Below are 253,238 nucleotides of genomic sequence, written 5' to 3'. Positions count from 1 at the left end.
TTCCAGGTCACTCATCCGTTCTTCTGCCTCAGTTATTCTGCTATTGATTCCTTCTAGTGTAGTTTTCATTTCAGTTATTTTATTGTTCATCTCTGTTTGTTTCTTCTTTAATTCTTCTAGGTCTTTGTTAAACATTTCTTGCATCTTCTCGATCTTTGCCTCCATTCTTATTCTGAGGTCCTGGATCATCTTCACTATCATTATTCTGAATTCTTTTTCTGGAAGGTTGCCTATCTCCACTTCATTTAGTTGTTTTTCTGGGGTTTTATCTTGTTCCTTCATCTGGTATACAGCCCTCTGCCTTTTCATCTTGTCTATCTTTCTGTGAGTTTGGTTTTTGTTCCACAGGCTGCAGGATTATAGTTTTTCTTGCTTCTGCTGTCTGCCCTCTGGTGGTTGAGGCTATCTAAGAGGCTTGATGGGAGGCTCTGATGGTGGGTAGAGCTGACTCTACCTTCACATTATTTACCATTATCTCATCTTATAATTATTTTTAAAATTTTATTTTATTGTGGTAAAACACTTACCATGAGATCTACCCTCTTAACAGGTTTTTAAGTTATGATACAGTCTTCTTATCTGTAGGCACGTTGTACTACAGATCTCTAGAACTCATTCATCTTCCATAACTGAAATTTTATACCCATTGATTAGCAACCCCCTTCCTCCCTCCCCTCCAGCCCCCAGCAGCCACTATTCTATTCTTTGTTTCTATATGTTTGACTATTTTAAATATCTCATATAAATGGAATCTTGCAGTATTTGTCCTTCTGTGACTGGCTTATTTCTCTTAGCCTAACGTCCTCAAGGTTCATCCATATTGCTGCATATTGCAGGATTTCTTTCTTTTTTATGGCTAAGCAATGTTGCATTTTATGTATATGCCACAGTGTTTTTATCCATTCACCTGTTGATGGGCATTTAGTTTGTTTCGACATCTTGGTTATTGTGAATAGTGCCACAGTGAACATGGGAGCTCTATCTCCTTGAGATCCTGATTTCAATTCTTTTGGATAAATACCCAGAAGTGAGCTTGTAGTTTTATTTTTAAAAAATTTTATATATCACACTCATATAATTTTTATATAAGAAAAGTGTGTTAAAATATCTGAACAAAATTTTTCTTTATTTTCAGAAACTTCTGTTTTCCTTCAATATATCTAAACGTAGGCACTCATAGATCTATTTATAAAGCATAGAGGATAAACCATAACGGAAAAGAATATTAAAAAAAGAATGTGTATATGTGTATAACTGAGTCACTTTGCGGTACAGCAGAAATCAGCACAGCATTATAAATCAACTATGCTTCAATAAACAAACAAACAAACATAGAGGGAAAGCTGTCTTAGTAAAGTTACATTGCAACATAATATTCAGGAAGCCGTTTCATAAACATGCAAAAGAGCTTAGTATTTTCTCAAATCTCAGGACTTTCATTTTCATTCTTGAAGTCAGCTGTAATGGCTGGAACTGAAAAGCTCTTAATACACAAGAAAAGAAAAAACAAAATGGTTACATGGTTTCTTTTAAATAGATTTTAAGCACAAGTAATAATATTGTATATTATTGGGTTTTGTAATGTTGAGACATTAATGAATTTGTAGGATACATTTTACTTATTTATGGTGTTTTATTATGGAAAAATGTGTATTTGTTTTATTAAAGATAGGGCTGGATGGGGAAGCAGCTGGGGAGATAGGACCATAGCCCTTGCATAAAGTGCTATGTTGATGCGAGGCAGAATAAAATGTAAGAAAATGGCTAGGCTTTTGAAATCTGACAGATATGAATTTAAATCCTAAATTTCAGGAATGCCATTTACAAGCTATTTGAACTTGGCATGTTACTCAGCCTCCTCGAGACTGCTTTTTATTCTATCCTAATAGCAGTACGTATTTCACAGGGCTGTTGAAGCATTAATGACTGTGCTAAGTACTTAGTTAACTGAATGCCTGGTAAGTAGGAAGCACATAGTGAATGTTAGATATTAGTATTGTTGTTTTCATTGACCAGTAATTACCAACATATTTTGCCTTAAGTAGTACTACTATATTAGGTTTGTGTCTTCCTTATGGTTTTTCCCCTTTGCTCCAGCTCTTATTATTTATTTATTTCCCAATCATTTTTAAACTTTGACGCGTAGTTGATCTACTATATTGTATTAGCTTCAGGTGTACAACATAGTGATTCAAAAATTTTATAGATTATACTCCATTTAAAGTTATTATAAAATATTGGCTATATTCCCTGTGCTATACGTGGTAGTTCTACTTTTAGTTTTTGAGGAACTCCCATACTATTTTCCATAGTGGCGACACCATTTTGTGTTCCCACCAACAGCATACAAGTGTTCCAGTTTCTCTACACCCTTGCCAACACATGTTGTCTTTTTGTGTCGGTTCTGCAAATCATGTAGAAAACAAAAAGTGGAGTTACAAGCCAATGCTACAATAAAGCTAGCATTTATAATCACCCATGTATTTACTTTTACTGAGATCTTTATCTCTTCATACAGCTTCACATTACTATCTGGTATCCTTTCATTTCAGCCTACAGGACTCTCTTTAGAATTTCTTGCAAGGCTGGACTAGTGGTAATGAACTCCCTCAGCTTTTGTTTATCTGAGAATGTCTTAATTTCTTGCTCACTTTTGAAGGACAGTTTTGCTGGATAAAGGATTCTTTGTGAACGTTTTTTTTGTTTTAGTATTTTGAATGTATCAGTCCTCTGCTTTCTGGCCTCCAAAGTTTCTGATGAAAAATCTGCTGATAATCTTACTGGGGATCACTTGTAGGTGATGAATCACTTCGCACTTGCTGCTTTCAAAATTCTCTGTCTTTGGTTTTTGACAGTTTGATTATAATGTGTCATGGTATGAGTCTCTTTGAGTTCATCTTACTTGAAGTTTCTTGATGTTTATATTCATGTCTTTTATTGCATTTGGGAAGTTTTCAGCCATTATTTCTTCAAATATTCTTCCTTCCCCTTTTTTCTCTTCTCCTTATGGGTCTCCCACAATGTGTATATTTGTCCATTTGATGGTGTCCCACAGGTTCCTTAGGCTCTGTTCACTTTTTAAAAAATAATTAATTTTTGGCTCTCTTGGATCTTCGTTGCAGCGAGCGGGGGCTACTCTTCATTGCCGTGCACAGGTTTCTCATTGTGGTGGCTTCTCTTGTTGCGGAGCATGGGCTCTAGGCACGTGGGCTTCAGTAGTTGTGCCATCTGGGCTCAGTAGTTGTGGCTTGCAGGCTCTAGAGCACAGGCTCAGTGGTTGTGGTGCAATGGCTTAGTTGCTCCGTGGCATGTGGGATCTTCCCAGACCAGGGATTGAACCTGTGTCTCCTGTATTGGCAGGCGGATTCTTAACCACTGCACCACCAGGGAAGTCCCAGGTTCTGTTCACTTTAATTCAATTTTATTTTTTTCTGTTCTTCAGACTCAATAATTTTCATTTTTCTACCTTCAGTTTTGCTGATTCTCTCTTCCGTCTGTTCAATCATGGCTTTGGATCGCTCTCAGAAAATTTTTATTGCAGTTTTCGTACTTTTCAGCTCGAGAATTTCTTTTTTCCCCCTAGGTTTATTTTTTCCCATCTTCATTGACAAATGAAGTTATAATTGACAAATGAAAATTGTAATCAGAATTTCTTTTTTTTTCTTTTTTAAATTGAAGTATGGTTGATATACAATATTATATTAGTTACAAGTATACAGTATAGTGATTTACAATTTTTAAGATTATATTCCATTTATAGTTATTATAAAATATTGGCTATATTCCCTGTGTTGTTCAATATATTCTTGTAGCTTATTTTATACAGAATAGTTTGTACCTCTTAATCCCCTACCCTATGTTGTCCCTCCCCATTTCCCTTTCCCCACTGGTAACAATTAACTTGTTCTGTATATCTGTGACTCTGTTTCTTTTTTGTTATATTCACTACTTAGTTTTATTTTTTAGTTTCCACATATGAGTGATATCATACTGTATTTGTCTTTCTCTGTCTGACTTATTTAACTTAGCATAATACCCTCCAAGTCCATCCATGTGATATATATATATATATCACACCTTCTTTATCCTCTTCATCCATTCACCTGTTGATGGACACATTTAGGTTGCTTCCATATCTTGGCAATTGTAAATAATGCTGCTATGAACCTTGGGGTGCATGTATGTAACCAGAATTTCTTTTTTTTAAAAATATTTTTGAGAATTTTGAGATATTTATTTATTTATTTAATTCTATTTTTTTGGCTGCGTTGGGTCTTTGTTGCTGCACGTGGGCTTTCTCTAGTTGTGGCGAGCGGGGGCTACTCTTCATTGTGTTGCACGGGCTTCTCAGTGCAGTGGCTTCTCTTCTTGTGGATCATGGGCTCTAGGTGTGCGGGCTTCAGTAGTTGCAGTACCGGGCTCTGTAGTTGTGGCACGTGGGCTCTAGGCTGCACAGGCTTCAGTAATTGTGGCGTGTGGGCTCAGTAGCTGTGGCTCGTCGGCTCTAGAGCACAGGCTCAGTAGTTGTGGTGCACGGGCTTAGTTGCTCTGCAGCACGTGGTATCTTCCCGGACCAAGGATCGAACCCGTGTCCCCTGCATTGGCAGGCAAATTCTTAACCACTGCACCATGAGGGAAGTCCCTTTTTGGTTTCTTTTTTAAAAAATTTTTAAAAAATAGATCTTTATTGGAGTATAATTGCTTCACAATACTGTGTTAGTTTCTGTTGCACAACAAAGTGAATCAGCCATATGCATATGCATGTCCCCATATCCCCTTCCTCTTGAGCCTCCCTCCCATCCTCCCTATCTCACCCCTCTAGGTAGTTGTAAAGCCCAGAGCTGATCTCCCTGTGCTATGCTGCTGCTTCCCACAAGCCAACTATTTTACATTCGGTAGTGTATATAGGTCGATGCTGCTCTCCCTTTGCCCCAGCTTCTCCCTCCCACCCCATGTCATCAAGTCCATTCTCTGTCTACCTCTTTATTCCTAACCTGCAACTAGGTTCATCAGTACCATTTTTTTTTTTTAGACTCCCTATATATGCTTTAGCATATGGTATTTGTTTTTCTCTTTCTGAGTTACTTCACTCTGTATGACAGACTCTAGGTCCATCCACCTCACTACAAATAACTCAGTTTCATTTCTTTTTATGGCTGAGTAATATTCCATTGTATATATGTGCCACATCTTCTTTATCCATTCATCTGTCGATGGACATTTAGGTTGGTTCCATGTCCTGGCTATTGTAAATAGTGCTGCAATGAACATTGTGGTGCATGTCTCTTTTTGAATTATGGTTTTCTCAGGGTATATGCCCAGTAGTGGGATTGCTGGGTCGTATGGTAGTTCTATTTTTAGTTTTTTAAGGAACCTCCATACTGTTTTCCATATTGGTTGTATCAATTTACATTCCCACCAACAGTGTAGGAGGGTTCCCTTTTCTCCACACCCTCTCCAGCATTTGTTGTTTGTAGATTTTCTGATGATGCCCTTTCTGACTGGTGTGAGGTGATACCTCATTGCAGTTTTTTAATTTATTTATTTTTATTTTTGGCTGTGTTGGGTCCCTGTTGCTGTGCATGGGCTCTCTCCAGTTGTGGTGAGCAGGGCTACATCTTGTTGTGGTACGCAGGCCCCTCATCGTTGTGGCCTCTCTTGTTGCGGAGCATGGGCTCCAGGAGTGCGGGCTTCAGTAGTTGTGGCACACGGGCTCAGTAGTTGTGGCTCGCGGGCTCCAGAGCGCAGGCTTAGCAGCTGTGGCACATGGGCCCAGTTGCTTCGCGGCATGTGGGATCCTCCCAGGCCAGGGCTCGAACCCGTGTCCCCTGCATTGGCAGACGGACTCCTAACCACTGCGCCACCAGGGAAGCCCCCTCATTGTAGTTTTGATTTTCATTTCTCTAATAATTAGTGATGTTGTGCATCTTTTTATATGCTTCTTGGCCATCTGTATGTCTTCCTTGGTGAAATGTCTATTTAGGTCTTCCACCCATTTTTTAACTGGATTGTTTGTTTTTTTTGATATTGAGCTCCATGAGCTGTTTGTGTACTTTGGAGATTAATCCTTTGTCTGTTGTTTCATTTGCAAATATTTTCTCCCATTCTGAGTGTTGTTTTTGTGTCTGGTTTATCATTTCCTTTGCTGTGCAAAAGCTTTTAAGCTTAATTAAGTCCCATTTGTTTATTTTTGTTTTTATTTCTGTTACTCTAGGAGGTGGGTCAAAAAAGATCTTGCTGTGGTTTATGTCAAAGAGTGTTTTTCCTATTTTTTCCTCTAAAAGTTTTATAGTGTCTGGTCTTACATTTAAGTCTTTAATCCATTTGGAGTTTATTTTTGTGTATGGTGTTAGGGAGTGTTTTAATTTCATTCTTTTACATGTAGTTGTCCAGTTTTCCTAGCACCACTTATTGGAGGGGCTGTCTTTTCTCCATTGTATATTCTTGCCTCCTTTATCAAAAATAAGGTGACCATATGTGCGTGGGTTTATCTCTGAGCATTCTATCCTGTACCATTGATCTATATTTCTGTTTTTGTGCCAGTACCATACTGTCTTGATTACTGTAGCTTTGTGGTATTGTTTGAAGTTGGGGAGCCTGTTCCCTCCAACTCTGTTTTTCTTTCTCAAGATTGCTTTGGCTATTTGGGGTCTTTTGTGTTTCCATACAAATTGTAAGATTTTTTGTTCTAATTCTGTGAAGAATGCCATTGGTAGTTTGATAGGGATTGCGTTGAATCTGTAGATTGCTTTGGGTACTGTAGTCATTTTCACAATATTGATTCTTCCAATCCAAGAACATGGTATATTTCTCCATCTGTTTATGTCATCTTTGATTTTTTTCATCAGTGTTTTATAGCTTTCTGAGTACAAGTCTTTTGCCTCCTTAGGCAGGTTTATTCCTAGGTATTTTATTGTTTTTATTGCAATGGTAAATGAGAGTGTTTCCTTAATTTCTCTTTCTGATTTTTCGTTGTTGGTGTATAGGAATGCCAGAGATTTCTGTGCGTTAATTTTGTATCCTGCAATCTTACCAAATTCATTGATTAGTTCTAGTAGTTTTCTGGTGGCATCTTTAGGATTTTCTATGTATAGTATCATGTCATCGGCAAACAGTGACAGTTTTACTTCTTCTTTTCCAATTTGTATTCCTTTAATTTCTTTTTCTTCTCTGACTGCTGCGGCTAGGACTTCCAAAACTATGTTGAATAAGAGTGGCGAGAGTGGACATCCTTGTCTTGTTCCTGATCTTAGTGGAAATGCTTTCAGTTTTTCACTGTTGAGTATGATGCTTGCAGTGGGTTTGTCATATATGGCCTTTATTATGTTGAGGTAGGTTCCCTCTATGCCCATTTTCTGGAGAGTTTTTATTATAAATGGGTGTTGAATTTTGTCGAAAGCTTTTTCTGCATGTATTGAGATGATCATATGGTTTTTATTCCTTAATTTGTTAATGTGGTGTATCACATTGATTGATTTGTGTATATTGAAGAATCCTTGCATCCCTGGGATAAACCCCACTTTATCATGGTGTATGATCCTTTTAATGTGCTGCTGGATTCTGTTTGCTAGTATTTTTTGTTCAGTATTTTTGCATCTATGTTCATCAGTGATATTGGTCTGTAATTTTCTTTTTTTGTGATATCTTTTTCTGGTTTTGGTATCAGGGTGATGGTGGCTTCATAGAAAGAATTTGGGAGTGTTTCTCCCTCTGCAATTTTTTGGAAGAGTTTGAGAAGGATAGGTGTTAGCTCTTCTCTAAATATCTGATAGAATTCGCCTGTGAAGCCATCTGGTCCTGGACTTTTGTTTGTTGGAAGATTTTTAATTGCAGTTTCAATTTCATTACTTGTGATAGGTCTGTTTATATTTTCTAATTCTTCCTGGTTCAGTCTTGGAAAATTGTACCTTTCCAAGAATTTGTTCATTTCTTTGTGGTTGTCCATTTTATTGGAATATAGTTGTTTGTAGTAGTCTGTTATAATCCTTTGTATTTCTGTACTGTCTTTTGTGATTTCTCCTTTCTCATTTCTAATTTTATTGATTTGCATCCTCTCCCTTTTTTTCTTGATGAGTCTGGCTAAGGGTTTTTCAATTTTGCTTATCTTCTCAAAGAACCAGCTTTTAGTTTTTTTGAAATTTGCTATTGTTTTCTTCGTTTCTATTTCATTTATTTCTGCTCTGATCTTTATGATTTCTTTCCTTCTACTGACTCTGGGTTTTCTTTGTTCTTCTTTCTCTAGTTGTTTTAAGTGTAGGGTTAGATTGTTTATTTGAGATTTTTCTTGTTTCTTGAGGTGAAATTGAATTGCTATAAATTTCCCTCTTAGAACTGCTTTTGCTGCATCCCATAGGTTTTGGGTCATTGTGTTTTTGTTGTCATTCATTTCTATGTATTTTTTAAATTTCTTCTTTGATTTCTTCAGTGATCTCTTGGTTATTTAGTAGCGCACTGTTTAGCTTCCATGTATTTGTGTTTTTTACAGTTTTTTCCTGTAATTGATTTCCAATCTCATAGTGTTGTGGTCAGAAAAGATGCTTGATACAATTTCAATTTTCTTAAATTTTCCAAGGCTTGATTTGTGACCCAAGATGTGATCTATCCTGGAGAATGTTCCATGTGCACTTGAGAAGAAAGTGTATTTTGCCACTCTTGGGTGGAATGTTCTATAAATATCAATTAGATCTATCTGGTCTATTGTGTCATTTAAAGCTTGTGTTTCCTTATTTATTTTCTGTTTGGATGATCTGTCCATTGGTGTAAGTGTGGTGTTAAAGTCCCCTACTATTATTGTGTTACTGTCAATTTCCCCTTTTATGGCTGTTAGTATTTGCCTTATGTATTGAGGTGCTCTTATATTGGGTGTATAAACATTTATAATTGTTATATCTTCTTTGATTGATCCTTTGATCATTATGTAGTGTCCCTCCTTATCTCTTGTAACCGTCTTTATTTTAAAGTCTATTTTATCTGATACGAGCATTGCTACTCCAGCTTTCTTTTGATTTCCATTTGCATGAAATATCTTTTTCCATACCTTCACTTTCAGACTGTATGTGTCCCTAGGTCTGAAGTGGGTCTCTTGTAGACAGCATATATATGGGTCTTGTTTTTGTATCCATTCAGCCTGTCTCTGTCTTTTGGTTGGGGCATTTAATCCATTTACATTCAAGGTTATTATCGATATGTATGTTCCTATTACCATTTTCTCAATTGTTTTGGGTTTGTTTTTGTGGGTCTTTCTCTTCTCTTGTGTTTCCTGCTTAGAGAAGTTTCTTTAGCATTTGTTGTAAAGCTGGTTTGGTGGTGTTGAATTCTCTTAGCTTTTGTTTGTCTGAAAGGCTTTTGACTTCTCCATCGAATCTGAATGAGATCCTTGCTGGGTACAGCAATCTTGGTTGTAGGTTTTTCTCTTTCATCTCTTTAAGCATATCCTGCCACTCCCTTCTGGCCTGCAGGGTTTCCACTGAAAAATCAGCTGATAACCTTATGGGATTCCTTTGTATGTTATTTTTTGTTTTTCCCTTGCTGCTTTTAATATTTTCTCTTTGAATTTAATTTTTGGTAGTTTGATTAATATGTGTCTTGGTGTGTTTTTCCTAGGGTTTATCCTGTATGGAACTCTCTGTGCTTCCTGGACTTGGGTGACTCTATTCTTTCCTGTGTTTGGGAAGTTTTCCACTATAATCTCTTCAAATATTTTCTCAGACCCTTTCTTTTTCTCTTCTTCTTCTGGGACCCTTATAATTCAATGCTGGTGTGTTTAGTGTTGTCCCAGAGGTCTCTGAGATTGTCTTCAATACTCTTCATTCTTTTTTCTTTATTCTGCTCCTCAGCAGTTATTTCCTCCATTTTGTCTTCCAGCTCACTTATTCGTTCTTCTGCCTCCGTTATTCTGTTATTGATTCCTTCTAGTGTATTTTTCATTTCTGTTATTGTGTTGTTCATCTCTGTTTGTTTGTTCTTTAGTTCTTGTACAGCTTTGTTAAACATTTCTTGTATTTTCTCAACCCGTGCTTCCATTCTATTTCCAAGATTCTGGATCATCTTTACTATCATTACTCTGAATTCTTTTTCAGGTAGATTGCCTATTTCCTCTTCATTTATTTGGTCTTGTAGGTTTTTACCTTGCTTCTTCATCTGTGACATATTTTTTTGCTGTCTCTCTTTTTTTTTTTAATGAGTGGGATTGTGTTCCTCTTTTACTGGTTGTTTGGCCTGAGGCTTCCAACACTGGAGTTTGTAGGCTATTGGGTAGAGCTGGGTCTTGGTGCTGATATGAGGACCTCTGTGAGACCTCACTCTGATGAACATTCCCTGCGGTTAGAGGTTCTCTGTTAGTCCAGTGGTTAGGACTCAGAGCTCCCACCGCAGGAGCTTCTGCCCAACCCTGGGCTCATGAACCAAGATCTTGCAAGCTGTGTGGGGTGGCAAAAAAAGAAAAGAGAATAATAACAAAGTAAAAAATAAAATTAGACTAGGAAACTAACAGATATGTTAGAAAGAATGTAAAAATAAAAATGTAGATGAATCAACAACTGGAAGGTACATCAGTACCACAATAGTAAAAAAGAGGAGGAGGGAAAAGGAAAAAAAAAGGGGGGGTTGGGGGAAGGCCTTTGGCTGTGGAGAACGGGGCCTAAGCAAGGGCGAGGTTTGGGTGGTGGGCAAGGCCAATGCTCAGGACCTACAGGGCTGGAAAAGGCCCTGGGGGCTGTGGGTGGTGGGGCTTAGGCTCAAGGAACAGAAGGGGCCCAGGAGTCCCCCCACCCCTGGTCTCAGAGGGCAGGGGACCTCACCTGGGAGCCCAGCAGGCTTCCTGGGCTTGAGTGGGCAGGACATATGCCCTCCTCTCCTCTACTGCTTCTCTGATCTGGAGTCTGGGAGGGCCCCTCCTGCCTGCCTCTCCTGATCTCCCCAGCATCCCTCCTATGCCCCCAAGGACGATGCAGCCTGGAGAGGGCTTTGGAGGGCAGGGGACTGGCCTGGGAGCTCAGCAGTCTCCCCGGGCCCCAGTGGGCAAGGCAATTGCCCTCTGCTCCTCTCCCGCTCCTCCTGGAGGGCCCCTCCCACCTGCCTCACCTGATCTCTGCGGCCTCCCTCCATTGTCCCTAGGACCCACGTGGCCTGGACGGGGCCTTGGGGGGTGGGTAAACCAGCTTGGGAGCTCAGCAGGCTCCTCAGACCCAGTGGGCTAGGCAATGGCCCTCCACTCCTCTTCCACTCTTCCTGGAGAGTCCCTCCCACCTGCCTCTCCTGATCTCCCCCACCTCAGTGGTGCCGATCTTGTCTGGCCTCCTCTTCTCCTCCCCCGTCAGTCCCCCTACATCCTACTGGTTCATTCTGGGGTTCCTCCCATCTCCTTGGGCGTCAGAGTCCCCACCAGCAGCCGGCACGTGCCCTAGTTGTGGCTCTTGGGCCCTAGAGCACAGGCTCAGTATTTGTGGCATATGGGCTTAGTTGCTCTGCAGCATGTGGGATTTTCCCGGACCAGGGATCAAACCCGTGTCCCCTGCATTGGCAGGCAAATTCTTAACCACTGTGCCACCAGGCAAGTCCCTTTTTGGTTTCTTTTTATGTTTTCTATTTCTTTGTTGATATTTTCACTCAGTTCACACATTGTTCTTTGTCAGACATATGTTTTGCAAATGTTTTATCCCAATTTGTGGATTGTCTTTTCATTCTCTTAACAGTATCTTTGGAAAAACAGAAAAATTTAATTTTAATGAACTTTAATGGATCAGTTTTCTCATTCATGGATCATGCTTTTGGGGTTGTATCTAAAACCTCATTGCCAGACCCAAGGTCATCTAGATTTTCTCTTATATTATCTTTTATTAAAAATTTTTTATTATTTATTTATTTGGCCACTCTGTTTGGCTTGTGGGATGTTAGTTCCCCGACCAGGGATTGAACCCGGGCCCCTGCAGTGACAGCGCCGAGTCCTAACCACTGGACTGCCAGGGAAGTCCCTTATATTATCTTTTAGATGTTTAAAATTTTGCATTTTACATTTTGGTTTATGAGGTACATTTGAACTAATTTTTGTGAAAGTTTTAAAGTTTGTGTCTATTTTTTTTTGCTTATAGCTATCCATGCATTCCATTGTCATTTGCTAAGAAGACTTATTTGTTGAAAAAACTTTCTTTCTTCATTGAGTTGCCTTTGCTTCTTTGTCAAAGATCTATTGACTATATATGAGTTTATTTTTGGGTTCTCTGTTCTGTTCCATTAATCTGTCAATTCTTTTTTTTTTTTTTAAAGATTTTTTGATGTGGACCATTTTTAAAGTCTTTTTATTGAATTTGCTACAATATTGCTTCTGTTTTATGTTTTGGGTTTTTGGCCCTGAGACATGTGGGATCTTAGCTCCCTGACCAGGGAACGAACCTGCACCCCCTGCATTGAAAGGCAAAGTCTTAACCACTGGACCGCCAGGGAAGTCCCAGTCTGTCTATTCTTTCACATTGTTTTGATTACTGTAGCTCTCTATTAAGAGACTATCTGTCTTGAAGTCAGATAGTCCTGTGACTTTGTTCTTCAGTATTGTGTTGATCATTCTAGGTCTTTTGCCTTTCTGCATAAACTTTAACCAGTTGTCATTATCCATAAAATATCCTTGACTGGGATCGTGTTGAATCTATAGTTCAAACTGGGGAGAAATTACATCTTAATAATATTAAGCCTTATGATCCATGAACATGGGATATTTTTCCATTTATTTAGATTTTAAGTTTCTTTCAACAAAGTTTTGTAGTTTTTTAAAAAAAATTAATTAATTAATTTCTGGCTGCGTTGGGTCTTCGTTGCTGCACGTGGGCTTTCCCTAGTTGCCGTGAGCAGGGCTACTCTTCGTTGCAGTACATGGGCTTCTCATTGCGGTGGTTTCTCTTGCTGCAGAGCATGGGCTCTAGGCACGTGGGCTTCAGTAGTTGCAGCACACGGGTTCAGTAGCTGTGGTTCATGGGCTCTAGAGCGCAGGCTCAGTAGCTGTGGCACATGGGCTTTGTTGTTCTGTGGCATGTGGGATCTTCCCAGACCAGGGCTCGAACCCGTGTCCCCTGCATTGGCAGGCAGATTCTTAACCACTGCGCCACCAGGGAAGTCCCAATGTTTTGTAGTTTTAAGAGTATAAGTTTTGCACTTCTTTTGTTAAATTTATTCCTATGTATTTTAGCATTTGGGTGTTGTAAATGAATTTGTTTTCTTAATTTTATTTTAAAATATTTTATTGCAAGCATATAGAAATACAATTGATTTTTGTATATTAATTTTGTCCCTCCAACCTTGCTGAACTCATTTATTAGTTATAATAGTTTTTTAGCAGATTCCGTAGGATTTTCTATGTACAATATCATGTCATCTGTGAATAGAGATAATTTTACTTCTTCCTTTACAATCTGGATGCCTTTTATTTTTTATTTTTTCCTAGTCTAATTGATAATGATAAAACATCTGATATCATGTTCAGTAAAAGCAGCAAGAGTGGACATTCTCAATATTATGACATAGTATGAGTGTGTTTCGTGTTTGGTAATTGCAATCATTGTTGCTTTTGTTGTGGTCATCCATTTATAATGCTTGGTGTCAGTTTATTTATCTCTTGTAAAAATAAAATACAGTGTGTGTGTGTGAAAAAAAAAAAAAAGAGTGGACATTCTTGTCCTGTTTCTGTTCTTGTAAGGAAAAGCATCCTGTCTATCACCATTAAGTGTGATCTTAGCTGTGGGTTTTTCATAGCTGTCTCTTGTCAGTTTGAGGAGGTTCCCTTCTGTTAACAGTTTGCTATAGGGACTTCCCTGGTGGTGCAGTGGTTAAGACTACGCCCTTCCACAGCACGGGGTGCGGGTTCAATCCCTGGTTGGGGAACTAAGGTCCCACATGTTGTGCAGTGTGGCCAAAAAAAAAAAAAAGTTTGCTGCATGTTTTCATCATGAGACAGTGTTGGATTTTGTCACAGGCTTTTTCTGTGTCTATGGAGATGATCATGTGATTTTTGTTATTCTATTGATATGATGCATTATAATAGTTGATCTTGGGATGTTAAATCAACCTTGCATACCTGGAATAAAACCTACCTAGTCATGTATAAGTCTTTTTTAAAAAAATATTTATTTATTTATTTGTTTTTGGCTGTGTTGGGTCTTCGTTTCTGTGCGAGGGCTTTCTCTAGTTGTGGCGAGCGGGGGCCACTCTTCATCGCGGTGTGCGGGCCTCTCACTGTCGCGGCCTCTCTTGTTGCGGAGCACAAGCTCCAGACACGCAGGCTCAGTAGTTGTGGCTCACGGGCCTAGTTGCTCCGCGGCATGTGGGATCTTCCCAGACCAGGGCTCGTACCCCTGTCCCCTGCATTGTCATGTATAATTCTTTTATGTGTCCCTGAATTAAGTTGTCTAGTACTTTGTTGAACATTTTTATATCCATATTTATAAGAAATCAGTGTGTAATCTTAGTCTGATTTTGTTATCAATGTAATACTGGTTTTGTAGAATGAGTTGAGGAGTGTTCACTCCTCTTTTATCTTTTGGAAGAGTTTGTGAAGACTTGGTATTAATTCTCTAAATGTTTGGTAGAATTCAGCAGTAAAGCTCTCTCGACCTGGGTTTTTGTTGTTTTTAATAGATTTTATTTTTTAGAGTAGTTTAAGGTTCACTGCAAAATTGAACAGAAAGTCAAGAGTTTCCATGTGCCCCTGCTCCTCCCACATGTGCTCCTCCCCCACTCTCAATGTCCTGCACCAGAGTGGTATATTTGTTACCATCAATGAACCTACGTCGTCGACATAACACTATCACCCACAAGTCTGTAGTTTACATTAGAGTTCACTCTTGGTGTTGTACATGCTATGGATTTTGACAAATGCATAATGACATGCACCCACCATTATGGTATCATACAGAATAGTTTCACGGCCCTATAAATCCTCTGTGCTCTGCCTATTTTTCCCTGCCTCAACCCTACCCCTGTCAACCACTGATCTTTTTTTTTTTAACATCTTTATTGGAGTAGAATTGCTTTACAATGTTGTGTTAGTTTCTGCTGTATAACAAAGTGAGTCAGCTATATGTGTACATATATCCCCATATCCCCTCCCGCTTAGTCTCCCTCCCACCCCTCTAGGTGGTCACAAAGCACCGAGCCCTGTGCTATGTGGCTGCTTCCCACTAGCTATCTATTTTACATTTGGTAGTATATATAAGTCCATGCCACTCTCTCACTTTGTCCCAGCTTACCCTTCCCCCTGCCCGTGTCCTCAAGTCCATTCTCTACGTCTGCATCTTTATTCCTGTCCTGCCCCTCAGTTCTTCAGAACTATTTTATTTTTTTTAGATTCCATATATATGTGTTAGCATACGGTATTTGTTTTTCTCTTTCTGACTTACTTCACTCTGTATGACAGACTCTAGGTCCATCCACCTCATTACAAATAACTCAATTTCGTTTCTTTTTATGGCAGAGTAATATTCCATTGTATATATGTGCCACATCTTCTTTATCCATTCATCTGTTGATAGACACTTAGGTTGCTTCCATGTCCTGGCTATTGTAAATAGTGCTGCAATGAACATTGAATCACTGATCTTTTATTGTCTCATAGATTTGCCTTTTCCAGAATGGTATATAGTTGGAATCATACAGTATTTAGCCTTTTCAGATTGGTTTCTTTCATTTAGTAATATGCATTTAAATTTCCTCCATGTCTTTTAATGGTTTGATAGCTCATTTCTTTTTAGTGCTGTGTAATATTCCATTGTCTGGAGGTAGCTCAGTTTATTTATCCATTCATCTACACCAAGGACATCTCAATTGCTTCTGTGTTTAGGTAATTATGAATAAAGCTGCGATAAACATCCATGTGCAGGTTTTTGTGCAGCCCTAAATTTTCAACTCATTTGGGTAAACCTAACTTGGGCATTGGTTTGGGGACCAGGAGACTCCCCTCTACCACATGGGATGGAGGTAAGAACAATTTACTCTGTGAAGATCAAGTAGATGTGGGCCTGTGATAAGGTTTGTGTAAAATCCCAGTGCTGGGACAACTGGATAGCCACATGTAAAGGAAAGAAGTTGGACTCTTACTTCATACCACACACAACAATTTACAAAAAATGGAACAAAGACCCAAACATAAGAAGTAAAACTACAATACTCTTAACAAACATAGGCAGAAATATTCATGACCTTGGATTTGGCAAAGTATTCTTAGATATGACACCAAAAGCAAAAACAGCAGAAAAAGATATTTTGGATTTCACCAAATTAATAAATTTTGTGCACCAAAGGACACCATCAAGAAAGGGAACACACCCATTAGAATCCTTGTGCACTATTGGTGGGCATGTAAAATCATTTTGCTTGTATGGAAAACAATATGGCAGTTCCTCAGAAATTATACAGGTACTATATGATCCAGTAATTCCTCTACTGGGTATATACCCCAAAGAATTCAAAACATGGACAGATATTTGTATATTTGTTCATAGGACCATTATTCACAATAGCCAAAATGTGGAAGCAACCTAGGTGTTCATCAAGGGATAAATGGATCAACAAGATGTAGTATATACATGTAATAGAATAGTATTCAGACTTAATGAGAAAGGAAATTCTGACACATGCTACAACATAGATAAACCTTGAGGACATTATGCTAAGTAAAATAAGCCTGTCCAAAAAGGACAAATACTTCATGATCCCATTTATATAAGGTTCCTATAGCAGTCGAATTTATAGAGACAGAAAATAGAATGGTTTCAGGGGCTGGAGGAGGGTGTGAATGGGGGGTTGCTGTTTAATTGGGTATAGAGTTTCAGTTTTGCATGATGAAAACAGCTCTGGAGATTGGTTTCCCATAGTCAATGTACTTCACACTGCTGAACTGTACACTTAACAATAGTTAAGATGTAAATTTTATGGTATGTGTATGTCATCACAATTAAAAGTATAAAGTTTTAAAGCAAGAGAGTGAAAACACTACTCACAGAATGGAATAAAAAATTGAAAATAATATATCTGATAAGGGACTTGCATCAAGAGTAAATAAAGAGCTCCTATAAATCAGTAATAGTAAGCCAGATAACCCAGTTTAAAAGTGGCAAAACACTTGGGACTTCCCTGGTAGTCCAATCGCTAAGACTCCACACTCCCAGTGCAGGGGGCCAGGGTTCGATCGCTGGTCAGGGAACTAGATCCCACATGCCGCAACTAAGAGTTTGCATGATGCAACTAAAGATTCCGCATGCCACAACTAAAGATTCCGCATGCCACAACTAAAAGATCCTGCATGCCACAACTAAGATCTGGTGCAGCCAAATAAATAAATAAATAAATAAATATTTTAAAAAGTGGCAAAACACTTGAACAGACATTTGTCCAAGAAGATATACTAATGGTCAAGAACATATGAAGATTTCTGAACACGATTACACATTAAGAAAATGCAAGTTGGGCTTCCCTGGTGGCGCAGTGGTTGAGAATCTGCCTGCCAATGCAGGGGACACGGGTTCGAGCCCTGGTCTGGGAAGATCCCACATGCCGCGGAGCAACTAGGACCATGAGCCACAATTACTGAGCCTGCGCGTCTGGAGCCTGTGCTCCGCAACAAGAGAGGCCGCGATAATGAGAGGCCCGCGCACCGCGATTAAGAGTGGCCCCCACTTGCCGCAACTAGAGAAAGCCCTCGCACAGAAACGAAGACCCAACACAGCCATAAATAAATAAATAAACAAATAAATAAATAAATAAACCCAAAGTTAAAAAAAAAAAAGGCAACCCAGAGAATCAAGGCTATAAAAAAAAAAAAAAAAAAAGAAAATGCAAGTCAAAACCACAACGAGGGTGGGGGTTAGGTGAAATGCGCGAAGGGGGTCAAAAGATACAAACTTCCATTTATAAAATAAATCACGGGAATGTTATGTACAGCATGGCAACTGTAGTCAATAAATACTGTATTGCATATTTGGAAGTTGCTAAAAGAGTGGAGCTTTAAAGTCCTCATTGCAAGATAAAAATTTTTTTGTAACTATGTGTGGTAAGAGAGGTTAACTAGACTTATTGTGGTGATCATATTGCAATATATACAAATGTGGGATCATCATGTTGTACAGCTGGAACTAATATAATGTTATATGTTAATTATAACAGTTAAAAAAACCCCATAAGATACAACTTCATACCCACTAGAATGGCTAGAATCAAAAGTGAAAGAATAAGTGTACTTGAGGATATGGAGAAATTGGAACCCTCATACACTGCTGGTGGGAATACAAAATGATGCAGCCACTTTGGAAAACAGTCTGGCATTTCCTCAAAACTTAAACCTAGAATTACCACATGACCCATCAATTCCACTCCCAGGCATATGCCCAAGTGAAATAAAAGCACATGTTTACCCAAAAGCTTGTGCATGACAGCACTGATTTGAAACAGACTGTCAGCTATTTCTCCAGCAAAGATGGGTTTATTCAGGATCAGCAGAGAACTGCAATTCAGGGTGTGCAACCACCGCAAGCTGTGTGCAAGTCTCCCGAGAGCAAGGGAAGGAGAATGCTTTTATAGAAGGGAAAAGGACTTTGGGAGGGTTATAGTAAACAGTCTACGGTTTTTCATTGACTGAATCTTTGCCAAGAAAGGAGGCTTTCTTCTTCCTCTTGGGCTCTGCTATGATTGCAGGGTGTGAGAGCTCCCCCTTCTGCTCTCCTGACTCTATTTCATTAATTTGTTTAATTAAAGAAGTTTTATTTAAACAAATAAATGTTTATTAATTTTTTATTAATTTTTTACAAATGCTTATAGCAACATTTTTCATAATAGTCAAAAGGTAGTAACAATCCAAATGTCCATTAACAGATGAATAAAGAAAATGTGCTATGCCCATATAATGGAATATTATGCAGCCATAAAAACAAAGGAAGTATTGATACCTGGATATCCCTTGAAAAAATTATGCTAAGTAAATGAAGTCAACAACAAAGTCCACATATTACATAATTCCATTCATATGAAGTCAGTGAATACTGAAATCTAAAGAGACAGAAAGTAGATTAGTGACTGCCTGGGGCCTGAAGGAGGAAAATGGGAAGATACTGATAGCTAAAGGGTACAGGTGTTTCTTTTTGAGATGATGGAAATGTTCTAAAATTGACCACAGGGACTTCCCTGGTGGTCCAGTGGTTAAGACTTCACATTTCCACTGCAGGGGGGCATGGGTTCCATCCCTGGTTGGGGAACTAACATCTTGCATGCCATGCAGAGGTGGCCAAAAATAAAATAAAATAAAATACTAAAAAAATAAAAATATAAAAAAGAAATAAAAAAAAATAAAATTGACCATAGTGATGAATATACTGAAAACCACAGCATTGTATATGTTAAAGTGGTCCATTGTACATGTTAAAGTGGTCCATTGTATAGTATGTGTTGCATCTTAACAAAGCCTTTCAAATAAATGGCTAAATGCATTAAGAGTTTGCAATCCAATCTCTTAAGCATATTAATAGTTTCTGGGTACATCCCACATTTATATGATGTGGGACATTTATAATTTAATGTGGGACATTTATAACAATTATAATAATGTGGGACATATATGACATTTATAATTTATTGTTTTTCTTATATCAGTGAAAACAGGAATTTTGCTGTAGGGCTATTACAGTTGTTTACATCTCAAAGTGCTTTAAGAACACACTGAAAAACTAATGTAAAACAGACACCTAAGAATTTAATGAACATGTCTCATAGCTTGTGACTGGTGAGAGGAGATCTTCCTGCTCCAGTCTGGCCTGGCCCTGGCAACCCAGTTGCTCTGGACTTGCTCCTCAAGGGGTCGGTCCATCTAGAAACAGCTTTGAGTAACTTGCTTACACCTGTGCCCCATTCAGGTCCCAAGCAGGATTTGGTTGAAGGCAAAGATCCTTGGAGGGCCAGAGAGGAAGCCGGGTCTGCTTGGCCACGTGACCTCCACCTGCTGTTAACTCTGGGGGCGGGGTGGTGGTGGTGGTGAGAGGAGGTCCTTGCGAACAGTCCTCTAGCGGGCACATCAAGGGCAGGTGGGTGGGGCGACGCTCGGCTGGGCGTGGACATCGCTACGCCTTGTGGATGCGCCGGGGATCGCGTCTTACCGGCACTTAACCGCCTCAGGTGTCTCTGCTGGACCGTCTGTTGCACCTTGACCTGCTCGGGCCGCGGGAGTGGAAGGGAGGACGCCGGGGACGCCAGAAGTGGGGAAATGGTGAGTGTGCGGGGCCATGTGTCCCAGGACGGGGAGGGGGGATTGAGACGGAACCTGCCGTGGCGGGACGCTGGCCTCCCTGCAGTCAACTCTGGAGTCTGCGAACTCGCGTGGGCTGGGGAAGCCGCTCGGACCTCAGTCCCCTCCGTCTTGCTAGTGCCGGCGGGGCCGGCAGCCGGGACCCCGGGAGTCCTGTCCCGTCGCTTCGCGCCGCGACTTCGGCTCCTGGGCAGCTCTGCGCCCGCAGCCCCCGAGTCCCACAGATTGTATGGTGACCTTGGGGAGGGTCATCAGGGGACAGTCGTGACTCTGTTTCCGGGGTTCGTGCGTGGGAGGAGCTGTGGTCTGTGGTGTCCCCAGTCCCTGTTTTCTTCCCAGGCGGCACCCATTCTCTTTCGAATTTTTTAAAATTTTAGGAAGCAGGACCTCAAATCCATGACACTGTCCCCCAAGCCTAGCTTTTCCTAGGACTGGTAGTAAATCCCTAAACTTTCAGATCCCTCCCACCTTCCCAAGGCCCACTTGCCCTCTCGAATTCACAGCATCATTATCAGCTGTTCGTTCTCCGTGGTGCATTTCAAACGGACCCAATATTTTAATTGTTTATTCTCCACAGCCGATGGATGGCTCTTTTTAAAAGATTTATTTTTTGTTTGTGGATATTTTACATGAAAGGAAATCAGAATTACCAGCTGGAACTACTTTATATGAAATCCTTGTGTCTCTCCCTCTGGATCTTTCCTGGATACCTATATCCTATATCCTATGGGAAGTCTTTGGGGCAGAGGTACGTCTTTGGAAACTTTCCTGGGTGTTCTCACCTGTCAGCCCTACCCCTCTCTGTGTTTGTCACGTTGAAAAATTTATTCACTTATTTGAGTCTCAGTTTTTCAATATATAAAATGTATTTAATTCATAGATCTTGAAAGACAGTATAAAATATTTACAAAGAAGTGAGTTTCTAAAAAATGAAATAATGTATTTCAGTATTATTACATTACGTTTGTTCCATTTATTTCTTGTTTTCCTTTTTTTACTCTCCTGGGAGCGTGTATAAATATTCTGAGGTCTTGTTAGGAGCCAAACTTGGGTCTCCTCGCCCACACATAGTAAAGCCAATCTACTGACACTGGGATGTGGTGAAGGAAACTGCAGCATTTATTGCAGAGCACCAAGTAAGGAGTCCAGGTAGCTAGTGCTTAAAAGTCCTGAACTCCCCAGAAGCTTTCAGGGAAAGAGTTTTAAAGATGGGGTGAGGAAGATGGTGTTGTGGGTATGATCAGCTTGTGCACATTCTTCTGATTGGTTGGCAGTGAGGTAATTGGGAGTCAGCATCATCAACCTTCTGTTTCCAGCTGTTCTGGGATCTAGGTGCTGGTGGGCGGCATACAGTTAACATCTTCCACCTGGTGAGGATTTCAGTATCTGCAAAACAGCTCAAAGGACATGGCTGAGAATATTATCTATAGCCCTTGAGGAGGAACTAAAGGTCCTTGACTTTAATGGCTAAACTATTACTATTTTATATTGCTTGACTGTTGTCCTTTTTTTCTGCATTTTCTCACTTCTCTGATTAAATTTATTCTTCAGAACTCTGGGAAGGCCTAGGAGGCTAAAGTTTTTCTACAGACAAGAGGCAGGTGGAGGACATGTTCGGGGGTGGGGGGAGGAGGTCTGTTCCAGAAAGCCCCATAGGGTCCTGCTTGGTTACAGTCTGTCCTTATTTTGGGGGCGTTTCAAGGGGAATATCAGGTCTTAGACTTGCAACACTTAGAAGTGTTCAAATATGATTGTTTTCCAAGCAGTTTCTTGCTGTGGAAATAATAATTAACTGTTATATTTATTTCTGAAGGGAATAGATATTTGTGAGTTTTCTCGTTGAACTAGCCTTGCAATTTTTTCCCCTCCTTTACACATAAACACTGCTTTTGAGTGACTTTACTGGATTCTCCAAACAGTGGGTTCGTCACTTTTAAAATAGCAATGCTGGTCCAGAGCAACCGGGCTGGGAGCAGAGTTTGAGGTCAGTGTCTCTAAGAGAAGCCCCAGCCTTGAGGCTGCAAAGGGAAGGACTTGAAGGCCAGTTGGTTCTTCCTGAAAGTCTCCCCCTGCAGGTGCTTACCTGCTCAAACCCACCTGAGAAGGAGCCCTTTCTACTGAGAGAAGCTCCAACCCTGGAAAGCTGGGGATGCACCTGCGATGGGGGTGGCAGGGTGGAGTGATGCCCTTTTTGAGGCTGTAACTGTGGTTCCTTTGTGCCTGTTTCTAGATGTAGGTTGGAGTTTTGCATCCACAGCTTAGGCATGATCCAAGTAATTTGTGCCCATTGAGAAAATCTGTGAAGGTCACGCATTCTGTTTTCTGACAAAGGGTCTTGAATGTGGGAGTTCTCTGGGTCAGAACCTTTCGTTGAATTTGGGTGAGAGTTTCCTCATTGTGAGAATGGAAGCCTGGGGAGCTTTTTCCATTATTCCCCCGGGAGAGGAGGGCAGGCGGAGCTCCCAGAGTTTAGTCTTGTGACTGCTCTGGTGTCCCCACCCTCCTCCAGGGACTGACCTGGCCTGGCGGTTCTATCTCAACCAGGAGAGTCTGGAGCCCAAAGCTTGGGAAGGTGTTTCACATTCAGAATGCAGCTTTTGCTTCTGAACTGTGGGGCACAGGCTGCTTATTTCAGCTGATTCGAATATTTGTGATTCTTTCCCTTGATTCCTTTATCTGTTGATTATTAGGGCCCTGTAACTGATTTCCCTTAGCAGTTTGTAATTTTATTTCCTGTGGGAGTGTGTGAAACTTTTAATTTCTTGGGCTTTGAGACTGTAAGTTGACTGAAAGATACAATGTGAGTTGGACAAGAAAATTCTGGAGACAAATAGAATATTTGCTCCTTTTAGGACAGAGAACCTCAAGACGTGAGATGGGTAAATTTAAATTTTCAGGTACATTTTCAAGTTTTAAATTAGATTTTCTATGTGCATATCCCTGAGATTTTGATATTTAAAAGGCTATACTATTGCCAAGCCAAATGAATTTCCATTTTAATTGATGGGAGGAAAACTACTTAAAGCTTACTTAAATCTTTGAGAACCATGCTATGTTTATGGGATTAGGCCCAAACCTTTAGTGCATTATAATATGCAACCCATTCCCCCAAAGACCCCCCCCAGTTTGATATATAAGGACAAACTCTGATGCCTATTATTTTTTTTCATTTTTAAAGTTCACTGTTTATACCCAACCTTGTTCCAGAAAGGGTTTAAGGTGGCTTAAAATAGCCTCTTGTTTAGTTAGGAAGAGATGTGAAAAATTTCATTTTTTATGGCTTAAGCTTTTATAACCATTAAGGTTTAAAGGACTGTATCTTAGAATGGTTTCCTATGAAGAAAAGTTAAAATTAATGAATTTAAAAAAGCAAAAGTAAGTTAAAAATACAGGCTAACAGATAGTCAAGTAGGTAATAAATTAAGTACTCTGTTTATTTTAATAATGCATGTTAAGGTTAAAATAACTCTGTAAGATAAGAATCTAACTTAAGAAGATTCTCCACCAGCATATGCTGGTTGCCTCTAGTGCTCTTGCTTCAGCCACCCCAATACCTGTGTTGATCATTTCTTGAGCTTCTTGTGTTTCTTTATATAAAGACAAGCAATTGCAAATGCATTTTTTTCTTACACGTTTGCGCTTGTAATGAGCAGACTCCCCATTTTTTTCTGTTTTTGGCTGCGTGGCTTGTGGGATCCTAGTTCCCCGACCAGGGATCGAACCCTGGTCCCCTGCAGTGGCGGTGTGGACTGGACTCCCCATTTTTGGATGTTTGACAGCTCACAGCTTAAGCCTCACCCCGCCCTCTTCCTCTCACGCCCCACCCCCGGACAAGCTGATGAGAAAGCCTGGGTGGTCTCTCCCTTAGAGCAGGAGATTCCACCCGCACAGGCCCCTGTGTGCAGAACACTTGCCCTAGCCTCACTCCTCAACCACAATGAACACCCAGCCCAGGCTCCTCTCTTTGTTTTCTGAAGCCGTTTCTGAGCTGCTTGAGAGGCCAGCCCTGCCCTTTCCTGAGACCTCAATTGTGTGAGTTGTAAGCCTTTTCCTACCCTTTTGGTATGTGTGCATGTGTGTGCACATCAGCATCAGTCTCAACAAGGGAACCTACCTCTGCAGGTGACCACAGCAGTTGGCACCGTGAGTAGCACGTCCGGACGTGACCATCCCCCCACTGGTCTGTCTCCTCCTGCTCTGACTCGCTCACCTGCTCTGCTGTCTGATGGCAGCCGGCGCTGTGGGCTGCTGGGTGCTGGGGAGCTCGTGCTGTGAGCTGTGCTGCCCTGTGTTGCATTGTTGACCCCACCAGGATTCAGTTCTATGTTCAGCCGACCAGAGATGGCAGTTTTGAGAATTCCTAAAGCTTTCAGGAGCAGGAGTATGGGATTGGGGCTCTCCTTAAAGTAGTCCTGGGTTGATGTCTTTGCTGGATTTATCTGAGTGTTAGAGTGAAGCGATGACAGATGCTGGTTTGGCCCTGACACACCCCACGGTTTGGGTGGCAGAGGGGGACTATACCCTGGAAAAGGGGTGGGTCCATCAGATAGCCACTCCTGAAACACCTGCCATTTAAATAGGGAGAAAGAGAAGAGACGGGGGAACGGCAGCCAGTAGATGGCAGCTGAGTTCACCCTCCTAATTCTAGGGGCTCACCAGGACCCTTGGGTACCTCTGCTGCTGTGGCCCCTGCCTCTACTGCAACAAAGATCCTACTCTTGGGGTTATAGGGGACAACACCATGGCACCCCTGTGGCCAGCAAAGGTACTAGTTCAAACTCAAACTAAGCCCTGGATCCTTAAACCCTACAAAGCAACCAGTTGTCATGGGGGAGACCCCTAACTCTAATGGCACTGGTGTGAGGCTCTCTGGAGGAAAAAAATGATAAGCACCAGGGTAGATAGGACACCTCTTCCCCTGAAGTATATCCAGTGATGAAAATACAACAGGGGAGGAAAGGAGGGAGGAAGCAAAAGAAAAAAAAAAATACTGACACAATTTGACCAATTGGCAATCCAACATATACTAAAAGATGTTACGCAACAAAAAAGGTAAAAGGACACTGCTTAGCTTTTGCCCTCTACAACATAGGTTCTGAATTAATTTTGCCATCTGGTGTAATGTACTAATTCAGAAATCTTCAAGCAATTAATCAATCCTAGGTCTCAAAGTAGAGTCATATGGGGGTCCCACTAAATTTAAGCAAGGTACTCATGATCATCTTAGGGGAGTTACTGAATATACTATAGGGGACAAATAGGTATGCCTCACCTTAATCATCAGAAAACTACTGTCTTGCCTAAATTCCCCATGGTCATAATACCCAGTGTCCTAAAATATCCCATACCAAGCAGGGGAACTCTACACTAATGAGTCATGAATTAAATTTATTAAAAAATTTTAAATTTCTGTTATTATATTTTATTTCTATTTAAAAATTTAAAAAAAAATTTTATTTTATATTGGACTATAGTTGATTTACAACGTTGTGTTAGTTTCAGGTGTACAGCAAAGTGATTCAGTTATACATATACATATATCTATTCTTTCTCAAATTCTTTTCCCATTTAGATGATTACAGAATATTGAGCTGTGTTCCCTGTGCTATACAGTAGGTTCTTGTTAGTTATCTATTTTATATATAGTACACTGTATATGTCAATCCCAAACTCCCAATTTATCCCCCCCCCCAGCCTTTCCCCTTTGATAACCATAAGTTTGTTTTCTATGTCTGTGAGTCTATTTCTGTTTTGTAAATAAGTTCATTGGTATCATTTTTTTTAGATTCCACATATAAGCAGTATCATATGATATTTGTCTTTCTCTGTCTGACTTACTTCACTTAGTATGATAATCTCCAGGTACATCCATGTCACTGCAAATGGCATTATTTCATTCTTTTTTATGGCTAATAGTCCACTGTATATATGTACCACATCTTCTTTATCCATTCATCTGTTGATGGGCATTTAGGTTGCTTCCATGTCTTGGCTATTGTAAACAGTGCTGCAATGAACACTGGAGTGCATGTATCCTTTTGGACCATGGTTTTCTCCGGGTATATGCCCAGGAGTGGGATTGCTGGATCATATGGTAGCTCTATTTTTAGTTTTTAAAGGAACCTCCATACTGTTCTCCATAGTGGCTGTACCAACATGAATTACATTTAAATGAAGTCTTTGGCACTTCCAAATTGTCTTGACAAAAATGGGATTCCACAGACCTACCCCCACCACGGCCCCCCCAATTAAGTTACTTAATCTGTCCCAAAGTAAACAGGACTTTGAAGGATTGAAAACCATTGTATAACACCTATTTAATGAAGAAGTGATTATCCACTGTTCTTCTCCTTTAATAGTGGAATTTGGCCTGTTCTTAAACCTGGAAAGAATGAATGACACCTCACAGTGCATTACTGCAACCTGGAGGCTGTGGTCTCACCACACAAACCCCTATTCCCAGTCCCCAACATTATGGGAATTACTGACTCCATCCACTCAGCAACTGGTAAATATCCTGCTCCCCCAGATTTGGCTATTCGGCTATTCGGCTATTCAGTGCCTATTTGAATAGCCTCTCAGCTGCAGTTGGTCCCAACTCTAAAGGGACATGATACACCTTTACCTGGTTATCCTCAGGGAACCTCAGCAGTTACCACTGCACACAGTCTCTGCAGGCAGGATCTGAACCACATTTACCTGGCTCCAGGAGCACAGGTCTGACATGACGCCAGTGATATCCTCCTCTGAGGACACTGGTTTGACATTCATTCAGGAAGAGAAATAATGAAAAAAGGAGTACCTCCCAAAATGGATGGGTCATTGCCCCACACATAATGTGAGGCCCTAACACTGGTTAAGTTCCTGAAAATTCTTTGTTAATGAGACGGCTTCTCCCTCCCTGACACTGTAAGAAATAGCTCTTATCCCTCTCAGCATCCAAAGCATCTACTTGGTTCTTTTGATGTTCAGAGGCAATGTATTTCTTGTTTACAAATTTTACTTGAGTCTGTTTATGCTGTTACTTGCAAATTGGCCCACCTTGAATGGGCACCCCACCATAGAAGGGTCTTTACTGTGTTTAAATTGCCACACAGCAGGCACTCACTGTAGAGGGTGTAGCAACTTCTCTAATGCCTCCTTGAGTTATGCATCGTGGCCTTAAGTTGTCCATAGGCTTTTTTTTTTTAAGTTTTTTTTGATGTGGACCATTTTTAAAGTCTTTATTGAATTTGTTACAATATTGCTTCTGTTTTCTATGTTGGTGTTTGGCTGCTAGGCACCTGGGATCTTAGCTCCCCGACCAGGGATTGAACCCGCACCCCCTGCATTGGAAGGCGAAGTCTTAACCACTGAATCTCCAGGGAAGCCCCTGTCCATAGGTTTTATTTGTTTCTTTATTTGGTTGGTTGCGCTGGGTCCTAGTTGTGGCAGGCAGGCTCCTTAGTTGTGGCTTGCTGGCTCCTTTGTTGTGCCATGTGAACTCTTAGTTGCAGCATGCATGTGGGATCTAGTTTCCTGACCAGGGATTGAACCCAGGCTTCCTGCATTGGGAGCGTGGAGTCTTAACCACTGCACCACCAGGGAAGGTCCCCTGTCTATAGGTTTTTTTTTTAAACTAATTAAATTTATTTTTGGCTGCGTTAGGTCTTTGTTGCTGCATGCGGGCTCTCTCTAGTTGTGGCGAGCGGGGGCTACTCTTCGTTGTGCACGGGCTTCTCATTGCGTTGGCCTCTCCTGTTGTGGAGCATGGGCTCTAGGTGCACAAGCTTCAGTAGTTGCAGCACGTGGGCTCAGCAGTTGTGGCGCACGGGCTTTGTTGCTCCATGGCATGTGGGATCTTCCCGGACCAGGGATCGAACCTGTGTCCTGTGCATTGGCAGGCGGTCTGTGCCACCAGGGAAGCCCTGTCCATAGGTTTTTGATGCAAGGAATTGCCCTCCTCTGCCCCACACTATATGTCATTAGAGCTGCATTTCCACCAGGTACTGTGCTTTCCTGAAAACAGAGGCTCTCCCAGGCCCTGAGCATGTGACCCTCCACCCGGCTGCTCATTATGCCTCGGGATCTGGAAACAGCACCCCATGAGCTCAGCACAGCTACTGACATCTCCTTGCAACATAATAGAGCCAAACCTGGGCCCTCCACATTTCTCCCTGCAAGAGCGGGTGGCCTCCCCTCTCCTCAGTCCCTTGCCAGGTACCATGATGCTGAAGGAGGTCATCCCTTCCCCAGACTGCTAGACTCCCTGGGGAGCTCCTTGGGATTAACTGAATGGAAAGCAGTGAGGTGCAGCAGTATTTGCAATAGCCAGGACGTGGAAGCAACCTAAATGTCCATCGACAGAGGAATGGATAAAGAAGATGTGGTACATATATACAATGGAATATTACTCAGCTATAAAAAGGAATGAAATAGTGCCATTTGCTGACATGTGGATGGACCTACAGATTGTCATACAGAGTGAAGTAAGTCAGAAAGAGAAAAACAAATACTGTATAGTATCGCTTATATGTGAAATCCAGAAAAATGGTAGAGATGAACTTATTGGCAAAGCAGAAATAGAGTCACAGATGTAGAGAACAAACTTATGGTTACCAAGGGGGGAAGGGGGGGTGGGACAAATTGGGAGATTGGGATTTGACATATATACACTACTATGTATAAAATAGATAACTAATAAGAACCTACTGTATAGCCCAGGGAACCCTACTCAATGCCCTGTGGTGACATAAATGGGAAGGAAATCTAAAAAAGAGGGGATATATGTATATGTATAACTGATTCACTTTTTGCTGTACAGCAGAAACTAACACAACATTGTAAAGCAACTATACTCCAATAAAAATTAAAAAAACATATCTGTGGAAAAAAAAAGAAAAGCAATGAGGACTTTGTATACTTTATGGGTGACATGGCCACAGTCCTACTTGATGGAGCTCAGTAGGGATGAACAGCTGTTGCTTTTCATCCCTTAACTGGGACATCCCTGATAAAGGACTGGACCCAAGGGTCACACAGCTGACCAAACATCAGGCTGTCATCTGAGCACTGGCCAACAGTTGGCCCATCTGGACACATTTACAGATTCCTAGATGATTGTCTAAGAGTTCCCCCTTTGTGATAAAAGAACTCTGGGAATCTCTTGCCTCATAGATACCCACCATATAAATCAAGGTAACACTTGTCTGCATGTATACTGAGTCTGCAATACAAGGCTTCACCCACCGCCACACTCCTCATCCATGTTGGAGTTCTAGACATGGATGACAATAACCAAGGCACTCATTTTACTTCTCAGGACACACGGGGCTGGGCTCTCGGAAAAGGCATTCAATGGAACTTTCACCTCCCTTCCCAGTCATGGCCTGCAGGCCTCATAGCACAGCATGATGGCTAAAGTTCAAATCAGTTAAATGAACGATGGCCTGTTTCAATCATCAGTGATCACTGGTGGATGTTAATGTGTCTGTTTTAATCTTTTATTTTTTTTCTAATAGACTACTTAAAATTTTTATTGAAATATAGTTGATTTACAATGTTGTGCTAGTTTCAGGTATACAGCAAAGTGATTCAGTTATATATTCTTTTTTTATATTTTCTTCCATTATAGGTTATTACAAGATGTTGAGTATAGTTCCCTGTGCTATTCACTAGGTCCTTGTTATCTTTTATATACAGTAGTGTGTATATTTTCATCCCAAACTCCTTATTTATCCTCCTCCTCTTTCCCCCTTTGGTAACCAGAAGTTTGTTTTCTATGTCTGTGAGTCTATTTCTGTTTTGTAAATAAGTTCATTTGTATCACTTTTTTTAGATTCTGCATGTAAGTGATATCATATGATATTTGTCTTTCTCTGTCTGGCTTACTTAGTATGACAATCTCGAGGTCCATCCATGTTGCTGCAAATGGCATTAGTTCATTCTTATTTATGGCTGAGTAATATTCCATATGTACGACATCTTCTTCATACATTCATCTGCCTGTGGACACTTAGGTTGCTTCCATGTCTTGGCTATTGTAAATAATGCTGCTATGAACATCGGGGTGCATGTATCTTTTTGAATTAAGAAAAGGTTAAGTTTTAATCTTTTCTTTTTTCTAATAGACTACTTTTTATTTATTTATTTATTTATTTATTTTATTATTTTTTTGACTGTGCCGTGTGGCCTGTGGGATCTTAGTTCCCCGACCAGGGATTTAACCTGAGCCCTTGGCAGTGGAAGTGCAGAGTCCCAACCACTGGACTGCTAGGGAATTCCCTAGAGTATTTTTAAAGAGGAGTTTTTACTTTCCAGAAAACTTGAGAAAATACAGAGTTCACATATAATCCCTCGCCCTTCATGAAGTTAACCTTATTTTTTATATCTTGTATTACTGTGTATGCATGTTATAATTGATTCAACAATATTGATGCATTAAAGTCCACACTTACCTTAGAGTTGATTCTTTGTGTTATGTAATGTATGGTTCTTGGCAAATGTACAATGACATGTGTTTATCACTTCAGTAACATACAGAATACTTTCTCTGCCCTAAAAATCCCCTGTGCCCTACCTATTCATTCATTTGTCCACCCCACCCCTAAATTCCTGGCAACCAAAGATCTTTTTATGGTCTATATTTTTGTCTTTTCCAGAATGTCATATACTTGGAATTTTGTAGCCTTGTCAGATTGGCTTCTTTCACTTAACAATATGGTTTTAAGTTTCTTTTGTCTTATCCTGCCTTTTTATCACTCATTTCTTTTTATCACAGAATAATATTTCATCATATGGATATTTTCACCACTAATTGTTTATCTGTTTGCCTATTGAAGGATATCTTTGTTACCTCTAAGTCTTGCCAGATAGAAATAAAGCTTATATAAACATTTAGAATATTAAGAGTATATTTAGCTTTGAAAGAGACTGCCTGTTTTCCACCTTAGGCATGTCATCCTCCATTCTCACCAGTAATGAATGAGATTTCCTCTTGCTTCACATCTCCATCATATGGCGTTCTCAGTGTTTTGAATTTCAGCCATTCTAATAAGTGTCTGCTGGTATTTCATTTTGTTTTAGTTGCAATTCCTTAATGGTATGTGATGTTGAGCATCATTTGTATGTGTATTTGCAGCCTACATATCTTTTTTGGTGAAATGTGTGTTCAGAACTTTGGCCCATTTTTAATGGGGGTGGTTGTCTTATTGCTGAGTTTTTAAAATTGAAGTATAGTTGAGTATGATATTATATAAATTACAGTTGTACAATATAGTGATTCACAATATTTAAAGGTTATACTTCATTTATAGTTATTATAAAATATTGGCTATACTCCCCATGTTGTACAATATATCCTTGTAGCTTATTTTATGTAGAATAGTTTGTCCTTCTTAATTCCCTACCCCTATGTTGCCCCTCCCCTCTTCTCTCTCCCCACTGGTAACCATTAGTTTGGTCTCTATATCTGTGAGTCTACTTCTTTTTTGTTTTATTCACTAGTTTGTTGTATTTTTTAGGTTCCACATATAAGTGATATAATATGGTATTTGTCTTTCTCTGTCTGACTTATTTCACTTAGTATAATGCCCTCCAAGTCCATCCATGTTGCTGCTAATGGCAAAATTTGGTTTTTTTTTTAATGGCTGAGTAGTATTTCATTGTTTATATATACAACATCTTCTTTGTTCATTCATCTGTTGATGGACACTTAAGTTGCTTCCATATCTTAGCAATTGTAAATAATGCTATGAACATTGAGGTGCATGTGTCTTTTTGAATTAGTGTTTTTGTTTTTTGGGGTATGTACCCAGGAATGGAATTGCTGGGTCATATGGTAGTTCTATTTTTAGTGTTTTGAGACACTTCCATACTGTTTTCCACAGTGGGTGCACCAATTTACATTCCTATTAACAGTGTAGAAGGGTTCCCTTTTCTCCTCATCCTGGCCACATTTGTTGTTTGTGCTCTTCGTGATGATAGCCATTCTGATGGTGTGAGGTGATAGCTCATTGTGGTTTTGATTTGCATTTCTCTGATGATTAGCAATGATGAGCATCTTTTCATATGCCTGTTGGCCATCTGCATGTCCTCTTTGGAAATATGTCTATTCAGTTCTTCTGCTCATGTTTTTTTTTTTAGAAATTTTAATTTAATTTAATTAAGTTATTTAAAAAATATTTATCTTATTTATTTATTTATTTTGGCTGTTCCAGGTCTTCATTGCAGCATGCAGGATCTTCACTGTGGCATGCGGAATCTTTTAGTTGTGGCATGCAGCCTCATAGTTGCAGCATGCGAGCTTCTTAGTTGCGGCATGCATGTGGGATCTAGTTTCCTGACCAGGTATTGAACCCAGACCCCCTGCATTGGGAACATGAAGTCTTACCCACTGGACCACCAGAGAAATCCCTCTTCTGCTCATTTTTAAGTCAGGTTTTTTATTTTTTTGATGTTGAGTTGTATGAGCTGTTTATATTTGTTGGATACCAACCCCTTATTGGTCATATCATTTGCAAATATTTTCTCCCTTTCAGTATGTTGTCTTTACATTTTGTCAATGGTTTCCTTTGCTGTGCGAAAGCTTTTAATTAGGTCCCATTTGTTTATTTTTGCTTTTATTTCCTTTGCTTTAGGAGGCAAGTCCAAAAAATATTACTACGATTTATGTCCAAGAGTGTTCCGCTTATGTTTTCCTCTAGGAGTCTTTGATATCCAGTCTTAAATTTAGGTCTTTAACCCATTTTGAGTTTATTTTTGTATATGGTGTTAGAGAATGTTCTAATTTCATTCTTTTATATGTAACTGTCCAGTTTCCCCAGCACCACTTATTGAAGAGACTGTCTTTTTTCCATTGTATATTCTTGCCTCCTTTGCTGTAGATTAACTGACCATAGGTTTGTGGGTTTATTTCTGGACTTTCTATCCTGTTCCATTGATCTATATTTCTGTTTTTGTGCCAGTACCATACTGTTTTGATTACTGTGGCTTTGTAGTATAGTCTGAAGTCAGGAAGCCTGATTCCTCCAGCTCCCTTTTTCTTTCTCAGGATTGCTTTGGCTGTTTGAGGTCTTTTGTATTTCCATACATATTTAAAAATTTTTTGTTCTAGTTCTATGAAAAATGTCATTGGTAACTTGATAGGGATTGCATTGAATCTGTAAATTGCCTTGGGTAGTATAGTCATTTTAATAATATTCATTCTTTCAATCCAAGAACATGGTATATCTTTCCATCTGTTTGTGTCATCTTCTATTTCTTTCATCAGCATCTTATAGTTTTCAGGGTACAGGTCTTTTGCCTCCTTAGGTAGGTTTATTCATAGGTATTTTATTCTTTTTGATGTGATGGTAGACGGGATTGTTTCCTTACTTTCTCTTTCTGATATTTCATGGTTAGTGTATAGGAATGCAAGAGATTTCTGTATATTAATTTTGTGTCCTGCAACTTTACCAAAATCATTGATGAGCTCTAGTAGTTTTCTGGTAGCATCTTTAGGATTTTCTATGTATAGTATCATGTCATCTCCAAACAGTGAAAGTTTTACTACTTTTTTTTCCAGTTTGGATTCTTTTTATTTCTTTTTCTTCTCTGATTGCCGTGGCTAGGACTTCCAAAACTATGTTGAATAGAAGTGAGGAGAGTGGTCTTTGTCTTGTTCCTGATCTTAGATGAAATGCTTTAAGCTTTTCACCATTGAGAATGATGTTAGCTGTGGATTTGTCTTATATGGCCTTTATTATGTTGAGATAGGTTCTCTCTAGGCCCACTTTCTGGAGAGTTTTTATCATAAATTGGTGTTGAATTTTGTGAAAAGCTTTTTCTGCATCTATTGAGATGATCATATGGTTTTTATTCTTCAGTTTGGTAATGTGGTGTATCACATTGACTGATTTGCATATATTGAAGCATCCTTGCATCCCTGTGATAAATCCCACTTGATCATGGTGTATGAGCCTTTTAATGTATTGTTGAATTTGGCTTGCTAGCATTTTGTTGAGGATTTTTGCATCTATGTTTATCAGTGAAATTGGCCTGTAATTTTCTTTTTGTGTGATATCATTGTCTGGTTTTGGTATCAGGGTGATGGTGGCCTCATAGAGTGAGTTCAGGAGTGTTCTTTCCTCTGCACTTTTGAATAGTTTGAGAAGGATAGGTATTAACTGTGCTCTAAATGTTTGGTAGAATTCACCTGTGAAGCCATCTGGTCCTGGACTTCTGTTTGCTGGGAGTTTTTAAAAAATTATTATTACTGATTCAATTTCATTACTGGTAATTTGTTCATATTTTCTATTTCTTCCTGATTCAGTCTTGGGAGGTTGTACTGTTCCAAAAATTCATCCATTTCTTACAGGTTGTCCAGTTTATTGGCATATCATTGTTCATAGTAGTCTGTTATGATCCTTTGTATTTCTGTGGTGCTGGTTGTAATGTCTTTTTCATTTCTGATTTTATTATTTTGGGCCTTCTCCCTTTTTCTCTTCATGAGCCTGACTGAAGTTTTGCTTATATTTTCAAAGAACCAGGTTTTAGTTTCATTGACCTTTTCTGTTTTTGTTGTTGTTGTTTGGTCTCTATTTCATTTATTTCTGCTCTGATCTTTATTATCTCTTTCCTTCTACTAACTTTGGGTTTTGTTTTTCTTTCTCTAGTTTCTTTAGGTGTAAGATTAGATTGTTTATTTGAGATTTTTCATGTTTCCTGAGGTAATCTTGTATTGCTATAAACTCTCTTAGGACTGCTTTTCCTGCATCCCATAGGTTTTGGATCATCCTGTTTTCATTTTCATTTGTTTCTGGGTACTTTTTGATTTCCTCTTTGATTTTTTTGGTGATCCATTGGTTGTTTAGTAACATATTGTTTAGCCTCCACGTGTTTGTGTTTTTTTGCAGTTTTTTCCTTGTAGTTGATTTCTAGTCTCACAGCATTGTGGTTGGAAAAGATGCTTGATATGATTTCAGTTTTCTTAAATTTACTGAGGCTTGTTTTGTGGCCTAGCATGTGATCTATCCTGGAATTATCTTTTCCACTTGCACTTGAGAAGAATGTGTATTCTGCTGTTTTCAGGTGGAATGCTTTCTATATATCAATTAAGGCTATCTGGTCTAATGTGTCATTTAAGGCCAGTGTTTCCTTAATGATTTTCTGTCTGGATGATCTGTCCCTTGATGTAAGTGGGATGTTAAAGTTCCCGACTATTATTGTTTTACTGTCAGTTTCTCCTAAAGTGGCTTTTTTATGGACAACATTCAATAAGTTGTTATTTTTTAAAACCCTATGATGGTATCTGTCTTTCAGTTCTTATATTTAGACCATTGACATTTAAAATAATTATTGATATAGCTGGATTAATATTTACCATACTCTTACTGTTTCCTTTTTTAAAAAAAAATTTTATTTATTTATTTGGCTGTGCCAGGTCTTAGTTGTGGCATGTGGGATCTTTGTTGAGGCATGCGGGATCTTTAGTTGTGGCATGTGGGCTTCTTTAGTTGTGGCATGTGGGCTTCTTTAGTTGTGGCATATGGTCTCCTTTAGTTGTGGCATGTGGGCTCCTTTTAGTTGCACCATGCATGTGGGATCCAGTTCCCTGACCAGTGATCGAACCCAGGCCTCCTGCATTGTGAGCGTGGAGTCTTAACCACTGGACCACCAGCGAAGTCCCTCTTACTGTTTTGTATTTGTTGTGCTTGTTCTTTGTTTCTCTTTTGTCTTCCACCTTTTTTTCCGGCATTCTGGCTTTAACTGAGCATTTTACCTGATTCCGTTTTTTTTTTTTTCCTCTTTTGGCATATCAATTATGCTTTTAAAAAAAAACCTTTTTTAGTGGTTGCCCTTGAATTTGCAGTGTATATTTACAGCTAACCTATGTACTCTTTCAGGGAACACTATAACACTTCACTGGTTGTATAACTTCCTCATAACAGAGTTCCCAATTACCCCTTCCCTGCCCTTATAACATTGCTTTCATCCATTTCACTTATCCATAAGCTATAATTACTGAAAACAATGTTGCTATTATTTTCAACATACTGTTATTTGTGAGATTAATTAAGAGTACGAAAAACAACTTATTTCGTTTTCCCTTCAGTTATTCATTCTCTAATGCTCTACCTTTCTTTTTCATTTTCCTTGTTTGCGATTAATTTATTAACATTTCTTGCAAAGCAGGTGTACTGGTGACAAATTCCTTCAACTTTTGTTTGTCTCAGGAAGTCTTTATTTCTCTCTCACTTTTGAAAGATAATTTTGCTCAACACGGACCTCTGTGTGGGTGGTTTTTTTTTTTCTTTTTCTAATCTTCAACACAAACTTTTCTTTTTGTATGATTTCTGAAAAGAAGTCTGATTTAATTTTTAATCCTTCTTTCTCCATAACTAAGGTATTTTATTTCTCTTCTGATTTCTTTCAAGATTAAGTCGCTTAGTCTGCCTTGTAATTTTTTGTTGGAAGCCAGACATGATGTGCTGAGACAAAGGAACTAAGATAGATGGGCCTTTAGTGTGATATTTTCAGTTTATCTGGCTAGTCTATGTTTACTATTTGCTGTACCTGCAAGTGTCAGAGGTTGAACTTTTCTCTGGTGTCCTTCCTTTTGTCTCCTCTGTCATCTTTGGGGTTCACTAGAGCAGTGGTCCCCAACCTTTTTGGCACCAGGGACCAGTTTCGTGGAAGACAATTTTTCCGTGGATGGGGGTGGGGGAGAGGTGGATAGTTTGGGGATGATTCAAGCACATTACATTTATTGTGCACTTTATTGTTATTATTATTACATTGTAATATATAATGGAATAATTATACAACTCACCATAATGCAGAAGCAGTGGGAGCCCTGAGCTTGTTTTCACTTGCCCCTCACTGATAGGGTTTTTTTTTGTTTTTTTAAAATAAATTTATTTATTTTTTATTTATTTTATTTTTGGCTGTGTTGGGTCTTCGTTGCTGCTTGCGGGCTTTCTCTAGTTGCAGTGAGCGGGGGCTACTCTTCATTGTGGTGCATGGGCTTCTCATTGTGGTGGCTTTTCTTGTTGTGGAGCACGGGCTCTAGGCATGTGGGCTTCAGTAGTTGTGGTGCCTGGGCTCAGTAGTTGTGGCTTGCGGGCTCTAGAGCATAGGCTCAGTAGTTTTGGCACATGGGCTTAGTTGCTCTGCAGCATGTGGGATTTTTCCGGACCAGGGCTCGAACCCGTGTCCCCTGCATTGGCAGGCAGATTCTTAACTACTGCACCACCAAGGAAGCCCCACTGATAGGGTTTTTTTTTTTTTTAAACATCTTTATTGAAGTATAATTGCTTTACAATGGTGTGTTAGTTTCTGCTTTATAACAAAGTGAATCAGTTATACATATACATATGTTCCCATATCTCTTCCCTCTTGCATCTCCCTCCCTCCCACCCTCCCTATCCCACCCCTCTAGGTGGTCACAAAGCACCGAGCTGATCTCCCTGTGCTATGTGGCTGCTTCCCACTAGCTATCTATTTTACATTTAGTAGTGTATATATGTCCATGACACTCTCTCACCCTGTCACATGTCACCCCTCCCCCTCCCCATATCCTCAAGTCCATTCTCTAGTAGGTCTGTGTCACTGATAGGGTTTTGATATGAGTCTGCAAGCAATTGATATATTATCGTCTCTGTGCAGTCAAACCTCTCTGCTAATGATAATCTGTAGTTTCAGCCAACTACAGATTTGGAGGCTCTCTCCACACTGCCTCAACCTATATCTCTCGCATGTGCAGTTCACAGTAGGGTTTGCACTCCTATGAGAATCTAATGCTGCTGCTGATCTGACAGGAGGCAGAGCTCAGGGGGTAATGCGAGTGATGGGGAGCAGCTATAAATACAGATGAAGCTTCACTTGCTTGCCCACCACTCACCTCCTGCTGTGCAGCCTGGTTCCTAACAGGCCATGGACCATTAGTGGTCCTTGGCCCGGGGGTTGGGGACCTCTGCTCTAGAGGCTTCTTAAATAAGGTCTGAAAAGCACATTTCCTTCAGCATATTCCACCGTTATTAAACAGGAGCCCTCCCAACGTAGAGGTAAGTGTGGGTGGAGGGGAAGCCTTCTGTAGTTTGTGATTTGGTCTCAGTCTGTAGTGAGCTTGTGTCCCTGGGCTCTGACCTTCTGTGGTGTAATAAGAAAGATATTTGTTCTTTGTCTCTGGTTCCTAGACCTCCTAAAGCCCTTGGAATTTCTTGAGTGAAAAGGGTGATAGAACGTCTTTTCTTCTAATGAAGCAACTCTTGGCAGCTCCGTAGATTTAAGTTTCAGGATGGGGGTTGGTCACCAGTAAGATGCAGCCTTTATTAGAAGCTTGGAATTTTCAGCCCCAGTCTTCAGAGAATTGAGAGGGGCAGGAGACTGAGCTAATCATGAATGGCAATGATTTAATCAATCATTCTTACGTAATGAAACAACTCTTAAGCATCGGGGTTCAGAGAGCTTCTGGGTTGGTGAATGCGTCGAGGTTCTGGGTGGCATGCCTAGTGGGGATGTGGAAGCTTTATGCCGTGCACATCCCCCAAACTTCATTCTATTCATTTCTTCCATTTGACAATTTCTTAATGGTGTCCTTAAAAAGACTGGTGATTGTAAGTAAAGTGCTTTTCTGAGTTCTGAGAGTAGTTCTAATGACGTATCTAACTTGAGGCAGTGTGGAGGGAGCCTCCAAATCTGTAGTTGGCTGAGCAGAAATGTGGGTAGCCTGGGCATGCCATTTGTGACTGGCATCTGCAGTGGGACAGTCTTGTGGAATTGAGCCCTTAACCTGTGGAGTCTGATGCTAACTCCAGGTAGGTAGTTTTAGAATTGAATTGAAGCATAGGACACATTTGTGTTGATGTTGGAGAGGTGGAGAAGTGGTGTTGAAAAAGACACCATGTATTTGGTGTCAAGAGGGAAAAAACCTATCACCTTTAGAATTCCTTCTCAGCCCCCTACCCCCACCTTAGCTGAGGCAGGAAGGCTAGAGGAGACTCAAGTTGAGTATTTCTCTCTGCCCAGGGCAGTCGGTAGCATCCCAGTCAGTTAGGCTCTGCTGAAACAGAATCTTTTGAGGACAAGCCTTGTTAAGAACAGAATGTTCTGGGCATATTTCAGAATGGTTACTTCCCTGTCCCTTGTTCCAATTTTGGAGACAGCAGTTTGCCTTCTGACCACAGTTCTCTGATGGAAGTATTGTTGTTGTTTTTTGTTATTTATTTATTTATTTATTTATTTATTTGCCACAGTGTGCAGCTTGTGGGATCTTAATTCCTTGACCAAGGATGGAACCCACACCCTTGGCAGTGAAAGTGCAAAGTCCTAACCACTGGACCACCAGGGAATTCCTAAAAGTGGTGTTGGTTTAAGTGTGTTCACTTTTTTTTTTTCCTGTGAGGACAGCATGACCGGCATCTATGCTCCTTACATGCCAGACCAGAAGCCAGAGGTCTCTGACTTCATTTTTTAAACTGAAGTATAGTGGATTTACAATATTGTGTTAGTTTCAGGTATACAGCAAAGTGAATCAGTTATATATATATATATATTTTTTTTTCAGATTATTTTCCATTATAGGTTATTATAAGATATTTAATATAGTTCTCTGTGCTATACAGTAGAACCTCGTTTTTTATTTTATATATAGTAGTTTGTGTCTGTTAATCCCATACTCCTAATTTTCCCCTCCTCCCTCCTTTACCCTTTGGTAATCATAAACTTGTTTTCTATGTCCGTGAGTGTGTTTCTGTTCCGTAAGTTTATTTGTATTTTATTTTAGATTCAATATGTAAGTGACATCATATGGTATATGTCTTTGTCTGACTTAGTTCACTTAGTATGATAATCTCTAGGTCCATCCATGTTGCTGAAAATGGCATTGTTTCATTCTTTTTTATGGCTGAGTAGTATTCCATTATATATATAGATATACCACATCTTCTTTTTCCATTCATCTCTCAATGGACATTTAGGTTGCTTCCATGTCTTGGCTATTGTAAATAGTGCTGCTATGAACATTGGGGTGCGTGTATCTTTTTGAATTAGAGTTATGTCCAGATATATGCCCAGGAGTGGGATTGCTGGATCATATGGCAACTCTATTTTTAGTTTTTTAAGGAACCTCCATACTGTTCTCCATAGTGGCTACACAAATTTACATCCCTACCAACAGTGTAGGATGGTTCCCTTTTCTGTACACCCTCTCCAGCATTTATTATTGGTAGACTTTTAAATGATGGCCATTCTGACCGGTGTGAGGTGATACCTCATTGTGATTTTGACTTGCATTTCTCTAATAATTAGCGATGTTGAGCATCTTTTCATGTGCCTGCTGGCCATCTGTATATTTTCTTTGGAGAGATATCTATTTAGGTCTTCTGCCCATTTTTTGATTAGGTTGTTTGGTTTTTTTTTTGATATTGAGTTGTATGACCTGTTTGTATATTTTGGATATTAACTCTTTTTCGGTTGCATCATTTGCAAATATTTTCTCCCATTCCATAGGTTGTCTTTTCACTTTGTTGATGATTTCCGTTGCTGTGCAAAAAGCTTTTAAGTTTAATTAGGTCCTATTTGTTTATTTCTTTTGCCTTGGGAGGCTGATCTGAGAAGGTGTTGCTACAGTTTATGTCTGAGAATGTTTTGCCTATGTTCTCTTCTAGGAGTTTAATAGTGTCATGTCTTACATTTAGGTCTGTAAACCATTTTGAATTTATTTTTGTATATGGTATGAGGGAGTGTTCTAATTTCATTGATTTACATGTAGCTGTCCAGCCTTCCCAAAACCACTTGCTGAAGGGACTGTCTTTTCTCCATTGTATATTCTTTTTTTTTTCTTTTTAAAATTTATTTAAAATTTTTTTAAAAAGTAATTTTTATTGGAGTACAGTTGATTTACACTGTTGTGTTAGTTTCAGGTGTACAGCAAAGTGAATCAGTTATACATATCCACATATCCACTCTTTTTAAGATCCTGTTCCCATATAGGTCATTACAGAGTATCGAGTAGAGTTCCCTGTGCTATACAGTAGGTCCTCATTAATTATCTTATATATAGTGTGTATATGTCAATCCTAATCTCCCAGTTTATCCCTCCTCCCCTTCCCCCTTGGTAATCGTAAGATTTTCTACATCTGTGACTCTATTTCTGCTTTGTAAATGGGTTCATTTGTACCATTTTTTAAGATTCCACATATAAACGATATCATATGATATTTGTCTTTCTCTGTCTGACTGCACTTAGTATGACAATCTCTATGTCCATCCATGTCACTGCAAATGGCATTATTTTGTTCTTTTTTATGGCTGAGTAATATTCCATTGTGTGTGTGTGTATCTATCTATCTATAGATAGATAAACCACATCTTCTTTACAACATTCCTCTGTTGATGGACATTTAGGTTGCTTCCATGTCCTGGCTATTGTAAATAGTGCTGCAGTGAACATTGGGGTACATGTATCTTTTCAAATTATGGTTTTCTCTGGATATATGCCCAGGAGTGGGACTGCTGGATCATATGGTAGTTCTGTTTTTAGTTTTTTAAGGAACCTCCATACTGTTCTCCATAGTGACTGTACCAGTTTACATTCCCAGCAACAGTGTAGGAGGGTTCCCTTTTCTCCACACTCTCTCTAGCATTTATTGTTTGTAGATTTTTTGATGATGGCCATTCTGACTGGTGTGAGGTGATACCTCATTGTAGTTTTGATTTGCATTTCTCTGATAATTAGTGATGTAGGGCATCTTTTCATGTGCCTCTTGGCCATCTGTATGTCTTCTTTGGACAAATGTCTATTTAGATCGTCTGCCCATTTTTTGATTGGGTTTTTTGTTTTTTTTGATATTGAACTGCATGAGCTGTTTGTGTATTTTGGAGATTAATCCCTTGTCGGCTGCATCATTTACAAAATTTTCTCCTAATCCATAGGTTGTCTTCTCGTTTTGTTTATGTTTTCCTTTGATGTGCAAAAGCTTTAAGTTTAATGAGGTCCCATTTGTTTATTTTTGCTTTTATTTCCGTTACTCCAAGAGATGGATCCAAAAAAATATTGTTGCAATTTATGTCAAAGTGTGTCTGCCTGTGTTTTCCTCTAGGAGTTTTATAGTATCTGGTCTTACATGTAGGTCTTTAATCCACTTTGAGTTTATTTTTTTATATGGTGTTAAGAGAATGTTCTAATTTCATTCTTTTACATGGAGCTGTCCAGTTTTCCCAGCACCACTTGTTGAAGAGACTTCTCCATTGTACATTCTTTCCTCCTTTGTTGTAGATCAATTGACCATAAGTGCGTGCCTTTATTTCTGGGCTTTCTATCCTGTTCCATTGATCTGTGTGTCTGTTTTTGTGCCAGAACCATACTGTTTTGATAACTAGCTTTTTAGTGTAGTCTTAAGTCAGGGAGCCTGATTCCTCCAGCTCCATTGTTCTTTCTCAAGATTGCTTTGGCTGTCTTTTATGATAGTGTTATCTTGGTGGTGGTATAACTATACATTTGCGAGAAGTTGCAGTTACAATTAAAATCATATGTGTTTGCACTAAAAACAACAGAAAACAAAAAAAAAATTGCTTTCATATGCCAGGAGAATGTTAAACTCCCCTGAATCTTGATTTTTATGTGTTCAGTGCTTCTTTCTATCACCTTGATATCCTTCTTTGGAAGAATTTAAGGACTGTGGAATAAGGACTTGGGTTCCCCACCAGGCCATTTTGGAACCCAGTCTGAAGTTAGGAAACACTTTTTAGCGCTTCACCTGCCTTCACCTCACACACATACTGGAGACACATGAGAGAGCTGCCAAGATCTGTCTGCATTGACACCAGGTTCCTTGGGTCATTTCTTTGGAAATACTGTGGTTCTGGAACATAAAGGTGCACCCCACAGATCTTCTCAAGTAACATCCTCCTGGGACATGCTAATTCATGGGCATCAGCGTCATGTCTTTCCAAGGCCATCTTGAGGCCATTTTCAGCTCTAAGTTTCCAATCTCAAGCCTCTTCTGTGCTTTATTTCTGGGAAACATCTTTAAATAGCCACACCTGTCCCAAAGTGGGGATTTTTCTCTGTGGCAACCTCCAGTGGCTCTAAGGTAAAAGAGAAGACTTAGTGGCAAAACCCATGTCACAGGGCATACCCCCATCAGCCACAATATCCCCTGCTCTCCCGTGATCATCAGTTCCACACCCACCTGCAAAGTCACATAACAGTCTCCAACCTGCCAAAAGACACACTGGCATGTTCCAGTTGTAGGAGGACCTCTCACACCTCATGGTCCATGAATCACGTGACCCAAATTCTTTTGCGCATTCCCTTCTGAGAGGTTCTGCAGCGCATGTGCAGGCTATGCCCCAACCCCTTATGTAAGAGCCTGCCTCCCCGACACTCATCCAAGGTGGGTTTGGAACCACTGTCTACTTCTTTCTGGAATGGGATCCTTCCCCCCCCACCCCCACTCGAGCTCCGTGGCCTGCTGGAAATGGTGATCTTGGAGGCTCTGCAGCCCCTGGGGCCCCCTCACTTCACATGCACCCCAGAATGCAAAGTACACTCGTCTCCAAATAGACTGTGTCCTGGAGCCTTTTGGGAGTCACGCTTTCCCTGAAGTGCACAGGTGCAGGAGGTGGTGACCCCTCCCTTTTTGAAAGTGGGCCCACAGTTTCTTGGAGGACTGTATACATTGCCCTGGAGGGGAGGCTGTGTGCCCAAGTGCACTCGCAACTGCTTCCAGCCCATTCCTGAGTCCCAGAATCAATATCTGTAGCTGGAAACTTGTCTGAGCTCAGGAGGCCTCCTCCCTCCCCCAACAGCAGATATGACTACAGGCTGCAGTCAGGTCGCTTGGACCCTGCAGGGCTGATGGGAGCAACTTCTGTGGGCAGATGAGACCCCAGTGGAGGTGATGTCCACTGAGGAGAGCATGTGGAGGATGTGGCAGCTGGGTGGGGAGATGCAAACCTTTTCTACCCTTACTGATAGTGTTTGGAAAACCAAAGTGAATAAAGGGTCAAGTTAACAAGGGTGCGTTTCTGGAGGTGATTATAGCAGTGTGAGGGGGCTAGAACGTAATTGCAGCCATTTCGGGCCCTGACTCTCACCTCTTCAATTCCTGTTTTGCAGATCTGTAGACATAATCTTTTTACACAGTGTGAGCTGAGGAAGTGTAAGATCCCTTCCTCACCAGGAGGGGCAGATGGACCCTCCTTTGGGGATTGCTTTGGGGGCCAGGACACACCCTTCTGCCATGTGGCCTGGGGGTGAGAACAATTCACTCTGTGAAGATCAGGTGGCTGTAGGCCTGTGGTGAGATTTGTGTAAAAACCCTGTGTGTGTGTGTGTGTGTGTGTGTCCAGTTATTCAATAAATGTCAATTCCCTCTTGTGTAACTGGCCTTCTGGTAGGTGCTGCAGTGAACAAAGCAGAACAAACACCTGTGTCTCCTTGAAGCTGACATTCTAGGAGATACCAAAGGAGATACAAGTAAAATATACAATGTATCTGGTGGCGATGACTCAAAAGGAGGGGAGAGAGCAGGGGAGGAGTCTGAGGACCTGGGCTCTGTGTGTCTTCGCATCATCTCTGAGGGCTTATGAGTGTTCATATCTATGTCAGGGTGTGTCTACCTGTATGTGCAGTGACAAAGTCTGTGTGGTTTTATATGTCTGAGTAGAGGGGATATGTGTGTGTGTACTCTTTAAAACCTTGAATGCTTTATATTATTTCATTGTCCTTGGTTGCACCTCCCATACCATGTTGAATAGAACTGGCAATAGCAGACATCATTGTCTTGTTTCTGGTTGTATTAATCATGTTTTATATTTTCTGTGTCTTAAGATGTTTTGACATTTGGAGGTCTTTTAGACCTGGGGAGTGATTGCTCCTCCCAGAGGTACCTAATTCCAAGGGGTGGTGGTAGTGGACAGCTTGCCAGGAGCCCGCCTTTCCTGTGCAGACTGCCTAATCCAGTGCCATATCCCCACCCACCTCCTTATCTGTTTCCCACACCCAAACCAGTATATCTTCTGTCCTAAACCAATCCAGGGTCAGGTGCTAGACAACTTGTGACAGCCCCCATGCTTTAAAGACTTCTGTAATTATTGAAACTAGGCAATCATAAGATGTTTATTCTGCCCCATCTTACCACTCCTATGGAAACCCCAGAACAGCTTGGCCTAGGCCATGTCCTCAACTTGATACAGAACTTCTAAAAAGAACACACAGCAAATATCATACTTCATTTTGAGAAACTAGATGCTTCTCCACTAAGATCAGGAACAAGGCAAGAATGTCCCTTCTCACCATTTCAATTCATCATTGTACTAGAAGTCCTAGCTAATGGAATAGAACAAGAAAAGGAAATAGAACGTATTGAGATTGAAAAGGAAGAAATAAAACTTTTCTAATATGATTGTCTATGTAGAAAATCCCCTCCAAATTTATTTAAAAAGCTCCTGGCACTAATGAGCAATCAGAGGAAGATCACAGAATATGAGAGAAATATACAAATATCAATTACTTTTTTATATACTGGCAATATACAATTGGATTTTTAAAAATAAATTTATTTACTTTTATTTTTGGCTGTGTTGGGTCTTCATTGCTGCGCACAGGCTTTCTCTAGCTGCAGCGAGCATTGCGGACTTCTCATTGCGGTGGCTTCTCTTGTCGGAGCATGGGCTCTAGGCACGTGGGCTTCAGTAGTTGTGGCTTGCGGGCTCTAGAGCACAGGCTCAATAGTTGTGGCTCGTGGGCTTAGTTGCTCTGCGGCACGTGGGATCTTCCCGGACCAGGGATCGAACCTGTGTCCCCTGAATTGGCCGGCAGATTCCTAACCACTGTGCCACCAGGGAAGTCCCTACAATTGGATTTTGATAGTAAAAACACAATACAATTTATAGTAGTACCAAAAAAAGAGAACTACTTAGATGTAAATCTAACAAAATATGTATAAAATCTATATGAGGAAATGACAAAACTGATGAAAAAATCAAATCAAAGTAGATCCAAATAAGTGTGGATATTCTGTGATCATAGGTAGGAAGGCTCAATATTGTTAAGATGTCAGTTGTCTCCAATTTGATCTATAGATGACTATTTTGTAGATACCAACAAATTGATTTTAAGGTTTATATGGCAAAATACCTAGCATAGCCAGCACAATGCTGTAGAAGAAAAACAATCAGAGGATTAACACCAATTGACTTCTATATGAACTATACAGCTATGGTAATCAAGACAGTGGGGGTGTTGCCAAAAGAACAGACATAACGTACATCAGGGGAACCAGGACAGAGAGCCCAGAAATAGACCCTACAAATATAGTCAACTGATCTTTGAAAATGGAGCAAAGGCAATTCAATGGAGAAAGGATAGTCTTTTCAACAATTGGTGCTGGAACAATTGGACATCCACATGCAAAGAAGTGAATCTAGACAGAGACTTTTTAAAATACATCTTTATTGGAGTATAATTGCTTCACAATGCTGTGTTACTTTCTGTTGTACAAAAAGTGAATCAGCCATATGCATACATATATCCCCATATCCCCTCCCTCTTGAGCCTCCCTCCCATCCTCCCTATCCCCCACCTCTAAGTAGTCACAGAGCACCGAGCTGATCTCCCTGTGCTATGCTGCTGCTTCCCACTAGCTATCTATTTTACATTTGGTAGTGTATATATGTCAATGCTACTCTCACTTCGCCCCAGCTTCCCCTGCCCACCTGTGTCCTCAAGTCCATTCTCTATGTCTGCGTCTGTATTCCTGCCCTGCCACTAGGTTCATCAGTACCACTTTTTAAATTTTTTAAAAAATTTTATTTATTTATGGCTGTGTTGGGTCTTCGTTTCTGTGCGAGGGCTTTCTCTAGTTGCGGCAAGTGGGGGCCACTCTTCATCGCGGTGCGCGGGCCTCTCACTGTCGCAGCCTCTCTTGTTGCGGAGCACACGCTCCAGATGCGCAGGCTCAGCAGCCGTGGCTCACGGGCCTAGTCGCTCCGCGGCATGTGGGATCCTCCCAGACCAGGGCTCGAACCCGTGTCCCCTGCATTGGCAGGCAGACTGTCAACCACTGCGCCACCAGGGAAGCCCCAGTACCACTTTTTTAGGATTCCATATATATGCGTTAGCATACGGTATTTGTTTTTCTCTTCCTGACTTCACTCTGTATGACAGACTCTAGGTCCATCCACCTCACTACAAATAACTCAGTTTCATTTCTTTTTATAGCTAATATTCCATTGTATACACATGCCACGTCTTCTTTATCCATTCATCTGTTGATGGACATTTAGGTTGCTTCCATGTCCTGGCTATTGTAAACAGTGCTGCAATGAAAACTGTTGTACATTAGACATAGACTTTACAATTTTCACAAGAAAATTGTCATAGATGTCAAAATGTGTCATAGACCTAAATGTAAAATGCAGAACTACTGAACTTCTAAAATATAACATAGGAGAAAATCTATGAAACATTGATTTTGATGATGAGGCTTTTAGATATTGAACAGAAGCAAGATCTAAGAAAGAAAAATTGATAAGGTGAACTTCATTAAAATGAAAAACTTCCAATTTGAAAAAGATACTGTTAAGAGAATGGAAAGTTAAGCCACACACTAGAAGAAAATGTCTGATAAAGGACTTGTATCCAGAATATAAAAAGAACTCTTAAAGCTAAACAGTAATGAAACAAACAATCCAATTAAAAAAATATGCAAGGGATTTCCCTGGTGGTCCAGTGGTTAGGACTCAGCGCTTTCACTGCCATGGCCGGGGTACAATTCCTGGTTGGGGAACTAAGATCCCGCAAGCCACACTGTGTGGCAAAAAAAAAAAAAAAAAAAGAAAAAGAGATGTATTAAAATTAGAGAAAATAAATGTTTAAAAAATATGTAAGCGATCTGAACAGACATCTCACCCAAGAAGATATACTGATGGCAAATCCAACATACAAGAAGTTGATCAACATTATCATTAATGTCCTTAGGGAATAGCAAATTAGGGAATCTTTTCTTAGGAGCATATAGATTGATTGTTATGTCTTCTTGGAGAATTGGCCTTTTTATCACTATGTTATGTCCATATTTATCCCTGCTGATTTTCTTTGTTCTGAAGTCTGCTTTCTGTGGAGTTGAATTCTTGGTCTGGTCCTTCAAAAATCTCTGCCATATCTGAGTTTCGTTTTAATACTTACTTTATTTCTTCAAATTGTTTCTCTTTCCTTTTTGCATGTCTTGTAATTTCTTGTGAAAACTGGACATGATAGATCAGGTAATAAGATTTGAGTTAGATAGGCTTTTAGTGTCAGACTTTATGTTTTCTTGAACAGGAGTTCAATTCCTGCATGCTGTAGCTATAGGTGTTACGGGCATCAGTATCCTTTAGGGTCCTTGTATTTTTCTCCCCTGTTGTGCTTGGGTTTCCCTAGAAACTTATCCCTTAGTAGAGCCTATGTCTTACTGCTCTCAGTTGTAATCTACTCTTACTATTAAACTGAAGTCCTATTAATATGGTGATAGGTATTTGGGAAGGCAAGGGTGTTCTATAACGATATGATTAAGCCTGTGATGAGTTGGTGTGACAGATTCTTGGGGCTGTGACCTTCAGAACGGTTTCTTTGCCTCTATTTTTCCTCCCCTTTTGTCATACAGGAAAGCTGGAAGTGGCTATAGTTGGCTAATTGCCCTTCCTCAGGTCAGATAAGGCTTTGGTGAATTAGTTTTCTTTGAAGGGTGGCATAAATTACAGAGAACAGAATGCTCTGAGTGTATTTAAAAATGTTTTTCTTCTTTAACTGTATGAAGCACAAGGCTTGGGCTCTTGGAGGTAAAATTCATTGTGGCGGGGTACCCTATGACTGGGCCCCCCCAGAATACTTTCAAGCTAGTCCATACCATGTCTCCAGCAGTCCATCTGTAGTAGTTCACGTGTTACCACAGTTTGCTTGCTCCAGTGGTTTCTGCTCCCAGCGACTGGTAATTCTCTATATTCACACATCCCTCCAGTTTTTAAAAAATATTTATTTATTTGGCTGCACCGGGTCTTAGTTGCAGCAGGAGGGATCTTTGTTGCGGCATGCGGGATCTTTAGTTGTGGCATGTGGGATCTAATTCCCTGACCAGGGATCGAACCCGGGCCCCCTGCATTGGGATCGTGGAGCCTTAGCCACTGAACTACCAGGGAAGTCCCCCCCCCCCCGCTTCCAGTTTTTAGGGCAGTGGTTTACCCTATAATCTCAATTCTCTGATGGATTTAAGAACAATTGTTGATTTTCATTTTGTTCACCTTTTTTCTTATGATGTAACTGATGACTCCAAGCTCTTTTCATGTCAGAGCAGAAACCATTTATTCACTTCTGTTGCTGTGTGTTTTTCCCTTGTGAGACCATAGGGTTTTCACTTGTTGATTTTATGGCTAGTGACCATTTGTGTAGTTTCAGAGTTTTTCTATAATAACCAATGGGTCCAAAAAGCTTATCATATGGGTAACTCTGCATTTGGATGTTTTATCCTCATATTCCTTTCAAAATTCCCCACCCTAAGCTCCTGTTCCTCACCGCAAAAACATTTCCCACAGGTGACCTTTGGTTTTATCTTTGCCCCCTTTTGGGGAAGGATCAACCCCCTACCCAAAATGGGTTTGAGTGTCAAAACTGATGATGTCACACACAGCAAGTGAATACAAAAATGTTTATTACTCAGTGTGACCTTCTAAGGAAAGGAGGGCAAGTGCAAGATGGCTCAAGTAAAGCAGATAGGGTCAGCTGGATCTTTATTGTGTCTATAGGTTGAAGCTAGAGTTGTTCAAGGTTTGACAAATCTAGCTACTGGCACAAAAAGAAAAGGGACATTGTGAGCATTTTTAACTTGGTTATCTGTGTTGGGCCAGGCAGCGAGGATGGATATGTATATAAAATCTGTTAATAGTCAAACATCAAAAATGGAGTCAATGTCTTTATTAAAATTTACTTCTGATGTTTGATGTTGACTGAAATATGCTGTATCTCATTTACATGAATTTGGTTTTGAATATGAATTTTAAAAGCCAAGTGAAAAGCACAGGCAACATTATAAATAAGATGAGGAAGGTCTGAAAAGCACTTGAATCTAGTCATCCCAGAGTTGGAGAAACCCAGGAAAATATATTAGTGGGGCTCGAGCTGTGTTCAGTTATTTTAGTCATGTTATTGGTTCTTTTAATCTGTTGTCTCATTTGTTGAATTATTGGTGGTGCTTTGTCATTGTTGTCTGCCCACACACAGCACAAAACCTCTTTTAAGGGAACAGAGCTCTCTCTGACTGGCCAGTGAATAATCCAGAGCCACACTTTCACCAGCTACCACGGCTGCCAGAGAGAGTTTTTCTTCACGGAAAGCATCTAAGGCATTAGCTGTCTGCTGCACGAGTTAGTAGCCTTTTTGATATTTCCTGACTGGTATCAATGATGTGAGTTTGTTGAGTGATGTCATGTATGCCCAGGGCAGTCCTGGAGAGTCCCACAACAGTGAGTGCATGAGTGCAACTGGTAGGAAAACAACACATTTGTGTTGAGATGGGCCTGAGGGTAGGTATCCAAAAGGAAATACTGGCACCTTGAGGAAGGCCCAGGTGTAGGACATGAATGGTGGCTAGTGAGCACAAAACAACAAATCAAAGGCCTGTGGGAGTGACCATCCTGATAGAAGTGTCTGGTATAGGGATGACTTTATTTGTAAGATGTCAGTGCTCCTGATGATTAAGGCCCTACAGGCTGGGGGTTGAGCCCTCAAACAGGAGGGATACTCATTTAGAAGAACATGTTTAAAAGATATTTTGTGGGACTTCCCTTGTGGCACAGTGGTTAAGAATCCGCCTGCCAATGCAGGGGACACGGGTTCGAGCCCTGGTCTGGGAAGATCCCACATGCTGCGGAGCAATGAAGCCCATGCACCACAACTACTGAGCCTGCGCTCTAGAGCCCGAGAGCCACAACTACGGAAGCCCGTGTGCCTAGAGCCCGTGCTCCGCAACAAGAGAAGCCACTGCAATGAGAAGCCCGCACACCGCAACGAAGAGTAGCCCCCACTGGCTGCAACTAGAGAAAGCCCACGCGCAGCAAAGAAGACCCACCACAGCCAAAAATTAAAAATAAATAAATTTATTAAAAAAAAGATATTTTGTAATCTTAGCAAGGTTTGTCTAAGTAAGTCATTATGGCATTTGATGAGGGCTGTCCTCTAATTCACTAAGTGGAGGTGTGATGTCACCTTATTGACTGAGACCATGTTCCTGAGGGTTTCCAGCATCACATCTCTGTAGAGTTTCTTCTGAGAAGGATCCAGCAGTGCCTACTCCTCCAGGGTGAAGTTCGCAGCCACGTTGTCAAAGGCCACTGAGTTCTAAAACTTCCCATGTATGAGTATAGGAGGATGGGTGAGGCTTAGAGCATTGGGTATCTACACTCAATTCATAAGAAAGTCACATGATTCTATGGTCTTCAAACATTTATTCTAAGACTTAGCTGTCTATGACTTGTCTGTCCATTTCACTTCCTTTGAAGGAGCTAACAAAAACTACTGCAAACCTAATAGGAAGAACAGATGTCTAAAATTGGTCAAAATTTTCTGAATCACAACGTGAGGACTGGCATAGTATATATCAAAGATTTTAATACTATAGTATTACAGACAGTATATTAGCAGAGAGTTGACAAATAGACCCCAAGGGAAAGGAAAACAGTTTTCAGTGGGCTGGCACGTTATGGAAATCTGATTAGATAGAGAAGGCATTACAGAGTAGTGGCAAAAATTGTGAACACTTTAATACATGGGGCAGGGACAAACTGTTATCTATGTTGGAAAAATACATGGCATTCCCCTCCGTACTACGGTCAGTGATCAATTTATTGTAGATTTTGATGTGAAAGACAAAACTAAGTACTTCAGAAGCCACAGGCAAATTTTTTTTTTTTTTTAATATCTATTTGGTTGTGCCAGGTCTTAGTTGCTGCTCACCGGCTCCTTAGTTGCAGCACACGGGCTCCTTAGTTGCAGCATGCGGACTCTTAGTTGTGGTATGTATGTGGGATCTAGTTCCCTGGCCAGGGACCGAACCTGGGCTCCCTGTATTGGGACCATGGAGTCTTAACCACTGCACCACCCGGTAAGTCCCCAGGCAAATATTCTTTTGACACAGGAATAGGGAAGAATTTTCTTATACAAGAAAAAAACGAGTAAGCCATAAAGGATTCAAATACATTAAATATATTAAAATTAAGGGAGTTAAAAAGATAAACAACAAAGACATACTGTATAGCACAGGGAACTATATTTAATGTCTTGTAATAACCTATGATGGAAAAGAATGTGAAAAAAGAATATATTTTATATTATAGAATATTCTATATTCTATATAGTATTCTATAATTTTATATATATATATATGTAAACTGAATCACTTTGCCATACACCTGAAACTAACACAACATTGTAAATCAACTATACTTCAATGAAAAAAATTTAAGGGAGTTAAAAGATACACAAACTGGGAGAAATTTTTCTGCATTGCATGCAATATAAAAGGATTAGTGCAGAGAGTAAAAACGAATGAGCGAGTAATTTAAAAAGGAGAATATGACCAGAACATGTTTCACAAAAGGTGAAAGATCACATATCAAAAAAAGGTGAACCTCCTTGGTAATGAAAAAGTATCCAAATACAATCTCAAGTAGTCCCATTTCACATTTATTAGAGGGGCAAGAATTCGTAAATAAAACAATCCCAAGTGTTGATGACCATACTGAGTAAATACTTAGACAAAGAGTGGTAGGAGGGTCAGCTGATACATCCATTGCTATTTCCTGTAAATGTAGCCTTGACCATGGTCTACACCCCAACAACTTTTCTCTAATATGCAAAGAATTTCTTGTACATTTACACCTGAGTCTGAAAAAGAAAGACAGCAGTGGTATTTTTTCAACAGTAAAAAATAATTTTGATAAAACCCAGACACCAAAAGCATTGGAAGGGATGAACAAATTGGATGACCTGCAGCCTCAGATGCCACCAAGTGAAACTACCAAGGCAAAGAAACAACAAAAAACCTCTTTCAGTGTAATTGCTTTAATATTCATTTATGGAAAGTCCCAAACAGGCACAACTAAATGAAAACTGCTTAGTGAAAAAGAATACATGGTAAAGATATGAAGAATAAATGAAGAATTATAACGGTGGTCATCTATGGGCCATGTCAGAGATGGGTTCAGTGAGGGGAACATCGGAGGACCCTAACAAGTGCCCAAGGCCCATTTATGAATCTTGATGATTTCAGGAATGTTTATATTGTTGTTATTACCAAAACTTACCACAAGACATTTCATGTATTCTTTCCGGAATATGTTTCAAAATAAAACTTCAAAGCACTATTTAAATTTGGAAAAGAAGAGAATTTTAATATACTTGTTTGCCTTGTAACATGACAACATGAGTTTTTGTTTGTTTGTTTGTTTGTTTTTGCCTTGCTGTGTGGCTTGTAGGATCTCAGTTCCCTGACCAGGGATCAAACCTGGGACCTCAGCAGTGAAAGTGTAGAGTCCTAACCAATGGACCACCAGGGAATTCCCACAATATGAGGTTTTTAAAAACTTAATTAACTAATTAATATTTTTGGCTTTGTTGGGTCTTCCTCAACAAAATACTAGCAAACAGAATCCAACAGCACATTAAAAGGATTATACACCATGATCAAGTGGGGTTTATTCCAGGAATGCAAGGATTCTTCAATATACGCAAATCAATCAACATGATACATCATATTAACAAATTGAAGGAGAAAAACCATATGATCATCTCAGTAGATGCAGAGAAAGCTTTCGACAAAATTCAACACCCATTTATGATAAAAGCCCTGCAGAAAGTAGGCATAGAGGGAACTTTCCTCAACATAATAAAGGCCATATATGACAAACCCACAGCCAACATTGTCCTCAATGGTGAAAAACTGAAACCATTTCCACTAAGATCAGGAACAAGACAAGGTTGCCCACTCTCACCACTATTATTCAACATAGGTTTGGAAGTGTTAGCCACAGCAATCAGAGAAGAAAAGGAAATAAAAGGAATCCAAATCGGAAAAGAAGAAGTAAAGCTGTCACTGTTTGCAGATGACATGATACTATACATAGAGAATCCTAAAGATGCTACCAGAAAACTACTAGAGCTAATCAATGAATTTGGTAAAGTAGCAGGATACAAAATTAATGCACAGAAATCTCTTGCATTCCTATACTAATGATGAAAAATCTGAAAGTGAAATTAAGAAAACACTCCCGTTTACCATTGCAACAAAAAGAATAAAATATCTAGGAATAAACCTACCTAAGGAGACAAAAGACCTGTATGCAGAAAATTATAGGACACTGATGAAAGAAATTAAAGATGATACAAATAGATGGAGAGATATACCATGTTCTGGATTGGAAGAATCAACATTGTGAAAATGACTCTACTACCCAAAGCAATCTACAGATTCAGTGCAATCCCTATCAAACTACCACTGGCATTTTTCACAGAACTAGAACAAAAAATTTCACAATTTGTATGGAAACACAAAAGACCCCATATAGCCAAAGCAACCTTGAGAACGAAAAATGGAGCTGGAGGAATCAGGCTCCCTGACTTCAGACTATATTACAAAGCTACAGTAATCAAGACAGTTTGGTACTGGCACAAAAACAGAAATATAGATCAATAGAACAGGATAGAAAGCCCAGAGATAAGCCCATGCACATATGGTCACCTTATCTTTGATAAAGGAGGCAAGCATATACAGTGGAGAAAAGACAGCCTCTTCAATGAGTGGTGCTGGGAAAATTGGATAGGTACATGTAAAAGTATGAAATTAGAACACTCCCTGACACCATACACAAAAATAAACTCAAAATGGATTAAAGACCTAAGTGTAAGGCCAGACACTATCAAACTCTTAGAGGAAAACATAGGCAGGACACTCTATGACATAAATCACAGCAAGATCCTTTTTGACCCAGCTCCTAGAGAAATGGAAATAAAAACACAGATAAACAAATGGGACCTAATGAAACTTAAAAGCTTTTGCACAGCAAAGGAAACCATAAATAAGACCAAAAGACAACCCTCAGAATGGGAGAAAATATTTGCAAATGAAGCAACTGACAAAGGATTAATCTCCAAGATTTACAAGCAGCTCATGCAGCTCAATAACAAAAAAACAAACAACCCAATCCAAAAATGGGCAGAAGACCTAAATAGACATTTCTCCAAAAAAGATATACAGATTGCCAACAGACACATGAAAGAATGCTCAACATCATTAATCATTAGAGAAATGCAAATCAAAACTACAATGAGGTATTATCTCACACCGATCAGAATGGCCATCATCAAAAAATCTAGAAACAATAAATGCTGGAGAGGGTGTGGAGAAAAGGGAACACTCTTGCACTGTTGGTGGGAATGTAAATTGATACAGCCACTATGGAGAACAGTATGGAGGTTCCTTAAAAAACTAAAAATAGAACTACCATACGACCCAGCAATCCCACTACTGGGCATATACCCTGAGAAAACCATAATTCAGAAAGAGTCATGTACCAAAATATTCATTGCAGCTCTGTTTACAATAACCAGGACATGGAAGCAACCTAGGTGTCCATCATCGGATGAATGGATAAAGAAGATGTGGCACATATATACAATGGAATATTACTCAGCCATAAAAAGAAATGAAATGGAGGTATTTGTAATGAGGTGGATGGAGTTAGAGTCTGTCATACAGAGTGAAGTAAGTCAGAAAGAGAAAAAGAAATACAGTATGCTAACACATATATATGGAATCTAAGAAAAAAAAAAAAAAGGTCATGAAGAACCTAGTGGCAAGACGGGAATAAAGACACAGACCTACTAGAGAATGGACTTGAGGATATGGGGAGGGGGAGGGGTGAGATGTGACAGGGTGAGAGAGTGTCATGGACATATATACACTACCAAATGTAAAATAGATAACTAGTGGGAAGCAGCCGCATAGCACAGGGAGATCAGCTCGGTGCTTTGTGACCACCTAGAGGGGTGGGATAGGGAGGGTGGGAGGGAGGGAGATGCAAGAGGGAAGAGATATGGCAACATATGTATATGTGTAACTGATTCACTTTGTTGTAAAGCAGAAGCTAGCACACCATTGTAAAGCAATTATACTTCAATAAAGATGTTTAAAAAAAAAAAAAAAAAAAAAGAAAGAGTCATGTACCAAAATATTCATTGCAGCTCTGTTTACAATAACCAGGACATGGAAGCAACCTAGGTGTCCATCATCGGATGAATGGATAAAGAAGATGTGGCACATATATACAATGGAATATTACTCAGCCATAAAAAGAAATGAAATGGAGGTATTTGTAATGAGGTGGATGGAGTTAGAGTCTGTCATACAGAGTGAAGTAAGTCAGAAAGAGAAAAAGAAATACAGTATGCTAACACATATATATGGAATCTAAGAAAAAAAAAAAAAAAGGTCATGAAGAACCTAGTGGCAAGACGGGAATAAAGACACAGACCTACTAGAGAATGGACTTGAGGATATGGGGAGGGGGAGGGGTGAGATGTGACAGGGTGAGAGAGTGTCATGGACATATATACACTACCAAATGTAAAATAGATAGCTAGTGGGAAGCAGCCACATAGCACAGGGAGATCAGCTCGGTGCTTTGTGACCACCTAGAGGGGTGGGATAGGGAGGGTGGGAGGGAGGGAGATGCAAGAGGGAAGAGATATGGGAACATATGTATATGTATAACTGATTCACTTTGTTATAAAGCAGAAACTAACACACCATTGTAAAGCAATTATACTTCAATAAAGATGTTTTAAAAAAAAAAAGAATAAATGAAGAATTATAACGGTGGTCATCTATGGGCCATGTCAGAGATGGGTTCAGTGAGGGGAACATCGGAGGACCCTAACAAGTGCCCAAGGCCCATTTATGAATCTTGATGAGTTCAGGAATGTTTATATTGTTGTTATTACCAAAACTTACCACAAGACATTTTATGTATTCTTTCCGGAATATGTTTCAAAATAAAACTTCAAAGCACTATTTAAGTTTGGAAAAGAAGAGAATTTTAATATACTTGTTTGCCTCGTAACATGACAACATGAGTTTTTGTTTGTTTGTTTGTTTGTTTTTGCCTTGCTGTGTGGCTTGTAGGATCTCAGTTCCCTGACCAGGGATCGAACCTGGGACCTCAGCAGTGAAAGTGTAGAGTCCTAACCAATGGACCACCAGGGAATTCCCACAATATGAGGTTTTTAAAAACTTAATTAACTAATTAATATTTTTGGCTTTGTTGGGTCTTCGTTGCTGCACACGGGCTTTCTCTAGTTGCGGCGAGCGGGGGCTACTCTTCGTTGTGGTGCCTGGGTTTCTCATTGCGGTGGCTTCTCTTGTTGCAGAGCACAGGCTGTAGGTGTGCGAGCTTCAATAGTTATGCCACACGGGCTCAATAGTTGTGGCTTGCAGGCTCTAGAGCGCAGGCTCAGTAGTTGTGGTGCACGGGCTTAGTTGCTTCGCGGCATGTGGGATCTTCCCGGACCAGGGCTCGAACCCGTGTCCCCTGCATTGGCAGGTGGATTCTTAACCACTGCACCACCAGGGAAGTCCCCACAATATGAGTTTTAAGGAACAATTTTGGTAACAGAAGTTTAGAAACAAGCTCAGTGTCTATTTAGAAAGAATTGATTACATAAGGTCATCATCATATATACCTGTAATTAAAATGAGAGGTGGCATGTATTGATATGAAAAGATCTTAGAAGATTTATCAATAGAACAAATAAAGTACTGCAATGTATAAACTATCTTACCTTTTCTGTAACTGTTGTGGTCAACTGATGATGCAGGTGGACACCCACCCAAAGTTTGGTCCCAGTGTTGAGACTGAGGACTACACATACAGACCAAGAGGGTATGAAAATATTAATTACTCAAATAATTGAGGGCTCTAGGGGGAGGAGGGCACGCTTCTCAAGCAGGTGGGAAATGGCTTGAGAAAGCAAGGAAAGGAGACTGCCTGGTTTTTTATTGTGGTTAGTGTGGGGTCAGGGTGATAGTTTTCACGCACATGTACTCAGGTAGGAAAACCTGAACCGTAATTGACAAATTGCTGGAGGTCACGTGTGGACAAGTTTTAGTGTTAAAAACTCCACAGGACACAGTCTTAGGGTGTCCCCACCAATTTGTGAATTTTACATCCAGAAATCCCTACCAGGTTCTTAGAAGGAAGATCTGAGAAAAATCTCTTTGTGCTTCCAGCACAAGGAGGGGAAAAGTATCCATCTTGAAATATGTCCCAAGTATTCTGTACTTCTTAAGAAAGCCTGCCCTCAAAAGAAACTATTTTACAAAGCCTAACCAACTAGGATTTTACCAGAGCCTAACTGACCTGGAGAAAGGGAAACAACCAACTCCATCATTCTCTAGCCTTTCTGCCTCAACCAAATTGGGGGGCGGGGTACGGAAAAGCGCTTGTGAAAATCACAGCCCAGGGACACAGGATATAGACTATAGAATGCTCCTCCCTTCCTCCACATAAGAGGGCTCCTGTAAAATAACAGGGAAACACAACTGAAGGAACTGCACGCCTCAGACCTTATTTAAGAGGTTTCTAGGGGTACAGCAACAAATACCTAGATGAAATGGACAAGTTCTATAAACACACAAACTACCAAGCCTGATTCATGAAGAAAGAGAAAATCTGATCAGACCTATAGCTAGTAAGGAGATTGCTGCAGTATGAAAACAAAAAACCCCACAAATCCCTCCCAACAAAGTCTAAAACCAGATTACTTCCCCGATGAATTCCACCATTGAAAGAATTGCAACTGTCCTCCTCAAAATCTTTTGAAGAAGTGTAGAGGGGGAAACACTTCAGAACTCATTCCATGAGATGTGCATAAACTCTGATTTCAAAGCCAAAGACAGTACAAGAAAACTCAGACAAATTTTGCTTATGAACATTGATGGAAAAATCCTCAAAATATGCCTGCAAACCATATTCAGCAGCATCTTAAAGGATTAGAAACCACAACTAAATGAGAGTTATTCCTGGAATGCAGAATTTTCAACATATGAAAATCAAATAACGTAATATACCATATTAGCAGAATCACACACACACAAAATCATGATCATTTAATTGATGAAGAAAAAGCGTTTGACAAAATTTAACACCTTTTTATGATAACAGCACTCAACAAACTAGGAATAGAAGGAAACTATCTCAACATAATATAAAGGCCATATATGAAAAACCCACAGCTAACCTCATACTCTACGATGAAAGACTGAAAGCTTTTCTTCTCACATCAGGAACAAAACAGGACGCCTGCTTTTAACACTTGTATTCAACATAATATTGGGAAATCTAGCCAGAGCAAATAGGCAAGAAAACGAAGTAAAAGACATCCAAATTAGCAAGGAGAAAATAAAATTATTTCTGTTTGCAGATGACATGATCTTACATGTAGAAAATGCTAAATATCACACACACACACTCACTCACACACACACCCCGTTAGTACTCATAAACTTATTCAGCCAAGTTGCAGGATACAAAATTAATATGCAAAAATTGGTTGCATTTCTAACACTAACAGTGAATAATCTGAAAAGTAAATTAAGAAAACAATTCCATTTACAATAGTATAATGTTTTCAAGGGATACCCATGTTGTAGCATGAATCAGTATTTCATTCTTTTTTGTGGCCTAGTAATATTCCATTGTATGGATCTAGCACATTGGGTGCTAGATTTATCCATTTATCCACTGATGGACATTTGGTTTGCTTCTACTTTTTGAGTATTATGAATAACATTGCTATAAACATTCATACACAGATTTTATATGGACATATGTTTTAATTTGTTTTGGGAATGGTATTCTTCACCTAGGAATGGAATTGTTGAGTCACATGTTAAGTCTATGTTTAATCATTTGAGGAGCTGTCACACTGTTTTCCAAGGTGGTTGCATCATTTCACATTCCCATCAGCAGTGTATAAGGTTTCCAGTGTCTCCACATCCTCACCAACATTTAAAAATTCTAGCTATCCTAGTGGGTATGAAGTGGTATCTCTTTGTGGTTTTGACTTGCATTTCTCTGATGACTAGTGATGTTGAGCATCTTTTCATGTGCTTTTTAGCCACTTAGACATGTCTTGCTTGGACAAATGTCTATTCAGATTCCTTGTCCATTAAAAAATTGTGTTTTTTAAAATTATTGAGTTGTAAGAGTTCTTTATATATTCTAAATAGAAGTCCCTTGCCAGATATATGATTTGCTAATTTTTCTTCCATTTTATGGGCTGTCTTTTCACTTTCTTCATGTGTCCTTTGAAACACAAAAGTTTTCAGTTTTGATGAAGTCCAACTTATCCTTTTTCTTTGTTGCTCATGCTTTTGGTGTGACTTCTAAGAATCCTTTCCCAAATCTAAGGTCATGAAGATTTTACTCGATGTTTTCTCCTAAGAGTATTATAGTCTTACCTCTAACATTTAGGTCTTTGATCCAGTTTTGAGTAGTTTTTGTAGATGGTGTGAGGTCAGAGCCAAACTCCATTCTTTTACATGTGATTATCCAGTTGTCCTAGCACCATTTGTTGACACCAATAGTTTTTACCACTGAGTGCTCTTGGCACCATTGTTGAAAATCATTTGACATATTTGTATGGGTTTATTTCTGAAATCAAAATTTTATTCCTTTGATCGTGCCAGCACCACACTGTCTACTGTCTTGATTACCATTGCTTTGCAGTAAGTTTTGAAATTGGGGAATGTGGTTCCTTTGTTCTTCTCTTTCAAGATTGGTTTGTTTTTCTGTGTCCCTTGCAATTCCATATGAATTTTTGAAACAGCTTTTCATTATCTACAGAGAAGTCAGCCAGGATTCTGATAGGAATCGCATTGAATCTGTAGATAATTTGGGGGAGTACTGCCATCTCAAGTATATTAAGTCTTCAAATCCATGAATATGGGGTATTTTTCCATTTATTTATAATATTATTAATTTCTTTCAACTTTTTTTGTTGTTTTCAATGTGTTTTGTACCTCTTTTGTTAAATTCCTAAGTATTTTATACTTTTTTAAAATAATTAATTAATTTATTTACTTTTGGCTGTGTTGGGTCTTCGTTTCTGTGCGAGGGCTCTCTCTAGTTGCGGCGAGCGGGGGCCACTCTTCATCGCGGTGCGCGGGCCTCTCACTGTCGTGGCCTCTCTTGTTGCGGAGCACAGGCTCCAGACGCGCAGGCTCAGTAGTTGTGGCTCATGGGCTTTGTTGCTCCACGGCATGTGGGATCTTCCCAGACCAGGGCTCGAACCCGTGTCCCCTGCATTGGCAGGCAGACCCTCAACCACTGTGCCACCAGGGAAGCCCTACACTTTTTGATGTTATTGTAAATGAAATTGTCTTAATTTTACTTTCCCACCATTCACTGCAAGTGTATCAAAATACAATTGATTTTTATATACTGATCTTGCCTCCTATAATCATGCTGAACTCAAGAACCACAGGATCATCTCAATAGATGGAGAAAAAGCATTTGACAAAGCTCAACAACACTTTACATGGAAAACTCTCAATAAACTAAAGGGAACCTCTTCAACCTGATATAAGGTATCTAGAAAAACCAACAGCTAGCATCATATTTGATGGTGAAACTCTGACTGCTTTCTCCCTAAGATCAGACACAGAGCAAGGATATTCAACTCTTGCCAGTTCTATTCAACATGGTAAGGGAGGGGCTACCATAGCAATTAGGCAAGAAAATGATATAAAAGCATTCCAAATTTTAAAGGACATGCACATAGTCCCCCAGACAGACATACAAAATTACACAAATGCACCGGCCCAGTCCCCCAGACTCCTCCCCTGCTCTATTTCTCTCCTTCTGAATAACCACTACCAGATACATTATGTATTTTACTTGTATCTCTCATTTCTTATCTCCTGGAATGTCAGCTTCAAGGGGACAGGGATATTTGTTCGGCTTTGTTCACTTCAGCACCTACTAGAAGGCCTGTTACTACACAGGAGGGAATTGACACTTACTGAATAATTGAGCGCACTCACTCCCACGTACACTCCCCACCCCCACCCCACACACAGGGGGTTTTACACAAATCTCAGGCCTACAGCCACCTGATCTTCACAGAGTGAACTGTTCTCCTCACCCCCAGGCCACATGGTAGAAGGGTGTGTCCTGGCCCCCAAAGCAATCACCAAAGGAGGGTCCATCTGCCCCTCCTGATGAGGAAGGGATCTCACACTTCCTCAGCTCACTATACAAAAACATCGTATCTACAGAAATGCAAAACAGGAGTTGAAGAGGTGAGAGTCAGGGCCAGAACATAATTCCAACCCCTCATGCTCCAGACTTACCCCCAGAAACGCACCGTAGTTGACTTGGCCCTTTGTTCATTTTGGTTTTCCAAACACTACCAGTAAGGGTAGTAAAGGTCTGTAAAGGTTTGCATCTCCCCGCCCGGCCGCCACATCCTCCATGTGGTCTCTTCGGTGGACAGCACTCCCACGGGGGTCTCATCTGTCTACAGAGGTTGCTCCCATCAGTCCTGCAGGGTCCAAGCGTGGCGACTGCGCTCTGTAGTCACCTCTGCTGCTGTTACGGGAGGGAGGAGGCCTCCTGAGCTCAGACAACAAGTTTCCAGCCACAGAAATTGCTTCTGGGACTCAGGAATGGGCTGGAAGCTGTTGCTAGTGCGCTTGGGAACGTGGCCTCCCTTATTTCTGCCGCTTCCCTCCCCCGCACTGTATATATAGTCGTCCGAGAAACCGTGGGCTCACTTCGGACAAAGGAGTTGCCACCTCCTGCGACTGCGCACTTCAGGGGAACCGGAAACTCTTTTAGTCTCCAGGAGATGAGCGTACTTTGCATTCTGGGGTGCACGTGAAGCGAGGGGCCCTTGCAGGGCCTCCAAGGTCACCATTTCCAGCAGGCCACAGAGCTGGAGCGCTTGCGGGGTGGGGTGGGCGGAGGAGCGGTCCCATTCCAGGAAGAAGTAGGTATTGGTCTCGGCAGGTAGGCTCCAGGCCCGCCCAGGATGGGTGTGAGTGAAGCAGGCTCTGAGGCAAGGGGCTGGGGGCGGGGTCAGCGCATGCGCCACAGAACATCTGAGTGGACTTTGCAGAACTTGAGCCTTGTGATGTATGCACCTGAAATGTGAGAGGGCCTCCTATAGGTAGGATGTGGTAGGGCAAATATAAGTTCCTGATAGGACTTCTCCAACAATGTGGGGGCAAAATCTCTCCTGTGCTCTTTAGATAAGACCCTTGTTGAGCCTACCAGAAACCCCTGCTCCTTTTGGCTTGAAGCGACCAATCCCCGTCTTCAGCCTGGGAACCCCAGAAACATCCAACCCATGGACCCTAATAAAGTCTTATGCCCCAGGTCATGGTGCTCTTAGTGTGCCTGCACCCTGCCTTGACTTCCCGTGTACCTCCTCCAGGATCTGTGAGTAATAAACTTCTCTATTTCACTTCCCCTTGTGGCCTTTGTTGAACCGTGGCTCACCATATGTCTCCCACCTGGGGTTCCACTTAACAAATGTTAATTTAACAAAATCATAATATTAGTATAGTTACATCTATAAATGTTTCTCTGAGTAGTATTTCAGAGGCAGCCCAGTAACTTTGCCCTGACTTTCATTCAACACACACTATTTTCTCATTTATGTGTTAATTTCTTCTTTGATACGTTGGTTATTTAGGGATGCGTTAATTTTTTTTTTTATAAGACCACTGTACACTTTAAGATTTATTGATTGATTTATTGATTGATTGATTGCTATGTTGGGTATTCGTTTCTGTGTGAGGGCTTTCTCTAGTTGCGGCAAGCGGGGGCCACTCTTCATCGCGGTGCGCGGGCCTCTCACTATCGCGGCCTCTCTTGTTGCGGAGCACAGGCTCCAGACGCGCAGGCTCAGTAGTTGTGGCGCACGGGCTTAGTTGCTCCGTGGCATGTGGGATCTTCCCAGACCAGGGCTCGAACCCGTGTCCCCTGCATTAGCAGGCAGACTCTCAACCACTGTGCCACCAGGGAAGCCCCAGGGATGCGTTAATTTACTTGCATTTGTAAATTTCCCCAATTTTCTTCAAGTTACTGATTTCTAATTTCATTCCATTCTTGTCACAGGCCATAGATTTTAAATTTAATGAGGATTGTCTTATGTCCAACATTTGTTCTACCCTAGAGAAAGTTACCTGTGCATTTGAGAAGAATATTCTGTTTTTGTTGGGCCCAGTGTTCTGTAGATATATTTAGGTGTACCTGGTTTATAGGGTTTTTCAAGTCTTATTTCCTTACTGATCTTCTATTTAGTTGTTGCATATGTTATACAAGGTGGGATATTGAAGTTTCCAATTATCGTTGATTGATTTCTTTCTCCCTTTATTTGTGTCATTTTTTTGCTTCCTGTGTTTTTGCACACTGTTATTGGATACATATATTTTCATAATTGTTATAGCTTCTTGATGGATTAATCCTTTTATCATGATATAATGTTCCTTTTTATCCTTAGTAATATTTTTTGTTTTAAAGTCTGTTTTGCCTGTTATTTGTGTAGTCTCTCTAGCTTTCTAGTGGGTAATGTTTACAGATGTATATTTTCCCATTCTTTTGCTTTCAATATATTTGTATTTTAAATTTAACCCGCATCTCCTGTTGACAGCATGTATTTAGATTTAAAAAATTAAAAAATAATCTAGGGTGACAATCTCTGCCCCTTCATTGGATTATGTAATCCATTCATATTTGGTATTATTAATATAGTTGCAATTACATCTGCCATTGTACCTTTTGTTTTCTACAGTTCTCACGTCATTTTTAGTTCTTTTATTCTTCCTTCATTTCTTTATTTTGCATTAGGTGAATATTTTGTAATGTTGCATTTTAATTTTTTGAATGAATTTCTTACCATATTTTTGATGTTATTTTTTATTGGATGCTCTACTGTTTATAGTATTCTTCTTATTAGAAGCAGCTTCAGGTATATTCTAGTTTAATTCAAATGACATATAGAAAGGTTACTCCTATACAGCTCTATTCCCTTTTGCCATTTTGTAGTATTATTATCATACAGGTTATACCTATTAATGGTATAACCCAATAATACACTGTTATGCTTATTACTTTACCACTTGTGCTCATTTTGTCAGCCCAATACAGTTTTGCTTCTGCCTTTGTAGGATTTATTGGCAAACATATTACAAACATATTATATTTCTTTATGCTATAGACTCAACATCACATTATATACATATTACTTAATGTAATTCATTTGATATCAGTTAAGAAAATAAAGGATTAAATGTGTACTTATTCTGTCTTTCATAAATACATAATTACTTATACTAGCACTCTTTAGTTTTTCATGTTGCTATGCATTACCATCTAGGGTCACTCACTTTCAGCCTGAAGAACCTCCTTCAGTATTTCTTGTAAGTTGGATTGGCTATCAATACATTTTCTCAGTTTTTGTTTATTTGGCAAAGTCTTTGCCTTCATTTCTAAAAGGTAGCTTCACTGAATATAGGTTGACCAAATGTCTTGGTTGACATTTTTTTTCTTAATGCTCTTTGAATATGTCATCACTCGGCATTCTGGCCCCTCTTTTTTCTGCTGAGATGTCTGCTGTTAATTTTACTGAGGTTTCCTTGTAAACATTGGTTCTTCTTCCAGTTACTATTGATGTTTTGAAGATTTTGTCATCGACTGACTTTCAGCATTTTTATTATGATGTGTCTCTTTGTGGCTCTCTGTGTTTCTCCTGCTTGGAGTTTGATGAGCTCCTGGATGTGTAGGTTAGTGTTTCCATACATTCTGGAAAAGTTCAGCTATTATTTCTTCACATATCTTTTCTCATTTCTTCCTCTCTTCTCCTGTTGATACTGCCATTATAATATATTGGTGTACTTAGTGGTATTCCACATTATTCTGAGGTTCTGTTCATTTTTCTGCATTCTTTTTTATCTCTGTTTTTGGATTACATAATCTCCATTGGTCTATCTTCTTTTTTTTCTGGGATCTTAGTTTCCTGACCAGGGATAGAACCTGGGCCCTCGGCAGTGAAAGTGCAGAGTCCTAACCACTGGACCACAAGGGAATTCGCCGTCAGTCTATCTTCAAATCTGATGATTCTTCTCCAGTTCAAATCTACAGCTGAGACCCCCTAGTGAAATTTTCATTTCAGTTGATGTACTTCTCAACTCCAGAATTTCCTTTTGATTCAATTCATAATTTCTATGTCTTGATTGGTAATTTTATTTGATCAAACATTTTCAACATCTTTTTTTAAAAAATAAATTTATTTATTTATTTTTGGCTGCGTGGGGTCTTGGTTGCTGCGTGCAGGCTTTCTCTAGTTGTGGTGAGTGGGGGCTACTCTTTGTTGCGGTGGGCAGGCTTCTCATCGTGGTGGCTTCTTTTGTTGTGGAACATGCGCTCTAGGCTTGTGGGCTTAAGTAGTTGCAGCATGCGGACTCTAGAGCGCAGGCTCAGTAGTTGTGGCACATGGGCTTAGTTGCTCTGTGGCATGTGGGATCTTCCTGGACCAGGGCTCGAACCTGTGTCCCTTGCATTGGTAGGCGTATGCTTAACCACTGCGCCACCAGGGAAGTCCCTCAACATACTTCTTTACTCATGCTTTTTTCTTATTCCGTGAACATATTTATAATGGCTACTTTGAAGTCTTTTTCTGTTAAATCTGACATCTGATTGCTCACACATGCAGTTCTGATTGCCTGCTTCTTTTTGTTGTTGTTGTTGTATGATTCACACTTTCCTATTTCTTTGTATGTCTCCTAATTTTATTGCAAAGGCACATTATTTATTTATTTGGCTGCATCAGGTCTTCATTGCGGCACATGGGATCTTTGTTGCAGGCGTGTGGGATCCTTTTTTAGTTGTGGCATGTGAGATCTTTTAGTTGCGGCATGAGGGATCTTTAGTTGTGGCATGCGGGATCTAGTTTCCTGAACAGGGATGGAACCTGGGCCCCCTGCCCTGGGAGCACAGAGTCTTAACCACTGGACCACCAGGGAAGTCCTGCAAAGGGACATTTTAGATGATACATTGTAGCAACTCTGTAGACTGGTTCCTTTCACTCTGGGGCTTGTTATTTTCACCAAAATTGTCATCCTGCCTGACTTGGTTGTTGTATTGATAGTTTTCCATTGTCTTCAATCACAGGGCATGGTAATAATAAGAGATGCCCTAACAGATGTCCTGTAGATCAGACATACTCTTCCTTGCCTCATTTGTGGAATAGCAGACCAATTTCCACTTGGTAGGCAGGATCAGTAACCCTAGCCATCACAATAACTCCCTTCTTTGTTGATTCAGAGGCATGAGGCTCCTAAGGTGGCCAGATGGCTGTCTTAACTTCCAGTTCAGTGGAATCATTGTTGTATGTCCTGATGAATTCATTACTCTATTTGGAACAAAGACCTCCGGGATGGTAGAGCATAAGGTCATAGTGGCAGGAAGCAAAAATTTTGCTATGGGTCATCAGGAGAAATAGTGCCATCCCATTTTCACCCTTTGATTCCTTGACCTGTGCATCCTACAGGACAAACATTACTATATATTGGATGCTAAGTTAGAGCATATGCAGCCTCCTGGAAAACCTTGTCCCAGCCCTAAAAGTTATTGTCACCCAGCTGGTGCTATAACTCAGTCTTCAAATGGCCATTCTACAGTTCTGTCAAGCCAGCTGCTTTAGGATGGTGGGGAGCATGGTTAGACCAGTGAATTCCATGAGCATTTGTCCATTGCTGCACTTCATTTGCTGTGAAGTGAGTTCCTTGATCAGACGAAATACTGTCTGGAATACCATAATGGTGCATAAGGCATTGTGTAAGTCCATGGATGGTAGTTTATGCAAGAGCATTGCATATGAGTGCATGTGTGTAAATCTGTATCCAGAATAAATGTCTATTCCAGAAAGAACAAAATGCTGCCCCTTACATGATGGAAACAGTTCAATGAAATCAACTTGCCACTGAGTGGCTGGCTGATTATCCTAGAGAATGGTGCCTTATCGGGAATTCAGTGTTGGTCTCTGCTGATAGCAGATTGGGCACTCAGTGTGTGTAGCCAGGTCATCCCTGGTGAGCGAAATTCCATGTTGCTGAGCCCATGAATAACGTCTATTCCTGCCCCGTAGTCACTTGTTCATGATCCCATTGGGTGAAGACAGGGTTGGCTGTGGAAAAAGGCTGACTGTTATCCACAGAATGGGTCATCCTATATATCTTGATGATTAAAATCCTCTTCTGTTGCAGTCACCCTTCGGTGAGCATTCACATGGGCCACAAATATCTTCACTTTTTTCAACCATTCAGAGATATCTATCCACATAACACTTTCACCAACTCTCTTGTCATCCATTTTCCAATCATGTTTCTTCCTAGTCCATGACCATCCAGCCAATACCTTTGGTCGCAACCCATGATTCAGTGTATAATCATACTTGTGGCATTTCTCCCATCCAAGGAAAGTGAACAAACAGGTGCACCGCTTGCAGTTTTGCCTGCTGAAGAGTATTGCCCTTCACCATCTCCTTTAGGGAGGTCTCAGAAAGGGGCTATACTGCTGCAGCTGTCCATTTCAGGTGGTGCCTGCATCAGAACTTTCTGTTAACCAGGCCCTAGTCTCCTTTTCTCTGTCAACTGATTGCAGGGAACTCCCCATAGGTGCCATAGCTACAGGTTGGGAGGGAGAATGTAGTGTAGCAGAAGTGGAGACTATGGGCATTTGATCCACTTACTTACTTGCACCTTCATGGTCTGTACCTCTTCTTGTATATACTACTACTTTTTTAAAAAAAAATTATTTATTTATTTGGCTGCACTGGGTGTTAGTTGTGGCACACGGGATCTTTGTTACTGTGTGCAGGATCTTATTTTAGTTGCAGCATGCGGGATCTAGTTCCCCGACCAGGGATCGAACCCAGGCCCCCTGCATTGGGAGTGCGGAGTCTTAACCACTGGACCATCAGGGAAGTCCCTATACTACTTCCTTTTGATGCTACAGTGCTGCTCTGCATACCGAACTTCATGTCTTGGTCTGTCAGATAACACCCAGTTCATGATGGGTGGCTCAGCGTGGCAACCTGGGAGCCCGTGGTTAAATGTTTAGTTTCTACTAAGGATCACTAGCAAACCTTTTCTCAAAAGGAGGTGAATCATCGGCAGAGGATATCAGGGCTTTGGTCCAAAATCCTACAGGTCTTTGCCATGTTTCACCAATATGGGCCTGCCCAAGGCTGCAAGAGTATCCTATCTGCCATTAACACTTCAAGCAACATTGGATCTTCTGGATCACATGGCCTAAGTGAAGGGCAGCTTGTAGGCAGCCTGGACCTGTTAAAAAGCCTTTTCTTGTTCCAGGCCCCACTCAAAACTAGCAGCTTTTTGGATCACCTGGTAAATAGGCTGGAGTGGCACACACAGATGAGGTTTATGTTGGCTACCAAAATCCAGAGAGGCCCACTAGGCATTTTCCTCTCTTTGGTATATGAGGGGCCAGATGCAATAATATACCCTTCACCTTAGAAAGAATATTTTGGTACGTTCCACACCATCAGACCCCTAGAAATTTCACTGAGGTAGAAGGCCCCTGAATTTTTGTTGCATTCATTTCTCATCCTCTGACATGCAAATGTCTTATCAAGAAGTCTAGAATAGTTGCTACTACTTGCTCACTAGTTCCAGTCAGCAGAGTATCATCAATGTAATGTGATATCTTTTGGAATGAAGAGGTGATCAAGGCTGGAAAACTATATTATGGCTTAGGGCTGGAGAATTGATATACTCCTTAGGTAAGAAGGGAAGGTGAATTGCTAGCCTTGCCATGTGAAAGCAAATTACTTTTGGTGGTTTTTATTAAGAGAAATGGAGAAAAAAGCATTTGCTAGATCAACAGCTGCATAGCTGGTACCAGGGATTGTGTTAATTTGTTCAAGCAATGAAACCATATCTGATAAAACAGCTGCAATTAGAGTTAGCACCTGGTCAAGCTTATGGTAATCCACTGTCATTCTTCATGTTCCATCTGTTTTCTGCATAGGAGAAATAGGTGAGTTGAATGGGGATATGCTGGCCATAACCTTGCCTGTATCTTTCAAGTCCTTGATAGTGGCATTAATTCTGCATCCCTCCAGGAATGCTGAATTGGTTTTGGTTTACTATTTTTCTAAGTAGAGGCCATTCTAGTGGCTTTCACTTGGTTTTGCCCACCATAATAGCCCTCACTCCACAGGTCATGAAACCAATGGGAGATTCTGCCAGTTGCTGACTATGTCTATTCCAATTATGAATTCCAGAACTATGGAAGTAACCAAAGGATAAGTCCAGGGAATCACTGGGCCCACTCTGAGATGGATCTGAGCTAAATCTCCATAGATCACCTGACCTTCTTAAGCCCCTCTGAGTAGTGGATCATAGTGACATTTTGGGTCTCCTGGAATTAATGTAATTAATCTCCAGTAGGTCTGATTATTTCCTTTTCCCCATGTACTGTCACCCTGACTATAAGGTCCTGTTGGGAAGGCTGGGAAAAATATTAAATATATACATTTGGCAGTGTACCTGGGTTCTTCCTCATGGGGAATTATCCTCCTCTTAATTCAAGGGGTTCTGGAACTGTAAAGTGACTCAAGTCTGGGAATTGATTGAGGAACTATGACTCTCTTTTGATGATTCAAGTTAGAATTTTGTTCACTAACCTAGAACCTTTCTGCTTATACAGATCAAGTAAGAATTTATTAAGCTTCCTATGTATTTCACTTCTAGGAACAACATTATCAACCAGACAATGCTGTAGGTCTCCCTGAGACAAACTTTTCTGATTCCTACTTTGACTCTTATGTCCATGATGGTAACCATGTCCATCTTGCCTTTGGCGAATTCCATGCTACCACTTGGCCCCTGCTATCCCAGGATCTAATGACTCCTATTCCATTTAGATTTCCCAACTCAGTGTCAGGATTTCCCAGTGTAAGTTCTGGCCTAAGGAAAACAGTTATCACAGAGCTCATCAAGGAGGCCGAAGCTCCGCTCATAAACTGATTTCTCACAGTTGTGATAAAAGGTGTGTCCAACCTGTGAGTGAGTAGGTCTGTGGTGACAAATCTACTTTAATTCCATCCTCCATAAGTTTTTGAATCCCTTCTGCTACAATAAACCAAGAGAGTCTTGGCGTTGCAGGCTCATTTACTTTTAGTTGCCTTTTGGTCTATGTTTCACCTACCTAACCAACAAAGCTGGCAGATAGCTACTCAGTTCCCTAAGGTGCAACATTAAATGCGGAATCTCTGCTAAGTAGGCCCATATTAATAAATTCAGCCTGAAGCAACATTAGGTTCCTTTCACCATTATCTTACATGTTTGATATCCATTTCCATGCATATACTCTGGATTTCTTTATAAATTAGAAAAAATAAGTATTTCTTTTGGAGTGTAATGCTTCTCTTCATGGGTCACACTTTGTACTTCACCCTTAGGGGCTTGCTGGGAATTGAGTCTAGTTATAAGTCTAGAAGAAAAGAGGGCTAATAGGGGTAGTTCCTGAGGAGAATCAGCAGTGTCTTGTGTTATTATAGTTTCCTGAATAAATGCAGGGTTAGTTTCCTTACGTGGGGGTGGGAGGCTGCTTCTTCTGGCAAAGAAGACTCCTCACAATTTAGGGGTTCAAGGGCCCCTGCTTCATCAGGGTCTTTCCGTACATCCCCACTCCAATTTTCAGGATCCTGCGCCTTCCCAGACAATGCCCACCCTCACTTTAACAGTAGATGTCTTATGAATTGGGAATTCAATTTATCTTGTAATTCAGCCATTCGAAGCATGAGATTCTACGTTTTGGTTTTTAGCAGTCTCAGCTCTGCAGCTACAGGAGATATGGGTCTTTTTCAGGGCAGATTTGTCAACTTTCCTGTCATTTATGCAGCACTTGATCTGGGACTTCCTGTCTCTGAGCCTGTCCTCTTCTTCCCCTGCTTTGATGAATCATATTAGGAGCAACCAGCCAATCTCTTTATGCTCATTAGTTTCACAAAAATGTTCAAAGGTATCATATACATGAGCATACAGAACTTTGCCTCTTACACTTGTTTGATTAGGAATATGCAGTGGTGGTATTTTGTGTATCTCTGTTGCCACATCACATTATGCACCAACAGTGCTCTCTTTCCTACTGGAAATAGAGTCATTAGTGTCTTTAAATCTAATCATATTAGCCAATTCCAGAGACTCCAAAACCATTGTAGAAAACTAACCCTTAAGCTTATATTCCTCCAAAACTACTCTTGTTACCAAAATTTGTATTAGTCTGTGTACTCCAGAGAACCAGAACCAAGAGCATGTGTATGCATATATATATGGAGATGGAGAGACAGAGATTAATTAATTTAAGGAATGGGATCACGTGATGCTGAAGGTTTGAAAAGTCAAAAACCTGCAGTGTAGGCAGGCAGGCTGGAAACCCAGGGAAGACTTGTGGTTCCGTTCCAAAGGCAGTCTGCTGGCAATATTACTTCTTGCTCAGAGTAGGTCTGTCTTTGCTCTATTAATGCCTTTAATTTATTGGATGAGGTATACACTGTGGAGGGTACTTTGCTTTACTCAACATCAGCTGATTTAAATGTTAATTTCATCCCCAAAACACCTTTCACCCCCAAAACACCTTTGACCAAATATCTGAGCATCATGTCCCAGCCAACGTGACTTGTAAAATTAAACATCACATATGATTAATACAAATTTTTGTTTGTTATGAATTAATAGCAAATGTCAAGTTTCAAACAATCAGCCTGACATTTAACAGTCTACCTGAGGACTTGCTCTTAGTATGTCAACTCACACTTCTGTCTCCTTATCCCAAAGTACCTAGGTAATAATTTTATTAGTTTCTTGTACAAAAAAGTCAACAATGGAGCAGTATTTTAAAAAAGACAATGTAATTATGAACCAAGGATTTTACATGCTTTCCATCAAGTATTAGGGCTATGTAAAGACAGCTTGCAACAGATAAGAACATAGAGTATTCAGCTACCATCAGCTTCTTGAGTCTACTTGATGATGAACATTTTCCACCCAAGTGACAATTGGGAAACTGCAGCAAAAGGACTGATGATGAGCACTTAAAATATGTAAATATAAGTCGCAGACTAAACCAAACATGGGAATGAGGGTGGAAGACAAAGGTACAAATATTCACATTCTGACAAGGTAGAAATAATGTAACTGTAAATGAGAGGAAAAGGGAGATAGAAAAATGAAGCAGAGTAAAGCTCATTGATGTATAGGCAATAGGAGGGCATTAAAGGATATAAAAACAAACCTGACAATTACCCAGATAGTGAACAGTTAAATAAGCAAACAGAAATAGAGGTATTAAAAAGGAATAAGTACAAAGATAACAATTATCGATAGAACAAAAATGCAAGCCTTAAATTGCAAAAGGAGCAAAGAATACGTATCTCATAAAGAAACAGCATAGAAAACAAAATATGCATAATTGTAAAACCTTATGATACTTAGAAAAAAAGGATACCCTAATAGCAAAAAGCTTACCTATACCCATGTCTTGGTTACTAAGACTATTATTGAATAAAAGAAACCAAAGCTTCTTGGAGAAATTGCTGATTTTAGGACTGGGAAGGAAATATAGCAGATGAGCCTGGAGCATCGTATAATACCAGCAAATGCTTTAAAAACAGTATGACAAAAAGACACAGAGCCAACTGAAAGAGCTCCCAGTGACCAAAGCTCGAACAATTTGGCAAACAAATTAAATAATGTCATATTAGGATAGGACCCAAAGTTTAAAATAAATATCCATGATCCTTATTGATATGAATGAATGAATGAATGAATGAATGCAGGAGAAGAGTAAATCTCCCATGCAGAAGAATTCCAAATAATGTACTTAGATACTCTTCCCTCAAGGAGGTAACTCCCCACTCTGTGTGACCTCTGCATAATGAATACTTTGCAAAGAGTACAGTATGCAACTGGGATGAGAAAAACTTTATAATGTAGGTACTCAAGAAACACAACCTATGTCTGATGATCAAGGTCAACATGAACAGTGGTAAGTCATATTGAGGGTACATACCTTTGATATGACATAATAAAAATGGCACTTTACCTATGGGCTTATCCTCCCCAAAACCCATGATCCTAGTCTAATGATGAGAAAGAACTTCAGAAAAATTCCAAAGTGAGACAATTGCAAAAATATCTGATCAGTATTCCTCAAAACTCTCAAGTTAATAAAAAACAAGGAAAGTGACATATGGACACAGTGAAGAAGAACCTGAGCGGATGAATGACCAAATGTAATGTGATATCCTGAATCTTCTCCTGGAACAGAAAAATGACATCAAGGAAAAACAAGAAAATTGAATAATGTATGGAAATTATTAATAATTGTGGATACTGGTTCATTAAGTGTAACAAATTTCCCATACTAATGTTAAGATGTTAATAGTAGGAGAAATTGAGCACAAGTAAATAAGAACTCCCTTTACTATCTTTGAAATTTTTTTCTAAATCTAAAATTGTTATAAAATAGCAAGTTTTATGAAAATTATTATGACAGGGTTGAGACCAAACATACCATTCATATGTGAATATAAACCTATTAAATGAAAAATATTTTTGATTTAGTTTACAAAACAAGATGCAAGTGTATACTGTATTCAGAAGACATGCAGGACAGGAATAAAGACAGACATAGAGAATGGGCTTGAGGACACGGGGAGGGGGAAGGGTAAGCTGGGACAAAGTGAGAGAGTGGCATTGACATATATACAATACCAAATGTAAAATAGATAGCTAGTGGGAAGCAGCCGCATAGCACAGGGAGATCAGCTCGGTGCTCTGTGACTACTTAGAGGTGGGGGATAGGGAGGGTGGGAGGGAGACAGAAGAGGGAGGGGATATGGGGATATATGTATATGTATAGCTGATTCACTTTGTTATAAAGCAGAAACTAATACTACATTGTAAAGCAATTATACTCCAATAAAGATGTTAAAAAAAAAAATGAAAGCAGTCAGTACGTCCAAACAAACCCAAAAAACAAACAAACAAAAAAACCCAAGGGGATAGACAAGGTACACTGGGCAACTGTAAACAAAAAGAGATCAGGGGTAATGTTCCAGTATCTGACAAAGTAGAAGTGAAGCCTAAAGCATTAAAGGTGATAATGGACACTTTTTTAATTAAAAAAATTTTTTTCTTTTTCCTGGTTTCCATTGTTTATTTATTTTGAAGGACACTTTTTTGATGCTAAAAGCCACAGTTCATGATGAAAATATAACACTTCTGAATAGGATGTATCCAATGGATATATATGGAAGACAACATTCTAATAATAAGAATGTACGTTTGTCTTAGGTGACATGGCATTCACCAAAATATAGATTAAAGCATAACAAAATATCAGTGTGTCCATAATGCAGAAATATGACTAAGATGGTCTCAGAAGACAATGCAAAATAACCCATTTAAAAATAGAAATTAACAAAAACAAAAGACAAGAAGGCTCTTCCACCTGGAAATGTACAAAACTTCCCATTAAATATCCTTGGGTAATATACATTGAAAGAATCTAACTCAAGACACCCAGGAGAGCAGAGATGTGGGCTAAGGGTGAAGATGATAGGATATTACTAGGCACAAGTACAAAGGGAGGCTGAACTACCTGCTAATTAAAAGTCAAACTCATAGAAACAGCAGAATGGTGGTTACCAGGGGGTGGGGGAATTGGGGAGATGTTTTACAAAGGTACAGACTTGCAACTAGAAGATGAAAAGTTCTGGAGATCTAATGCACAGCACAGTAATTATAGTTAATAATACTGTATAACATACTTCAAAATTGCTAAGAAATGAGACCTTAAATGTTTTCACCACAAAAGAAGTAATAATTACGTGACATGATAGAGGTGTTAGCTAAAGCTACAGTGGTAAACATATTACAGTATATAAATGTATCAAATCAACCCATTGTACACCTTAAACCTCCACAATGTTATATACCAATTATATCTTAATTTTTTAAAAAAGGAACTTGTGTTCTTTTTATTTTTTTGATGTGGACCGTTTTTTAAGTCTTTATTGAATTTGCTACAATATTGCTTCTGTTTTACGTTTTGGTTTTTTGACCTCGAGGCATGCGGGATCTCAGCTCCCTGACCAGGGATCGAACCCCCAGCCTCTGCATTGGAAGGCAAAGTCTTAATCACTGGACTGCCAGGGGAGTCCTGGAACTTGTGTTCTGAAACATGCTCAGGCCCTGTCGTGTATGTATACCTTTCCCATATTATAATGAATGCTATTCTTAACGCAGTTTTATGGTTCAGTGCCCAGTGATGATGGGCATTAAAGGTCAACGTTATATAGTCCCTTGTGGTCAGAAATTTAGTCTGTACCAGGACCCAGTAGGAAGCCAAGGTTATTTTTCAAAGGTTGAAATGTTTTCAGGAGAAGAGGGTATGACCAGACTGTCAATTTCAGGGATCTACTCTGTGATTCTACTATTTGGAATTTCCATCAGTTCCACACAGCATATTCCAATCAGATCTGTGTAATAAGACCTAAATAGAAAGGCAGTTTCATCAAGGACATGATGCAGAACTTTTCCTGTTCTGGTTCCTATGCAAAACTGGCACTCTTATGTGTGACCAGTAGATGAGTCTGAGTGGCAAGCTCAAATATGTATATGGTCTCCATAATCTAAACATTCCCACTGACCTTGCTACCTACCTGATGGAGGACAGTACAAGGTGCACCAATTTATCTCCCATACTGCAGGTCATATTTCATCCTGTTCTCAGACAACTGAAACCGTAGAAAATCCACAAACATACATGGCCATGTATGTTCATGGCATTTATACCCTGATATCTGATATGCATGTCTGTACTATATTTTGATAAAGGTAAGGACTTACGACCTAGCCCTAAGACAAGACAGTAAAAATACACTATTGTGATTGCCAAGAAGGGGAAAATTGATTCTGATGGACTCTACTGGCAGAAATGGGCAAAAAGCAGAAGCTGCATACCAGATGCCACAAAGCTTGTTCCTATGCTCCAGTAATGATACCATAGTTAGAAAACAGCTGTGATTAACACCCCAAACTATTTATGTATGTAATATTGTAAACTCACTCTCCATAGTTTTGTATTGTAACAAACATGTGAATTAAAAAAGAAGGTGGTAAAAAAAAAATGCTCCTGTATCTTTCAGGTCTTTGATGACAGAATTTATCTATGTAATTCTTCCATGGGTAAGGTGTCACTTCTGAGTCATTATCTTGGTTGGGGAACAGATCAAGAAGCATCCATTTGGCCTTTCCTACCAGAATATGCCTCAACAAAAGTGTTAGAAACCAATATAGGTTAATAAGTACATCTATTCCAACTATATATCTTGGGCCTGAGAAGTTCACTTTGGAAGACAGTCTGATAGTTTATTGCAAAACTACACCTAAGTCTTACCATATATATGATCCAGCAATTGTGCCTCTACATAGTTACCCAAATGACTTGAAAACCTATGGCCACACAAAAACATGCACACACACATGTATAGAAGCTTTATTCATATATACCAAAAACTAGAAGCAATCTAGAGGCCCAATAGACGAATGGATAAACAAATCGTGGTATATCCAAACAATGGAATATTTATTCAGTGACTAAAAAGAAATGAACTATCAGGAAAATATATGGGAACCTTAAATACATTTTGCTAAGTGAAAAAAACCTCCTACCCCCAAAGGCTACAATCTGTATGATTACAACTATATGATATTCTGGAAAGGGCAAAACTGTGGAGACAATAAAATATCACCAATGCCAAGGATCTGAAAAATGGGAGTGTGTGGTGAGGTAAGTAAATAGGGATGAATAGGGGAAGTACAGGAGATTTTTTGGACAGTGAACTGTATCTGGAAAATATGGTAACGGTGCATGTATGACATCATGCATTTGTCAAAAGTCATAGAAGTGTACAAAACAAAGAATGAACTGTAATGTTATCTACAGACTTTAGTTAATGTTCCAATATTGGTTCATCCATTTTTACAAATGCACACTAATGTAAAATGTTAAAAATAGAGAAAACTGGGCTTCCCTGGTGGCGCAGTGGTTGAGAGTCTGCCTGCCAATGCAGGGGACACGGGTTCGAGCCCTGGTCTGGGAGGATCCCACATGCCGTGGAGCAGCTAGGCCCATGAGCCACAATTACTGAGCCTGCGCGTCTGGAGCCTGTGCTCCGCAACAAGAGAGGCCGCGATAATGAGAGGCCCGCGCACCGCGATGAAGAGTGGCCCCCGCTTGCCGCAACTAGAGAAAGCCTTCACACAGAAACGAAGACCCAACACAGCCATAAATAAATAAATAAATAAATAAATAAATAAATAATCCTGGTCAAAAAAAGGTGATGGTTTAAAAAAAAAAAAAAAGAAAACTGTAAGCAAGGGGGAAGGAGTATGTTTCCTTTTCTTATTAGCTAGGATTTCTAGTATGAATAAGAGTGGTGAGAGAGGACATCCTTATCTTGTTCCCAATTTTGGGGGTGGGGGGAGGAAGGGTTTAGTTTCTCACTATTAAGTATGATATTAGCTGAAAGGTTTCTTACGTGTTCATTGTGAAGTTGAGGAATTTCCATTCTATTCCTAGAAGGCTGATAGTTTTTTTTTATAATTTTTATTTATTTATTTATTTATTTATTTATTTATTTATTTATTTATTTATTTATTTATTTATTTATTTATTTATGGCTATGTTGGGTCTTCGTTTCTGTGCATGGGCTTTCTCTAGTTGCGGCGAGTGGGGGCCACTCTTCATCGCGGTGCACGGGCCTCTCACTGTCGCGGCCTCTCTTGTTGTGGAGCACAAGCTCCAGACGCGCAGGCTCAGTAGTTGTGGCTCACGGGCCTAGTTGCTCCACGGCATGTGGGATCCTCCCAGACCAGGGCTCGAACCCGTGTCCCCTGCATTGGCAGGCAGATTCTCAACCACTGCGCCACCAGGGAAGCCCTAGTTTTGTTTTTAAATCAGGAATGGGTGTTGGATTTTGTCAAATGCTTGTTCTTCATCTATTGATATGATTCTATGACTTCTCTTTTAGCCTGTTGATGTGACGGATTACTTTAATTGATTTTTGAATGTTGATCTACCCTTGCATACCTGGAATAAACTCCAGTTGGTCATGGTCTATAGTTGGTCATGGTCTATAGTTCTATTTATACATTGTTAGATTCAATTTGCTATTATTGTTGAGAATTTTGCATCTATGTTCAGAGAGATAATAATCTGAATTTCTCCTCTTTTATGTCTTTTTCTGGTTTTGGTATTAAGGTAATGGTGGCCTTACAGAATGACTTAGGGAGTATTCCCTCTGTTTCTGTTTTGTGGAAAAGAATGAAGAGAATTGATATAATTCTTCCTTAAATGTTTGGTAGAATTCACCAGTGAATTCATCTGGGCCTGGTGCTTTCTTATTTTTAGAAGGTCATCAATTATTGATTCAATTACTTTAATAGATATAGGTCTATTCAGATTACCTGTTTCTTTTCAGGGGTTTTAGTAGATTGTGTCTTTCAATAAATTGGTTCAGTTGATCTACATTATCAAATTTGTGGGCATGGAATTGTTCATAATACTCCTTTGTTATCCCTTACTGCCAATGAAATCATTTGTGATGGCCTCACTTTCATTTATGATATTAATAATTTGTGTCTTCTCTTTTTTTCTTGGCTAGCCTGGTTAGAAGTTTATCAATTTCATTGATCTTTCCAAAGAATCAGCTTTGTTTTTTTTGACCTTTCCAAAGAATCAGCTTTGGTTTTTATTGATTTTCTCTATTAAAAACTCCCTGTTATTTTAATTTCATTGATTTATGTTCTGATCATCTTATTTCTTCTAATTCATCTTACCCTAGTTTCCTAGAGTGGAAGATTACATTATTGATTTTCTTTCTCTTTATAATTGAAGTATAGTTGATTTACAATATTATATTAGTTTTATGTGTACGCATAGTGATTCAGTATTTTTCAAGATTATACTCCATTAAAAGTTATTACAAGATAATAGCTATAATTCCTTGTGCTATACAATGTATCCTTGTTGCATATCAATTTTATATATAGCAGTTTGTACCTCTTGATTCCATACCCCTAACTGCCCCTCCCTGCTTGCCTCTACCTACTGATAACCACTGGTTTGTTTTCTGTATCTGTGAGTCTGTTTTTGTTTTGCATATACATTCATTTTTATTATTTTTTAATTTTAATTTATTTTTAATGAAGTATAGTCGATTTACAAGGTTGTTTTAGTTTCAGGTGTACAGTATAGTGATTCAAGTTTTTTTCAGACTATATTCCATTATAGCTTATTACAAGATATTGGGTATAATTCCCTGTGCTATACAGTAAATTCTTGTTGCTTATCTATTTTTACATATAGTAGTTTTTTATGTTAATCCCGTATTCCTAATTTCTCCCTCCCTTCCTCCCTGCTCCCTTTGGTAACAGTAAGTTTGTTTTCTGTGTCTGTGAGTCTGTTTCTGTTTTGTATATAGATTCATTTGTACTATGTTTTAGATTCCACATATAAGTGATATCATATAGTATTTCTCTTTCTGTGTCTGACTTATTTCACTTAGCATGATATTCTCTCTGTCCATCTATGTTGCTGCAAATGGCAAGATCTCATTCTTTTTCATGGCTGAGTAATATTCCATTGTATATACCTACCACATCTTCTTTATCCATCTGTCTGTTGATGGGCACTTGGGTTGCATCCATATTTTCGCTATTGTAAATAGTGCTACTATGAACATGGGGTGCATATATCTTTTCAAATTAGAGTTTTCATTTTTTCCAGATATGCCCAGGAATGGAATTGCTGGATCACATGGTAGTTCTATTTTTAGTTTTTAAAGGAACCTCCATACTGTTTTCCATAGTGGCTGCACCAACTTATATTCCCACTAATGGTATATGAGGGTATCCTTTTCTCCACATCCTCTTTAGCATTTATTATTTGTAGACTTTTTGATGACAGCCATTCTTTTTTTTTTAATTGAAGTAGAGTTGATTTACAATGTTGTGTTAATTTCTGCTGCACAGCAAAGTGATTCAGTTACACATATGTGTGTGTGTGTGTATACACACACACACACTTTTTTTTTTTTGGCCGCACCACACAGCATGCAGGATCTTAGTTCCCCAACCAGGGACCCTGCAGTGGAAGCATGGAGTCCTAACCACTGGACCACCAGGGAATTCCCTATACATTCTTTTTCATATTTGTTTCCATTATGGTTTATCACAGGATATTGAGTATAGTTCCCCATGCTATATAGTAGGACCTTGTTTGTTTATTCATTCTGTATATAATAGTTTGCAACTGCTAACCCCAAACTCCCACTCCATTCCTCCCCCCCGGCCCCTCCCTTGGCAACTGCAAGTCTGTTCTCAATGTCTGTGAGTCTGTTTCTGTTTTGTGGATAAGTCCATTTGTGTCATATTTTAGATTCCACATATAAGCGATATCACATGGTATTTGTCTTTCTCTTCCTGACTTACCTCACTTAGTATGATAATTTCTAGTTGCACCCATGTTGCTGCAAATGCATTATTTCATTCTTTTTTATGTCTGAGTAGTATTCCATTGTACATTTGTACCACATTTTCTTTATCCATTAATTTGCTGACAGACATTTAGGTTGTTTCCATGTCTTGGCTATTGTGAATAGTGCTGCTATGACCATAGGGGTGAATGTATTTTTTTTTAAGCTTACAAAACAATAGTTATTTAAATAGGCACTGACAGTTTCACATCAGTGTGCTCAATAGTGTCTACGTAGCTTTTTTCTTTAAATCTTCTGGCCTGAAAGTATTTAAAAATCTACTATATTTATGCTATTATTTTATTTATTTATTTTTAAAATATTTATTTATTTGGTTGTGCTGGGTCTTAGTTGCACTTGCGGGCTCCTTAGTTGCAGCACATAGGCTCCTTAGTTGCAGCTTGTGGGCTCCTTAGTTGTGGCATGCGAACTCTTAGTTGCGGCATGCGAACTCTTAGTTGCGGCATGCACGTGGGATCTAGTTCCCTGACCAGGGATCAAACCCGGGCCCCCTACATTGGGAGCACAGAGTCTTATCCAGTGTGCCACCAGGGAGGTCCCCTATGCTATTATTTTATTAAAAGTACATTTTTTTGTAGAAATCCCTCAATCAAACAAATCATGAGCATTTATCTATGTAGTGGCTGCTGCTGAGTCTCGGGGAATTAACTGTCTGTGAGCCTTCCCTTCCTGGAGAAGTACCACACCAAGTGTCAACCAGTAGGTGTAATGCACAAGAACAAAGCCTCAGGAGCAGGCCAGGCCTAGGTCCAGAATGCTAAATGTCACAGTTGTGAGTCTGTTTTATAATTTTATAACAGCCTAACTCCAGATGTTTATTAGAAAAATATCCAATTAAAAATTAATATAGACTACTTCCGTTGCAAAGCTGATTTTCTCTTTCACCCCCTAAACCATAGCGGAGGGTTAAAACTACTTAGGTACATCCTCTTTTCTACATGCATCCTGGGAACACAGACACTCATTATCATCATTATCATTAGATGCATCTGTTACATCAGATAGTAAAGATATGAAATAAACTTAAATGAATGCATATGAAATCTGTAATGTAGTGAAAGATAGAAAAATATTTTTGTTGTGAAGGTGATATTCTGCATTGTCCTTTTGTCTTTTTTTTAAACTCCACTGTGGTGAAGTAACTTTCAATCTTGATTTTAAACCCTTGTTGGGTTTTTATTTAAGAATGTTGTTTATTTATTTTAAATTAATTTTTAATTGAAGTATAGTTGATTTACAATGCTATGTTAATTTCTGCTATACAGCAAAGTACTGCTGTATTCAGTTATACACATATATACATTTTTAAAATATTCTTTTCCATTATGGTTTATTCCAGGATGTTGACTGTAGTTCCCTGTGCTATACAGTAGGACCTTGTTTATCCATTCTATATGTAATAGATTGCATCTACTAACCCCAAACTTCCAGTCCATCCTTCCCCCATTCCCCCTCCCCCTCGGCAACCATAAGTCTGTTCTCTATGTCTGTCTGTTTCTGTTTCGTAGATAGGTACATTTGTGCCATATTTTAGATTCCACATATAAGTGATAACATATGGTATTTGTCTTTCTCTTTCTGACTTACTTCACTAGTATGATAATCTCTAGCTGCATCCATGTTGCTGCAAATGGCATTATTTCATTCTTTTTTTTTTAATGTCAATATATGCTATTTAAATTTATTTATTTTTATATATTTTTATTTTTTGGCTGTGTTGGGTCTTCGTTTCTGCGCAAGGGCTTTCTCTAGTTGCGGCAAGCAGGGGCCACTCTTCATCACGGTGCGCGGGCCTCTCACTATCATGGCCTCTCTTGTTGCAGAGCACAGGCTCCAGACGCGCAGGCTCAGTAGTTGTGGCTCATGGGCCTAGTTGCTCCGCGGCATGTGGGACCCTCCCAGACCAGGGCTCGAACCCGTGTCCCCTGCATCAGCAGGCAGATTCTCAACCACTGTGCCACCAGGGAAGCCCCTCATTCTTTTTTTTAATGGCTGAGTAATATTCCATTGTGTATATATGTACCACATCTTCTTTATCCATTCATCTGTTGATGGACATTTAGGTTGTTTCCATGTCTTGGCTATTGTGAATAGTGCTGCAATGAACATAGGGGTGGATGTATCTTTTTGAATTAGAGTTTTGTCTGGATATATGCCCAGGATTGCTGGATCATATGATAATTTTTTTTTTTTAAGATTTTTTTTGATGTGGACCATTTTTAAAGTCTTTACTGAATTTGTTACAATATTGCTTTTGCTTTATGTTTTGGTTTTTTGGCCACAAGGCATGTGGGATCTTAGCTCCCTGACCAGGGAACGAACCCACACCCCCTGCATTGGAAGGTGAAGTCTTAATCACTGTACCTCCAGGGAAGTCCCAAATTGTAAGTAACCCCCGAGGTAATTCTATTTTTAGTTTTCTGAGGAACCGCCATACTGTTTTCCACAGTGGCTGCAGATTGGCGTACATTTAATCAGTGGAAATCCACTGGTGCTCAAAACCTCATTACCGGACTTCCCTGGTTGTGCAGTGGTTAAGAATCTGCCTGCCAGTGCAGGGTACATGGGTTTGAGCCCTGGTCTGGGAAGATCCCACATGCCATGGAGCAACTAAGGCTGTGTGCCACAACTACTGAGCCTGCGCTCTAGAGCCCACAAGCCACAACTACTGAGCCCACGTGCCACAACTACTGAAGCCCGCATACCTAGAGCCTGTGCTCCGCAACAAGAGAGGCCATGCAATAAGAAGCGCATACACCGCAACGAAGAGTAGCCCCCGCTCGCCACAACTAGAGACAGCCCGTGTGCAGCAACGAAGACCCAACGCAGCCAAAAATAAATAAATAAAATTAACAAACAAACACACACAAAAAAACCTCATTACCATTTGAAGTGACTATTCACAAATGCCGCTTTTTTTTTTTTTTCTTTCAGCCGCACAGCGCGGCTTGTGGGATCTTAGATCACTGACCAGGGATCAAACCCAGGCCCCAGCAGTGAAAGCACTGAGTCCTAATCACTGGACCGCCAGGGAATTCCTACAAATGCCACATTTTTAAATCATTGAAGCCTTTTCCCTCTTTCCAGCAGGAACTGTGTTTCATGATAACCAGATCGTGCCTGCTGATCAGAAGAAAGCTCTATTTCCAATAGAATGGCAATTAATAAATGTAGGTGAAAGAATAGACTGAGGTAATCATTTTGTAACCCTTAATGATCTAATTTATTCAGTCAAGAATCATGACTGAGATTTAAAAAAATTTTTAAGCCATCTTAACCATTTTTAAGCGTACAGTTCAATGGCATTAAGTAATTTCACATTGTGGAACTATCAGTAGCTTCCATCTCCAGAACTCTCTTCATCTTGTGAAACTGAAACTCTGTCCCTATTAAACACCAACTCCTAGGGTGGTGGAGGAGGGATGGATTGGGAGTTTGGTATTAACAGATGCAAACTACTGTGTAGAGAATGGATAAACAACAAGGTCCTACTATATAGCACAGGGAACTATATTCAATATCCTGTGATAAACCATAAGGGAAAAGAATATGAAAAAGAATGTATATATATGTATAACTGAATCACTTTGTACAGCAGAAATTAATACATCATTGTAAATCAACTATACTTCAATAAAATAAATTTTTAAAAAAATATGTGCTATGTATATACAATGGAATATTACTCAGCCATAAAAAAGAGTGAAATGATGCCATTTCCAGCAACATGGATGGACCTAGAGATTATCATACTAAGCAAAGTCAGTCAGACTGAGAAAGACAAATACCATATGATATCACTTACATGTGGAATCTAAAACATGACACAAATGAACTTACCTAAGAAACAGAAACAGACTCACAGACATAGAGAACAGACTTGTGGTCTCCAAGGAGGAGAGGGGGTGGGGGAGGGAAGGACTGGGAGTTTGGGATTAGCAGATGCAAGCTGTGATATATAGGATGGGTAAACAACAAGGTCCTACTGTATAGAACAGGGAACTGTATTCAACATCCTGTGATAAACCATAATGGAAAAGACGATGAAAAGGAATATGTATATGTATAACTGAATCACTTTGCAGTACAGTGGAAATTAACACAACATTGCAAATCAACTATACTTCAATTAAGAACAAAAACCAAAAAGACCCCCACTAACTCCTCATCCCTCCCCAACCTCAGCCCCTGGCACCCACCATTCTGCTTTCTGTCTCTCTGGATTTGACTCCTTTAGAGACCTCATATGAGTGGAATCACACAGTATTTGCTCTTTGTGACTGACTTATTTCACTGAGCATGATGTCCTCAAGGTGCATCCACATTGTAGCAAGTGTCAGAAGTTCCTCCTCTCTCTTTTTTTAAATACTTCTCTTTAGCCTTTTTTTTTTTTTTTGCTACACCGCACAGCTTGTGGGATCTTAGTTTCCCGACCAGGGATTGAACCTGGGCCCTTAGTGGTGAGAGCACAGAGTCCTAACCACTAGACCACCAGGGAATTCTCAGAAGTTCCTTCCTTTTTTTTTTTTTTAAATAGTTTATAAAATTATTTTAAAAATAAATTTATTTATTTTTGGCTGTGTTGGGTCTTCTTTGCTGTGCACGGGCTTTCTCTAGTTGTTGCGAGCAGGGGTTACTCTTCGTTGAGGTGAGTGGGCTTCTCACTGCGGTGGCTTCTCTTGTTGCGGAGCACAGGCTCTAGGCGCGTGGGCTTCAGTAGTTGTGGCATGCGGGCTCAGTAGTTGTGGCTTGCGGGCTCTAGAGTGCAGGCTCAGCAGTTGTGGTGCACGGGCTTAGTTGCTCTGCGGCATGTGGGATCTTCCCGGACCAGAGCTCGAACCTGTGTCCCCTGCATTGGCAGCCGGATTCTTAACCACTGCACCACCAGGGAAGTCCCTCATTTTTAAGACTGAATAATATTCCATTGTATGAATGGACCACATTTTGTTCATTCATCCGTTGATGGACACTGTGGTTGCTTCCACCTTTTGGCTAGTGTGAATCATGCTGCTATGAATGTGGATGTACAAATATCTGTTTGAGACCCCCCCCCTTTTCTTTAATCTTTTGGCCATGCCGCATGGCATGTGGGATCTTAGTTCCCCGACCAGGGATCGAACCCATGCCCCCTGCAATGGAAGCGTGGAGTCTTAACCACTGGACTGCCAGGGAAGTCCCGAGACCACACTTTCAATTCCCAGTAGAATTGCTGGGTCATATTTCTATTCTACAGTAATTCTATTTCTAATTTTTTGTGGACCTGTCATACTGTTTTCCACAACAGCAGGGTTTTTTTTGGTCTTTATTTAATGAAATAAATATTCAAGGCACAGCTGAAACCCATTTGTGTGCCTCTCGGATCCCCGTCTGCTGCTTCCCCAGACACAACCACTATGAAAGTGTTGGTCTGTCTCCTTCCTGTCCAGGTTTTTCCACAGTTATCTCATGTCCCTAAACTCAGTTATTCTGTGTCTTTAAAAACATTAGGTTAATCTATTCTACCACACATATCTATCTGCAACCTGCTTTTCTCCCTCAAGCATGTTTGCAGTTTTTAAAAAGCAAGCTATAGCAAAAAAGACATTGAACCCCATGACAGTCAAAATGAATGGTCAGCACTTGTTTCCTCTTTTTGTGTCATGAGGAAGCCTTTCTAACACCCCGTCATCATCACGGTGACCATAATCACGCACATGTGTAATGTGCCTATCAGCTTTGTCCACACTGACATGCAATCGTTTGCAACTACTAATCAAAAACTTACACAGACATCGTCACACAACCACTGATCTACCGCTGACTATTGCAGTCCTGGTTCTGGGGCTGGGCATGCACGTAGCAATAAGACAGACCAATGCCACCCCTGCCTGTCTCAAGAACAAGGCAGGCAGGCAAACTCCACAATGAACAAGGGGATTTGAAAGAGTGAGAACTGCTACAATCAAAATAAAGCAGAGAATTGGAATGGAGTGACTCTGACCTTTGCTTTTTCTCTCCAGATTTTATTATTAAAATGCACAGATCTTATATGTACAGCTGGATTTTTTATAAGGGTCTGACTCTTTTTTTTAAGTGTAGCTGGATATTTTACATGTGTATTTGTCTGTCATCAACCGCCCAGATCAAGATGGAGAAAATTCCCATCACCTGCCTGGCACCCCTCGCAAGTGGGTCCCATCCCCATTAAGAGATGGTCACAGTTCTGATTTCTGTTACAATGCATTAGTTTCACCTGTTTGAGAATTTCACACCAATGGAATCATATGGTATCTATTGTTTTGTGTCTGTGACATGCATCCATGTCACCGTGCATCAATGTCATTTGCTCCTCTTTATTGCTACGTGGTACTCCATTGTAGAGATGGAAAACAGTTTTTTGTCCATCCATTTGTTGATGGACTTTTGAGTTGTGTTATGACCTGAACTGTGTCACCCCAAAATTCATATGTTGAAGCCCTAACCCCCAGTACCTCCGAATGTGAGTGTATTTGGAGATAGAGTCTTTAAAGAAGTGATTGAATTAAAATGAGGTCATTAGGATTTGCAGCAGCATGGATGGACCTAGAGATTATCATACTAAGTGAAGAAAGAGAAAGACAAATACCATAAGATATCACTTACATGTGGAATCTAAACTGTGATACAAATGAACTTATGAAACAAAAACAGATTCACAGATATAGAAAACAAACTTACGGTTACCAAAGGGGAAAGGGGGTAGGGGGAGGGATAAATTAGGAGTTTGGGATTAGCAGATACAAAATACTATATATAAAATAGATAAACAACAGGGTCCTATTGTATAGCACAGGGAACTATATTCAATATCCTATAATAAACCATATTATAGGATATAATAAACCCTCCCTCCCTCCCTCTCCCTCTCTCCCTCCCTCCCTGTCTCTCCCTGTCTCTCCCTTTCTCTCCCTGTCTCTCCCTGTCTCTCCCTTTCTCTCCCTGTCTCTCCCTCTCCCTCCGTCTCTCCCTATTTGTAGGATTTATATTCTTTACTTTTCAGGCGTGTTTTATGGCCCAGAATGTGGTCTATCTGGTAAATGTTCCATGTTATCTTGAGAAGAATGGCTAGTCTGCTGTTGTTGGATGACGTATTGTATAAATATCAAATAAAACCAGTTGATTGATGGTACTGTTCTCTTCAAAAATATGTTTACTGACTTTCTGCCTGCAGGATTTGTCAGTTACTGACAGTGACATTGAAATGTTCAGATAGAATTGTAGATTTGTCTACCTCATATTCCAGTTTTGTACATTTTTGCATCACTTATTCTATCAATATGTTTCAGCATATGTATAATAAAGGCTTCTTATGTCTTCCTGGAGAGTTGGCACTTTTTATCTGTATGTAATGCCCCTCCTTCTCCCTGATAATTTTCCTTGTTCTGAAATCAGCTTTGTGTGAAATTAATAGTTATTTTAAATTAATAGCCTGGTCATTCAAAAATCTCTCCTGTACCTGAGTATTGTTTTGATGATTGCTTTCTCTCTTCACAATGTGTTTTCTCTTACCTTTTAGTATGCCTTCTAATTTTTGGTTGAAAACCAGATGTATCAGGTAATTTGAGGTAAATAGGTCTTTAGTGTGAGGTTTTATGTGTTCTTGAACAGGAGGTTAGAGTATGTTTAATGCTTGACATAGCTGTAAGTATAAGGAGCTTCAATATCCTCTAGTGCCCTTGAATTTTTCTTCCTGGTGTTTGAGTAGTCCCAGAAGCTCATTCTTGAGTAGAGTCTATGTCTTGCAGCTCTGTGTTTTAATCCACTGTTACTATATTGGGACCCTGGTGATATATGGTGGTAAGGTATTTGGGATGGAATATGTTCTATTATATTATGATTAAGCCTGCAAAGTTTTGGTGGAACAGACTGTGCATAGGACTGTTTCTATGGACTGGACTATGAACATCAGAGAAAGTTCTCAGCCTTTCTTTTTTTCTTTTAATCAGAGAGGAAAGCTGAAAAGGGCTGGAGTTGCATAATTGCTCTTTCTCTAATCAGATAAAGCTTTGGCAAGCTAGTTTCCTTTGAGAAATAGCCTAAGACACAAAGAACAGAATACATTGTGTATATATCAAAATATTTCCCTGTTTGCTGCATGAAGCATGAGGCAATTTTTTTTTTTTAAATCTTTATGGTAAGAACATGGTTTGGCTCCTGCAGGAAGAATTCGTGAATTGTGGGTGGCCGTCTAAGACTGGGTTCTGCAGACCTTTTAATTCTCAAGCTAGTTTACACTGTGTCTCCAGCAATTCATGTGTTCCTACAGTTTACTGGCTCGAGTGGCTTCTGCTCCTGGTTTATTCCACAAAGGCAATTTTTAGGAGAGTAGGGCAAGTGTAAGTGGGTGCAGGTGGCTGCAGCAAAGAGGAGAGTGGGTTGGGCCTTTAATGTATCAAGGAGTTGAGTTTGGGTATTCAAGGTTTGACCCTCCTATCCAGTGGCACAAAGAGAAAAGAGGCATGTGTCTACCTTTGTAACTTGATTGCCTATTGCAGACCAGGCGGGGTGAGTGGGTATCTAAAACCAATTAACAGTCACACATCAAAAATGGAATCAGTGTCTATTAAAAGTTCACTCCTGATGCTTGTTGACTGAATTATGCCACATCTCACAAGAATTTGAATAGCCATGTGAAAAGCACAAGCAACATGTTATAATTAAGATGAGGAAGTCTTGAAAAAAGCATTCCAATTCCAGTCATCCTAAGGTGTTGGAGAAATCCAGGAAAATATGTCAGTGGGGTTCCAGAACTCAATTCAATTACCTTAGTAATGTTATTCGTTATTTTCATTTGTTTTCTCGTGTGTTGAGTTATTGGTGGCCCCTTGCCATGTTGTTTACCCACAGGCAGCAAGCAATCCTTTAAGGGAACAGAACTTTCCCTGGGTGGCCAATAAATAGTCTAAAGCCAACTAGTCAGCCACCATGGCTGCCAGGGAGTTCCCCTTCATGGAAAGTCTCTAAAATGTTAGTTGCCTGCTGCATGTGTTTAGAATGTTTCAGACATTTCTTGACTGGGATCAGTGATGTGAGTTTGTTGAATGGCATCGTGTGTACCCTGGGCAATGCCAGTGACTCTCAGGACAGTGAGTGAAATTGGTAGGAAAACAGCACCTTTGTGTTGGGAAGGGCCATAGCGTGTTATGAAGGAGGATGCCCCAAATAAAATATTGACATCCAGGGTACAGAGTATAGGTGGTGTTAGGAGGAAGGTCCGGTGGTGGGATATGAGTGTTTGCTACTGGAAACTCTTACAGTAAACAAAAGGATTGTTGAGAATGACCATTTGACAGAAATGTCTCATGCAGAAAGGCCTCTGTTTATAAGGTGTCACTAAGCCTGAGGATCAGAACAAAGTAATGGGCTCATATACCAAGGTGGAGGGTAGGGGGTGGGAGGGTCTAACTAATGCCTCAAACAGCAGGAAGACCCACTTAGAAGTTAACACGGTTTGTCTAAGGAAGCCATTCTAGCTTCTATGAGGGCTGTATCCTGGGGTCATAAGAAGTAAAAGTGCTGCTGAATGCCTTTTTCTAGAGCCCAGTGTCTTGAGGTTTTTTCTTGTTTGTTTGTTTTTGAGAAATGAGTAGGTCACATCAGTGTCTTGGTGAGTCCTTCTGTTTTGGCTTCATCAGTGGCGTGTCTAATAGGATAAGTGAGAAATATAAGTATATACCATGGTCAGAGCATAGCAAGTAGTCCTGCTGATTGGATGAAGGGTCCTATTAAGTCTATTTTCCATCAGCTGTAGGGACCCCTTCCTCAGCCTGGAAATTATGTCCATTGATTATACTACTAGGGGAATTTTTTCCCTTATCAGGTAAACTTGGCAGTTAGTAAGTTAGCCATGGCAGAGGAGGGGAGTCCCTTGCATTCTGCCTAGAGCTTTAGGGTGGAGGTCTCTCAACGGTGTCACACATCATGGGCCCACAGGGCCAAGATTAATACCATCAGGTCTGAGAGGTTTCATATGTGCAGAGTTAGGCGTGACCTTGATTGGGTAACTGTGAAGCAAGACATTCCCAGAGTTCTTTATTCCAGAGCGGTGATAAGGAGTTAGATAAGTTCTTGTCACTATTGGTGGGACTGGATAGCAAGATCATTGGCAACGGTCAAAGGATCTGTGAAAATGTGCAGATGAGTTTGACCATTGGCCAGGGCATCCTGTAGTGCTAGCGTGCTTGCTGGAATTTGAGTGGATGCTTGGGTGCAGTTTTTATCAGGGATATCTTGTTTGATCGGGGGCAGAACCTGCCATTTTCTTCAGTGGACTCCATCAAGTGTGGTGGTAGCACATGGTCTATAAAGTATATGAACCCTCATGGTCCTTCATGTGATCCTAAGCGACTCTCCAAATGGCCAATGAGTCTAGAAAAGGGGTGACCTCCTCCAGAACAACTGCATTACTCAGAAGGGAACACACTTCCTCCTGTAGTTGAGATGTGCCAGAGGTCCCATTTTTGGCTTTATCCTGTAGGTACCATTGTCTTTTCAATGAGGAAGCCTCTGTGGTGAAAAAAGCCTGAGGGATCCTGGCTTCACGACCCAAGACAAAATGGAAAGCTGGCTACACTGAATCATCAGCTCAGGGCCTCTGAGATCCTCCATTTCCAGACTGTGTCCATTACCAACAGTGGCTGTTCTGTGTTTAGCACTAGGCTGAGAATAGTTTCTTACACCAGAATGTCCTGGTTTATGGCCATCTTGGGTGGTTTAGAGACTTGAGAGGCATGAGGGGTGGCTGCTAGGGCCTTTGTGGTGTAGGAGTGTGGGGAAGGCAATGCTAACGTAGTGCTTGTTATTTGGTCAGAGTCTAGATCCTTTTGTTTTCCTGTCCAAAATCTGCAGATGTTTAAGTATTTTGTAAGTAAGCAAGTAGAGATGATAATTATGGGACACCTGGGATTGTTGCAGCTGAGAGGTATGTACCCATGACATGGGTTTGACCACTGTTTCTTCCACCATCTCAGCTCACAGCCCCCTGGTGTTGCCACAGAGAAATTTTCCAGAGTGGGGCAGGTGTGGATTTCTAAAGATGTTTGCCAGTAGGAGGTACAGAGTAGGCTTGAGCTGGGAAATGTAGAGCTGGAAATGGCCTTAAGATGACCCTGGAAAAGATATGATGCTGATGATCATGAATTAGGATGTTCCCAGGCAGATTCCACTTGGGGAGACTATGGGATACACCTTTATGTTTCAGAACCATAGTACTTCCAAAGATCTGACCATGGAACCTAACTTAAACTCAAAAGATCTGGTAGCCCTCTTACTCCACTCCTGTTATGAGATGAGGGCCAGTGCAGCCCTAGAGGGTGTTTTCTAAATTAAGATGAGATTTCAAGAGAGGCCTGTTGAGGACCGAGTCCTTTCTCCTGGTCCTTCAATTCTTTGTAAGTAGTACCAAAAGGTGGTGGAAATAACTGTTGCACATGTAAAAATCAAGATTCAGCAAAGATGAACATTTTCCTAGCATGTGAAAGCATTGTTTTTTGTTAATTATTTTAAATATGTATATATACCATATTTTAAGTGTAGTTGTGAGTTGTCACAAATGTACAGTAATGCTACCACCAAAAGATGGGTTATACTCCATCACCCCAAAAGAACATTTTTGTGATGCCCCTACCAAACCCCTTCACCACTGACTGATGTTTTAGGTCCCTATGTATGCCTTTCCAGAATGTAACATAAATAGAACATATTGCCACTTGAGTCATCTGTGAAATTTGATGCCATATTTTCTTTCATAGTCAGTAATTTCTTGCAGTGTTATTCTTTTTTAAAAATTTTATTTATTTGGCTGTGTCAGGTCTTAGTTGCAGCATATGGGCTCTTCAGTTGCAGCATGCAGGATCTTTAGTTGTGGCACGTGGGATCTAGTTCCCTGACCAGGGATTGAACCTGGGCCCCTTGCATTAGGAGCGCAGAGTCTTAGCCACTGGACCACCAGGGAAGTCCCTTGCAGTGTTCTTCTGAGTTTAAAATTTTGACAAGTGTTCAGTTAAGTTGGTGGTATACATTAGGCTTTCAAAACTGAGATTCCATTACTGTGAGCTCTGTACGTTTGGGTAATAACCTCTTCTACCATGGTTAACCTTCTCGTTAAGATGTTAGGAATGATGGAAGGAATGATTTGCAGGGACGTCAAAAGGGAGACTAATAATTATGAAATGACAATCTTTACAGTGCTAAGAAAATGTAAGTTAGCACTAAAAATGGACAGAATTTGGCTTTCCTTTGCTCTTTAATAAAACTCAGAGCTGTTACTTTTGTATCCTCCTACTCTAGAATATGTGCTTGAAGTCTAAGCATATAGAAATAATACCTGTGAACAGTAAGATGGGATATGAGGCTTTGTGGGTCACTGAAAAAAAAAGCTTTCAACTAATTCTCTTATAGAAAGGCATTAAAATTTTCCACTATCTCCTTTCACATTAAATTAGGATATTACTCAAAATGATACCCTCTCTCTGTAGCTCACCTCAGTTATTCCTTGGATAATTGCCTTCTAAACATCCATAGCTCTTTTTGTTGTTTCCACCAGGAAATCACAGTAGACTTACATAAATATCACTCTACTCACAGTATAAACTCAGGATGGGCTAGAACAGTGCAGATGAACATAACCTTTTCTCAGACTGGGGGGAACTCCAGGGTTTAACAGTATATACTGTGTCAGTCAGTATACAAGCAAAATGAAAATGCCAAATATAAAACTTGATATAGTTAAAGTGAATAGTTTCTTAAAGGATATTAAACAAAAAGATGCCACAAATATCTGTGGCCAGATCAAAGGAAAATCTCAAGTCCCAGAAACCTATGTCCAAACTCATGATCACATGTTGTATACAGGAAACTGCAGAAATGAAGATGAACCATATCTATATCTTTACCTTTATGGGGAATCTTTACTGTTAATCAAAGAAAGCAGGACTTTCTACACTGCTGCCCTCTATTTACTTCCACACCCAAGCAGTTCTTGTAAGTTAATAGAAATGCAAGTGATCAGTAATGACATCCTCACTCACTTGAGGCTCCTACCCTCATAAGAAAGATATACACACACTCCCAGCCTCTCTATTATGTGACATGTCATTATTTACTTTCCTTCAAACTCTCATTTCCATTTTATAAACGAAAGCTTTATCATTTGTTAACTATCATCTCCCTTTTCCCACAAAAATATGAGCACCAGGACTGTAAGAACTTGTTTCATGCCTCTATATCCAAATCCTAGAGTGCCTTATTTGTGCTAAACTGGGTATGTGTTGAATCTAGTGCCAGGCATGTTGAAATAGCATCAAGAGTATAGTCTCTCTGAGCAAGGAATGCTTAACTGGAACAGTGATCCTGTCTCTCTCTCTTGCTAGGTTTGTGTTCTCTCACAATTTACCTGAACATATAGGTCTCAGCTGAGTTATAAAGGAGATATTAAAAGGTATCGTATACTTTACTAAGAAGTGAATTTATATATTTTCACTGAGGTACTTTATGGTAAACACTATCCATCCAGTATACCACAGGAAGTATAAGAGTGTTTAGATAACGGGTAGGAAAGGCAAAAAGCAACACCAGGGGACTGGATGCTGGCCTTGTGTTCTTTTATCATGTTGAAGAGAAAAATGTCAAACACTTCCATCATCAGACAAAGCTGTTCAGTGATCACAAATGGATCAAGACAAAAATAAGGGTATTTTGTAACCATATCACTAAAAATGATGAGACAATTCCAAATCATAAAAATGACCAAGATTCTGCTCTTCTTAATAATATGACTGACTGTGGAGCTTCCTGTGAATTAGATTTAGCTTCACTACACTGTTTTTGTCTTCTAGAAAACATTGATTATGATTACCTATGATAGAATTAAGTTCACCTTCTTGCAGCATCCAGTACATCCAGAAACATCTTGCTTCCCTGAAGAGTAATCAAATCACCTAGCAAAAGCCCATATCATAAATCCTTTTGAGCACCTCTTACTGATAAATCCAGTCATTTAGGGTTTGTGGTCATTCTGAGTACTACAATTTATGACACCACTCTTGTTGACTGCTGGTGTGATCCCAGTGGGTTCTGGCCACATGACGCTGAAGAAACAAATGAGAAATTCGTTTCAAGACAAAAATCATAACTATGTAGAAATAAAAATAAAATTTACCCAAGGAAAGAAATACCCGAACATGTATACACAAGGGATTATTGAATGAGAATGTGTAGCAATTAACTTGACCAAATTACAAAATTCACCTGAAAATCCATAGTCACAACAGAATATTTTAATATACGTGTTCAGGAAATGAAAAACACATTTATTAGTATGCAAATTGTATGAAAACAGTTAATGAAAATATTTCTAAGAAACAACAGAAGATTTTGTTCAACAAAAATGTATTGTTTGTAATCACAATGAAACATAATTGAAAATGTACTGAGGAATTGTGTACAGCTGTGAGCAACGGGAAGCACCCACAATCTGCCTGATATGAGGAAGGTGTGCCAATTCTCACTTGGAGGGACGGGGCCAGGGCAGTCACTGAACAGTGCAGCAGAGGAACAAACTCCAATGTGGTTCTTTTGGACTGTGCAACCATAGCTGTCATAGTGGAATCAGGAACACATGGTCACTAGCAGTATTACCAGAATTAGGTGTTTACTACACAAATTAGACCTTATGTGAATATGATCTAGAGAAGATGGAAGTCCAAGCATCAGAGAATACTCTGAACCATGAAAGTTAGAATTAGTTGCCTGGTGGACTCATGGAAACTTGCAGGAAAATCCAAAATATGATGGATCTTTGATGTGGAACTTGTGAAGATGTGTGGAAACCTACACGTCTTCCAATGGAAGTCAACCAGCTGATTGTGGTTTCCAGGATATTCTGGATTGATAGGGTAAGGAATCAGGACAACAGGCTAGAACAAGTGTCCTCAAAGTTCCTACACGTGTCTGTCTCCCTGCACGGTGCTGAAATCTGACTAATGCCTCCCGTACTTCTGAATTCCAAATCTCATGCGAGTGAGGCTACATGTGAATTCTCACATGGAACCATAAGAGAAATGGATTATAGAAAATGTCACATTACCCAGGTGACAAAACAATGTAGGAGAGCCAACTCCAATTCTACATTTTATTGTTCAGTGATAGGTCTGTCTTAACAATTATTTTTTTTAGTAGTTATTTATTTATTTGGCTGCATTGGGTCTTAGTTGCAGCATGTGGAATTTTTTTTTTTTTAGTTGTAGCATGTGAACTCTTAGTTGCAGCATGTGGGATCTAGTTCCCTGACCAGGGATCGAACCCGGCCCCCCGGCATTGGGAGTGCGGAGTCTTGGCCACTGGATCACCAGGGAAGTCCCTCTTAACACATTATTGACAGGAGATGTATTAATACATCTTTTGTTACCTGAATGTTATTGAGAGATGTACCAATACGTTTTTAGAGAGTGATACAATTAACATCACTGTGCAAAGTTGTTAGAGCTTAAAATTGATCAAGGTTCATTATACAACTTGTGATTGTCATTATCATTCACATTTTGCTCTGTTAGGTTTTTGTTCCAACCTTGTATCTATTATAAACGCAAGTTAAGACCATACAATTTTCAAAAATGACGCATCGTGAAATTTTGAGTGAAGAAGAATTTTTTGGTGAATTTTATGCAGATACTTTCTCTGATTGTCCACATGATGTATATACTAGTGTCTCAGAATATAGTTCTGATTCAGACGATGTGAATATTAGACCAACAAAAAGACAAAAAACCTTAGTGATTGATTCTGATACAGGAAATGAAAATGAAACTCACAGTGCTGGAGAATGCTCCTTTGCTTCTACAGAAGAGTGGACTGAAGACAACATTTCATGAAAATCAGAAGACTTTACAGTGTGCCAGGTGCAAATAACCCACAAAGTGTTAGTGAAATAACAATTTTTGGTAACAACTTTCTTGAGTTGGTTCCTTCTCAAACAAACTTGTATCACCAACAGAATGAAAAATCATATAAAAAGTATGGTAAGGCTTTAAAACGGACTGATGTAACCAGTAGTGACACGAAGAAGTTTCTTGGGTTAATACTTTTGATGGGACAAATAAGAAAGTCACACTGGAAAGAATATTGGTCGACTGATCCCTTAATTGAAACACCTATCTTTCGAAAGATTATGATGAGAAGAAGGTTCGAACAAATAGACATTTCTTCACTTTAATGATAACTCAGAAAACTCCACTTCCTGCAGAATTTCAGAAGTTAAACCTCTTTTGGATTATTTTCTACCAAAATTTCAATCAATCTGTATACCCAAACAAGAGCTATCACTTGACGAGAGAATGATAAAGTGGAGAGGACAACTCAGATTCAAATCCTGGAAAACTTACAAAATAAGGAATTTTGGTCAGGATTGTTAGCGAAAGTGAAACTGGGTATATATGCAACCTTGAGATTTACACAGGTGAAGTAAAGAAACTGCGAGAAACAATATTATCAGTCCTACAACCTTATCTTGGTTCATGGCACCATATTTACCAAGACAATTATTACAACAGTGTGTCCACATCTGAAATACTATTGAAAAATAAAACAGTGTGTCCACATCTGAAATACTGTTGAAAAATAAAACCAGAGTTTGTGGGACTATAAGAGAATCATGGTCTACCAAACCAATTAAAGGAGAAATCTAAAAATCTACAGGGGGGAGAAATAACATTCTTATGGAAGGGAGAAGTGATTCTTCTTATATGGAAAGACAAGAGGCTAGTCTGCAGGGTGACAACTATTCATGACGCCTCCATAGCATCTACAGGAAAGGAAGACAGAAGGACTGGCCATCAGATAACTAAGCCCACTTGTATATTAGAGTATAATAAATATATGAAAGTAGTTGATCGATCTGATCAGTATCTGGCAAACTTCAATATCCTCTGGAAAACTTGAAAATGGGTTTCCATTTGAGTAACTGCAGTTTATTCAATGCATTTAAAATTTATTGTAGCCTTAATGCACAGAATAAAATGACTTACAAGCAATTTTTGTTAGCAGTAGCTAGAGAATGGGTAACTGACCATTCTGGTGAATGCAGTGGTAGTCCCGCACCTGGTCCTTCTTGTGGCGTTTTTAAAAGAGTCCCCCGCAAAGATCCACCTTGTCGACTATCAGGTAAAATAAACGAACATATTCTAGAGGAAATAATACCCACAGGACCAAAAAAAAAAAAAAAATGCCGCCAGAAAGCCTGCTCTTCCAGGGGAAAGTGCGGTGAAACAAGGTATGTTTGTAATAGATGCTCTGTTCCCCTGCACAGAGGTGCTTGCTATACTGCTTATCACACTATAAAGAAATATTAGAATGCTTTAGTAAGACATGTACAAAGTTTCAAATAAATACATTAAGTGCAAAAAAAGTTGATATTTACTCAAACGTGGGTGTTTCAATATTCATTTACATAACAAATCGCTGGCCACAGGTGTTAGTTTCTGCAAAAATCCCCTGGTCAATAATGTGTTAATGCAAACTATTATTCAAATCCTAGCCAGAAGGAATGACAAAGAGCAAAGGACAAAACATAGAAATAATTCACATGAGACTATATACACTATGATATTTACAAATTTATGCCATCTTTTACTAGCAAAGAAAATGAAATAAGGCTCTTCTGGCCAAAACAAGAGTAGATTTTCTCATAAGAAGGATGGACTATATAATGGGTAAGGAATATCCAATACCTGGCACTACAGGAGGCCAGTAGGAAAATCCCAACAAATACCAAAATGTCATCAATAGCCCCACACAAAACGATCAAAACATAAAAATTAAACCAACCTGCATATTAGAAATACATGTCAATTCAACCATGGATCAAACAAGCTCCAAAATGAAAAGAGAAAAATGTTAATTGATTTAAGGGCAAAACAGTACCTGTTAATCATTATGTAGTATTGATTACAGAGTACTTACAGAATTATCTCACTTCAGTGTTCATTTTTGAACGTAAGTAGTAAATATCCAGTCGAGAGATACCCTTTAAGAATGAGGCACTGATAAAGACGATATAATTCTAAAAATTATTCTTTCATGTTATTTTTAACTGGAACATTATACATGGATTAATTTGTATCAGGCTTTCTTAGATTTCTTACACATATAGGGTTTCTTTCCAGTGGGAATTTTCACATGTAAGAATGAAGGCCAACTGATGTTTTCCCCACATTGTTTACATTCAAGAGGTTTCTATTAAGTATGAGATCTTTCATGCCTTCGAAAGGAACTGGGTCAACTGAAGGCTTTCCCACCTTCTCTACATTTGTAGGGTTTCTTGCCAGTGTGTATTCTCATGTGCCCTTGAAAGGTAGTGCAATAAATGAAGGCTTTCCCACATTCTGTACATTCATAAGGTTTCTCTCCAGTGAGTTTTTTCATGTGTTCGAAAGGATGTGTAACAACTGAAGGCTCTGCCACATTGTTTACATTCATAGGGTTTCTCTCCTGTGTGAGTTCTTTGAAGTATTCGAAATGAACTGGGAAAACTGAACGCTTTTTCACATTCCTTACACTTACAAGGTCCATCTCCAGTGCGTGTTATCATGTGTGTTCGAACACTTGAGGGAGAAATGAAGGCTTTCCCACATTCTTTACATTTATAGTGTTTCTCTGCAGTGTGCTTTCTTATGTGTCCTTGAAAGGTGGTGCGATAAATGAAGGTTTTCCCACATTCTGTACATTCATAGGGTTTCTTTCCAGTGTGAGATCTTTCGTGTATTCGAAAGGAACTGGGCCAACTGAAAGTTTTACCACACTGTTTACATTCATATGGCTTCTCTCCAGTGTGAGTCCTTTCACGTGATCGAAATGAACTGGGACAAATGAAGGCTTTCCCACATTCCTTACATTTATAAGGTCCATCTCCAGTGTGTGTTATCATGTGTGTACGAATGCTTGAAAGAGAAATGAAAGCTTTAACACATTCCTTACATTCATAGGGTTTCTCTCCAGTGTGAATTCTTTCATGTATTCGCAAACCTAGAGGAGAACTGAAGGTTTTCTCACATTGTTTACATTCATATTGTTTCTCTGCAGTGTGAATCCTTTCATGTCTTCGAAAGGAACTGGGACAACTGAGGGCTTTACCACACTGCTTACATTCATAGGGTTTTTCTCCAGTGTGATTTCTTTCATGTATTCGCAAACCCAGAGGAGACCTGAGGGATTTACCACACTGTTTACATACGAAGGGTTTCTCTCCAGTGTGAGTTCTTTCATGTGCTTGAAATGAAGTGGAACAACTAAAGGCTTTCCCACATTCCTTCCATTTATAGGGTCCTTCTCCAGTGTGTGTTATCATGTGTCTTTGAAAGGTTGTGAGCCATGTGAAGGCTTTGCCACATTCCTTACATTCATAGGATTGCTCTCCAGTGTGAGTCCTTTCATATCTGTGAACAGATTTGTGGTAACTGAAGGCTTTCCCACATTCCTTGCATTTATATGGCTTCTCCTCATATTCATGATACTCATATGGTTTGTGTCCACTGTGAGATCTGATGTGCCTATTAAGGAATGAATGACGCATGAAGACTTTCCCACACACATTACATTCACATGGTTTTACTCCAGAAAGAGTTTTCTGGTTCAGATTAGGATTTGGAATCTGGCTGACAGTTTCTCCATCTTGATTACCTTCTTCACTTTCACAGAGTTTTTCTACCATATGACTTTGTAAAAAATGAGAAATTATTAATGATTTCTTTAACAATTTCACATTTATTAGTAGGGTATTAGAATTACATTTTTATATTTTATAGCAAAAGTGAAGGTTTTTTGCCCTTTCTGAATTTTTTGAGGGTGATTTATACTGAAAGCTCTGTAAGAGGACTTGACATACCTATTATGAAAACAGTAATGTTAATATATTGGGTTTCTTAATATTGTTTCCAAAAACACTGGACATCTATCTATGTCACGTTTAAGTAAATGTTTTCAGTGAAAAAAAATTTAAGGATAACTTCGAAGCTGGGGTGGTTTTATTTGCTTATTTTAAAAAGTTTATGACATACCAGGATTCTCATGTGGCACACTGCTATCTACTGTGTGTGTGACTCACCTTAGTTTTCTCCCTTGGGTTTTGTACCAATCTTCAATGTTATGATTGTCCCATTTTTTTCCTAAAATGCAGACCCAGAAAAATAATGCAAATTATTAGAAATTATAGAAAAATATTAGATTCTAGGTCCACGATGAGCTGTGACCATGCTTAGTTTATTTACCAATGTACAGCAGTCCCCTCTTACCCACAGTTTCACTTTCTGTGGTGTCAGTTACCTATGGTCAATTGCAGTCTGAAAATATTAATTTACACTGTGCACCCTTCCGAGTAGTACGATGAAATCTTGCAATGTCCCACTCTGTCCAGGATGTGAATCATCCCTTTGTTCAGTGTATCCATGCTGTATATGCTACCTGCCCATCAGTCACTTAGTAGCCATCTCAGTTTTCAGATCACTGTGGTGGTATTGCAGTGCTTGTGTTCAAGTAATCCTTATTTTAATTAATGATGGCCCCAAAGCACAAGAATAGTGATGTTGGTAATTAGGATATGCCAAAGAGAAGTTATAAAGTGCTTCCTTTCAGTGAAAAGATGAAAGTTCTTGATTTAAGGGAAGAAAAAAATCATACACTGATGTTGCTAAGATCTATAGGAAAAATGAATCTTCTATCGTGAAATTGTGAAGAAGGAAAAAGAAATTGCTCTTAGTTTTGCTGTCTCATCTCAAACTGCAAAAGTTATGGACACTTAACACTTACGCATGTTAAGTTCATGTCTATTATACGTGTTCTATTCTTAGGTATTGTTATCAATCTCTTACTGTGCACCAAACTTCTAAATTAAACTTATTATCATAGGTATGTATGTATAGGATTCAGTACTGTCTGCAGTTTCAGGCATCCACTGGTGGTCTTGGAATGTATCCCCTGCAGATAAGGGGGGATTACTGTATTACTTTTCCATATTCCACATCTTGGAACAATGTTGATGGGCAAGAAATACTTGTTCTCTAACTGAAGAAGTGAAGGAATGTTGTCATGCTTACCTATTGAGGCCAGGTTCCTCAAGGTTTCCTGCATCACATCTCTGTAAAGTTTCTTCTGCAAAGGATTCAGTAAAGACCACTCCTCCTGGGTGAAGTTCACAGCCACATCCTCAAAGGTCACTGGGTCCTAAAACAGACCAAATATGTTTCCAGTAAGATGTGTGAGTCTGACAGAACTGGGGATTTATACTCAATTTACAGGAAGATTACATATGATTCTGTCATCTTCAAACATTTATGTCTTGGTCATCAGAAACTGACTCTATGTCCTTACTTCTTCATGAATTTAACAGCATAATGAACACATGAAAATTATTTATTTATTTTCACTGTGATCACTTTAAATGTTATTGCTCTCTGATGTCAGGGTCTAGAGCACCTTGGAGAAATGAGAGAAATGCTACACAAATGAATCAAATATCATTTTAAACACATCAATCTCTTGTGAGAAAAACTAATCTCCTTTGTTATTACACACCATTTAACTCAGTACACTCCATGATGTATGAGGTCAAATCTGCAGGAGCTTTTAATGAATAAAACACAGTGAAGAACTGGAAGCTTTTTCTTCTATTCTCATCACCAAACATGAGAGTCCAGGAGGCCTGTGGAAATCCAACTTGTGACAAGGATCAGTTTGCCATACTGGCCTGAGAATTACTCCAGGTGATTAGAAATAGCCAGGTGCAACTGGCTAGATTAAAATATTCTTGTAAAGAAGTAGTACTTTTAGCTTGTGTAAAATTTATTGCAGACTCAGTTTCTCCATTCTCTCTCTGTCCCATTCATGGAGCTAGTTAGTTATTCAGAAGTTAAGGCTCAGACAACTTTGCATGATATGACATGCTAAAAAGACACAACTACTTAGACCTCCACAAAACCCTATACACAATGAGCCTCAGGGCTGCTTCTCACTAGTTTTTAGCACACACAGGCACATATAATGAAATGATAAAGTACTAAAACATTTCTTTTTGGTCAAAGCCGTTGCTAAATAACCTTGAGGAACAGGTTAAGAGCTGCATATTGCACAGGAATTCACAACACTCCACAAAGGTCTGATGGTGAATCTGCCCATGATTATATAACACATAAAGGATTCACAGCGCTTTCCTCCAAAGAATGTAAAACCTCCATTCTCTAATTTCAGGTGGAAGTTTCCTGGCCAGCCACTCCAGAGGCAATCCTCCCAACATCTCTCATTTCTGAGCTCCCATATGGTGCACAGAAGCATAACAGCCCAGCCCCAAGTATAGGAATATGTAAGTTGATGACACCACACACTGCCAATAGTGTACAAAAGGGTTTATTACTTCCATAACTGATGTCTCTGGGGAGTAAGGCAGGCCTCTCAAGAAGGCATGAAATGGCTTGAGAGTGCAAGGAAAAGTACATGGACTTATTTTTTAGTTGAGGTTGTGGGTGGACTGAAGAGAGAGTTCACATACAAGGGCAGGAGCAGGCATGAATTGAATCTCTTGTCACTGTCAAAGGAAGGGAACTACGGCTTTCCTATCATCATGGATACATGTGGGTCACAAGAGGAGGAAGGAGGGATGAGGCTTCAAAGCTGTCAGCAGTCAAACATAAAAAACTGGAGTCAGAGACTTCTCTTTTCTTGTTCTTTGTATAATGAACTTAGAAACCATCCTTCCTAACCTCACAAGAAAAAAAGCAAAGAACTGAAGACACAGAGCAAACCACTGTTTCCAAAATTGGAAAGACAGAAAGAAGCTATTTTGAAATAGCTAATTCTTAACAAGGCCTATCCTCAAAAGAGACTGTTTCAGCAGGGCCTAATGCAAAGACAACAAAGAATACAACATCTAAGAACTTTGGGACAATTACAGCAGGTGTAAAATACACACAATGAGAATACCTGATAGAAAAGCAGAAAGGAACAAAAAAAATAAGTGAAGCAATCATCACTGAGATTTTCCTAACATTAGTGATAGACAGCAAACTGCAGATCCAGGAAGCTAAGAAAAACACAAAGCATGAAAAAAAAAAAAAAAAAGAACACCAAAAACTGCACTGCCAAGCACATCATTTTCAACTGGAGAAAAATCAAAGACAAAGGGAACATTCTGAAAGAAGCCAGAGGGAAAAAACAAACCTTAGTTTTACGTAAACAAGGATAAGAATTAAATCAGACCTCTTTTCGAAAACTATGCAAGCAAGAAATATAACTGGAATCACACTGTATTTATCCTTTGGAATCTGGGTTCTTTCACTTAGCAATAAATAAATATAGATATATATAAAAGATTTATCCATGTGTTGCACATATTAACAGTTCATTACTTTTTATTGCTGAGTAGGGTTGCATTGTACAGATGTACTATAATTTATTCATTCACCAAATGATATTTGAGTTGTTTCCAGGTTTTGGTGATTATGAATAAAGCTGCTGTAAACATTCACATACCAGAAACAAACAAAACAACAACAACAAAAAACCCCAACTATGCAAGCGAGAGTGGAATGAAATGTTTAAAGTGCAGAAGGTAAAAAAACACCATCCTAAAACTCTGTGTCAAGCAAAATTATTCTTCAAAAGTGAGAGAGAATGTTTTGTAATAACCTATATGGGAAAAGAATCTGGAAAATAATATATATATATATAGATAACTGAATATATATATAATAACTGAATAACTTTGCTATATACCTGAAGTGAACACACTATAAATCAATTATACTTCAATAAAAAAATATAAAAAAGCAGATAAGCCTTTGTAATAAAAATCTCTAGGACTGTTGCATCTCAGGAAAAAAAGTGACGGAGAAATACTTCCTGAGAAAAATTGAGGGACTCTGACATCAATACACCTGGTTTTACAAGAAACAGTAAAAGAAGTTCATTAGAAGGTACAGGCATACCTTGGAGACAATGAGGGTTCAGTTCCAGACTACCACAATAAAGCAAATCACATGAACTTTTTGGTTTGCCAGTGCATGTAAAAGTTATATTTATACTATTCTGTACTCTATTAAGTGTGCACTAGCATTATGTATAAAAATACAATCTACATACCTTAATTTAAAAATACTGCTAAAAATGCTAACCATCATCAGAGCCTTCAGCAAGTGATGGCAGTAACATCAAAGATTACTGATCACAGACCACCATAACAAATGTAACAAAAATTTGGAATACTGTGAGAATTACCAAAGTGTGACAGACACACAAAGTGAGCAAATGCTATTGAAAAAAAGGTGCCGATAGATTTGCTTCACACAGGGTTACAACCAACCTTCAACTTGCAAAAAATGCATTATCTGTAAAGTGCAATAAAGTGAATCGCAATAAAATAAGGTATGTCTGAAAATGATATAAACAGGTGGAACATTAGAAAAGAGGACCCTTTAAGAACTGTTCTCAGTTTATAGCCTTGTTGGTCTCATGGACACAAGCCCCACTGGTTTTCAAAGCTAGATGTTTTGGGACTTCCCTGGTGGTCCAGTGGTTATAAGATTCTGCCCTTCCACTGCAGGGGGCGTGGGTTCCATCCCTGATCAGGGAACTAGGATCCCACATGCTGTGTGGTTGTGCCCCCCACCCCTGAAAGGCTAGATGTTTGGGGGGCTTGTCTTCATGTGTGACTCTTAAAAGCTGGGGTGCCAAGTGTGGGGTCTAAACCCTTTGCTCCTCAAGAAGAAGCTTGGAGTTTTGAGTCCCTTCCTGAAGGTGGGGTGCCATGCAGGGGGAGGGTGGTTATGGTAAGACTGTGCCTCAGCTTCTACCCACTTTGATGTGGGTGTTCTCATTTGCCCTATGCATAGGGAATCACCAGTTATGGGGAACGAGAGATGAGCTGCTGCATGTTCCTGTACGCAAGACAATGTCTGCTGCTGCACTGCCGGATCACACCCCAGGCTCTCCGGGCTGTCTCTGCATAGCTAGACTGAATCCTCTCCCAGGGCCTGTCTGCCCGGGATTCCTGGGGTGCTGCCCTGTGTGCGCAAGGACAATGGTTGCTTCCAGCTGCCTCACCAAGATCACACCCAAGACCCTTGGTCTGTCTTTGTGTCCAGACCGAGTCTTTTCCCAGGGCCCAGTTGGCCCAGATCTCCCACCAGGCTGTGGTGTGGAGTGTACAGGGCCAGGGTGTTTGTTTGCCCAATTCAGACTGAGGAGTGGCGAGGCAGCAGCTGCCAGTGCCAGGCTCTCTCTGCCCTGATTGTTGACAAGCCAGCATGTGCACACTCCTTGCAAGTAGCGTCTTGGCTTCTCCAGCCCTTCTGACTGTCCCAGTGGTTCTCCAAGCAGCCAAGGGGGCTAGTCTCCTCTCCGCAGGACGCCAGGACTGGGACGCACAGATTGTGGCTCCACCTGCTTGCTCCTCAAGGTGAGGGGCTGCCCGTGTGGACCTTCTCTTCCTTTCAGATCCCTCCCAAGGGCACAGATCCCAACCTGATGTCTTTTTTTCTGTCCTACCCAGTTACGTGGAGATCTTTTGTGCGGCTTTGGTTGTACAGAAATTCTTCTGGGGACCTCCCTGGTGGTCCAGTGGTTAAGACTCTGCACTTCCACTGTAGGGGCGTGGGTTCGATTCCTGGTTGCGGAACTGAGTTCCTGCAAGCTGTGCGGTGTGGGCCAAAAAAAAAAAAAACGTTCTTCTGCCAGGTTCCAGTTAATTTTCTGTGAGAACTGTAGAAATATTTTTGATGTGTTGTATGGGTAGGTGAGTTCCACATCCTCCTACCCTGTCATCTTGATTCCCCTTTCTCCTTTCAAATTATTAAGTTATTATACTATTTGTTTTGGTGATCTGTGATCAGTGATCTTTGATGTTACTACAATGACTCATTGAAGGCTCAGATGATGGTTGGTATTTTTTTAGCTCTAAAGTATTTTAAAAGTAAGGTATGTACACTTTTTATACATAATGCTGTTATACACTTAATAGACCATAATATAGGGTAAACATAGATTTATATACACTAGGAAACCAAAATTCATGTGATAATTGCTTCATTGTGATAACTGCTTTATTGCAGTGGACTGAACCTGCAATATCTCTGAGATATACCTGTGGTAGATACACAAAAGATAAAGGTAAAGGAATCTAAGCATACCAAAAAAGACAGGAATCTAAGCAAGCAAAGAAGACAGGAAAATAGGAATTACAAAACAGCCAGAAAACAGTGAACAAAATAGCAATAAGGACATACTTATCAATAATTACTTTAAATGTAAAAGAAATAATAAATTCTCCCATCAAAACACAGAGTGGCTGAATGGATTTAAAAAAAAAAGACGCACCTATATACTGCCTACAAAAACCTCACCTGAGGTACAAGTGCACATACAGACTGAAAGGATGGAAAAAAAATATTCCATGCAAATGGAAACCAGAAGAAAGCTGGGGCAGCTATACTTGTAACAGTCAAAATAGACTTAAGACAAAGACTGTTATAAGGGACAAAAAAGGTCATTATATAATGATAAAGGAATAAATCCAAAAAGAGAATAAAACATTTCTAAACATTTATGCACTCAAAATAGGAACATCTGATTATATAAAACAAAATTTAACAGATCTAAAGGGAGAAGTAGAAAGCCATACAATAACAGAAAGGAACTTTAATACCCCAATTTCATCAGTGGATACATCATTCAGAAAGAAAATCAATAAAGAAACACTGGCCTTCAGTGCCACATTAGGCCAGTCATTCCATCCAAAAGCAACAGAATACACAATCTTCTCAAGGGCACATGGAATATTCTCCAGGAGAAGAGCATATGTTAGGCCACAAAACAAGTCTTAATAAATTTAAGAAGATTAAAGTCATATTAAGCATCTTTCCCGACCACAATGCAATACAAGTAGAAATCGATTATGAGAAGATAACTGGAAAATTCACATGTGGAGATTAAAAATGATACTGAACAACCAATAGGTTAAAGCAATCAAAAGAGAAATTTAAAAAAGTACCTTGAGACAAATGAAATGGAAATACAGTAGAACCTCATTATCGGTGAGGGATACAGTCCAAGACACTGAGTGGATGCCTGAAACCATGAATAGTAATTAACCCCACAGATATTATGTTTTTTCCTATACATACACATGCACACACAGTGTGTATACAACGAACAAAGGGATGATTCATATCCCAGGCAAGATGGAGCAGGATGGCACAAAGTTTTATCACACTCCTCAGGACAATGCACAATTCAAAAGTTTATTTTAAAAAATGTTTAAAGTATTTTAAAAATGTTTATTTCTGTAATATTCCATTTAATATTTTCAGACCACAGTTGACTGCAGGTAACTGAAACTGTAGAAAGCAAAACTGCAGATAAAGGGGGACTATTGTGCAACACACTGAAACTTACAGGAGGCAGCAAAAGCATTTCCAAGAGTGATAGTGATAGTGATAAATCAAGAAACAAAACAGATCTCAAAAACCTAACTTTACATATCAAGGAACTAGAAAAAGAAGAAAAAGCAAATGCCAAAGTTAGTAAAATGAAGGAAATAACAAAGATCACAGTGGAAATAAATGAAAAAGACTAAAAAGAGAGTAGAAAAAAAATCAATGAAACTAAGAGCTTTTAAAATATAAGACAGATATCCAGTAGAGATGGCGGAGGAATAAGACGTGGAGATCACCTTCCTCCGCACAAATACACCGCAAATACATCTACATGTGGAACAACTACAGAACACCTACTAAATGCTGGCAGAAGACCTCAGACTTCCCAGAGGGCAAGAAACTCCCCACGTACCCGGCCGTGTGGCTGACAGGGTCTTGGTGCTCCGGCCTGGTGTCAGGCCTGAGTCTCTGAGGTGGGAGAGCTGAGTTCAGTACACTGGACCACCAGAGACCTCCCGGCCCCATGTAATATCAATTGGCGAGGGCTCTCCCAGAGACCTCTGTCTCAACCCTAAGACCCAATTCCACTCAACGGCCAGCAAGCTCCAGTGCTGGACACCCCATGCCAAACAACTAGCAAGACAGGAACACAACCCGACCCATTAGCAGAGAGACTGCCTAAAATCATACTAAGTTCACAGACACCCCAAATCACACCACTGGACACGGCCCTGCCCGCCAGAAAGACAAGATCCAGCCCCACCCACCAGAACACAGGCACCAGTCCTCTCTACCAGGAAGCCTACACAAGACCCTTAACCAACCTTACACACCGGGGGCAGACACCAAAAACAATGGGAACTATGAACCTGTAGCCTGCGAAAAAGAGACACCAAACACAGTAAGTTAAACAAAATGAGAAGACAGAGAAATATGCAGCAGATGAAGGAGCAAGGTAAAAATCCACCAGACCAAACAAATGAAGAGGAAATAGGCAGCCTACCTGAAAAAGAATTCAGAGTAATGATAGAAAAGAGGATCCAAAAATCTTGGAAATAGAATGGAGAAAATACAAGAAATGTTTAACAAGGACCTAGAAGGACTAAAGAGCAAACAAACAATGATGAACAACACAATAAATGAAATTAAAAATTCCCTAGAAAGAATCAATAGCAGAATAAATGAGGCAGAAGAAAGGATAAATGACCTGGAAGATAAAATAGTGGAAATAACTGCTGCAGAGCAGAATAAAGAAAAAAGAATGAAAAGAATTGAGGACAGTCTCAGAGAACTCTGGGACAACATTAAATGTACCAACATTCGAATTATAGGGGTCCCAGAAGAAGAAGAATAAAAGAAAGGGAGGAGCTTCAAGATGGCGGAAGAGTAAGATGCGGAGATCACCTTCCTCCCCACAGATACATCAGAAATACATCTACATGTAGAACAGCTCCTATAGAACACCTACTAAATGCTGGGAGAAGACCTCAGACATCCCAAAAGGCAAGAAACTCCCCACGTACCTGGGCAGGCCAAAAGAAAAAAGAAAAAACAGAGACAAAAGAATACGGACAGGACCTGCACCAGTGGGAGGGAGCAGTGAAGGAGAAAAGATTTCCACACACTAGGAAGCCCCTTCGCGGGCAGAGACTGCGGGTGGCGGAGGGAGGAGCTTCTGAGCCACGGAGGGGAGCACAGCAACAGGGGTGCAGAGGGCAAAGCAGAGAGATTCCCGTACAGAGGAACGGTGCCGACCAGCACTCACCAGCCCGAGAGGCTTGTCTGCTCACCCGCCGGGGCTGGCGGGGGCTGGGAGCTGAGGCTCGGGCTTTGGTCGGATCCCAGGGAGAGGACTGGGCTTGGCTGTGCGAACACAGCCTGAAGGGACCAGTGCACCACAGCTAGCCGGGAGGGAGCCTGGGAAAAATCTGGACCTGCCGAAGAAGCAAGAGACTTTTTCTTCCCTCTTTGTTTCCTGGTGCGCGAGAAGAGGGGATTAAGAGCGCCGCTTAAAGGAGCTCCAGAGACGGGTGCGAGCCGCGGCTGTCAGTGCGGACCCCAGAGACGGGCATGGGACGCTAAGGCTGCTGCTGCAGCCACCATGAAGCCTGTGTGCAAGCACAGGTCGCTCTCCACACCTCCCCTCCTGGGAGCCTGTGCAGCCCGCCACTGCCAGGGTCCCGTGATCCAGGGACAACTTCCCCAGGAGAACGCATGGCACGCCTCAGGCTGGTGCAACGTCACACTGGCCTCTGCCAACGCAGGCTCACCCCGCATTCCGTGCCCCTCCCTTCCCCCGGCCTGAGTGAGCCAGAGCCCCCGAATTAGCTGCTCCTTTAACCCTGTCCTGTCTGAGCGAAGAACAGACGCCTTCAGGCGACCTACACGCAGAGGCGGGTCCAAATCCAAAGCTGAACGCCGAGAGCTGTGCGAACAAAGAAGAGAAAGGGAAATTTCTCCCAGCAGCCTCAGGAGCAGCAGATTAAATCTCCACAATCAACTTGATGTACTGTGGAATACCTGAATAGACAACGAATCATCCCAAAACGAGGAGGTGGACTTTGGGAGCAAAGATATATATTTTTTTTCTCTTTTTCTCTTTTTGTGAGTGTGTATGTGTATGCTTCTGTGTGTGATTTTCTCTGTATAGCTTTGCTTTTACCAGTTGTCCTAGGGTTCTGTCCATCCGTTTTTTTTTTTTTTTTGACTTAAAAAAATTTTTTTCTTAATCATTTTTTATCTTTTATTTTAATAAATTTATTTTATTCTATCTTCTTTCTTTCCTTCCTTTCTTCCTTCCTTCCTTCTTTCCTTTCTTTCTTTCTTTCTTTCTTCCTTTCTTTCTTCCTTTCTTTTCTCCCTTTTATTCTGAACCGTGTGGATGAAAGGCTCTAGGTGCTCCAGCCAGGAGTCAGGGCTGTGCCTCTGAGGTGGGAGAGCCAACTTCAGGACACTGGTCCACAAGCGACCTCCCAGCTCCACATAATATCAAATGGTGAAAATCTCCCAGAGATCTCCATCTCAACGCCAAGACCCAGCTTCACTCAATGACCAGCAAGCTATAGTGCTGGACACCCTATGCCAAACAACTAGCAAGACAGGAACACAGCCCCATCCATTAGCAGAGAGGCTGCCTAAAATCATAATAAGGCCACAGACACCCCAAAACACACCACCAGACGTGGACCTGCCCACCAGAAAGACAAGATCCAGCCTCATCCACCAGAACACAGGCACTAGTCCCCTCCACCAGGAAGCCTACACAACCCACTGAACCGACCTTAGCCACTGGGGACAGATACCAAAAACAACAGGAACTACGAACCTGCAGCCTGCGAAAAGGAGACCCCAAACACCGTAAGATAAGCAAAATGAGAAGATAGAAGAACACACAGCAGATGAAGGAGCAAGGTAAAAAACACACCAGACCTAACAAATGAAGAGGAAATAGTCAGTCTACCTGAGAAAGAATTCAGAATAATGATAGTAAAGATGATCCAAAATCTTGGAAATAGAATAGAGAAAACACAAGAAACGTTTAACAAGGACCTAGAGGAACTAAAGGGGAACCAAGCAACAATGAAAAACACAATAAATGAAATTAAAAATACTCTAGAAGGGATCAATAGCAGAATAACTGAGGCAGAAGAACGGATAAGTGACCTGGAAGATAAAATGGTGGAAATAACTACTGCAGAGCAGAATAAAGAAAAAAGAATGAAAAGAACTGAGGACAGTCTCAGAGACCTCTGGGACAACATTAAACGCACCAACATTCGAATTATAGGGGTCCCAGAAGAAGAAGAGAAAAAGAAAGGGACTGAGAAAATATTTGAAGAGATTATAGTCGAAAACTTCCCTAATATGGGAAAGGAAATAGTTAATCAAGGGCAGGAAGCACAGAGAGTCCCATACAGGATAAATCCAAGGAGAAACACGCCAAGACACATATTAATCAAACTATCAAAAATTAAATACAAAGAAAAAATATTAAAAGCAGCAAGGGAAAAAAACCAAATAACACACAAGGGAATCCCCATGAGGTTAACAGCTGACCTTTCATTAGAAACTCTGCAAGCCAGAAGGGAGTGGCAGGACATATTTAAAGTGATGAAGGAGAAAAACCTACAACCAAGATTACTCTACCCAGCAAGGATCTCATTCAGATTTAATGGAGAAATTAAAACCTTCACAGACAAGCAAAAGCTAAGAGAGTTCAGCACCACCAAACCAGCTTTACAACAAATGCTAAAGGAACTTCTCTAGGCAAGGAACACAAGAGAAGGAAAACACCTACAAAAACAAACCCAAAACAATTAAGAAAATGGGAATAGGAACATACATATTGATAATTACCTTAAATGTAAATGGATTAAATGCTCCCACCAAAAGACATAGACTGGCTGAATGGATACAAAAACAAGACCCGTATATGTGCTGTCTACAAGAGACCCACTTCAGACCTAGGAACACATACAGACTGAAAGTGAGGGGATGGAAAAAGATATTCCATGCAAATGGAAATCAAAAGAAAGCTGGAGTAGCAATTCTCATATCAGACAAAACAGACTTTAAAATAAAGACTATTACAAGACACAAAGAAGGACACTACATAATCATCAAGGGATCGATCCAAGAGGAAGATTTAATAATTGTAAATATTTATGCACCCAACATAGGAGCACTTCAATACATAAGGCAAATACTAACAGCCATAAAAGGGGAAATCGACAGTAACACAATTATCGTAGGGGACTTTAACACCCCACTTTCACCAATGGACAGATCATCCAAAATGAAAATAAATAAGGAAACACAAGCTTTAAATGATACATTAAACAAGATGGACTTAATTGATATTTATAGGACATTCCATCCAAAAACAACAGAATACACATTCTTCTCAAGTGCTCATGGAATATGCTCCAGATAGATCATATCTTGGGCCACAAATCAAGCCTTGGTAAATTTAAGAAAATTGAAATCGTATCAAGTATCTTTTCCGACCACAATGCTATGAGACTAGATATCAATTACAGGAAAAAATCTGTAAAAAATACAAACACATGGAGGCTAAACAATACACTACTTAATAACCAAGAGATCACTGAAGAAATCAAAGAGGAAATCAAAAAATACCTAGAAACAGATGACAATGAAAATACAACGACCCAAAACCTATGGGATGTAGCAAAAGCAGTTCTAAGAGGGAAGTTTATAGCAATACAATCCTACCTCAAGAAACAGGAAACATCTCAAATAAACAACCTAACCTTGCACCTAAAGCAATTAGAGAAAGAAGAACAAAAAAACCCCAAAGTTAGCAGAGAAAAGAAATCATAAAAATCATATCAGAAATAAATCAAAAAGAAATGAAGGAAACGATAGCAAAGATCAATAAAACTAAAAGCTGGTTCTTTGAGAAGATAAACAAAATTGATAAACCATTAGCCAGACTCATCAAGAAAAAAAGGGAGAAGACTCAAATCAATAGAATTAGAAATGAAAAAGGAGAAGTAACAACTGACACTGCAGAAATACAAAGGACCATGAGAGATTACTACAAGCAACTCTATGCCAATAAAATGGACAACCTGGAAGAAATGGACAAATTCTTAGAAATGCACAACCTGCCGAGACTGAACCAGGAAGAAATAGAAAATATGAACAGACCAATCACAAGCACTGAAATTGAAACTGATTAAAAATCTTCCAACAAACAAAAGCCCAGGACCAGATGGCTTCACAGGTGAATTCTATCTAACATTTAGAGAAAAGCTAACACACCTATCCTTCTCAAACTCTTCCAAAATATAGCAGAGGGAGGAACACTCCCCAACTCATTCTATGAGGCCACCATCACCCTGATACCAAAACCAGACAAAGATGTCACACAGAAAGAAAACTACAGGCCAATATCACTGATGAACATAGATGCAAAAATCCTCAACAAAATACTAGCAAACAGAATCCAACAGCACATTAAAAGGATCATACACCATGATCAAGTGGGGTTTATTCCAGGAATGCAAGGATTCTTCAATATACGCAAACCAATCAATGTGATACACCATATTAACAAATTGAAGGAGAAAAACCATATGATCATCTCAGTCGATGCAGAGAAAGCTTTCGACAAAATTCAACACCCATTTATGATAAAATCCCTGCAGATAGTAGGCATAGAGGGAACTTTCCTCAACATAATAAAGGCCATATATGACAAACCCACAGCCAACATCGTCCTCAATGGTGAAAAACTGAAACCATTTCTACTAAGATCACGAACAAGACAAAGTTGCCCACTCTCACCACTATTATTCAACACAGTTTTGGAAGTTTTAGCCACAGCAATCAATCAGAGAAGAAAAAGAAATAAAAGGAATCCAAATTGGAAAAGAAGAAGTAAAGCTGTCACTGTTTGCAGATGACATGATACTATACATAGAGAATCCTAAAGATGCTACCAGAAAACTACTAGAGCTAATCAATGAATTTGGTAAAGTAGCAGGATACAAAATTAATGCACAGAAATCTCTGGCATTCCTATACACTGATGATGAAAAATCTGAAAGGGAAATTAAGAAAACACTCCCATTTACCACTGCAGCAAAAAGAATAAAATATCTAGGAATAAACCTACCTATGGAGACAAAAGACATGTATGCAGAAAATTATAAGACACTGATGAAAGAAATTAAAGATGATACAAATAGATGGAGAGATACACCATGTTCTTGGATTGGAAGAATCAACATTGTGAAAATGACTCTACTACCCAAAGCAATCTACAGATTTAATGCAATCCCTAACAAACAACCACTGGCATTTTTCACAGAACTAGAACAAAAAATTTCACAATTTTTATGGAAACACAAAAGACCCCGAATAGCCAAAGCAATCTTGAGAACGAAAAATGGAGCTGGAGGAATCAAGCTCCCTGACTGCAGACTATACTATAAAGCTAGCGTAATCAAGACAGTATGGTACTGGCACAAAAACAGAAACATAGATCAGTGGAACAGGATAGAAAGCCCAGAGATAAACCCAGAGATATGGTCACCTTATCTTTGATAAAGGAGGCAAGAATATACAGTGGAGAAAAGACAGCCTCTTCAATAAGTGGTGCTGGGAAAACTGGACAGGTCCATGTAAAAGTATGAACTTAGAACACTCCCTAACACCATACACAAAAATAAACTCAAAATGGATTAAAGACCTAAATGTAAGGCCAGACACTATCAAACTCTTAGAGGAAAACATAGGCAGAACACTCTATGACATAAATCACAGGAAGATCCTTTTTGACCCACCTCGTAGAGAAATGGAAATAAAAGAAAAATAAACAAATGGGACCTAATGAAACTTAAAAGCTTTTGCACAGGGCTTCCCTGGTGGCGCAGTGCTTGAGAATCTGCCTGCTAATGCAGGGGACACGGGTTCGAGCCCTGGTCTGGGAAGATCCCACATGCCGTGGAGCAAGTAGGCCCGTGAGCCACAACTACTGAGCCTGCGCCTCTGGAGCCTGTGCCCTGCAACAAGAGAGGCCGTGATACTGAGAGGTCCGTGCACCGCGATGACGAGTGGCCCCCGTTTGCCACAACTAGAGAAAGCCCCCGCACAGAAACGAACACCCAACACAGCCAAAAAAATAAAATAAATAAAACAAATGTGGGGTTTAAAATGTTCTGATTAAAAAAAAAAACCTTTTTGCACAGCAAAGGAAACCATAAACAAGACTAAAAGACAACTCTCAGAATGGGAGAAAATAATTGCAAATGAAGCAACTGACAAAGGATTAATCTCCAAAATTTACAGGCAGCTCATCCAGCTCAATATCAAAAAAACAAACAACCCAATCCAAAAATGGGCAGAAGACCTGAAGAGACAGTTCTCCAAAGAAGATATACAGATTGCCAACAAACACATGAAAGAATGCTCAACATCATTAATCATTAGAGAAATGCAAATCAAAATTACAATGAGATATCATCTCACACCGGTCAGAATGGCCATCATCAAAAAATGTACAAACAATAAATGCTGGAGAGGCTGTGGAGAAAAGGGTACCCTCTTGCACGGTTGGTGGGAATGCAAATTGATACAGCCACTATGGAGAACAGTATGGAGGTTCCTTTAAAAACTAAAAATAGAACTACCATATGACCCAGGAATCCCACTACTGGGCATATACCCTGAGAAAACCATAATTCAAAAAGGGTCATGTACCAAAATATTCATTGCAGCTCTATTTACAATAGCCAGGACATGGAAGCAACCTAAGTGTCCATCAATAGATGGATGGATAAAGAAGATGTGGCACATATAAACAATGGAATATTACTTAGCCATAAAAAGAAATGAAATTGAGTTATTTGCAGTGAGGTGGATGGACCTAGAGTCTGTCATACAGAGTGAAGTGAGTCAGAAAGAGAAAAACAAATACCGTATGCTAACACATATATATGGAATCTAAGGAAAAAAAAATAAGGTCATGAAGAACCTAGGGGAAAGACGGGAATAAAGACACAGACCTACTGGAGAGTGGAACTGAGGATATGGGGAGGGGGAAGGGTAAGCTGTGACAAAGTGAGAGAGTGGCATGGACATATATACACTACCAAACATAAAATAGCTAGTGGGAAGCAACCGCATAGCACAGGGAGATCAGCTCGGTGCTTTGTGACCACCTAGAGGGGTGGGATAGGGAGGGTGGGAGGGAGGGAGATGCAAGAGGGAAGAGATATGGGAACATATGTATATGTATAACTGATTCACTTTGTTATAAAGCAGAAACTAACACACCATTGTAAAGCAATTATACTTCAAAAAAGATGTTTTAAAAAAAAAAATCGTTGGAGAAAATATTTGAAGAGATTATAGTTGAAAACTTCCCTAACATGGGAGAGGAAATAATCAAGTCTAGGAAGTACAGAGTCCCATACAGGATACATCCAAGGAGAAACACGTCAAGACACATATTAATCAAATGATCAAAAATTAAATACAAAGAAAAAATATTAAAAGCAGGAAGGGAAAAACAACAAATAGCATACAAGGGAATCCCCATAAGGTTAACAGCTGATCTTTCAGCAGAAACTCTACAAGGCAGAAGGGAGTGGCAGGACATATTTAAAGTGATGAAAGGGAAAAACCTACAACCAAGATTACTCTACCCAGCAAGGATCTCATTCAGATTCGACAGAGAAATTAAAACCTTTACAGACTAGCAAAAGCTAAGAGAATTCAGCACCACCAAACCAGCTTTACAGCAAATGTCACAGGAACTTCTGTAGGCAGGAAACACAAGAGAAGGAAAAGACCTAAAAAACAAACCTGAAACAGTTAAGAATATGGTAATAGAAACATACATATCGATAATTACTTTAAATGTAAATGGATTAAATGCTCCAACCAAAAGATACAGACTGGCTGAATGGATATGAAAACAACACCCATATATATGCTGTCTACAAGAGACCCACTTCAGATTTAAGGACACATACAGACGGAAAGTGAGGGGATGGAAAAAGATTTTCCATGCAAATGGAAATCAAAAGAAAGCTGGAGTAACAATTCTCATATCAGACAAAAAAGACTTTAAAATAAAGACTATTACAAAAGACAAAGAAGGACACTACATAATGATCAAGGGATCAATCCAAGAAGAATATATAACAATTGTAAATATTTACACACCCAAAATAGAAGCACCTCAATATATAAGGCAAATGCTAACAGCCATAAAAGGGGAAATCGACAGTAACAATCATAGTAGGGGACTTTAACACCCCACTTTCACCAATGGACAGATCATCCAAAATGAAAATAAATAAGGAAACATGAGCTTTAAATGATACATTAAAGAAGATGGACTTAATTGATATTTATAGGACATTCCATCCAAAAACAACAGAATACACATTCTTCTCAAGTGCTCATGGAATATGCTCCAGATAGATCATATCCTGGGCCACAAATCAAGCCTTGGTAAATTTAAGAAAATTGAAATCGTATCAAGTATCTTTTCCGACTACAATGCTATGAGACTAGATATCAATTACAGGAAAAAATCTGTAAAAAATACAAACACATGGAGGCTAAACAATACACTACTTAATAACCAAGAGATCACTGAAGAAATCAAAGAGGAAATCAAAAAATACCTAGAAACAGATGACAATGAAAATACGACGACCCAAAACCTATGGGATGTAGCAAAAGCAGTTCTAAGAGGGAAGTTTATAGCAATACAATCCTACCTGAAGAAACAAGAAACATCTGAAATAAACAACGTAACCTTACACCTAAAGCAATTAGAGAAAGAAGAACAAAAAACCTCCAAAGTTAGCAGAAGGAAAGAAATCATAAAGATCAGATCAGAAATAAATGAAAAAGAAATGAAAGAAACAACTGCAAAGATCAATAAAACTAAAAGCTTGTTCTTTGAAAAGATAAACAAAATTGATAAACCATTAGCCAGACTCATCAAGAAAAAAAGGGAGAAGACTCAAATTAACAGAATTAGAAATGAAAAAGGAGAAGTAACAACTGACACTGCAGAAATACAAAGGATCATGAGGGACTAGTACAAGCAACTCTATACCAATAAAATGGACAACCTGGAGGAAATGGAAAAATTCCTAGAAAAGCACAACCTGCCGAGACTGAACCAGGAAGAAATACAAAATATGAACAGACCAATCACAAGCACTGAAATTGAAACTGTGATTAAAAATCTTCCAACAAACAAAAGCCCAGGACCAGATGGCTTCACAGGAGAATTCTATCAAATATTTAGAGAAGAGCTAACACCTCTCCTTCTCAAACTCTTCCAAACCATAGCAGAGGGAGGACCCCTGATACCAAAACCAGACAAAGATGTCACAGAAAAAGAAAACTACAGGCCAATATTACTGATGAACACAGAAGCAAAAATCCTCAACAAAATACTAGGAAACAGAATCCAACAGCACTTCAAAAGGATCATACACCATGATCAAGTGTGGTTTATCCCAGGAATGCAAGGATTCTTGACTATATGCAAATCAATCAATGTGATACACCATATTAACAAACTGAAGGATATAAACCATATAATCTCAAAAGGTTCAGAAAAAGCCTCAACAAAATTCAATACCCATTTATGATAAAATCTCTCCAGAACATAGGCATAGAGGGAACTTATTACCTCAACCTAATAGAGGCAATATATGACAAACCCACAGCCAACATCGTTCTCAGTGGTGAAAAACTGAATCCATTTCCTCTAAGATCAGTAACAAGACAAGGTTGCCCACTCTCACCACTATTATTCAACACAGATTTGGAAGTTTTAGCCACAGCAATCAGAGAAGTAAAAGAAATAAAAGGAATCCAAATTGGAAAAGAAGAAGTAAAACTGTCCCTGCTTGCAGATGACATGATACTATACATAGAGAATCCTAAAGATGCTACCAAAAAACTACTAGAGCTAATCAGTGAATTTGGTAAAGTACCAGGATGCAAAATTAATACACAGAAATCTCTGGCATTCCTATACACTAAACGATGAAAAATGTGAAAGAGAAATTAAGGAAACATGCCCATTTACCACTGCAACAAAAAAAATAATATACCTAGGAATAAACCTACCTAAGGAAACAAAAGACCTGTATGCAGAAAATTATAAGACACTGACATAAATTAAAGATGATACAAACAGATGGAGAGATATATACCATGTTCTTGGATTTGAAGAATCAACACTGTGAAAATGACTATACTACCCAAAGCAACCTACAGATTCAATGCAATCCCTATCAAACTACCACTGGCATTTTTCACAGAACTAGAACAAAAAATTTTACAATTACTATGGAAACACAAATGACCCCGAATAGCCAAAGCAATCTTGAGAAAGAAAAACAGAGCTGGAGGAATCAGGCTCCCTGACTTCAGACTATACTACAAAGCTACAGTAATCAAGACAATATGGTACTGGCACAAAAACAGAAATACAGATCAATGGAACAGGATAGAAATCCCAGAGATAAACCCACACACCTATGGTCACCTTATCTTTGATAAAGCAAGACTATACAACGGAGAAAAGACAGCCCTCTTCAATAAGTGGAACTAGGAAAACTGGACAGGTACATGTAAAAGTATGAAATTAGAACACTCCCTAACACCATACACAAAAATAAACTCAAAATGGATTAAAGACCTAAATGTAAGGCCAGACACTATCAAACTCTTAGAGGAAAACATAGGCAGAACACTCTATGACATAAATCACAGCAAGATCCTTTTTGACCCACCTCCTCGAGAAATGGAACTAAAACCAAAAATAAACAAATGGGACCTAATGAAACTTAAAAGCCTTTGCACAGCAAAGGAAACCATAAACAAGAGGAAAAGACAACCCTGAGAATGGGAGAAAATATTTGCAAACAAAGCAATGGACAAAGGATTTATCTCCAAAATATACAAGCAGCTCATGCAGCTCAACATCAAAATATCAAAAAACCCTATCCAAAAATGGGCAGAAGACCTAAATAGACATTTCTCCAAAGAAGATATACAGATTGCCAACAAACACATGAAAGGATGCTCAACGTCACTAATCATTAGAGAAATGCAAATCAAAACTACAATGAGGTATCACCTCACACTGTTCAGAATAGCCATCATCAAAAAATCTACAAACAATAAATGCTGGAAAGGGTGTGGAGAAAAGGGAACCCTCTTGCACTGTTGGTGGGAATATAAATTGATACAGCCACTATGGAGAACAGTATGGAAAATCCTTAAAAAACTAAAAATAGAGCTACCATATGACCCAGCAATCCCACTACTGGGCATATACCCTGAGAAAAACATAATTCAAAAAGAGTCATGTAGCACAATGTTTACTGCAGCACTATTTACAATAGCCAGGACATGGAAACAACCTAAGTGTCATCGACAGATGAATGGAAAAAGAAGATGTGGCACATATATACAATGGAATATTACTCAGCCATAAAAAGAAATGAAATTGAGTTATTTGTCATGAGGTGGATGGACCTAGAGTTTGTCATAGAGTGAAGTAAGTCAGAAAAAGAAAAATACCGTATGCTGACACACATGTATAGAATCTAAAGAAAAAAAAAGGTTCTGATGAACCTAGGGGCAGGACAGGAATAAAAGAGCAGACATAGAGAATGGACTTGAGGACACAGGGAGGGGGCAGGGTAAGCTGGGATGAAGTGAGAGAGTGGCATCGACATATATACACTACCAAATGTAAAACAGATAGCTGGTGGGAAGCAACCACATAGCACAGGGAGATCAGCTCCATGCTTTGTGTCCACCAAGAGGGGTGGGATAGGGAGGGTGGGAGGGAGACGCAAGAGGGAGGGGATATGGGAATATATGTTTACATATAGCTGATTCACTTTGTTATACAGTAGAAACTAACATAACATTGTAAAGCAATTATACTCCAATAAAGATGTTTAAAATATATATATAAAATAAACTGAAAAACCTTTAGCTAGACTCACGAAGACAAAAAAGAGAAGATCCAAATAAATAAAATCAGAAATGAGAGATGTTACAATAGGTACCACAGAAATACAAAGGATCAGAAGAGACTTCTATGAACAATTACACTCCCTCAAAATTGGACAGCCTATAAGAAATTCCTAGAAACATACAACCTACCAAGACTGAATCATGAAGAAATAGAAAATGTGAACAGGCCAATTACTAGTAAGGTGATTCAATCGGTAATCTAAAACCTCCCATCAAAGAAAAGTCTAGGGCCAGCTGGCTTCACTGGTGAATTCTAACAAACATTTAGAGAAAAACTATGATCAATCCTTTGCAAACTCTTCCAAAAAACAGAACACTTCCAAACTCATTTTACAAGGCCAACATTCTGCTCATACCAAAACCAGACAAGGACTCCACAAGAAAATTCAGGCCAGGAAGAACATAGATATAAAAATCCTGAAGAAACTATTATTATACAAAGTTCAACAACAAATTAAAGGGATCACACACCATGTTCATGTGGGATTTATTCCAGGGATGCAAGGGTGGTTCAACAGCTGTGTATCAATCAATGTGATACACCACATTAACAAAATGAAGGATAATAATCACATGGTCATCTCGATAGACGCAGAAAAAGCGTTTGACAAAATCCAACATCTATATAGGGTATAGAGGGAATGTACCTCAACATAATAAAGACCATATATTATAAGACCACAGTTAACATCATACTCATCAGTGAAAAACTGAAAGTATTCCCTCTGAGATCAGGAACAAGGCAAGGATGCCCACTCTTGCCACTTTTTTTTTTTTTTAATTAATTTATTTATTTATGGCTGTGTTGGGTCTTCGTTTCTGTGCAAGGGCTTTCTCCAGTTGCGGTGAGCGGGGTCCACTCTTCATCGCGGTGCGCGGGCCTCTCATTGTCGCGGCCTCTCCCATTGCGGAGCACAGGCTCCAGACGCGCAGGCTCAGTAGTAGTGGCTCACGGGCCTAGCCGCTCCGTGGCATGTGGGATCTTCCCGGACCGGGGCACGAACCCGTGTCCCCTGCATTGGCAGGCAGATTCCTAACCACTGCGCCACCAGGGAAGCCCCTTGCCACTTTTATTCAACATAGTATTGGAAGTCCTAGCCACAGCAATCAGAGAGAGAGAGAGAGAGAATCCAAATTGGAAAGGAAGAAGTAAAATTGTCACTTTTTGCAGATGACATAACACTATACATAGAAAATCCCAGAGACATCACCAAAAAACTACTAGGGCTCATTAATGAATTTGGTACAGTTGCAGGATACAAAATTAATATACAGAAAAGCTGAAAGCTTTTCCTCTAAGATTAGGAACAAGACAAAGATGCCCACTACATAGTATTGGATGATAAGCTACAACAATTAGGCAAGAAAAAGAAACAAAAGGCATCCAAATTGGAAAGAAAGAAGTAAAACTGTCACTATTTTCAGATGACATGACATTATATATAGAAAGCCCTAAAGACTCCATCATATCTGTTGGAACCAATAAACGAATTCAATAAAGCTGCAGGATACAATATCAGTATACAAAAATCTATCTCTATGCACTAACAATGAATTATCAAAAAGAGAAATTAAGAAAACAATACTAATTAGGAGTTTGGTATTAACAGATACACACTACTATACAGAAAATAGATAAATAAGGACCTATTATTTAGCACAAGGAGTTATATTCAATATCTTGTAATAACCTATGATGGGAAATAATCTGAAAAAGGATAAAATATAATTGAGTCACTTTTGCTGTATACCTGAAACACAACATTGTAAATCAAGTATACTTCAATTTTTTAAAAAAAGCAAATTAATAATTAGCAAATCAGATCATATTCTGATTAGATCAAACTCTTGAAAATTTCTGTCTGAAAGAAAAGAGATACACATTTACTAGAGAGACTAAAATCCTGTAGTCCTGTGGAAACATCAGTATAAACTTAAATTTTATCTTTTGCAAAAAAAACAAAAAATTCTCTACTTCAGTGACAAAAAAAAAATCCTATTTACAACTGCATTAAAAAGAATAAAATACCTGAGAATAAATTTAACCAAGGACATGAAAGATTTGTATACTGAAATTTATAAGGTGTTGATGAAAGAAATTGAAGATACAAATAAATGGAACGATATTTTACCCTCATGGATTGGAAGAATGTCCATACTACCCAAAGCAATGAACAATTCAATGCAATCCCTATCAAAATTTCAATGGCACTTTCCACAAAATAGAACAAACAATACTAAAACTTGTATGGAACCACAAAGACCCTGAATAGCCAAAGCAATCTTGAGAAAGAACAAATCTGGTAGCATAATGCTTCCTGATTTCAAACTACATTACAAAGCTAAAGTAATCAAAACAGTACAGTATTGGCATAAAACAGACATATATAGATCAGTGGAACAGAATAAAGAGTCTAAGGAAAAAACCCCATGCTTATATGGTCAATTAATTTTTGGCAAAGGAACCCAGAATTTACAATGGGGAAAGGACAGTTTCTTCAATAAACGGTGTGGGAAAACTGGACAGCTACATGCAAAAGAATGAAAGTGGACGACTATCTTACACCATACACAAAAATCAACTTAAAATGGATTAACTAAATTGGAAGACTGAGATAGACATACAAACAATAATATATAAAAAATAGAGGACTTCCCTGGTGGTGCAGTGGATAAGAATCCACCTGCCAATGCAGGGGACACAGGTTCCATCCCTGGTCCGGGAAGATCCCACATGCCACGGAGCAACTAAGCCCATGCGCCACAACTACTGAGCCTGCGCTCTAGAGCCCATGAGCCACAACTACTGAGCCCACGTGCCACAACTACTGAAGCCTGTATGCCTAGAGCCCATGCTCCACAACAGGAGAAGCCACTGCAATGAGAAGCCTGTGCACCACAACGAAGAGTAGCCCCCGCTCGCTGCAACTAGAGAAAGCCCACATGCAGCAACGAAGACCCAACACAGCCAAAAATAAATAAATAAATTTATTTTTTTTAAAAGATAATAAGGACCTACTGTATAGCACAGGCAACTCTCTCAATACTCTGAAATGACCTATATGGGAAAAGAATCTAAAGAAGAGTGGATATGTGTATAACTGATTTACTTTGCTGTACACCTGAAACTAACACAACATTGTAAATCAACTATACTCCAATAAAAAATTTTTTTAAAATGGCAGACTTGAACATAAGCCTTGATACCATAAGAATCTTAGAAGAAAACACAGGCAGTAACCTCTTTGACAGCAGTCTTGGAGATGATTTTTTTGGTTTTGACACCAAAAACAAAGGCAAGAAAAGCAAAAGTGAACAACTGGGACTACATCAAACTACAAAGCTTCTGCACAGCAGTGGAAACCATCAACGAAATGAAAAGGCAAACTACTGAGTGGGAGAAAATACTTGCAATCATATCTGATAAGGAATTACTATCCAAAATATATAAAGAACTCATACAACTCAACTGCACAAAAACAATCTGATTAAAAAAAATGAACAGAGGATCTGAACTGATACTTATCCAAAGACATACAGACGACCAGTAGGTACACGAAATGTGCTCAACACTACTACCACGATGAGGTATCACCTCACACCTGTTAGAATGACTAGTATCAAAAAGACAAAAACTAACAAGTGTTGGTGAGGAAGTGCAGAGAAGTGCAGAGAACTCTTGCACATTGTTGGTGGGAATGTAAACTGATGAAGCCACTATGGAAACCAGTGTGGAGGTTCCTCAAAAAATTAAAAAATCCAAACAAACTTTTTGGCCAACCCAATATTTGCACCCCCATGTTCTCTGCAACACTATTTATAATAGTCAAGACATGGAAACAACCTAAGTGCCCAATGATGGATGAATGGATTTTAAAAATGTACACACACACACATATAATGGAATATTAGTCATAAAAAAGGAAATCTTGCCATTTGTGACATGGATGGACCTTAAGGGTATTATGCTAAGTGAAATAAGTCAGAGAGAAAAATACCATATGATCTCACCTATATATGGAATCTGAAACAAAGAAAGAAAACCCTGGGAATTCCCTGGCAGTCCAGTGATTAGGACGTGGTGCTTTCACGGTCGTGGGCCTGGGTTCAATCCCTGTTCAGGGAACTAAGATCCTGCAAGCCACGCAGCAAAACAAACAAACAAACAAACCAAAAAACCCAAGTTCACAGAAATGGAGAACAGATTGGTGGTTGCCAGAGGTGGGACGTGAAGGTGTGTGTGTGGGGGTGTGTGTGTCAAGGGGTGGGTGAAATAGGTGAAGGCAGATCAAAAGTTACAAACTTTCAGTTATAAAATAAGTCAGGGGATATAATGTGCAGCATTGTGATTATAATTAATAATACTTTATTGCATATTGGAAAGTTGAAAAGAGGAAATTTCAAAATTTTTCATCACAAGAAAAAAAAACTATGTGTGATGATGTTAGTCTAGTTAACTAGATTTATTGTGGTAATACTTCACAATGTATACAAATATCAAGTCGTTATGTTGTACACTTGAAAGTAATGTTATATGTCAATTATATCTCAATAAAAATAAGTAAAGTGACCAAAAAGGAAATAATTAGGGAAGACATAAAAATTGCAGGAATACAGACTATCAACAAAACCAAAAGCTGGTGTGCTTTGAAATAATCAGTAAAATTGATAAAGGTCTAAGTCAAGCTAACTGAGAAAAGAAGGTAGACAGAAGTTAGTAATATCAGGAATGAAAGGAGTGTAAGTAAAATGGAAAAGCATTTGATAGAATCTACCGTCCATTTATGATAACACACTAGGAATAGAGGGGAGTTCAGGCTCTTGAGATAGAACATCTTCATGAAACTTGTAGGCAACATCACAATAGTGAGAAACTAGATGCTTTTTTTTTTGTAAGATAAGAAACTAGGTAAGGAAGTCTCCTCTCACCACTCCTATTCAACACTGTACTGGAAGACCTAGCTAACGCAGTAAGGCAAGAAAAGGAAATAAAATGTATACAGATTGGGAAGAAAGAAATAAAACTGTCTTTGTTGTGTATGACATGATTTTCTATGTAAAATATCTGAAAGAAACCATAACACCAGAGATCACTCCAGGAATTAATGAGAGTATAGAAAGACTGAGAATACAGAAGTCAACTGCTTTCTTATAGACCCAGAGAAATATAGCCAACTGATCTTTGATAAAGGACTAAAAGGCAATTCAATGGAAAAAAGAAACTCTTTTCAACAAACAGTGCTGGAAATAGTGGATATCCACATGCAAAAAACAAAGAAGTAAACCTAGACACAGACCTTACACAAAACTTAAAATAGACCATAGCTCTAAATGTAAAATGCAAAAGTAAAAAACTTCTAGAAGATAACGTAGGAGAAAATCAAGGTTACCTTGTGTTAACTGATGAATTTTAAGATACAACACCAAAAGCAAGATCCAAGAAAGAAAACAATAAGCTTCACTTCATTAAAATTCCCTGTGCTACAAAAGACAGTGGTAAGAGAATATAAAGACAGTCACAGATTGGGAAAAAAATCTTTGCAGAACACTTATCTGACAAAGGACTGGTATCCAACATGTCTAAAGAACTCTTAAAATGCAACAGTAAGATGACAAACAATCCAGTTAAAAAATGGGCAAAATTCGGGACACTTCCCTGGTGTCCAGTGGTTAAGACTCCACGCTTCCAATGCAGGGGGTGCGGGTTTGATCCCTGGTTGGGGAACTAAGATCCCACATGCTGTGTGGTACAGCCAAAAACAAAAAAGGGGCAAAATTGAAAATAAAGCAAGAATCCCTGGGGAAAAAAAATAAAGTCCCAAACATGGGGGAAAAAATGGGCAAAAGATTTGCACACACATCAATAAAAAAGATATACAGATGTTAAATAAGCATATGAAAAGAAACTCAACATCAAATGTCATTAGGAAATTGCAAATAAAACAAATAGATACCACTAAACGCTTATTACAATGGGTAAAATTCAAAACACTCATAATACCAAATATTGATGAAGATGTAAAGATACAGGAATCCTTACTCATTGCTGATGGGAATGGAAAATGGTATGCCTACTTTGGAAGACAGGCAGTTTTTTCACAAAACTAAACATACCCTTATCATAGGATCTAGCTCCTAGATTATACTCCTTGTGTATTTACATTTACCCAAATGAGTTGAAAACTTGTCTTCACACAGAAATATGCAAATTAGTGTTTACAGGTGTTTTATGCATAATTGCCAAGACTTAAGAGTTAAGCAAGATATCCTTCAATAGTAGAATGAATAAACAACCAGTGGTATATCCATATGATGAAATATTGTTCAGTGATAAAAAGAAATGAGCTATCAAGCCATGAACAGACAAGGAGGAAACTGCTGTTCATTGGTTTGTTATAATTTTAAATTTACGCATTTATGGCTTAAGTGAAGTTGTTTTGATCTACTTGTTTATGGCTCAAGTAAAGATGTTTTGGTCCAAGAGTGAATTTGTTTACTTTGGGAGGCCAGGTCAGGATGACGCCATCAAAATTGTGCTTATCATTATGAACATGTGGAGGAGTGACAATCATGTGATGGACATTTAAACGTTAAATAGCAAGAATTTGTGAGGACTTAATTTGAGTGTTCAGTCTGGTTAAGGCTACTCTTTGTTAATCTAAAAAGCTCTCAGAAGATCACGAGACACTTGCTCCTGCTGTGGCCAGGTTACTCTTGGATAGCAGTGGAGTTAAACCAAGCAGCAGTCTCAGGAAGAGAAGGGACATATTTGTTTCTGCCTTGGCAAGCCTACTCCTCATAGGCAGTGGTGCAAGCCATGAAATGGTCCCTGGACCAAGCAGCCTACCTTGCCTGCCAACACTAGTGCCTTTGCCCAGCAGGGAGGGATCTAAGCGGGCATCTGATACCCAGCTTTTAGTTGGAAGGACTGACGCTATCAAGAACCAATTCATATAAAGGTGCAGCTCAACTAAATTTGGACTTTATTTCTTTCATCTTCCCTTTGGCTGGAACAACAGTGTAATTAAACTATCATTGGTTTGGGGTATGTTATTTCTTTACTGGCTTATTAAGAGACATTATCCTATTTGCTTTGGCTTGTGAAATATTATAAATTATAATTCCCACAGTGAACCTGTGTTAAATAAATTACTGGCAAAGACAGTCTCAGTCTCTGAGCATAATTTGCCTGAACGAAACAGGAAACTTAGAAGCATATTGCTAAGTGAAAGAAGACACTCTGACAAGGCTACATACTGTATGATTCCAAGTATAGGATATTCTGGAAGAGATAAAACTATGAGCCAGTAAAATGATCTTTGCTTGGGAAGGATTTGGGGGTTTGAGGGAGGGATGAATGGATAGGTGAAGCACAGGGTATCCTTAGCAAAGTTAAACTATTCTATATGACATAGAAATGATGGACACATGTCATTATACATTTACCAAAACCCCTACATTGTATAACACAAAGAGTCAAGGCTAATATAAACAGTGGACTTTATAGCATCGATATTGATCCATCAACTGTAACAAATGTACCATAATAATATGAGATGTAAAAAAAATAGTACAAACTGTGTGGATGCAGAGGGGTCAAGTGGGAACTCTTTGTACTTTCTGATCACTTTTTCTGTAAGCCTAAAATGTTCTAAAAAACCGGAAATCTCACTGTTTCATATCTTACAATTTTATAAATCCTTTATAAGCATTATTTAAAATTAAGAGCAATTTATATACACCATACTTTCCTACCTAGTAGTCTGTTTTTAATTAACTTTTGCTACTTTAAATTTATTTTTAAATTAATTTTAACTTTTCTACATAGGAAATCATTCTAAATTTAGTTCTTTAAACACTATTGGGTATAAAACTGCAAACTGTAGAAAGTGAAAAACTTCAAATGTCTTTCTAACTAAAAGGACAAATGACATCATAGTTTGTCCCTCCGCTATATTTCACACTCAGGATATGGTCAGGAATGAGTACCATATTATAATGCATTAGGGGTTTGCATTTAATCCATGAAGAAACCTACTAGGATTTTCAAAGATTTCCCTAAGTTTGAGTAGTTTTTATATCAATTAAAACAGAAATTCAATATTTTTTTTCACTCATCAATACAAGTAGAAATTCACTTGCCTTAAGAATTGTACAGCCTTTTAAATATCAAAGTTCTCTAGGGACAAGCACATACAAAAACTGATCTAAAAATGAAAAGTGTGCCTGAGAACCTAAACATACCCATCTCACAGTTTAAGATTCTGTTGCCTAAAAGGAGCAGAAATTCTGTTTGGTTCCAGGATTTTCCTGCCTTACACACATTTTTCAATCAACTTATATTTTTCAAAGCCTAAGAAATCAAAAATTATATACACTCACCAAGGAAATAAAATTTCAAACTGCTAAGGGAAACTAGAGTTAAAGGACTGAAATATCCAATAGATAAAGGCATCTAAAGAAAAGAAACACAAATATTCAAATCAGCTCAGATAAGAAGCCTGCTTGCCCACAGTAAAGAAAGGAAACCCACATTCAGAAAGTTAAACACATTCCCAAGCTTGGGGTCTAGATACCCAGGTTGAGATATAACCCCTAAGGTGGGTCAGTCCCTGATGAAGGAGGGTAGGGACACCTGAGCAGTCACTGGAGAGAACTCTCCTCACATTCTCACAAGTGAGGAAACTCTCAGGCATATTCAGTTTAAGATCCGACTCAAACTCCCAAATTCGTAAACTTTTTGTCCAGGAGACAGAACTCCTGACCACAGACTTTTTTAATACACAAAATACACTCTGAGTGCACCTATATCATGGATGCAGAAATCAAACATAAAACATCTAGGCCAAAGAAAACCCCCCGACTGCCGGCTCCAGATGGGAACTTTAGTTTGGAGTCACTGGCCTCAGGCCTCTGCTCCAGTCACCATACTTTGGATCACCATTGATAATTTAAATGACATAAACCCAGTGTTTCAATAATCCAGAAAAATCACTCAACCCAGTGTTTATGTGTAAAGGAAGAGAGAAGACTGTAAGGCAATTTTATTTGTTCAACAGGAAAATCCCAAAACATCTATTCCTATCGGAAAATGAAGATGTCAATGACTTATTTCCAAAAAAAGAAACTGATTTGTAAACAATCGTATTGGAACACTTCTAGATTTTGCAAGTCTAAGTCCTGGTATGCCATTGGAAATCACCCAAAAGACCTCAGAATATTACTACATCCGCTCAGGGTGAAAAAAAAAAAAGGGAAACAAAAATTTTAATACACAGAATGTAATAATGAAATATTTTTCCAAAATTCACCTTTCTTGCCTCTTTGGAAAAACGTTATACTGTCTCCCCAGGTCTACTGAATAAAGAAAATTTACATTTATTGAAAAACTGAGTCTCAAATAAGTGAATAAATCTTTTCAAAGAGAGAAACTCAGGAACAGAGGCAGTGCTGAAAAAAGCATCACCCAGGAAAGTTTCTCAAGAGGACCCTTCACCCAAAGGTCTTCCCATAGGTTGTCCGTGACCAAGAAAGATTTTGAGAGGAGAGGCACAAGCATTCCATATAACATATTCCAGGTGGTGGTTCTCTGCTTTCCTCTCAAGTAAAATAACCATAAAAATAAATCTTTAAAGAGCCATCCATGGCTCTGTTGATAAATGATTAAACAATTAAAATACTGCATCGGTTTGAAACGCACCACGGAGAAAAACAGTTAATAGTGATACTATGAACTGCAGAGGGGAAGATGGCATTTGGGAATGCGGGGAAACATCTGTAAATTTAGGGATTTATTGCCAGCCCTAGGAAGAGCTAGGCTGGGGGGGACAGGGTCGTGGATTTGAGATCCTGCTCCTCAAACATTTTAAAAAGTAAGAGTAGATAGGGAGGAGCCAAGATGGCGGAGTAGAAGGATGTGCTCTCACTCCCGCTTACGAGAACACCAGAATCACAACTAGCTGCTGGACAATCATCAACAGGAAGACACTGGAACTCACCAAAAAAAGATACCCCACATCCAAAGACAAAGGAGAAGCCACAATGAGATGGTAGGAGGGGCACAATCAGAGTAAAATCAAATCCCATAACTGCTGGGTGAGTGACTCACAGACTGGCAAACACTTATACCACAGAAGTCCACCCACTGGAGTGAAGGTTCTGAGCCCCACGTCAGGCTTCCCAACCTGGGGGTCCGGTAACAGGAGGAGGAATTCCTAGAGAATCAGACTTTGAAGCCTAGTGGGAATTGATTGCAGGACTTCGACAGGACTGGGGGAAACAGAGACCCCACTCTTGGAGGGCGCACACAAAATAGTGTGTGCATCAAGACCCAGGGGAAGGAGCAGTGACCCCGGGGGAGACTGAACCAGACCTACCTGCTAGTGTTGGAAGGTCTCCTGCCGAGGCGGGGGGTGGCTCTGTTTCACTGTGGGGACAAGGACACTGGAAGCAGAAGTTCTGGGAAGTACTCCTTGGCGTGAGCCGTCCCAGAGTCTGTCATTAGTCCCACCAAAGAGCCCAGGTAGGCTCCAGTGTTGGGTTGCCTCAGGCAAAACAACCAACAGGGAGGGAGCCCAGCCCCACCCATCAACAGTCAAGTGGATTAAAGTTTTACTGAGCTCTGACCACCACAGCAACAGCCAGCTCTACCCACCACCAGTCGCTCCCATCAAGCCTCTTAGATAGCCTCCTCCACCAGAGGGCAGACAGCAGAAGAAAGAAGAACTACAATCCTGCAGCCTGTGGAACAAAAACCACATTCACAGAAAGATAGATAAGATGAAAAGGCAGAGGGCTATATACCAGATGAAGGAACAAGATAAAACCCCAGAAAAACAACTAAATGAAGTGGATAGGCAACCTTCCAGAAAAAGAATTCAGAATAATGATAGTGAAGATGATCCAGGACCTCGGAATAAGAATGGAGGCAAAGATCGAGAAGATGCAAGAAATGTTTAACAAAGACCTAGAAGAATTAAAGAAGAAACAAACAGAGATGAACAATAGAATAACTGAAATGAAAACTACACTAGAAGGAATCAATAGCAGAATAACTGAGGCAGAAGAACTGATAAGTGACCTGGAAGACAGAATGGTGGAATTCACTGCTGCGGAACAGACTAAAGAAAAAAGAATGAAAAGAAATGAAGGCAGCATAAGAGACCTCTGGCACAACATTAAACGCAACAACATTCACGTTATAGGTGTCCCAGAAGGAGAAGAGAGAGAGAAAGGACCCGAGAAAATATTTGAAGAGATTATAGTCGAAAACTTCCCTAACATGGGAAAGGAAATAGCCACCCAAGTCCAGGAAGCGCAGAGAGTCCCATACAGGATAAACCCAAGGAGAAACACGTCGAGACACACAGTAATCAAATTGGCAAAAATTAAAGACAAAGAAAAATTATTGAAAGCAGCAAGGGAAAAACGACAAATAACATACAAGGGAACTCCCATAAGGTTAACAGCTGATTTCTCAGCAGAAACTCTACAAGCAAGAAGGGAGTGGCATGATATACTTAAAGTGATGAAAGGGAAGAACCTACAACCAAGATTACTCTACCCGGCAAGGATCTCATTCAGATTTGATGGGGAAATCAAAAGCTTTACAGACAAGCAAAAGCTAAGAGAATTCAGCACCACCAAACCAGCTCTACAACAAATGCTAAAGGAACTTCTCTAAGTGAGAAACACAACAGAAGAAAAGGACCTACAAAAACAAACCCAAAACAATTAAGAAAATGGTCATAGGAACATACATATCGATAATTACCTTAAACATGAATGGATTAAATGCTCCAACCAAAAGACACAGGCTTGCTGAATGGATACAAAAACAAGACCCATATATATGCTGTCTACAAGAGACCCACTTCAGACCTAGGGACACATACAGACTGAAAGTGAGGGGATGGAAAAAGATATTCCATGCAAATGGAAATCAAAAGAAAGCTGGAGTAGCTATACTCATATCAGATAAAATAGACTTTAAAATAAAGAATGTTACAAGAGACAAGGAAGGACACTACATAATGATCAAGGGATCAATCCAAGAAGAAGATATAACAATTATAAATATATATGCACCCAACATAGGAGCACCTCAATACATAAGGCAACTGCTAACAGCTATAAAAGAGGAAATCGACAGTAACACAATAATACTGGGGGACTTTAACACCTGACTTACACCAATGGACAGATCATCCAAAATGAAAATAAATAAGGAAACAGAAGCTTTAAATGACACAATAGACCAGATAGATTTAATTGATATTTATAGGACATTCCATCCAAAAACAGCAGATTACACTTTCTTCTCAGCTGCACATGGAATATTCTCCAGGATAGACCACATCTTGGGTCACAAATCAGGCCTCAGTAAATTTAAGAAAATTGAAATCATATCAAGCATCTTTTCTGACCACAACGCTATGAGATTAAAAATGAATTACAGGGAAAAGAACGTAAAAAAAACAAACACATGGAGGCGAAACAATACGTTACTAAATAACCAAGACATCACTGAAGAAATCAAAGAGGAAATCAAAAAATACCTAGAGACAAATGACAAAGAAAACACGACGATCCAAAACCTATGGAATGCAGCAAAAGCAGTTCTAAGAGGGAAGTTTATAGCTATACAAGCCTACCTCAAGAAACAAGAAAAATCTCAAGTAAACAATCTAACCTTACACCTAAAGGAACTAGAGAAACAAGAACAAAAAAACCCCAAAGTTAGCAGAAGAAAAGAAATCATAAAAATCATATCAGAAATAAATCAAAAAGAAATGAAGGAAATGATAGCAAAGATCAATAAAACTAAAAGCTGGTTCTTTGAGAAGATAAACAAAATTGATAAGCCATTAGCCAGACTCATCACGAAAAAGAGGGAGAGGACTCAAATCAGTAAAATTAGAAATGAAAAAGGAGAAGTTACAACAGACACTGCAGAAATACAAAGCATCCTAAGAGACTACTACAGGCAACTCTATGGCAATAAAATGGACAACCTGGAAGAAATGGACAAATTCTTAGAAAGGTATAACCTTCCAAGACTGAACCAGGAAGAAACAGAAAATATGAACAGACCAATCACAAGTAATGAAATTGAAACTGCAATTAAAAATCTTCCAACAAACAAAAGTCCAGGACCAGATGGCTTCACAGGTGAATTCTATCTAACATTTAGAGAAGAGCTAACACCCATCCTTCTCAAACTCTTCCAAAATATTGCAGAGGGAGGAACACTCCCAAACTCATTCTACGAGGCCACCATCACCCTGATACCAAAACCAGACAAAGATGTCACAAAGAAAGAAAACTACAGGCCAATATCACTGATGAACATAGATGCAAAAATCCTCAACAAAATACTAGCAAACAGAATCCAACAGCACATTAAAAGGATCATACACCATGATCAAGTGGGGTTGATCAATGCAAGGATTCTTCAATATACGCAAATCAATCAACGTGATACACCATATTAACAAATTGAAGGAGAAAAACCATACGATCGTCTCAATAGATGCAGAGAAAACTTTCGACAAAATTCAACACCCATTTATGATAAAATCCCTACAGAAAGTAGGCATAGAGGGAACTTTCCTCAACATAATAAAGGCCCTATATGACAAACCCACAGCCAACATTGTCCTCACTGGTGAAAAACTGAAACCATTTCCACTAAGATCACGAACAAGACAAGGTTGCCCACTCTCACCACTATTATTCAACATAGTTTTGGAAGTGTTAGCCACAGCAATCAGAGAAGAAAAAGAAATAAAAGGAATCCAAATCGGAAAAGAAGAAGTAAAGCTGTCACTGTTTGCAGATGACATGATACTATACATAGAGAATCCTAAAGATGCTACCAGAAAACTACTAGAGCTAATCAATGAATATGGTAAAGTAGAAGGATACAAAATTAATGTACAGAAATCTCTTGCATTCCTGTACACTAATGATGAAAAATCTGAAAGTGAAATTAAAACACTCCCGTTTACCATTGCAACAAAAAGAATAAAATATCTAGGAATAAACCTACCTAAGGAGACAAAAGACCTGTATGCAGAAAATTATAAGACACTGATGAAAGAAATTAAAGATGATACAAATAGATGGAGAGATATACCATGTTCTTGGATTGGAAGAATCAACATTGTGAAAATGACTCTACTACCCAAAGCAATCTACAGATTCAATGCAGTCCATATCAAATTACCAATGGCATTTTTTACGGAACTAGAACAAAAAATCTTAAAATTTGTATGGAGACACAAAAGAACCCAAATAGCCAAAGCAGTCATGAGGGGAAAAAACGGAGCTGGAGGAATCAGACTCCCTGACTTCAGACTATATTACAAAGCTAGCGTAATCAAGACAGTATGGTACTGGCACAAAAACAGAAATATAGATCAATGGAATAAGATAGAAAGCCCAGAGATAAACCCACGCACATATGGTCACCTTATCTTTGATAAAGGAGGCAAGCATATACAGTGGAGTAAAGACAGCCTCTTCAATAAGTGGTGCTGGGAAAACTGGACAGGTACATGTAAAAGTATGAAATTAGAACACTCCCTAACACCATACACAAAAATAAACTCAAAATGGATTAAAGACCTAAATGTAAGGCCAGACACTATCAAACTCTTAGAGGAAAACATAGGCAGAACACTCTATGACATAAATCACAGCAAGATCCTTTTTGACCCAGCTCCTAGAGAAATGGAAATAAAAACACAAATAAACAAATGGGACCTAATGAAACTTAAAAGCTTTTGCACAGCAAAGGAAACCATAAACAAGACCAAAAGACAACCCTCAGAATGGGAGAAAATATTTGCAAATGAAGCAACTGACAAAGGATTGATCTCCAAGATTTACAAGCAGCTCAATAACAAAAAAACGAACAACCCAATCCAAAAATGGGCAGAAGACCTAAATAGACATTTCTCCAAAGAAGATATACAGATTGCCAACAAACACATGAAAGAATGCTCAACATCATTAATCATTAGAGAAATGCAACTCAAAACTACAATGAGATATCATCTCACACCGGTCAGAATGGCCATCATCAAAAAATGTACAAACAATAAATGCTGGAGAGGGTGTGGAGAAAAGGGAACCCTCTTGCACTGTTGGTGGGAATGTATATTGATACAGCCACTATGGAGAACAGTATGGAGGTTCCTTAAAAAACTAAAAATAGAACTACCATATGACCCAGCAATCCCACTACTGGGCATATACCCTGAGAAAACCATAAATCAAAAAGTGTCATGTACCAAAATGTTCATTGCAGCTCTATTTACAATAGCCAGGACATGGAAGCAACCTAAGTGTCCATCATCGGATGAATGGATAAAGAAGATGTGGCACATCTATACAATGGAATATTACTCAGCCATAAAAAGAAACGAAATGGAGTTATTTGTAGTGAGGTGGATGGAGTTAGAGTCTGTCATACAGAGTGAGGTAAGTCAGAAAGAGAAAAACAAATACAGTATGCTAACACATATATATGGAATCTAAGGGAAAAAAAAAAAAGAGGTCATAAAGAACCTAGTGGCACGACGGGAATAAAGACACAGACCTACTAGAGAATGGACTTGAGGATATGGGGAGGGGGAAGGGTAAGATGTGACAAAGTGAGAGAGTGGCATGGACATATATACACTACCAACCGTAAAGTAGATAGCCAGTGGGAAGCAACCGCATAGCACAGGGAGATCAGCTCTGTGCTTTGTGACCACCTAGAGGGGTGGGGTAGGGAGGGTGGGAGGGAGGGAGATGCAAGAGGGAAGAGATATGGGAACATATGTATAACTGATTCACTTTGTTATAAAGCAGAAACTAACACACCATTGTAAAGCAACTATACTGCAATAAAGATGTTTAAAAAAAAAAGGAATGATTTCAGTGAGCCCAGACTCTTGCATCTTCCCATACATAGAAAAGCGCTAAATTCCTTAACTTGAGATACAGCAAGTCCCTGCAAACGACCCTTCAAGTTGCGAACTTTCAAAGATGCAAATGAGCGTTCCATCAACGTTAGGCGTGAGTGAAACTGCAGCTTGCTCTCCACCTCCTATTGTTGACGATCCTTCAGCTCTACCATCTCCCACCTCCTCCCTCTCCTCCAGTCAGTAACTCTTCTTGCCTTTTCACTCGATGCCAGCCCCTGTATGCCAGCTGTTGTACTGTACTACTGTACTTTTCAAGGTACTGCACTGTAAGATTAAAAATGTTTTATTTATTCTTTGTTTTTTTATGTATTATTTGTGTGAAAAGTATTATAAACCTATTACAGTACAGTACTATACAGCCGATTGTGTTAGTTGGATACCTAGACTAACTTTGTTGGACTTACAAACAAATCGGACTGATGAACGTGCTCTCAGAATCAGAATTCATTCTTATGTAGGGGACTTACTGTACCTGGTTTTCTTTTATTAACAGTAATGTTTTGTTCCTACTACCTGCCCCTTGTTGCAAAACTCCTATATATCCTAGCTCCCCGCCTCGCCTCCTCAGAGCAGTTTTCTCGGGGTTACTTGAAATGCTGCCTCCCGGACTTGAAGTCCTCAGTATGTCCACTGAAGAAAACACAACTCTCAACTTTCAGGCTGTGAATATTTTTTTTCAGTTGACAATACCTTACCCCTTCTATAACTGTTATGGTAACCTACTGTGTTAGGTGGGTCCCTACCCTAGGTTTGATTGACAACACATTACTGCCAGGAACGTATAAAAGAGTTTATTACTTCCATAATGGAAGTGTCTGGGGAGGGCAGGGAAGTCCTCTTAAGTAGGTGGGAAGTGCCTTGACAGAACAAGGAAAGGAGCCTGGCCTGAGTTTTTTGATTTTTGTTTTTAAAATTTTTATTGGAATATAGTTGATTTACAATGTTGTGTTAGTTTCTGCTGTACAGCAAAGTGAATCAATTATACATAAATATATATCCACTCTTTTTTAGATTCTTTTCCCATATAGGTCATTACAGAGTCCTGAGTAGGGTTCCCTGTGCTATATAGTAGGTCCCTATTAGTTATCTATTTTATTTAATTAAAAAAAAATAAATCCCAGCACATGGGATCTTAGTTCCCAGACCAGGGATTGAACCTGTGCCTCCTGCATTGGAAGTGGAGAGTCTTCACCACTGGACCACCAGGGAAGTCCCTCTATTTTATATATGTTAGTGTGTATATGTCAATCCCAATCTCCCAATTTAACCTTCCCCACCCCCCTTTCCCCCCAGTAACTGTGTTTGTTTTTCACATCTGTGACTCTATTTCTGTTTTATAAATAAGTTCATTTGTGCCATTTTTTTAGATTCCTCATATAAGCGATATAATGTATTTGTCTTTCTCTGTCTGACTTACTTCACTCAGTATGAGAATCTCTAGGTCCATCCACGTTGCTGCAAATTTTGGCCTGAGGTTTTTTGTTTGTTTGTTTGTTTGTTTTAATTGAGATTAGGAGGTGGGCTAGTGTGAGATTTTGCACACAAAGGCAGGGGCTACCAAGGATTTAATCTCTTACCAGCACCAAAGAAGTAAGCACCCAGGGCTTCTTGTCATCTTGTACAGATGTGGGGCACCAGGAGAAGGAAGGATGAGGCTTTAAAAGTTGTCAGCAGTCAAACATTAAAAAATGGAGTCAGGCTTCTAGATTCTCATCTGGCATGTAAAGAGCTTAGCAGGTGACATTCCTATAATCCTCACCAGGAAAAAGCAAACAAACTTAAAATTAACGACTCTGATCTATCAAACCATTAATCACAGGGCCGACTGCTGTCTCCAAAATTGGAGAGACAGTAAAATAGCAATTTTGAAATATGCCCACAATATTCTGCTCTTAACAATGCCTGTCCTCAAAAGATTCTGTTTTACCAGTGCCTAACTGACATGGTGGGAGGGTGAACTAGGAGATAGATGGGCCCCTGGGCCAGACAGCTGGTGTTTGTCAAGTGGAGCAAAACTGAAGTTTTGTCCTCAGCCACACAAGAATGATGCCCGTTTCCCTTCCTCCACTGATATGGAGGGAATGAACTAGCAGTGGGGAATCTGTTGCAGCAAAAATAGAAATGAAGTTTTTCCTCTCCTGAGAACAAGGAAAGTAAAGGGAACAGTGATCAGGCTAGAGAAGAAACCAACAGGCCTGAAAGAGTTAATCACTTCTAGCTATATTTTAACTGTTACTAATCTGTAGTGTCTGTAACTAGATCTGTCCTTCACAAAGCTAACCTATCACTACCTGACACTATGTGAATTACATCCTGCACCTATCACCCCCTAACTCTGTGTGATGTAAATTACATCCTGCACCTGGTGTTTAAGCTCCCTGCACTCCATTGTAACAAGTCACCCCTTGTCGCTTTTTGCATTTCAGAAAGAAGGTCACAGGCCAATAAACCAGAGACAAACAGGCCCAGTTACCGGGTCGGGCCGCCTGATGCCAGCTGTGACTGTTTTGAAATAATGCAAGAAGAAGAAAAATGCAAGACCTTCATGACTTCGATCCTTATCATACACCCCCGGAATTCGAGCCCCACCTATAAGATCTCCTCTGATTCCTCGGGAAGTGAGGGCACAGTTCTTGAGGCGCTAGCCTGCTGTGTTTTCCCCTTTGCCTGGCAAAGAATTAAAAGCTATCTTTCTTTTCCTCCAAAAACTCTGTCTCCACATTCCTGTTCAGCATCAGTGCACAGAGAGCCAAGGTTTTTTTGGCAACAGGGGAAATTGCTAACTTGAGTCTCCTCTAGCCTTTCTGCCTGACCTAAGTTGAGGGAGAGAGGGACCTCAGAAAGACTTGTGAGGTTGAGAGTTTTGTTTTGTTTTGTTTAAACCCCAACAGCAAACACGTGGTGTGTTTTCCGAAACCACTTCACCAGCTCTCCAATTCCAACTGGGTGTCTTACAACTCAATTCTACCACTAACCAAAGTTAACATCAGATTCCACAGTTGAAGGGCCCAGTCCTGTTGTTGGGGGAACCTCTGACCATAACTGCCCACCCTGGCCAGACCCGACAGTAACCACTTGCAATGAGTTATCTTACAACAGGAGGTTCTGGTAAGGAATGCAGAACTAACAGCTACCACCAACGGTAAGAATTCGGGAAAGGTCAAAAGGAGAGAAGAGATGCCAGTCCGTATATCTTACCAACCTCCCAGAATCCTTCTCACTGGAATCCATCTTGGCTGAGCGATGGGCGTGACACCAGGAAGGACCCTGAGTCAGAATGATCAGCCAGAGACAACCCAGAAACTAACCCCATTACTATAAAATGTGAGACTTTGAGCTATGTGGCAGAGCAGTTCTTCTGGGTTCCCATACCCTGCTGCTCTCCACCTGGGCGCCCCTTCCCAATGAGATCTCTCGCTTTGTCAGTATGTGTGTCTCCTTGGACAGTTCATTTCTGAGTGTTAGGCAAGAGCCCATTCTCAGGCCCTGGAAGGGGTTACCCTTCCTGCAACACCACAAGACTGCCCCCATGTCAGATGCCAGCTGCAAATGCAAGGCCCAGGCCACACACATTTCTGGATGGCTGACTACAAATTCAGAAGTTCCCTATAACCCCTCATGTTTGTTAATTTGATAGAACGACTATTAGAACTAAGAAAAATGCTTTACTTATTATTATCAGTTTATTTTAAAAGATACAAGTCAGGAACAGCCAAATGGAAAGGGTGCACAGGGCAAAGTAGGGGAACAGGGGTAGGAAGGTTCCATGCCCTCTCCTGGCATGACAGCCTCCCAGCATGGTGATGTGTTCACCAACCCAGATATCTCTGAATCCCGAAGTTTAGGGGTTTTGATGGAGTTTTCAACACTGGGGGCTTGAGGGTGGGCTGGGCTGAAAGTTCTAAGCCTCTAATCATAGTTTGTTCTTCCTGGTAACCATCCCCCATCATGAAATCATCTATGGGTCTGGAAACAGTTGCCTCATTAGAACGTAAGATGTTACTATCACATGGGAAATTCCAAGGGCTTTAGGAGGTCTTTGCTAAGAACCATGAACAAAGACCAAATATCTTTCTTATACCACAGAAGGGCCACAGTTCATGGTCACATACTGAGACCCAATCATGGGACTATAAAACACTTCCTTTCCACCCTCAACGTACCACCCCATCAAGAAGACACCTAATAACAGTACAAAACACTGACAGAACTGTATGTTTCAGAACTTATTTACAAGTCTCTATAGTACTCCTAAAGATGACATGGGAGACAAAAGCAAGGACACCTGAAGATATTTTAGCCTCTGACAGCCACAGCAAATAATAAACAACTCCAAACCCTAGTCAGATAAACCTAAAATCTCATACTACAGGCCTAAAAACCTCAGTTCCTTTTCACGGTACGTCATATCTGGTATTCGACAAAAGATTAAAAGGCACAATAAAAGACTTAAAAAACACATCTCCTAAAAAAATAACTAAAAAAAGGAGGGGAAAAAAAGAGAAAAAAAAAAACCCCAACACATCTCTGGGATTAGGACAAGCAAAAGAACCTGATTCAGATGTAGCAGATATGCTGGAATTATCAGACCAGTCATTTAAAGCAACCATGATTCATATGCTAAGTGCTCTAATGGAAATAATGGATGACCTGCAAGAACAGATAAGTAACATGTGCAGAGCTGGAAACTCTAAAAAAGAACCAAAGGGAAATCAAAGAAATAAAAAAACCCAAAAGAACAGAACAAAAATAAAGAATTCCTTTTTGGGGGGACCTTACCATTACAGTGGAAATGTGTGAGAAAAAAGAATCGGCAACCTTCAGGAGCCGTCACTAGAACCTTCTGAACTGAAATGCAAAGATAAGAAAAGGGTAAAAAGACAGAACAGAAATCCAAGAGCTTTGGGACAATTTAAAAAGGTGTAACATATACAAAATGGGAATACATGAAGGAGAAGAAATAAACAGGATACGTAAAACAATAATGAGTGAGATTTCCCCCCAGATTAATAATGGATACCAAAATAGAGATGTAGGCAGCTCAGAGGTCACCAAACAGGATAAAAACCCTAAAAATGCACACCTAGAAATATATATTCAAACTCAAGAAAAATCAAAAACAAAAAAAATCTTGAAATGTCAGGGGAAAAAAACCTTAGTTACAGAGAAACAAGGATAAGAAGTAAATTGGACTTTTCTTTTCAGAAACCATGCAAGCAGGAAGAGTTTTGTGAAACACAGTGTTGAAAGAGAAACCACCCAACTAGAATTTTGTGTCAAGCAAAATTATCTTTCAAGTGAGGGAGAAATAAAGACTTACAAAAAAATTGAGGGAATTTGTCACCAATACCCCTGCTTTGCAAGAAATGTTAAAAGAAATTCATCAGGAAGAAGGTAAATGATAAAGGTTAAGTATTAGAGAAGGAACAAATGAAGGTAATAATTAAATCGTTTGTTTTTGTTATTCTTAATTAATCTGACATAACATTTTGTTGAAAATAATAATAGCAGCAACATATTCAGTAATTATAGCTTTTGGATGAGTGAAATGAATGACAGAAATGTTACAAGGGGCAAGGGAGAGAATTTGCACATCCAGTGAAATGCTATGGTATTACTTCAGAGAGGAGTTGGGTTAGTTGTAAATGTATACTACAAACTCAAGGGCAATGACTAAAATTGTAAAAAAAAAAAAAAAAAAGTTATAAGGATATGCTAAGAGAAGAGAAAAAATGGAATCAAGTAAAATGTCCCCTAAAAGGTAGAGAAGACAGAAGTGGAAGACAAAAGAGAAACAAAGAACAAGGGCAACAAATAAAAAATGGTAAAAATATGGTAGATATTAATCGAGCTATATCAATAATCACTTTAAACATCAGTGGTCTAAATACAATAAGTGAAACAAAAAAAAACCTGTCACAGTGGATTAAAAAACAAAACAAAACTAAACTGGGCTTCCCTGGTGGCACAGTGGTTAAGAATCCACCTGCCAATGCAGGGGACATGGGTTCAACCCCTGGTCCGGGAAGATCCTACATGTCATGGAGCAACTAAGCCCGTGCGCCACAACTACTGAGCCTGCGCTCTAGAGCCCGCGAGCCACAACTACTGAAGTCCGCGTGCCCTAGAGCCCGTGCTCCGCAACAAGAGAAGCCACCGCAATGAGAAGCTCACGCACCGCAATGAAGAGTAGCCCCCACTCGCCACAACTAGAGAAAGCCCGCGTGCAGCAAAGAAGACCCAACGCAGCCAAAAATTAATTAATTAATTAAAAAAAAAAAAAGAATACCAAGGGGGTCAGCATGGATGAGTGGCTGGAAGGCTGGTACCAGGAAGTCATGAGGACTCACACCAACCAGGGCTTGGAAATCCAAAAAAGGGCTGCAGACCCTACTAATTGCTCGCTAAATGCATCAGGAGCCTTGTACACCAGCTGCTTGGGATACTGTGCCTGCAGACACTTCCGACTGGCCCATGGGCACACCCAGTGCTCCATATACATCAACCCACACCCTATGTCTGGCTCCTCACATGACTCCCAGATGAGGAGCGCAAGACTGCACAGTAAGCACATACATGTAGCTCATAAGCACACACATGTAGCCGGCTTGACTAGGTGGGATTGGGAAGACATACAAACGTGAGCATTTCAGGGGAAGCAAACACAGCACCCAGCCTGGATGTGAGGGATCAAGGAAAGGCATAGAATCTTAAGAATTCTGTCCAAAAGAGAGAACAAGAGGCATGAAGTGGGCATCCACAGAAAAAGCCTGAGAGAAGCTCAGAATATCCTATCTGGGTTGAATGGTGAAGGTGTTTCTCTCCCAAAGCCAGTCAGTAAAAACTGGAGGAGGTGACTGTTTCTTCAAATGCAAAGACAGCAACACAACACTTCGTGGAAAATGAAGAAGGAAAACAAAATGAAGATTGTAAGGCATTCTGCTAGCTCACCAAGAAAAGCCACAACATGGACATATATACACTACCAAACGTAAAATAGATAGCTAGTGGGAAGCAGCCGCATACCACAGGGAGATCAGCTCGGTGGTTTGTGACCGCCTGTAGGGGTGGGATGGGGAGGGTGGGAGGGAGGGAGACACAAGAGGGAAGAGATATGGGAACATATGTATATGTATAACTGATTCACTTTGTTATAAAGCAGAAACTAACACACTATTGTAAAGCAATTATACTCTAATAAAGATGTTAAAAAAAAAAAAAAGAAAGAAAGAAAAGCCACAAGTATCTATTGATTCCAGAAAATAATGATGCTGGTTATTATTTCCATGGCAAGAAACTGTTTTGTAAACAATCATACTTGAGCACTTCTGCTCTGCAAGCCTAAGCCCTGGAATTATTGATACATTCGAAAGCACCCAAAAGTAAGCAATAGACTTCAGAAACACCCGCTAAGGGCAGGAAAAAAGGGAAACAAATTTTAACACAGGCAATGTACTAATGTTATATTTTACTTTTCTGAAATTCACCTCTTTCTTTAGTTTACAGTTACTGTAAAACGGTGACTAAAAAGTGAATAAAACTTTTTAGGGTGACAAACCCATGGAGGAGCAGGAACATTTCTCAAGGGGTAGCTACACCCAAGGGCTTCCCATAGGATACAGGATGTCTGTGCCCAGGAAAGACTCTGGGGGGAGACACCCAAGGATTTCATACAGCCTAGTTACAGGTGGTTATTCTCTGCTTTCCTCTCATGGTAAAGTATCCACAAACCAAAAACTACACCTTTAAACATGAGCCATTCATTGGCTGTGGGAAAATGACAAAATTCTGCATCCCCCTCTGCCAAAGAGTAGCTGTGGGACCTTGTGTAAGAATTTAACTTCTTGGATCCTTCAATGTTTGCTTCTAAAAAGTGAGCTTAATATTTATTAGGTATTAGGATTAAATGAGATCTGTGTAAGGTGTATGCACAGTCCCTGATATATGGTGAGCATTAAATAATTTTTATTTCCATTAATAATACTATTGATTTTATTATTAAATAAATGAACGCATAAATTTTCCGCCCTGGAAAAAAAAAATACCGCACCTGTTTGACATGCACCACGGAGGACAAATAGTTGATAATGATGCTGTGAATTAGAGACACAGTTGGCTTTGGGAAGGCGGGGAGGGACCTGGAATTTATGGATTTAATGCCAGCCCTAGGAAGAGCTAGGCTAGGGCGACAGGTTCGTGGATTTGAGACTCTGCTTCCCCAAACATTTGGAAAACTCAGTAGAAAACGGGTCCTCTTGGGGAGGAAGGTGACACTGGGGTCCCCACAGACTAAAGCTCCACCCACACTTAAAGACCAGACACAGAGTCTGAAGACTCTACCCGAGGTCAATGCGCAATCTGAGGAGAGACGGGTTGCGGGCGCAGAGCTGCCCAGAGAGGCTCCGGGGCCAAAGTCACCAAGCACAGTGATGGGACAGGACGCCCGAAGTCTCGGCTGCTGGCCCAGCCCCCGCGCTGAGAGCTGGAGGGGGCTTAGGTCTGAGCTGAGCCCCGGGCGGACTTAGGTCTGCAGACTCCGGAGTTGACCGCAGCAGGGTCCGGGTCCCACAGTGGCAGGTTCCGACTCAACCCCTCCTCCCTGTCCTGGGACACCTGGCCCCTCAACTCACCATTTCCTGGCTTCTGGGGTCCCCCTGGGGGTCCTCCCTTCCACTCCTGCCGCCTCTGCAGTTCACAGCATCATATACACTGCAGAGACACCTGGGAACCGGGAGAGCAGATGAAACGCGACGCTGAGCCCCTCCAGGAGCTCCTATGTGGTCGGCTAAGTGTTGCCCCACCCACCTTCCCGTGCTGTGCCCCTGATTGGACAATTCATGAGAACCCACCCCCTTTCCCTGAGTGACAACAGGGCAGAAGGTCACGTGGTTGAACATAATGACTTTCAGCCAGTGGGCTGGAACTTGCCCCCTCCAGGGAAGTTTGCTTTTAAACAAGACTTTTTCATAGGTGTTCCTAACCAATATTATGCATAATCCCACAGTGAAAGCCACAGGGCTTATGGGAAAAATGGGATTGGGTGGGGTTCAACACTCAAAACTTGTCACTGACATTAAAAAAGAAAAGGAATCTAATAAAACAGCATCTTACCTATATTGAATGGTTAAGAAATGCAAAAGCACTACAAGAAACAGAGCACTTTAGCTTGAAAGAGGCCTGTCCTTTGCTTGTAGAAGTGATCATCAGAAGTATTGACACTTGTGAGTTATAATGAAGAGGTGGAAGGAGAGTTACCTAAAATCACACAGAAAGTCAGAACCCAGATGGATATGGGGATCCCTCATAACACCTGAGAGGCACTGAATGAGCTGGCAGTCTTGAGCTGTGTGCATGTGTTCTGTGTATTTCTGAGCAGCTAGGTTCACCTGGGTGCAGTTTTCTGCAGTTAACTCCAGTTTCTCTTGTGTGCCTTGCAGATGAAATTGCACATAAGCAAACATAAAATTTACATTGTGTTCAAATTGTTTCCAAATTTATCTATACCCAGAAAAATATCATGTTTTCAAACAAGCATTATAGCAGAACTGACTGCATGTAGATGTAGATATAATTTTTTTCTGAACCATTTGTAAGTTGAAAATACCATGACACTTCACCATTAAATATATCAGCATGAATCACCCAGAATCAGGACATTGTCCTGTGTAACCATAATACCCATACCACGCTTCAAAAGTTGAGACTATTTTGGTATCATCTAATATTCAGTCCATATCAAACCAAGCAGAACCTGTGGGGACTTTACAGGGATACCCCTGTATCCCCCACCTGATGTTTATATTGTAGAACATCTTTAGCGTCCTAGGCCTTCCCGGAGTTCCAAAGAGCAAATTTAATAAGAGAAGGGGGAGAATGCTGAAACAAAGGAAAAGGGTCAAGCAAGACAAAATAATAATAGTTTAGCCAGAAAACAAAGTCAAGGACCTGAGTTCCTCCTCAAGGGTATATTTAATAATCTGAGCTGTATCTTTGAGTTGTTTTTCTGATAATAAAATTCCCATCAGGTGGAAGAAGTTAACTGTATGCTGACCACAAACACATGGACCCCAGAGTGGCTGGAACCAGAAAGTTGATGCTGTTAACTCCCGAAATACCACCCTGTTACCTCACCATCCACCAATTAGAGAATTGTGCAGCATGACCCTCTTCCTCACTTTGTCTATAAAACATTTCCCTTAAAGCCACTGGGGAGTCCAATTTGTTGATAAGTCCAACAAAGTTAGCCTAAGTACCCAAGTAACACAATTGGCTATATAGTACTGTACTGTAATAGATTTATACTTTTCACACAAATAATACATAAAAAACATCTTTTTGCCTCCACTCTCTCAATTATTTTCACTTTTTTCCCCCATTTTTATCCCTTGGTGCTTCTTTGCTGTACCAGCTACATCACCGCTGCTTTTACACTTGCTTCCAGACAACTGTGCTTGAAATAAAGATGCTGTGCTACTGTACTCTATACGGTACTGTACAGTAAAGTACACAAAAGCATAACCACTTGTAGAGGATGCATGCACGTGACAATGTATGCCAGACACGTGAACTAACTTACATGATTGGACATGCGAACCCATGTTCGTATCTTTGAAAGTACTCAATTTCAAGGTTTGTGTGTAGGGGACTTACCGTATTCCAACTGTCTTCAAATATTTCCTTTTTGTAGGTGGCTTTTTTCAAACTAGGATTCAATCCACCTTCCTATGTCAATTAGGTTATTGACTTTTTAGTGTCTTTTGATTTAGTCCTACTCAGAACCTCACCTCCCCCCCCGCCGCTGTTTTTTATTATGTCATTGACTCTTAAAGACGCCAGAACAGAATCTGGCTTTGTCTGCTTGCTTTAAATATACTCTTGAATAAAACTATACTTGAAAGGAATTATTCATAGAGTAAGTCTTATTAAATGAGAAAATTGGGTAAATTGGAAAAAAATGTTAGTGGGCAAATTGCTCCTCAGGCAAGTTCTCAAATGAGGCATTGAAGAATAAACGTGCCCAGGAGTGTCCTCGAAGTTGCCCTGGTAGGAGGAAGAAACGGGCTCAAGCCAAGACTAGTTGTTCTTCCTGACTACCTATTTCTCACATGTTCCCATGCCAATCCAACCCAGCATAAGGGTTTTGAAATATTTCAGGGTTGAGCAAGAAAAAAGATATGACCACACACAAGGTGGCAGCAGCACACACAAGGTTTACTAGGCAATACTTGGACCAGTATGCATGCAGAGGAAGTACCTGGGAGCATGACATTTTGAAGAGGTTATGGCATGGAAATCACTACTCAGAAGGGTAGAAGGGCAAGGGAACTCTCACTAGAGAGAGGGGAGGTGGTCAGTGAGGAAACTTACATGTCTAGTTGATGTCACTCAGCAGCCTCGTGGGGATCTCTGGCTTAGCTCTAAAGCACATCAGGGATTAAGGCATTTTACAGCCACAGGGTTTATCTTTTTTATGGAATCACATGTTGTGTGCAGTTTCACAGGGTATGCAAAGCAGGCAGATTCTAAACGAAATGGCAACTTATCAAACAGTAAGCCTCTATATTAACAAGGGATTGATTCTAGAGCCTCTGTATTCTTATTCAGTATTTTGGTTTTTTCCTCTGATAATGAACTCTGGAGATTATTTTGGTATATTACTATTTTCCATATTCTCTCTCATGTTCCCCCACCTAAAATGTCTTAGTTCTCCTTGAAAAATTCCCTTCCTTGTGAATTTGAGAATCTACATCTTTACTTTCTAAAAATTACATTATGGTTTTAACTATATTACATTAAATCAAATATTTTGGGTGAAAATCAGCTCTTTCAAATATTGTAACCATTGATAAAGATGGTATGTCTCTACTTAATCAGGGATTTTATTTCCTGTCATATTACTTCATCATAATGTGTTTCCTTTTCTCTATTGTATTTGTTAATTTATTTTAAAATATTTATTTATTTGGTTGCTGGGTATTAGTTGCAGCAGGTGGGCTCCTTAGTTGCAGCTCCAGGTCTCCTTAGTTGCAGCTCCAAGTCTCCTTAGTTGCAGCACATGGGCTCCCCAGTTGCGGCATGCAAACTCTTAGTTGTGGCATGCATGTGGGATCTAGTTCCCTGACCAGGGATTGAACCCGGGCTCCCTGCATTGGGAGCATGGAGTCTTTATCCGTTGTGCCACCAGGGAAGTCCCTGTTGTATTTGTTTAGAATTCATTGATTTGTCATTACTTTTATGATTACCTTCCTTCCAATCCTCCAAATTTACTCTTCTCTTCTTTTTAAAATTTCCTAAGGCGGAGCTCAGATTACTGATTTCAGACAGTTCTTCTCTTCTAACATAAGCATATAGTGCAATAAGTTTCCCTCTTGGCACTATTTTATTTCCATTCTACAAACTTTGAAGTGTTGTATTTTCATGTTCATTACTTTTGTCTATTAAAAAAATTTTTTTTGAGGGTTTCAATTTTTACCATAGGTTATTTATAAGTGTGTTGAATAATTTCCAATTATTTGGAGATTTTCTAGTCATTTTTATGTTATTGCTTTGAAATTGGTTCCATCATGGTCAGTGAACATCCTCTGTATGATTTCAATTCTTTTATATTTCTTGAGTGCTTTTTTAATGGCCCAGAATATGTTCTATTTTGGTGGATGTTTTATGGGGGCTTGACAGTAACGTGTATTCTGATGTTGTTGAATGGAGTGTACTATAAATTTCAACCCAGTGTTCTATAAATGTCAACATGATACTGATGTTTGATAGTTGCTCAGTTTTTCTATATTCTTGCTGACTTTTTGTTGAGTAACACTGTCACTTCCTGAGGGGGGGTACTGAAGTCCCTAGTTATAATTTTGGATTACTCTATTTTTACTTTCAGTTATGTCAGTTATTTTTTTAGATTTTAATTTTATCGTGAATATTTTCAAAAGTACAGAAAACCTCAAAGAATTTTAGGTGAACACCTGCATACTCACAGCATAGATTTTACCATTTTTAATACTTGCTTTGTCTCATAGCTATGAACAATATATCAATGAAACCATGTTATGTTTTGATGTGTCTCACTCTTTTTTTCCAGCTTTATTAAGGTAGGATTGACAAATTCAAATTACATTACTTAGGTTGTACAATGTGGTTTCTTTTCTTTTTTACACAATATCATGATGTATCTTTTTTTGTTTCATGTATTGGGTTGGCCGTTCGTTCGGGTTTTTCCATAAGAGCCTACAGAAACCCGAAGGAACTTTTTGGCCAACCCAATATTTTGATTCTCTTTGTAATCACTATGTTCTTGGTGGATTGACTTTCTATCATCAGGTAATGTGCTTTTTTGTTCCTAGTAATTTTTTTTGATACAAAATATACTTTATTTCACGGATACAGATAGTCGGGATTTTATTATTACTATTGGGTTGACCAAAAAGTGACTTTGGATTTTAAGTAAAAATAAAAGACACATTTTTCGTTTTCACCAAGGACTTTATTGAACAATGTATTCACCTTTTTGTTCCACTACCCTCTGCCATTTTCAGGCAACTTCATAATTCCATCTTCCCAAAACTTTTTATCTTTTTGAGCAAAGAACTGTTCCAGGTGCCTTTTACAGTCTTCCAGGGAATTGAAATTTTTTCCATTAAGAGAATTTTGTAAAGATCGAAATAAATGGAAATCCAAAGGTGTAATGTCTGGTGAATACGGTGGATGAATCAGAACTTCCCAGACAAGCTGTAACAGTTTTTGCCTGGTCATCAAAAAGCATGCGGTCTTGCGTTATCCTGATGGAAGATTATGCGTTTTCTGTTGACTAATTCTGGACGATTTTCGACAAGTGCTGCTTTAAGTTGGTCTATTTGGGAGCAGTACTTGTTGGAATTAATCATTTGGTTTTCCAGAAGGAGCTCATAATAGCGGACTCCCTTACAATCCCACCCTATGCACAACATCACCTTCTTTGGATGAAGACCGGCTTCTGGTGTGGTTGGTTCATTTCGCTTGCTCCATGATCTCTTCCATTCCATGTTATTGTACAGTATCCACTTTTTATCACCTGTCACAATTTGTTTTAAAAACGGAACATTTTCATTATGTTTAAGTAGAGAATCGCATGTGGAAATACGGTCAAGAAGGTTTTTTTCGATTAACTTATGTGGAACCCAAACATCAAAGTGATGAACATAACCAAGCTGGTGCAAATGATTTTCAACACGTAATTTGGATATTTTGAGTATGTCGGCTATCTCCTGCGTGGTATAACATTAATTGTTCTCAATTAATGTCTTGATTTGATCGCTATCAACTTCAACCAGTCTACCCAGCCGTGGAGCATCATCCAGCGAGAAATCTCCAGCACGAAACTTTGCAAACCACTTTTGACATGTTCGATCAGTCACAACACCTTCTCCATACACTGCACAAATCTTTTTTTTGCATTTCAGCTGCTTTTTTATCTTTCTTGAAATATTAAAGCATAATATGCCGAAAATGTTGCTTTTTTCTTCCATCTTTAATATTAAAATGGCTACACAAAAATTCACCAATTTTGATAAGTTTTTTTTGAATGCACACTGATATAACAGCTGTCACAATACAATCTAACAAAACTGTTTCGAATGAAGTTAAAGACAACCAAGTGCTACTAGAGCCATCTTATGGAAAAAACAGAATGAACATATGGCCAATCCAATATTATTATTGTTTACATGTTATAACTTTTCCAATACATACAGTAAATTTACACTTGTTAAAATTGAAATTAGATTTGAAGAAAACCACGTTCCATTTACTTTTGAGGGGTATCCCACTGTAGTAACGGGTCCTGTTGATTATCCATTCATGCAGTGAAGGATGTTGGAGTACCATCCAGGTTTTGGCAATTATAAATTGAGCTTCTAAGAAGCATTTCTACCTGCAGTTTTTCATGAATGTAAGTTTTTATTCCTGAAAAGCAACTATCTTGAGTGGGAAAGTTGCATCAATTGTTGTGTGATATAATAGTATAAAAGAAAATACTGCACCGATATCTCAAGTGATTGTACTATTTTGCACTCCCACCAGCAGTGGGTGAGAGATCCAGTTGCTCCATGGCTTAAACAGCTTACAGACATAGACTCACAGACATAGAAAACAGACTTGCAGACTTGTGGTTGCCGAGGGGAAGTGGATGTGGGGGAGGGATGGATTGGGAGTTGCGGATTAGCAGATACAAACTATCATATAGAAAATGGATAAACAATAAGGTCCTACTGTATAACACAGGGAACTATTGAATATATTCAATATCCTATAAAAAACCATAAGGAAAAGAATATGAAAAAGAATATATATATGTATAACTGAACCACTTTGCTTTACAGCAGAAATTAACACAATACTGTAAATCAAATGTACTTCAATAAAATAAATTAAAAAGAACATAATGATTCTACATTAAAAAGGAAGATAGGATAATATATTTTGAATGTTTCTATTTGTGAACAGCAAGGAACTGTAAAACTGTCAGAAATTCCTAAAATTTAAAAACTGCAATGAAGGTAGAAGGACGTGCTCTCACTCCCTCTTGCGAGAACACCAGAATCACAAATAACTGCTGGACAATCATCAACAGGAAGACACTGGAACTCACCAAAAAAGATACCCCACATCCAAAGACAAAGGAGAAGCTACAATGAGGCGGTAGGAGGGGCGCAATCACAGTAAAATCAAATCCCATAACTGGTGGGTGGGTGACTCACAGACTGGAGAACACTTATACCACAGAAATCCACCCACTGGAGTGAAGGTTCTGAGCCCCATGTCAAGCTTCCCAACCTGGGGGTCCGGCAACGGGAGGAGGAATTCCTAGAGAATCAGACTTTGAAGCCTAGTGGGAATTGATTGCAGGACTTTGACAGGACTGGGGGAAACAGAGACTCCACTCTTGGAGGGCACACACAAAGTAGTGTGTGCATCGGGACCCAGGGGAAGGAGCAGTGACCCCGGGGGAGACTGAACCAGACCTACCTGCTAGTGTTGGAGGGTCTCCTGCAGAGGCAGGGGGTGGCTCTGTTTCACTGTGGGGACAAGGACACTGGCAGCAGAAGTCCTAGGAAGTACTCCTTGGCATGAGCCTTCCCAGAGTCTGTCATTAGCCCCACCAAAGAGCCCAGGTAGGCTCCAGTGTTGGGTTGCCTCAGGCAAAACAACCAACAGGGAGGGAACCCAGCCCCATCCATCAAAAGTCAAGTGGATTAAAGTTTTACTGAGCTCTGACCACCACAGCAACAGCCAGCTCTACCCACCACCAGTCACTCCAATCAAGCCTCTTAGATAGCCTCCTCCACCAGAGGGCAGACAGCAGAAGCAAGAAGAACAACAATCCTGCAGCCTGTGGAACAAAAACCACATTCACAGAAAGATAGACAAGACGAAAAGGCAGAGGGCTATATACCAGATGAAGGAACAAGATAAAACCCCAGAAAAACAACTAAATGAAGTGGAGATAGGCAACCTTCCAGAAAAAGAATTCAGAATAATGATAGTGAAGATGATCCAGGACCTCGGAAAAAGAATGGAGGCAAAGATCGAGAAGATGCAAGAAATGATTAAAAAAGACCTAGAAGAATTAAAGAACAAACAAACAGAGATGACCAATACAATAACTGAAATGAAAACTACACTAGAAGGAATCAAGAGCAGAATAACTGAGGCAGAAGAACGGATAAGTGACCTGGAATACAGAATGGTGGAATTCACTGCTGTGGAACAGAATAAAGAAAAAAGAATGAAAAGAAATGAAGACAAGCTAAGAGACCTCTGGGACAACATTAAACGCAACAACATTCGCATTATAGGGGTCCCAGAAGGAGAAGAGAGAGAGAAAGGACCAGAGAAAATATTTGAAGAGATTATAGTCGAAAACTTCCCTAACATGGGAACGGAAATAGCCACCCAAGTCCAGGAAGCGCAGAGAGTCCCATACAGGATAAACCCAAGGAGAAACACGCTGAGACACATAGTAATCAAACTGGCAAAAATTAAAGACAAAAATTATTGAAATCAGCAAGGGAAAAATGACAAATAACATACAAGGGAACTCCCATAAGGTTAACAGCTGACTTCTCAACAGAAACTCTACAAGCCAGAAGGGAGTGGCATGATATACTTAAAGTGATGAAAGGGAAGAACCTACAACCAAGATTACTCCAACCGGCAAGGATCTCATTTAGATTTGATGGAGAAATCAAAAGCTTTACAGACAAGCAAAAGCTAAGAGAATTCAGCACCACCAAACCAGCTCTACAACAAATGCTACAGGAACTTCTCTAAGTGGGAAACACAAGAGAAGAAAAGGACCTACAAAAACAAACCCAAAACAATTAAGAAAATGGTCATAGGAACATACATATCGATAATTACCTTAAACGTGAATGGATTAAATGCTCCAACCAAAAGACACAGGCTTGCTGAATGGATACAAAAACAAGACCCATATATATGCTGTCTACAAGAGACCCACTTTAGACCTAGGGACACATACAGACTGAAAGTGAGGGAATGGAAAAAGATATTCCATGCAAATGGAAATCAAAAGAAAGCTGGAGTAGCTATACTCATATCAGATAAAATAGACTTTAAAATAAAGAAGGTTACAAGAGACAAGGAAGGACACTATATAATGATCAAGGGATCAATCCAAGAAGAAGATATAACAATTATAAATATATATGCACCCAACACAGGAGCACCTCAATACATAAGGCAGCTGCTAACAGCTATAAAAGAGGAAATTGACAGTAATACAGTAATAGTGGGGGACTTTAACACCTCACTTACACCAATGGACAGATCATCCAAAATGAAAATAAATAAGGAAACAGAAGCTTTAAATGACACAATAGACCGGATAGATTTAATTGATATTTATAGGACATTCCATCCAAAAACAGCAGATTACACTTTCTTCTCAAGTGCGCACGGAACATTCTCCAGGATAGATCACATCTTGGGTCACAAATCAAGCCTCAGTAAATTTAAGAAAATTGAAATCATATCAAGCATCTTTTCTGACCACAACGCTATGAGATTAGAAATGAATTTCAGAGAAAAAAACGTAAAAAACACAAACACATGGAGGCTAAACAATATGTTACTAAATAACCAAGAGATCACTGAAGAAATCAAAGAGGAAATCAAAAAATACCTAGAGACAAATGACAATGAAAACACGATGACCCAAAACCTATGGGATGCAGCAAAAGCAGTTCTAAGAAGGAAGTTTGTAGCTATACAAGCCTACCTCAAGAAACAAGAAAAATCTCAAGTAGACAATCTAACCTTACACCTAAAGAAACTAGAGAAAGAAGAACAAACAAAACCCAAAGTTAGCAGAAGGAAAGAAATCATAAAGATCAGAGTGGAAATAAATGAAATAGAAACAAAGAAAACAATAGCAAAGATCAATGAAACTAAAAGCTGGTTCTTTGAGAAGATAAACAAAATTGATAAGCCATTAGCCAGACTCATCAAGAAAAAGAGGGAGAGGACTCAAATCAATAAAATCAGAAATGAAAAAGGAGAAGTTACAACAGACACTGCAGAAATACAAAGCATCCTAAGAGACTACTACAAGCAACTTTATGCCAATAAAATGGACAACCTGGAAGAAATGGACAAATTCTTAGAAAGGTATAACCTTCCAAGACTGAACCAGGAAGAAACGGAAAATATGAACAGACCGATCACAAGTAATGAAATTGAAACTGTGATTATAAATCTTCCAACAAACAAAAGTCCAGGACCAGATGGCTTCACAGGTGAATTCTATCAAACATTTAGAGAAGAGCTAACACCTATCCTTCTCAAACTCTTCCAAAAACTTGCAGAGGAAGGAACACTCCCAAACTCATTCTATGAGGCCACCATCACCCTGATACCAAAACCAGACAAAGACACTACAAAAAAAGAAAATTACAGACCAATATCACTGATGAATATAGATGCAAAAATCCTCAACAAAATACTAGCAAACAGAATCCAACAACACATTAAAAGGATCATACACCACGATCAAGTGGGATTTATTGCAGGGATGCAAGGATTCTTCAATATACGCAAATCAATCAATGTGATACACCATATTAACAAATTGAAGAATAAAAACCATATGATCATCTCAATAGATGCAGAAAAAGCTTTTGACAAAATTCAACACCCATTTATGATAAAAACTCTCCAGAAAGTGGGCATAGAGGGAACCTACCTCAACATAATAAAGGCCACATATGACAAACCCACAGCCAACATCATTCTCAACGGTGAAAAACTGAAAGCATTTCCTCTAAGATCAGGAACGAGACAAGGATGTCCACCCTCACCACTATTATTCAACATAGTTCTGGAAGTCCTAGCCACGGCAATCAGAGAAGAAAAAGAAATAAAGGAATACAAATTGGAAAAGAAGATGTAAAACTGTCACTGTTTGCAGATGACATGATACTATGCATAGAGAATCCCAAAACTGCCACCAGAAAACTGCTAGAGCTAATTAATGAATTTGGTAAAGTTGCAGGATACAAAATTAATGCACAGAAATCTCTTGCATTCCTATACACTAATGATGAAAAATCTGAAAGAGAAATTATGGAAACACTCCCATTTACCATTGCAACAAAAAGAATAAAATACCTAGGAATAAACCTACCTAGGGAGACAAAAGACCTCTATGCAGAAAACTATAAGACAGTGATGAAAGAAATTAAAGATGATACCAACAGATGGAGAGATATACCATGTTCTTGGATTGGAAGAATCAACATTGTGAAAATGACTATACTACCCAAAGCAATCTACAGATTCAATGCAATCCTTATCAAATTACCAATGGCATTTTTTACAGAACTAGAACAAATCATCTTAAAATTTGTATGGAGACACAAAAGACCCCGAATAGCCAAAGCAGTCTTGAGGGAAAAAAACGGAGCTGGAGGAATCAGACTCCCTGACTTCAGACTATACTACAAAGCTACAGTAATCAAGACAATATGGTACTGGCACAAAAACAGAAACATAGATCAGTGGAACAAGATAGAAAGCCCAGCGATAAACCCACGCACCTATGGTCAACTAATCTATGACAAAGGAGGCAAAGATATACAATGGAGAAAAGACAGTCTCTTCAATAAGTAGTGCTGGGAAAACTGGACAGCTACATGTAAAAGAATGAAATTAGAATACTCCCTAACACCATACACAAAAATAAGCTCAAAATGGATTAGAGACCTAAATGTAACACTGGACACTATAAAACTCTTAGAGGAAAACATAGGAAGAACACTCTTTGACATAAATCACAGCAAGATCTTTTTTGATCCACCTCCTAGAGTAATGGAAATAAAAACAAAAATAAACCAATGGGACCTAATGAAACTTCAAAGCTTTTGCACAGCAAAGGAAACCATAAACAAGACGAAAAGACAACCCTCAGAATGGGAGAAAATATTTGCAAACGAATCAACGGACAAAGGATTCATCTCCAAAATATACAAACAGCTCATTCAGCTCAATATTAAAGAAACAAACACCCCAATCCAAAAATGGGCAGAAGACCTAAATAGACATTTCTCCAAAGAAGACATACAGACGGCCACGAAGCACATGAAAAGATGCTCAACATCACTAATTATTAGAGAAATGCAAATCAAAACTACAATGAGGTATCACCTCACACCAGTTAGAATGGGCATCATCAGAAAATCTACAAACAACAAGTGCTGGAGAGGGTGTGGAGAAAAGGGAACCCTCTTGCACTGTTGATGGGAATGTAAATTGATACAGCCACTATGGAGAACAATACGGAGGTTCCTTGAAAAACTAAAAATAGATTTACCATATGACCCAGCAATCCCACTACTGGGCATATACCCAGAGAAAACCGTAATTCAAAAAGACACATGCACCCGAATGTTCATTGCAGCACTATTTACAATAGCCAGGTCATGGAAGCAACCTAAATGCCCATCAACAGACGAATGGATAAAGAAGAAGTGGTACATATATACAATGGAATATTACTCAGCCATAAAAAGGAACGAAATTGAGTCATTTGTTGAGACGTGGATGGATCTAGAGACTGTCATACAGAGTGAAGTAAGTCAGAAAGAGAAAAACAAATATCGTATATTAACGCATGTATGTGGAACCTAGAAAAATGGTACAGATGAAGCGGGTTGCAGAGCAGAAGTTGAGACACAGATGTAGAGAACAAACGTATGGACACCAAGGGGGGAAAACTGCGGTGGGGTGGGGATGGTGGTGTGCTGAATTGGGCGATTGGGATTGACATGTATAAAATGATGTGTATAAAATTGATGACTGATTAAAAAAAAAATACAGTGGGGTGAAACTGACAGTACATCTAGGTAACAAAAAAAAAATGTTAGGAATGGGTAAGATCAAGTTACATTCTTAGATTTTTATTATGTTTAGCTTATTAATTTGGGAGGTAAGCAAACTAGAAGCACAACAGGCTTTAAAACATCTGACTTTGTTATTATATTAGGAATAATAACTGTTAGCTGGTCCATTCCATTTACCTTTTCCTCAATGAAATTCTCTATAAAGAAATATCCATAAACTAGTCTTACATTTTAAATAACGCTGCAGATTATTTGGAACGATAGGATTAGATACCAATCCACTGAAAACTGTTTTCTTTGGGTAATTTCCACGCATTGACGTCAGTTATCAACATCTCTTTGTATTTGGCTAAACACTGAGAAAATATGTGGGGCCTGCAATTAAATTTAGTGAACTTTTATTCATTTCTTATCCACTGTTTCCCAAATTTGCCAAATCATAAACATCACCTGGGGAACTTGTTAAAAATTATACAATCCTACCCCTCCTGCTCCCAGACCTGCTGAATTAGACTCTCTAGGGAATGTGGCTGAAATCTGTATTTTTAGAAGGGCCCCAGGAATGCCTGATGAGATATATGTTTGGAAAACAATTCTATGTCCTTGTCGTATTCCTCATGATGTCAGAGCTCTTCAAACCCCAATATTCCCTTCTGACTACCCCTCTCCTCAGTGATCGCAGGCTTTTCTTCTGTTCCACCCCACCTAAGAAAGAAGGCACATTCCCACCAACCACTGTGGCCCTCAGCAGCAGTGAGTCTCTGCGGCAGTTGCAGTGGAGAGCATCTACCATCTTGGGTAGGGAGGTCATGGAGTAAAGGGATGGAGGTGTGGTCTGGAAAAGTCTTTCCAGAGATTCCCCTTGACAACCAGTTGTAGATGACATTGCTACCTCCTCAAATGGCCATGCTCAACTTCCTTTGCTCTACATAAATTTTTTCTTTACCTTCACTCTCTTAACGTCCCTTCTTCCTGTAAATGGAGGGGGAAACATTGTCCCGTTTTGTCAAACTTGTGCTCTTGATCAAATCCTCTACTGCCTCATGGAAACTAAATCTATTAATCCTCCTCATTCCAACTTCATTTTTTTCTCTTTTGGCTTCTATTGGCATATCAGTAGACGTTTCTTCCCTATTCTTTTTAAACTAAAGCAACATATACTTCTTGGACTCTGATGAACCTCAAGATCCCATTTTACTTCATGCCTTATGTTTACTGTCAAATTTCTCAAAAAGAGAATTCTACATTACTTGCATTCATCTTCTCACCCTTCTCATCAACCCAACTGTACCCTGGCTTCCACAGAGCCACATTTTATGGACACTATTGGTGTGAAGATTTCCAGTGATGAGATCCAATGACTTTGCTTAGCCCTTAACCTTCTTCCCCATCTAACAGCTTTTGACATTGCTGATCACCACATCCTTTTAAAAACTTTATCAATTAGTCATCATTTAACTATAAGAACAGAAACCTATTCAAATGATTGAAACAGCAAGGGGGAGGGTAATATAAGACCAAAGAAACTCTCTCACAGAAAGTATAATAGGGCTACACAAGGATTAGCATCAGGAACTAGGAAGCTATCAGTAACCAATAAAGTTTTAACAAATAATTCTCGGGCACCTGCTATATTCCAGGCACTCCTAGGTGTTCAGTGACCAAGGAGTAAACAGAAGAGACAAGGTCCCTGCCTTGAGAGACCTTATAATCTATTGGGGAAGGCTTACATAAACAGGTAATCAAATGTGTATTTACACCGTATAATGAGCACTACAGATGAAACAAACTGACCTAATGATACATTATTATAGGTTATTAGTGATAGGCAAGGGCTCAGAAAGGATACTCTGAAGACAAGGCATTTAAACTGAAATCTGAAGAATGGGAGGGAGCCACTCAGGGCAACTGAGGATTGGGGCTGTGGAAGGAGTGTTTTAGGCTGAGGATACACCTGTGTGCAGGCCCTGCAGTGGTGTTTCTAGGGAAGTGAAAGGAGGCCACTGTGGCTGGAACTTAAAGGGGGAGGGGGAGAATAGAGGGAGGTAAGGTTGGAGAAGGAGGCAGAAGCCAGAGCAGGCCAGGCCTTTTAAGTATTTAAAGGAATTTGGATCTCATGGCAAACTAACTGGAAAACATTGAACTGAGTTAAGCAGGAAACAACAGGGTCCAATGTATTTCCAGGTTTACCCTGACGGATGAGCAGAAAATAGATGAAAGGAGGCAAGAGTAGAAGGTAGAAGACCAGTTGGCAGCTACAGCAATAGCTCAGGTAAGAGATGATGGCAGTTTGGTTTAATGTAGTAGCAGAGGAGATGGAGAGAAGTGGATGGACTACACATCTATTCACGAGGAGCAAATAAGAGGACCAGCTGATAGGTTAGAGTTGGGGAGGGAAGGAGAGGGAAAAATCAAGAATATTACCTGGGTTGTCTTGTCTACAATATCTGGGTGAATGCTGATAACATTTACTGAAGTGGGAAAAAGTAAAGATAGAATTTCTTTTTAATAGTGAGGGGAGGAAAGCAGGTTGATAGAAATTGAGAGTTTAGTTCTATTTCAGATACGTTAATTTCAGATATTCACGGAGACCTGACATGTCATACAAATGAATATATGAATACAGATTTTGGAGGAAATGTCTAGGCTAAAGAGATTACTTTGGGAATTTGTTACCATTTTTAGTATTTAAAGCTATGGGAATGACTGAGATTACCAAGAAGGTGAGTTCACAGAGAAGAAAGCAGAGACTAGAGCCCAGTTTTTAGAGGGCATTAGAGGAGGAAAAACCCCTGAAGCTCACTGAACAGCAGTGGTTAGAGAATTAGGAGACAGACCAGCCAATAGAAGAGATTTGGTTTTCAAGAAGTTGAGCCTGACCAACTGTGTTGAAAACTGCTAAAAGTGGGAGTAGGATGAGGTCCAAGGAACATCCATTGGGTCCAGCAATATGGAGGCTGTTGACAACATGGATTAGCAGTTTTCATTGGCGTGGTGGGGGTGGAAGTCAGATTCGAGTAGATTGAATAGGAAATCAGAGTTAACCTGTAGATATCTCTCTCAAGAAGGTTTGCTGTGAAGGGATCAGAGAATTAGTATTACAGGTGGAAATGGATAGCATAAGAATCTTTGTTTTTTCCTAAATGTTAGGATGGAGCATGTTTATACATATTGGGGATAATCAAGAATTTGATGATGAACAAGAGGAAGGGAATAACTGAAGAAATGAAACCCCTAAGAAGAGGGGAAGGAATTTAAATCATAAGCAGAGGAATGGCTTTTGATAGGAGAGGAAGAAAGAAAGGAGAGATGGGTCCAAATGCCAAAAGATTTGTAGATTTGATGGTAGGAATATACTGGAGTCGCATCAGGGTAGGCAGGTGTGGGGATGGTTTTAGAAGATTGAAGAAAAGGGATAAGACAGAAAATAGTCGTCATGGGAAAATAAACATACTCTCAGTTTCTCTCTCTCTCTCTCAGGTCATCTGTTCTCATTTTGATTTTCTGCAAGTCACTTCATTCGTTTCTTTCAGAAGCCAGGTTTCCTCCACTTTTCTGTTTCTGTGACAGAAGATGGCTACCCCATGCACAGGTTTCTGTGATCACCCAGTTCATGCCCTTAATAGAATAACATTGTATTTCTTAATTCCAAATTCCCAGGGGAGAAAACCTGATTGGTGCAGCTTTGGTCAGTTATCGAACTCAGGTCAAACCAACCACGGTCAGAAGAACAAGGTCAAATTGTACAAACATAGCTGTCAGGCCCAAACCCTCTGTGTGTTGGCGGAGGATTAGTTCTTAGAGAAGGGGACGTGAGCTCCCAGGTATCCCACAGACATCTACCAAACATCCTCTGAGACACCAAATTCTTTAATTAAGAAGTTCTTCCCTTCTGCCTTCTTTCCTAGTTTTGTTTTCTTTGGATTGTTTGTTTATTTGCTTACTTTTCCTCCTCCACTAATGTATAATTTCTCAAAATTTTGTCCTTGATCCTCTTTCTCTTTATTTCTATATTTTTCTCCCTCGCCAACTTCATTTGTGCCCATGGCTTCAACTATCATATGTACATGGATAACCCCCCAAACCATACCTATGCTCTTCTCAACTATCATTTAAAAACTGCTCTTAAAAACTCCAAACGATTTTTTTTCTCTTTTTTCCCCTTGTATCAAAATCAGATGATGAATGTTAACTCAACTAGTTACGGTAAACATTTCATAATATAGGTAAGTCAAGTCTTTATGCTGTACACCTTAAACTTATACAGTGCTATATGTCAATTATATCTCAATAAAACAAAGGAAAAAACTGTCTCTACTTGAATATCCTCTGGTTCTCTTTTTTATAGACGAGCTCATTATCTTCTCCCAAACCTACTCCTTCTCTTGGCTGCCTATTCCTGTTAAAGCCACCACCGTCCTCTTAGGCATCCAAGCCTGAAGCTTCAGAGTTGTCTGACGTCCTACTTTCAAGGTCCATCAGCTACGAAGGAGTATCACCTGCATCTTTTCCTCCCCTCCATGTCCCCTATCATTCTCCTAACTCTCATTACCTAAACTCCCATGGACTATTCTCAAAGTCTACTAAATCATCTTCCAGTTTACAGTCTCCATCCAGGTTGTAAACTATTCTTGCATTAATATTCAAAAAGCCCAGCTCCATTCATGTTCTCCCCACCCGCTCAAGAATCTTCAACAGCTCCTCCCTGCATACTCGATAAAGGGCAAGCCTTGCCTGGCAACCTCCATGACATGTCATCAACAGACCAAGACTTATCTTCCATTTACCATCCGTCGAGGCAGACTGCTCAATCATCTCCTAACACATCCTGTGTATCCCGAGTGACAAGATTTCCTCATACTCTTCTTTCCTGAAGCCTTTCCTCAAAAGTGATCTTTCCCTCCCATTGCTTCCATTGGCTTTATTTGCATCTCTCTTATGGAAGACCTGTGTTCAGACATGGTTTCTACCTTTATCTGTAGAAATTACCTTTTTACCTCTGAGAGACTACAATTTACCAAAGTGTGAAAACAAGGATCCCTTACAGAGTATACAAGAGCGTCGCACTTTGAAGGCATTTAATAAGTGACTTGATGAGGAGTTACTAAGGCCTGATGCTAGTATTATTGCTATTAAATCCTCATGTAGGCCTATTAAATATATTAATATGAACCTTCTCAATAGGATGCTTGGTAGGACACTGTGCTATAAAAAGTTTAAAATAATCTTAGTAACTTCTCTAGTCAAGCGCTGCTGCTGAGTTGATTGCACCTTAAAAACAGTCACTCAACACACTTATGTGGTAAAAAGTAAAATTCAGTCACAGAGGAGGAAATTAATCGACACATTTTAATCACTCTAAACTCTCACTTAAAAAAAACACTATTATGATAATCAAGCACAGTCTCTTCATAGGACCACTACTGCTCTCATGTACTGTTGACACCATGTTTGGAACTAAAACAAATGAAATGTCACAGCAAAGAGAGAATATTTGCAGTTTTCTGGTCCCCAAATCTTTATTTAGCCTCTGAATGTGTTGGCTTTGTACAATATAGGCTTTCAGTTAAATGATAAAACTCTACTTATGTGTCAGCTTAGGGGATGTGCCCCTGGCATCATAGTTGGCGATAGGAATTGCTGTGGCGATGAAAGCTGAAAAATTGGTGGTCCTCATCACTGTTTTCTATCCAGGTAGGAATAATTGCATACTTACTCTTTTGATATTTATCAGTTAAAAAACAAGATACCCCCTCTTTCTCTTGCTTCTTCTGAACTTCTTTTAAAAACAAAGCATAGGGACTTCCCTGGCGGCGCAGTGGATAAGAATCTGCCTGTCAATGCAGGGGACATGGGTTCGATTCCTGGTCCGGGAAGATCCCACGTGCCGCGGAGCAACTAAGCCCGTGCAACACAACTACTGAGCCTGCGCTCTAGAGCCTGTGTGCCACAACTACTGAGCCCACGCGCCGCAACTACTGAAGCCCACACGCCTAGAGCCTGTGCTCCTCAACAAGAGAAGCCACCACAAGGAGGAGCCCGTGCACCGCAATGAGGAATAGCCCCTGCTCGCCACAGCTAGAGAAAGCCCGTGCACAGCAACGAAGACCCAGCGCAGCCAAAAATAAATAAAGTTAAATCTTAAAAAAAAAAAAAAAAGCATAGGGAAAAGCTCCTTGACATTGGTCTTATCAAGGATTTTATGGTTATGACACCCAAAGCATCACAACAAAAGCAAAAATCAACAAGTGAAACTACATCAAACTAAAAAGCCTTCTGCACAGCAAAAGAAACAATCAACAAAAACGAAAAGACAACCCACAGAATGGGAGAAATATTTGCAAACAACATATTTGATAAGGGGTTCATATCCAAAATATATAAGCAACTCATGCAATAGCAAAAAACCCAAACAATCCAATTAAAAATGGGCAAGGGATCTGAGTAGACATTTTTTCCAAAGAAGATATTCAAACGGTCAACAGGTATATGAAAAGGTGCTCAACATCACTAATCATCAGAGAAATACAAATTAAAACCGAAATGAGATACCACCTCACACTTGTTAGAATGGCTATTATCAAAAAGTTAAGCAATAATAAGTACTGGTGAGGATATAGAGACATGGGAACACTTGTCCACTGTTGATGGGATTGTAAACTGGTGCAGCCACTATGTAGAACATTATGGAGGTTCCTCAAAAACTTAAAAATAGAACTACCATATGATCCAGCAATCCCACTTCTGGGTATATATCTGAAGGAAATGAAATCAATATCTCAAAGAGATATGTGCATTCCCGTGTTCACTGCAGCACTATTTACAACAGCCAAGATATGAAAGTAACCCAAGTGTCCACTGATGGGTGAATGGAAAATCATTGTGGTATATATACACAATGGAATATTATTCAGCCATAAAAAGAATGAAATCCTGCCATTTGTGATGACATGGATGAACCTTGAGGGCATTATGATACGTGAAGTAAGTCAGATGGAGAAAGACAAATACTATACGATCTCACTTACATGTGGAATCGAAAAAAATCCAAACTCATATAAACAGAGAATAGGGGCAGGGGCTGGGGAGTGGGGGAAATGGGTGAGGGTGGTCAATGGTACAAACTTCAAGTTATAAGATGAATAAGTTCCGGGGACGTAATGTACAGCATGGTGACTAGAGTTAACAATACTATAGTGTATATTTAAAAGCTACTAAGAGAATAGATTTTTAAAGTTCTCATCATAAAAAAGGTTTATAACTATGTGAGGTGATGGATGTGTTAAGTAACCTTATCGTGTTAATCGTTTTGCACTAAATACCCATATCAAATCATTACATTACACACCTTCAACTTACACAATCTTTTATGTCAATTATATCTCAATAAAGCTGGGGGGGGGAAGAAACAAAGTAAAATATTTATTATTTACATGAAATGTTCCTTTCTACTTAATTAAATATATATATTTTTCAGTTTCCTTACACAGGCCTCTTGAGAATTGCTCCTAACAGAGAGATAGAACTAACTACATATCAGCAGATGTCACTCTCTAAGTGATCCTCCTCAACTGTCCTTCTCTGTCAGTTTCAGTTGGTTATTTTTTTTCCCTGCAAATCTCAACTGCCTTTTCTCCATTACCAATTTCAGTTTCCATTTTCAACATCTGATGAGCCTCCAAGAGCCACTAGGACTAGTATTTTTTTCTTTAAACATCTTTATTGGAGTATAATTGCTTTACAATGGTGTGTTAGTTTCTGCTTTCTAACAAAGTGAATCAGTTATACACATACATATCTCTTCCCTCTTGCGTCACCCTCCCTCCCACCCTCCCTATCCCACCCTCCCTATCCCACCTCTCTTAGGACTAGTATTTTTCACTTTGCCTGTATAAGGATCATAATACAAGATATGCTTTCCTTTTGAATGTTGGCCCCAGTGCGAATATCTGTATAGTTTACAAAAGCCACATGGAACATTTTTCTACTCTGTGGCTATGTCTTTGCAACAGTGATATACTTCTTATTATCCATTTTCTTTTTCTGATGAAAGGCACAGTTTAGTTCATGGGACAAGCACTGGTTAAAATTTGCTACTCTTTTCAACAACATTGAGCAAATACTGTCTACCAGGTACCAAGCACTACTGTGGAGAGTCAGCAGTAATAAAACAGATAAAAAGTCTTGCCTTCATGGCTCTTACATTCTACACGAACAGAACAAAAAATAATTAAAATATACAATAGGTGGGTGGTGATGTGTGCTCTGCTCTGGGGAATAAAAAAGTAAGAGAGTAGGGAACATCTAGGGGGTGCTTGCAATTTTCAAAAAGAGTTTTCAGAAAAGCTTTCATTGTGAAGGTGATGACATCTGAGTGAAGACCTGGAGGAAATGAGGGAGCAAGCCATGTGGGTTAACTGGGGTAGGAACGGCTCAGGCAGAGGGAACACCTAGTGCAAAGGTGCACGCAGCCTGTCACAAGCAGTAAGGAGTTTTACTGTAAGCATCTGCCAGGGACAAAAATTCAGGCAAGGCTCTTTTTGTTGCTGCTATAAAGAATCCACCTACAAGAGAGTTTAATCAGCTGAAGATGAACATCAGTGCAGATCTGTTTAGTGTTCTCTCTCAGCCGTGACCTCATTTCTGATACTGACAGCCTGGACTGCCTCTTAGATTTGGTTGGGGCTTGGATGCATCCCCTGGCAAACCTGGATGAAACTAGAAGAGGGACGTTTTGGTAGCTCTGTAGGCCCGTTAGTTATCTCATTCTCTCTTCACATGGGGCTACATATTAATCAGATGTAGCCAATGATTCCAAGTTTTAATGGAACCTAAAGTATAGTCCATTACCGTATATGAACCAAGAAGTAAGTGTAATAGTTCTACTTCAGATTAGCTAACGGTGGAATCTTGTTCCACAAACAGCCAAGACACGGGTTACTGAGAACAAAGGTATTTCCCATGCCACCAAATTGCACTTTCAGTGTTGTCTTCTTCTAGGTAGGTCAACATAGTAAAGAGGTCATTACCAACATTAACATATATAGAATTTCCAGGGATTGTTACACTTATATTCAACAAATAGAGATAATCTGCACGGGACCCGACCATCCCATAGCTAGCACAGTCGGGTAACAATGCTCTTCTCGCCCAGCAATCCACACTTCCTTCTAAGGGGGGTCCCAATTTACTGAGGGGTATGTTTTCCTAAAGCTTCTTTTCATACCCTTGGAGCCCACTCCCAAACTCACTAAGAATAAAATACTGTTAAGAACTCAACAAATGGACATTTGAAAGCCGATACTGGGTTTAGTTGATTTTAGCCCACCTTTGATTTGTTTGGAGACTGAATTCCTTACACATAAAGATCAGTATTTATTTCATGAGAACAAAGGTTTAAGAGGCAACCAAGATATATTTAGTAAAGAGAAGGTGATTGAACCTCCAAATAGGTCATGGTGACTTATCAGCAACTGAAAATAGTATTTGGAGATCATACTAGTTCTCTGTGTGCATCATTTAGATTTGTCTTGGTTGTCTGATTTAAGTTGGTGTTGGCAGTTTTGAACAAACACAGAAAGACTTTAACATATGGCTAGGTACGTTGTTTTAGATCCAAATCAGGTATTGATCATTAGGACTGTGGCTTGGTATACATTTAGAATTACTGTAATCTAAAGTGTTGGGGTCGTTACATATTTATATTTAGGAGTGGCCAGAGATAACATTTCTATTATGAAACCATGCTGTAATCAAATCGACGACTTGGAAATTTACCAGCATTTTTAAAAACTTCACATATTTTAATCCGTCAATTGTTGTTCTTGATATTCTGAAAAAGTCATCAGAAAGAAGCCATTTATCATTCTTTTTCCCCATGAAGGAAGGCAATTTCCTAATGAATGAGGAAATCTTTCATTTCAGATGGAAAAAATAATACAATAGGTCAATTATACTAAATTTAAAAGAGGAAAGTTTTTACTACATTTACATTTAATATATGTTATTCTGGAAAGCAAATACATGTGAACACAATGGGTATAATAGTAGTATCATACCTTGTGGATCATAGGAGGATTGAAGGAATTAACACATAAAACATTCTTAGAACAGTGGCTGACACATGAAATGCTCAGTAAATGTTAGCTGTTATTCTACTATGTGATAAAGTGAGGAACTGTCACTAGTATTCATGGGTGCAATTCTTGCATTTTACAGAAAAAGTGGTCTCATCCACTTTTTACAGAACCTAGTATGCTTTCTGTTCTGAGGGCACAATGAAGCTGAGAGGGATGGCTCCTCTAAGTGAAACTGACCCTTGCATTTAGTGCCTGAAATCAGAGGAAGCTTGTCAGTGTGGGCAGACACCAAGAGTAGACCAATCTGATCTCCCACTTCTTTTTTATCTCATGGAAACGCATGGAGGGTATCTGATGTGGACCCTTCAATCAATTGTTCCTGCTTAATGTTTAAAACCTTGGTTTACTGTGGGGTAAACTTCGGTTCCTGACAGTCATCCAAAATCTTAGTTTCTCTTCAGTTCCACTGCAGAATAAAAACTAAATTTACCCCAGTGGATTGTTACATCAAGTCTGGTATTATTTCTCCCAAGAGGCCATCTGCTTCTGGGAAAAGACAACAGGGTGTGCCCTCCATTACACCTCCATTTAACTGACGGTGCAATGATGGACAATTCCTTGTTGACCCCTGCGATTCAGAGTTATTGTCTTGGAACGTAAGATTTGATGATCTCTTTTCACTCCATAGGATAACTGTAAAAGTATCCACCCAGTGTTCAATCCAACCCCCAGACATTGCTTCTGATGGCCTTACATTCTTTTGATTAGTCTACTCACCACAAAAACTCAGATTCCTAAAATTAGTGGGGAAGGGATGGATTCTTCTCAAACATCCCACCACCAGAACAGGTGTACTTGCAAAGTCAAGTTTGCCTGACGTATCTTCTGTCTCAGGTACCAACGGCCCTGGAGGGTGGAGCCCTCACAACCTGCTTCCCTGGGCGTGCGCGTCTGTGGGTGTCGGGGTACGCGCAGGACACACACGGACCCACTCTCCCAGGGCAGCCCAATCACGGTCGCCCTCTCACCTCAAAGCCTGTCAACTCTCACGCCCCTCCTTGAGCGCACAGCCCCTCCCTCTTCGCTCCTTCGTATCCCGCCTCCAAAGTAGGACGCCCACTTTCGTTGGCAGGTGCTCCTCTCACTCCTACCCTGAAGCCAATCACTCGCGTTCTGGTGGAGAATGACGTAACAATGGGAATTCTCGTTGCGGCAGCTGCCGGCCCCGAGCGCCGGGAGGCGGTGCAGGGGGCGGGGTACGGGTTGGGGGGTTAGGTGCCTTATGGAGTGAGGAGCGGGCAGAGGAGGCGGCGGCGGCGGCGTTTGCGGTGGCGCGGCTCCGCGTTCAGCCAGGCACTTCGAGGCCCTTTCCCCCTCCCAGGTCCCCAGAAGCAGGGCTCCCGGCCCTCCCTGCAGCTGCCGGGCTCTCCTGCGCGTGCAGCCCCGCGAATCTGCGTGATGCCGGCGGCTGCCCCTTTCCCCTGTAGGCGCGATGCCCGGGGCGGCGGCGGCGGCGGCGGCTCCGGGCTCCTCGCGGCCCCGGCCGTAACCGCCACACCGAGCCCGGTCGGGCGGTTGGGGCCGTTGGACGTTTGTTTTCGCACCCTTCCCCTCCCCCCCTCGCTGAGGCGGCGGGGGTGCGCGCTGCGAAGGGGGAGCCGAGAGACTCCTCCCCCTCCACGATAGCCCCGCCCCTCCCCCTTAACACACTCGCACGCACTATCGCGCCGGCTCCCACACGCTCGCGCGCCTCCCGCTCCGCGCCTCGGTGTTGGCCGGCATCGTCCAGGGCCCGCGGAGCCACCATGTCCACTGCCTCCTCCTCTTCCAGTTCCTCTCAGACTCCTCATCCCCCGCCGCAGAGGATGCGGCGCAGCGCCGCCGGTTCCCCGCCGCCGGGAGCGGGAACGGTGCGGGCGGCGGCGGCGGCGGCGGCGGCGTGAGCTGCGCCCCGGTTGCGGGAGCCGGCCGGCTGCTGCAGCCCATCCGCGCCACGGTGCCCTACCAGCTCCTGCGGGGCAGCCAACACAGCCCCACGCGCCCGCCCGCCGCCGCCGCCTCGCTGGGCAGCCTCCCGGGGCCCGGCGCGGCCCGCGGCCCCAGCCCGCCCAGCCCGACGCCGCCGCCGACCGCGGCCCCGACCGAGCAGGCGCCGCGGGCCAAGGGCCGCCCGAGACGGTCCCCAGAGAGCCAGCGGAGGAGCCACTCACCTGAGCGACGGAGCCCCGGCTCGCCCGTGTGTAGAGGTAGCGAGCCCAACCCTTGCGTCCTCCCGGGCTGCGTCTCCCCGACGGTGCCCTCCGTGGAAACTTCAGCCTCTCCGGGCTTCTCTTTGCTAGTGCATTATCGAAGGTGTGAAAGTGGCTTTGGGAACCTCACCCCCCTGCGGTCGCTGCGGGGCTTGGATGAGCGAACTGCGGAGCAACTTTTATTTGACCCTCCTGCCGCCCCTCAGCTTTTATCTTCCATCACTCGCCTGGATCGAAAGGTTTTTCAGTTTAAGAGCTGATTAGCTCACTCATGTGTTTGCTGTTTGTAGTGGGGGAAGGAGGAGCTGGGCGAAACACTTAAAAAAAAACACGCACACAAACTCTCCGACAGCAGATAAGGTGGTGGTTGTAATCTCTACAGCCTCTTTGTGCTTTCCTGCAAAGTTCCTATAACGTGTCTGTGCCTACCGGGATAATTTTTTTTTTTCTTTTTTGGGGGTGGGGAGGTGGAGGCACCAGTTATGATGTAAGGATATCCTGTTGGGTGTGTAGAGGGGACAGTTTTGGATGTGCAATTGAAGTGTATAGTGTTTGGTTTGGCTTTTTTGGGGGGGGCTCCCTCTTTTCTCTACTTTATATAGTCATATGCATCAGGGCGGTACTGCACTGGAAACAGTTTATGCCCAACTCAAGACTTTGATGGTAAATTTCTAAGGACCTATTTGTGGAGTGTGCTCACTCTTTCCCTTCTATTTTTAAGTACACTTAACAGTTCAGTTGAGCTGTTAAAGGATGTCAAGTTACGTTTTTCTTAGGTGTCAAAGGTAATGGTGAGCTGGTGGATGCTGTCGGCTTCCCTTAATGTTTTGTGTTTTGGTGTGGTTTGGTTTATGTTTAGGGACACGGTGAATGATCTAGTTTAGTCCTGGGGGAGAAAAGGAAGTTTAGCCAAAACAGGGATGTAAAGCTCATAAGCGAGGGAGGAGTAGCTCATGTTATTAGATAGCACGCTAGGGCTACAGATGCTGCTGCTGCATTGTGGAGAGAACGGATCATACGGAGGGGAAAAATCTCTGCTTGGAAGGGAATCACTGTGGAGCCTGTGCAATGTTTATGTGGTATGTGTAATTGTTTTAATGGAGTTTTCTTGATGAAGGTCTTAGACTTGGAGAAAGTGATTGTGTTAAGATAGATTGCAGTTTTGGTGTTTTGTTTGAATATTTCTGACCTGTAGTTAGCATGTTGCTAAGGCCCTTGTTTTCAGACCACTTGATGGTGAGGCAGGGTAGGATGTAGTGCAGTGACATGTGTACAGGAGCACCGAGAAATGCCTCCTGTAATCAGTATGCACCAGAAGGAATTTGCTCCCCCACTCCTCCCCCAGGTCAAGCCAGCTGCAGAAACTGACATCCTCCAGCAAATCCTGAATGAATGAATGAAAACAACGTGATCGCCCTAATAATGACCACAACTGAACACACATCTTTGGCTGTATTTTATAGAAAAGGCCACCATTTTCTAACAGATTAATGCCATATGCAACTCCTTTGCACATTTTCTAGAACTGTATGAAATGAGAGGTAACAGAATGAAAAGAAGGCAGCAGTTACATAAATTTTTGAGTGATTTGGTTTCAACAGTACATAGATTGAGTTTTGGGATTTTCTTTTAGGGACTAATGTAAGAGCCATAAAATAAGCACTGCAGAAAGACTGTGTTCAGAGGGTTTTGTGGGCATAGTGAGTAGTTTCAGCAATTGCTGCAACAATATATTGGTCATCTAGTACCTCCTCCCCTTTTGTTGATAAACACATCTTACAACAGATCGTAGTACAACTTGTTTTTCAAACAGTCTTGTTTTTGTATCCATTCAGCCAGTCTGTGTCTTTTGGTTGGAGCATTTAATCCATTTACATTCAAGGTGATTATCGATATGTGTGTTCCTATTACCATTTTCTTAATTGATTTGGGTTTGTTTTTGTGGGTCTTTTTATTCTCTTGTGTTTCCCACTTAGAGAAGTTCCTTTAGCATTTGTTGTAAAGCTAGTTTGGTGGTGCTGAATTCTCTTAGCTTTTGCTTGTCTGTAAAGCTTTTGATTTCTCCATTGAATATGAATGAGATCCTTGCTGGGTAGAGTAATCTTGGTTGTAGGTTTTTTCCCCTTCATCACTTTAAATATGTCCTGCCACTCCCTTCTGGCTTGCAGAGTTTCTGCTGAAAGATCAGCTGTTAACCTTATGGGGATTCCCTTTTATGTTATTTGTTGCCTTTCCCTTGCTGCTTTTAATATTTTTTCTTTGTATTTAATTTTTGATAGTTTGATTAATATGTGTCTCGGCATGTTTCTCTTTGGGTTTATCCTGTATGGGACTCTCTGCGCTTCCTGGACTTGATTGACTATTTCCTTTCCCATGTTAGGGAAGTTTTCAGCTATAATCTCTTCAAATATTTTCTCAAACCCTTTCTTTTTCTCTTCTTCTCCTGGGACCCCTATAATTCGAATATTGGTGCGTTTAATATTGTCCCAGGGGTCTCTGAGGCTGTCCTCAATTCTTTCATTCTTTTTTCTTTATTCTGCTCCCTGGCAGTTATTTCCACCATTTAATCTTCCAGCTCACTTATCCGTTCTTCTGCCTTACTTATTCTGTTATTGATTTCTTCTAGAGTATTTTTAATTTCAGTTATTGTATTGTTGATCACTGTTTGTTTGCTCTTTAGTTCTTCTAGATCCTTGTTAAATATTTCTTTTATTTTCTCCATTCTGTTTCCGAGATTTTGGATCATCTTTACTATCATTACTCTGAATTCTTTTTCAGGTAGGCTGCCTATTTCACCTTCATTTATCTGGTCTTGTAGGTTTTTACCTTGCTTCTTCATTTGTAACATATTTTTTGTCATTTCATTTTTTTTTTTTTTTGATGGGTGGGGCTGTATTCCTGTCTTACTGATTATTTGGCCTGAGGCATCCAGCACTGGAGTTTGCAGGCAGTTGGATAAAGCCGGGTCTTGGTGCTGAGATGAGGACCTCTGGGAGGCCTCACTCCGATTTATATTCCCTGGGGTCTGAGGTTCTCTGTTAGTCCAGCGGTTTGGACTCGGAGCTGCCACCACAGGAGCTCGGGCCCAACCTGTGGCCTGGGAACCAGATCCCGTAAGGCATGTGGCGCGGCAAAAAAAAAAAAGAAGAAGAAAAGGAGCAAAACAATAACAAAGAATAAAAAACAAAATAAAATTAGAAAGATTAAAAAAAAATTAGGAAAAATAATAATATAATTGAAACAACTGCAACAAGGTAAAATAAAACTGTAACAGAAAAAAGAAAAGAAAAAAGGGGGGTGGGGGCACAAGCCAAAAGGAGCAGAACAATAACAAAGTATAAAGAATAAAATAAAATTAGAAAAATAAAAGATTTATTAGAAAAAATAAACATATAAATGAATGAAGAACAATTAATCAACAAGGTAAAACAGAACCCCAATCTAAAAGAGGAAAAAAGGAAAAAAAAAAAGCCTTGGCTATGGGGGGCGGAGTTTGGGCAGGGTTGGAACTTAGGCAGGGGTGGGGGTTATGGTGGGGCAGGGCCTAGGCTTAGGACCCATGCAGCCAGAAAAGGTCTTGGGGGCGGGGCCTGGGCGGGTGATGTTCAAGTGTCGGGCAGGGCCTCTACTTAGGACCTACAGAAGGGGAGAGGCAGCACGTCCAAAGGAGGGCCTTCAGAGTGTGGAGTTCTGGGGTTTGGAGGCAAGGCCGTGGGTGAGGGTGTGTGGGTGCGGTTTAGGCCCAGCTCATTGGAGGGGTTCTCTGAGTGTAGAGGTAGGGCCCTGGGTGGGGGTGTAGGGGTGGGGCTTGGTCTCTAGGCAGCAGGAGGGAGGCTCTGAGGGCAGAGAATTAGGCCCAGGAGCCCAACAGGCTCTCTGGTGCCTAAGTGGACAGGGAAAGCACTGGCCGCGTTCCCTTCCATTCCTCCACGCCCCCACTCCCCATCTCCCCTGGGGTCTCCCCAGTCCCCGCTGGACCCCTAACCATGGGTGTGTCCTGCTGGGTGTAGGAACTCCTCCCCTCCCCCAGCCACCCCTCAGGGGTTCCAGTCCAGTAGGTCTGGCCTTTACTTTTGCTTTCCCTTCCCTCCCTCCCACTCCCTCAGGACCCATGCAGCTGGAGGGGACCTTCGTGGGCAGAGGATCAGGACCGGGATCTCAGCAGGCTCCCGGGGTCCCAAGTGGGCAGGGGAGACCTGGCCATGCTCCCTTTTGATCCTCTGCCCTCCCAGTGGTCCCCCAATTTCCCCCTTTGGGGGTGGGATCCCTTCCCCTCCCCCAGCCACCCCTCAGGGGCGCCAGTCCCATCCCACCTCCACTTCTCCCTCTCTCACTCCCCCCATGCCCCACGTCCTACCTGGTCACTGGGGGTTTCTCCCCTCCCCTTAGGTGTCTGTGGTCCCTCACCGGTGCCTGGTAGGTGCCCTAGTTGTGTGGAGACGTGAATTCCATGTCCTCCTAGTCCGCCATCTTGACTCTGTCCCCCAATCTTAAACTTATGAATTATTTCTGGAATTTTCCATTTAATATTTTCAGACCATGGTTGACTGTGGAAAGTGAAACTGAGGATAAGAGGGGACTACTATAATGCAAAACCAGTGTTGATTTTTATTGTTGCGCTAAATTGTAAAACCTGAATTGGTAGGCAATAATACCGCAAATTAAATAAATAAAAATTGGGGAGAATCAAGGCTTAGATGTTGAGGCAGTTAAAATCTAACTCATTGCCATGATAGTTTGGATAATAGGAATAAGTCATCTTATTTAATAACTTATTTAGTAAGTTAAAGTAGAATCGCACTGCTTATGATGAATCTGTTGGTAAATAAGGCCCTACAGATATTTGGTTAAGTGGGGTTATTATGGCTAATCATATCTTGGAAGAGTACTATCCTTGCCAATTTTTAAACTTATTTTGAATTTTCACCCTTCAAATACTTTACGTGGAAATTACTAACAACTACATATCTTTGAAATTTTCCTTGTGTGAGCAATGGTGAGAATCTTTTAAAGCATATGTTTGAAATATAACCTTTCAAGTATATTTACTTCATATACTATAATTTTTTAAAACATCATGACTGGTAGAGCGAATTTTTTTTTAATATTATTTATTTATTATTTATCTTGGCTGTGCTGGGTCTTAGTTGCGGCACACGGGATCCTCATTGCGGTATGTGGGCTCCCATTTGTGGCATGCGGACTCTTAGTTGCGGCATGCATGTGGGATCTAGTTCCCCGACCAGGGATCGAACCCAGGCCCCACGCATTGGGAGCGCAGAGTCCCCCCCCACTAGGCCACCAGGGAAGTCCCTGGTAGAGTGAATTTTATAACAGGATATCGATACCATGTTGTCCTACCTTATTCTTTCTATTTAAGGCAGACCGTTTTTGTTTTTTCGGTATTGGTAATGTGTGATGCTTGTTTACACATTCTTAACACAATTAAGCAATAGCGTTATATCACAGAATTAGAGCTAACTGGCCAATCTGTAGATTGAATTTAGCACCCAATTCATATTTTTCCCTTTTATTACATTATATTTATGGTAACCACATGGAGATATAAATTTCAGGAAGTTTCCAGTTCAAAAACCTCAGGCTCTCACGCAATATAACACATTTATACAACATTTAAAAGTACAAAAGCTCCTTTTGGTTAAGGGACAATACAAGAAAACTCATGAATTTAATGACACCAGAAGTTCCGGTCCGCGGTGTCCCAGGAAAAGGTTGCCAGATCTGTTTCTTGGCTCTCTCGTTGGTAAGAATGTCCCCCTCTGATACTCAGCACAAGGTGAGCGTTTCTACACCAAATGTTGGAGCCTAGGTTTTCAGAGTCCAAGCTGATGACCGCCACTGGTCCTTGGGACTTGGGAGCACCCAATTTAAAGTCCCTTATCCCAGTGGTCTTCACACTGAAGTAAGGCCACCCACTTATGAGATACAGGAAGAAACTGTAACTTCCATTTTTTCCATACATATTTTTATTTTTTATATCATATGTAAATTTCTACTTAGGTTTACACTATATATAACATATTAGTCATATAATATATACCTCATTTATAAATAAATAACTGCACATATTGCTGCATACTTAGATATTTACTATTAGGAGTACTCAGTCAAAATAACTTGAAGGCCACAGTTCTGACAGTAGCTAATCAGAGAGAATGGACACTAAGGGGAGAAATGGGATCCTTTGAAAGGGATACACAAAGGTCCAGTGAGTAACAATATAATAAAAAAGTATAGATTAGAATATTATATGTATCAAGGGATTTGTTTATAGATTCTTTATATACTTATTATAAAACATAAAAATGATCCCTATTGTTCACCAAGTTAACAGGAGTTTTAATAACTATAAGTAGACTACATACAACTTTCCTAATAGTTTGGAGCAGTTTAAAGTTCAGGCACAAGTTTTTCGCATATAGTGGCTTTTCATTTTCTGGTTGTGGCTGACCTTTATGTAGGCCTTTTTTATTGCTATAAATGTTCTTTTTCAAGGGATAAACTGTTTTTGTCTTTTTTTTCTTGGTGGAGGGAATGTAAAGTAACTTTAAAAAGTTTTAAACAAATTATTATAAATCAGATTATGAGAGACATGTTAATTTTCCGTGTTTCCTAAAGTTGCTAAAATTTGTGCATATTGCTTTTATAGCCAGAAAAAATATTTAAAAGAATTAATAGAAGTAACTCCTAGTAATAGGACTAAAAACAATCTGCATATCTTCTAAATTACCTATGGTAGGGGAAAAGGTAAGAAGGAGAAAAAGAAGTAAACAGTAAAACATAGAAAACAAGTAGCAAGGAAGCATTTATAAGAGGAAGAAAAAAGTTATGACAGGTTTCATCAAGTTTGTTATAACAATAAATATAAGTGGGATGAACATACCTTTTATAAGGAGAAGACATACTCTAAAGTTTTTTCAAAAAGCCTAATTACATACAGTATACAAGCGTCGCACCTAAACAGCATGATTGAAAGAAATTGAAAATAAAAGAATAGGCAAACCAGATACATTATAATAGAAGGAAAGCATAACGGGGTGATAATGTTCAATTTGACAGAGCTTAAAAGTAATAAATGGAACAGACTACAATGGTGAAGCATATAAGCCATAATGATGATGTCATGAATCGATATGTATCCAAATTATACAGAACTAAATTTCTATAAACTTTTTTTTGTTTCTTTCTTGTTTTTGGCCACACGGCGCAGCTTGCGGGATCTTAGTTCCCCGATGACCAGGGATTGAACCCATGCCCCCTGTAGTGGAAGTGCAGAGTCCTAACCACTGGACTGCCAGGGAATTCCCCAGAACTAAATTTAAATGATAAAAATTGCAAGAGATAAAGAGAATTGTTATATCTCAAGAGTAGTTTAGAAACTTGAGTAGTTCTCTAAGTCTGTGACAGATAAAGCTAATAATTTTATTATTACTATATTCTATATTTTTATTTCAGCTGATATACAAGAAAAATAACTATTCTGAAAACAGAAAATATATGTTCTCCATGACTCATGAAATATTTATAAAAATTGACCATGATTTTTGGTCACAAATAAAATTTCAGGTGATTCCAAAGAGTAGAAATAGATTGTCCTAGACTCTCTGCCTATGGCAAAATAAAATTAGAGCTAAGTAATCAAGATAGGAAGGAAATTTTGTAATTTTCAGATCTCCTCTCACACTCTTGGGTCAAAGAAGAAATCAGAACTGCAGTTGTAAGATAAAATTGGCCCTCCAGCCCTCTGTGTCCAAGGATGTGGAACCCGGAGAGGTGGATGGCCAAATGTAAGGGACTTGAGCTTCCTCAGATTCTGGTATCCGTGAGGGTCCTAGAACCAGTCCTCCACAGAACTGAGGACGACTGTATGTAAATAATATGATAGTTCACAGTATGCTGCATTTTCTTTTGTTTTCCGATTAAAAAAACCCAATTTTGTATTTTGGTTTCAGAAGGGTAGTTAAAGGACAGTATTCAATAACAAATGTTTCTTGGCCCTCTGTAATGTGCAAGACATTTTGTTTGATGTGAGATATAACTCTGAGTAAGACTGAGCCTTGGTGCTTGTAATCCACTGGATTTTATTATTCAGTGCACATTAGTAGTAACTTATTTGAGATGCATATATGAAAAATCCTTTATAGTTTCTTTGTAAAGAAACTATAGAGTTCAGTATGATCATTTTAATTTTCAGCAGAGGTACCTATGGTACCTATATGGAGAGGAGAAGTAGATTATTATAGTAGATTGACTGGACTGTGTAGAATGTGTGGAGATCTTGGTTCCTTTTTACCTCTATCACCTGTTAGCAGTTCTGTTTCATTGGACAATTTAATTTTATCCCTCTGGGCTTCAAATTCTTCATCCATAAATGAGGAAGCTGAATTAAAATATAAGATTCTTTATACATGTTATTTTTGTGTAGCTGTGAATGAATTCATAAGTATTGAGCATCAACTTCTTTTCAATCTGTAGGGACCACACTTATGCTCTAGTTGGGGAAGAAAGACAAATTTAGGGCCCCACGCAAGCAGAGGAGAGTGCGTACATCTTTCAAAAGGACAGAGATGGAGAAAAGAAGAGCATTGGGAAAGGTTTCACAGAGGCAGTGTGACACCTGAGCTGATCTTGAAGATAAGTTTTTGTCAAGTGAACAGGGAAGGAGAACATTTTAGGTGCAGGAGATAATAGAAGGTATAGAGGCAGAGAAGTGAGTGTTTTACATTTGGGAAATTGCAGTTAGTTTGTATGGCATTTAGTAGTTAACATGGGTTTATGGAGGAGTAGCAAGTCATCAAGTATTGATGTATATGGGAGCTGAATTGTGAAAAATAATGGGCTTTAAGTTAAAGACAGTGAATAACCGTGGAAATTTTTTTAAGCGGTGGAGGGAGGTGGCACTGTAAGATTTAGTTAGGGTGGATGCAGAGATAGCATTTAGGAAACTGGCAGTTGAGACATGATGAAGTCTTAATTAAAGTAATGGCAGTGGAGATGACATACAGGTTTTAGAATAGGTCTCTAAAATGGATGGGCTTTGTAGGGTGTGACAGCCCTGGAAGTGTGTGCAAAATTTAATATGTGAATGTATTTTCCTCTGGGAGAGGGTCTATAAATTTCATCACATCATGCAGGAGGGCTATTAGGGTAAATATATATTGTAGGGAAAATTGACAGAGTGATATTTTACAAACTATGAAGGTTAAATAATTTTAAGTTTTACTTTATTCATTAGTGACTAATCTAATCTTTTTTCCCTTTTTTAGAGTGGACAGGCCAAAATCTCATCAAGTTTGAACCTCTGGTACAAGAAGGCGAACCTCTTCTTTGGATACGATAACAGGACCTTATCTCACAGGACAGTGGCCACGAGATCCTCATGTTCATTACCCTTCATGCATGAAAGATAAAGCTACTCAGGTAAAATAAGCAAATCAAAATCAGTTTTATTATCCTGCAGTTTTTCTATTTTGATCACAGTAAAGAAAATTAATTTAATCAAATTTTCCCAGTTATTAAATATATTCAACCAAAGAAGAAAGCCATTTCTTTTAGTAAACTTTAGACTAAGTATTTTTATCATCTCGGTTTTGAAAGTTTTAAAATTATTTAATATTTAATAAATAGCACATCAGTCTACATTGTGTGGTTTTTGAGACTTATAGTTTTAGGAATTATTTTCCTACAGAAATTAATGACTAGTAACTGTATTAGAAAATACAGGCATATCTCATTTTACTGTGCTTTGCTTTACTATGCTTCTCAGATATTGTGTTTTCTTACAAATTGAAATTTTTTGGCAATCTTGCATGGAGCAAGTCTATCGGCGTCTTTTTTCCAACAGCATTTGCTCACTTTATGTCTCTCTGTCACATTCTGGCAATTCTTTAAATATTTCAATCGTTTTCATTATTATTATATCTGTTATGGTGATCCGTCATCAGTGATCTTTGTTGTTACTATTGTAAAAAGATTATGACTTGCTGAAGGCTCAGATGATGATTAGCATTTTTTAGCAATAAAGTATTTTTAATTAAGGTATGTATATTGTTTTTTTAGGATGTAATGCCTTTGAACACTTTAATAGACTACAGTAATAGTATAAACATGAATTTTATATGCACTGGGAAACCAAAAATGTGTGTGACTCTCTTTATTGCGATATTTGCTTTATTGTGGTGGTCTGGAACCGATCCTGCAGTATCTCCACGGTATGCTGGTATAAGTAATTTTTGAAGGAAAGCTTGTACAGTTCCTGGAAATAATTTATAAAGTATTAACACATGGCTAAGGAAATATATGTTAAAGGATTTTTTTTCTGTTTAAAGCCAAAACGAAAATCCTTGAGAGAGAAATAGAAAATTTCCTGTTTGTCACACCTTCTCTATTTGTGGATCACAGCTTTTGACTTGAAAAGTTTTCCTTCCATGTCAGAAAAAGATCTAAAAACATCTTAATTTATAATTTCTGAATTCTTGACCATATCTTTATAGCAGTAGTCGATTAGCATTATGAAGAATACGAAAAGTATAAGAGATGGTTATTGGCCTTAAAGAACTTACAGCATAGTTAGGAAGATAAGATGTAAATGTAAGAAAATTGGTAATAGAAGATAGAGTATTATTAGGTGTTAGATGAATGGAGCATTTAAATGTAAGGGAATTCAATAGAATGGGAACATTTTTGGCTTTGTGGGTTAGGGAAATAGAAGGATTAGAGTTTCATGTCTGAAGAATGAGGAAAAGGGGAGAAAAGTTTGGACATGATCTATGAGAATCTTCTCCAGTTTTGTAATTTTCTCAGGCAAGCTTGAAACCATAAAATTAGCTTCTTTATCATGCATCCTATCAATTTTGTCTGTGTAACATTTTATGTCACCCGCTCCCAGTCTTTTGCTTTCCATTCTTTGTGAGGGAAAGGAGGAGTTTGATATGGTATGCAGTAGGATTCTCAAGTAGAAAGTACTAGCAAAACTTAGAGATGTGGGCCTGCACACTTAGAAATAGTCACAGATAATTCAAAACTATCTTTCTGGAGGAGTTGGACTCCCAAGTGTGACAGAGTGTAGGTATAGAGTAAAGAAAGAAGGTCAAGAGATCAAGGACTTAGTTTTTAGAAATGCACACAAGGGAAGGATAAAAAATTAATGTATTCACCTGGTAGCAACAAGAAGAGAAAGGAGTTTAACATTTACTGACTGTGTACCATGTACTTTGTGTTTTTCTATCCTGTGTTTCATTTAATTCTCACAAGAACATTATAAAATTACATGATGGGGAAGCAGAAGCTCAGGGAAGTTAAGTGACTTAGTATCCTAAACCTAGGAATTGTTGGAGCCAGGTTTCTAATACAGGTTAATTTGTCAGCCAATCTGAACTTCAATTTTATGGTGCTTTTAGGATAAATGGAATAGTGTGTGTGCATGTGTATGTATCCCCTAGTAGAGTAATTGACACCATTTTTAAAAATGGTAGCTATTCTTTTTAGGTTAAAAAGAAACCCTACCTCTTATTGAATATATGCTTTATGCTGACACTCTCCAAAAGATTATCTTATTCATTCTTCACCAAAACTCTAACAAGAGGAGACAGAAAAAGAGCAAAAGCTAAGAGAAGAAATGAAATAGTCTAGCCTTAGAAACCAAAGGGAAAGTTGTTTTAAGAAAGGAAAAATTATTAACAGTATCAGGTGCTACCGACAGGTCATGGAAAATAGGGAGTAGATTTAGGGATTAGGGGCATATTGTCTTGGAGAGTGAAATATTGATAATATGTTAGAGAAGGAAGCTCAGCTATTTGGGAGTTAAGAAGAGAGTGATATGGTGATAGAAGATAAGGGCGCTGGGTAGGTTTCTTAACCACATCTGTTTCTTTATCTGCACAATGGGATTAATGAAACCTAACTCATGGTAATGTTGTATGACTAAATAGGGTAATATTTGAAAGTGAATATGGCAATACACATGTTAGGTTATTAGTAGTAGATACAGACAGGCCCATTTGTAACATCTGCAGGATCTGGAGCACATATAAATGTAGACCTACATACCATATACATACTAAGTTAAATTAACAAACTGTTACATAAAATTCCCCCAAAAGCCTGAGGTCCAGGGTAGGGGCTTCTCTTGCCTGGGTCTGCATGTAGATCGTCTATTTGAGAAACCTGACATTGATAGGAAGGCCAAATATAGGCCTCATTTTACATATGATATACTGAGGCTTAGAGAAGCTTAACTTGTACATGGTTATATAGCTAAATAAATATGAAGAGATCTGAATCCAGATTTGGCTGATTCCAAAGGTTTTGTGTTTTCTCCAGTTCCTCCCTGCCTCTCATAGTAATCACTAAAGTGTATAGCACTTGACCTAGTGCTTGCCTTACAAGCCTAAGAAATGGTCTTGCCCCGAAGCATTATTAGTTTAATTGAAGGTATAAGAGATGAACATATGAGATGGTTGTTATTGTCATGTCCATACCTCCTTGATTAATTCTTTAACTCTTGGGGAAGGAAGTAGATATTTTTATTTATTCAGTGGAAATTAGTAAACAGAAAGTGGTACAGTCATTGTGCTACAGATATTAAATACCTAGGCTGTCTGGCTTTAGTGGAGGGAATCTCTAGTATTTTCTACCTTTCATATTTCCATATTTCAGCTACCTTAATTATTGAGGGTTAGAAATAGAATTCTTATTGCTTAATGTATTTATACATTGGGCCTTTTTAAAAGAAGTAGCATAGTGTTGTGGGAAAGACTGTGGACTTTAGAGACAGATCTTGTGTTCAAATCAAGGCCCAATGTGAGGGAACTTTCTGGGATAATGGAATTGTTGTATATCTTGATAGAGATTTTGGTTACATGGGTGGATGTATTTATTAGAACTTACGCAAGTATACACTTGTGCATTCTAATATATAACTTAACTTTTAAAATATAGAATATAAATACTGAAATCTAATTAAGATGTTTAGAGGTGAAGGATACTGCTGTCTGCAACTTACTTTGAAATGAATAAAAAATAAGATCAATAGATGATAGATAGATGAATATATATGTGATGAAGCAAACGTAGCAAAATGTTAAATATAGATTCTAAGTGTTGGCTTTCTGAGTATGCACTGAGAAGTTTTTTCAACTATTCTATTTGTTTGAATTTTTAAACTAAAGTGTTTGGGGGGAAATCATGGCCCATCGAATTAACTGCTATGTGTCTCACACTTCAGTTTCCTTTTTTACAAATTGCAGTTAATAATACCCAGGTTGCACATACACATATTTCTTCTGAGGACTAAAAGAGACAGCTTCACATTTTTGAGGCCAATGGGGAGATGGATAATTGCCAGTTTATTAGACTAATCTGTGTAGCTTAATAGAAAAACTAAAAACCATTTGTAGAATTTGATGTTACTTTATTACATTAACCCTGCTGATACAACCTTTTTTAAACAAGTTTATTACCGACACTTAAAATTGAACTTGTAGTTAAGGTTACTGTAATCAGACAGTAGCATTTCCTCAGTTTTCACCCCACAGTCCAAAGTATAAATCTTCATCTATGGACAGATACAAAATCTACATGTGAATGTGTTTTTAAATGAGAAAGTAACCTATGCTCTTTGTAAAGTGGTCAAACAATAAAAGTAATATAGAGTAATAATCAGAGGTGTTTCCTCTGACTTCCCAGGTATAGTAATGATTAGAGCTGTTAACAAATATTCTCATCCTCTCTCCTTGGCATATGATAAGATTATACTTCTCTGCCCACTTGAAGTTAAGTGTGGCCATGAGACTTGCTTTGGGAAGAAGCTTTAAAGAGCTGGTGCACCAAAACTAGACAAGTAACACCGCAAGAAAGAAAATTACAGGCCAGTATCCCTGATGAACATCAATGTAAAAACCCTCAGTGTAATATTAGCAAATCAAGTTCAACAATACATTAAAAGGATCATACACCATGATCAAGTGGGATTTATTCCAGGGATGCAAGGATGGTCCAGCATCTGCAAATCAGTCATTATGGTACACTACATTAACAAAATGAAGGATAAAAATTATACAATCATCTCAATAGATGCAGAAAAAGCATTTGACAAAATTCAACATCTCTCAACAAAGTGTGTATAAAGAGAACATACCTCAACATAATATAGGCCGTATATGATAAGACCACAGCTAACATCATACTCAATGATGAAAAATTGAAAGCATTTCCTCTAAGATCAGGAACAAGACAGGGATGCCGAATCTTGCCACTTTTCTTTGACATAGTATTGGAAGTCTCACCCAGAGCAATTAGGGAAGAAAAATAAATAAAAGGCATCCAAATTGGAAAGGAAGAATTAAAACTGTCACTATTTGCAGATGATAATTTACTATATATAGAAAACCCCAAAGACTCCACCAGAAAACTGTTAGAATTAATAAATGAATTTGGTAAAGTTGCAGGATACAAAATCAAGATACAGAAATCTGTTGCATTTCTATACACTAATATCAAACTATCAGAGAAATTAAGAAAACAATTCATTTACAGTTGCATCAAAAATAATAAAATATCTAGGAATAAATTTAACCAAGAGGGTGAAAGACCTGTATGCTGAAAACTATAAGACATTGATGAAATAAATTAAAGAAACAAATAAGTGGAAAGATATTTCATGCTCATGGATTGGAAGTATTAATATTGTTAAAATGTCCATACTATTCAAAGCAATCTACAGATTCAGTGCAATCCCTATGAAAATTCCAATGGCATTTTCACAGAACTCACACAATTCTGAAATTTGTATGGAACCACAGAAGACCCATAGCCAAAGCAATCTTGAGAAAGAACAAAGCTGGAGGCATCGTACTCCCTGGTCTGAAATTATGTTACAAAGCTGTAGTAATCAAAACCGTATAGGCGTAAAAACAGACACATAGATCAATGGAACAGAATAGAGAGCCCAGAAGTAAACCCACGTATATATGGTCAATTAATTTATGACAAAGCAGCCAAGAATATACAATGGGAAAAGGATAGTCTCTTCAGTAAGTGGTGTTGGGAAAACTGGACAACCACATGCAAAAGAATGAAACTGAGCCACTGTCTTACACCATACACAAAAATTAACTCAAAACGGATTCAGGATGTTCAACATATGCAAATCATTGTGATAACACCACAGCAACAAAAGAGAAGACAGAAATCACATGTTCATCTCAATGGATGCCGAAAAAGCATTTGATAAAATTCAACATTCATTCATGGTAAAAAAAAAAACTCACCAAAGAGGGTATAGGGGGAATATATCTCACATAATAAAAGCTATTTATGACAAACCCACAGCCAATATAATACTCAACAGTGAAAAGCTGAAAGCCTTCCCTGTAAAATCTGGCACAAGACAAGGATGCCCACTGCCACCACTTCTATTCAATGCAGTATCGGAAGTCCTGGCCACACCATTCAGACAAGAAAAAGAAATAAAAGGTATCCAAATTGGAAAGGAAGAGGTAAAATTGTCATTATATGCAAATGACATGATACTTTATGTAGAAAACCCTAAAGACTCCACACAAAAACTATTAGAACTGATAAACCAAATAAGCAGGGTAGCAGGGTACAAGATTAACATACAGAAATCCGTTGCATTTCTTTACATTAACAGTGAAATATCAGAAAGGGAAAGTAAAAGAAAAATTCCATTTAAGATCGCATCCAAAAAAGAAAAAAAATACCTAGGAATAAACCTGACCAAGGAGGTGAAAGACTTATGTGCTGAGAACAATAAAACATTGATTAAGGAAACTGAAGGTGATTCAAAGAAATAGAAAGGTGTCCCAGGCTCTTGTATTGGAAGAATTAGTGTCATTAAAATGTCCATACTACCCAGAGCAATCTACAGATTTAATGTGATCCCTGTCATATTACCCATGACATTTTTCACAGAATTATAACAAATCATACTAAAATTTATATGGAACCACAAAGGACCCAGAATTGCCAAAGCAATCCTGAGGAAAAAGAACAAAGGTGTAGGCATAACCCTCCCAGACTTCACACAATACTGCAGTGCTACAGTAATCAAAAAAGTTTGGTACTGGCACACAAACAGGCATATGAATCAATAGAGAGCAGAATAGAGAGCCCAGAAATAAGCCCACACACCTACGGTCAATTATATCTTTGACAAAGGAGGCAAGAATACACAATGGGGAAAAGACATTCTCTTCAGCAAGTGGTGTTGGGAAACTTGGACAGCCACATGTAAATCAATGAAGTTAGAACACTCCCTCACACCATACACAAAAATAAATTTGAAATGGCTTAAAGACTTAAATATAAGATGTGACGCCATAAAACTCCTAGAAGAGAATATAGGCAAAGCATTCTCTGACATAAATCATACCAATGTTTTCTTAGGTCAGTCTCTCTCAAGGCAAAAGAAATCAAAGCAAAAATAAACAAATGGGACCTAATGAAACTTAAAAGCTTTGCACAGCAAAAGAAACAAAAAAGAAAATGAAAAGACAACCTATGGAATGGGAGAAAATATTTGCAAATGATGTGACCAACAGAGGCTTAATTTCCAAAATATACAGACACTCATACAACTCAGTAACAAAAAAACAAACAACCCAATCAAAAAATGGGCAGAAGACCTAAATAGACATTTCTCCAAAGAAGACTTACAGATGGCCAATAGACACATGAAAAGATGCTCAACGTGCCTAATTATTAGAGAAATGCAAATCAAAATTACGATGAGGTATCACCTCACACCAGTCAGAATGGCCATCATCAAAAAGTCTACAAATAATAAATGCTGGAGAGGGTGTGGAGAAAAGGGAACCCTCCTACACTGTTGGTGGGAATGTAAATTGGTACAGCCATTATGGAGAACAGTATGGAGGTTCCTTAAAAAACTAAAAATAGAGCTACCATATGATCCAGCAATCCCACTCCTGGTTATATATCCAGAAAAGACAAAAACGCTAATTGGAAAAGATACATGTACCCCAATGTTCATAGCAGCACTATTTACAATAGTCAAGACATGGAAGCAACCTAAGTGTACATCAACAGATGAATGGATGGAGAAGATGTGGTATATATTATATAATGGGGGCTTCCCTGGTGGTGCAGTGGTTGAGAATCTGCCTGCCAATGCAGGGGACACGGGTTCGAGCCCTGGTCTGAGAAGATCCCACATGCCACAGAGCAACTAGGCCCGTGAGCCACAACTACCGAGCCTGCGCGTCTGGAGCCTGTGCTCCGCAACAAGAGAGGCCGCGACAGTGAGAGGCCCGCACACCGCGATGAAGAGTGGCCCCCGCTTGCCGCAACTAGAGAAAGCCCTCGCACAGAAACAAAGACCCAACACAGCCAAAAATAAATAAATAAATAAATAAATTTATTTAAAAAAAAAATTTTTTTTAAGTACAGTTATTTTCTTTAATACTTTAAAAAAAATTTAAAAATAAATGCTCCAACCAAAAGACATAGACTGGCTGAATGGATAAAAAAAGCAAGACCTGTATATATGCTGTCTAGAAGAGACCCACTTCAGATCTAGGGACACATACAGACTGAAAGTGAGGGGATGGAAAAAGGTATTCCATACAAATGGAAACCAAAAGAAAGCTGGAGTAGCAATACTCATATCAGACAAAATAGACTTTAAAATAAAGACTAATATAAGAGACAAAGAAGGACACTACATAATGATCGAGGGATCAATCCAAGAAGAAGATGTAACAATTGTTAATATATATGCACCCAACATTGGAACACCTCAATATATAAGGCAAATACTAACAGCCATAAAAGGAGAAATCAACAGTAACACAATAATATGCAGTGGGGGACTTTAACACCCCATTTTCATCAATGGACAGATCATCCAGACAGAAAATCAGTAAGAAAACACAGGCCTTAAATGACACATTAAAACAGATGGACTTAATTGATATTTATAGAGCATTCCATCCAAAAGCAGCAGAATACACATTCTTCTCAAGTGCACATGGAATATTCTCCAGGACTGATCACATGCTGAGCCATAAAGCAAGCCTTGGTACATTTAAGAAAACTGAAATCAGATCAAGCATCTTCTCTGACCACAATGCTATGAGGTTAGAAATCAACTACAAGAAAAAAAGACTGTAAAAAACACAAACACATGGAGGCTAAACAATATGCTACTAAACAACCAATGGATTATTGAAGATATCAAAGAGGAAATCAAAAAATACCTAGAGACAAATGAAAACGAAAGGATGAATCCAAAACCTATGGGACACAGCAAAAGAAGTTCTAAGAGAGAAGTTTATAGCAATGTAATTGTACCTCAGGAAACACAAAAAATCACAAATAAATAACCAAACCTTACACTTAAAGCAACTAGAGAAAGAAGAGCAAACAAAACCCAAAGTTAGTAGAAGGAAAGAAATCATAAAAATCAGAGCAGAAATAAGTGAAATAGAGACAAAGAAAACAATAGCTAAGATCAATAAAACTAAAAGCTGGGTCTTTGAGAAGATAAACAAAATTGATAAACTTTTAGCCAGACTCATCAAGAAAAAGAGGGAGAGGGTTCAAATCAATAAAATTAGAAATGAAAAACGAGAAGTTACAGTGGGCACCGCAGAAATACAAATGATCATTGGAGACTACTACAAGCAACTGTATGCCAATAAAATGGAAAACCTAGAATAAATGGACAAATTCTTAGAAAGATACAATCTCCCAAGACTGAACCAGGAAGAAACAGAAAATATGAACAGACCAGTCAAAAGTACTGAATTTGAAACTGTGATTTAAAAACTCCCAACAAGGACTTCCCTGGTGGTACAGTAGTTAAGAATCCACCTGCCAGTGCAGAGGACATGGGTTCGATCCCTGGTCTGGGAAGATCCCACATGCCACGGAACAGCTAAGCCCGTGCGCCATAACTACTGAGCCTGCACTCTAGAGCCCATGAGCCACAACTACTGAGCCCACGTGCTACAACTAAAGCCCACGTGCCTAGAGCCCATGCTCCACAACAGGAGAAGCCACCATAAGGAGAAGCCCACACACCGCAACGAAGAGTATCCCCGCTCGCCACAACTAGAGAAAGCCCATGTGCAGCAACAAAGACCAAATGTAGCCAAAAAAACAAAAAAACTCCCAACAAACAAAAGTCCAGGACCAGGTAGGTTCACAGGCAAATTCTATCAAACATTTAAAGAAGAGTTAACCCCTATCATTCTGAAACTATTCCAGAAACTCGCAGAGGAAGGAACACTCCCAAACTCATTCTATGAGGCCACCATCACCCTGATATCAAAACCAAAGATATCACAAAAAAATAAAATTACAGGCCATTAGACACAAAAATCCTTAACAAAATACTAGCAAACTGAATCCAGCAATACATTAAAAGGATCAAACACCATGATCAAGTGGGATTTATCCCAGGGATGCAAGGATTTTTCAAAATCTGCAAATCAGTGTGATAAACCCTATCAACAAATTGAAGAATAAGAACCATCTGATCATCTCAATAGATGCAGAAAAAGCTTTTGACAAAATTCAACACACATTTGTGGTAAAAACTTTCCAGAAAGTGGGCATAGAGGGAACATACGTCAACATAATAAAGGCCATATGTGACAAACCTACAGCTCAATGGTGAAAAAGCTGAAAGCATTTCCTCTAAGATCAGGAACAAGACAAGGATATCCACTCTCGACACTTTTATTGAACATAGTTTGGAAGTCCTAGCCATGGCAATCGGAGAAGAAAAAGAAGTAAAAGGAATCCAAATTGGAAAAGGATGTAAAACTGTCACTGTTTGCAGATGACATGATACTATACATAGAGAATCCTAAAGATGCTGCCAGAAAACTATTAGAGCTCATCAATGAATCCGGTAAAGTTGCAGGATACAAAATTAATACACAGAAATCTGATGTATTTCTATACACTAACAATGAAAAATCAGAAAGAGAAATTAAAGAAACAATCCCATTTACCATCACATCAAAAAGAATAAAATACCTACCTAAGGAGACAAAAGTCCTGTACTTCAAAAACTGTAAGCCCCTGATGAAAGAAATCAAAGACGACACAAAAAAATGGAAAGATACACCATGTTCTTGGATTGGAAGAATCAATATCATCAAAATGACTATACTACCCAAGGCAATCTACAGATTCAGTGCAATCCCTATCAAATTACCAATGGCATTTTTCACAGAACTAGAACAAAATATCTTAAAATTTGTATGGAGACACAAAAGACCTCCAATAGCCAAAGCAATCTTGAGAAAGAAAAACGGAGCTGGAGGAATTAGGCTCCCTGACTTCAGACTATACTACAAATCTACAGTCATCATAACAGTATAGTAATGGCACAGAAACAGAAATATAGATCAATGGAACAGGATAGAAAGCCCTGAAATAAACTCATGCACCTATGGTCAATTAATCTACAACAAAGGAGGCAAGACTATACAATGGAGAAAAGACAAGTCTCTTCAATAAATGGTGCTGGGGAAACTGGGCAGCTACATGTAAAAGAATGAAACTAGAACATTCTTTAACACCATATGCAAACATAAAGACCTAAATGGATTAAAGATATGTGGCTCAATATCCAAAAAACAAACAACCAAATCAAAAAATGGGCAGAAGACCTAAATAGACATTGCTCCAAAGAAGACATACAGATGGCCAAGAGGCACATGAAAAGATGCTCAGCATCACTAATTCTTAGAGAAATGCCAATCAAAACAACAGAGAGATATCACCTCACACCAGTCAGAATTGCCATCATCAAAAAGCCTACAAACAGTAAATGCTGGTGAGGGTGTGGAGAAGAGGGAAACTTCCTACACTGTTGGTGGGAATGTAAATTGGTACAGCCACTATGGAGAACAGTATGGAGGTTCCTTATAAAAACTAAAAATAGAGCTACCATATGATCCAGCAATCCCATTCCTGGGCATATATCCAGAGAAAAACCTGATTCGAAAGGATACATGCACCCCAATGTTCACTGCAGTGCTGCCTACAATAGCCAAGACATGGAAGCAACCTAAATGTCCATTCACAGATGAATGGATAAAGAAGAAGTGGTACATATATACAATGGAATATTACTCAGCCATTAAAAAGAATGAAATAATGCCATTTGCAGCAATATGGATGGACGTAGAGATTCTCATACTAAGTGAAGTAATCAGACAGATAAAGGCAAATATCATATGATATTGCTTATATGCAGAATCTAAAAAAATGATACAAATGAACTTAGTTACAAAACAGAAAGAGACTCACAGACTTAGAGATTGAATTTATGGTTACCAGCAGGGAAGGTTGAGGGGGGTAACAGATAGGGAGTTTGGGATTAACATGTACACACTGCTATATTTAAAATAGATAACCAACAAAGACCTGCAGTATAGCACAGGGAACTATGCTCAATATTCTGTAATAACCTAAACGGGAAAAGAATTTGAAAAAGAATAGATACATGTATAACTGAATCACTTTGCTGTATACCGGAAACTCACACAACACTGTTAATCAACTATACTCCAATATAAAATAAAAATTGTTTAAATGATTAAAAAATACTATATTGCTAAAAAATGCTAACCATCAAAACAAAACAAAACAAAAACACCACTCCCTTATAACATCTTATAACAGCAACTATTTGGCTGATGCAATTTAAGTCTTGCAAACTCAGAAGAAAAAAACAAAAAGGAAGAAAGAAAACAGTATGTAGAAAGAAATATTTTCTAAAATTCCCAGACACCTGATTTATTATCATTGTAAAGGACAGAATGGAGTAGCAAAGAAATAATCTCATCCATGTTCTAAAACAGTGGTGTATGGACCCTACCCCCTTACCTCTCATGATAACAGCTGATCAATAAATGAACACTGTAATCTAACAAAGAGTATGTTACCTTCAGAGGTTAATACATTGTCTTATTAATAATGTCATTAATAACATTCACATGCAATATAAGTATATTGGATACGTGGTTGAAGGATGTTACACCTTTTAAGCTGTCGAGAAATACGGGTTTGTGGATATTATCTTTTGAGCATTAGTGTCATATTACTAAGGGCATGACCTAAATATTATTGGGAAATCTAAAATTTTCACAATAAGTTTCACGTCATTTACACTACATTGGCCTGAAAGACAGAGAATTCTTATGTGTCAGGTAAATGACTCTTTATGCCATATAGTTTGGTGGATAGGTGGGGTGAAAAAGAGAAAAAGAAAGATGCATAGGAACTCTGCTACAGTCAATATAGGAATATGTTGATCACCTTTTTTTTTTTAATTTAAGAAATGTTTTATTTTAGAATACATAGTTACAAATTTATTAAAAAGTTACGAAAATAGTGCAGAGTTCCTGTATACCTCTCACCCAGGTTTCACTATTTTGAACATCGTACATTAATTACTACGATACGTTTGCTACAACTAAGTAATTGAGACATTACTATTAACTAAAGTCCACACTCTATTTAGATTTCTGTTTTCTTCTAATGTCCTTTTGCCCTTCCAGCATCCCGTCCAGCATAACACTTTCCATTTAGTCATGTCTCCTTAGCCTCCTTTTGGCTGTGACAATTTCTCAGACATTTCTTGTTTACGACAGCCATGACAGTTTTGTGGAGTACCGGTCAAGTGTTTTGTAGAATGTCCTTCAACTGGGGTTTAACCTAATATTTTCAAATGATGAGACTACGGTTATGGGTTTTGGGAGGAAGACTGCAAAGGTAAAGTGCCCTTCGATGAGATCATATCATATCAAGGATACATGCTATCAACATGACATATTGATGTTGACCATTATCACCTGGCCAAGGTCGTGTTCGCCAGGTTTCTCCACTGTAAAGTACCTCTCTCCCCATCCTTTTCAAACTCTACTCTTTGGAATTAAATCGCAAGGCATAGCCAACACTGAAGGGATAGGGAATTAAGCTTCACCTTCTTGAGGGGTGAATAGCCACATAAATTATTTGGAATTCTTCCCTATGAGAGATATGCCTCTTCTCTCCTATCTACCTATCTATCGATTTCTTTCTTTCTTTCTCAATCACTTACTTTTTCATATTGGAACTCATGAATATGCAATCCCTTTTCCCCCCAAATATAAATCAGTGATGGCCAAGATACATATTTACATTTTTATAAAAGTCAATAAAGATAATTTGGAACATTTTACGTGGTGCAGGTGAATACTATTTGACATTGGATATGATAATATATTCTATAATTTCCCCAGAATTCATCTTCCTATAAATATCAGATGTGTTTTTCCTTAAGTGGCCATGACTGTAACTGTGTCCACAATAGACCTTCCCTGCAAGGCTCCAAGTGTTGCATTGTGAGTGGAGCCCTCTTAGATACTTGGCCTTTTCCCATCTCCTTCCCGTGATGATTGCATCTCACACATAATGCCATTCTTCAGCAAGTGGTGTGGAGGCAAGGTTATAGTGTAACCATGTTCCTCTTTAAAGAACCAAGAGAATTCATGATACAAAGAGCTCTTCTCTACAATAGATACACTTTTTTTTTTTAGTAATAGCAAAGACAAAGTTGTAGCTCCTTAAGTTTCTAAAGCAGAAATGGTTCGTTTTCAACCTTTGAGAAGTAATTTTAAGAAGCAGTATAAGGAAACTCAGTCTTTTATCAGAGGGGGGAGGTGCCCAAGAAACTCTTATTTTTACTTCTGATTAACCAAAGCACTGTGTGCTAAAACATAAAGTTGATCTCATCCAATTTCTGTGATGAAAAATACCAGTCAAAGCAAAAAGCATCTTATTTGTCCTTGGAAGAAACCTGAATATAGTTCTTTGTCAAGAATTTGCCCAGTCCCAATTTTCACCCCTACAAAGGAAATAAATTCCTTACAATCAAAGGTAAGGCAAAGGATAACTGCATCCAGAACAACCCATCAGTATTGCTAACTCTGAACCAGGCTCACAGACAGCTTGTTAGTGACTACCCAGGCCAGAGAGGGAGTCAGACAATAGACCATTTCAGAGGTCAGTTAAGGAGACGGCCTCCCACTTAGGAGTGCTGCCAGGGACATACAATCCAGTGTCTGACATCTGGGTTCTGCAGCTGCCAAGTCTGCCCCTTGTGTGGCCACAGGTGTTAGCTATGACTCTGAGACACGTGCAAGAAGGAACAGTTTCATCGTGCATATGTGTGTTTATGTGTATGGTTTTTTCTTTTAATTTTGTTTCCCGAAAGGTACATAATTTATTTTGTTTCACAATTGATGTATTTCTGCATTACGACAAGGAACATTTGGGAGGCTAACAAAGAAGAAGTTTTTGTTCAAGAACAAGGGCAAAACAAAGCCGAGTTCTTACACCTACAGGGTACGCTGTACACTCATATGCTGTGTGTGGCATTGTTAGCTTAGTCATTTGAATAGGCCTTCTCAGGACCAGAAAGGCAGAAATGGATGTGGAAAAGCAAACAGGCAGTTGGGCTAAGACAAAGCCTAAATACTTATTTTCCTCCTATAGTCTCCCCTGCCATCCTTGTTTTGGATCTTCATGAGAATGTGTTTATCAATGTATATTTCTGAGCCTGGGACAGACTGTATCTCGTTTTCTATCTCACACTATGCCAGCTATAACTGTCACTTAACACAGCTTAAAGCAGTAACACTAAGCTCTCCTCTTCCCCTTTCAGGAGACTTGGCTCCTGTTTATGAGGCAAATCTAGAAGTTGCTATCTCAGATAGGTGTTGAGGTTCCTAACCCTAAAGTTATGGGCAGTAGTAGAAATGGGTTGATTAAGAGAAGGGAACTAAACTGGTAAGAACAATGAAGAGCTAATAGTCAATCGCATTTATATCTGTATTTCCATAAACATACACGTTCCCCTTGTTTTGCCTGCTTCATAGCCTGTAATTAGAAATTGAATTTAATGGAGGAGGAATGAATCTTCAGATTTCATCTTACTGAATCTTTTCTAAAGAGAAATACCTGAATCCTTAGGCCAGTGGTTCGCCACCTTTTAAAGCCAATGTGCCCTACAATGTTTTTTACACAGTATCCTCTCTATATTCCAACAGCCAAGAAGAATTGTGACAGGTTTTCCTGTGTATTTTCTATTCCAAAGACAGTAGATGAATTGAATATGCTTTTTCCAAGCACAGCCACCACCCCATTTTCCTTAAGAACCTGTGCTCTCTTGTTGATGTTCTGTCAGACTATGCTTAGCGCATAATAAATCCTCCATCAGGATTCGTTGAATGGTTGAGTGAACCAATGAAATAAATCATGAAATTATCTATACAGGAGACTTCGCAAAAGCAAAGGAATAGAATTTCAAAACGTTTGTCGTTTTTCAGGCCCCAGTAAGTTCCCCAAGGTATCATGCTATGTTTCCACAGCTGAAAGTAATGCTTAGTTTACCAAGCTTCTACAAATTGTGCCTTGTGTCTGTTTGGGGTATTCTCCATGTTTTTCAGGTTGTGTTTTCCTCTGCCCATAATGACTATGTATGTCCTCATGATGAGTAAGAACTGATGCTAGACAACACAGTGTATTTTGGTGCTGTGGATTAACTCATTTGAGGTTTTATCTAGCAGCCTGCTTTCCCTTGTATGTTTTTGGTTGTGTTTGTGTATATTCCTGTCCCAGAGTTTATTAATCCTATCTGACCTGTTCTTGAAAATGTTTTCCTTTTTCACATGGTTTCCTTTGAGCACATTTGGGTTTAAGTGAACTTGCTTTAGAAAAAAAATGTTTTTCTAGAAGCAGTACTGCACCTTTCTGTTAGTACTCTTCTGTGCCTGTCTCACATCTCCTACTCAACCACTTCTCTTCCCTTATAGAGACATGTTTAGATCTTTCTACCCCAACTCCAGCTATAAACTCTTTTTTCCTTCTCTTTAGTGTCAAGCTTCTCAGGAGAGTGCTTTGTATTTGTGTCTCCACTTCCTTTCTATTCACTCATCAACTTTCTGTAATCTGATTTCCCATCCCTGCTTAGAACCTCCATGGAGCTGGTTCATACGAGAGTCACCTCTAACCTGCCAAATGCCTTATCTCTATTTCTTCGAGGCAGTTATCACTGTTGATTAAGTCTACTCTCCTGAAATTGTCTTTACCCTTGATTGCTGTGACACTGCTTTTCTGGTTTTCCTTCCATCTCTGAGACCATTCCATCTTGGACCATTGGGGACTTCTTTTCCTCACTCCAGCATTCCATCTTTGGCTCTCTTCTCTTCCCTTTCTGACTTCTCCCTGCACAATCGTATTCAGGCCTATCTGCCAGTGTTGACACCCAAATTGATCTCTAGCCCAGAACTCTCTTAACTTCCATATCCATAGCCATAATTTGCTATCAGACATCTCTCTTGACTCTTACTCTCAGCTTGTACAGCAGACCATGGTAGCTGTTGTTTCTGCTTGCTCCACACTCCTTCTCACATACCCAGCCCCCTCTTCTGCTTCCCTTTTCTTTGGGAAATTCCTTCTTCACTCCATGCGGTCCTGATGGGAAGTAACTATGTGTCAGGCAGACACATAGCCTGACCTGGTCCAGTCAGCATCCCTCCATCAACTGATACTAGATGTAAGGAGAAAGCAGCACCTCTTTTGCTGGCATACTGCTGACAGCCATCCTTCCCTCCAAGTTTCAAAGTCCTGACCATATCATTTGAGGTCCTGGATTACTCAAGCAGGAAATCTAGGAGTCTATCCATTCTTCCTTCCTACACCCCTCCAAACTAAATCGATGATAAACTTTTGTTAATTATATATCTTAAAGACTTGTCTCTCAAACGGGTACTCTCTTCTCCATACCTACTGCCCCTACTTGGGTCCAGGCTGGTGTCATTTCTCCTAACTGATCTCCCTGTACCCAGTTTAGCACTTTCCTGTTCATCCTCTACACTAAAGCCAAAAGGAACTTATTGAAAAACAGATTAAATCCCTCAATAGCTTTCTGGTATCTTCCGGAGAATTGAAGCAACTTAAGGCCAATAGGGGCCCCCACCTGCTCTCTAACCTCACCTTGTGCACTTCCTACCCAGTCCTCTGCATTCTTGCCCTAGTGAGCAATGCCCTACACTCCTGAACACGCCCTGCCTTCTCTCACCATCCTTACATTCTCTTCTCTTTGCCTGTACTGCCCTGACCTTCCTTCTTCTTATTGTTTGTTTGTTTTGTTGTTGTTTATTTGTTTTCCAGTCATAAAATACTTATTAAGGGATGCTCTATGGAATATAGTGAATATACATTTAGGATCACAGTATGAAGCAATTTCAGTCCTGTCAAAAGTCAGCCCAGCCCTCAGTGCTCTGCAGGTGTAAAATCACTGGTGAGACGCACTAAAAGCAGTTCATCACAGAAGAGGCTTTTTGTGAACATTCACAACTAGAGCTTCTGTTAAGTGCAAAACCACATCACATTACACTTATGCAGCAACAATGCACTAACATTGTTTTCATTAGTCACTAGTCATCAACTTGCATAAAACACCAGCACAACAGAGCTCATAAAATGGGCTAAAAAAATGAATGTGTCCTTGCAAAACACACACTGTAACGGAAGAAGAGACTTTTTTTTAAAAAAAACATCTTTATAATTGCTTTACATTGTTGTGTTAGTTTCTGCTGTATAACAAAGTGAATCAGCTATATGTATACATATATCCCCATATCCCCTCCCTCTTGAGTCTCCCTCCCACAAGACATTTCTAAAAAGTCTTATGCGCCCTACAGGAACTGCATTCATTCCAACGATCTCAAGTGACCCAACCTGTGGTAAATTCTTTTACAAGGTTTCCACCAGGCAGCACCTCCTCTGGGAAGCCTTTTCTTATTCCTCCTAAGCTGGACTGGATGTCCTTCCATGGTCCTGTACTAACCTGTGTGCTCTTCTTTCAAGGCTCTTGACCCACAGGTATTGTAATTGTTCACTTGTCTACTGCATAGCTCTGCGAATGGATCCTAACATGTGTATACTTCCATGCTTACCATGATGCCTGACATATAGTGTGTGCTCAGTACAAGTTGGTCAGATGGGCACATGAGGGAATCACCACTGATTCAAGGAAAATGTATGAAGTTATTATTCATCTATATTAGAATCACCATTGATTCAAGGAAATGTATGAGGTTATTATTCATCTATATTTGCCTTTGAGTCTCTGTCGGAGGCCTTTCGCAACATTTTAGATGTTTTGTACTAGAATATACTACATTTCCTTAATGCTGCCAAATTTATCTCGAATCCTAAATAATTAAGCTCTTAAATTTTATGAAAGTAGAAATATACTTTTGGTTTGGTTAGCTGTATTCGTACTAATATAACCTTTTAGACAGTGTTGATTAAGTCTTTAGATTAAATCTGGGGGGTTTAAGTGACTGTGCATCCATCTGTCATAACATGGGTTTTATTTTTTGGTTTTCCTTAATGTACAGAGAGCAGGAACTTTCTTCTGCCTTCTATTAAATCAACACTGATTAATACTAATTAAATTACATGGCTCTTTTTAAATCATAGATTTGTGTAGATTTAAATATACACCATAAAAATTAAATGCCTGTTTTTTTTTTTAATATTTTTAGATTTATTTATTGATCGATTGATTGCTATGTTGGGTCTTCGTTTTCTGTGCGAGGGCTTCCTCTAGTTGTGGCAAGCGGGGGCCACTCTTCATCGCGGTGCGCGGGCCTCTCACTATCGCGTCCTCTCTTATTGCGAGCACAGGCTCCAGACGCGCAGGCTCAGTAGTTGTGGCTCACGGGCCTAGTTGCTCCGCGGCATGTGGGATCTTCCCAGACCAGGGCTCGAACCCGTGTGCCCTGCATTAGCAGGCAGATTCTCAACCACTTCGCCACCAGGGAAGCCTTAAATGCCTGCTTTTTTAATGGGCTGTGGCATTTGTTTTTATGTAACCTAATCTTACTGAAGGTTTTGGAAATATTAACCCTTTTGGCAGTAGTCCACATTCATGAAGGACAAGCTCATTTTACTTTTTTTTTTCTTATTTTACTTTTGAGGAAAAACAAATAATTACCTAAGACAACCATCATGTTGATTTTTCATGCAATCAAAACATTCTAAAATATTCTTTAACTGGTCCATGTCTTTTGTAGCCAGTTTACTGCATGAATTCAACTTGTTAATCTCTGTAATGGATTATAATGATTTTGTACAATATTAGTCAATCACATTTCTAACCACTGTGGTCACCACATAAATTATTGCAACCTCTAAAGTTCATCATTTTCATGGATACTTCCTTCTCCCTAGATGTAAAGATGAAGATATACATCGTTTTCAAGAGATGGAGAAAATAATAGTAGCCAATCTCTTAAAACTTTCATTTGGTCTATAAAAAGCAAAAGGAAAAAAACCACTATTATGTTGGTTAACAAAATTCTGCATTTCTGTTGTCTAAATAACAGCTTGCAAATACTTTATAACATCAAGAAGTAATAAAATTTTTCATTAGACACCTTTTCAGCAAAAACAGTCTCCCAAAATAAATTTGAAAGGAAGTTCTTAATCTTTATTACCTTCCTATTCTTGATTAAAACATTGTGTGAAATGAGTATCAAGGGTCAACAGTTTCTTTTCTTTTTCTAATTGAAAGACTGTCTCCTGAAACTATCTCTACTCATCTTAGGCTTACCACCCTAGAAACTTTATTTTATTTTTTATTATTATAATTTTTTTTACTTTTAAAAGAAAGCTATATTTGATTAGGGGGAGAAAAAGGAAGAAAAAATTAACATTAGCCACTGTGGTATCAATTTTCTCTACTTGCTCTGTTTAGTAAACAGTCGAAGTAATGCCTTCCAAGGATGATTGATTTTTTTTTAACATCTTTATTGGAGTATAATCGCTTTACAATGGTGTGTTAGTTTCTGCTTTATAACAAAGTGAATCAGCTATACATATACATATATCCCCATGTCTCCTCCCTCTTGTGTCTCCCTCCCACCCTCCCTATCCCACCCCTCTAGGTGGTCACAAAGCACCGAGCTGATCTCCCTGTGCTATGTGGCTGCTCCCCACTAGCTATCTATTTTACATTTGGTAGTGTATATATGTCCATGCCACTCTCTCACTTCGTCCCAGCTTACCCTTCCCCCTCCCCATATCCTCAAGTCCATTCTCTATGTCTGCATCTTTATTCCTGTTCTGCCCCTAGATTCTTAAAAACCTTTTTTTTTTTTTTTTTTAGATTCCGTATATATGTGTTAGCATACGGTATTTGTTTTTCTCTTTCTGACTTACTTCACTCGGTATGACAGACCCTAGGTCCATCCACCTCACTACAAATAACTCAATTTCGTTTCTTTGTATGGCTGAGTAATATTCCATTGTATATATGTACCACATCTTCTTTATCCATTCATCTGTTGATGGACACTTAGGTTGTTTCCATGTCCTGGCTATTGTAAATAGAGCTACAGTGAACTTTGTGGTACATGACTCTTTTTGAATTATGGTTTTCTCAGGGTATATGCCCAGTAGTGGGATTGCTGGGCTGTATGATAGTTCTATTTTTACTTTTGTAGGAAACCTCCATACTGTTCTCCATAGTGGCTGTATCAATTTACATGCCCACCAACAGTGCAAGAGTGTTCCCTTTTCTCCACACCCTCTCCAGCATTTATTGTTTGTAGATTTTTTGCTGATGGCCATTCTGACTGGTGTGAGGTGATACCTCACTGTAGTTTTGATTTGCATTTCTCTAATGATAAGTGATGTTGAGTATCCTTTCATGTGTTTGCTGGCAATCTGTATATCTTCTTTGGAGAAATGTCTATTTAGGTCTTCTGCCCATTTTTGGATTGGGTTGTTTGTTTTTTGGATATTGAGCTGCATGAGCTGCTTGTAAATTTTGGACATTAATCCTTTCTCAGTTGCTTCATTTGCAAATATTTTCTCCCATTCTGAGGGTTGTCTTTTCGTCTTGTTTATGGTTTCCTTTGCTGTGCAAAAGTTTTTAAGTTTCATTAGGTCCCATTTGTTTATTTTTGTTTTTATTTCCATTTCTCTAGGAGCTGGGTCAAAAAGGATCTTGCTGTGATTTATGTCATAGAGTGTTCTGCCTATGTTTTCCTCTAAGAGTTTTATAGTGTGTGGCCTTACATTTAGGTCTTTAATTCATTTTGAGTTTATTTTCACCACTATTATTCAACACAGTTTTGGAAGTTTTAGCCACAGCAATCAGAGAAGAAATAAAAGGAATCCAAATGAGAAAAGAAGAAGTAAAGCTGTCACTGTTTGCAGATGACATGATACTATACATAGAGAATCCTAAAGATGCCACCAGAAAACTACTAGAGCTAATCAATGAATTTGGTAAAGTTGCAGGATACAAAATTAATGCACAGAAGTCTCTTGCATTCCTATACACTAACAATGAAAGACCAGAAAGAGAAATTAAGGAAACAATCCCATTTACCATTGCAACAAAAAGAATAAAATACCTAGGAATAAACCTACCTAAGGAGGTAAGAGATCTGTACGCAGAAAACTATAAGACACTGATGAAAGAAATCAAAGATGACACAAACAGATGGCGAGATATACCATGTTCTTGGATTGGAAGAATCAACATTGTGAAAATGACTCTACTACCCAAAGCAATCTACAGATTCAGTGCAATCCCTATCAAACTACCACTGGCATTTTTCACAGAACTAGAACAAAAAATTTCACAATTTGTATGGAAACACAAAAGACCCCGAACAGCCAAAGCAATCTTGAGAACGAAAAATGGAGCTGGAGGAATCAGGCTCCCTGACTTCAGACTATATTACAAAGCTACAGTAATCAAGACAGTTTGGTACTGGCACAAAAACAGAAACATAGATCAATGGAACAGGATAGAAAGCCCAGAGATAAGCCCACGCACATATGGTCACCTTATCTTTGATAAAGGAGGCAAGCATATACAGTGGAGAAAAGACAGCCTCTTCAATAAGTGGTGCTGGGAAAATTGGACAGGTACATGTAAAAGTATGAAATTAGAACACTCCCTGACACCATACACAAAAATAAACTCAAAATGGATTAAAGACCTAAGTGTAAGGCCAGACACTATCAAACTCTTAGAGGAAAGCATAGGCAGAACACTCTATGACATAAATCACAGCAAGATCCTTTTTGACCCAGCTCCTAGAGAAATGGAAATAAAAACAAAAATAAACAAATGGGACCTAATGAAACTTAAAAGCTTTTGCACAGCAAAGGAAACCATAAACAAGACCAAAAGACAACCCTCAGAATGGGAGAAAATATTTGCAAATGAAGCAACTGACAAAGGATTAATCTCCAAGATTTACAAGCAGCTCATGCAGCTCAATAACAAAAAAACAAACAACCCAATCCAAAAATGGGCAGAAGACCTAAATAGACATTTCTCCAAAGAAGATATACAGATTGCCAACAGACACATGAAAGAATGCTCAACATCATTAATCATTAGAGAAATGCACATCAAAACTACAATGAGGTATCATCTCACACCAATCAGAATGGCCATCATCAAAAAATCTAGAAACAATAAATGCTGGAGAGGGTGTGGAGAAAAGGGAACACTCTTGCACTGTTGGTGGGAATGTAAATTGATACAGCCACTATGGAGAACAGTATGGAGGTTCCTTAAAAAACTAAAAATAGAACTACCATACGACCCAGCAATCCCACTACTGGGCATATACCCTGAGAAAACCATAATTCAGAAAGAGTCATGTACCAAAATATTCATTGCAGCTCTGTTTACAATAGCCAGGACATGGAAGCAACCTAGGTGTCCATCATCGGATGAATGGATAAAGAAGATGTGGCACATATATACAATGGAATATTACTCAGCCATAAAAAGAAATGAAATGGAGGTATTTGTAATGAGGTGGATGGAGTTAGAGTCTGTCATACAGAGTGAAGTAAGTCAGAAAGAGAAAAAGAAATACAGTATGCTAACACATATATATGGAATCTAAGGAAAAAAAAAAAAAGGTCATGAAGAACCTAGTGGCAAGACAGGAATAAAGACACAGACCTACTAGAGAATGGACTTGAGGATATGGGGAGGGGGAGGGGTGAGATGTGACAGGGTGAGAGAGTGTCATGGACATATATACACTACCAAATGTAAAATAGATAGCTAGTGGGAAGCAGCCGCACTGCACAGGGAGAGCAGCTCGGTGCTTTGTGACCACCTAAAGGGGTGGGATAGGGAGGGTGGGAGGGAGGGAGATGCAAGAGGGAAGAGATATGGGAACATATGTATATGTATAACTGATTCACTTTGTTATAAAGCAGAAACTAACACACCATTGTAAAGCAATTATACTTCAATAAAGATGTTTAAATATATATATATATTTAACAATCAGTTTGGCATGAGCATTAACTCATCAGGATGGATGGTAGCTTCAGCACTGAGCAGGGTCTGCAGACGTCTCTCTGCTGGGCCAGGCTGGATAGACAGGTGGAACCCAGAGGTGAGGCCAACACAACTGGGGCTTAGACTAGCAGCTCTTTGCAACCAGTATGGAAGTATTTCAATATTTCAGCAACAGACGCAACTGTAGTAGTCTGGGAATTTGGTATAGAGAGCCAGGGAAAGATTCAGGAGATGGTTAGGAAAGAGAAGGCTTACATTTGGGTAATGCGTGAGATGAGCAAAAAGGAGGGGTTAGTGATTAGGCTCTGGGTTCTGCTTGGGCAACCAGGTAAACTCATTTATTTATTCAGCACTTTATGTTTAAGACACCTGAGAGATTTGAAATGTCAAGAGGGCCGTTGGATATGTGAGGCAGGAACGCAGGAAAGATCTTGGCTGCAGAAATAAATGTGGGAGTTTTCAGTACATCATTTGAAGCTAAAGAGTGGATGAGGTCCCCAAAGGAGAGACAATAGAACCCAGGATGGAGGCCTGAGCAACTCTGCCATTTAGAGTTTGTCAAGAGGAAAAGGAGCCTTTGATGGCAGAAAGAGTGGCTACTATTGTACAAGGAAAAGGAATCCTGTGAGGTTTCGGAAGCTAAGAGCAGAGAGTGTTTCCAGGAGGAGGGAGTGGCTGGCTGTGTTCTAAACTGTGGAGAGAGTGAGTAAGAAAGAGAGGACTGGAGACTCTCAGGGATTTAGCAGCACAGAGATTGTTGGTGACCTTGATAAGAGCAATTTCAGTGGGCGGTGAGCACAGAGGTCAGACTGTCTAGCACTGGAGGTGAATGAGAGGTGGGGAGGTAGAGATGGTGTGTACAAGACAACTTCTTGCAGTGATGTGGGACTTGGATTTTTTTTTTTTAAAGGGAAGAGGCTGAAGCAAGTTTAATTGCTAGTAGGAGAAGCAGTAAGGTATTTTAATAGATTCCAGGGGTCAGCAAACTAGGGCTACTGCCTGTTTTTATAAATAAAATTGTATGGGAACCCAGCCACTCCCATTCATTTATGTATTATCTATGACTTTTTATGCTGTAACAGCTTACTTACTTTAGTAGTTGTGAAAGACACCCTGTGACACAAAACCAAAAATATCTACACTCTGACCCCCTTACAGAAAAAGTTTGTTAGCCCCTGGGTTAAACTAAAGTATTACATGCCCTTTTAATTTCCACAGAAATGCAAATAAATACATACCATATATAAATGCATACATAATGACATACACTAACAATTTCCCAAGTCAAAAGTGCTACGGAAATTCTCCTTCATTAGTTTACCAATTTATCAATTAAAAAAAAAGACAAAAAGACGTAGCTACTGCTCTTCTGCGCATACTACATATCTGTTGTTGACAATATAAAGTAAACACGTTTTATTCACTACAGCACACCTAGTACCTGGCGCTGAGCCTGACATGTGATAGGTGCCCAATAAACACTGGTTGAAGCAAAGAAGAGAAGGAACCAGGTGCTGTACTAGGGAATTGCCTGGGGCAAGGGGTAGGGGAGCTTTTGAGATTTGGGTAAATAGCAGAGGATTCCCTGTGTAAATGAACTTAGAACCATCCCAGTGAGGTTTGTGGGGGCTGGAATAGATCACATTCCTCTAGAATTAATCTGGAAAGCGAGGGGGAAATGGCTTGGGGGGATCTGGCTAAAGCTGAAGAGTATCCTTGATGTGAAAACAAAATCACAAATTGGCAGTTTGTAGTTTGGCAGCAGGAAAGGGCAGTCTGCACAGTTCTTTATTTGTTGTGATGAAACGGAAAGTAGAGATGAGCTGAATTTATGTACAGTTCAAGCCAACTTATTCCTCAGGAGCATGTGTTGCTCTGTTAAAAAGTAGGTTAAAGTAACAAGTCAAAAAATGAAAATTTCCAAAAACATTTTGTTTAACTGAAAACAAGCATATATAAGTTGACCAATCTTTTGACATAGGAGCAAGGCTTTTGAGCACAGGGCATCACTCTTGAATAAAGAACATCCATAACATTAACTGAGATTTAAAGTATGGGTGTCTTTAAAGGAGAATAAAAACTTACAGATAAAGGGGAAGCGATCTGAGTGCAGAATTCTTCTAGAGTTTTTCTCACAATCTTTTGCAGCTATATCGCTCACACTTTATGAAGCTTTTGACTTGTTCACTAGAAACAACTCTTTTGTCTTCATATTTCATCTATTTATGTAATATTTAATGATACCACATCATTAAAATAACAAAATGCAAGTGTCATAAACAGACGTAGGAAACAACCGCTTCACAGAGAGGATACAATTCATATCAGAAGGTAACCTACTAACCTTGTTCTGTGGTGGGAACGTTGGGGTACAAAGGGAATAGGTGGTGATTCTGGTGACTCCAGGAAAGGGAGGCAAGTTAAGAGTGTTTCTCAGGACTTCCCTGGTGGCGCAGTTGTTGAGAATCCGCCTACCAATGCAGGGGACACGGGTTTGAGCCCTAGTCTGGGAAGATCCCACATGCCGCAGAGCAATTAAGCCCACGTGCCACAACTACTGAGCCCACGTGCCACAACTACTGAAGCCCGCAATGGCTAAAGCCTGGGCTCCACAACAAGAGAAGCCACCACAATGAGAAGCCCATGCACCACAACGAAGAGTAGTCCCCACTCTCCACAGCTAGAGAAAGCTCACGCGTAGCAACGAAGACCCCACGCAGCCAAAAATAAATAATAAATAAATAAATTTATTTAAAAAAAAAAAGAATGTTTCTCTGTGAGTGTGGTACAAGCATGTTACAGGGCCCCAGCTGGTGCTCCTTAAGTCACTGACAAGCTGCCAGCATGGCTGGGTCCCCTGAATATTGACTTGGGGCAGCTGTCCCAAGTCATCACACTCTAGGGACTGTGCAGTATTGTGCCCTGGAAAGCATGCATTAAACACTTGCTTTAGCTTCTTCTGGAATGCAGTATGTGGAATAATAGATGACTCCTCTTAACAATGCAACTACCAGAGAATTACAACTGATGAGAGACCAGCCTTATATATCCCATAGCAGATTTAGCTTTGCAAGGCACATTTAACGTTCGCAAACTGCTGAATCTAGAGAGAGACAGTAAAATCTCTGTAAGCATATTCTGGCAGCAAGTCACTGGGTAACTAACAAAGAACACCCAAAATAGCAGGCAAAGATGACTGAACAATATAAAAGTCGAGAATCAAAGCAGTGGTTACTATATTACTATGAACTGAGATTGGGGAGCCCACGTTTCGCAGCAAAGGCCCAGCCAGCTTTCTAATTTATTTTATGCTAAAATTGGGTTGATAAAAAATGACCCTATTCTCTGCTGTCAATACTTTGGAAAAATTTTCCCATAGTTTGGAAATGAGGGAAATAAGATTTCCCTGTGAGAGTTAACTGTAAAACCAAGAATGTCATTGATTACATATAGATATGCAGTCTCTCAAGAGATCGAGTATTTCCAATATGAAACCTTTTCATATTGTTCTATATCAAGGCCTTAATTAATGGTAGAACTTGAAGGGGCCTAAGAGGTTCAAATGTTAGGACTCAGAAAGGTTACACAGTATGTTCAAGGTCCTAAGGTCAATTATGAGTTAATCCAGCCTATGACCTAGGTCTCCCAGGTCCTACTCTAATGTTTTTCTCATTATAACACCCACCTTCTAGTTGGAATTTTCTGATTAGCTGGGGTCACTGTATCTTTAGAGATACGGTTACTATAGCTGAGGAACAAATTACCCTACAAATCAATGAGGTAAAACAACTGTTTACAATGCTTATTGGGTCTGTGGGTCACAATTCAGACAGGGGCTGTGGAGATGACTTGGGGCTAACATCCCCTGAAGACTCACTCACTCACTCACTCACATGTCTGCTGACTGATGGGGGCTATCGCTGGGACCTCAACACCTACAAGTAGCCTCTCTATGTAGCCTGAGCTTCCTCACAACATGGTGACTGGCTTCCAAGAGTGGGCATCACAAGACAGTCAGGCAGAGGCTATATTGCCATTTATGACCGAGCTGGGAAGTCAGGCAACATGACATCCACCCCATCCTCTCTTTGTTGGGGCAGTCATAAAGTTCTACCCCAGTTCAAGGGGAAGGGAATAGACTTCACCTCTTGACGGAAAGTGGCAAGGTCCTGGAACAGCGTGTGGGGTCAGAAATATTGCTGTGGCCACTTATGGAAATTACAATCTGCTACAACTAGAATTAAATGCCTTCTTTACAAGAAAAAATTAGAGGGAGAAAAGAGGCAGCAGAAGAACAACTAACAAATCACACCTGAAGTCTGAGTATGCCTGCTCCCATTTCTCTCCCTCTGGGGAACTTTGCAATGTGTGCTTACTGCAAATTGAATGGGAATAAAGCATGTTAACTCAACATGATGGAAGCTTTTATTTCATTTAACTGTCTAGTTTGGTGTGTTGGAAAGTATGTTTCCAGCTTTTATGCTAGGGATAAGATGTATCCTTCACAGTGAGGAAAAGGGGAAAAACTATTTTAATTGAAGAACTTATTTTTTAAAATAGATCATGTACTAGACTATAAAGAAAACATCAACAAATCTCCTAAAGCACAAAGTGCACAGACATTCTCTGACCACAGAACAATAAAACTATAAATTAGGAACATTTAAACAAAAATTTCCCACCAACTTGGAAATTCAAAAATACCCTTCTGTATATCTCTTGGGCATAAAAGGGGAAATATGATTGCAATCATAGAATATTTAGAAAATAAAAATAATGAAAACACTACAAATCAAAGCTCATGGGATACGGCTAAAGCTATATTTTAAGAGGCACATAAATCAGTAAGGAATGAATAATGACAAAGCCAGCAGCAGCAGCAATGGCTAACACTTTGTATTCTAGGAGCTTTATATGTATGGACTCATTTAATCCTCACAGCAACCTACAGGTAGATGCTATTATTTTCATTCTCATTTTACAGAGGAACAAATTGCGACACAGAAGGGATGAGTGATTTGAGCGAGATCATGCAACTAGCCCCCGTCATTCCAGGCACCGGGGTTACACAGTGACCTAGAAGGCCAAGTCTACGCTCTCTTACAGCTGTGAGCTCCTCATTACTGCTGGGCAGGTGTGGGAGTGCCAGCTTCTCACGAGGCCTTCACGGATGCCTTCCTGGATGGGAGGGGCAGAAGTGCCTCGTTACCGCCGGGTGGTGGCAAAAGCCCTGAAGCTCCCCTAGGCCTTCTCTGGCAGTACCCCATCTGGGATGGGGAGAGAGGCCTTGTTACTGCCAGTGGGGGTGGAAGTCCAGGCTCCCCGTGTGGTCTCCACTGGTACTGTGGAGAGGGGAGGGAGGAGAGTGTGTATCATTCATGCCTGGTGGGGATGAAAACCCCAGCTCCCTATGTATCCTTCTCTGCCGCCACCTTGGCAGGTGTGTTGGGGTGCCTTGGTACAGCCTAGCGGAAGGCTGAAGTCTAGTCTCCCCTCTAGGACGTGGCTGGCATGGGTGGGAGTGGGGCCACAGTTTTGTTTTGTTTTTTTTTTTTTCCTGTGGTTTTTGGCTGGAGTAGAGCTGCTTAGATAATTCTAAAAGTTTTCTATTTCACTAGGCTGACTCATTCCTGGTTCTCTGGCTAAGCAGAGCAGGCTTTGGTTGAAGGTTTTTTGTTTTTTTTTTGTCTGTGCCTGTTGGCATTTGCAGGTTGCTAGCTTCTTCAGCTCCAAGTCTGGGATATATGAGGTAAACAAACAAACAAGGTAGGAACTAACCATGTGTCATTCCTCAGGTCTCAAAGTCCCTAGCTGATCTGCCTTCCTCTCTCTACCTTTCAGCCTTCTTATGTTTCTTTTATATGTAATGTCCAAGGGTTTTAGTTTCACTTAGCTGCAGAAATATGGGAAAGTACATCAACTTCATCTTCCCAGAAGAAGTTCTCTCTTATGTTAAGAAAAAAAAAAATCTGACAGGATGTATTCATTCTCAGAGCAGGAGAGTCAGAATGACAGAGAACCACTGATAGTGAGGGGTGGAGGGGAGAGAAAGGGGGTGGGATCCTGTGCACAAGTGGAAAGGATGGCCCTAGATGTGAACATGGATAGTTCATCTGAAGTCACAAGAGGAAAAGATGAGCATCTATTAAAAATGCAGAGCGTTTGGTGGTGAGTGGATGAGGATGTCTCCATGGAATAAGGGAAGCCATCAACTGAGAAAGGGGGCCGGGGTCAGGGAAGGCTGGGGATTTGCAGAGGGAAGCTGCTTTGAGAGGTGGTGGAGAGAACTGACTAGAGAAATACAGAAGGATTTCTCTACATCCTGAAGCCACATAAATTTAGAAGGAAACCAGTTAGCCTAGTTGCTTGTTTTCCTCCAGAACTAGGTACAGAGTAGGCAGATAAATGTGGGTTTAATCAATAACTGTGCCAGATCAGATGAGAGAAGGAGGAAAAAAAAAAAAAAGACATGGAGGGTGTGTATAAAGGAGTGATTATGATGATGAACACAAAGTCAGTACCATAGCATGGCACAACTACAGAAGGCACTATTTTTATTGTATTTTGCAACACAGAGACCCAGCATAGACTCTAATATGGAAGAGGAAGAACCTGAGTAAATGGCCAGCGAATATTTGGGGGTGATTGAATTGGGAGTCCTAATAGGGCTGGAGAATTGTTAAGGTGGGACTGGTAAATTAGAGGCACCCAAGACAGGAGATGATGGCCATAGAGAAGATATTTGAAATTGAGATTTAGGAGGTGAAATAGATATTGGAAATGAAAGATCTAGGATATGAGAAGGTGTAGCTGAAGTGAGGTGGGGGGTGCTTAGCAAACTACATGCCCTTAACAAACTTCCCATTGAGAATAACTAAAAACAATGAATAAAATATAGAAATATATATTTTTTTAAATGCATCAGTGACCTGCTAATAAAGTAAGGCCAACAGGAATTCAAAGCAAGGCCCAAGTGAGATGACCCAGGCACTGATAATGGCCTTTGCACTGAGGACTTTTGACAAATCAGGGGATCTTGAGATCCAGTGTTCACAGCCTTGTGAAATATGGATGATAGTTGACAAAGCCTAGGTCCAGCCCAAAGAGGGCAGCATAAAAGACAATCCTACATAAAGCTCGAAAGGGTATACTAGAAATAAAATTGCCCCCATTGCAGACAACAAGGACATTTGCTTATGTTAAAATTTGGCACTGGTAAAGGAGAAGAAAAATCTTTCCTGAAAGTTTCTAAGTACAAGCTAGCCCTCACGTGTGAGTTTTGTTGCCAGAGTTGCACTACCTGGGTGGTCTGGAAAACCTTCAAGCTGAGAATTTAGTTGAAAGTGGCCCTCCTTCAGTAGTACCCATGAGCATCTGGCAGAAACACATGCAAATCCTTTTTAAATGAACTCCCTTCTATCTAGGCTTCAAATAATTCCCATAGAAATATGAATTCACAATTAAAAAAGAAAAGCATCATGAGCGAGACCCAACAAAATAACAAGCAACTCACATCACCCACAAAAAGTCAATCAGGTGTTGGAAATATCAGATAGTATAAAATTTATATACAATTTATAATGATTAGAGAGCAGAAACTAGGGAGTCATCTGCAGGAGATAAGATTTTTACATAGAAAATACAAAAGTATCTATACATAAAAATAAATTAAGATTTTTTTTAGTAAAACTGATACTTATAAGGTCAATATTTTAAAAATGCATTTCTATATACCAGCAACAAAAAATTAGAACGTGTAATAAAAAGACAGATGCCATTTACAGTAGTATCAAAAATATTAATTACCTAGGAAGAGATTTAACAAAACATGAGTAAGACCTGTATACAGAAAATCATAAAATGACTGAGAGAAATCAAAGGAAATTTAAATAAATGGAAAGAGATACTATGTTTATGGGTAGGAAGATTCAATATTATAAAGTTGTCATTGCTTTTCCAATTGATCCATAGATTTCTTTTATTACATTTAAAATCCCAACAAAGTATTTATTTTGACTGGTGGGCATTGAGGAATGGATAGTGGAACTTGGCAAGTTGATTCTCAAGTGTATCAGAACGGACACTGAAAATCAGTTGAGAAAGTATGAGCTTTAAATAACTGATGCTGAGACAACTGGTTATTCATGTAGGAAAAAATGTATCTGAACCCCTACCTCACACCACATGCCAAAAATCAATTCTAGGTGTCTAAAAGACTCAAAATTAGGTAGAGTTTTTAAACTTTTTGAAAGTAATAAAAGAAAATGCCCTTTTCAATTAAAGGATGAGAAGAATCTCTGAAGCGAGACAGAAAAGCACAGAGAATAAAGTAAATTACTATTAAAGTCAACTACATTAAAATGAAGAACTTCTGTTCATCAAGATATACCATAACAGAAGTGAAAAGATGAGCCACACACTGGGAGAGGGTATTTGCTATACCCATATGACAAAGGGTTAGTATCCAGACCATATAAAAACTATAAGCCATTCAGAAAACTACAACCTAATTTATTTTAAATGGGAAAAAGATTTGACTGGGCATATCACTGAAGAGAGAACACAAATGGTAAAATAACATATGAAAATATGTTCAACTTCATTTGTAATCAGGGAAATGCAAATTAAAACCACAGTGGCATATTATTTCAATCTCATCAGCTTGACAGAACTTTTTCAATGTGGAATACCAAGAATTAGAGATGTGGAACCACTGAATTCTTATACAGTGTTTGTGGGAGAGTAAATTTATTTCAACCATTTTGGAAGATAATTTGCATTATCTATTAGGTTGAAGGTATGCATGCCTTTTGACTCAGCAGTTCTACTCTCTGATGTTTGGCCTAGAGAAGCTCTTGTACACATGTAGTGGGAGATAGGTACAAGATGTTCATAGTAGCATACTTGTAAGAGCAAAAACTAGAAATAACCAAGATATTCACCAACAGTAGAATGGAGTAAAATTCTAGTATATTCATATAATTGAATACTATACAGAAATAAACATGAATAAACTGTAGTTATTTGCAACAACATGGATGCATCTCAGGAACATGTTATTAAGTGGAAAAAGTATGTCCCAGAAAGACCCATATGGTAAATTCCAATTATATGAAGTTCAAAAGCATGCAAAAATCATATATACATACATATATATGTATATATACATACACACACACACATATATATATATATAGAATGATTAGGAAGGATGGGATTGGAGAGGGACACATAGGGGCTTAAATGTTCTATGTCTTAAATGGGACAGTAGATGCACAAGTGATCATGTCATTGTTACTTTTTTTATCCTTAAACATTTATTTTATAAATATTCTTTTGTATATATCCGATACTTAATAAAATGTCAAGGCTCTTTGGAATTGAGGAGGTAAAAAGAGCTTTATCACAGAATGATTTCATGCTGGAAAGTTAGAAACAACAACAAAGGTCCCCAGTAAAGGACTGGTTAAATAAATTAAGGTACATCTGTATAACAGAATAGCATCCAGCAATGAAGTGCATACACTGACATGAGATGTTCCTTGTATGGTAGATGAAAGAAGTTAGAGAACAGTATGATATCTCATTTACATAAGAAATATAAAAATACACATACATAAGAATATAAAAAGCGTTTAGTGAGTACACCAAAAAGTTAACTGTATTGGAATCTGGGTGTTGACTATTAGAATTATATTTAGGTTTTTTTTTCTTGATTTCTTCTCATTTTTTTCTACCAGAAACATATATTACTATTATACCAAAAAAAGTCAGAGAAAGAGTAGCAAAGAATATCTAAGAAACATCAGAAAGAAGAATGTAAATATAAAATATTTGGAAACGACCTTCACAAAATATATTAACATATTATTTGAAGAAAATGGTTAAATTTTATTAGAGTTAAAAATGAGATTTGAAGATAAATGGATTTATCTATCTATCTATCAAGTTTCTGGCCAAAAGGCAATATAATAGAGATTTAACTTCTTCCCAATTTAATTTACAGGATTAAAATAATCCCAAACAAAATCACAATGAAGTTTTTTTGTTTTTTATTTTTAAGGGCAAATCATTCATTTATTGTTTAAAGATTGGAAGGCAACATCTGAATTTCTGTAGCACAATGTAAACGTTTTACTTTTTTGATAAAGCAGAGTATAATAGAAAAAACAATTAGTTTCCAGTAATATCTATATCTCTATTCAGAATTAAGTCTTCCACAGACATGTTACCTGGAAACAAAAGCCTGTTACAATAAGCAAAGCTTCAACCAGAGCGGCTACTTTTCGGGCCAGGGAAAGGTTCATCCCTCTAGGAGGATCCTGTGCTATGTAAAATGGCTGCAAGGTCACAGCCTTGAGGGAGCTGGAAGTCTATTATCCTATTCCACATTAAGTAGTTTGGTGAACTTCAAACGTCCGTTCATCTGCAACCAAGCTGGCAACCTTTAACTGATTATTTCAAGCAGGTAAAAGATAAATTAAAAGAAATCCCTACACTGATGTTCCTTGATTTACACTGTTAAATCGTTCATTAACATGTAATTCTGGCTAAGAATTACATTTGAGACTCCTTGCTCAGATTTTGGTTAACAGTACAAATCTTTCAGAAATTCAAGTTCTTATTAATCAATCATTTGTCAGCTAGGATACATTCAGGCATCAGCTGCAACTACAGAATAGGTGCACTGCCTCAGCGCTTTGGAAGGACAGAATCTAGAACACTACTAGCAGGCAAAATATCTGTTACTAGACAGCATATGTGCAGTACAGCAAGACAAAAACATATATTCATATGTTGGCTTGTTTAAGCCTCAAGCCCTCAATCCTTTGTTGAAATACAATAATTTCATTCCTATGGTTTTCAATACCAAAAACTCAACCTCCAGGAGGGCTAAAGTCTAATTTATACTCCAAGTAGCAGTGCAGTCCGCTTCTACTGAGGCTGAATCCATAAAGACTTCAAGACCACGTCCAGAAGACAAGTTATTATATATAACACCCTAGGAGGTCTGAAACATAATAATCATATACATAGCTGGTCCTCCAGAGCTTTTTACCTATAACATGTTTTTTGATGAAAGTTATTTAAGGTACTGGAGATAACTGTGACTTACTGATCAAATATTTGAATACTTATACTTACCTGGGATTTCATTTCTGCTGAAAGAAAAAGGAAGAACAGGACTCACTTAAAAAAAAAAGAACAAACTTTAGAAGTGAAAGTAAAAATCTTATCACACACTATCACTTTTGGAAGCAGCATAGAGGGGCAGTCAACAGTAAAACACTGGTGAAATAGGTCAAAACTCTAGGCCAAAAATCCATTATTATTATCATCAGTGACAGTACCACAACTGTGCCCTTCATAATTAATAATCACTCCTAAGAATCTTCATTTGGCACCAGATGATGTGTTTAAGAGAAACACTCTGGGAGGTTTTGAATCAGACTTGGTTTTTTGTTACCCAAGTTACAGGAAAAATTTTTAAGTGGGGGGAAGGGAAGAAGGAAACGGACCAGAAAAAGAATTTAAGCCATAAACCAACAAAGCACTGATAGTTCCAAACATGTCAGACACTAAAATGACTGATATAGGCTCAAGTGGTTTATAAAACTTATAAAAAGACTACACCAGCAAAGTCCCCATTTATCTGTAGAGTTCAGAAACTAAAACAAGGAATATTTTAGCTTAAAACCTTCTCTCAAGAGAATCATATACACTTCACATGAATAAAAATACCTGAAACCAAACATTTTTAATAGCTCCAATACCCAAAATATAAAGAAAAAAATTAATTCAGAAGACTGGGCAATCTCTATCTCCCCTCCACACTAACCACCCATCCCATGGAAGACCAAGGGAGATCAGACCTTCCAGACTTAGGCAACACCTGGCTGCTGCAAAATTCTATGGAGACTCCTTGTGGAACAGCAGTCTCCCATCTCTTGTGTCTCTCCCTGTCATGATCATGCAGGAAGCAAGTCTGGCTGTGCTATTTGTTATCATTGTCTGTCACCCATCTGCAACATGATATTGCACAGGTAAGTACAAAGTAACGTATCTAGTTCCCTTTCCCCCAGAAGGTTGAGGCTCAGGTACAGGGGTAATTCTCCTGTGCACACAGTCATTATTTAGGCCGACTCAGTGACTTCAACAGGCTTCATCATGTGATCAGGTTTGTTGCCAGCTGCATAATGCTCCCACATCTGTAGATAGAGCCGCTCTAGTTCCATTGTGTATTGTTTGGTGTTGAACAGAGGGCTAGATATTCTCTGCTTCCAGACTTTGCCACGAATTCTCTTCAGGTATTCGAGATCAGTTCCCAGTTTCACAGCTATGTCTTCATATTCTTGTCTATTTTTAGCAATAAGCTCAAGACAGCCTAAACAAGTGAGCTGGGAAGCTGCAACTCGGGAAGCAAGAGTCTCTCCTGGCATAGTCACCATGGGTGTCCCCGACCAAAGGACATCCATCCCTGTGGTGTGTCCATTACAGAGTGGAGTGTCCAAGCAGACATCAGCCAGCTGGCCTCTCCGAACATGTTCCTCTTTAGGAGCAACAGGTGAAAAAATGATACGGTTCTGGGGAAGGCCCATATTTTGCGCGTACTGTTGAATATTAGGTTCTCCTACTGCTGGGAAACGCAACAGCCACAGTACGCTATTGGGAACACGCTTCAGAATATTTGCCCACATCTGCAAAGTAGATGGGTCAATTTTATATAACTGATTAAAGTTACAGTACACAATGGCATCTTCCGGTAACCCGTACTGAGAACGTGTGGTTACAATAATGGTACGGGGAACCTCCTCTCCAGTGGCAGCCTTATTGTTGATCTGGGTAGTTGCCAGTCCATTGCTAATACTGAATCCATTAATTGTTATCTGAATTTGTCCTCTGTTAATCATTTCAATAACTGCTTCTGCAATCGTATTCATAGGAATGACAGGCATATTAAGAGCTATATTACTGCTGTCTGTGTTGTCTTCTCCATCAGGACATTTCATCTTGACAATTTTCACGTCTGGTAGACTATCAAGAAATGCCTTGAGGTCGACGCCATTCAGCACAATTCGATTGTCATAAAGGTGCCCATTGGACTTAAAATCGATGACTGCTTTTTGCTTCAGGTGAGGGAACATATTAGCATGATCACCAACAAAGAAAGTATGGGGCATATAAGCCAGTTTCTCAGAATACTGCTCAGCAACTTCAGCAGGTGACGTTTCCCGATCAGTGATGATATAATCCATGAAAAGCGCGCCACTAGTCCCAGGGTACCCCAGCCACATTGCCTGAATAGGAGCTGGCCTGAGAGCAAAGAGTTCATTTCGAGCACCCCTGGTATAACCATTCATATTTACAAGGATGTGTATACCGTCTTGATGGATGCGATCAGCTGCTTTTCCATCGCATGGAATCTGAGAAAGATCAATGAAATGATCGGCTTCTGCCATCACCTTCGCTCGGAAGTTTGTGCCATCATCTGGGCTCAGGGCATAACAGAATACCTCAAATTTATCAGGATTGTGCATGCCTGGAATAGACTGCATAAGATGAGAAGTAGGATGGTTCCCAAAGTCAGAACTCACGTATCCTACACGCAGTCGACCATCACTGAGCTTCAGGTCTTTTGGATGTTCATACGGTGGTTTATGAAGGACATCGATGTTATCCAGGCAGAGGTTCCCATGCCTCTCGGCAATAGCCTTCCTGAAGCCATGAGAAAGAGGATATAGCATGCTATGATGAGGCTGCACAGAGGGCAACCTATCCTTCTCTAACTGGTCAGCCACAATGCTGACCAACTTCTTCATTCGCTCATCATAGTCTGTCCAATCACAGACAATCTGCAGGCAATGAGCCAGATTACAATAAGCGTCAGGAAGATCAGGTTTAAGCTTCAGAGCAGTGCGATAAGAAGCAATTGCTTCTGGAATATTCCCTGAATCCTTGTGAATGGAAGCCAGATTGCTGTGGGCATCCGCAAATGCAGGGTTAATCTGAATGGCACGAGTATAACACTGCAAGGCTCCCTGAACATCCTGCATCTCCTTTAGAGTGTTTCCCATATTAGAGTAGGCCTCAGCAAATGTAGGACTGATTCGAATAGCCTCCTTATAATGCATCAGAGCTTCCTGCAGTTTTCCCTGCTGCTGCAATACACTTGCTAAATTTGAATGGGCAGCAGCAAACTCTGGGAAGACTTCTAATGCTTTACGATACAAGCGAACTGCCTCTTCAATGTTTCCCTGTTCTCGTTGGATATTGGCTAGGTTATTCAGAGAGTCTGCATGGGTGGGACACAGCCAGAGAGCTGCATTATAACAATCTTCTGCTTCGGCAACACTGCCCTTCTCTTTGAGAGCGTTGGCTAGGTTGCAGTAAGCGTCCGGGAAATGTGGTTGCAATTCAATAGCTCGCCTGTAGGTGTCTATTGCCAGATCTATCAGGCCTTGCTCATAGTATACACAAGCCAGGTTGCCATGTACCACTGCAAGGTTTGGACTCAAGCTTAGGGCACGAAGGTAAGCTGCCACAGCTCGTTCAAAAATCCGTGCCTCTTTCAAGACATTTCCCAAATTGATATAAGCATCCAGAAAATTGGGGTCAAGGGTGACAGCCTTTTCAAAGTGATGAATTGCAAGCCAAATCTCCCCTTCTGCATTGAAAACACAGCCAAGATTACTCCAAGCTACTGCAAAGTTCGGTTGCGTCTCAATTGCTTTCAAATAACATGCCTTGGCTTCTTCCAAGCGACCCAGGGCTTTGAGCAGGTTCCCCAGGTCACTGCAAACACAGTACAGATCAGGATTGTACTGAAGAGCAGAGGCGTAAGCTTGTACTGCCCCTTCCATGTCGCCTGCTGCTACCAAAGCGGCTGCCAGGTTAATATAACCATCGATGAAATCTGGTTTGAGACGCAATGCATGCCGGTAATGCTCGATTGCTTCCTGCAACTGCCCGCTTTCCTTGTACACATTCCCCAAATTCGAATAGGCTTCTGCCAGAAGAGGGTTCTTTTTAATTGCCAGAGTACTAAAGTGGGCAGATCCGTCCAGCCTTCGACACCGGAAGTGTATGGATGAAAGTAATAAAAGTACACCAGTATTGTCTGGCTCTTGTCTCCAGAGCTGCATGCAGTGTCTCTCAGCTGCCTCAAAATCTCCCGCCTGATAGTCTCGACGTGTCAACTCTGCTAACCCTTGGAAGGAAAGCATACGTTTCGTTGGTTCTGTGCCGTCGGCCACGTTGCCCACGGAAGACGCCATCTGGAGCTTCTGGAGGGAGTGTGAAAAGAGGGGAATTGAGTCCCGCTGCCGCCACTACTGGCAAGAATGTTTCTAGAGGTAGCAAATACAAGGGCAGCAGCCGTACCACTGCTTTGGCAGCCTTAAGCGGCGGCAACGGTTACACACACTGAACCTTAGGAACTCTGGTTGGCCATCTATCTCTCACGGTCTTGAAAAATCACAATGAAGTCTTTTTTAATTGATAAAATGGTTCTAAAGTTTATCTGGAGATGCAAGAGGGAAGAGATGTGGGGACATATGTATATGTATAACTGATTCCCTTTGTTATAAAGCAGAAACTAACACACCATAGTAAAGCAATTATACTCCAATAAAGATGTTAAAAAAATATAAAGTTTATCTGGAAGAATAAATGGGGCTATTGATAATAGAATTCTGAAAATTAAAATTAAGAGGTTAGACTTGTTCTAATGGATCAATTTTAAAATGAATGATAAAGCGACAACCATTGAACCACTATGATACAGTCAAATAGAAAGCTCTTAAACACCTAGTAGAAAGTGCTCAAACATCTCTTTATATTTTTAGAAACAGTGAATGTTGGAGGAAATAATGGTAATAGAGAAAGTATAAAATAAATAACGTTGGAATAATGGTTAAGGAAGGGTAGTTAATTTTTTACCTTAAAATACGTTCTAAAACAAATTTGACTGTATTTACCTAAAATAAATTATAGGTAAGTTAATGTAAAAAAAATTAAATCATTATTCAGAGGGAGCACAGAAAATATGTAACAGATTCACGATGGTATAAGTCACTAAATCCAATGACTTTGCAGGACCAACTGATAATCTTGACTACCAACACTCTTTTTCTTCCCTTTGCTTCCTTTGACTTCTATGACACACACTGCCCTGATTTTTCACCTCACTTTGGTTGCTACTTCTCCAATTCCTTTGCAAGATTATCCTCCTCTGAAAGCCATTACATGTTTGAGTTCCTCAGGGCCCATTCCTTCTCTACACTGTCTCCCAAGATATTCACGTTTATACCCACGGCTCCAATTACCACCTCTACTCAGGTGACTCAAATTTAACTCTTCCCCAGGCATTTCTTACCTATCAGTATAAGTCAGAATCCCTGAAAGAGAAAGGTGGCACACTCAAATGTACCGTAATTAAGGAGACTGTAGTCAAGAGATCATTTGCAAAGGGTCTGGGGAAAACAACAGAGGACAGTAGTCCAGCATCTCAGGGAGCTTTTACTGCCTAGGCTTAAAGGAGGAGGTTAGGGACTTCCCTGGTGGCTCAGTGGTTAAGAATTCACCTGCCAGTGCAGGAGTTCAAGCCCTGGTCCGGAAAGATCCCACATGCCACGGAGCAACTGAGCCTGTGCGCCACAACTACTCAGCCTGCACTCTAGAGCCCGCAAGCCACAACTACTGAGCCCGTGTGCCACAACTACTGAGCCCGTGTGCCGCAACTACTGAAGACCGGGCACCTAGAGCCCGTGCTCTGCAACAAGAGAAGCCACCGAAATGAGAAGCCCACTCACTGCAACGAAGAGTAGCCCCCACTTGCTGCGACTAGAGAAAGCCCGGGTGCTGCAAAGATCCAACGCAGCCAAAAATTAATTAATTAATTTTTTAAAAAAAGGAGGAGGTGGAAATGATTACTGGATTTGATAGAGAAAAAAAGAGAAAGAGGTGGGAGGAAGAAGAGCAGGAGGAGCAGGAGGCAGAGGAGGAGGGTTTGAAGGAGGCAGGGTGGAAAGAGGAGGAGGTGGGGAAGAGGAAGAGATGATGCAGGATGTATATCGTATAGAGTAAATACTCAGCCTTCACGCTTCTTCCTTCGTGTACCTCCTATGGGCTGAACGCAACTAGAAGGCAGAGCACGCGGGAGCGGGTGCTGGGGATACATGGAATCTTGACATCCCACACACGTCAATGTCTCTGGCCAGGGATCAGCGTAGAGATGGGTGGAGAGTGGCTCTAGATGGGGAGGCAGAAGATATCTACCTAACAGACACCTCCTGCTTGGCTTCTTCTCTAGGACATCCCAGGGATATTTAAAACTCAGCAGGTCCAAGATTAAACTCATGAACTGCCCACTCCACAACCTCTCAAGTACAAGACTAATGAAAAACAAACTGGTCCTCTTTCAGTGTTTTCTGTGTCATCAAATGGTATCAAGGTCAGGTCTGTCTTCCCATAACTGTGCAGGAATGGATTGGAGTGGGGCAAGAGTAGGTGCAAATAGATCATTGAGGACGCTATTCCCCTAGTCCAGACAGAAATGATAATAGAATGGGCTGAGGAAGTGTTGGTAATGACGAACAGAAGTGGATGGATTGAAGTGGATAGATTGAAGAGATATTTAGAAAGCAAAATTGTTAGGACTTGTTATTAGATTGGATGTTTGGAGGTAAAAGTAATGTGGTTGTCAAAGATGACACCTTCAGTGATTTCCCATAGATCTTAGGAAGGAGACACAACTCCTTAACATGGACTTATTGGCCCTGCGTGGTCAGCATCCCCCACTTCCCACCCTTCAACCTTCCGCCTTCACTTATACCAGGCCCGTCTGAGGATGTGCACCATGTTCTACATTCTTTCAGTCCTTCCTGTTTCCTATGCTTGCCCCTGAGCAGGACCTTTGCACCTGCTCTTTCCACTGCCTGTAATGCTCTTAGCCAACTACCTAAGTCCTCTTTATCATTCTAAGCTCAGTCACCACTTCCCCAGGAAAGCTTCTCCTGACTTCCCTAACTAGACCTAACCCTCCTATGAAAGCGCTCCTAGACTGTGTCCTTCCCTCTGTAGCCTCTATCCTTTAGTAGCTTACACACACTTGTGTGGCTTTTCAGTGAACGTCTAACATATTCTCAATCCCCCACCAGGACATGAACTCCACGAGGACAGGGGCTGTGCCTTTCTTGTCTCACAATAAATAGTCTTATTGCCTCTCGTAGTGCTTGGCACCTTGTAGTACACACACACATAGACACACACACACACGCACACACACACTCTTTAATGAATGAATGAATAAAAGTAAAAGCAATGGAATATATCATGCAGAAACACACTGATGGATTTTATAGACTTAAATTATAATCTTCTCTATATTAAACAAGAGTAAGGAGTAAATGATAAGTGATAAACTTAGAGATATATTCATAATATAAAGACAAGAAGACTATATCTCAGTAGAGTTCTTGCCACATCAACAATACAAATAATACCCAACAGGAATTGACAAAAACAAAACAAACAAAAAAACCCCCTAGAAGAGAAAGAGTTATGACAACTTTTCACTGTAAAAATTGAAACTCCAAGTAAAACTGGCCTAAACAATAAGGAAACCCACTGTATCACGTAACCAGAAGGACAGGATGACTTCCCTCAGGATCATGAGACGGTACCCAACGATCACCGGGGACAGCATGCTTTCTTGTTCACATTCATCAGAGGAGAAATGCAGTCTCTTTGCTAGCAATACAATACAAATCCTGGGCTTCCCTAGTGGTGCAGTGGTTAAGAATCTGCCCGCCATTGCAGGGGACACGGCTTCGAGCCCTCGTCTGGGAAGATCCCACATGCCGCGGAGCAACTAGGCCTGTGCACCACAACTACTGAGCCTGTGCTCTAGAGCCCGCGAGCCACAACTCCTGAAGCCCATGCGCCTAGAGCCCTGTGCTCCACAACAAGAGAAGCCACCCCGATGAGAAGCCCGTGCACCACAACGAAGAGTAGCCCCCGCTCAGCACAGCTAGAGAAAGCCCGTGTGCACCAACGAAGACCCAACGCAGCCAAAAGTAAAATAAATAAAAAATTTATCAAAAAAAAAAATCAAGTTCTTCTCTTTAGCTTCACTGAGTCACTTTAGGACCAAGCTGGATCAATTCTGCTGTCAGAGGATGCCATGTTCTGATTTTGAACCACTCACTAGCAAGAGAGATTGCATTACCATGTTTGGTTTGTGTTAATCAAGACCCATTCCTGGCACTAGGCTCAATTCCAGAAACCACACTGTTGTTGAGGAATCAAATACAAGGTCCACTAATATTGGCCACAATCATGGGGGGAAATGGTCAGCCTTAGGAGTGAGGCAGATGCAAGAAAACAAACATGGTAGTGAGGTATCATGGTTCAACTTGCAATTTTAAAGTTTGTTTACATTTAAAAAAATTATTCATTGAAAATGGATTATAAATTGATTTAATCTTTCTGGAGGGCAATTTGGCAAAATACGAAAAAACCTTGGAAACATTTATGACAAATTTTGGAAAGTATACATGTGTGTAGAAATAAGGAGGAAACACAAAAATGTTCTTGTGGTTGTTACTGGCTGGCAATGTTATGGGTGACTTTTTCTTTTAAATGTTTTCCAAATATTCTTTAGCCTAATTTTGTTTATTTAAACACAAAGGACACGAAGGAACCTCTTATTTCAGAACGTGGACCCCTTTCAGTCAGGAATATCCTCTGGAAGCTTAAGCAGTAGGCAAAGTAGTTGCAGGGTTTCACTGCTCCCTTAAGGTAATGAAGAGAAAATAGCAAACGATGTGAATCAAAGATTCTGAGTTATGGAATTCTCTGCTTCTAAAGTTCTGGTTTGGCCCAATTGGTCTGTAATCCAGGGGAAAAAAAGAAACAAGGCATAAAACACTGCAGAAAGATATGTAGTTACAACAGAACATTTAGCATAAAGCTTGTTCTTCTAAAATTCAACCTCTAACTCAACTCCATAGGCTCTTGGCTATAGGCCTTAGTGAGTAAACAGTTGAAGCTACATGACCAGACTTAGCTTGATCTACTGTCACTTTTGTTGAGGAGAATAGGTTGGACAGTTTTAAAGACTTGAGCATAGGAAAATATCTGAACTCACTTTTAAGTTAAGAGTCTGAACGTCCGGGATAAAGGAACGTGTGTTAGCGAACTGGGATTTCCAACAGATCTTTAACCGTGAGGATCAGTGACGCTGTTCTTTCTCCAGGTTTAATTTGATAATTTCCCCCATTCTTCTCAGACCACTCTTTGGGTTCTCTTTCTGCCTTTATAGTCACCCTTCTGAGTAACCTTGGGCAAGTCATTTAACCTCTGCTGTAGCCTTTCTGAAAGAGCCTTCCATCGTGGATTTCCCTCTGTCTAAACATCTCTAAAGCTTCCTTGGAGTGACAGATCAGGAAAATCTATGAATTTAGGATAGCCCTTAGGCTAATGAGGGAGTACTGCATTTTTACACAGTCCTCCTTTTAAGGGCTTAAAAACAGATCTTTCACCTAGATAAGAAGGGAATATGCCAGCATCAGATTCTACCCCATCAGTCTCCCAGCAATTACAGCAAGCCAACAGCTCAGCCTGTGCCTAAATTGGCCATGAATAGACAAGTAAGGACAGCAGAGAGGCAGGACATGGGGTTCGGTTGATTTCCATCTATTAGCAGCAGCTTAAACTGGTACGCTGGGCAGCTCTGTCTCCCATTGGCTACAGCTGCTGAGAGCAACAGGCTGAGGGCTGACCTCTATCTGTCGGGTGTCAGTCAAACCCTGAATTTGTTTGTAGCAAACGTCAGTGCTCCAGAATGCCAAGTTTCACTTACGCCCAACCACATACAATATTTTCATCAGGAACCGTGATATTCTCCACCTGCGAGGAACTTACATATGTGGGTTTCCCCCCTCCTAGATTTCTTTTGCTTTCTTTCTCACTGCCTCTCCCTCCTGTCACCCTGTGACCAATTTTGTCCCCCTGCATCTGTGTTATCTTCTGGCTGGGAGGGGTTGTGATGGTCACAGGTGTGCTCCTTCTAGCAATCATGGTCACACCGGCCCTTCTCTGCCTGCCCCAGTTTCCATCTGACCAAGTTGTGCCCATCCCTTGCACTTGCAGTTGTTACCCAGGTTGGCACTGCCTCATGACCACGTGTGCCCTTCTGGGCCAGTGGGAGTTTCAGAATGTGTCAGTTGCTAATACAACTGCAGCTGTAGACAGACAGAAATATGTTCAAAACGTGAGTGCTAAACTTCCTACACAGTAACTGTTTCTTAATAGTTTTTGAAGACCAAATAATCTTTTTTTTTTTAAGATAGCGTTTAAGTATTCGGACGTTTATTTTCCTAGATTAGAGAATAAACTACTTGAACTTTCATGTAGGCAGCTAACCATCCAAATGTGGCAAAGCTCCTTTCCTTTGTCTTGGGTCTCAATCAGTACATGGATGTTGTTTTGTCTCAATCAGTATGTGTATGTATTTATTTACACTGACATCACAATGTGAAACTTAACCTACTCAGTTCTGCCGTCACACTAAAGCATCGGCACACTTAGGCTTCTATTTATAATGCAGAAACTGCTCTCCCTGACCTATTATCATCTCTTCACTGGGGCCCTGTAGTAGCAGAAAAGAAGCCCAGATGATGGAAAATTATTCTAGCAACTCAGGTCCCCATGCACACAAGCCACACTGCAGTAATTTGAGATGGAAAAGACCTATTAAGTCATCCCACTGATTCTCTGAGGGCATGTGGTGGTTTTTTCCCTCTCCAATACGCTGATCTACGTTTTAGTGCCTTTCCCAATTGCAAATGGCACAAGTGACGGGGCCTCCATCCCTCCTGGGGGACAGGGCAGCACAGTCTATAATAGATCTCTCCATTAGGGCATGAGACTTGCTCAGCCGCCTAAATTATCTTTGTTTTGACTTTCATTTCCATCACTCCTCCTGCCGTCCCCTTGGACCACACGAAATAATTTCTCCCCGTCCCCGCTATTTACACCCTTCAAGTCCTTGTGGCTGATGAGCCAGTCCCTGCTAGTTAGAGCCACTGGTCATGCTGGGAGACCTGTCTCTTTCATCTTCCCTCTGAAGGCAGTCCCTTCAGGCTGATAAACCAGATTTGTTGCTCTTCGATGAACGCTCATCAGTTTCTCAATCATTTGCCTCATTTCTTTGTCACTCAGGCTGCTCAGGAAAATCCCCTTTGTTTGTCTCCATTGTTGCAAAATAAGATGATGGTGGTAGAATCTCTGCTTACAGCAAACAGAGCACATCTCTTCAGCCACCAGGCATCCTCCTGCCCCCAGGACACTGGCGTCACCTAGTCCGTTATCTTTAACTCTCTTACTTGGGGTGCGGAGCTACTGTGTTAACAGGACTTCGGTGTGTTTGTAGAGACAGGAAGAGTTGATCTGTATTTCACCTGACCAGCTTTCCTTGTTGTATATTTAGTTAATGCCCATTAGCTGTTTAAATCGTAGTTTGCTGCCCATCTCAATTCCCCGTTGGAAAAGCTTCCTTGAACTCCCTCAAGAGAATGCTAACCTCCTTTCCATTAATACTCCCACGTTTCCTGATATTAAAGTGGACGACATCAGTCACCATATCAGACATCTTTGCCAAACGGGGAATTCTGTTGCTATGAGAGGGGCAGGATGGCCCCTTTACCTTGAATGAGCTGAATGTCACCGCAAACCAGGAAATTTGGGGAGTGGCTTTTGCAGTGCCAGCATCCACAGTGTTCAACCTGTCCCTTCTCTAACTTCCCAGGTAATGGCTCCCCTGAGTGCTAAAGCACCCCATTTCATAAGGTCTTTCCTAATGTGCTCAATGCTCATATTTATGCAATAATGATAACCAACATAGTGCTTTACAAACTGTTTTCATCTAATTACATCATCCTACTTAACAGTCACAGCCATCCTGTGAGAAAGGAACTATCTTCTTTATTTTACCAGGGAGGAAACTGAGGCTTAGGGATGTTCCATTGCCCAATTTCACAAATATTCAGTTAATTATCCTTTCCATTCCCTTTTTGTTCTCCTTCTGAAATCATTGGAAAAACTGCTCCATGAACAATATGTGAAGAGGCGCTAACTGTATACAGGTTCCTAAAGTCACTGGGATGCTGGCCATGGCATAATATTTATCTGTACTCTTAGTTGGCAAAAACACAGTGAATAAACATCACCCACAGTTCAGTATGAGTCCTATGGTTTATCAGTAGGATAACTCAGTTGTTATTCGATGACAGAAAGAGTATATTAAAATTTATAAGACATAGCCTGCTATCTCTTTCTAAACAATAATGTAATGTTATTAGGCATGAGCTAAAAGTGAGCTTATCTCCTCCAATACCAGTTCAGACCCTGAGGGTATCTGTTTTTCCTGCAAAGCTGATAAAATTATATACACCTAAGATAAAAGAAGAAAGAACTATATATGTCAATACATGTTAATTACATGATGTGAAGAAACAAAGGACCTGAATAATACTGACTTTTTTGAGTAACTTAAAAAGCAGAAATATAATTTTCTACCAAATACATGGTCAAGGAAGCACGACATCCTAATATTGTGCTAACAGCTAAGCAAAAGATGATGTTTATTGCATCACTTATTGTCAAGGAGTGCTTAGCAATATTTTTAATTTGGCACAAATGTGATTACAGTAGGAGAAAGACCTGTACTGAAGGGTTTTTATGCTTTAAGGGATTGAGGCAACAGCCAAATAAAAGTCTCATCAGAGCCAGCATTTTGAACAAAATCCAGATCAAGAAATGTATGCTGTTAAGTGAACTGCTCCTTGCTGTGTCCTGGCCAGAGAAAGCAAATTGCGTGTGTACACGGAAATGATCAACACACAGAAACACGCAGAAGTCTCCGTCTCTATCAAGATGGAAGGCAGAATTCTTTTTTCTCCATCTCTATTAAGACAGAAGGCAGAATTATTCCTTCTGCATCAGCTTGTGAGAGCCCTCACTGTCTCATGTGTAGCTAACTTTAAACTGTACTTAGTGGCTGGACTGGATGTTGCCTGTAACTTTCTTGCAACAAATTATTAAGCAAACGCAAACTTGAAGATGCACCCTTGAAGAGTCCAGCTGTATTTCATCCTACCCAGGGTTTAATTGTAAAAAAAGAAAACTCTTATTGCTGATTTTTAATTACTGCAAATTCAAACACATGTTTACTATGGTGAAGTTTAAAAATACAATGAGAAAAAAGAAACCAATAGTTTTTGTTTAGAAGTAACCAATTTGGAGGAGGGGCAAGATGGCGGAAGAGTAAGACGCGGAGATCACCTTCCTCTCCACAGATACAGTAGAAATACATCTACACGTGGAACTGCTCCTACAGAACACCCACTGAACGCTGGCAGAAGACGTCAGACCTCCCAAAAGACGCCCTCAGGCGACCTACATGCAGAGGCGGGTCCAAATCCAAAGCTGAACCCCGGGAGCTGTACGAACAAAGAAGAGAAAGGGAAATCTCTCCCAGCAGCCTCAGAAGCAGCGGATTAAAGCTCCACAAACAACTTGATGTGCCTGCATCTGTTGAATACCTGAATAGACAACGAATCATCCCAAATTTAGGAGGTGGACTTTGGGAGCAGGATATATTAACCTTTCCCCTTTTCCTTTTTTTGTGAGTGTATATGTGTATGCTTCTGGGTGAGATTTTGTCTGTATAGCTTTGCTCTCACCGTTAGTCCTAGGGTTGGGTCCGTCCGTTTTTTTTTTTTTTTTTTACTTAAAATAAAAATTTTTTTTCCCTAATAAATGTTTTCTTAATAATTTTTTCCTTACTTTCTATTTTTAAAAAATTAAAAAAAAATTTTTTAATAAGTTTTTTCATATTTTTATTTTAAAAAATTTAAAACAACTTATTTCTTAATAAATTTTTTCTTAATAATTTTTTTCTTATTTTTAGTATAAAAAATTAATAAATCTATTTTTAAAAATTAAACAAAAAATTTTTTTCTTAATAAATTTATTCTTAATAATTTTTTTAAATTTTTTATTATAATTGCTTTATTTTATTTTATTTTATCCTCTTTCTTTCTTTCTTTCCATTTTTTCTCCCTTTTATTCTGAGCCATGTGGATGAAAGGCTCTTGGTGCTCCAGCCAGGCATCAGGGCTGTGCCTCTGAGGTGGGAGAGCCAACTTCAGGACACTGGTCCACAAGAGACCTCCCAGCTCCACGTAATACCAAACGGCGAAAATCTCTCAGAGATCTCCATCTCAACATCAAGACCCAGCTTCACTCAACGACCAGCAAGCTACAGTGCTGGACACCCTATGCCAAACAACTAGCAAGACAGGAACACAGCCCCATCCATTAACAGAGAGGCTGCCTAAAATCATAATAAGGCCACAGACACCCCAAAACACACCACCAGACGTGGACGAGCCCACCAGAAAGACAAGATCCAGCCTCATCCACCAGAACACAGGCACTAGTTCCCTCCACCAGGAAACCTACACAACCCACTGAACCAACCTTAGCCACTGGGGACAGATACCAAAAACAACGGGAACTACGAACCTGCAGCCTGTGAAAAGGAGACCCCAAACACAGTAAGATAAGCAAAATGAGAAGACAGAAAAACACACAGCAGATGAAGGAGCAGGGTCAAAACACACCAGACCTAACAAATGAAGAGGAAATAGGTAGTCTACCTGAAAAAGAATTCAGAATAATGATAGTAAGGATGATCCAAAATCTTGGAAATAGAATAGACAAAATGCAAGAAACATTTAACAAGGACGTAGAAGAACTAAAGAGGAACCAAGCAACGATGAAAAGCACAATAAATGAAATTAAAAATACTCTAGATGGGATCAATAGCAGAATAACTGAGGCAGAAGAACGGATAAGTGACCTGGAAGATAAAATGGTGGAAATAACTACTGCAGAGCAGAATAAAGAAAAAAGAATGAAAAGAACTGAGGACAGTCTCAGAGACCTCTGGGACAACATTAAACACACCAACATTCGAATTATAGGGGTCCCAGAAGAAGAAGAGAAAAAGAAAGGGACTGAGAAAATATTTGAAGAGATTATAGTTGAAAACTTCCCTAATATGGGAAATGAAATAGTTAATCAAGTCCTGGAAGCACAGAGAGTCCCATACAGGATAAATCCAAGGAGAAACACACCAAGACACATATTAATCAAACTATCAAAAATTAAATATAAAGAAAACATATTAAAAGCAGCAAGGGAAAAACAAATAACACACAAGGGCATCCCCATAAGGTTAACAGCTGATCTTTCAGCAGAAACTCTGCAAGCCAGAAGGGAGTGGCAGGATATACTTAAAGTGATGAAGGAGAAAAACCTACAACCAAGATTACTCTACCCAGCAAGGATCTCATTCAGATTTGATGGAGAAATTAAAACCTTTACAGACAAGCAAAAGCTGAGAGAGTTCAAAACCACCAAACCAGCTTTACAACAAATGCTAAAGGAACTTCTCTAGGCAAGAAACACAAGAGAAGGAAAACACCTACAATAACAAACCCAAAACATTTAAGAAAATGGGAATAGGAACATACATATCGATAATTACCTTAAATGTAAATGGATTAAATGCTCCCACCAAAAGACACAGACTGGCTGAATGGATACAAAAACAAGACCCATATATATGCTGTCTACAAGAGACCCACTTCAGACCTAGAGACACATACAGACTGAAAGTGAGGGGAAGGAAAAAGATATTCCATGCAAATGGAAATCAAAAGAAAGCTGGAGTAGCAATTCTCATATCAGACAAAATAGACTTTAAAATAAAGACTATTACAAGAGACAAAGAAGGACACTATATAATGATCAAGGGATCGATCCAAGAGGAAGGTATAACAATTGTAAATATTTATGCACCCAACATAGGAGCACCTCAATACATAAGGCAAATACTAACAGCCATAAAAGGGGAAATCGACAGTAACACAATCATAGTAGGGGACTTTAACACCCCACTTTCACCAATGGACAGATCATCCAAAATGAAAATAAATAAGGAAACACAAGCTTTAAATGATACATTAAACAAGATGGACTTAATTGATATTTATAGGACATTCCACCCAAAAACAACAGAATACACATTTTTCTCAAGTGCTCATGGAACATTCTCCAGGATAGATCATATCTTGGGTCACAAATCAAGCCTTGGTAAATTTAAAAAAATTGAAATCGTATCAAGTATCTTTTCCGACCACAACGCTATGAGACTAGATATCAATTACAGGAAAAGATCTGTAAAAAATACAAACACATGGAGGCTACACAATACACTACTTAATAACGAAGTGATCACTGAAGAAATCAAAGGGGAAATCAAAAAATACCTAGAAACAAATGACAATGGAGACACGACGACCCAAAACCTATGGGATGCAGCAAAAGCAGTTCTAAGAGGGAAGTTTATAGCAATACAAGCCTACATCAAGAAACAGGAAACATCTGAATAAACAACCTAACCTTGCACCTAAAGCAATTAGAGAAAGAAGAACAAAAAAACCCCAAAGCTAGCAGAAGGAAAGAAATCATAAAGATCAGATCAGAAATAAATGAAAAAGAAATGAAGGAAACAATAGCAAAAATCAATGAAACTAAAAGCTGGTTCTTTGAGAAGATAAACAAAATTGATAAACCATTAGCCAGACTCATCAAGAGAAAAAGGGAGAAGACTCAAATTAATAGAATTAGAAATGAAAAAGGAGAAGTAACCACTGACACTGCAGAAATACAAACGATCATGAGAGATTACTACAAGCAACTCTATGCCAATAAAATGGACAACCTGGAAGAAATGGACAGATTCTTAGAAATGCACAACCTGCCAAGACTGAACCAGGAAGAAATAGAAAATATGAACAGACCAATCACAAACACTGAAATTGAAACTGTGATTAAAAATCTTCCAACACACAAAAGCCCAGGACCAGATGGCTTCACAGGGGAATTCTATCAAACATTTAGAGAAGAGCTAACACCTATCCTTCTCAAACTCTTCCAAAATATTGCAGAGGGAGGAACACTCCCCAACTCATTCTACGAGGCCACCATCACCCTGATACCAAAACCAGACAAAGATGTCACAAAGAAAGAAAACTACAGGCCAATATCACTGATGAACATAGATGCAAAAATCCTCAACAAAATACTAGCAAACAGAATCCAACAGCACATTAAAAGGATTATACACCATGATCAAGTGGGGTTTATTCCAGGAATGCAAGGATTCTTCAATATACGCAAATCAATCAACGTGATACATCATATTAACAAATTGAAGGAGAAAAACCATATGATCATCTCAATAGATGCAGAGAAAGCTTTCGACAAAATTCAACACCCATTTATGATAAAAGTCCTGCAGAAAGTAGGCATAGAGGGAACTTTCCTCAACATAATAAAGGCCGTATATGACAAACCCACAGCCAACATTGTCCTCAATGGTGAAAAACTGAAACCATTTCCACTAAGATCAGGAACAAGACAAGGTTGCCCACTCTCACCACTATTATTCAACATAGTTTTGGAAGTGTTAGCCACAGCAATCAGAGAAGAAAAAGAAATAAAAGGAATCCAAATTGGAAAAGAAGAAGTAAAGCTGTCACTGTTTGCAGATGACATGATACTATACATAGAGAATCCAAAAGATGCTACCAGAAAACTACTAGAGCTAATCAATGAATTTGGTAAAGTAGCAGGATACAAAATTAATGCACAGAAATCTCTTGCATTCCTGTATACTAATGACGAAAAATCTGAAAGTGAAATTAAGAAAACACTCCCGTTTACCATTGCAACAAAAAGAATAAAATATCTAGGAATAAACCTACCTAAGGAGACAAAAGACCTGTATGCAGAAAATTATAGGACACTGATGAAAGAAATTAAAGATGATACAAATAGATGGAGAGATATACCATGTTCTTGGATTGGAAGAATCAACATTGTGAAAATGACTCTGCTACCCAAAGCAATCTACAGATTCAATGCAATCCCTATCAAACTACCACTGGCATTTTTCACAGAACTAAAACAAAAAATTTCACAATTTGTATGGAAACACAAAAGACCCCGAATAGCCAAAGCAATCTTGAGAACGAAAAATGGAGCTGGAGGAATCAGGCTCCCTGACTTCAGACTATATTACAAAGCTACAGTAATCAAGACAGTTTGGTACTGGCACAAAAACAGAAATATAGATCAATGGAACAGGATAGAAAGCCCAGAGATAAGCCCACGCACATATGGTCACCTTATCTTTGATAAAGGAGGCAAGCATATACAGTGGAGAAAAGACAGCCTCTTCAATAAGTGGTGCTGGGAAAATTGGACAGGTACATGTAAAAGTATGAAATTAGAACACTCCCTGACACCATACACAAAAATAAACTCAAAATGGATTAAAGACCTAAGTGTAAGGCCAGACACTATCAAACTCTTAAAGGAAAACATAGGCAGAACACTCTATGACATAAATCACAGCAAGATCCTTTTTGACCCAGGTCCTAGAGAAATGGAAATAAAAACAAAAATAAACAAATGGGACCTAATGAAACTTAAAAGCTTTTGCACAGCAAAGGAAACCATAAACAAGACCAAAAGACAACCCTCAGAATGGGAGAAAATATTTGCAAATGAAGCAACTGACAAAGGATTAATCTCCAAGATTTACAAGCAGCTCATGCAGCTCAATAACAAAAAAAAAAACAACCCAATCCAAAAATGGGCAGAAGACCTAAATAGACATTTCTCCAAAGAAGATATACAGATTGCCAACAGACACATGAAAGAATGCTCAACATCATTAATCATTAGAGAAATGCAAATCAAAACTACAATGAGGTATCATCTCACACCGGTCAGAATGGCCATCATCAAAAAATCTAGAAACAATAAATGCTGGAGAGGGTGTGGAGAAAAGGGAACACTCTTGCACTGTTGGTGGGAATGTAAATTGATACAGCCACTATGGAGAACAGTATGGAGGTTCCTTAAAAAACTAAAAATAGAACTACCATACGACCCAGCAATCCCACTACTGGGCATATACCCTGAGAAAACCATAATTCAGAAAGAGTCATGTACCAAAATATTCATTGCAGCTCTGTTTACAATAGCCAGGACATGGAAGCAACCTAGGTGTCCATCATCGGATGAATGGATAAAGAAGATGTGGCACATATATACAATGGAATATTACTCAGCCATAAAAAGAAATGAAATGGAGGTGTTTGTAATGAGGTGGATGGAGTTAGAGTCTGTCATACAGAGTGAAGTAAGTCAGAAAGAGAAAAAGAAATACAGTATGCTAACCCATATATATGGAATCTAAGGAAAAAAAAAAAAAGGTCATGAAGAACCTAGTGGCAAGATGGGAATAAAGACACAGACCTACTAGAGAATGGACTTGAGGATATGGGGAGGGGGAGGGGTGAGATGTGACAGGGTGAGAGAGTGTCATGGACATATATACACTACCAAATGTAAAATAGATAGCTAGTGGGAAGCAGCCGCATAGCACAGGGAGATCAGCTCGGTGCTTTGTGGCCACCTGGAGGGGTGGGATAGGGAGGGTGGGAGGGAGGGAGATGCAAGAGGGAAGAGATATGGGAACATATGTATATGTATAACTGATTCACTTTGTTATAAAGCAGAAGCTAACGCACCATTGTAAAGCAATTATACTTCAATAAAGATGTTAAAAAAAAAAAAAAAAAAGAAGTAACCAATTTGGACACACCCTCCTACTGCCTTATCTACATAGCTATATATATGTATATATTCATCTTTTTTTTAAACAGTAAGTTGTTGGTTTTAATAGTCAATAATACTGACTTCTTTGTTCCTTTAACCTAAGATCTCTGAAGCCCTTATGCAAGAACTGATGCTGTTTTGAGCTGATCTAAAAAGGGTGAAAAAATGCTGTAATTAAAAGTTTTTAAAAACACATTTACTTTATATGACTCTCATGAGATTTGAATCTCTTAAAAGTAAAAGACACCTTCTACAGCCAAACCTTGGATAGATACCTAGAAAATACATTACACCTACTACCTACATTACACCTACCTACCTACTATTCCACTATTAGTCTATATGAACCTTTTCCGTGGATTCCAGTGTACCAGTGATTGACAACACAATGCAAAGGGACTGACATTGACTAGACCCAGCTTTGGGAGCTTAGGGAAAGGGGTAGGAGTTTGAGGCCAGACCTAAATCACTGATGTCAACATTAGGCTCATTTTCTTTCCCAACTACCTCCCCCTGACCATGCATGTCATCTCTGCTCCCAAGAACAGATTTTCTCAGGACCTTTTTTTTTTTTTTTTTTTTTTAGGAATTTTCCAGCTTACTCTTAAGATAACTCTCAAATACTAAAACATCTATGAAGTCCCTAGATGGGAGTTTTGATTTTTAAACTGTATTGAATATTGTATTTCATCAAATCTAAGACACTATCTATTGTTAAGTTGTGTCATTATTTTAAAGTGATACTAAGAAAAGAGATGCTGCCAATTAAACTATCATATACCATTAATTTCAAATTTGATCCAATTTCAGAGATGTTAAAATGTGAAAAAGTATCTTACAAATGAACTTTGGCGTTTATTTAAACCTACACATTGCATAAAGAATATTCAGTCACATACCATGAACAGAGTTTTAGCGCCTACTACATATTAGGTTATGTACAGAGAAGTTAAAATTAGAATAAATATCTTTGACATTTAACTTGTTTATTTTTTTGGATTGAAATCAAAGCAAAATGTTCATATTTTAATGTTTATGTTTCTATAGAGAATACTCATTTCCTAGACCGAACTTTATGGTCTCAGAGTGGAAGCAGAGGCCATCCATGTGGTCTTGAGTCTCTTTATCTCTTTGTAATGTATCCTCAGAGACAACAGAATTTTAAGTTAGGCCCCTTTTTACTTCAAGAAGCATGTCTGGGTTCTTTCGTCTTCAAGATTTCAGTTAGTCACTTAGTTTTTTAAAATTCATCAGGCTTGGAAAATGCAGATTTATTCCCATCTGTGTTTATCATATCTTCTGCTTGGCCAGTTTAATCACCAGATTTTATAGTTAAAGACAGTGAAACTTAGGCCACTTAACCGCTTTGCCCCTCAGCATTCAGGTGGGTTCTTTCTTGTCTAAGGAAGTCTGTCCAACACAAAGTACAGTCTCGTTCAAGGCTCTTTTAATCTTACAGATCCAAATATGTTCTTTCAGTTGCCTAAGATATCCATTCTCTTCTACACCTTCTAAAATCAAAGTCCATATTTCCATCTTCTTTTAAATTGTTCTGCCCCATATTGGCAGCTGCTTTCTAGTATCCAAATCTAGAACCATGTAGTTTCCCCTTGGGGAGAGAAAGAAGCAGTCCCTATTTATGCACAAAAGTAATTTGCTACCTGGAATATAAATGTAGAGCCACTAGCCAGCCAAATATGAATTCGTGCTGAGTGGGAGACAGTGAGGGAACTGTCTTACAACTTTGTATCAGTTCCCAGCCTTTCCTCTTTGAGTTTTACCTTGTCTGCTCCTTTTCTTGCTTTAAAATGATTATCTTTCAAGCACAAGAGAGAAATAGAAATAGAAATATTAAAAATATTTAAAACGTGAAATTCTGACATTTTGAAAAAAAAGCATATTCCAGGAAATATAGAAACCTGTGATCTTTGGTGGAATTAGTTTACCTAGCTGTCTACTGAAAGGTAATGGTCTTTTGAGCCCCCTCTCTCACACTATCCTGCCCCCTGGGGCCACAGATAAACCTGTTAGCTAGAAAACAAGCCGGTTGAGGCTGAGCAAAGATTTACGTGTATCACCCAGGGCAAACTTTTTTCTGAAAAGGTGGGAAAAGCCTCAATAGCTATGAGGAAGGTGGATTCCAGAAGGCATGAATTCGCAATGGTCCTGAAGGGAATCCTGCAAGGGAATTCGGAGAAGATGGTCAGAGAATGAGGGCCGAGCTAGGAAGGGGCAGGATTGATATGTGAGCCATAATCCTTCATTGCGTTTGGAAATGGCTGCATTTGGCAAAAGACATCCTTATTCTTCAACGAACAGAAACATTTGCCTCCAAGTCATCCGGATTTTTTGCTCCCCTAAATAAATACTTCTGGATTCAATCAGAGTGGGAGACAAACAAATTTAGTTGTTTAAAATCCCACTCATATTTCTGAGCCGTTTTCTTATCAATTATCATTGTAGTATCTTTCACTTCGTAAGTAACTGAGGTTCTAATTCTTGGTCTTGAAATGTGATACCAGACCCAAGCCATATTCTTTGAAATCATTGGGTTAATGTGTCTTCATCTAGAAAGGTGACGCCTCCTAAAACGATTTCCCTTAAAAACTGTGGGACATTTAACCATTCCAATTTTATCTAACACAGATGATTCAAACACATTTAAGCAAGTGTGTGTGTGTCTGCTACAGACTGAATGTTGGCGTCTTGGCAAAATTCACATGTTGAAATCCTAACCCCCAATGTGATAGTATTAGGGGCTAGGACCTTTGGGAGGTGATTAGGTCGTGAGGGTGAAGCTCTCAAGAATGGCCATAGTGCCCTTGTAAAAGGGACCCCAGGGAGATTTCTGGGCCCTTTCACACTGTGAGGAAACAGTGAGAAGACGGCTCTCTACAAACCAGGAAGCAGGGCCTCACCAAGACACCAAATCTGCCGGCACCTTGATCTTGGACTTCCCTGCCTCCAGAACTGTGAGAAGTAAATGTTTGTTTTTTTAAGCCACCCAGTCTATGGTATTTTTGTTACAGCAGCCTGAACTAAGATAGTTTCCAAATGGACGATGATATTTTCAAAAAAGAATTTTAGATGTCTTTTTGTTTGTATTATATAATAAAGGACGTATCTAAATTCAAAGCTGTTTTTAATCACAAATAAAAATTGTAAATGCAGATTCAAATAACAGTGTAGTTATAAAGTGCTAATATTTTCTTTATATTTCAGTCATTTTTGGTAATATAAACATAAGCGGAATGATTAAGGGAACATGAAATTATCTCATGGCTTCATTTCCTGTTTTCATTACTCATTAAAACTTTGAAAAGTGTGGTGAATGAAATGTACTACGCAATTACAATGTGCCAGAGGTTCCTTTGGACACAACCTACATTAATTGTAAGGTTATTTTTAAATGAAGTATGTGTGCCAGCTGACAGATATGAACTTCTTAGATCAACAACCGTCTTCCTCTGTAGAATTCCTCTGTTCTTCAGCTTCTCAGTAGAACACAATAACCAAGATAGCCAGCATTTATTGAGTGCTTACTATGTGCCAGGCACTGTGCTAGGAGCTTTAAAAGTATTATTTTATTGAACTTTTTTGAGAACTCTGTGAGCTAGGTGTGATTATTATCTCCATTTTACACACACGGTACCATATGCTTAGCTGTGTGTTTTCTGTGTGCCTTCTGAGTAGAGGATTTTAAGCAGGGAACTAAACTCTGGTAGTCCTATATAATAATTTTAGCATAATAAGAAATTACTTGAAGGGCCAATTTTATTTTCAGTAATGGGTACACAGACAGTTTGCTGCCACCAATGGGCTTGATGCTAGTTAGTAAATTTCCCTTATCCTATACATAATTGCGTTCATAATATATTGTTATTTTATTTCTAAGTTTTAAAATGTTTGCAGAAAATTGTGTTTGCGGGTGTGTGTGCACAGGCACATGTGTGGTGTGTAAAGCATTCTTTCTAGTAATATGTGTAAGACCTATTTTTTTCTACATTTAGAAAAATGTAGAGAAGCACAGATATGAAAATAAAAGCCATTGGTTATGCCACTGCCCACAGGAACCACTGTTAATATTTTGGTATATATTCTCCCAGTTACTTTTATCCATGCATATGTAAAGATATATTTAAATTCAATTGGAAACATACTTTATAGCTTGGTTTGGTTTTTCTGATTTTTTAAAATTCTTTTGATAATAGTATATCAAAACATTTTCTTATAATCATTAAAATTTCCTCTACATAATTCTAACATAGAATTCCACTGTATGGTTATACTCTAATTATTGGACCAATTCCTTATTGTTAGACATGTGAGTAGGTGGAAAACCTTTCAATATAAATTCCTAAAGTCTTACTCATGTTATAGGTTTTAGATCTTTAATGATTAAAAAATTATAATAATGTGCTCAATAAAAGCCTTGGACTAAATCTCTATTGATCTGAATTTTAATCTACAATTACAGGGCTAAAGGCAACCTCAGAGGAATTTAGTCCATTTTCCTATTTCTAGATAGGAATATATCACTGTCCCAGATATATCTTTCTAGAAACTATCTTGAATTTAATGAGGGAAGAAGATCCATAACCTTACCCACTGTAGTATTACAGAGACTTGGTGTCAGGAGAACAGGCTTTGAAGGTACATAGACCCTAGGACCAAATACCAGATAAAGGTCTCTGATCTTTGAGTTTATTACTCTCTCTTATTCTCAGTTTCTATGGGGATTCCACTGCAGGGTTTCTGGAAGATTCCATGAGATGATGTATATAGAGTGCCCTGCACAGTGTAGATGTTGAACATGCTAGTTCTTTTACTTACCCTGTCTTTCTCAAATCTGTAAGATTTCCTTGCATTCTTTCTACAATTAAAAAAAGAAAAGGCACATACCATATTTATGGCACTAAATAAACCTGAAGATCACTATTAAGTCCTCTGAACTAGTTTGACTTTTTCTAGAGTCTACTTTCATAATTCTTTAAACATTCAGACCCTCCTAAATTGTGGGACACCAAATTACACAGGATATATTACCATTGGTCTCGCCAGTGATACAGATGGTGGGAAATTCCACCATACTTTATATATTATCTCACTGCCACTATAGCAAGAACTTGCTGAATTCTTTAGAGATTATGATGTTATTAACTCAGGTTCCATTTATAGGCCAGCATGACAAGGACAACTGCTTTCCTGTGTTGCATTTATTTCTTGATACTGATTCTTCCTCTTGCTTAGAAGCAGTTCCTTCATTGTTTCATGTTAGTTTCATTAATTTGGATCCGTTTTCCAAGGTCAGACTATTTGCTTTTAATCATATGGTCTTGTCATCTGCATGTGTACTTTATTCTTAAGTTATTGATTACATTTAGAGGCAAATGAGTTAATATGCACCCTCACAGATCAACAAGAAACCATTACACATCTATGCAGCAGTGACATAGAAATAAAGGCTACCTCTTTTGTAAGTAGTTTTTTTTTAATGTGAGTCCAGTAGCACTGAAACTTTCTTCAGCCTTACATATTTGAGTAGATTTTAGTATGTCATCTGTGTGGATTATGAGTTTGTAGGCTTTGGCTCTGAAAGCTGTAATTACCAATGTTTGAAAGACATCTGTGAGGGTGAGGATATGGAGAAGATAAGCCAAAAGTAAGATATATAATTACCACACCCTGTCTTCCTATTGGGAACTCTGGATGTTTGAAGCAATTAGGACCTTTGAGACAGTTCCTTCTCCTATCAGAGTGCAATATCAGGTTGCTCTGAATGTAAGTAATCAATCTTTCAGGCAGGAAGTGTCCTCTCTCACATACACTATCAGCTCAAAGGTCCTTCAATGACTAAGGGTGGAAAAGATCCATACTTCTCTATTACTGAGTGAACATATCCCTGACTCTCCTGCTATAAAGGCAATTTTTATAGAGGGAAAAACACTGGGCCTGGAGTCAGGAGAGCTGATTCCCAGCTCTGAATCTCTCATGTGCTGTGACCCTGGCCAAGGCTTCAAGCCTCAATTTTCCCATCTGTAAAATGGAAATAGTATAACTACCTCACAGAATTATTACAAGCAAAAAGGTCATATTTATGAAAGTGCTTTAAAAATACTATGAAATTTCTATACAATTCAGGATATAGAAAATGAAAAATCATGTAGAGTTGCACCATTTCTTTGGAATGTTAAATATTTGTTTCTGTTTTCATCTATGGTTAAATACTGAACATATATGCTTTCAATATTTAGGAATGCATTGAATGCATAGCTCCGCTATGAATAGCTATGACTTGGAAATATTGGGAGAAATGACAAGATTCCTTGTTATTGATAATTAACAAAGGAACCATTTCTTTCAAAGGTAAGGGTAGCTTAAACCTGACTCACAGTACTTTGCTCTGCCTGATTTTCTTTAAGGAAAACTGCTTAAAAGTTTTCTAAGAATAAGTGAGGTGAGATTGGCCCTTGAGTAAGGAGAGTGGGCAGCTAAAGCCTAAAGCTTCTTTCTCAATAACAAGTTTAAGTGCCTTGTTTATTTTCATGTGATTAAATGACACTTGTATAAATACCTTACTGAGTAATGGTGCTGTGGCAAAACTGAAGTTTATTTAAGACACTGCTCCACCCAAAGTGAGCAATTAAAGCAGGTATGTAAACTAAGTCACCTTTGGCTTCTCTACTCAACCTGATGAGTAAGTAGTACTAGAAAGGAAAAATGGTGTGGGGTATATGGCATGGCTGGAGGTGGGAAGAAATAGGAAGGCAGAAGAAGCCTCCCTGAAAGAATGAAGGAAGTGTGAAAGGTGGTAGGGAAACTATAACAATTGAAAATTGATTCCGACTATTGATATCAGTCTATCAAGTTAATGCAAATTAAGGTGGCATGAGATTTCTTTAAAAAAAAAAAAAAAAGCCTTTTTCCCATACAGTGTAATAATAAACACCTTATTTTAAATGTAGCCAAGAAGGGCTGTGTTTGCTCATGTGATAGGGTTTCCATACTGCCCACACCTGGGGAAGTATCAGCTAATATTGATTTAGCACTAATTTATACCTGATGGTCAGGACCAACTAGAATAGAGGAAAACTGGTACAAATTAGTGAAGCCCTGTGGTCCCAGTAAGTGGTCTGGGGCCCAACTGTTGTATATCAATACAAATAACTCTTTCTGGGAAGGAATGGAAAAAATATTTTAAATGGATCTGAATCTGCTCTCAGAAGCTCTAGTGCTATTGGGCTAAAGATCTCCTTTAAGAATGTTAGGGACCAGAGGGCAGACAGCAGAAGCAAGGAAAACTACAATCCTGCAGCCTGTGGAACAAAAACCACATTTACAGAAAGATAGACAAGATGAAAAGGCAGAGGGCTATATACCAGATGAAGGAACAAGAAAAAACCCCAGAAAAACAACTAAATGAAGTGGAGATAGGCAACCTTCCAGAAAAAGAATTCACAATAATGATAGTGAAGATGATCCAGGACCTCGGAATAAGAATGGAGGCAAAGATTGAGAAGATGCAAGAAATGATTAACAAAGACCTAGAAGAATTAAAGCACAAACAAACAGAGATGACCAATACAATAACTGAAATGAAAACTACACTAGAAGGAATCAAGAGCAGAATAACTGAGGCAGAAGAACGGATAAGTGACCTGGAAGACAGAATGGTGGAATTCACTGCTGCGGAACAGAATAAAGAAAAAAGAATGAAAAGAAATGATGACAGCCTAAGAGACCTCTGGGACAACATTAAACGCAACAACATTCACATTATAGGGGTCCCAGAAGGAGAAGAGAGAGAGAAAGGACCAGAGAAAATATTTGAAGAGATTATAGTCGAAAACTTCCCTAACATGGGAAAGGAAATAGCCACCCAAGTACAGGAAGCGCAGAGAGTCCCATACAGGATAAACCCAAGGAGAAACACGCTGAGAAACATAGTAATCAAACTGGCAAAAATTAAAGACAAAGAAAAATTATTGAAAGCAGCAAGGGAAAAATGACAAATAACATACAAGGGAACTCCCATAAGGTTAACAGCTGATTTCTCAACAGAAACTCTACAAGCCAGAAGGGAGTGGCATGATATATTTAAAGTGATGAAAGGGAAGAACCTACAACCAAGATTACTCTACCCAGCAAGGATCTCATTTAGATTTGATGGAGAAATCAAAAGCTTTACAGACAAGCGAAAGCTAAGAGAATTCAGCACCACCAAACCAGCTCTACAACAAATGCTACAGGAACTTCTCTAAGTGGGAAACACAAGAGAAGAAAAGGACCTACAAAAACAAACCCAAAACAATTAAGAAAATGGTCATAGGAACATACATATCGATAATTACCTTAAACGTGAATGGATTAAATGTTCCAACCAAAAGACACAGGCTTGTTGAATGGATACAAAAACAAGACCCATATATATGCTGTCTACAAGAGACCCACTTCAGACCTAGGGATACATACAGACTGAAAGTGAGGGAATGGAAAAAGATATTCCATGCAAATGGAAATCAAAAGAAAGCTGGAGTAGCTATACTCATATCAGATAAAATAGACTTTAAAATAAAGAAGGTTACAAGAGACAAGGAAGGACACCACATAATGATCAAGGGATCAATCCAAGAAGAAGATATAACAATTATAAATATATATGCACCCAACATAGGAGCACCTCAATACATAAGGCAGCTGCTAACAGCTATAAAAGAGGAAATTGACAGTAACACAGTAATACTGGGGGACTTTAACACCTCACTTACACCAATGGACAGATCATCCAAAATGAAAATAAATAAGGAAACAGAAACTTTAAATGACACAATAGACCAGATAGATTTAATTGATATTTATAGGACATTCCATCCAAAAACAGCAGATTACACTTTCTTCTCAAGTGCGCACGGAACATTCTCCAGGATAGATCACATCTTGGGTCACAAATCAAGCCTCAGTAAATTTAAGAAAATTGAAATCATATCAAGCATCTTTTCTGACCACAGCGCTATGAGATTAGAAATGAATTTCAGAGAAAAAAACGTAAAAAACACAAACACATGGAGGCTAAACAATATGTTACTAAATAACCAAGAGATCACTGAAGAAATCAAAGAGGAAATCAAAAAATACCTAGAGACAAATGACAATGAAAACACGACGACCCAAAACCTATGGGATGCAGCAAAAGCAGTTCTAAGAGGGAAGTTTGTAGCTATACAAGCCTACCTCAAGAAACAAGAAAAATCTCAAGTAGACAGTCTAACCTTACACCTAAAGAAACTAGAGAAAGAAGAACAAACAAAACCCAAAGTTAGCAGAAGGAAAGAAATCATAAAGATCAGAGTGGAAATAAATGAAATAGAAACAAAGAAAACAGTAGCAAAGATCAATGAAACTAAAAGCTGGTTCTTTGAGAAGATAAACAAAATTGATAAGCCATTAGCCAGACTCATCAAGAAAAAGAGGGAGAGGACTCAAATCAATAAAATCAGAAATGAAAAAGGAGAAGTTACAACAGACACTGCAGAAATACAAAGCATCCTAAGAGACTACTACAAGCAACTTTATGCCAATAAAATGGACAACCTGGAAGAAATGGACAAATTCTTAGAAAGGTATAAGCTTCCAAGACTGAACCAGGAAGAAACAGAAAATATGAACAGACCAATCACAAGTAATGAAATTGAAACTGTGATTAAAAATCTTCCAACAAACAAAAGTCCAGGACCAGATGGCTTCACAGGTGAATTCTATGAAACATTAAGAGAAGAGCTAACACCTATCCTTCTCAAACTCTTCCAAAAACTTGCAGAAGAAGGAACACTCCCAAACTCATTCTATGAGGCCACCATCACCCTGATACCAAAACCAGACAAAGACACTACAAAAAAAGAAAATTACAGACCAATATCACTGATGAATATAGATGCAAAAATCCTCAACAAAATACTAGCAAACAGAATCCAACAACACATTAAAAGGATCATACACCACGATCAAGTGGGATTTATCCCAGGGATGCAAGGATTCTTCAATATACGCAAATCAATCAATGTGATACACCATATTAACAAATTGAAGAATAAAACCATATGATCATCTCAATAGATGCAGAAAAAGCTTTTGACAAAATTCAACACCCATTTATGATAAAAACTCTCCAGAAAGTGGGCATAGAGGGAACCTATCTCAACATAATAAAGGCCATATATGACAAACCCACAGCCAACATCATTCTCAACGGTGAAAAACTGAAAGCATTTCCTCTAAGATCAGGAACGAGACAAGGATGTCCACTCTCACCACTATTATTCAACATAGTTCTGGAAGTCCTAGCCACGGCAATCAGAGAAGAAAAAGAAATAAAAGGAATCCAAATTGGAAAAGAAGAAGTAAAACTGTCACTGTTTGCAGATGACATGATACTATACATAGAGAATCCTAAAACTGCCACCAGAAAACTGCTAGAGCTAATTAATGAATTTGGTAAAGTTGCAGGATACAAAATTAATGCACAGAAATCTCTTGCATTCCTATACACTAATGATGAAAAATCTGAAAGAGAAATTATGGAAACACTCCCATTTACCATTGCAACAAAAAGAATAAAATACCTAGGAATAAACCTACCTAGGGAGACAAAAGACCTCTATGCAGAAAACTATAAGACACTGATGAAAGAAATTAAAGATGATACCAACAGATGGAGAGATATACCATGTTCTTGGATTGGAAGAATCAACATTGTGAAAATGACTATACTACCCAAAGCAATCTACAGATTCAATGCAATCCCTATCAAATTACCAATGGCATTTTTTACGGAACTAGAACAAATCATCTTAAAATTTGTATGGAGACACAAAAGACCCCGAATAGCCATAGCAGTCTTGAGGGAAAAAAACGAAGCTGGAGGAATCAGACTCCCTGACTTCAGACTATACTACAAAGCTACAGGAATCAAGACAATATGGTACTGGCACAAAAACAGAAACATAGATCAGTGGAACAAGATAGAAAGCCCAGAGATAAACCCACGCAACTATGGTCAACTAATCTATGACAAAGGAGGCAAAGATATACAATGGAGAAAAGACAGTCTCTTCAATAAGTAGTGCTGGGAAAACTGGAGAGCTACATGTAAAAGAATGAAATTAGAATACTCCCTAACACCATACACAAAAGTAAACTCAAAATGGATTAGAGACCTAAATGTAAGACTGGACACTATAAAACTCTTAGAGGAAAACATAGGAAGAACACTCTTTGACATAAATCACAGCAAGATCTTTTTTGATCCACCTCCTAGAGTAATGGAAATAAAAACAAAAATAAACAAATGGGAACTAATGAAACTTCAAAGCTTTTGCACAGCAAAGGAAACCATAAACAAGACGAAAAGACAACCCTCAGAATGGGAGAAAATATTTGCAAACGAATCAACGGACAAAGGATTAATCTCCAAATATATAAACAGCTCATTCAGCTCAATATTAAAGAAACAAACACCCCAATCCAAAAATGGGCAGAAGACCTAAATAGACATTTCTCCAAAGAAGACATACAGACGGCCACGAAGCACATGAAAAGATGCTCAACATCACTAATTATTAGAGAAATGCAAATCAAAACTACAATGAGGTATCACCTCACACCAGTTAGAATGGGCATCATCAGAAAATCTACAAACAACAAGTGCTGGAGAGGGTGTGGAGAAAAGGGAACCCTCTTGCACGGTTGGTGGGAATGTAAATTGGTACAGCCACTATGGAGAACAATATGGAGGTTCCTTAAAAAACTAAAAATAGATTTACCATATGACCCAGCAATCCCACTACTGGGCATATACCTAGAGAAAACCGTAATTCAAAAAGACACATGCACCCGAATGTTCATTGCAACACTATTTACAATAGCCAGGTCATGGAAGCAACCTAAATGCCCATCAACAGACGAATGGATAAAGAAGAAGTGGTACATATATACAATGGAATATTACTCAGCCATAAAAAGGAACGAAATTGAGTCATTTGTTGAGACATGGATGGATCTAGAGACTGTCATACAGAGTGAAGTAAGTCAAAAAGAGAAAAACAAATATCGTGTATTAATGCATGTATGTGAAACCTAGAAAAATGGTACAGATGAACCGGGTTGCAGAGCAGAAGTTGAGACACAGATGTAGAGAACAAACGTATGGACACCAAGGGGGGAAAACTGCGGTGGGGTGGGGATGGTGGTGTGCTGAATTGGGCGATTGGGATTGACATGTATAAAGTGATGTGTATAAAATTGATGACTGATTTAAAAAAAAAATACAGTGGGGTGAAACTGACAGTACATCTAGGGGGGGAAAAACGTTAGGAATGGGTAATATCAAGTTACATTCTTAGATTTTTATTATGTTTAGCTTATTAATTTGGGAGGTAAGCAAACTAGAAGCACAACAGGCTTTAAAACATCTGACTTTGTTATTATATTAGGAATAATAACTGTTAGCTGGTCCATTCCATTTACCTTTTCCTCAATGAAATTCTCTATAAAGAAATATCCATAAACTAGTCTTACATTTTAAATAGCGCTGCAGATTATTTGGAACCATAGAATTAGATACCAATCCACTGAAAACTGTTTTCTTTGGGTAATTTCCACGAATTGACGTCAGTTATCAACATCTCTTTGTATTTGGCTAAACACTGAGAAAATATGTGGGGCCTGCAATTAAATTTAGTGAACTTTTATTCATTTCTAATCCACTGTTTCCCAAATTTGCCAAATCATAAACATCACCTGGGGAACTTGTTAAAAATTATACAATCCTACCCCTCCTGCTCCCAGACCTGCTGAATTAGACTCTCTAGGGAATGTGGCTGAAATCTGTATTTTTAGAAGGGCCCCAGGAATGCCTGATGAGATATATGTTTGGAAAACAATTCTATGTCCTTGTCGTATTCCTCATGATGTCAGAGCTCTTCAAACCCCAATATTCCCTTCTGACTACCCCTCTCCTCAGTGATCGCAGGCTTTTCTTCTGTTCCACCCCACCTAAGAAAGAAGGCACATTCCCACCAACCACTGTGGCCCTCAGCAGCAGTGAGTCTCTGCGGCAGTTGCAGTGGAGAGCATCTACCATCTTGGGTAGGGAGGTCATGGAGTAAAGGGATGGAGGTGTGGTCTGGAAAAGTCTTTCCAGAGATTCCCCTTGACAACCAGTTGTAGATGACATTGCTACCTCCTCAAATGGCCATGCTCAACTTCCTTTGCTCTACATAAATTTTTTCTTTACCTTCACTCTCTTAACGTCCCTTCTTCCTGTAAATGGAGGGGGAAACATTGTCCCGTTTTGTCAAACTTGTGCTCTTGATCAAATCCTCTACTGCCTCATGGAAACTAAATCTATTAATCCTCCTCATTCCAACTTAATCTTTTTCTCTTTTGGCTTCTATTCGCATATCAGTAGACGTTTCTTCCCTATTCTTATTAAACTAAAGCAACATATACTTTCTTGGACTCTGATGAACCCCAAGATCCCATTTTACTTCATGCCTTATGTTTACTGTCAAATTTCTCAAAAAGAGGATTCTACATTACTTGCATTCATCTTCTCACCCTTCTCATCAACCCAACTGTACCCTGGCTTCCACAGAGCCACATTTTATGGACACTATTGGTGTGAAGATTTCCAGTGACTTTGCTTAGCCCTTAACCTTCTTCCCCATCTAACAGATTTTGACATTGCTGATCACCACATCCTTTTAAAAACTTTATCAATTAGTCATCATTTAACTATAAGAACAGAAACCTATTCAAATGATTGAAACAGCAAGGGGGAGGGTAATATAAGACCAAAGAAACCCTCTCACAGAAAGTATAATAGGGCTGCACAAGGATTAGCATCAGGAACTAGGAAGCTATCAGTAACCAATAAAGTTTTAACAAATAATTCTCGGGCACCTGCTATATTCCAGGCACTCCTAGGTGTTCAGTGACCAAGTAGTAAACAGAAGAGACAAGGTCCCTGCCTTGAGAGACTTTATAATCTAGTAGGGAAGGCTTACATAAACAGGTAAACAAATGTGTATTTACCCCATATAATGAGCATTACAGATGAAACAAACTGACCTAATGATACATTATTATAGGTTATTAGTGATAGGCAAGGACTCAGAAAGGATACACTGAAGACAAGGCATTTAAACTGAAATCTGAAGAATGGGAGGGAGCCACTCAGGGCAACTGAGGATTGGGGCTGTGGAAGGAGTGTTTTAGGCTGAGGATACACCTGTGTGCAGGCCCTGCAGTGGTGTTTCGGGGGGGAAGTGAAAGGAGGCCACTGTGGCTGGAACTTAAAGGGGGAGGGGGAGAATAGAGGGAGGTAAGGTTGGAGAAGGAGGCAGAAGCCAGAGCAGGCCAGGCCTTTTAAGTATTTAAAGGAATTTGGATCTCATGGCAAACTAATTGGAAAACATTGAACTGATTTAAGCAGGAAACAACAGGGTCCGATGTATTTCCAGGTTTACCCTGACTGATGAGCAGAAAATAGATGAAAGGAGGCAAGAGTAGAAGGTAGAAGACCAGTTGGCAGCTACAGCAATAGCTCAGGTAAGAGATGATGGCAGTTTGGTTTAATGTAGTAGCAGAGGAGATGGAGAGAAGTGGATGGACTACACATCTATTCACGAGGAGCAAATAAGAGGACCAGCTGATAGGTCAGAGTTCGGGACGGAAGGAGAGGGAAAAATCAAGAATATTGCCTGGATTTTCTTGTTTACAATAACTGGGTGAATGGTGATAACATTTACTGCAGTGGGAAAAAGTAAGGATAGAATTTCTTTTTAATAGTGAGGGGAGGAAAGCAGGTTGATAGAAATTGAGAGTTTAGTTCTATTTCAGATACATTAATTTCAGATATTCACAGAGACTTGACATGTCATACAGACAAATGAATATCTGAATACAGATGTTGGAGGAAATGTCTAGGCTAAAGAGGTTAATTTGGGAATTTGTTACCATGTTTAGTATTTAAAGCTATGGGAATGACTGAGATTACCAAGAAGGTGAGTTCACAGAGAAGAAAGCAGAGACTAGAGCCCAGTTTTTAGAGGGCATTAGAGGAGGAAAAACCCCTGAAGGTCACTGAACAGCAGTGGTTAGAGAATTAGGAGACAGACCAGCCAATAGAAGAGATTTGGTTTTCAAGAAGTTGAGCCTGACCAACTGTGTTGAAAACTGCTAAAAGTGGGAGTAGGATGAGGTCCAAGGAACATCCATTGGGTCCAGCAATGTGGAGGCTGTTGACAACATGGATTAGCAGTTTTCATTGGCGTGGTGGGTGGAAGTCAGATTCAAGTAGATTGAATAGGAAATCAGAGTTAACCTGTAGATATCTCTCTCAAGAAGGTTTGCTGTGAAGGGATCAGAAAATTAGTATTACAGATGGAAAGGGATAGCATAAGAATCTTTGTTTTTTTCTAAATGTTAGGATAGAGCATGTTTATACATATTGGGGATAATCAAGAATTTGATGATGAACAAAGGAAGGGAATAACTGAAGAAATGAAACCCCTAAGAAGAGGGGAAGGAATTTAAATCATAAGTAGAGGAATGGCTTTTGATAGGAGAGGAAGAAAGAAAGGAGAGATGGGTCTAAATGCCAAAAGATGTGTAGATTTGATGGTAGGAATATACTGGAGTCGCATCAGGGTAGGCAGGTGTGGGGATGGTTTTAGAAGATTGAAGAAAAGGGATAAGACAGAAAATAGTCATCATGGGAAAATAAACATACTCTCAGTTTCTCTCTCTCTCTCTCAGGTCATCTGTTCTCATTTTGATTTTCTGCAAGTCACTTCATTCGTTTCTTTCAGAAGGCAGGTTTCCTCCACTTTTCTGTTTCTATGACAGAAGATGGCCACCCCATGCACAGGTTACTGTGATCACCCAGTTCATGCCCTTAATAGAATAACATTGTATTTCTTAATTCCAAATTCCCAGGGGAGAAAACCTGATTGGTGCAGCTTTGGTCAGTTATCAAACTCAGGTCAAACCAACCATGGTCAGAAGAACAAGGTCAAATTGTACAAACATAGCTGTCAGGCCCAAACCCTCTGTGTGTTGGCGGAGGATTAGTTCTTAGAGAAGGGGACGTGAGCTCCCAGGTATCCCACAGACATCTACCAAACATCCTCTGAGACACCAAATTCTTTAATTAAGAAGTTCTTCCCTTCTGCCTTCTTTCCTAGTTTTGTTTTCTTTGGATTGTTTGTTTATTTGCTTACTTTTCCTCCTCCACTAATGTATAATTTCTCAAAAT

General features: G+C 39.4%; 2 protein-coding genes and 1 non-coding gene across 3 annotated transcripts; all 3 read right to left on the bottom strand.

Annotated features, from left to right (window-relative positions):
• Window positions 1-20,318: 20,318 nt before the first annotated feature.
• LOC133089549 (zinc finger protein 709-like) lies at window positions 20,319-141,337 on the bottom strand. The gene is made up of 7 exons (XM_061187609.1): window positions 141,302-141,337; window positions 103,085-103,211; window positions 102,097-102,157; window positions 101,106-101,707; window positions 100,443-101,018; window positions 24,483-24,638; window positions 20,319-20,509 (listed from the first exon to the last, which is right to left on the bottom strand). The coding sequence occupies exons 1-7, from the start codon at window positions 141,335-141,337 to the stop codon at window positions 20,319-20,321; spliced, it is 1,749 nt and encodes a 582-aa protein (XP_061043592.1).
• Window positions 93,882-93,954, bottom strand: TRNAR-CCU (transfer RNA arginine (anticodon CCU)). Its single transcript has one exon. It is a non-coding gene; the product is annotated as a tRNA-Arg (tRNA).
• A 76,830-nt stretch (window positions 141,338-218,167) lies between the features above and the next one.
• LOC133091294 (UDP-N-acetylglucosamine--peptide N-acetylglucosaminyltransferase 110 kDa subunit-like) lies at window positions 218,168-221,417 on the bottom strand. Its single transcript, XM_061190400.1, has one exon. It carries the CDS (start codon window positions 221,371-221,373, stop codon window positions 218,233-218,235), a length of 3,141 nt encoding a protein of 1,046 aa, XP_061046383.1. The 5' UTR covers window positions 221,374-221,417; the 3' UTR covers window positions 218,168-218,232.
• Window positions 221,418-253,238: the final 31,821 nt, after the last annotated feature.

The sequence above is a fragment of the Eubalaena glacialis genome, chromosome 4 (assembly GCF_028564815.1).
Source record: "Eubalaena glacialis isolate mEubGla1 chromosome 4, mEubGla1.1.hap2.+ XY, whole genome shotgun sequence".
NCBI classification, from domain to species: domain Eukaryota; kingdom Metazoa; phylum Chordata; class Mammalia; order Artiodactyla; family Balaenidae; genus Eubalaena; species Eubalaena glacialis.
Note: the sequence above shows the minus strand (reverse complement) of the source record. Positions and strands in the feature narration are given on the sequence as shown.

What these genes read in the sequence shown, in the direction of transcription:
- LOC133089549 (XM_061187609.1), bottom strand. Translation starts at nt 141,337, where the DNA reads ATGGAGTGCAGGGAGCTTAAACACCAGGTGCAGGAT. An exon ending in ACCCAAGGGAGAAAACTAAG is followed by an intron (nt 101,708 to 102,096) that starts GTGAGTCACACA and finishes TTTTTTACAAAG; the next exon opens with TCATATGGTAGAAAAACTCT. An exon ending in ACAATGTGGCAGAGCCTTCA is followed by an intron (nt 24,639 to 100,442) that starts GTTGTTACACAT and finishes TGCTCCTGAAAG; the next exon opens with CTTTAGGAATTCTCAAAACT.
- LOC133091294 (XM_061190400.1), bottom strand. Translation starts at nt 221,373, where the DNA reads ATGGCGTCTTCCGTGGGCAACGTGGCCGACGGCACAGAACCAACGAAA.